The sequence below is a fragment of the Saimiri boliviensis genome, chromosome 21 (genome assembly GCF_048565385.1).
Source record: "Saimiri boliviensis isolate mSaiBol1 chromosome 21, mSaiBol1.pri, whole genome shotgun sequence".
Taxonomy (NCBI): domain Eukaryota; kingdom Metazoa; phylum Chordata; class Mammalia; order Primates; family Cebidae; genus Saimiri; species Saimiri boliviensis.
In genome coordinates, this window is record NC_133469.1 from 27,020,624 (window position 1) to 27,286,439 (window position 265,816).

General features: G+C 50.5%; 7 protein-coding genes and 2 pseudogenes across 14 annotated transcripts; 4 read left to right on the forward strand and 5 right to left on the reverse strand.

The window, feature by feature from the left end:
• Nucleotides 1-24,212: 24,212 nt before the first annotated feature.
• SUSD2 (sushi domain containing 2) lies at nt 24,213-31,621 on the reverse strand. 2 transcript variants are annotated; one of them, XM_003938527.4, is made up of 15 exons: nt 31,481-31,620; nt 30,036-30,246; nt 29,667-29,818; nt 29,058-29,225; nt 28,429-28,603; nt 28,082-28,283; nt 27,806-27,891; nt 27,449-27,717; nt 27,220-27,363; nt 26,962-27,120; nt 25,800-26,048; nt 25,406-25,678; nt 25,112-25,288; nt 24,922-25,024; nt 24,731-24,838 (listed from the first exon to the last, which is right to left on the reverse strand). In XM_003938527.4, the coding sequence occupies exons 1-15, from the start codon at nt 31,554-31,556 to the stop codon at nt 24,814-24,816; spliced, it is 2,469 nt and encodes an 822-aa protein (XP_003938576.2). In that variant the 5' UTR covers nt 31,557-31,620; the 3' UTR covers nt 24,731-24,813. The 2 variants fall into 2 exon arrangements, with proteins under 2 accessions (XP_074246971.1, XP_003938576.2); XM_074390870.1 differs by lacking the exon at nt 24,922-25,024 and having other exon boundaries at nt 24,213-24,838; nt 31,481-31,621.
• Nucleotides 31,622-34,516: 2,895 nt separating this feature from the next.
• On the reverse strand, nt 34,517-193,891 carry CABIN1 (calcineurin binding protein 1). Of its 4 annotated transcripts, none has more exons than XM_010349226.3 (38): nt 193,790-193,890; nt 193,179-193,275; nt 172,695-172,772; nt 172,064-172,156; nt 169,774-169,887; nt 166,878-167,012; nt 164,934-165,114; nt 161,215-161,344; nt 159,455-159,604; nt 155,616-155,902; nt 154,428-154,596; nt 151,767-151,903; nt 150,978-151,195; nt 149,224-149,302; nt 148,108-148,295; nt 147,152-147,304; nt 145,693-145,887; nt 141,392-141,634; nt 139,628-139,784; nt 135,485-135,600; nt 128,656-128,817; nt 126,955-127,161; nt 126,586-126,731; nt 123,719-123,980; nt 119,313-119,573; nt 115,466-115,617; nt 113,419-113,597; nt 97,571-97,753; nt 91,816-92,147; nt 81,290-81,403; nt 50,920-51,083; nt 49,843-49,939; nt 48,172-48,840; nt 46,666-46,740; nt 42,608-42,890; nt 36,661-36,825; nt 35,185-35,498; nt 34,517-35,033 (listed from the first exon to the last, which is right to left on the reverse strand). In XM_010349226.3, the coding sequence occupies exons 3-38, from the start codon at nt 172,695-172,697 to the stop codon at nt 34,890-34,892; spliced, it is 6,657 nt and encodes a 2,218-aa protein (XP_010347528.2). In that variant the 5' UTR covers nt 172,698-172,772; nt 193,179-193,275; nt 193,790-193,890; the 3' UTR covers nt 34,517-34,889. The 4 variants fall into 4 exon arrangements, with proteins under 4 accessions (XP_010347528.2, XP_003938621.3, XP_010347529.2 ...); XM_003938572.4 differs by lacking the exon at nt 193,790-193,890 and adding an exon at nt 193,419-193,780; XM_010349227.3 differs by lacking the exon at nt 36,661-36,825 and having other exon boundaries at nt 193,790-193,891.
• Nucleotides 193,892-205,229: 11,338 nt separating this feature from the next.
• LOC120361063 (glutathione S-transferase theta-4-like) lies at nt 205,230-212,410 on the forward strand. The gene is made up of 5 exons (XM_039462535.2): nt 205,230-205,341; nt 206,836-206,923; nt 209,675-209,825; nt 210,705-210,881; nt 212,213-212,410. Exons 1-5 carry the CDS (start codon nt 205,230-205,232, stop codon nt 212,408-212,410), a joined length of 726 nt encoding a protein of 241 aa, XP_039318469.1.
• Nucleotides 212,411-217,525: 5,115 nt separating this feature from the next.
• LOC101039426 (glutathione S-transferase theta-1) lies at nt 217,526-229,790 on the forward strand. 3 transcript variants are annotated; one of them, XM_003938526.4, is made up of 5 exons: nt 217,534-217,711; nt 220,925-221,012; nt 223,004-223,154; nt 225,472-225,648; nt 225,857-229,790. In XM_003938526.4, exons 1-5 carry the CDS (start codon nt 217,600-217,602, stop codon nt 226,049-226,051), a joined length of 723 nt encoding a protein of 240 aa, XP_003938575.1. In that variant the 5' UTR covers nt 217,534-217,599; the 3' UTR covers nt 226,052-229,790. The 3 variants fall into 3 exon arrangements, with proteins under 3 accessions (XP_010347526.1, XP_010347525.1, XP_003938575.1); XM_010349223.2 differs by lacking the exons at nt 223,004-223,154; nt 225,472-225,648 and having other exon boundaries at nt 217,527-217,711; XM_010349224.2 differs by lacking the exons at nt 220,925-221,012; nt 223,004-223,154; nt 225,472-225,648 and having other exon boundaries at nt 217,526-217,711; nt 225,857-226,053.
• On the forward strand, nt 229,124-231,166 carry LOC101030375 (glutathione S-transferase theta-2-like). The gene is given in 7 exon segments (XM_074390928.1): nt 229,124-229,319; nt 229,814-229,877; nt 230,366-230,463; nt 230,466-230,557; nt 230,650-230,746; nt 230,749-230,822; nt 230,963-231,166. Coding segments are annotated over 7 exon segments (825 nt in total).
• DDT (D-dopachrome tautomerase) lies at nt 229,740-236,813 on the reverse strand. Of its 2 annotated transcripts, none has more exons than XM_010349225.2 (3): nt 236,630-236,813; nt 236,090-236,265; nt 229,740-231,362 (listed from the first exon to the last, which is right to left on the reverse strand). In XM_010349225.2, the coding sequence occupies exons 1-3, from the start codon at nt 236,735-236,737 to the stop codon at nt 231,320-231,322; spliced, it is 327 nt and encodes a 108-aa protein (XP_010347527.2). In that variant the 5' UTR covers nt 236,738-236,813; the 3' UTR covers nt 229,740-231,319. The 2 variants fall into 2 exon arrangements, with proteins under 2 accessions (XP_010347527.2, XP_003938574.1); XM_003938525.3 differs by lacking the exon at nt 229,740-231,362 and adding an exon at nt 233,676-233,926 and having other exon boundaries at nt 236,630-236,807.
• A 2,241-nt stretch (nt 236,814-239,054) lies between these two features.
• On the reverse strand, nt 239,055-246,193 carry LOC101038805 (glutathione S-transferase theta-4). Its single transcript, XM_039462406.2, has 5 exons — nt 245,986-246,193; nt 244,421-244,508; nt 241,798-241,948; nt 240,713-240,889; nt 239,055-239,380 (listed from the first exon to the last, which is right to left on the reverse strand). Exons 1-5 carry the CDS (start codon nt 246,095-246,097, stop codon nt 239,183-239,185), a joined length of 726 nt encoding a protein of 241 aa, XP_039318340.1. The 5' UTR covers nt 246,098-246,193; the 3' UTR covers nt 239,055-239,182.
• A 1,416-nt stretch (nt 246,194-247,609) lies between these two features.
• On the forward strand, nt 247,610-248,030 carry LOC101030055 (eukaryotic translation initiation factor 4E-binding protein 1-like; annotated as a pseudogene).
• A 1,436-nt stretch (nt 248,031-249,466) lies between these two features.
• Nucleotides 249,467-255,030, reverse strand: LOC101029724 (kelch-like protein 5; annotated as a pseudogene).
• Nucleotides 255,031-265,816: the final 10,786 nt, after the last annotated feature.

Consider the following 265,816-nt stretch of genomic DNA (forward strand, 5'->3'; position numbering starts at 1 on the left):
TGCCCTAGTGGACTCGCACAGGCCCTGCCCCCACATCCATTCTGCACCACCAGCAGAGCCAGCCAGTGTACAAGGGACTTACAGCTGGCTCTTGAAACATCTTGTTACAGAGAGGGAATCAACACACAAAGGGTAGCATCTTCAAGTAACGCTGTAATCAGCACAGATCAGACCCTGCAGGATACAGCTAATGCAGGGCTCAGAGGAAAATTTGTTGCTTAAATAGTTACATTAGAAAATAAGAATCAAAATAAATAGGCTAGGCACGGTGGCTCACGCCTGCAATCCCAGCACTTTGGGAGGCCAAGATGGGTGGATTACCTGAGGTCAGGAGTTCAAGACCAGCCTGGCCAACACGGTGAAACCCTGTCTTTACTAGAAATACAAAAGAATTAGCCAGGTGTGGTGGTGGGCACCTGTGATCTCAGCTGATTGGGCGGCTGAGGCATAAGAATTGCTTGAACTTGGGAGGCAGAGGTTAGAGTGAGCCAAGATCCCACCAGTGCACTCCAGCCTGGGTGACAGAGCGAGACTCTGTCTCAAAAACAAACAAACAAAACCAAAATAAATAAAGTACCTTATTGAAGAAGTTAGTAAAGGAGGCTGGGCACAGTGGTTCCTGCCTCTAATCCCAACACTCTGGGGGAAGTGGATATTTTGCCCAGGATTTTGTCAGCACGTTGTCAGCTACTGTCCCTATCTTTAAAACTGACCCTATTTTTTATAAGTAACTGCCTCTTTCTGCTTCAGCGCCTCAGCGTATTGCTTACTAACCAAAAAGCCTTAAGGAAAACTGCCCCGTCGTCTAAAACCCACTGCGTTGTCTAAAGTCCTGAGTTACTTCCCTTCCCCTTCCCCTATCAAAACTGTGTACTTTTCCTAGCTGGGGCCCAGACTTTTGGGTGTGAACCCTTCTGGGCCCGCAGGCGTAATAAAGTGTGTTCCGCTGATCCCCTGAGTGCTGCTTGGGTTTCTTGTCAGGAAAGATTTTCCAGAACTTAAGAGGCTGAGGCCGGCCAATCATTTGAGGTCAGGAGTTCGAGATTTGTCTCACCAACAAGGTGAAACCCATCTCTACTCAAAATACAAACATTAGCTAGGCATGGTGGCACACACCTATAATCCCACCTATTTCAGAGGCAAAGGCAGGAGAATCACTTGAATCCAGCAGCCAGAAGTTTCGGTGAGCTGAGATCCGCTGGACTCCAACCTGGGCGACAGAGTAAGACTCCATCACACACACACACACACACACACACACACACACACACACAAAGTCAGTAAAGGAAAAATAAAGAAAGTGAAAGCGGCCGGGCGCGGTGGCTCAAGCCTGTAATCCCAGCACTTTGGGAGGCCGAGGCGGGTGGATCACGAGGTCAAGAGATCGAGACCATCCTGGTCAACATGGTGAAACCCCGTCTCTACCAAAAATACAAAAAATTAGCTGGGCATGGTGGCACATGCCTGTAATCCCAGCTACTCAGGAGGCTGAGGCAGGAGAATTGCCTGAACCCAGGAGGCGGAGGTTGCAGTGAGCCGAGATCGCGCCATTGCACTCCAGCCTGGGTAACAAGAGCGAAACTCCCTCTCATAAAAAAAAAAAAGAAAGTGAAAGAACTCAGGAACAACTGAAGCAGAAATTGATAAATTTGAAATCAGAATAACAGGCCTTCAAAAAATGTAATAGGTTATTAGCTAGTGAATTGGTACAAATGAAGGAAGTGTGAATACCACAAAATAAGAAATGAGAATGGAGAAATAACCACATCTATAGAGGAAGTTAAAAGATTACTCATCTTTATTTTAATGAATTTGAAAACTTGGACGTAATAAATGCCTCTCTAGGATGATATAAATGGAGTTGAGTTATAATACTTAGGACATACTTATGCTAAAAACAAATGGTCATTTATCTGAAATTCAGATTTAATTGGGCATCCTACATTTTTATTGATTGACTGATTTTTCTGAGACGGAGTCTCACTCTATCACCTAGGCTGGAGTGCAGTGCCGTGATCTTGGCTCACTGCAACCTCCACCTCCCGGGTTCAAGGGATTCTCGTACCTTATACTCCTGAGTAGCTGGCATTACAGGCACCTGCCACCACATCTGGCTAATTTTTGTATTTTTAGTAGAGACAGGGTTTCACCACATTGGTCAGGCTGGTCTTGAACTTCTGACCTCAGGTGATCTGCCCCCCTCAGCCTCCCAAAGTGCTAGGATTACAGGTGTGAGCCACCATGCCCGGCTGCCTGGCTAATTTTTTGTAGAGATGGGGTTTCACCCTGTTGCCAGGCTGATCTTAAATCTGAGCTCAAATGATCCTCCTGCCTTGGCCTCTCAAAGCATTAGGATTATAGGTGTGAGCCACCGCACCTGGCTTTAACACATATTCTTTTTTTTTTTTTTGAGATGGAGTTTCCCTCTGTTGCCCAGGGTGGAGTGCAGTTGCACGATCTTGGCTCACTGCAACCTCCGCCTCCCAGGTTCAAGCAATTATCCTGTGTTAACCTCCCAAGCAGCTGGGACTATAGGCACCCACTACCATGCCCAGCTAATTTTTGTATTTTTAGTAGAGACAGGGTTTCACCGTATTGGTCAGTCTGGTCTTGAACTACTGATCTCAGGTGATCTGCCCACCTCGGCCTCCCAAAGTGCTGGGATTATAGGCATGAGCCACCGAGCCGAGCCTGGCCTCTTTTTTTTTGAGACTGAGTTTTGTTCTTGTTCCCTAGACTGGAGTGCAATGGCGTGATCTTGGCTCACTGCAACCTCTGCCTCCTGGGTTCAAGTAACTCTCCTGCCTCAGGCTCCCAAGTAGCTGAGATTATAGGCGCCTGCCACCACATCCAGCTAATTTTTGTATTTTTAGTAGAGAGAGGGTTTCACCATGTTGACCAGGCTGTTCTCGAACTTGAGACCTCAGGTGATCCACCTGCCTTGGCTTTCCAAAGTACTGGGATTACAGGCATGAGACACCGCACCCAGCCATTAACACACATTCTTGGTAAAAACAAACAGATTAAAAAAAAAAAAAAAGGCTGAACATGGTGGCTCACGCCTGTAATTCAAGCACTTTGGAGGCCAAGGTGGGCGGATCGCCTGAGGTTGGGAGTTCAAGACCAGCCTGACCAACATGGTGAAACCGCATCTTTAAAAAAAAAAACAAAAAACACTGAATAAAATGGGAATGGATGGATACTCCTTTGTGAGGACAAAAGTGACTTTATGTTAAATGCTGATTCACCATGTAACATCTAACCCGGAGACTGGGAATGCCTCCAACATGTCTAGTTGATGTATGACCCATTATGCAGAAACACCTATTCACTGTACATTTCCTTCAAAATCACCCTTGATGCTGTCGCACAAATCACAGGCTCTGACACCTGTGGCCACTTACACATTCCTTCCAGAGTACGTGTATTTCGGGTCTGGGGGTTTGCGGTGCAGACTATTACGTGTCTTGTGGCTGCCCAAGACCATGCTTCTGTCTGTAAGTTTCCCCCAATGAATTGTGCCACACCAACAAACTGGATTTGTCGGCTTCCTTCTTCGGTTTCTCGGCTCCTTCAGCATGTGGGGGTCTCTTGGCACACATTACCCTTTCACAGAACTTCCCTTAACCCAAATGTGTGTCTTAATACAACAGAAACAGCATCTGCTGGGCTGGGTGCTATTCTATTGCTTTACATGCCTTAATTTATATAATTATCTCCAGAAGGGGAGCTGTGATTATACCAGTTTCATAGACGGGGATACTAAAGTACTAATGTTCCAAATGTAAAAATCAGCCCAGCCTGGTGGCGGTCACCTGTAATCCCAGCCACTTGGGAGGCTGAGGTGGGAGAATCACTTGAACCCAGGAGATGGAGGTTACAGTGAGCTAAGGTTGCACCACTGCACTCTAGAGCAAGATTCTGTCTCAAATAAACAAACAAAAAACCCTCGAAATGAAACCATATAAATATCATGTGAGCAAATTTTATGTTCTCAGAGTGAGGCAGGCCTTTTTAGGCATGTCATAAAACCAAAAAGCCATAAAAGAAAAGCACTAATAAATAAGAACATGTAAAAATCAAAAATTTAAATTTAGTGTTTTATTTTTATTTAAATATTTTTCCTTTTTTTTGAGATGAAGTCTCACTCTATTGCTCAGGCTGGAGTGCAGTGGCACAATCTCAGCTCACTACAATCTCTGCCTCCCGGGTTCAAGTGATTCTCCTGCCTCAGCCTCCCAAGTAGTTGGGATTACAGATGTCAACCACCACATCAGCGAATTTTTGTATTTTTAGTAGAGATGGGTTTCACCACGTTGGTCAGCTGGTTTCAAACTCCTGACCTTAGATGATCCACCCATCTCAGTCTCTCAAAGTGCTGGGATTATAGGTGTGAGCCACTGTGCCCGGCAAAAAAAAATTTTGATTTAAAAAAATATTTAAAAAATAGAGATGGGTTTTTGCCATGTTGCTCAGGATCAAATTCCTGAATTGAAGCAGTTCACCCACCTGAATCTTCCAAGTCTGGGATCACAAGCATGAGCCACTGTGCTCAGCCTTTACTGGTCTTTCAAGATTTTTTTTTTACATCAAGCCAAATACAATGGCTCACACCTGTGATCCCAGCACTTTGGGATGCTCAGGTAGGTAGATCACTTGAGCCCAGGAGTTTGAGACCAACCTGGGCAACATGGTAAGATCTACTCTTACCTCTCTATTATCAACAACAACAAAAGACCAATGAAAAACCTGGAGAAAAACAGTTTCAAGGGCTGGACGCGGTGGCTCACGCCTGTAATCCCAGCACTTTGGGAGGCCGAGGCAGGTGGATCACAAGGTCAGGAGTTCAAGACCAGACTGGCTAACAAGGTGATTGAGGTCAAGAGATTGAGACCATCCTGACCAACATGGTGAAACTCCATCTCTACTAAAAATACAAAAATTAGCCGGGCTTGGTGGCAGGTGCCTGTAATCCCAGCTACTCAGGAGGCTGAGGCAGGAGAATCACTTAAACCCAAGAGGCAAAAGTTGCAGTGAGCCGAGATCGCACCACTGCACTCCAGCCTGGGTGACAGAATGAGTCTCAAAAAAAAAAAAAAAAAAAAGTCCAAATATCCAGTAAAAATATATATAGGGATGTGACTCATTGTTCACAGAAAGAAAACTACAAATGACTGTTTCAACAGACAAAAAGTTCTCAAGCCTACTCATAAAATAACACTGCCAATTAAAACAACAGTGAGATTCCCACAGGGCCAGAGGAAGTGACTCCAGGCCCAGAACTCTTCTTCCTCAGTGAATTCTTTGAAACCTACTGAAAGAAAAAAACACCAGTCTTACACAAACTTCCAGGGAACAGAAAAGAGGAAATATTGCTCAATGTCTTTGAAGAAGCAAGCATAACCTTGAAAGTAAAGCCTGGCAAAAAAAAAAAAAAAAAATGTCAAGAAGGAGAAATTTAGGAGTATTTGATTAATGAACAAAGATACATAACTCTTTTTTTTTTTTTTTTTTTTTTTTTAGACAAGGTTTCACCATGTTGGTCAGGCTGGTCTTGAACTCCCAACCTCAGGTGATCCGCCTGCCTTGGCCTCCAAAATGCTTGGATTACAGGCGTGAGCCACCATGCCCGGCCTGCATAACTCTTAAACAAAACCTGAGCAAACCAAATCCAGAGATACAGAAAGCAAAACAAATTCATTTCCACCAATGTGTTTGTTTCAGGAATGCAAGATTGGCTGAACATTAGAAAATCAAGGCTTACACGTGTAATCCCAGCACTTTGGGAGGCTGAAGCCTGTGTATCACTTGAGCCCAGGAATTTGAGACCAGCTGGGTCATTACGGCAAAACCCTGTCTCTACTAGAAAATGCAAAAATTAGCCGGGCATGGTGGCATGCACCTGTAGTCCCAGCTACTCGGGAAGCTGAGGTGGGAATCACTTGAGCCTGGGATGTGGAGGCTGCAGTGAGCCATGATCATGCCATTGCTCCCAAGCCTGGATGACAGGCCCAGACCCTGTCACAAAACAAAGAAAAATAAAAAAGAATCAAGCAGCGCAATTCACCACACTCACAGACTAAAGAAGAAAAATCACTTACCATCTCAGTAGAGGCAGAAAAGCAATTTACCAACATTCAGTAACAATAACAACTCTCGGCAATTAGGCCTGAAAGGAAACTTCTTTAATCTGATAAACTGTGGCTACAAAAACGACAGTAAGTGTCATGCTTAAAGGCACAAGATAAAAAGCCTCCCTTTTCAGATCAAAACGAAGGTAAGAGTGAGTTCATTATTTCCTTTCAGTAGTTATAGGGGAAGTCTTAGCCAATGTAATAAGGTGAGAAAAACAAAAACCATAAAGCTGGAAAGGAGGATTTGAAACTGTCATTGACAGAGCAGGAGCATCACCACCTTGGTCAAGCACTGTCATTTTAAAGTTCACCCTTATTTAAAACTGCCTAAATTCTTTTCCTTTCTTTTTGAGACGGCGTCTCGCTCTGTCATACCCAGGCTGGAGTGTGGTGGTGTGATCTCAGCTCACTGCAACCCCTGCCTCCCAGGTTCATGCAGTTCCTGCCTCAGCCTCCTGAGTAGCTGGGATCACAGGCGTGTGCCACCACGCCTGGCTAATTTTTGTGTTTTAGGTAGAGATGGAGGTTCAGGCTGGTCTTGAACTCCTGACCTCGTGATCCACCAGCCTCGGCCTCCCAAAGTGCTGGGATTACAGGCATGAGCCACTGCGCCCACCCAAAAATTGCCTAAATTCAAAGGACATCAGCCTTATGGCTAAGGTCAGCATGACCATCAATCACAAATAACATCTCTGACCAGAAACATTCGAAACCCCTCCCTGACCAGAGACATGCCAGCCCCGGGATAACCTCCCCTCAGCCGGAGGGATGGCAGCCCCAAGAGAACCTCCCCTCAGACCAGAGACATTCCAATTCCCCCATAAACTTCTCCCCAACACAGAAACATTCCTAGCTTGTAATAAGCCCTCTCACCCTAAAAAAACAATTCATACTCTTAGTCTGTAAGAGAGAGCACCTCTGATAGAAATTAGCCAGAAGCCCTTTCAGGTTTCTTCTCCAAAATAAACCTGTCTCTGACTGTTGAGTTGCTTTTCGTGTTTCCTTCCTCTTGCTTTAACTCTTATAGTCATTGTTTGTAGATACTCAAGAAACAGTTAGAAACAGGTGAATTGAGCAAGGTCATTGTAATACAGAAGTTATTAACAAATAATTTGTAGGCAAATAATAAAGGTAAAAGTTTTTAGTAAAAATTTTCCTGTAATAGGCCAGGTGAGGTGGCTCACACCTGTAATCCCAGCACTCTGGGAGGCGGAGGCAGGCAGATCATGAGGTCAGGAGTTCAAGACCAGCCTGATCAATATGGTGAAACAGCTACTCAAGTGGCTAAGGCAGGAGAATTGCTTGAATCTGGGAGGCAGAGTTTCAGTGAGCCAAAATCAAATCATTGCACTCCAGCCTGGTGACAGAGTGGGAATCCATCTCAAAAAAAAAAATAAATAAAAAAAATAAAAATTCCTGTAATAAAAAACAACCCCAAACCACCTCTCTTCTAACAAAAAAGGTGGCTTAAAGGGCCGGCCAGCAAGTTTTTTTTTTTTTTTGAGACGGAGTTTCGCTCTTGTTACCCAGGCTGGAGTGCAATGGCGCGATCTCGGCTCACCGCAACCTCCGCCTCCTGGGTTCAGGCAATTCTCCTGCCTCAGCCTCCTGAGTAGCTGGGATTACAGGCACGCGCCACCATGCCCAGCTAATTTTTTGTATTTTTAATAGAGACGGGGTTTCACATGTTGACCAGGATGGTCTCGATCTCTCGACCTTGTGATCCACCCGCCTCGGCCTCCCAAAGTGCTGGGATTACAGGCGTGAGCCACCGCGCCCAGCCTGCCAGCAAGTTTTAATATGCAAATGCCAGCACTAAAAACTGGGTTGACTCAATTTGGCTATTACTGCCATCATCTCCTTGTCAGCAGGTGTACCAAGTGTCATGGCCACCTCCATAGAGGGAAAACACATGGAATCACAGAAGCTGTCTATGGCCTGTGCCTATACTCAAAGATGACTTTGAGGACTTCAATTTTGTTGTTGTTGTTATTACAATTCAAGGTGAGAGGGCTTCAAAGTTTAAAGAAGGGTGGCTCGGCATGGTGGCTCGTACCTGTAATCCCAGCACTTTGGGAGGCTGAAGGTGGGCAGATCACTTGAGGCCAGAAGTTTGAGACTAGCCTGGCAAAACCCCATTTCTACTGAAAATACAAAAAATTAGCTGGGCGTGGCGGTGGGCACCTGTAATCCCAGCTACTCAGGAGGCTGAGGCAGAATTGCTTGAACCTGGGAGCTGGGAGGTGGAGGCTGCCGTGAGCCGAGATCCCGCCACTGCACTCCAGATTGGGCAACAAGAATGAAATTCCATCTCAAAAAAAAAAAAAAAAAAAAAAGGCCCACTGCGGTGGCTCATGCCTGTAATCCCAGCCCTTTGGGAGGCTGAAGCAGGTGGTGGACCACAAGGTAGGAGATCAAGACCATCCTGGTTAGCATGGTGAAACCACGTTTCTACTAAAAATGCAAAAAACTAGGTGGGCATGGTGGCATGAGCCTGTAGTCCCAGCTACTCAGGAGGCTTGAACCCAAGAGGCGGAGGTTGCAGTGAGCTGAGATCGAGCCACTGCACTCCAGCTTGGGTGACAGAGCAACACTCTGTCTCAAAAACAAAACAAAACAAATACAAATACAAATAAAGAAGGGTAAGGCAGGAGGATTGCTTGAGCCTGGGAGTTCGAGACCAGCCTGGGTAACATTGTGAAACCCCATCTCTACAAAAAAATGCAAAAATTAGCCAGGTGTAGTGGTACCTGCCTGCAGTCCCTGCTACTCAGGAGGCTGAGGCACGAGGATCCACTGAGCTCAAGAGGTCCAGGCTGCTGTGAGCCATGATTGCACCACTTCACTCCACCCTGGGTGATAGAGCGAGACCCAGTCTCAAAAAATACATATTTATTTATTTAAAGGAGAAAAGTGGGCTGGAGGGGAAAGAGGGAGGGTATGGTAACCCACATGTTACAAGAGAAAAGGAACAGGTAGGGGAAGAGTCAGTTACGTATTCCTCTGTGTTACTGGAAAGAGGTCCCAATCCAGACCCCAGAGAGGGTTCTTAGATCTCCCACGAGAAAGAATTCAGGGTGACCGGGTGCGGTGGCTCACGCCTGTGATCCCAGCACTTTGGGAGGCTAAGGCGGGTGGATCACCTGAGGTCAGGAGTTCAAGACCAGCCTGGCCAACATGGTAAAACCCCATCTCTACAAAAATACAAAAATTAGCCGGGTGTGGAGGTGAGCACCTGTAATCCCAGCTATTTGGGAGATTGAGGCAGGAGAATTGCTTCAGCCTGGGAGGCAGAGGTTGCAGTGAGCCGAGATCGTGCCACTGTACTCCAGCCTGGGGGCTTAGTGAGATTCTATCTCAAAAAAGAAAAAGAAAGAAAGGAAGGAAGGAAGGAAGAGAGAGAAAGAAAGAAAGAAGGAAGGAAGGAAAGAAAAATAAGAAATAAAGAGAGAAAAAGAATGAATTCAGGGTGAGTCTGAAGCAAGATTATTAAGAAAGTAAAGGAATAAAAGAATGGCTACTCCACAGACAGAGCGGCCTGGAGGGCAGCTGGTTGCACATTTTTATAGTTATTTTTTAATTAAACACAAAACAAGGGATAGATTATTCATGCTTCCCGTTTTTAGACCATGTAGGGTAACTTCCTGATGTTGCCATGGCAGATGCCAACTGTCATGGCACCGGTGGGAGTGTGGCAGTGAGGGTGACCAGAGGTCACTCCGGTTTCCATCTTGATTTTGGTGGGTTTTAGCTGGCTTCTTTACTGCAACCTGTTTTTTTGGTATTGGTGATGGTTTTGTTTGTTTGTTTGTTTCGAGCTGGAGTTTTGCTCTTGTTGCCCAGGCTGGAGTGCAATGGCATGATCTTGGCTCACTGCAACCTCCGCCTCCTGGGTTCAAGCGATTCTCCTGCCTCAGTCTTCTGAGTAGCTGGGATTACAGGCAGGCACCACCACACCTGGCTGATTTTGTATTTTGAGTAGAGACGGGGTTTCCCCATGTTCGTCAGGCTGGTTTTGAACTCCTGACCTCAGGTTATCTGCCTACCTCCATCTCCCAAAGTGCTGGCATTACAGGTGTGAGCCACTGCATCCCCGCTACTGTTTTATCAGCCAGGTCTTTCTGACCTGTGTCTTGTGCCCGCCTCCTATCTCATTCTGTGACTAAGAATGCCTTAACCTCCTGGAAATCTCAGCCTCATTTGACACAGCCCTTATTCAAATGGAGTTTCTCTGACACGCGTGCTTAGTAAATCAGCACTTTACATAAGATAAGGTGAACACAGAGTGGAGATATTGAAACAAAATAAGGTGAACATAGACTGGAGATATTGAACCTTTATTTATTTATTTTTTTCGAGGCCGTCTCATTCCTTCACCCAGGCTGGAGTGCAGTGGCGCTATCTTGGCTCACTACATCCTCTGCCTCCTGGGTTCAAGTAATTCTCCTGCCTCAGCTTCCCAAGTATCTGAGATTACAGGTGCCGGCCACCACATCTGGCTAATTTTGGTATTTTTAGTAGAGACAGGGTTTCACCATGTTGGCCAGGCTGGTCTCAAACTCCTGACCTCAGGTGATCCGCCCACCTCAGCTTCCCAAAGTGCTGGGATTACAGGCATGTGCCCTGTGCCTGGCCAGATTTTGTCGTTTTTGAGATGGAGTTTCTATTTTGTTGCCCAGGCTGGAGCACAATGGCATGATCTTGGCTCACTGCAACCTCCACCTCCTGGGTTCAAGCAGTTCTCCTGCCTCAGCCTCCCGAGTAGCTGGGATTACAGGCACGCGCCACCATGCCCAGCTAATTTTGTATTTTTACTAGAGACGGGGTTTCACCATGTTGGTCAGGCTGGTGTCGAACTCCTGACCTCAGGTGATCCATCGGCCTCGGCCTCCCAAAGTGCTGGGATCATAGGTGTGAGCCACTGCACCCGGCCATTTTTTTTTTTTTTTTTTTTTTAGATACTCTGCCACTCGTTCTGTCACCCAGGCTGGAGTGCAGTGGTGCGATCTTGGCTCACTGCAACCTCCACCTTGTTAGGGACAAGCTGCCTCAGAAAACCACCTCCATGCATGCTGACCTCTCCCACCACTCTGACTGCTCTGCAGCTGCATCTCTGGACTCCTATCTAGGTGCTGTGTCAAGGCTGCCAGATGCACTACAGTGAAGCAAAGCCTGATTACATCCACCCCGGCAGCTCGGGGGAGGATAGGGAAAACAAATGTTTCTTATCCATACTTGTAAATTCCTGTTTTACACAAACCTGTAAAATCCTGTTTTTCAAAAACTGCTGCCATCATGTATTGTTAAGTCTGTCACAAGTTAACAAACTATCTCTGCCTGTTACCAGCAGATAGATGACCTCAGTCCTGAAACTCCCTTATGCTCCCTCACCCCACATAAACCCCTCATTTTGTAAGCTCAGGGCTGCCTCCTCTGATTGTTAGGGGGCAGCCCGGTAGGTTAATAAAACATGCTTGCCTGACTTTGGGTCTATTTTCCTTTCTCTCAGCTAATCTTACACACCCCCTGGGTTCAAGCAATTCTGCTTCAGCCTCCCAAGTAGCTGGGATTACAGGTGCCTGACATCATACCAGGCTACTTTTTTGTATTTTTAGTAGAAACAGGGTTTCAGCATGTTGGTCAGGCTGGTCTCGAACTCCTGACATCAGGTAATCCACCTGCCTCGGCTTCCCAAAGTGTTGGGATTACAGGTGTGAGCCACCACCCCCAGCTCAATTTAGAACCTTTTTATCTGTAGCTATCTGTTAAGGAACAAAAGGAAAGGCAGCTGCTTGCATGTGGCTCATTATTCAATTTTTTTTTTTTTTTTTTTTTTGGTATAGTGAACTGGGATCCTGAGTTTTTATTTTCCTTTCACAAATTAAACACCTAGATGTAAAACTAACAAGATATGCAAGACGTCTTAACTAACCACTGCAAAGCATAATTAGGGAAATTAAGGAAGACTTGCTGGGGGAGGAGGCTCACACCTGTAATCCCAGCACTTTGGGAGGCTGAGGCGGTCGTAGATCACCCGAAGTGAGGGGTTCGAGACCAGCCTGACCAACATGGAGAAATCCTGTCTCTATTAAAAATACAAAATTAACTGGGCATGGTAGTGCATGCCTGTAATCCCAGCAACTTGGGAGGCCGAGGCAGTAGAATCGGTTGAACCCGGGAACTGGAGGTTTCAGTGAGAGAGATCACACCATTGCACTCCAGCCTGGGCCACAAGAGCAAAACTCCGCCTCAAAAAAAAAAAAAAAAAAAAAAAAGAAATTAAGGAAGACCTAAATAAATAGAGGGTATACTCCAGTTCACACCCTGATTTGTAACCAGCAAAAGGGTCTGGCTGCTCACCTCTTGTAAAAAGAAGCCCATATGGCTGGACGCGGTGGCTCACGCCTGTAATCCCAACATTGGGAGGCTGAGGCGGGTAGATCATGAGGTCAGGAGTTCGAGACCATCCTGTCCAACATGGTGAAACCTCATCTCTAAAAAAAAAAAAAAAAAGAAAAAAGAAAGAAAGAAAGGAGAAGCCCATATAACAAGAGAGAGGTGTGAAAAAGAGAGTGAGATGTGATTATCCATGCTAGCAAGGGAGGAGTGAGTATAATCCTTTCCAAACATTTACACTCTTCAGTTTATGGAGAGAATGCAGGGTTTTTTAAAGAGAGGATTTGGAATGCAGAAGAGGCAGAGGGGCTGGGAGGTGTCAGGTGGCGTGACCCCCTCCAATGGCTTGTCTTGAATTACTGTTCCATTTGCTGAAGGGGCTGGTGCCATCCTGGCTAGAGGGGTCTGGTCCGTATCAGGATCTGAGCTCTAAAGCTTCTAAGGAAATAATATGACCAGGTTAGTGAGTGTGGTGTGTGTTTAACAAGCAGCTAGGTAAGTAAATGTGCATGAGGCATGGGGCCACTGAATGGGAGAAGAGGCCGGGCACGGTGGCTCACGCCTGTAATCCCAGCACTTTGGAGGCCAAGGCGGCGAGACGACTCGAGGTCAGGAGTTCGAGACCAGCCTGGCCAACATGGCAAAACCCCGCCTCTACAAAAAATACAAAAATTAGCTGGGTATGGTGATATGAGCCTGTAATCCCAGCTACTCAAGAGGCTGAGGCAGGAGGATCGCTTGAGCCGGGGAGGCGGAGGTTGCAGTTGAGCAGAGATCGTGCCACTGCACTCCAGCCTGGGTGACTAAGTGAGATTCTATCACAAAAAAGAATGAGAAAAGAAAGAGAGAGGAGGTTTGCATTCTGAAGATTTGTAGGCTGGATTTCAAGGTGACAGGAAACACGTCTGCACTTTGTTTCAAAGTTACACCTTGGGACTGGGGAAAAGGAGGAAAGAAAACAAGGGTTTTTTTTGTCTGTTTTTGTTCTTGTTGTTGCTGTTTTTGTTTTGTTTTGTTTTGTTTCGAGGCAGAGTCTCCTCTGTAGCCCAGGCTGGAATGCAGTGGTGTGATCTCGGCTCACTGCAACCTCCACTTCCCGGGTCTTGGTTCAAGCAATTCTCCTGCCTCAGCCTCCGGAGTTGGTGGGATTACAGGCACGCGCCACCACGCCCAGCTGATTGTTGTATTTTTAGTAGAGATGGGATTTCACCATGTTGGCCAAGGTGGTGTTGAACTCCTGACCTTGTGATTTGCCCACCTCGGTCGGCCTGAGTCACTGTGCCTGGGTTTTGTTTTTTGTTTTTGTTTTTTTTTTTTTTGAGACGGAGTTTCACTCTTGTTACCCAGGCTGGAGTGCAATGGCGCGATCTCGGCTCACCGCAACCTCCGCCTCCTGGGTTCAGGCAATTCTCCTGCCTCAGCCTCCTGAGTAGCTGGGATTACAGGCACGTGCCACCATGACCAGCTAATTTTTTGTGTTTTTAGTAGAGACGGGGTTTCACCATGTTGACCAGGATGGTCTCGATCTCTTGACCTCGTGATCCACCCGCCTCGGCCTCCCAAAGTGCTGGGATTACAGGCTTGAGCCACTGCGCCCGGCTGTTTTTTTTTTTTTTTTTAAATACAGAGTCTTGTGTTTTCACCCAGGCTGGAGTTCAGTGGCGCCATCTTGGCTCAGTGCAACCTCCACCTCCTGGGTTCAGGCGATTCTCCTGCCTCAGCCTCCCAAGTAACTGGGACTACGGACGCCCACCACCATACCAGGCTAATTTTGTATTTTTTGTAGAGATGGGGTTTCCGCATGTTGGCCAGGTTGGTCTCGAACTCCCGACCTCAGGTGATACACCCTCCTTGGCCTCCCAAAGTGTTGGGATTACAGGCGTAAGCCACTGCACCTGGCCTGGCTAGGTTTTTCTCATTGATTTGTAGGAGTTTTTGGATGAGAGTTTGTTGTCAGCTGCAAATATTCACCCATTCTGAGAGTTGCCTTTTCACTGTTTCAGTGGTGTCTTTGTTGAACAGAATTTCTTAATTTTCTTTTTTCTTTTTTTTTTTTTGTTAATTGGCTCAAGCAATACAGAATTTCTTAATTTTCATATAGTCCAATTTGCCAACATGGTGAAACCCCGTCTCTACTAAAAATACAAGATTAGCCAGGCATGGTGGTGCACGCCTGTAATCCCAGCTACTCAGGAGGCTGAGGCAGGGGAATGGCTTGAACCTGGGAGGCAGAGGTTGTGGTGAGTTGAGATTGCACCATTGCACTCCAGCCTGGCAACAAAAGCAAAACTCTGTCTCAAAAAAAAAAAAAAAAGAAAGAAAAAAGAAAAGAAAAGAAAAAGGAAAAGAACAAGAAAAATCCAGCCAACAGAAAATGGGCAAAAGACTTGAATAGATGTCTCACAAAAGAGGAGGTCTAGATGGCCAATGAGTATCTGAAAGTGTGCACAGCCTCACTGGCTGAAAAGCTCAATAAGTCAACAACATGGTGTCATTACACACCCATCAGAATGGCTAAAATGAAAGAGACTGACAATAGCAAATGTTGGAAAGAATCTGGCACGACAGAACCCTCACATGCTGCTGGTGCAAATGCAAATTGTAAAACCACTTTGAAACACTGGCATTAGGGGCTGGGGGAGGTGGTTCATGCCTATAATCCTAGCACTTTGGGAGGCAGAGGCATGTGGATCACCTGAGGTCAGGAGATCGAGACCAGCATGACCAGCATGGTGAAACCCCGTCTCTACTAAAAATACAAAAATTAACTGGGCGTGGTGGTGGGCGCCTGTAATCCCAGTTATTTGAGAGGCTGAGGCGGGAGAATTGCTTGAACCCAGGAGGCAGAAGTTGCAGTGAGCGGAGATTGTGCCATTGCACTCCAGCCTGGCCAACAAGCGAAAATCCGACTCAAAAAAAAAAAAGAAAAAAAAGAAACTGGGATTTTCAGTGGGGTGCGATGGCTCATATCTGTAATCCCAGAACTTTGGGAGACCAAGGCGGGTGGATCACTTGAGGGTAGGAGTTCGAGACCAGCCTGACCAACATGGTGAAACCCATCTCTACTAAAAATACAAAATTAACTGGGCGTGATGACACATGCCTGTAATCCCAACTTCTCAGGAGCCTGAGACAGGAGAATCGCTTGAACCCGGGAGGCAGAGTTTGCAGTGAGCCAAGATGGTGCCATTGCACTTCAGCCTGGGCAACAAGAGTGAAACTCTGTCTTAAAAAAAAGAAAAGAAAGAAAAAGAAAAACTGGCATTTTCTTTTCTTCTTTTCTTTTTTTTTTTTAGAGGCAGGAACTCACTTTGTCACCATCTGGAGTGCAGAGTTGTGATCATGGCCCACCACAATCTGGACATCCCAGGCTAAAGAAATCCTCCCCCCGCTGCTTTATAGAGTAGCTGGAATTGCAGGTGTGTAATAGCATGCCTGGTTATTTATGTATTTAGAGATGGAGGCCGGGCATGGTGGCTCACGCCTGTAATCCAAGCACTTTGAAGGCCAAGGTGGGCGGATCACCTGAGGTCGGGAGTTCAAGACCAGCCTGACCAACATGGTGAAACCCTGTCTTTAAAAAAATAATAATAATAAAATAAAGAAAGAAAGAAAGAAAGAAAAGAGATGGAGTCTCGCCCTGTCACCCAGGTTGCAGTACAGTGGTGTGGTCTCAGCTTACTGAAACATCCGCTGAGTTCAAGAAATTCTCCTGCCTCAGCCTCCCCAGTAGCTGGAACTATAGGCGTCGTCACCAAGCCTGGCTAATTTTGTAATTTTAGTAGAGTCAGGGCTTCACCTTGTTGGCCATGCTGGTCTTGAACTCCTGACCTCAGGTGATCTACCTGCCTTGGCCTCCCAAAGTGCTGGGATTACAGGTGTGAGCCACCGTGCCCAGCTAATTTTGTATTTTTGGTAGAGATGGGGTCTTACTGTGTCTGCCAGGCTGGTCTTAAATTTCTGGCCTCAAGTGATCCTCCTGCCTCAGGCTCCCAAATAGCTGGGACTACGGGTGTGAGCCACCACGAGTGGTCCTATCTTGCTGCCATGGGTGACAAGGAAGCTTCTGTCACATATCTGGCCCATGAAGGCAGATCCAAGGGGAGGCAGACAGTTGCAGGCCTGGGCTCTCTGCCTGTGCCCGGGACTGGAGAGTGAGCTAAGAAAATGACTTGACGTTTCTCTTCCCCCACCGGCTCAAAAAATCTAAAAGAAAAAAAAAAAAAGAAAAAAGAAAGAAAGAAAATGGCTTGCATTTCACTTCTGCAAATCTCGCCTGGGAATCTCTGTTGTGGTTCACCCTCACCAGAAACACGTAGAAGAGGGAGTGCCGGGAATGTCACGCCACCCAGCCACCAAGGTGAAGGCTCTGTCCGGCAAGGAGCAAAAAAGATGAAGGAACTCCAGCAACTGTGTGGGTGTTCTGGAAAATCTTTCCTGACAAGAAACCCAAGCGGCACTCAGGGGATCAGCGGAACACACTTTATTACGCCTGCGGGCCCAGAAGGGTTCACACCCAAAAGTCTGGGCCCCAGCTAGGAAAAGTGCACAGTTTTGATAGGGGAAGGGGAAGGGAAGTAACTCAGGACTTTAGACAACGCAGCGAGTTTTAGACGACGGGGCAGTTTTCCTTAAGGCTTTTCGGTTAGTAAGCAACACGCTGAGGCGCTGAAGCAGAAAGAGGCAGTTATTAGCAGAAACAGGGGCAGTTTTAAAATAGGGACGGTTGCTGACAGCGTGCTTGACAAAATCCTGCGCAAAATTTCCACTTCATTGGGACCCAGGCTCTCTGGGAGGTTGGTGGCGGCGTCTGCTGGTACAACTCTAGATGGAAGATGCTGGTGCCATTTAAGCAGCTGATCTACTTGTGCAAATTTCTCCTCCAGGTTAACCTGAACTTATTTACAAAGTAAAAATCTTTAAAGAAACAAAAAACTGAGCATAACTTAACTGTCCCTAGCTGGGGGCTAGTTACTTAAATTGTTCTGTTTAGATTGTTTTTTTGCCTTACACACATAGTATTTTCTGTACTAATGAAAAAGGTAAGGTCATCTTTTTTTTTTTTTTTTTTTTTTTTTTTCTTTTTGAGACGGAGTCGAAGTTTGAGACTAGCCTGGCCAAAATGGTGAAACTCCATCTTCTCTAAAAATACAAAAATTAGGCGCGGTGGCTCACGCCTGTAATCCCAGCACTTTGGGAGGCTGAGGCAGGTGGATCACCTGAGGTTGGGAGTTCAAGACCAGCCTGACCAACATGGAGAAACCCCATCTCTACTAAAAATACAGAATTAGTTGGGCATGGTAGCAAATGCCAGTAATCCCAGCTATTTAGGAGGCTGAGGCAGGAGAATCACTTGAACCTAGGAGGTGGAAGTTGCAGTGAGCCGAGATCATGCCATTGTACTCCAGTCTCAGCAACAAGAGAGAAACTCTGTCTCAAACAAAACAAAACGAAACAAACACAAATTAGCCAGGAGTGATGACACACACCTGTGGTCCCAGGTACTTGGGAGGCTGAGGCAGGAGAATCCCTTGAACCCAGGAGGTGGAGGATGCAGTGAGCCAAGATTGTGCCACTGCACTCCAGGCTAGGCAACACTCCAGGCTGGACTCCATCTCAAAAAAAAAAAAAAAAAAAAAGAGGATGAGGAGTGGGCTGATACAAAGTTGTTTAGCAGGAATTCTCATTGGTTTACAGAGATAATGTAACCTCATGATCGGTTCATTTTGCCCGCTGCTTAGACAGAGCGTATTCATCAAGACAGGGGAATTGCAATGGACAAAGAGTAATTCATGCAAATCAGTCTCCCCAGGTATTCGGGGATCCGAGTTCTTTGTTTTTTGCTTTTTGCTTTTTTGAGATGCTCATTGCAGCCTCCACCTCCTGGGTTCAAGTGATTCTCATGCCTCAGCCTCCCAAGCAGCTGGGACTACAAGTGTGTAACACCACTTCCAGCTAATTTTTGGGTATTTAGTAGAGATGGGGTTTCGTCAAGACCACGGCCAGGCTGGTCTTGAACTCTTGACCTCAAGTGATCCGCCTGCCTCGGTCTCTCAAAGTGCTGGGATTACAGGCGTGAGCCACTGTGCCCGGCCTCAACTGTAATTTTTAATCTTGCAGCTAATTTGTTAGTTCTGCAAAGGCAGACTGGACCCCAGGCAAGAAGGGGGTCTTTTTGGGAAAGGACTGTTACCAATTTTGTTTCAGAGTCAATCCATGAACTGAGTTTCTTCCCAAAGTTAGTTCACTCTACATTTGGGAATGAAGACACGTTAAAGGTTAGAAGCAAGATGGAGTCGGTTATGTCTGATTTCTTTCACTGTCATCATTTCCTCAGTCATAATTTTGCAATGGTAGTTTCAATAACATGCATTAGTAATTGGCTATATACATTTTTGTTTTTTTTAGAAATGAGATTTGCTCTGTTGCCGGGCTGGAGTGCAGTGGTGGCGTCACAGCTCACTACAGCCTCCGCCTCCAGGGTTCAAACGGTCCTCTTGCCTCAGTCTCCCGAGTAGCTGAGACTACAAGTGCATGCTGTCACACCTGGGTAAATTGTGTGTGTGTGTGTGTGTATGTGTGTGTGTGTGTGTGTGTGTGTGTGTGTGTGTGTATAGACAAGCTCCACTATGTTGCCCAGACTGGTTTTGAACTCCTGGCCTCAAGTGATCCTGATCGTCTTACCCCGGCCTCCCAAAGCACTGGTATTACAGGTGTGAGCCAGCACTCCTTGCTTGGCTGTCTACTGTTCGACCATAGAGTATGAGTTACTGCTGGGGCTCAGAAACCGATACCACAAAATATGACACTGAACCAAAGAAGATGCCACAAGCTTTCTCTGACCTGTCCCCGCCTCTGTCTCAGTCTGTCTGCAGAGCTCAGGATGAAGTCATTCTCTGAAGCTCCTTATCTGCCTGAGGTCTGGACCTGCCAAAGAAAACAACGGGCTCTTGTCCCTCCTGCAGTGAGTTCCTTCACTGAACCTCTGTCACAGGAAGAAAGACTGCAATCTGTTTACACACCTGCACAGACTTGTCACAATCTATTGTGAACTCTTCCGGTCCAACAGGCTTTGTCTCAGGCCATTGTATGTTCTCGGAGCCCATTAAATCCTCCCCGTCCAGGCCGGGCGTGGTGGCTCACGCCTGTAATCCCAGCACTTTGGGAGGCGCGTGGATCATCTGAGGTCTGGAGTTTTTTTTTTTTTTTTTTTTTTGAGACGGAGTTTCGCTCTTGTTACCCAGGCTGGAGTGCAATGGCGCGATCTCGGCTCACTGCAACCTCCGCCTCCTGGGTTCAGGCAATTCTCCTGCCTCAGCCTCCTGAGTAGCTGGGATTACAGGCACGTGCCACCATGCCCAGCTAATTTTTTTTGTATTTTTAGTAGAGACGGGGTTTCACCATGTTGACCAGGATGGTCTCGATCTCTTGACCTCGTGATCCACCCACCTCAGCCTCCCAAAGTGCTGGGATTACAGGCTTGAGCCACCGCGCCCGGCAAGTTCTGGAGTTTTAACACCAGCCTGGCCAACATGGTAAACCCCATCTCCACTAAAAATACAAAAATTAGCCGGGGCATGGTGGCAGGCTCCTGTAATCCCAGCTACTTGGGAGGCTGAGGCAGGAGAATCGATTGAACCCAGGAGGCAGAGGTTGCAGTGAGCCGAGATCGTGCCATTGCACTCCAGCCTCAGTGACAGAGGGAGACTCCGTCTTAAAAAAAAAAAAAAAAATCCTCTCCACCTCAAATCATTCACTGTCCTAAAATCATCCACACTCTCCCACCTCCTGCGAGCCCTGGGGTGATTAAGTGCCTGCTGTGGGCCAGACCTCTGCTAGGCCCATCAGGAGACCCCTCTCGTCAGGGTCCAGTGCCGCCAATGAGGACGGTGGGGCCGCTGCAGTGCACTATCAGAGTGGGAAGTCAGGGGGGCTTCCTGGAAGATTCTGGCTCCAGCTGAGTTTCAAAGGAGAGATACCCATCTCTCTTTCCCCTAAGAAGCAGGATATATAAGCATCTTTATCCCACAGGGATATTTGGCAATGAACCTATGATTCTTCCCAGTGCATGCTAATAAATTAGTATGCCTTATTTTCCAATTAATCTGCCTTTTGTGAGTTGATTTTTGCTTGAAACTTCAGAGGGTGAAGGGGACGTTTTCCCATGGCCACTACGTTACGGTGCACAGCATATGGCAGTTTATGGCTACTTGACATGGGGTAGTCTAGAATCCACCCAGCAAGTGGCTTCAAGGTGGCAGTGAGACGTGACTGTCACACCCCATCACATCTCACCGCCTCTCCGGGCCTGATCATTAAAGGGGGCTCTCATTCCTCACAAAAAAAATTTCTTTTTGGCTGGGCACAGTGGATCACGCCTATAATCCCAGCACTCTGGGAGGCCAATGCAGGAGGACTGCTTGACCCCAGGAGTTCACCCCACCCTGGGCATGCCTGTGGTCCCAGCTACTTGGGAGGCTGAGGCAGGAGGATCACCTGAGCCTTGAAGGTTGAGGCTGCAATGAGCTATGATCGCACCACTGTACTCCAGCCTGGGTGACAGAGACCCTGTCTCACAAAAGAAAAGTTTATTTCCTTCCTCAGGACCAACCAACTGCTTCAGCAAATGGTACCCCAAATGTATTAAGGCTTAATCACAAATGGAGTTTATTTCCTGGTCCTGGAACAGTGGTGGGTGGGTGATCAGGTTGGCAGGGACTTGGTTGGCATGGCTTCCAAAGTCAGTCCTTCTTCCATCCTTGCAACAAAGGGAGCTGGTGAAAGTCTGGAGGGCTGCCTGTGGGAAGCCGGACTCCTCCTGGACGCCCCCTGACTTCCCTCTCCTGCAATGTACCGCACTGGTCCCTTGCTCCCCATTGGCAGCATTGGACCCTGAGGACAGGGTTGTCTTGATAGGCCTAGCAGAGGTCTGGCCCACAGTGGGCACTCAGCCACCCTGGGGCTTGCAGAAGGAACCAGCTTGGCGGGGGTGGGGCAGGGGGCGGGTCCTCACTCCCCAACTGTGTCTGTACTGTTCTGAGTCAGAGTCCTCCCTGGCACCAGGTCCACCGCCGCCACTGTGCTCGCCGACAGGAGGCTGGAGGGCAGGGGGACAGAGAAATGGGGCTTTCCTGCTCTAGCCAGTGGGGGGCCTGCAGCTGGGCTGTCACCTCTGTGACTCCCCTCGGCTCATAGGCCTTTGTGATGCCCGCTCCCATTGGGACCTGGGCCTGGCTCCCACAGCACACCCCTTCCTCCCTTTGCCCTCTGCCCAGGGCGGGTGCTGGGATCCTGCAGGCACCTCATGGGCTCCCGTTTGACTCCCCAGCTGTCTCTCATCACCTGTTTCCAAAGCCCTGGATTACCGTCAGCCCCAATCTGCCTGGTACCACCACAATGGCATAGGCCATTGAGTGACTCTGATACTCACTTCAACCCCATCGTGGGCCACCCGAAAGCTCCCGTGGTTGCCCACCCTGCAAGTCCCTGAGGCGGAAGTCCCCGCCTTTGATGTCTCCAGGGAGTCTGCACCCGCCCCAGGCCTTCCGCCTTTGCACGGGCTCTGCCTCTGTCTCTTTTGGGGCCCAGGAAAAACCCCTGGCAGGTGGTGGGGCTTCCCAGCCTGGCCTGCCCCTGGCACTGGGAATGTCTGATGTCTGGGACTGGGGCCGCAGACAGGGCACCCTTTCTCCCGATGGGGGCAGACCGAGGGCCCATCTGGAAGGCGATTGGCGGGGTTGAAGAGCCCGAGGCATGCCATGCTTTGCTCTTAGGATGAAGCCTAAATGCCTTGGCCTGGCAGGGGAGGCCTAGGCTGGGGAGTACAGGCATGGCTAGGGAGCAAGGGACTCCCCCTGACCCCACCAAGCTGGTTCCTTCTACAAGCTCCAGGGTGGCTGAGTGCCCGCTGTGGCCAGTACCACCCCTGCCATTCCACAGACACGACTGCCCTTCTCTTCCTCTGAGCCTTTTCCTAGACTGTTCCTCACCCGAAACACGCTTTCCAACCACTCAGCGCTCTAAGAATCCAACCTGTCAACCTGTTTCTTTTCTTTTTTTTTTTTTTTTGAGACGGAGTTTCGCTCTTGTTACCCAGGCTGGAGTGCAATGGCGCGCTCTCGGCTCACCGCAACCTCCGCCTCCTGGGTTCAGGCAATTCTCCAGCCTCAGCCTCCTGAGTAGCTGGGATTACAGGCGTGCGCCACCATGCCCAGCTAATTTTTGTATTTTTAGTGGAGACGGGGTTTCACCACGTTGACCAGGATGGTCTCGATCTCTCGACCTCGTGATCCACCCGCCTCGGCCTCCCAAAGTGCTGGGATGACAGGCTTGAGCCACCGCGCCCGGCTAACCTGTTTCTTAACCTCAGTTTGGGGGCTGCCCTTGTCTGGGACGCCCTCTGGTGGACCTGGTGAGCTGCCAAGCTGCCCCTGCCCCTTTCGGGCCCCCTGTAAGCCTGTGCCTGCTTCCTCATATCCAGGCCTTGACCAGGAGACTGACCTCACCCACTGACAAGTGGCCAGCCCAGGCCTGGCATGGCACAGGGGTGCGCTGGGGACTCAGGCAGTGGGAGGGGAACCTGCCTTACCTCATCTGTAGGGAGGAAAGTACCTGCCCAGCTGGCCAAGGAGCTGGCCCTCAGCCCACCATGCCCGAAGGTGCAAGCCCAGGGGAATGGGGAAGCAATGGAGCGAGGTCTAGAAAGAGAGGAAGCCAGACTCCCCTCGGCTAGCCTCCCTCCACCCCTGCCCTGCAACCCTCTCAGCTCTGTTCCTCATCATGCATATTCACCTCCTCCAGGAAGGCCTCCAGATGAGACCCACCTCTGCCCCCCAGCTCTCCCATTCTCCAAGGGCAAGGCTGAGCAGGCGGGAAGCCTGGACTCCCACCCCATGGTCAGCATCTGCTGCATGCCCCGTGTAACCTCTTCAACACTCCTGAGATGGAGGGACGACCCAGGTGAGGGGTGGGCTGTGCGAGACCTTGGCTACGGTTGTGACCAAGCCTGCTGACCCACCTGCAAGGCAGGGCTGACGGCCCCCCCGGCAAACCTCCCCCGCCACCCAGGCTCCTGTTCCTACCCTCTGCTGCCCCCATGTGGCCACTCGCAGCAGGCCACGCTGAGGCTGCTCCGCTCAGCTCCCCACCCACTGTTCTCCAGGCTCCCAACCTCCAGCCTCACCCTCTGCAGCACTTTCTCTGAGATCTAAGGGGCAAATCTGACCAATGCTGCCCTGCGTGCTGTTCAGGTGGGCCACGGTGGCCTGAGGCCTGGGCTCTGTGGCCAGATTCTGGACATTCCTGGGCTAAGGAGCGTGGGCGCCGGCCTCCTGAGGACTTGGCATGACCCTGCCAGTGACTGCATCCAAGGAGCCAAGGCTGCAGGGCGTGGTGAGGGGATGGCTCCCATGCTGGGGACGGTGGGCGGTGGGCTGGGCTGCCCCTCTCCACCTCCTGAACACCTGCGCTGTGTTGGTGGCTTTCCCACCCCACGAGGCGATCACAGTCCTCCGTCCCACTGCACACATGGAGAGAGGGCCTGGGGAGGCAGCACCCCAGCACCTGGGCGTGGAGGAAGCAGGCGGGGCTTAGACCTGCCTCACTCTGGATGCGGCTGGTGGTGACCTCTCGGTCACAGAACTCTCTGGAACCCGGGCGCAGCATAAACACCAAGACACCAGGGAAGGAAATAAGGCGCTTGTTTTCTCCTGGCGCAGGCAGGGAGGGTGTTCCTGAGTGACCTTCCAGAAGAGTTCAAAATGGCAAGCCCGGAGTGCCGAGGGAGGTCTCTGTCGCTGGGGGTATCGCTGTCTGCTCTGGGGTTTTGGGGCCTCTCCTCACCCCATCTGGGGTCCCAGGCTGGGCCCAGGAGTCCAGGAGCCAAGGCAGCACTGCATTGGTGCCCTCACAGGGCAGGGGGCAGCAGGCCTCTGCAGATCAGGGGTCGCGGCACCGGCGCCAGGCTCTGGGAATCTGAGGCTCAGGTGTGGGCATGTCAGGGATGGGGACACAGCTATGAGAATCCCAGGATATGAAGTTTCAGGTCTGGGGAATTAGAGCCGTGAGTATTTGGGGAGCAGCACACAGCGCTGCTGGCACGGGGCTTGGGTGTTGAAACACTGGGCCTCCGGCCTGGGGTCTGAGATGACAGAGTAGGGAGTTAAAGGCCCAGGTGTCAGGCATCCGGGTCCCAGGTGTCTGGTCCTGGGGATGTGGAAGTCGCAGGACTGGGGTGCCTGTTCTCAGAGGTCTTGGCCTGGTGCTCATGGCCGAGCTGCTCCCATCAGGCCTGTGTGCCCCAGACGTGTCTGCAACAGAGACGCAGTTAGAAGTAGGCTTGGCGGTCCCAGTGGCGCCCCGAGATCTTGGGAGAGGGGCTGGGGGGTCTCACATGTTGCCCTTCCTGCGGCGCAGCAGCACATAGATGAGTGTGACCGTGGCCACCACTGCGAGGCCCCCAAAGATGATGCCCAACAGCACAGCGTAGCTGCGTCCTGGTGAGGGAGCCAGTGTCATCGAGGGGGCCTTCGGGTGGTGAGTGGGGACAGGTGCAGGCAGGTGTGTGGGCAGGGTGTCCTCACCTGGCTGGCACTTCGGGGTGGGCGAGGACCAGGTGCCATCAGCCTGACAGGTGCTGGTCTCCGCCCCAGCCAGGCTGTAGCCGTCGTCACAGTGGAAGTAGATGGTGGAACCCGCCAGGTACCTGTTACTGTCCTTTTTTCCATTGGGAGGTGGAGCCAGCCAGCCACAGGACACCACTGGGACAGGGGCAGAAAGTGCAGACCACAGGTCTGAACTGCCATGCATCCATGCATCTGGCTACCCTGGGGGTCCCATCCCAAGGCAAGGTGACCACCACACCCGCCCGCCCTTACCTGGCTGCAGGCTCTGCATGCGACGCTGGTGCAGCTGGTAGGCCACCCGCGTAGCATTGCCCGTGCTCAGGCTTCCAGTGGCTGCCACGTCGAAGTTGCAAAAATGATCGTCCCCACATAGTCTGGCTGCCTCTTGTGCCTGGCTGGGGTTGAGGGTGGTCTCACCGGGGAAGAGGGGCTCGAAGGTGGGGTCGTGCTTGGCCCGGTACAGGAAGTTGTGCACCAGGAACCAGGAGTCGTAGGTGAGCAGGGAGGACGCGTTGTGCACGGCCCCTGGAAGATACACGAGTGGGGCGTGGCTGGGCGTGGCTGGGCGTGGCTCCCGTTGGTCCCCAAACGCTGGCTGTGCTGTGCATCCCCCAGTCCCCTGCCCTCTCTGCCCACTCTCACTCACAGTCAGCCCCAAACAGAAACAGCTCCCGGGGACTGGTGCCTGGGGGCAGGACATGCCCGTTGCGCAGGGTAAAGTCATCGGTGGGGTCACCATTCAGTGTCCCGAGGAGGCCGTGGGTGTGGGTTCGGAACTTCTCGGGCAGCAGGACAGACACACTCAGGAACGGGCCCGGCAGGCTGACCTCCAGGCCGGCCCCTGATGCCAGCATGATGGAGACCCTGTCCCCGGCAGCCACCGACAGGAACATTCCTGAGCACAGGGGGATGTGTCAGGGTCACCCGCTGTGGGCCCTGTGTCCTGCCCTCCCAAAGCCCCAGGACAGGATGATCGGCACCTATGGGCTGTGGGGTGAAGGCACTTGCAGGGGAAGGAGGGGCGTCCCCAAGGCCAATTCTGCTGACTGTGACCCTCCACCACACCGGTGGTGGAACCCCCAAAGGCACCTGAGGTGCAGCCCCTGCGGTGAACCCCCCGTGTTGAGGATGCACGTGTGGGTCCCTCCAGCCTTGGCTGCAGCAGCCACACCTGCCTGGGCAAGTCCCAAGGGTCCTTGCACCCTCATTGCTGACAGGTCCCCACCAATCCCAACCAGGAATCATTTCATTCATTCAGTTCCCCGAGGCAGGGGGTTCGGATGCTGGAGCAACCGCTTACAAGCGCGTCCTTCACGGCGCAGGGCTGCTGGCCTTTCGGTGGCTTTTGAGGACCGAGGGAGTAACAGGAGCACAGGAGTGGCTCTGTGCAGGCCAGCGGTGAACGTTACCAGGGTGAGTTCCCTCCAGACGGCTCCCAGGCTCCTCCGGAGGGAGGACATGGCCCACGTCCCGGCCTCTCGGCTTTCGACCAGGCCCCATGGGTACGATGTGGGCATCTCAGTGGGTGTGAAGGCCTGAGGTTGTACCTCTGGCCGGGCCTCAGCTATTTCTGGCCTAGGACAGCTTGTTGGCAGGGAGATGGATGCACCTACCCAGCTGTGCTGTGCCATGCCGGACCCCTCTGAGCCCAGAGTGGCCTCTGTCTTGGCATCTGAGTCCTGGACGCCACCCTGGCCTCTAGCCAGGGCTGGGAGAGGCATGAAGGCCCAGGGCTTCCCCTCAGCCTCCCCGAAGGAATAGCGGGGAGGTGAGGGCACCCCGAAGCCTCGAGTGGCTGGACTACTCACCCTTCAGGTCCATCCAGCTCTGCTCGGCGAAGCTCAGCACCCCCTGGTTCAGCAGCACCTCCAGACCTCCTGTCCTGTTGGCCAGCCTCACCTCCACCACGTCTGAGTTGCCCTCCTGGACGGCCACTGCGGTCAGCCCCGTGCCTCGGGTCTGTGTGCCTGTGGTGGTGGGAGCAGAATGGGACCCCCTTGGCTCCAGCCTCCTATCCTGGATCTACCCCGGGCCACCCAGAGCGTCCGCCCCAGCCCCGGCCTCACCATTGGACGTCGTCCCGGGCTGGGCCCGCGCCTGCACTTTCAGGTCGGTCAGCGCCGCCTCCAGCAGCACGTACTCTCCGCGCCCATTGAATGTGAAGTTGGTGCCGTCAAAGGTCACAAAGTGTGGGTCTCCGAAGGCGGAGGCTGGGGTGGGAGTGGAGGGTCAGGTGGGGTACACCCCAGCCCAGCCCTATCTTCCCCCGAGTCTGGGGCACAGGATGGCACCCACCCAGGCTTGGGGGCCGGTAGTCTCGGCAGTCGTTGGAGGGCCGACGTTGCATGTAGCGGGGGCAGTCGGGTGCCCAGAGGCAGCAGTAATAGAAGCTGAGGACATCGTAGAGCCAGTGGGACATGCCAGGCACGCGGGGTGGCGTGCGGAACGGGGGCGCGCCCCAGTCGTGGCCGCGGTCAGGGGTGCTGCCGCTGCTGGAGTCGGCCGTCAGGAGCTGTGTCCCGTCCCCTGAGTAGCAGCACTGCTGGCCGGAGCCGTACCGGGGGCTGGGGGAGCCAGGGGGTCAGGGCCAGGCCGAGGTTGGGAGCCCACCCTGCCCCCTAGCCCCACCCCGGCCTCGGCCCGGGGGCTCACCTGGCCTGCACAGAGCGCACACAGTGCACGGCCTCGGGGTGGTAGGTGCACACACTGCCCTGCTCCATGTCACAGCCGTAGTCCGTCTGCAGAGCAGCAGGTGGCTGTCACTCAGTGGCCTCGAGTTCTGTCATCCCCTCCCTGAGGCCAACCCTGCAGGGACCCTGAGACCCCAGCCCCACCCTCCAGGGCAACTCTGTCTGCCGCCCCTGGTGCTGTCCTCAGTGGGGAGGCTACTCCCTCGCCCCTTCTCCTGGGCCCTGATGGGAGGCTCACAAAGAAGCGGCCAGAGTCAGCCCGGGCCTGGGCTAGGGTGCAGGGGCAGGCGGGCAGCTCTTCCAGGAAGTTGGGTAGCTGCTCCTCCAGCTCCTCCCAGGCCTGGCACTGAGTGCGGGCCCAGGCCACAGGGTCCTCTCGGAAGTCGTCGCTCAGGTGCCAGGCCAGCGCGTGGTCGTTGGTCCAGAGTGCCTGCACGTCCCTGTGGAGGCAATGATGCTGGAGCTGGGGCGAGGCCACACGGCCTCATGGTCACCCCACTGCCCCACCCTGGCCTGGGCTGCCCAGGCAAGTGTGATGGGCAAAGGCAGACGGGCCCTCCACCCATCACCTGCACCCCTTCTTACTTCTGCCCTGCGTAATTTTTGCTGTCCATGATCCGAAGTGCACCCACTTGCCATTTCTGGTAGCTGGGAGGGGCAGGTTTTGGGGTGAAGGTGAAAGAGCCAGAGTTGGGGATGTGTGTGGCCAGGGGGTATAGGTACGACCACTTTGCGGTCCACTCCTGTGAGTAGGGCATTCCTGAGGGAGAGGAGGTCTGGTTAGCCTTGGCACCTATGGCAGCCTGATGGAGGGGTGGATAGCCCGCCAGGCGGTCCCCTTAGGAGGGGCTGTTCTAGCAGAGACCCTGGGGTGGGTCGTCACCACCTCCCACCACTCTCCAGGATCTCTGTCCCTGCAAGAAGCTGAGCCCAGGGGCTATGCCAGCTGTGCCAGCGTTCCGCAGGAATCTCCTCCCCAGGATCCAGGCCCCACACAGCTGCCCCTCCCACCTGCCTCACAACCCTGCACTGCATGCCCCTTGATCCGAATCCCCCGTCTCTGCCTGGAATTCCCTTCCCTCCTCAGCCCCACTTGGAAACTCCGCTCCTTCCCCCACACAGCTGGGACTCCCTTTCTCCCATCTCTGGGAGCCCAGCGCTCTGGATGCCACCCCAGCCCTCAGCTGATGCACCCAGCCCTCAGCTGGCCTCACCGATCTCCTCGTAGCCCCACAGCTCGATGGTGACAGTCTGTGTGGGCAGCGCCTCCACGTGCCAGGTCAGGCTGAGGTTGCCCCAGGTGTCGGCGGTGCCGTAGTATTGCCAACGTGTCTCGTTCACCAATGTGCTCTTCTCCATCATCGACACTTTGTTGGGGTGCACTGGGGAGGGGAGGTGAGGGGGAGTGAGGGTCTGGGGCCCAGTGGGTGCAGGGAGGAGGCCCGAAGGCTTCAAGGGCTGTGGAAGCCTCCAGGGCCAATGAATGGCAGCAGCTGGGCGATGGTCTCCCCTCCCTCCGCTGCCCACGCCTCTAACCTCCACCCAGCTTCTCTCCTGCCCTGGCCTGGTGGAGCTGATTGAGTAAGCCCTGGCTCACCTCTCTGGAGGACCCTCACAGCTCTCACTTGCTCTGGGCTGGGACCGCTGTCTGGATGCCAGGGAGTGGGAAGGGGCTGAAGGAACTCTCACAGGCAGGCCTCGAAAGGGACTGGTTCAGCCAGAGCGGCAGGGCACGGGTGCCAAGTCTCAATGTGCATAGATTAGCACTGGGGAAAGTTCCCGTGGGGGCAGGCTGCGGGCAGGGACCGGGGCTGAAGTCTCACCAGCCAGCCAGGTGCCTGCACGAGGGAAGGAGTGGCCGTTGTCCAGCGAGACGGTGAAGGGGATGCGGCCACTCTCATAGAGCAGGGGTGACACGCAGTGCACTTGCCCGGAGGAGTCCACGTGGCCCAGGGTCTGGATGCTCTCCTTAAACCTGTGGGCGTGGCGGTGGTAGGAGGGGCAGAGCTATTGCAGGCTGAGCCTCTCCACAGTCCGAACTCCCTGGGGAACTCAGCTAGCCAGCTGTCCCTGTGCCCTCCTGCTTGTCCTGGGTCCTGGGGACTCCACTCAGCCAACTAGTGGTTCTGAGCCCTCTCGGCATGCATGGGGATGGGGTCTGGGGCTCGGTGCTGGCCTCTAGGGCCTCGAACCTGCAGATCACGCTGCCATCTGTGGGGCTGATCGTCTTGAAGTGCTGCACCACGAAGTCCTTGCCGCCCATCATGGAGCCCGAGTAGGGTGCGATCTCCAGGCAGAAGTCCCGGAAATCCAAGCAGCACGTGCCAAGGCCGGAGCAGGTCGGGTGGCAGGAACATGGTCCTTCCAGGGCGCCACAGCGCATGGAGCAGCTCTCTTGGGCATCTGGAGGAGAGGATGCTGAGGGCCTGGCCTGGCGGGTGCTGGACTGGCTGCCTCATGTCCAGGGCCTGTCTCTGTTCCTCCCACAGTCCATTAGACAGCAGCATCCCCAGGAGAACACTGGCCAGGAACTGCATGGGCCACCACATAAATACAGTAGAAAGCCACAGGGCCAGTGGGGATGGGGTGAATCTTAGCAAGGACCATCTGGTTGTTGCCCTGACTGACGGGCTAGAACACACTGAGAAGAGGAAATTGAACTCGGGAGGTGGAGGCTGCAGTGAGCCGAGACCATGCCATTGCACTCCAGCCTAGGTAACAAGAGTGAAGTACAGTCTCAAAAAAAAAAGAGGGGGAGTGCTGCTCTCAGGGCGGAAGCCCAGGGGTGTTCCCCTCCTTTTTGGGGAGAGGGGGGACATTTCAAGCAGGGGTCCCAGCAATGGGGAAAGGGAAGTAAGGGTGCACACCGTGAGGGGCTGTGGGCACCAGGCCCAAAGTATCTCCTATAGGCCATGAGTCCCGCAGCAGGGCCGTGTTTCCAGGAGCTGGCATGAAGGAAGGTTGGAGGGAGGGACTGGGGCGGGGGCATGCACCCAGGCTGGAATCGCACCTCCTGGGCCCTTCCCCGTCTCCCATCAAAGGAGGCCAGTTGAAGGCCGGGCCTGGGCCTGGGCCACCCCGCTGGCCCCACTTCACTAAGTGCAGTGTCTGGCACTGAAGAGCAACAGTAAATATTTGTTGGCCAAGGATGTGGTGGCGCAGAGGGGTGTGGGGCGAAGGCTGAGAGATGCTTGCAAGTGAGATAAGTGGCAGGAGGGTGGATGGGAAATGGGTGAGGGGCTGGGAGTGGCCTGGGGCCAGTCTCTTGGTTCTGGTGTTTAGGGCTTTCCCTAGACTTTCCCGGATTCAGCCCCACCCCGATGAGGACCCACAATCCTGGCTCCCCCTCCAAGATCCCGCCCTCTGTCAGGGCTGGGGATGCAGGCTGAGGGCTCTGCTGATCTCCCCTGTCTTCCTCCTAGCTCCCAGTGGGTTTAGGGTGGGCCCGGCCCAGGCTGCACATCCCCATGGGCTGTCCCTCCACCGTGGACCTTCAGAATTTCTTCCCTCCACCCCCAGCACAGTCACAGATGGTCTGACAGATGGACATAGGCTGAGCCCAGAGGGGCGTCTGCCCAGGCCTGGCTGCAGCCAGATGGACAGACAGACGGGGTCACAGAAGGGCTGGGGGGCATACCTGCTGTGGGTCCAGGGCCCGGGCCGGGGACTGTCGCCAGCAGCAGCAGGGCCCAGGGCAGAAGGGCCGGCTTCATGATCTGTGTCTGCAGCCAGCAGTGCAGTGGCTTAGAGGCCAGGCTGACTCCCCGCCGGCCTGGCCCCGCCCGCCCTGCGCTCTGCGGCACCGCCCCGCCCCGCCCCTTCCCACCCCTCCCCACCCGGTCCCCTCTCAAAGTCCACAGGTGGCTTCGTGGACCAGCAGGGCCCAACCTGCCCCGTTAGCACATTCCTGGCCCGAAGGCCTGGGACATGGTGCAGGGGGCCGAACCTCGACCCTGGGACCCTGTGGGAGGGTGAGGAGGCCGGAGCCTCCAGCTGCAGGACCTTTGGCAGGCGATGAGCCGGATGTCCAGAGGCCCTAGCTCAGACCCTGGGTCCCAGCCCGGCCCTGCATGCAGGGTGTGCAGGGCGGGGCAGCAACAGAGGATGGGATGCGCAGGGTGGGTAAGGCAGGGCTGTTTTAGCTCCAGGCAGGATTTCAGCTTTTGTGGCCCTGACGTTGACCTTCATCTCTAGCCCTTATCTTCCTACAGGAAGGAGGTGGTCCCAGTGGCTCCTCTGGGGGAGGCAGAAGCTGTTAGGTCAGGCACAGGCTGAGCCCTGGGGCTGAGGCAGCTCTGCAGGGGTCCAGGAAGGAGGGAGGGGAGAGGGAGGGAAGTACCTGAGCCCAGCTGGGGACTTAGAAGGGAGGTAGGGCTCATCCCTGGGCCCCAGAGATGCCACTACCCTGGGGAGCCTTGGCTCTCCCAGCCACACCTAATCCTGCCACTCATGGAGCTTGCATAATCTAATCAGTGTTCCCCTCCCTTCCTGAGCAGATGAGGAAACTGAAGCTCAGATGTGGACCGGCAAGGCCAAGCCAGCCCCTTGGTGGCTTCTGGGAGCCCCTGCAGCCATGGGGGCGGTTAGGGCTGCCGCCTGGGACTAGTCACTTGGCTCCTGCCACCTGGGCTGGATGTCCAGACAGGCGGGTGGTCCTCTCCCAGCTGCAGCTTCTCAAGGTGTCCAAAAGGGACTCTTGCCAAACTTGCAGGGAGTCAGAGCCAGGGCATGAGCTTAGGCCATCTTGTCTGTGACCTGCCCCAGTGCTTGGGGCCAGGCCAGCCCATTGTTTCCCGCCCCATTCTCTCTTGCCTGGGTGGTGCCTGCTGGGAACCGCAGGGTGTTGGCAGTCACCTGCAGCTCCAGAGAGGTGGCCCTTACTAAAGGTGTTGGAGGTGTGCAGTGGGGGATTTGGCTCCTGAGTCCCCACACAGAGCTGTTCCAGGGAAGCCACACCCACAGTTGATGTCTTCCCTCCTCCCAAAGACATTTGGTGAGAGGGCTCCAAGACCTTCAGCTTCTCGGGGACTGTTTCCAGAGGGGAGGAAGTCCCTTAACCCACAAGGGCGCTCAGGGCACCTCTGCACTGAGTGGACACTCAGGTGCTGAGCTAGGGAGGGCCTGTCTCCCGGCCCCAGGCTGGCAAGGGGCGTCATCCCAGGCCCAGGGCTGAGGGTGCTCCCTACAGCACTGGGTGCAGGGGAGGGTCCCAGGTGTCAGTCCTGCTGTAGGTGAGGCTCCGGGGAAGGGTGTGCTGGGAGGCCTGCTGAGATGGTTCTCAGGAACTGGAGGAGGGAGAGCTGCTGCTTTCGTTTCTGGCCTGGGCACCCTTGCCGCGTGTTGTCCGGAGACAATGGAAATGCAGTAGGGGCTAGGTGTGCAGTCTGGGAACCTCCATACCCCAGGCCATGCAGGGATGGGGCATTAGCTGAGTAACTGCAGCCTGCTCACCTCAGCCCTCCAAAGGTTGGTTCAGCCAGACCCATCCAGGGCCACCAAGCCTCTGGTTCCAAATGGGCAGTGCTCAGCCCTTTACTCCTTCCTTCCTGGGTGGTGGGCATGTCCAGTCTATGAGGGGAACAGGGCAGTGAGGAGAGTCCCCACTCCGTCCTGGACAGAGAGCCTGCTCCACGGGAGGTCCCAGGGGCCAGGAGGGCCCTGGCGGTGCTGGGAGGGGAAAAGTTGTGAAGGGTGGGTTTGGGCCCCTGGAACTTGTGCATTCCTGAGATGGTCCTGGAGCCTTCGGGGTCAGGGCCAGCTCTAGGGGCTTGTTTAATGCTCTGTGGGGGCTGTCTTAAAATCCTTAATCATTCTTGATCAGGCATGGTGGCTCATGCCTGTAATCTCAGCACTTTGGAAGGCCAAGATGAGCAGATCACTTGAGGTCAGGAGTTCACCAACATGGTGAAACTCCATCTCTATTAAAAATATGAAAATTGTGGAAGTCTGTCTTGAAATGTAGGGCTAAGAGAAAAAAAAAATACGAAAATTAGCAGGGCGTGGTGGCACGTGCCTGTGGCCTCAGTTACTCAGGAGGCTGAGGCTGGAGAATCGCTCGAACTTGAGAGGCAGAGTTTGCAGTAAGCCGAGATTGTGCCACTGGACTCCAGCCTGGGCGACAGAGTGTGACTGTCTCAAAAAAATAAAAATAAATAAAAATAAAAAAAATCCTTAATCATTTTTGAACAAGGGGCTCCATATTTGCATCTTGCACTGAGCCCCACAGCTATTCCATGGCAGGTCCTGTTAGGGCAATTGTGATGGGAGCAAGTGCCCTCTCTGCCGCCCCATCTCCACTTTCCCTCCCTGACAGCCCCCTCCTCCCAGGTTCTCAGCAGCCCCAGCAGTGCCTGTCCTCCCATCACAGAGCCTCCCACCCACAGGCACCCAGGTGAGTTCTGGGGATGCACCAAATGCCCCGTTGAGGCCTGGCTCCAGCTTCACTAGAGGCATCTGCCCGGCTCAGCCACAGCCTGCACTCTCCTTACCCCACTGGGCTCCCCCAGCCGGCTGCTTTGGTTGCCTGGCTGGTCCCTGAGATGCTGGAGAAAGAGGTGGGGGCTGGGCCCTGACCTATGGCCTATGGGAGTAAAGGCCCAGAATCCCTGGGGACAGCAACCCCGCCCAAGAGTCTGCCTGACTGTCCCCTAGAGGTGAGCAAAGAGGCAAAGACAACGGTTCCATCTTTATTAGAAAAGCAACCAAAAAAAGGGTGAGTGGTGAGCCTGGCCCTAAAGGACCCTCCACTGTGACACAGGCAGAGCTGGCTCATCCTGGCGTCAAGGGTGTGGACATGGCCAGCTGGGTGCGGGCAGATTTACAAAGTCAACATTTCATAGAAAAGGGTGCCACCTGGTGTGCAGATGACGACCAATCCACCTTCCATGGCTAAGGTGGGCCCCTCCTCCTCTGGGCTCCCACATGGTGTGGACAGCCCTGACCAGGGTATGGGGAGGATGCCATGAGGAGGTGGGCTGGGCAGGCCCGGGTGGCACTCCAGGCCTGGCTGGTCCCCTGGGGCGTGGCACCAGGGCTGCAGTGGTCCCTCAAATGTCCATGTAGTCGTCGTCCTCGTCGGTCTCGCTCTCCAGCGAGGACTCTTGGCTGGATGTCTCCAGGACTTCCAGGGCCGGCTGGCACAGGCTTTCCTTCCTCACGTTGGCAGCAGATTGGGCAGAAAGGATGGCTGACTGCAGAGGGCCGGGCAGGGCACTGGTCAGGGATGGCTGGGCTCTGCCACCTTCACCCCTGCCCCAGGCCCCCCTCCTACCCTCACCCCTGCCCCAGGCCCCCCGTTACCCCCACCCACACATGTGGCTCCGGCCCAGCCCCTGAGGTCACCTTCAGCTTCTGCTTGGTCTCCTCCGAGATGCTGCCTTTTGGGGAGAGCAGGGTTGGGGTGGGAGGTGTGACGGTGATCTCAGGGGGGAACTTGGTGGTGGTGGAAGGGATGACCAGCTTTGGCATGTTGGGCAGGGGGCGGGACTTAGCCCGGCTGGGCTCCGCCTTGCCTAGGTGACCCTCAGGTGGTTGAGCAGTCCCACTGCTGAGGGCCTTGGAGCTGGCGGCTGTGGGGGAAAAGCTCAGGGGCTGAGTCTCACTCAAAGCCTCCTGAGCCTCCCCTTCCCTTCTCGGCTCAGGTCTCGGTTTCCCCTCTGGAAGACAAAGGAACCAAGAGCACCTCCTGCTGCATCACACAGTCGGCACCTTATCTTGTCCCCACTAGTCTGGGCCTTTATTCTGTATAGTTTGTGCTGGCTGGCATACAAATGTTTGGCTCAAGACTGCAGGGACCCAACTCTGGCTCGGGCTGTGGGGTGCTGGGACTGTGAAACTCACACAGTACCACTGTGAACTCAGAGCCCCGGGCCTGAGACTCCCTGAGCCTTGCTGGGGTTCTGCAAGACCTCTAGGCATCACACTTGCATGAAATGTCCACATCCCACAACCATACTAGGATGCCTGTCCTATTGGTGTCTATGCCCCAGGGAGGACACTGAAGCCCAGAGCTGGTCACTCGGCTAGGCATGGTCACTGAGCTAGCCCCAGAGCGTCTACTTTCGCCTCATCCTCCAGGGGGAGCATGGGACTGAGTTTGCCAGAGCCTGAGGGCTAGGGCAGTTGCAGGCCTGGCAGCCTCCAGGGAACTGCGTGAGCTGGGAGATCTGGCTGGCCTGGCTGGTCTTCACATTCCTCTGCAGCCCCATGACTTTAAAAGGAATGGGGTTTACACAGAGCCCAGGCCTGGCCCCCAGGGGCTGGCGCCAGGTCCTGCCGTCCCGAGTGGTCTGTGGGAGGCCCAGGCCAGGAGGAGTCCCAAAGGGCCCCAGCTGGTTGGGGTGGCTGGTGAGAACAGGCCGGACTGAGGCTGGGGCTGGGATCTGATGTGGCTGCTGATGGGGATGCCTGCTTGGCCCAGCCCAACCTGTCCCCGCTTCTGCCTGCTGCTGATGTCCCTCAAGTGCCTGTCACCAGGCCCATGCTCCTCCCTGTCCATGCCTGCCCCTCTTTGCCCACTCTGGGCTCAGCCTGGGTTCTGCAGTGGGCCGAAGCAGGCTGCCTGCCCTTGCCAGTACCCCTCTATGATGCCAGGGACAGAATAAGTCTCCAGGGTCCCTCTCTACCCAGCCCCTGACACAATGGGCCATGTGTCAAACTCTTCAAGCTGGGCCTCTCCCTTGGCTCCCCTGTCCAGCCTGCACTACCCCTATTTCCTCCCCATCTCATTCTACAGGGCAGCCCCAGGCCCTGTCCTCCAAGGCCAGGCCAGGAAACCCACTCTGGCCGAGGTGCCGGGCTGCTCCCAACTCGCCTTACCCTGGCTACAGGTCGGCTCAGTGCCAGTCCCTGGGGCAGCCTCTGTTGGCCAGCAGTGTGGCTCTTCTGGGGAACTTGTGGGGGCCGTCTTCACATGTGGACTGCGCTGCGGCTCCTGGGGCGGGAAGCCGGTGCCCTCTGCCACTCTCGCCAGCTCTTCTCCCTCTGTGGGGACATGGGCTCACTGCAGGTAATGGATCCACCCCAAAGGCTCCTACGCATCTGTGCCAGATCCCATGGGCCCAGGCCGTGCCATGGGATGCTGGGCAGGGGAGTGCGGCTGATGCGGGGGTCCTGGCTGAGGCGGCTCTCCCCTCCACAGGGTAGCCCAGGTTGGTGCTGCCAAAAAACCATTCACCACCCAGAGGATCCTGGTGGAGGATCCTGGTGGAGGCTCCTGGTGGAGCCCACCCCAAAGGGCTCCCTCGCCCCCCGAGACAGCTGCACATCTGACCCAGTGGGGTCACCCCTGAGTCTGAGAGGCCCAGCCCCTCTAAGGTCCCATCACAAGGCAGTTAGAGAGGATGCCGGGGGCAGTGTCCACTCTCCCTCCAGCTAACATGAGCAGCATTCAGAAACGAGGTCAGGACCAAAACCCAAACAACCCAACTAAGACCAAAGTGGATGCTGGCACTGTGGCTCCTGCCCAGCCAGCCCCACCTTCCCTGGCATGAGGCAGGGGCCAGGAATTGGGCTCAGTTGTGCCAAGGCCGGAATGGGCCTGAGGGGCAAATGCTGTGCCTGTGGCTGCTGGCCAGGCCGTTACTCAGCATCGGTCCCTGGTTCCCAGGCCTCCAGGCCCTGCTTCCCTTGCTACTCCCCACTTGTCACTCAGGCCTGGTCTCCCACCACACTGGTCATCAACCACTGCCTTTCCAGCCCCGGCCTCCCCATCCCATTCCTCCGCCAGGAGGCCCTCCGTCCTCTCCAGCAGGGGGAGTCGGCTCCCCTCTTTGGCCAGCAGGAGTGACAACTCCCGGTACAAAGCTGGGGCTGCTCTGCCTGGGGCTCCTTGCTGATGGCATTCTGCAGGAGCAGGAGGCGGCGAGGCCAGGCTGAGGCCTCAGGCCATTCCCTCCCATGCTCACTGTCATTCCTAGGTCCAGCCTCTGACACGATGTCTGACAAGGAAGAGCTCGTCAGAAGCCTCCTCCTGCCGTCCTCCCAGCCACTCCCCCACCTCCTGCAGGCAGGATCAGGGCTCACTGGGGCTGGGCACACATCCACCAAGCAAGCCTTCTCTTGGTACAGTGGCCCCAAGGCCAGGCCCTTCCAGAGGCCAGCAGCAGCCTGGCCGGACGCACCCCTCAGTGGGGGTGGGAGGGCAGGTGCCTGGCTTTCTTGTTAATGGCATTTTGCAGGGGCAGGAGCAGGAGCAGGAGGAGGTGAGACCAGGCACCCTGCGAGGAGCACCATGGGGATGGGCAGGGGGCGGGGAGGGGCCTACCTGGGAGTCCAGCCTGCGGAAAAGGGCTGTCTGGAGCTCTCCCAACTCCCCCTTGACTTGGGTTCTCTGTGGGAAGCAGGTGGCCAGACCAAAATCCTGTGCCACTGGGGCAACCCTCCCTGCTCCTCAGGGCAGACCCATGTGCCAGGTCCATGCTAGTTGTCTCCCAGACCCTATGTCCCAGGAGGCTCCTGGGCCTGGCTCTGCCTCCCCGTGGCCTCTAGGGGCCTGCATGAGGCCAGCACTCCAGCCCTCTTCACCACGCTCGGGGGTGGAGCCCTTACTTGAGTCTTGACTTGGGAACACCCGTTCCACCTTCCCGCCCTCCTCCACTCCCCTACCCTAGATGGCCTGATTGCCTCAGAAGACAGGGGTCTTCCTAAGGCCAGGCACTGTTTTAGCAGCTGTTCATGGAACGTCCCGGCCTGTGGTAGGCAGGCGCCTGGCAAAGGAGACAATAAGCTCACGCCCAGCGGAGACAGAGGCCTGGACAGGCAGTGCCAGGGCTCCTCCAGGGACACGAGAGCCCTGGCTGACCCTGAGCTTTCTGGGAATGTTGCATGGGGCCACGACCTGGTCAGCACAGCCTGGGCAGATGGGTGAGCTCTTCACTAGGGACCAGGGACACCTGAGAGCACCCTGCCTTCCTGCCATGGCCATACTTCCCCTGGAGGCAGGGGTGCCCACCCTGGGAACAGCACCTGCCAGGGGCCCCCCTGTACCTGCCCTCCTGGCTCTCTCACACATTGAGTACAGGGTTCTGAGAGAATCTATCCTCAAATCTGCCCTCTCAAGTGGTTCAGCCATTGTCCATCCCTGGCTCCCAGCCTCATCCCCGGCCCAGCTTTCGCTCCAGGCCTGGGCACTCTCCTGTCAGTGGGCACCTCTTCAGGCAGAACCTGCTGTCCCCTGCAACAGCTAGTTGCAGCATGCCTGGGGGACCCGGACCCTGCTGGGGCCGGCTTGTTCCTGGTGCTTCCCCCTTTCTAGAGTTTGTGGGCTGGGCTCTGGGGGGACATGCCTGTTTCAGCTTGGCTCTGCTACCACCCCAGAAAGCTCTGAGGACCCTCAGGAGAGACCCACTCCAACACGACTGGCCACACACCCTCTACTTGTGGATCTGCAGCAGCGCCGATGCGGACAGACATGGAAGTGGAGGGCGGCTGCTCAGGGAGTGCTGAGCACAGGGGCCATCAGGAAGAGGCCGGGCCTGGCACATGACCAGCTGAGGGCTGCCCCTGCCCCCTACCCCCAGTGCTATTCAAGAGTTCCATCCTGGCAAAAAGGCCATTGAATTTGGTTTTGGGAATAGGATTAGAAAAGAATCAACGCTCCAGGCTGAAGAAGGTGTACGCTAGGAAACAGATCCCGTTTCTTGGATCTAACACAGTTAGAGGAGAGAAGGATGTGAATTATAGCTTTGGCCTGCTTGCAGGTGGGGCAGACAGGCAGAGAGGCAAAGCAGGCAGCCTCAAGCCCCCTACTCCAATACCCCTGGCCCTGGCATCCACCAGGTCCTCCCACGACCCAGGGAGGTGTGTGTGGCCCACAGTGATCTCAGCTGCTGCTGGGATTAGGTTATAAAAGACACCGTGGCTTCCTCTGTGTTCTCTTGGTGGGGTCAATGGCTCTGGAGAGAACCAGCCACCATGACACAGGGACACTCAGCTGTTTAAAGAAAGGCCCACAGGAGGAGCTGAGACTTCTGGCCAATAACCAGTGAGGACCTGAGGCTGCCAACACCCCGAGAAAGCTCAGATGCACCGATGATAGCTTGATTGCAACCATGTGCAAGATTCTGACCCAGCTCCATCCCACTAAACCACTGTAAATTCTTGACCCTCAAAAACTACAAGATGAGCGCGTGACACTGGTAGAAGTCAAGTCAGTCAGAGGCGGAGGGACAGGAGCTGGATATTCATGGGAGTGAGTCAGCTACCAATACTGACCAAATGGTTAGGGCACTGGGCTCCCATCACCCCAACACCTTGAAATCACCATCACCAGGCTGGGCATGGTGGCTCATACCTGCAATCCCAGCACTTTGGGAGGCTGAGGCGAATGGATCTCCTGAGCCCAGGAGTTTAAGACCAGCTTGGGCAACATGGCGAAAGCCCATCTCTACAAAATCACAAAAATTAGCCAAGTGTGGTGGTTCATGCTTGTAGTCCCAGCTACTTGGGAGGCTGAGGTGAGAGGATCACCAGAACCAAGGGAGTTGAGGTTGCAGTGAGCCACAGTTGCACTGCTGCACTCCAGCCTGAGCAACAGAGTGAGACCCTGTCTCAAAACTAACAGGCCAGGTGTGGTGGCTCATGCCTATAATCCCAACACTTTGGGAGGCCAACGTGGGTGGATCACCTGAGGTCAGGAGTTCAAGACCAGTCTGGCCAATATAGGGAAACCCCATCTCCACTAAAAATATAAAATGTGGATGGGTATAGAGCTGTATACCTATAATCCCAGCTACTTGCGAGGCTGAGACAGGAGAGTCGCTTGAACCTGAGAGGTGTGCAATGAGTGGAGCCACAATCGCACTGCTGCACTCCAGCGTGGGTAACAGAGCAAGACTCTGTCTAAAAAAAACCCCAAAAAACCACACACACACACACAAATAAAACCTACACCAAGTCTCTGCTTAATACCAAGCACCACTGCAAATTCTGCAGTGTTAATATCTTCATCTTAGCCATTTTATGCAGGAAACTGAGGCAGATAGAAGAAAAGGGACGGCCAAGGTCACATGGTAGTGGAACCACTACAGTTCTCTTTTATTCTTTGAGATGGAGTCTTGCTTTGTCGCCGGGCTGGAGTGCAATAGCGTGATCTCAGCTTACTGCAACCTCCACGTCCCAAGTATAAGCAGTTCTCCTAACTCAGCCTCCCAAATAGCTGGGATTACAGGTGCCTGCCAGCATGCCTGGTTAGGCTAATCTTTGTATTTTTAGCAAAGATGGGGTTTCACCATGTTGGCCCGGCTGGTCTCAATCTCTTAACCTCATGATCTGCCCGCCTTGGCCTCCCAAAGTGCTGGGATTACAGGCAAGAGCTACCGCGTCCAACCGCCACTACAGTTCTTTTACTGCTCTTGGTCTTGTGGCCCTCAGAGGCTCCTCTGGGAACAAATGGCCACGGGTTCTGACCCAAAGAGAAGGGATTCTTTGTCTCACAGGGCCATAGCCAGTGCTGACTGGGCTAGAGGATGCCTACATGTTCAAAATCCTTAAAGCAGTGTGGATGGCATCAGGTGAAAACATCAGCACCTGCTGTTTGAGCCACCAGGTAAAAGAGCTGAGAAGGACTTCTCAACTCAACCTTCACTCAGGCCCACAGTCTGGGGGGGCTCTCAGGCCTGCCTTCTGCCGGGCACTTCTGCAGATGCGGAAGTGCTGTCTCATTCAGATGGATGGGAAATTCAACTGGGAAGACAGGTGAGCCTCCAGGGGTGATACAGGCTATGGGCCAGTGCAAGGTCTGGGGCAAGGAAACAGGCTGGGTCCCTAAGGCAGGGAGGGAGAAGCAGGGGAGGGCCTGAAGTGGAGGGCTTGGAAGCTGGTCCATCGCTGGATGTTCCCAGGGACACAGGGAACCCTCTGACCAGGCTGGTGTCTCCTGGGGCCCTACCAACTGGGGAGATGAATTGGTTAGAAAACATCCCTGTCCTATTATAGCATCTTCAGAGACCGGCCACATGATCCTAGAGTCCTGGGAACCAACAGGGAAGGGTCCCCTGCCCTGGGTGGCAGGTGGAACCTGGCCCAGGCCTGAGCTAAACCCAGCCTGGCAGAATTGCAGCTGCCAGAGCTGCTGGTGTCAGGACCAGCGTAGGGGAGGGTGCCAGTGGATCCTGGGTTTTAGAAGGAACAGGAGCTTTCGCTGATGAGGCCAGCAGGGCCCTCTACTGCCCATGCATTTGTCCTGCCTGTTTTCCTTCACAAGCCCCCTGACCTGCCCCTGCCCTCATCCTGGCTGGCTTCTGTCTTGCCCATGAGCAAGACGGGGCTCGGACAGATCTGCTCTGGTGCCCAGGAACTGCTCACAGGCATCTGAGGCCAGATACCAGTGGCCTTGCAGTGTGCTGAGGGTCAGGACCCCTCCCAGTGCCCTGAGGGAGGCATGGTGTGGGCTAGTATCCCCTTTTCCTACCTGACCAAGCCCTCCTTCCTACTTATAGTAAGGGTTTATGGGGAAGAAACCACGACAGCAGCAAACACATCTGCGACGGTGTTTGTTTCCTTCCTCTTCACCATCCCCTTTCACAGACAGGGAGACTGAGGCACCCAGTGTTAAGAGTGGTAGATATACGACGTACTGACCAGGGCCACCGAGGCTGCCAGTGACTGGTGAGCTGACCCGTGGCCACCTGCCCCGCCACCCCGTGGGATCAACCAGGCTGGAGAGCACTGCTTGCCTCCCTTCCCCACATCCACATTCTCCACGCAGAGAGGACTTGATGGTGGCAGGGGCCTGGGCCCAGCTCTGAACTGGGATGGGACTCACCAGGGCCCAGAGAGGCCATGCTGGGGGTGGCTTCAGGCCTGTGTGGCCGAGGAGGCCCAGGGTCCTTGGACGGGTCCAGGTTGGAAGCTGATGCTGAGGGAGGGCAGGTGGTAACAGCTGTGGTGGCAGCTAGCGCAGGGCGAGGCTTGGTATGAGCATCACTGGGCCGCTGGACAGAGTCAGCCGGCACAGGGTCAGGGGCTGTGGGTGCCACTGCCGCAGGAAAGAAGTTCTCTCGGCTGTCTTTGGGGTGCTTTGGAGTGGTGGGGGTGTCCCCTGAGGCCTGTAAGGACAAATGAGAGGTAAGAAAGGCTGGCTGGGCAGCCCTAAGCCCATGCTGCTCTACCCGCCAGCTCACCAGTACTGTCCCACAGGACACCCTGGGGGATGCCAACACTGCCCATATGGCACCACTGAACTCCCAAATACTGCCAACAAGGTCCATCAGAGAGGCACCCCGTCAGGATCCTGCTGACACCAGGACACAGCTGGGGACCCAGAACCCCTCCCTGGAAGGACATCCAGGCCATGCCGGCGGGGTCTCAGTGGAATGATCTCCAGCTGGCTTTGCCCTCACACCTTAGGGTGCCAGTCTGGGAGGTGTATGTCCAGCAAGACCCTAGTTATGGGCACAGCTCCCAACCAGGGAATGCAGGCACAAACAGGTGGTCAGTCTTGGAGGGTGACTTCCCAAGGGCCACTCATGGGAGAGTCCTGAGAGAGTGAGTGGGATGCTACAGGAGTTTGCTCCCTGGGCTTGACACCACAGCCCACTGTGACCCACTGCCATGGCGCCCAGTGCTGCCCCCAGCTTGGCCTCTGCCTGCAGCCTGGTCTTGGCAGCTGCTCCCACCACGGGCCTTTGACTTCCAGCTGAGCCAGGCCCTAGGCCCTCCGAGTCTTCATCCACACAGCTCCCTCTGTCTCGAGGCCCTTTTGGAGCTCTTTTCACAGGGCTACTTTTGCTCCCATCCATGGCCAACCCTAAAGCAGCCACTCACAGCTGAGCTGAGAGGCTGGGCCTACCCTTCAGCCCTCCCTAGCACCAGGACCACTGTACTGCGGGAGCTGGCCCACATGGGGCCAGCAGCACCCCCATCCCCATCTCCACGAATGTGGGAGAATCACACGCCTGCTGGTAGGTACTTCAGTGCACGTTGGGGGGACAGTTTACTTCCACTGATGACTGCGTCTTCTGACATTTGTCAGGCTAAAACACCCTCTTCCCTAGTTCCATATGGTTCAGGACAGGCTCCTGTGGACTCTGCCATGTACTGGGTGCCTGGGATGAGCCCCAGGCTGGTGCTCTGGGGCCCAGCCTTGTGCTGTGGGAAGCCCATCCTGAGAGGGTGGGGCAGGAGGACAGACCTGTCTCTCGGGCCCCATGGACCTGCAGCGGTGCCGCTGGTACCGTAGCAGCTTAGTTAGTAGCATGAGCAGACACACTGGGGGAAGGTGAGTACAGTGTCTCTGTCCCTGCTCAGGAGTGGGCCTCAGCCGTGGGCATTGAACCTCTAATTACGTCCAGAGCGCCCTCCAGGCGGGTTCAGGAATGCCATGGCAACTGGGACATGCCGTGAGCAAAATGGACACTCCCTGAGGAGCGGGAGCAGTGGGCTCAGATGGCAGAAAATGGCCTCCAAGATTGGGCTTGAGGGAGAAGAGGACCAGAGGATGGCAGCCAGCCCCCACAGTGGCATCTTCTCTGGGCCCAGGGTAAGAGTCCTAGGTGGGAAATGCGATGAGAGGGACCGGGGCAGATACCAAGGTGCCCCCACCACACCAGGGTCTGAGAAGCAGGCAGGCAGGTCTGAGTGTTGTTCAGGCCTCGTTTCCTCCACTCCCCTCCACACCCTGGGAGGGAACTGCTGGAGCCTGGCCTGTCATTGCCCAGCAGCAGGCAACCTGAAAGGTAAAGACTTGGGTCCTCTGGCTCTGGCCACCCCCATAACCCAGCCTGTGTTTTCCGAGGTCTCTCACAGGAACCTCTGCCCACCGAGCCCTCAGGGGCCCTGATATGCATGTGCCTCAGCAAAATGGGGCCTGGCCTTGCCCTGGCTCCTGCCAGCTCAGTACCCCTTTCTTCTCAGGCTACGGTGTTGGGTTGTGGGGGGTTTCCTGTGTGGGTCTACCTTTTAAGGATGTCAAAAGCAGAAACAGCCCTCCTCTCAGGAGTGGTCACCACTCACACGTTTACCTGCCCCAACTGGATCAGTGGAGGAGGCAGGGGTACCCTGGTAATGTCCCAGAGTTCGCTTATCTGCTTCTTGTGCCAGCAGAGCAGTTGCTGCCAGGGCCCTCAAGCATGGGGGCCATCTTTTGGGAACTTCATCCTGCTGCTTGGAGAGGTAAGCTACAGGCCTGGGCCAAGGTCCTACTGTTTGGACTAAGGACCCCAACTGCCACTTTTTCTCTTTCTGCCACATATAATGTGAAGGGCTTTGTTAAATCAGGCAGCCCCAAAGCTGGGCCTGGGCCTAGCACTGGGGCCCAAGTGGCTGTGCTGTGCACTCTGCTCACCTGGACAATAATGAAGTGGTGGGGACTGCTGGGGGTTGGGGCACTCCCTGCCAAGGACTCTGGCCCTTAGTGGGGACCAGGCTCACCTATTCTCCGCAGCGTGTCCCATCTGGCCCACAGCCTGCTTGGTCAAAGCTGAACCTCCTGGGCTTCCTCAGACCTACAGCCCAGGCAGGCGGTGGGGGTCCGAGGCTCCATTCCACTGAGAGGAAGCCTGTCTGGACTCCAAGGGCAGCTACCAGCCCTCTGCTAGGAGACCTGGAACAAGGGGACCTGGGGCGAGGCTACTTGGGGCATTGGGCCACCCCGGGGACAAGAGGCTGCACCTACTCAAATGGCAAACCACCTAAACAGAAGGCCTGGACGCTTATGTTTTAGACAGGGCACATCCACTCTCCCTGCCTGCCACACCTGCCTCTCCCTACCACATCGTCTCACTGAGCTGTGATCCCACCCCTCCCACCTCTTCGGTCATCAAGGACCCGCCTCATAGCTAGACCCTGCCCACTGGCCTTCCCTCAAGCTGGGCCTCTCCCATGGAGACTTCTTTCCTCCAGACCCAGCCCCTTACCTGCTCCTGCTCAAGCCCTTTCCTGCCTCATTACTCTTCACAAAGAGTGCTGGCTCCTAGGTCCCTATATCTATCAGGCCCCCATCCTCACTGCCCTGGCCTTGCTGACCAGTTGGCCCCTGGGAACACTCTCCTTCCTGGCTATTGCCCTGACCTGCCCCAAGTCTCTTCCCTGTGCCTGTAACCAAGCGAAGGTCCTTGGCCCTGCCTGTGCCCTCTCCTGGCTTCTGATGGCTTCAGGGACACTTACCCCAGGTCTCTGGCCTGTACTGTCCCTCCAGGCGGGGGCCCCTGACCTTCCTGACCACTTGGCCTCTCTCTCTTTGAAGAGTCTCAGACTCAACACAAATCCAATCTCGACCCTGGCTTGGGGTCTTCCCAGGAGGGGCCTCTCCCACTCCCCACCCCCTGCCATTTCTTGGACCCCCTGACCCTGGCCTGGTCCAGCCCCTGCACCAACCCCATCTTCTCCACTCGGGAGTGTTGCTGCCTTGCTTCCTCCCTGCTCAATAAACTCTCGGACTCCTGTCTACCCTCTTAGGACACCTTGCCCCCCACATGCCTTCCCCTTGGGGACCCCTGTACAGGCTGCATCTCCACCTTCCCCCCTAGCCACTTGGCTCCTAACCAGCCTGGCTCTAACATCACTTCTTCCACTTCTGTCCCAAACAGAATGGTGTTCCCAGGTGAGGTCAGCTGGCTAGGGACCATCTTCTTTGTTACAGAAAAGGTAGCTGAGGTGAGGGGACTCCTCGGCCTGTCTGAGCTGGGGCCTGGGGCCTGTCCAAGCCCCTGCCCACCATGGCCATGGGCTGGAGACTCAGCTACCCGCTGCTCATCTCCCCTCGGCCCAAGCTGACCACAAGAACAGTCCCAAGAGTGAACCTGCTTCTCAGTCTGCATCGTGGGGCCTTGACGTGGCGCAGGCTCTGCAAGATGAGACTGGCACAGGCGAAGTTGGGCTTACCTGTCTCTGGGCGGCAGCCCCGAGGTGGACCTGGCAGAACTTCACAGCCTGCTCCAGCGCAGCGTCCTCATCCACCTTAACAGGGAGATGCCCGAGGTCAGGGACCCAGGCCATTGTGGCTGGCCTCCCCCGAGCCCTGTCTGCCTAGGTAGCACAGACCAGCCTGCACAGGGGGCATGCCCTGTGGCTCAGGTGCCCACAACCACCCCAGACTCTGCTGAATCGCCAGCTGTCCCCACTGCTGTCCACACCCAGACCCCACCTCCCAGCTCTTCATGGGTAGTAGGGGCAGGTGCCTGTCCAACTTTCAGGTGGCGGTGCCTGCGCAGGTCCCACAGCACCAGGCACTGGTGCCAGGACTGAACCCAGCTATTCCTCTGAGCCCATCTGGCCATACCAAGTTCATTTCTATGGCTGAGTTACTTCCTCACAAGCTGAAGCTGGCAGGCAGACTCAGGGCCCCAACCAAGCCTTCAAATTCGGCTGAGGCCCAGTGGCTAGGAGATGAGGGGAGTCTCCTAAGCTAGAACGTGCCCCTTAAGTGGGCAGGATGGAGGACTGTGATCAGAGTGGGAGAGGCCGTTCAGAATTCCAGACCTGACGGTGAGAGCCCCATGCTGTGTTGAGTGCGTCCAGAGATTCAGTGCTCAAGGTCCGTATGATTTGGGCCGGGGTGGGGGTTGCATTGCAAACTGACACGATTAGGGGAAAAACTGTCAGGGATGGTCATCCCATTTAAGCCAGGCACTAAATTTTGGAGATTCTTCCCATAGGAATAATTTTAAATGGAGAAAAAGGAAAGTGCCTGGTACACTAAAATAAAATTTTTTTAAAAAAGAAAGCAAAACAAGAAAGGCATCTCTGGTCACACTCAGGGCACTGCAGCCATCTTTAAATGAGAGCCACATAAGTCTTGACAGAAATGCCCTAAGATGTGCCCAGAGGCCCAGCGCAGTGGTGGGAGCAGTGGTCCAGACTCCCTGTGCTGGTGTGATGAGGTTTCTGTGATGGGCTCTCGCTTTCTTCCAGGTTGAATATCAACTTTTTTTTTTTGAGACGGAGTTTTGCCCTCGTTACCCACGCTGGAGTGCAATGGCGCAATCTCGGCTCACCGCAACCTCCACCTTCTGGGTTCAGGCAATTCTCCTGCCTCAGCCTCCCGAGTAACGGGTACTACAGATGTGCGCCACCATGCCCAGCTAATTTTTGTATTTTTAGTAGAGACGGGGTTTCACCTTGTTGACCAGGATGGTCTCGATCCCTTGACCGTGATCCACCCGCCTCGGCCTCCCAAAATGCTGGGATTATAGGCGTGAGCCACCACGCCCAGGCTGAATATCAACTTTTGAAAGCTCACTGCAGAAAGTGAACAGTGGGGATGGGGCGGGAACACCACCTAAACCCACCCCAAGGGCAGGCGTGGGACGACCCTCCTTGAGAACAGAAAGGCAAGAGTGGGGGTGCTGCCAGCAGACAAATGCCCTCAGGCCTCTGCCCACCGCCCACCTGCTTGATGAGCATGTAGGTCTCCGACATGATCCTCTCCACACGGCCCAGGTCATACGCCACGCCCTTCTGGCCCTGCTGCCACACACGGTAGGCGTCCAGCAGGAGTGTCTTGCCAGATTCTGTGTCCTCCAGAAGCTTCCTCTTGCGGCTGAGCCGGGGGAGTGGCTCCTCAGGGTGGCCGCCCCCCCTGGTCCCCATGGTGGTGGCAGGGGCAGGGGCTGGCTGGGCTGGGGTGAGCAGGGTGGGCTGCTGCCGGGCACTGATGCTCAGCTCCTCCAGGGACAGCTCAGTGGGTCGGCTCTCAGGGCCCCGGTCCCTCGGGGCGTGACCTGGCAGCAAGGGTGTTGTCCGCTCCAAGTCTGAGTGGCGAATAGTGGCCTCGCCTGTGTCCATGGGCTCAGTGGGCCCTGCCCGGGGGCTCTCCTTGTCCTTCCGCTCCCCACTTTGGTCTGCACTGTCTCCTGCGTCCATGGCCACAAGCCGGTGGTTGAGAAGGCCCACTCTGCCCCCTGGCTCAGGGCCTGGCCCTGAACCATCAGTCAGAGGGGGCTTTTTCGGCTGGGGGAGGCCCTCCTGGCCATCCTCAGGACTGGCCTTGTGTGAGACATCGGTGGTCATCCTGGCTCCAGGGAGGCCACAGACCTTGGGCCCTGGGCGTTCTGACCCCTACAAAGAAACCAAAGTCAAGATGCTGTGTCGGTGTCTCCACTGCAATGAATCACCTGTGGGCACTGGTGTGCCCATCCTGGGCCTCTCCCAACTGACATCTTTCTGGCTCTGGATATCTGCCAGCTGGCCAGGGCTGTGTCCCAGTTATCAGAGAAGAACACTAGGCCCAGAGACCTGCATGAGAAGAACCGTCCCTTCTCTGTACCTCTGGCTGCCCCACCACACTCCCAGGTAGCAAGGGGCTGACGGGACTCTGGAGGTGGTGCTGCTCCTGAGTAACAGGCCTGGGCTGAGTTGGGGCAGTACTGTCCAGCTCTTCTTCGACTCCATGATGTGAACTCTGGGCAGCTCTGGGTATTTTATGGGAGGGGACCTGTCCAGGGCCACTAAGCACGTTTGCTGCAGAGCCAAGTCTTCCTGTCTGCTAATGCACGAGGCCCGCGGTTGGCGGCTGGCTGGCAAGGACTCCTCCCCAACAGGCTCGAGATGCCAACCTTATCCCCTGCACCGAGTCACAGCCAGCCCTACCAGGCATAAGCTCTGGAAGCAGTCCTGGCTCAACTCCCAACAGCCCCACCGGCTAGGCTGGCTACTTAACCTCCCTGGCCTCCTCTAGGTCCTCAGCTGTGAGAAGCAGGCACTGCTGCACCTGCCTCGAGGCTGAAAAGGGATGATGCATGCACACAGTGTTCTCGCAGGCCTTGTCAGCCTGCTAGGGAGAGGGCTTGGGACCCTGCCCTGGGTGGTGCATGCCCTTGGGGAGCTCAGTTTTGTGGAGTCACCAAGTGCATCCATGCCTCACTGAATTCATGTGCATTCATTACCACGGCTGACCTTCCCTGCCTAGGAAGAGGCAGGATGGATGCTACTTCATGGATGGGGATCCTTGGGCACATCCTGCTTAGGTGTGTGCAAACAGTGGGATTGGGCCCACCGCCTGGGAAGAGCTTGGGAGCGTATTCATGGGCTGTGGAGGAGAGGCGGATGCAGGTGGCATACCTCTGCGAGCTCGCTCAGTGTGTCCTCCAGCACCTTTACAGTGAGGATGAAGGCCCGCTGTGCCAGGACCTGGCGGTCAGCATCTCGTAGATACTTCCTGCAGTCATACAGGGGTAGTCAGAGAGGACAGGAGAGCATCCGACACCACACAGCACTGCTGGATGGTGGCTGCTGCCCATGCCTGCCTTGGGGATGCCTTGAGGTTGGTTCCTCAGTGTCCCTACTGCCCACCTGTTGGGGCCGCTCCTCTAGAAGCCCCCCGAACTCCCTCTACCCACAGAGCCAGTAGGCCTCTGACCTGGCACCAGCCTGCTGCCCTTGGGCTCTCTGTAGTAGGTCCACCCTGTGTGCTGGGCTCAGTGACAGCTGGGGAATGCCTACCGATGCTTCCTCAAACCTGACTGCAGGGTGCCCCAGGCCCCAGCTGGAGGCCCTTGAACTCCTGGCACACCGTCTGGCACGAGGTAGGTAAGTGAGACGGCCAGAGGGTGAGGCAGTGCAGGCATGGGAGGGGGCTCAGCCCGGCTGATGCAGTGAGGCCTCCAGGTCAGGCCTATCTACATCTGAGCTGCATCTCTTCCAGGATCCCCCAACACCCCCCGTAAATGAGAGCTGCAACAGATGGGTCTGCTGTCTGTCCTGCCCTTTCTGGCAGAGGGCTCTCTTTACCACTGAGGCCCGGGCACTCCTGTCGCTCAGCCCACTGTTACTGGCCTTTGTCTGGGGGTTCCCCAACCATCTTCTGAACATCTGTTTTCCTTACAACCTGACAGCACCCCGATAACCCTGAGTTGGGGGAACCAGGAGGAAAGAAAAGCCTGGGTTGTCCAGAGTCTCAACCCAAAACCAAGATTAGTGAGGATAGCCTGTGTCTGCCCCAGGTTGCCTGGGGGCAGGAGGTGTTGTTTAGGTTCTAGACACTGGGACAGAGAGGACCCTGAGGTGAACGAAGGGCTGATCCAGGCTCCCAGACAGTGGGCCTCACAGCTAGGCTAAAGCAGTGGAGAGGCTGCCTGGGGTGGGTGTGCCCCTGACCTACACAGCATGCTAGGCTGTGTCTAAAGTGGCTGCACTCACTTGCCCTGGTCTGGGGTCCGCTGAAGCATGGAGGACACCTTCAGCAGGGTGCTGTGGTCCCGCAGCTGGGCCAGCACCTTGAGCAGCAGCACGATGGAGCGGTTCATGTGCCAGGCGAAGCTGCCCGGCCGGTCGATCTCGTCCACGGGTATCCGCCAGATGCCCTGTGGGATGGATGGCACAGGCTGAGGCAAGAGTCTTGGGGACATCCTGTCCGGTGTTCCCTGGAACCTGCCACAGTGCCAAAGGGGACATGCCCATCCAGGGGCTTCTGGGACCCCTCTCACTGTCTCAATGAGGGTAGAAGTGTATCCCCACCCCTACCTATTTCCTCCTCCTAAGTGGCAGCAAATGATTGATACACCCACTGCTCTGCAGCCTCCTCTTTGTATGGTTGCATCTCATATGTTTGCTGGACCTGTCCCCTATGGGATGCACTTAGGTGGAGCCTGATCAAACGTGAAGACACAGTGAGAGGCCTAGTGTGTACACCTCCCTGCACAGGTGCTTACCCAGCCACAGGACCACTTGTTAGAGGTGGAACTGCCAAGTCAAAGCAGGCTGCAGGGAAGCTCTGGCAAGGCTCCACCCTCACCCACTCCCTTCAGCAATGCCCAGAGAATCATCTGCAGCTTCTGGGATGCCGGGGCCCCCTCCCTCTTCCCACTTGCCATCCTGTACCACTCCTCTATGAAGACTTAGCCAGGGCAAAGTTGACTTTGGGGAACTCCCCCCTCTTCATCTCCCTTGGCCCCCACTTTACCTGCTGCGGAACTGGGCACACCCTACCTATCACTAGCTCCAGAGTCTGGTTCCCTGCAGTATCCTAGTGACCAGCATGGCATCTGAAACCTACTTGGGGTCCAGGCAGGGTGTGTGGAAAGCACAGATGGTGGAGGGAGTGAGTGATGAGAAGAAACAGGCATTAAGGAGACCCATCTCTGGGGTGGGACCTCAGGGGCCCAAAATAGGTTGACAGGCTCCCAGATGGGTCCTTGCAGCCAACCCGCTGGAGAAACTAATGCCCAGAATGGACCAAGGTTATGAATGACACTGCCTTCTCCTTGGCATGGGGCCTGGCACACATGCTGCTGCAGTACAGGGTTCTGGGGACCTGGGCCACTGGCCACAGGGACCACTGCAGGATGTCTACGTGGTGCCCCTTTCAGGGCCCTGTCCCCGTGGGTCTTTGCTGATTGTCCACAGTATCTGTCCACAGGTGTGGGCCCACCCTGCTCTAGCAGTCCTGGGAGGGAAGCCAGGCACCTTCTGCCCTGAGCTGTTAAGGCCTGAGAGGAGCTTAAAACTCGCAGCTTCGAGCCCTTGTGGCCTCTATACTGGCTCCTGTTGTGACATGGAAGGTCCATCTGCAGGGTGGGGGACTGTTTGGAGGCCAGCAGCCACCTTCTACCTTCTAGCAGTGCCTGAAAAGGACAAAACTAGGGTGCCGCAGCTATCCACACTTAGGGTGGCAAACATCAATGCTGCATCTTCCTACCATGCATTCGTGGTTCCTGCAGCAGCTTATGAAGACACCTGCTTTCCAACAGACAGGGTCTGTTTACAGTAGGCGCCAGAGTGGGCAGACAGTGTTTCCTGGGTATCCATCTACTGCAGCAGTGAGTCCTGCTGAAGACTCTCCCATCCCTGCGCCTCCCAGGGCACCCAGACACCAACAGACACACCCGTGAGGACGGGTCTAGTTTGCATCACACACGCCAGCGCAGTTTGGATCCCCATCTCCCTTCCGTTTCCTTTTGTAACATAACACCGCTGATTTCAGAAAGGATGGAAGACCAAACAAATCAGGCAGTGAGTCCATGGAAAAGCAGAAGGGAACCACAGATGATGCCACCCGCTTGGCCACCCCCACGCTATCGTGACTCTCAAAACTTCCCCAGCCAGCCCTGAGAGGCTTGAAAGGCAGCATTTTACATTTGCATGTGCTCCGGTTTCATTTTGGCATCTTGCTTGGCCTTTTCCTGGTAACAGTCTGCTGAAGGGCACGTTTCCCCGAGCAGGGTCAGGCCGGCTAGTGTGCCCTTGTTCATCTCTTCACTGTATCTTTATTCACATGCCCCAGTATGGGGGCTCCTGTCTTTATATATCATGCACTGGGCACCATTCCCAAAAGCCCCTTCTTCTATAATGGGCTTGTCCTTTCCCTACCCCCAGGGTTGGCCCCCTTGCCTGCTCGGCCAGGCCTGAGACCTACCCGCCAGCCATAGGAATTCAGCCAGCAGGTGGGCCCCAGGATCCCAGCCTGGCTTCCCCTCCTATTGAGAGCCTTTGGGAATACCCCTTCTTCTCTGTGGCATGGGGCGGTATGTAGATGGATATATGCTCAGAAGGGTGGGGAGTCTTCCTGTGGCAGTGAGGCTGGCCTCCAGAGAAAGCTGGTCTGAAGAAGGAAGCCACCAGGCAGAGTCACAGGCCAGCAGGGTGGTAGCAAACCAGATGGCTTTCTGCCTATACCAGGTATAGCTGGGCTTCTGTGTTTGCAGCCAGAGACCCAATGAGAAGGATGACACCAACAGCCTCAGGATGATCTGGACACGGCAGTTCCCCACAGGGGGGCAGCAGCCACAGCAGCCCTCTCCCTCTTCTGTTCCTCTAACACCGGGGCTGTGGAGGGCTATGAAGTTCTAGAGAGCCAGGGTGCTGAGAAGGGTCTCCTGGGGTGGGACAGGTGGAAGGGACGGCCGTTGCTTTACCTGGTCTTCCTCACCATGGCCCATACAGGGGGAAGGGGCATGGCCAGGTTCCAACTGCAGCAGCAGCAGAGCCACCACATTCAGCCCAGAGGGCACATGTTTGGGCCTCAGGGAGGGTGTGGGAAATATGCCAGGGTGAGCCAGGGGGAAGCTAAGCCAGGGCCATACAAGAAGGGCATGGACAGCAGTGACCAGGAGGAGGCCTGGCTGAGGGCAGGTGGAGGGAGCCAGCACTAGGTTAACACCCCCATAGCATCCGAGGGAAAGGCACAGGCAGGATCACAGATGGGCAGGGACCAGAGGTAGCAGCTAGAAGCAGGAACCCCATGAGGAGAGTATCCTCTGGCCCTCTCCTAGTTCTCCCGCAGCCCCGGGTCCCGCTGCTCTGGCCGTACCCCCTGACTTGTGTCTCCCAGCTCCACAGGCACACATGCTGTCTTCAGATCTGCCCCACTTGATTCCTGGGCGCTGGGTCACCAGGGCTGGGTTCCCTGGTGGCCAGGGTGGCTGGGATAATGTTTGCTTAGAGTTGAGGGCAGCTGCAAGTGCACCCCAACAGCCTCCAAGCACTTAAAGACACTGAGATTGTGCTGAAAGCTCCCCCTCTGCACCAAGCATCTCAGTGAATCCCCCAAACCTTCAGAATGGCTCTGGGCTCCTCACTGGCAGAGGAGGTCACAGAGCCGGACTTTAACAATCTGAGTAATTTATGGAGCCCCAGACTAAGCTGAGTGCCTGATACAAGTCACCAAACCCCGCCTGTAGCCTTAAGACTTGGTTGTCCTCCCACTGCTCTTGAGGAAACAGAGCTTCAAACGCTGAGTCCTGAGGTAGGGCAAGCCTAGGGGCCCACAGAGAGAGGGCATGACTGCTGTGATTCGGGAGCCCAGAAGGGCTTTCCCAGGGGAACCGAGAGCTGGTTAAGTGGAAGTGGTGGGGAGCTGCTGGGCCAGCCTGTGCTCTTGCCCTGTCGATTCATTTATGAGGGGGCTGGGAAGCAGGGTAGTGCCAGGGGGCTGTGCGATCTTGGCAGGTGGTACCACTTAGAGGTGACAGATGTTCCTGAAGGTATAAAACACTGCTACTCCCGGCCCACGGCTCATGCTGTCTCCAGCGCACTGTGGTCTCCGGGGAGCTTACTCCTGGAGGGGCACCAGCTCTCTTTTCTGCCGGACACAGCCTTTTCACTCAGCCAGGGCCAACCCGGAGCTCGACAGCCTGAGGCCACAGATTCAAACACAGTTCTGGTTCTTACAGTAAACCTCACTGCTGTCACTGCTTGGGCCATTTTTAGTAGCACAGTCCAGGCTGTTTTGAGACTCCCTGGGCTGAGGATTCCCAGCCCTGTCACCTTTGTGGACCCCACCTTTTAGTCATGACTCCTTCTAGAGCTTCCTCCACTTCAAGGGCACAAGCAAAGGCTCTTCAGGAAAACAAGTGCCCCTGGAAATTCCAAGGCAGGAAAGACAGGTGAGCAAGAGGCACAGGCCAGTCAGAACAGCATTCAGACCCAAGGCACGAGCTTGTCACAGAGTGGATGAGGGTCAAGTGTGGGCTGAGTAGGAACACAGAGATCATCTTATGTTGACACTGGCAGGGACAGCCTGAGTATGTAATCAGCTCACCTCTCATTTTCCAGAGAGGGAAACTGAGTTCAGGTGACCTGCCAAGGCTGCCTACTGATGCAAAGTGGGACCAGGACTCAGGGGCCAGACTTGTCCATCTCAAGTCTCTTCCTACACCCCCGCTTTACACTCAGAGGAACAAGAAATTGGCAGTGTCCTTGTTTTACAGATGTAGAAATGGAAGCATGGAGAATGCAGTTTTGCCAAATCACCTCAGTTTTGAAAAGGTGCCTCTGAAGCCTTGGAAAAGCCCATGGCAGGGGCAGGCTGCCACTGGAATGCCTGCTGGTGAATGGGGTGGCTGGCAGGTGGCCAGTGTCTTCCATCAGCACCACGGGTGCCTCAGGGTGTCATAATTAAGTCCCTTGGGCAATGCTGCAGGAAATGGCCTCTAAGCAAGCTCTCAACTGGCCTTTCCAGCTGTCTCCTGCTGCCACACCCACAGAATTCAGAGGCAAACCCCATTCTGTCATTCCCAGGGCCATGCCCAGCTGAGATGCCAGGTGAGGCTCAAGCAAGAGGTCAGAAGAGGAAGAAACCATACTTGGCAGTACTCAGAATAGCTGTGAAGGAGCTGCCTTGGCGCTGCACAGAGGTGCTGAGGAGAGAACAGGCAGTGAGGTGCCAGCAGCCATCTGGGAGACCCAGGGCACCTGACCTGACAAGGGAGCAGGCAGACAGCTGGGCAGGTGGTCATCTGCTTCACACAGCAGTCTCTTTCCTCTCCAGCTCGTGCAGATTGTCCAATCCAAACTAGCCTGAGTCTGCTTGCGGCCTTCTTGAGCTTGGCCCAGCCTGGATAGGCCCTGCCTGCAGGGTTGCCCTTAGCTTCTGACATCCGCAGCCGGTTTCAAGGGCCTGAGTCTTGGATGGAACAGCTGCCCTGCCACAGCCCCCTGGACTCTGAACTGCCTAGGGTGGAGCAGATGGCAGAGCAGGCAGGAGAGCTGCATCTCTCTGGCTCACACCTGTACCTCAAGGCCTTTGAGGACAGCCTGGCTTCCTGGGGGCTCATGACCTGTGAGGCAAGATGAAATCTCAGAGAACTCCTGAAGCCCCCGGGGGGAAGAAAAGCCCACAGGCAGAGAGTCAGGACAGACAGGGACACAGGCCCCTGGGTCCTGCCTGTAGACTGCCCAGAAAAGTAGTATTCCAGGTCAAAACCACAAATCCCGGCCTCCGCATCCCTTTGCCCTTGATGTAGCCCTAAGGTAACTCTGATTCCCAAGAGGGCAGGAAAATATCTTGTCCCCTCACCTCATGTTCCTAGTGCTACATCCAGGCTAGTCCTGAGTAGGAACTGGAGAGTTTATGCCACAGACAAATTCCCTTCAAGGATGCTGGGGAAGCCCAACTTCCCAGTGATCCAGGGTGAGGGGACAAGAGAGAGGCTGGAACAAGGAATAATGGGCTAGGAGAGCAAGGGCTGTGGGGAGTGTTTGAAGAAAGCCAGAAAAAACCAGGATGCAGCTAATGCCAGAGAAGAAGCCTCTGCCAGGCAGATGAGGAAACAGGCAGCCGAGTCAGGGGTGGAGCAGTGACTCCCTCAGAGTCTACCCCACCACTCGCAGCATCCTGGGCAGAGAGTGTGTCATTTTAAACCTGACTTTTAATTCAGCTAATACAGTACATGCATTTTCCTGCATCATCAAAAACATATCATTGAAAATGACCAGAGTACTTCACTGCACAGCGGAGTGGGCTACTGGTGAGCATCTGAGACCTAAGCATTGTGATGAAGAATGCTGGGCTGAACATCCTTCCCCACAAAGCTTTTCTTCCACATGGATCACAAAGAGGAGACCAAGAGAATGGACACATGAGCAGCAGGCTGGTCTCCAGGAGGCAGGGCCTCGGTGCCTGAGCTGACACAGTGGGTGAGTGCCCTGTCTTCCTGGGCCCTCCTAACTCCAAGCCAGCCCTGTATGCCCATGGTAAGATGGGTGAGCAAGGCTTCCTGGAGGAGCTCAGCTCTGCCAGCTCTGTTCACAGAAAACACAGCACTGTGAGCAACCAAGGGAGAGCCCGTTCCCTTGATAGAGGGATTCCTCCAGCACCCCTCGTGGCACGGGTGCGGTGGTGACTCAGTGCTCAGAACGGGCGAGGGCGGGGAGCCCATTGGCATCCCATTCCCAAGAGCAGCGGGCATGGGGTGTAGGAGCAGACTGCATTGAGCTGAAGGCCAGCTGCCGAGTGGGTGGTTGCAGCTAGAGAGTGATGGAGCCTCTCAGCAGAGAGAGGGCTGCTGGAACAGATTAGGGGCCTTCCCCCACCAAGAAAAGAATAAAAACTTCCTCCTGGTTCCAGCCTGTTCTTAAGCATCTCAAGTGGAGCCAGTAAGGGGATGGAATCTGGCCCTGAGGTCAGGAGCAGCTGTGGGGAAAATACCAAAATCTTCCACAGTCTTGGGGACACCCCTGTCACCCACAAGCCCACGTGTCACCAAAACGGCAAAACAGCTTGGAGGAAAAGGAGGCGATGTCGTGGGGCGTGTAGGGCTAACTTCATCTCCTGGGGCCAACTGTCTTCACAGGCTGCCTGTCCAGCTCCTTTAACACATGATTTCACTTACACCTTGCTTGGGGAGAGACTTGTTCCAGGGCAGCCAGCCAGCAGGGAGCCAAGACTACAGCCGAACTAAGCCTACCAGGCTCTTTGCACTCTACCCGGCTTGTTCCCAAGGAAGATGGGCATCACAGACAGAGCCAGGCCGGATGGGCAGCACCCCTCCGAGCCCTGGCCCAGATTGCTCCTTCTGGAGCCTCCCTGCTCAGGAGTCCCGAAGGCTCTAGAGGCAGGACTGAGTTTCCAGATCAGCAGCTCCCTATCCCCCTGACGCCCTGAAGAGCTGAGGCCCGTCCCTCCCACACTCCAGCTCCTCTCCTCAGGTTGGGAGGAAAGGGGCCTCAGAGGCAGGCCAGGTTGAACACCCCTGGGGGCAGGAAGTTCCTGCAGCTTCTACCACAAACCTATCAGGGCGGGCCTCTCTGGCCGCAGGGTTGTGCACAGGCCACCAGGGGCGCCCTGGCCTCCGCCCACTCATACACCCCACCCTCCTCAATGTGGTCCTGGCTCTCTAGGCTGGGCTACTAACGGCAAGGGATTCCCCGCGCCATCCACAGGTAATGAGTTCTCTCTGCAGGCAAGGGCTGGGAAAGCCTGCAATTTGCCTGCAGCTGGCGCCCGCTTGTTTCCAGCCTCTTCTGCCAAATAAGACATCGCGCGCTAGGTCCCCAGAACTGCCGGGCTGTTCCTCCCCTCCCCCTCCCTGGAAAAGCAGAAACGACAAACAACCAAGTGCGTGGGGAGAGCCCCGCCGCCAACTCTGCTGTGGGCTCTATGTGCCGCGCCCCCATCCCATGCAACCCTTACCCCCAACCCCACTCTTCCTCCCACTCCTCTGCGGGGCAAGGTCCTAGCCCAGCGCATAGAGCGGGTTGGTGCTTGTAAAGCGCTGGAACCATTTTCCCGTCCCCGCACAGCAGCTATTTATAGCTAGAGAAGCACCGCGCCCGGACGCGCTGCCCACCCGGCCGGGCGGCCAGCTCACCATCCCCTGAGCGGCACCGAGCAGCTCCTCGTCGGCGCCTTCCGCCGCAAAGTTGCTCCGGCTGGCGGCTTTCGCTTTCGCGCAGCGCACGCCCCCACGAGCCAGCTCCTAGCCCAGGGCTTGGTTGGGCTGGATTCACCCGGGGCTGGATGTGTTGGCGCGTGTGCGGGTTTTACCAGCGCCTGCCTCCCCCGCGCGCCGCCGCCCAAGCCGGCCTGGCCGCCCACCTGACGCTGAGCAGGGCGCCAGCCCGGCCTGGGCATGGGGGCGCCGCACCCCGCCGCCGGCCGATTTCCTCCGCGGGGGCGCTGGGGAAACCACAGCCTACGGGCTTCCTGCTGCGCCTGGCGCGCCGAGGTGGGGGGCGGCCGCCAGAGCCCACCCAGGGAAGACTGAGCAAAAGCGCAGCAAAGTGGAGAGCCAGGCGGGCAGCGGAGGCGGTCACGCAGTCCGGCCCGGCCCCGGCCCCGGCCCCGACTCCAGCCCCCGCCCTTACCCCCACCCTCGACAAGTTCCTACCCGCCGGCTCCGCCGTGGCATCTGTGCAATGGAGCTAGGGCGGGCGCCGGGCCATGGCCGCGGAGGCTCGGTCGCTCGCTAGCTCGCAGCGGGCCGGGGCGGGGCAGGCGCAGCCGGACGGGGCGCCGGCACTCGCCTGGAAGCAGGCCCAGGAGCGCAACTGACTTTTGCCGGCCAATCCTCTGGGGTTCCCTGGCCTGGCCGTCAGTAGCAGGCTGCGGACCACTGCTGGGCAAAGCGGGTGCAGCCCTCACTGCAGGAAGCTGTGGGCCCTCAGAGAGCGCGGTGTAGGGGTGGCAAGGAGTGCAGCAGGCTGGGATGGCAGTGGCCAACTGTGTGTGTGGGTTATCCTTGCTCTGCAGGCGGTGCCTATGTGAATGGCGCCCCCTGGAGTTGTGCCAGTAGTGCCCTGTGGCAGGCAAAGGTGTAGGTGTGTGGGGGAAATGGCTGGCCACAGCCGAGCTATCCTTGGTGTTTCAGTTGGGCAGGGAGGGGAGACTGAAGACCCCTGGAGTAATGTCCTCAGGGTGGAGTGCAGAAAAGACATGCCATGGTAAGTGTGGGCTTTACAGCTGGAAGGGGCCTCACTTTCCAGCTGGGCTGTGAGGCCTAGAGAAAGCGCTGGGTTTGAGGGGTAGGGTTGGGAGTGGTAGGCTGGGCGGAAGCCAGGCAGCTCTCGGGACACCCCTTCCCCTAGCCTCTGCATTCCAAGAACAGCAGCAGTACCCCATCCCCAGGACGTGAGCAGCTTTGCGCAGAGCTAAGGGAGGGCTGCACTCCTGCCTGGAAGTGGGTACTGTACCCTGCTACAGATGAAGAACAGGCTCAGAATGGGAGGGTCACACTCACAGCATCCGGCCATGCCCCTGGCACTCACAGCTCCAGTGTGTACACAGCATCTTCCTGATTTCCCATGAGGGTAGGGTGCACTGGGACAGTCTACCAACCCTGGTTGTTCCTCCCGCTCCAGCTAAGGGGAGGCCAAGGCAAGGCAGGGGTGGGCCAGGCTGCATGGGCTAGATGAGAGAGATGCTGCCCCAAGCCCAGGCTTACCCACCCCCCACCCTGTCCCCCTATGAGTTTCTCTCTTATCACATAGCCCTGTTTTTCCCTTCACAGACACCCAGGGGCCTCAGGCCTACTTGGCCCCTATCCTAGTGACATCTCTCTGAGCTGGCTGGTTTCTACCCGGCCTACCTCGGGGCTGGCTCCTGGAGCCAGCATTCCAAGGCTTACTCTGTGCCCCTTCCAGGCACCTGTAATCCAAGTCAGCCCCAGGTCCATCCTGCCCCTTCAGCCTGGGTAATACCACATTCTCTTCCCTCCTTCCCTCTCTCCAGAGGGAGCTCAGAGGCAATGCCTCAGCATCCTCTCGAGGAATACTGCTCCCTGCCAGGCACTAGACTTGCTATTGGGGACATGGAAGCAGCAGGCTGGTGTTCCGAGAGGTTATTCATTTGCAGCAAAGTCGCAATGAGCACAAGCCACCTCAAGGCTATGTGAGGATAAGGGACTCCTCACCATGGTCAGGGTCTTAAGCAAGAAGTTCAAAATCTGCATGTTGTTCAAGCCACAACAGCCCCTTGCCATATACATTCATATAGTCATTTCACAGACACACATAGGGAAAGGTTCAGAAAGGTTGGACACTGGTGCAGTCACACAGCAGTAAGGCCGCTATGGCTGGGATCTGGCTCCAGAGCCTGACTGGCTCCACAGCTAGTTGGGCCACTGCTCCCAGTTGTCCATAGGGCGGGAGCAGACACGAGGACTGGGCGCCAAAGTGACACTCACACCTTGCGTAGCTCATGACCTTACTTCATACCTTATCTACTTCCTGTAAGATCAAGTTGGACCAAAGGAAGCTGAGAACATGTGCTCATCACACCCAGGCCAGGAAGAAACTGTGTGTTGTCTGTGTTGAGTGTGTGGCTCCCTGGAAACTAGTCCCCTGCATCCCAGAGGCCTCCAGGTCCATCATGGGCTGCACCTAGCTCTTCCCCAGCACCCATGCCTTCCCACACACAGAGTAGGGTGGATGGGTGCTTTCTCAGACACACTGCCACAGAAGGGGTCTGCAGGTACCATTCCACCTACCAGCACAGATGAAGACACTGAGGCTCAGTGGGCTGGGCAGCTTGGGGTGCTAGTGCCTAGCTATCACAGCAGGAGGGAGTCCTGTGGTGGAAGAGGGGAGCTCAGGGCTTCTATGCTAAGTCTCTGCAGTGTAAAACCTCTGGGGAGACTTCCTTGGGAGGATGTTGCTCCCAGCTGGGCTCCAAGGCCCTGTGGCTTCCAGCCTCCTTGGTCCCACTCCCAGCACTACACGATGGCCTGCACTCTGTGCCTTCGTCTGTGCTAGCCCTTTCCAAAACCTCACGAGATGGATACCACCATGTCTGACAGGTAAAAACACTCAGACTCTGTGCGTGGAGTTTCCTCGCTAAGCTCAGCCTTATCCTGTCATCCCCACCCCTGACGAAGTACTTGTGTATATACCAAGAGGTCCCTGGAGTGTCATATGATAGTGCTATGACAATCAGAGGCTGGTGAGCCTGCCTGCCCCAATCCTTGAGGATTCTTTGGGATCAAAGAGCTGTGCTTTCTGGCACTGTTAGCACCCTATATGCAGGAAAGCCCTGTGGGTCCTAATTACCCACAAAGCACCTGGATGTCCAGGACACAAGCCTCTGACCAATGCCCCAGAGACAGAACTGCTTAACCACCTCAAGACCACCCCTGAAGGCCTATGAAGCTGCAGCTCTCTGCCAACCTCAGGGACCCAGGAGACCAGGCCACCCCAGCCATGCTCACCCATAGGCCAGCAGGAGCCTGCTTAAGTGGTCACACCCTCCTTGGAAATATGTGCTTGGCCTTTGGCTCATGTGGCTGGTCCAGGTAAGCACCTTCACGCCCCCATCCCAGTGGTGGTGGGCTTCTGGTCCTGCAAATCCAAGGCCCAGAGCTAGCCTGCTGCCAAAGGTGCTATCAGCTGAGCTGCCCAGGGGACCTCATAGCCTTAGTGGCACCCTATAGCCATCCCTTCTAAGACCTGAACGGTTGCAGACCTGTAGATTTCTCCTGGCTTTCTTTTCTTTTTTTTTAGACGGAGTCTCGCTCTGTTACCCAGGCTGGAGTGCAGTGGTGCGATCTTGGCTCATCACAACCTCTGTCTTCTGGGCTCGAGCAATTCTTCTGCATCAGCTGCCTAAGTACCTGGGATTACAGGTACACGCCACCATGGCTAGCTAATTTTTGTATTTTTAGTAGAGATGGGGTCTTACCATGGTAGCCAGGCTGGTCTCGAACTCCTAATCTCAAATGATCCACCCGCCTCAGCCTCCCAAAGTGCTGGGATTATAGGCATGAGCCACCGTGCCCGGTCCTGGCTCCTTTCTTGCTGTGACAAGAATATTCCTCAGCGTTAACAGTTCCAGTTCTCTGCCTGGGAGCATTGAGGCTTCCAGTTGGTTTGGAGGCACAAGGCCTTGCCGCTGCTTACCTGCCTCCCTGCTGTGGGAACACTGGCTCTGTGTGAGCTGTGTCTGGCAATTTTTCTACCTAGAGTGTGAACAGTTCCATGTCAGCCAGTTTATTCTCCTTTCCCCAATGGCCAAGACAGAGTGAAGTGTGTTTCTCCTCCCTAGGCCCTCAAAACCCCAAAAACCATGTTGTCCAGATGCCTGCAGCCCCACTTGATTCTTGTAGGCTAGAGCTTCCGATGTTACTGAGTCCACCTGCTCTGCCTGTGTGAGCCATAAGTGAGGATGCAGAGATGGGGAAGACAGAAATGACCTTCCCAGGTCAGTCACAGCAGGGATCGACTCAAGGATCCCCGTCCCTCAGTCTGGAGCTGCCTCCATCTCAGTGGAGAGCTGTGCCTGGATCACGCGCACATCCACGGGACAGGACATGTGGTTCCTGGTGTGTACAGGGCTGTCGTTGCTACCAGTGCCCTACCAAAGGGGAAAAGATGCCCCAAGACAGCTGTGCCCACAGTCCCATGTCACCAGGAGGCAGAGCTGGGCTCTCGGTCACCAATGCCAGGGCTCTTGTGGACAGGCAGTGACCCAGCCACAGCCTGGGGGACTGAACAGAGGAGGGATGGGCCACTGGAGGGAGGCGAGGATGACAGGGGCCTGGGACAGACAGGAGAATGAGAAGGGCAAGGGGTACATAGCCAGTGCATGCAAAGGGAGTGCAGTGGGTACCATATCTGGGTGAGGACTTCTGTGGAAAGAGAGGGGTTGCAGGGGATCTGGAGAACAGGTAGGGCAGAGAAGACTAGCTAGCAGCCTCCAAGCCCTCTTGATGTGAGCTAAGGCCCAAAGTGTGATCCGATGGAATCAAGAGCCTCCCTGAGGCAATAGAATGCTTACACTAGGCCCCTCTGAGCCCCACCCCCACCTTGCTACCCAGGCTTCTAGAATAGCCCACTCTTTGGAAGACTGCTGAACTGCTTCTGTTTCATCTCAGGAGGTGAGTCTGAATCTTAGAAAAGCCACATTGGACACACATATGGAGAAAAGTAGGGCAGTGGATCCGTCTTCTGACCCCTGGTCCCTAAAAAATGGCCTTTGTGGGCCAGTGGGGATCTGGCTCCTCTGGCTAGACTGCAAGGTAGGGAAGGTCATGGGGAAGCAATGGGGGCAGGGAACATTCCTTGGGATCAAACTGGTTTCAGGCCATGAATGGTGGCAGTGGCCATGGTCTGTGCCAGGTGTCCTCCCTGGATGCCCTGCACAGGATCTTTGTACAGGGAGGGGGCTGAGCTGAATGGGTAGTGGGAACAGGCACTCTGGTGGCATGGGTTGGCCTGACCATGAGCCAGAGGTGAAGTCCTAGGCAGAGCTGGTACCTCCAAGGGCATTGAGGTTCCCAAGCAGGCTCACATCCACTACCTCTTACAGTCTCATGACAGCTACAGGGAGAAATCCTTCAATCCCTTGCGCTGCCTCAGAGAAGGAACAAACTTGTCCAGGCCTGCCCTGCACAGCAGGGCTCAGTCCATATCTCCAGAGCTACGCCCAAACCAGAGGGACAGATTTGAGATATGACCAGAAAGACTTGACCTAAGCATAGCACTCCTCCATTACGGCACCAAGGCCTCCCACCCTTTCTGTGAGGAAGGGACAGGGGTCCATCTGCTAGGAATAGAGTCACTGGTTCCGCGCAGCTCCACACTGACACGATGCTCCCACTGGAGAAGAGCAGACTTTAGCCTCGGTCCAGCTCCAAACCCAGTGTTCTTCCACCAGCGGAGTCAGATGTGCCTCCGATTATCTGTGTCCAAAACATATCCTCTTAGCCAATAGGGAAGGAGTGGGGTCTTCTCAATCCCACCTCAGCACTGTCTCAGTCTCTCTAGGCCTGCACTCTAAGCTATGTAGCCCACTGTTCTCAGAGTTCCTTCCAGGAGCCACAGCACGCTGGCCTCCACACCCCGAGGTGGTTTCACTACCTAGGACAGAGCCAGCCTGCCGATGGTGATGGTAGGTAGCCCTTCAGGACTGGCCTAGTGTGCCCTCCCCACTGCGGCCTCCATCTAACCCATGAGGGACCCTCATGCTGCACAGTGCTTCTCTTGGTTTTCCCTCCTGGAATACCTTCTCCTGAGTCTGTCTGACAATCTGGCCAACTGGAAGGTCAGTTCAGGCCTCCAGGAGAGCTCCCAAGCACACTTGCTGAGGACTGGCAGCCACCTCTTTCCTGTATCTCCAGTGTCCTGAGACTCACACAGTAGTACACTCAGGACACCTGCTAAGAGCTGGAAGTGGTGCTCATACCCAGCCTCACAAAAAGTAAAGCTAAGGACAGTGGGCTCCCAGCTAGTTGGAGCCCTCCCTCTTACGACTGTTCCCTGAAGCACAGGTATCTTGTGTCTCCCAGGAGAGGAGCGCCTCATCTGTAGCCCTTGGGAGCCAGCCTTCTGTGTCAAAGGCCTCCAAAGCCAAGCCTCTTTCCGCACTCAACACCGCTGAGGCAGCGCCAGGTTCTTTCCCCATCAGGCCCAGGGCACACTCCCGTGTGGAGTCTGGGCCCAAGCCGAGGCATGGCCTGGAAGCCAAGGCTCCTTCACGCCTCCTCTGAATATAGCCAGGTAGGCTCCTCCCTAGAAATAAAGCTCAGAGCTGGACTTATGGTGGTCAGTTCCTGCTGTGTTCTCTCTCTAGTCTTGGGTTCCCAATAGCAGGCTCTGAGCAGTCTAAACCAGGCGTCCCCAGACTTTTTACACAGGGGGCCAGTTCACTGTCCCTCAGACTGTTGGAGGGCCGCCACATACTGTGCTCCTCTCACTGACCACCAATGATAGAGGTGCCCCTTCCTGAAGTGCGGCGGGGGGGGGGCGGATAAATGGCCTCAGGGGGCCGCATGCGGCCCGCGGGCCGTAGTTTGGGGACGCCTGGTCTAAACAGATGATTCAATATCCCTCTGCAGCAAGGGAGTTTGAAGAACTCTATGGAGTCTGTGTTCAGTGATGGGGTGGGGTCCATGGGGAAGAGCTATGAGGCTCTACTTGCTCTGACCTAACTTAGTTCTAGACTACTTATTCATATTTGGAGATCAGCATTTCAAATCTTGTGTTTTGAATCAACTGAATCTCTGCAACTCCTTCATGTGGCCTTCTCAATTGGCCCTGATCCATCTCACCTTCTCCACTGACCTCAGTGGGCCCTGTCTGCAGCCTGTGTGCCTTTATCCACGGTCCTTTTCCCTATCACAACTCCCCTGGACACAGTGGCAGTGTTGTGCGCTGGGCAGGCCCTTGGGGCCTGTGGCAGTAACATGCTTTCCCAGAGTGTTCTCATGTGACCCTCTCCATAACTCTAAGAGGTGGGTCTGGTCAACCCCACTTTGCAGATAAAGAAACTGAGGCTCACAAACACTGGACAGCTTGCTCAAAGCTACTCAGGTGGGGAGTGGGGCCTGAGGCTGGCTAGAGTGATCTTTCCTGGGCTCATAGGCGGGTACAGGATACTGTCACAGAGGCCTGTGTGTGAAGGAGTCCTTCGCCTGTTCCTCCTGGTCCCTAGGAGCACTTGTCTGCTACAGCCTGTCATCACGGTAATGAGGCACCAAGCTCTGCTTCTGAATTTCAATCCCAATGCAGCTTTCTCAGAAGCAACTTGGTCAAACTTTCCAAATAGGAAAAAAGTTGTGTGTGGGTCGGGGGAAGGCGGAGGGAGAAAAGAGGGAAGAGAAAGGGAAAGAGGACAAATTCCCAGACTGAAGCCACCCCAGAAAGGAGGCCTGGCCACTGAGCTAAGGAAGGGTTGACTTCTCTGGGATGGCAGCTGGTGGCAGGGCAGAGGAGAGCCCATGGCCTCTGCTGGGCTCACACCCCTCCTGGGCAGGAGCCTCGGCTGCAGCGGGGTGCAGCCTGAGTGGGTGGGGCCTGGCCCTTCCTGCCTCTGCTGGAACAGCTGCCCTTTCATCTGTTTTCCATTTGGGCATGAGAGAAAAGGTTCTTTTGGAAAAAGGACTGGAAAACCATTGACCTCATCCCACTGGCCCACCTTTGGAGATGGAGAAACTAAGGTCAAAAGGTCTGAGACCTGGAAGTCACAGCAGGACTAAACTCTGAGGGCAGGACAGTGTCCACCCCTGGGGCAGGCACACAGGGACAATCAGAGGATTATGCTGGACTCAGACCAGGTTCTATGGTCTTCAGAGCCCCTCCTGCTGTCTACAAACCCCAGCCACACCTATTGAGGCTCCTGGCACACAGAGCAACCCCAGTTTCATGCACCGTAAAGGATAGGAGCCTTCAGGACCGCCTGTGCCCTTTAACCCTGGGGCTCAAAAGTCAGCCAGGACCCCTAGAGAGCTTTGGGTAGCCCCAGGCTCTTGGCTGCTATGAGAATGAATCATAAGCTAAACCTGGTGGCACTGCCATAAGGACACATTCTTCTATTGGAGCAACTCCAACAGTGCCCATCTCTGGGCCATGGGAGGTACCACCTGGCCCCCTTGCTTAGACTTCTGTGGGCAGTACCCATGTGAAATGAGCACCCAGTGGTCTGTGGGCTGAGAGGACAGTGCAGTGGTGGCGCTGCCAAGTCTTCTCACAAGAGGGAAGCTTCTAACAGCAAACCCCTCTTCTTTTTGGTCCCCAAATGGGGTGCTTGCAGCCCTGCCCCTGCCAGGTCCTACAGGTTCCTGTGGCCACAGCCCTCCCTCAGCCTCTTCCTGCCTGCTCACACCCAGACTCTGCCTTTGCTTGGGCTGTCCTGAGTGTGAGTGGGCCACCTACTCAGCCTACTTTCCAAAGCCTTGCTGAAGGCCCCACACCTCTGCCTGAAAGTGTACCTCTCCCTGGGCCTAGATCAGTGTCCTAGGAGGACAAGCCATGTAGAGCACGAAGCTCTGCCCAAGCTGAGACTGCCACACACAGGCCTGAGAAAGATGTGGCTAGGGCCAGGCACACTGGCTTATGCCTGTAAACCCAGCACTTTGGGAGGCTAGGGCAGAAGTATGCCTTGAGCCCAGGAGTTTGAAACCAGCTTGGGCAACATAATGAGACCTGTCCCTACAAAAAAATTAAAAAATTAGCTGGGTCTGGTGATGCATGTCTGTAGCCCCAGCTACTTGGGAGGCTAGGGCAGGAGGATCATTTGAGCATGGGAGGTTGAGACTTCAGTGAGCTGTGATGACGCATGCCATAGCACTTCAGCCTGGGTGACACAGTAAAGCCCTGTCTCAAAAAAAAAAAAAAAAAAAGAGGGAAGGAGAGGAGCAAAGGAAGGGAGGGAGGGAGGTGCTGGGATACGTTCCAAGAACAAACCTCTGAAAAATAACTTGCGGTGGGAAATGAAGTTCATGCTGAAAAATGCTCCTCTATTCAGGAATGTTAAACAGCGAGCTCCTGACTGAATACCAGGGCAGCTGGGGGCAGAGGGGGCTGTGGGCTGAGGTGGTGGATGTATATACAAACACTGCCATCCCACTAGGGAAAAAAATAGCAGCTGCTTCTTCTGAGAGGCTGGGCAGAAACTCTGGCATGGAGGCTGGCCCACGGGACATGGGTTCCTAGTCCGGGCTCTGCCACTTATTGGCTATACGACCTTAGGCAAGTCATGAGTGCGCTGTCTGCGGGGATTTCTGTACCTCCTTGCAGGATGGTCGTGGGGATTCCGTAGGATCATGAATGCTAAGGGCTTAAGCAGATCATCTTCCTCTGCCCAAGCATCCTGGCTTTGCCATAATTTTGAATCCGCATCTAGAGATGAAAACTGTCTCCAGATAGCCACAAAATAATTTACCAGGGATGATGGTCTAAAGGTTGCTTACGTTTGATTTTTTAAAAAATTCTAACTGTGAATGCTGGCGACTTGGCTTGTGCTGTGGTCCTGTCAGGGCAGGGGCCTGGGCAACCTGTGGCCTTGTCCCCACCACTCCTCTGTGTGTACTTCCTCCTACTGACCCCTCCTACTGGTGAGGACACACTGCAGCTCCTCAGGCAGGAAGCACCCCCTCTTCACCTGCTACCTCTTAGGCTCACCCCTCCCCAAACAGGGCAGCCTCAGCACCTGTTACAGGCTGAACGTGGGGGCTGTGCAAGCCGGAAGCTGTGAAGTTCCATAAAGCTTGCAGAGCCCAGGACGTGGGAAGGAAGGAAAGATCGGGGATAAGCTCAGAATCCACACAAGTTTGCTAACTCTTTTAAGACTCTTAAAAACAGGACCTTTTTTCCCTGAAGAACTTGAAGTGTTTCTTTTGTTTACTCTACTTGTGCAACTGGCCCATAGATCATCTCAGCAATGCTAAAAATAGTGCTAGTGCAGCAATTCCTACTATAGCCAAGTAGCTCATATTTCCTCAATTTAAACTTTTTTCTTTCTTTTCTGTCCTCTGATTCCCACTGTTATATGACTGGGTTGGTTTCCTTTAATCCTCTGACAGTCGTAAGGGCTGCTGCACACCTCGGTTAATCCTAGTGATGGAGGAGGTATTCAGGGAGGCCAGGTGACCTGCTTAGGTCACAGCCAAGAGCAGGGCCAGAAGCAGAAGCCCAGCCTGTTTCCTCACCAACCAGGATGGGATGTCTGCAGCCATTAGTGACTTGGTATCATGGTGATATCCCAGGAAAAGCTACCGTCAATCCCAATTTCTTCTGAAAGCCAGATGATGTTGGCATACTAGGAATCAAGACTACCCTTGGGGAAAGAGTGGGATAATAAGCAGCTCCCTCCCATCCTAGTACGGCCTTGCATGGCATCTCTACTGTGAGGCATCCTCCAGGGAGGACACTGCTTGCCCTCAGAGGCATCCTGGCACCGTGTCCGTTGGAGGATGGGGCATGCACACAGACCCAGGGCCACATGCCTGGCATACCAGGCAGAGACACATGAGACAATGGATCTGAGCATCAGAGCACCAGGGTTGAGCGCCAGGCCCTCCAAGCCCACCTCTTCGGCCCTCTTGTACTCCCCTTCCCCTCATCCCATCAGTCCACAGGCAGTCTGGGTCTTGGATCAGAACACCTAAATCCTGGCTCAGGTGGGAACTTGCTGTGTGTCTGTCTTGGTTTCTTAATTTGTGAGGCAGGGACGATGGCACTACTACACCTGATGAATTATGAGAATTCAACAAGCCATGTGTGTAGAAAGAAGCACTGCATACAGCACTCTGGAGCCCTGAGGAACGGTAGGTGGGCAGTGCTCCTGCTGCGTCTGTCCCAGCCCGGCCCCTCCAGTGCATTCATGGCAACTAGTGTGACACCTGGAAGAGGCTCCTCCCCTCAGCACCCCCTTCCTTTGTGAGAAAGACCACACTCTGTACCTGGCCCAGGAAGACAGGGTCCAGCGGTGGCCAGCTGGCCACCCACCCCTGCATACAGCATGCAACTTTGTGAGGCCCTCCCTGGTGGCATGTGGCACCATCTGTGCCCCACACTGTGCCCCATGCTGCATCCTCTGCTCAGAAGCCTGGCCCTACTGTCCTTCACAGGCATGTTCTCTAATGTCACTCTCCTATCTTTCTCACACTGTCTGCTCACTTTCAGGTGATGGGGTCTGTGCTCCAGGAGGGGCAGGGACTTATTCAGGCCTGTCTCCAAAAGTACATGTGCAAAAGTGACTCCCATAGGGGCTCAGGTAGGACCCAACACTAGCCTGAGGAAGCTAGCTGCAGGCAGGGCTGGGGATGAGTCTGGGGAAGGCTGGGCTGTGCAGCCACACTGAGCACAGCAACACCTGGCAGGAAAGCCTTGACTGGAAATGGACCCCACCAACAGTCTGAACAGGCCTAGGACGGCCTTGAGGGAGAGGTGGGCAAGAAGGGCAACAGAATGCCAGGTGAGGTGCAAAGAGGGAAGTCAAGGTGTAAAGGGGATTTACTTGTGGTTTCTACAAATTGGGGCCAGTGCAATCCAGTTGCCCCTGTGACCATGATCTTCCATCTACCACAGGCCTTCCCAAAAGCCATTGTGAGCTCTGGGTTCCATGGCTGCTGGATCATGTGCTCTATTTACCTGATCACCTCCCCCAGGGACCCAGGCACCCTTCAAGAGTGGGCCTCTCTAACAGCTTAGTGGAAGATGACATGCACCATTAGGTGACCAAGGGCTGGGCAGAGTGCTTCACCACCAGGAGGTCTCAGCCCTGCTCTTCGATGGTGAATGCAAGGGAGGGACAAGCGACTCTACCTCCTGGAGGGGCAAAGAGGAGCAAGGACATAGTATGACACTCTTGCTGTCTCTCCCCATCACATGTCCACAGCAGACATCACTGCTGGAACAGAGAGCTTAGATGTGGCCTCTGAATTTCCAACGACAGTGGTTAAGAGTGCAGGCCTTGGATTCAGACAGACCTCAAATGGCAGCCTGGCCACTTGCTAGCTTGTGATCTTGGGCCATTCCCTAGGCTTCTGCACCTTATTCAAAGGAACACAATTGCTTCAGGCTCCCATGGGGCCCTGGCCCACTGTGTCAGAAATACTAGCAATTGCTGTTGCAGAAGACAAGCACTTGACAAGCATCCCTTTGGCAGCATTCTCTCCTGGCACCCAGAGCAGCCAAGCCAGTTGGGGAGTGGCCCTGACAAGGCCTGAAAATGGCCATGAGCACTGCTGTTCAAGGGAAGGAGCCAGGCCTCTGATGGTCCAGGGGTCAGAGGGTAGAAAAGGGCTTTTGGTTTTCCCAGCCTGCAGAGCCTATTGGTAACAATTTCTCCATCTGTGCAATGAGAATGAACATAGTACCTAAGCCTCACGGACATATTATGTCACCTAAGGAGGCACCCCTGATCAAGCCCTCAGTGAGTGCTGGTCTTGCTCACTACTGTGGGCTGCTACTCTCTGCCACGCCCAGCTGCTGTGACTCTGCAGGCAGGGTAGCAGCCTCTATTATCACTGCTGCCAGCATTAGGAGCCCCATCCTGGGATAGGCCTGGAGGCTACCAAGGAAAAGTGGTACAACCCAGCTAGCCAGCCAGTTGGAGCCACATCAAACAGGCCTGGGGGCTCAGGCTAGCAGACAGTGTAGTCCTAGCACCCAAGGGAATCCCTGCTTAATGCCACAGGCTAGCACTGGTCCCTCCCAACCTGGAATCCCAGCCTCACCTCCTATGGTGGGGATAGATGCCCACATCCCCCTGCCTACTGCTTCCTTATTCCATCCTCCCAATCCAGCCAATGAGCCATTCAGATAACACTCCTGCCTGGGACAGGTGGGCCAATCCCGGTGCAGGAGCCAGGGGGCCCCTGACTTTCCTCACTCCCTCCTGACTTGAGGCTGCCAGCCACAATGCATGGGCTTCTACATTACACGTAGTGAAGGACGCATCCCTCCTCCAGCACAGACTGCTGATGGGACCATGGCCGAGTCACTTTACTTCCTGGCACTTCTTTGAAAGGTGACTACTAATCCAGCCTTGCAGGCTGGCCTGTGGACCTGTGCCCTTGTTGACAACACAGCTGGCCCAGGGCCTGGCACACAGCAGGTATTATGCTCCTTGAAGTGTGAGCAAAGGGACAAGCAGTAGTGGCATGAAAACTGGTCACAACTGGTCCTGAGTGGGGAGAAGGTAATATGGGACTGACGTCGGGGAAGGAGTGAGGCTATTACAAACCAGCTCTTACTATCCCCATGCTCCCTGGCCCTGATCAGAGAGGGTAGGTAGGAACACCCTATATGGACAATCGTGGGGCTTGTTGACCCACTGGGAGGCAACTCAGATCTGCTGGCCGCCTGAGGTGGTGTGGGACACAAGGAATTGAATGGAGACCAATACTTCTTCCCTAGGTTGTGCTTTGGTCTTCACTGATGGCTGCCTGCAATAGGTTCTTGGGCTGGTGTCTAGGGGCAGGGGCTGACCACAGGCCCACCACGCATGGTATCTCTTACAAGCCAGAGGGATGCAGGAAGAGAAAGAGCAAGTCATTCTGGGGCTGATGAGGGAGGTGATGCCAGATCTGGCCCTGCAACAGGAGGCAGATGTCTCAGGCAGAGATCCTGGGGCCTGGCCACAGCTGGGTTCCTGGGTGACTGAGCCAGGATAGATCTGTTTCCCTTGCTCTGGGGCTGCTGATTCCGTTATTTGTCCTAGGGAATTCTTGAGGATGAGAGGAATTCAGTCACTAGGCACTCCCTTCCTGCTGAGCTAGGGGAGGTTTTGGGAGGGCAGTGCCAATGCTGTCCCAGATGAGGTCCCTGCCTTGGGGTGCCCAGGTCTGCTGGGCTCCAACAACCTCCTTCTGGACTAGCGGCTCTGAGGAGAGAAGCACTGGCTGAGACTTGGCCAGGAAGGTGGGTCCACTGTACCCACCCCTAACACACACCTTGCATCTGCTCACTGGGTACAAGGAGGGGTTCCTCCAAGGTTACACAACCAACTGGTGGCAAGTTAGAGTAGAATGGGCATGACTGATTCTTGATGAGAAGGATAGTACCAGGGGATTTGGAGACTTTCTCTCCTTTTCCCCAAGTCTGGCAGGTGTGGAGTACCAGAAATTAGGTAGGAACCAACACTCAATTCCTGATGCCCAACCAGCGGGGGTCCTTCCTTCCTACTAGACCACATCAAGGCCTTCAGTGAGCACTCAGGCTCCAGAGCTGGGATAGCACAGAGCATAAATGCTTTCAAGAAACAAAGACGGGTCATGATGACTGTATCTCCCATCAGTTTAAGCAACAAAGTCAGGACAAACGGAACCACCGGTGGTGGTCACCAAGTAGGAGAGAACACAGCAGACCCTGGGCAGACAAAAGGGACTGGCCATGGGTGGGGGAAGGGCTCAGCCTCCCCAGTCACCCGGGAGACACACACTGAAACCATCCAGGGTTTCTTGTTATACTCCACAGATTGGCCAAAATGAAAGTCACCTGTGGTTCAAGTGCTGGGAGGGGGTGGGGCAACAGCTGGTGGGAGGGCATCTGACCTGGCTCTGCAGAAACACCTGGCCAGGTGTGGAAGTGCTTGGCAGTGGGGGCCTGTGTCCTGGCCTCCAACTTCCAAGCATTTGTCCTGGAGTCCCTGGCATAGGTGAGAAAGGAGATCAGAGAAAGCAGCATTCTTTTTGTAATAGTGGAAAACCAAAAGCCATCTATCCGCTGAGAAGAGGGGAGGCAGACCACCAGGACAGTCAGACAGTGGAGTGCTATGCAGCAGTGACCAAGAAGAGGGAGCGTGACCAGCATCCACAGGCACCAACGACTGGGCCAGGCCTCACAGAAACAGGCCTGTGTGGTGGGTTTGACAGCTAAAGCCACCATCTGAATCTCAGCCTGTTCCATTCAAGTCAGGGCAGGGTCTTGAGCTTATGGAGGCCCCAGCCAGGTGTGAGTTGGAGCTCCTCCTGCTTCCTGCTTCAGTTGCATCTGAGCACTGGCCTCCAAGATCCCAAGGCCTCCAGGCCGGCCCATCTCTGGTCCTAAAGGTGAGTTGTGTGGCACGCCAAGAGTGTGATGATGGCTCTCATCCACCTGTCAGGACCACTCTGCCTATGGGTAGCCATGCCTTGTGAGAGGCTGAGTAAGGGGTGGAGTGGCTGGAAACTGTGCCTGCCTGTGCCCAAAGTCCATGGTCTTCTCAGTGATCCCGGGGCCTGGGGGCTGTCCACCTGAGCAGCAGCAGAAGTAGCTGCAGGGGAGACATCACACTCAGGGTGGCCACAGTAGGCCAGCACCTCCCTCCCACTGTCACACTCAGGCCACCACTGCTGCCTGCTCCACACACCCTCAGAAGCAGGAGGCAGTGCCAGCCTGGCCCTAAGCTTCCTTTGCTGCTTTCAGAGGCTGCAAACTGGGTTGAAACAAGAAAAAACTCTGCCTGCTAAAATAAGCAAACATTTTGGGGAAGGAAGGAGAACCATCTCTGGCTTGGTTACTATGGGAACGTTTCTGAATCAACTACAAGATAGGAAGAGAAGTTAACCCTGGACAAAGCAGCCTGGCTCTGGCCCACACAGGCCTGCCTGACCAGAGGTATGCATGCCTGCACGGGAAGTCCCAGAAGCTTCTGGGCACCACCTAGACACAAACCCTCAGCCTCCACGGTGTGGGTAGCCAGCCCAGCAGCACCTACCACCTAGCTTGGTGCCTGCTTACTTGGTCTCCTCTGCCCAGGGAAGGGCAGTGTATGGAACGGTGAGACCCAAGACACGCCAAGTTCACTCCCTTACTCCTCCCTCGTGTTCAACCACAGTGCTGATGAGCCCTGCTACACATCCATCTGTGTTGCTATGGGGGCTAGCCAGCGTGGGGCAGACTGTAAGGAGTTCCTGTTAGCAAAGCTAATGTAGGAACCCAAGGTTCCATTCAATCATTTGCACCCATCCCTTTCTCTGGCCCCTTACACTCCCCAGGAAGGTTCTGTCAGCAGCACGGCCTAAGGAGTTCCCTCAAGGGTGCCTCTAATCCTGGCCTTCCTCTCCTGCCCGATTCCTGGCTGAGCAGCACTGCACCCTACATGGAAGAGCCCAGCTCCCTGTCCCTCTCACATGCCCTGTAGCATCTTAGGAGGGCCCCACATGAAGACATGCAGGCAGTGCCCTACTGTCAGCCTTGAGCATCCTGTGGCCAAGGCTCTCCTTGTCTCCTACAACAGCCAGCACTGGCTGATCCAGGAGAATGAGCCTGGAAACCAACTGCTGAGGGGAAAGGGATGAATGGAATTAATCCATAAATATTCATGTGAGTACCTCCTCTGGGCTAAGCTAGACCAGACCAGGGGACTTAAAGAAGAACACAGCAACAGCACAGACACACAAACCAGGAGGCTGTGAGAGCAAACACTGGGCCCACACATATGTCCACCCAAGGAGACTGGGCAGCAGCTGCAGAGAGCAAGACGACCTGACCTTCTCACATGGAAGCTTCTCTAAGACTTGGTGTCATGAAAAAAGCAAAGTTGCTAAAAAGCACACATGCATACACACACGCGCGCACACACACACACACACACTTTTTTTTTTTTGAGATGGAGCCTTGCTCTGTCACCCAGGGTGGAGTGCAGTAGCTCGATCTCGGCTCATTACAACCTCTACCTCCCGGGTTGAAGCAATTCTCCTGCCTCAGCCTCCTGACTAGCAGGGACTACAGGCGTGTGCCACGATGTCTGCCTAATTTTGTATTTTTGTAGAGACAGGGTTTTGCCAGGCTGGTCTCGAACTCCTGACCTCAGGTGATGCACCCGCCTCTGCCTCCCAAAGTGCTGCGATTACAGATGTGAGCAACTGCGCCCAGCCACACATGTACATTTTTTTTTTTTTTTTTTTTTTTGAGACGGAGTTTCACTCTTGTTACCCAGGCTGGAGTGCAATGGCGCGATCTCGGCTCACCGCAACCTCCGCCTCCTGGGTTCAAGCAATTCTCCTGCCTCAGCCTCCTGAGTAGCTGGGATTACAGGCACATGCCACCATGCCCAGCTAATTTTTTGTATTTTTAGTAGAGACGGGGTTTCACCATGTTGACCAGGATGGTTTCGATCTCTCGACCTCGTGATCCACCCGCCTCGGCCTCCCAAAGTGCTGGGATTACAGGCTTGAGCCACCGCGCCCGGCCACATGTACATTTTTAAAAGCTGCATGACAAATCTGTTTTTGTATACACAGACCCAGAAAAAGATAACTGCCTGGCTGATCACAGAAGCACCTCTGAGAAGGGCACAGTACCCGGAGGAGGGCAAACAAAGGTATGTGGACTCTGTGTCTCTGAACGTAGGCAGTGAAAATGTGGTCCTATATGACTGTGATATTATGAAATACATGACAGATGTGTGTGTGTGTGTGTGTGTGTTCATCCGTGTGTGTGCGCGCGCGTGTGTGTGTGTGTGTGTGTGTGTGTGTGTGTATGTGCGTGTGTGTGTGTTCATCCATGGTTCCTGGCTCCTAACTCCCATAGCCCTTGTTACTGTAAACAGAATCTCTCTTTTTCTGACCTCCTGCCCTCCTTTCCACTTGCCTAAGACAGGACTCTAATTTGATTGTGGGTCATAAGACCTTCATTCCAGAGAGAGTCCTGCCTCACATCCTGGAGAAAGGAATGCTATAATCTTTTTGTCCAATAACATTTTGACATAGTTGTACATGCTTCAATTATGCCTATGAAGTCTCCATAAAAGGCCAAAGAGGAAGGGTTCCTGAGCTTCCAGGTAACTAAACACACGGAAGTTCCTGGTGGGTGGCATGCTTGGAGAGGGCATGGAAGCCCCATGGCCTTCTCCTATCCTCCTGTAATATCCTGTACAATAAACTGGGAAATTATTTCCCTGCGTTCTGTGAGCCACTTCAGCAAATTAACCAAACCAAAAGAAGGGGCTGTAGGAACATCAACTTGAAGCTGGTCAGTCAGACATTTTGGAAGCCCAGACTTGTGACTGGTGTCTGAAGCAGGGATGTTTTGAGGACTGATCCTCAACCTGTGGGATCTGACACCATCTCCAGGTGTTGAAATTGAGCCTGGGCAATACAGCAAGACTCCACCTCTGCCAAAACTAAAAAAAAATGAGCTGGGCATGGTGGTTCATGTTTGTAGTCCCAGCTATTTGGGAGGCTGAGGTAGGGCCCCCAAGGGCCTAGGTGACAGAGCATGATGCTGTCTCTTAAAAAAAAAGATAGTGTTGGAATTTAATTCAATTAGAGGATACCCAGCTGGCTTCTGCTACAGAATTGATGGCTTATTTGTTGGTGGAAAAAAATCCCCCTCATTGGTCACAGAAGTCTTCTGTCTGTGTTGACTGTTGTGTTGGTGTGAGAACAGAGGAAAAGGGGTTTGAGTTTTTCTTAAACTACAACACTCTTACAATTTTCAAAAATTGTCATTAAAAAATAACAGAAGGGCCCCTCACCCAAGCTCTAAGGATGAGGAGATGAACAGCACAAAGGCTGGGTAATGTGGATGGCCCAGGACAGTGGGGTTGAGGGCGATGAAGATCAGGGTGTTGATGTCCCTAGCCTCAACCTCTCTTCACCTCCTCTCAAGGACCAGCCCTCAACTGCCACCTTTGTCTCTCCCTGGACTAAGCAGTAAACGCCAGCGCAGGCTAGAAGAGAGGTAAGCCAGTCTGCTCATCCCAAACGACAGGCCATCTTCCAGAGACACGGCCCCATTCCAGCAGAGTCAGCTGAGGGCTGCCCTAAATGCTCCTTCATAAACACGTTAGCATGCAGTTTCCCCAAACAGACTCATGTGCTGAGAGCATTCAGGAATTGCCCGGCATTTCTTGATGCTGGACACCAGGCATAGAGCTCAGGAGCACAAGGAGCCCCCATCTATCTCTAAAGAGAAGAGGTAAGAAAGCAGAGGAGGACAGAGGCCCAAAAGGGTGGTAAAAGTAGAGGTCACTGGGAAGCATGGAGGAATGAACGACTGTTCTGGAAGAGGCAAAACCACCCAAAACTCCCAGTCTGGGCTGGGGTGGCCCTGATCTTCAGGGACTTCCAGCTGCAGGAATGGCACTGCCCATGTACCAGGCTTACATGGGGCTGTACCGGCCTTCCCTCCCACAGGCATATAGCTTCGGACTGCTTTTTTGCAAGACTCATCTTGGAAGGTCCCAGAAACTAAGGAGGAGATGCACGGAGTGAGCCCAATAGGAAAGGGGCCTGGAGCATGTGGCTGCAGGCTTGGACACACTCCGGGGGCAGGCATCTGAGGGGCCAGCTTTCCTAGCTTTATCATTAGAAAGGCTGAGTGCTTCCCCTATGAGGAAGACATGGAAGTTGGGTCTCTCCTTCCAATATCACTGCATAGTCTTTAAGGGCAAAGCACCAAAAGGGGAGACAGGAAAAGAGGGAGGGAGGGAAACTATATTCTTAAGTACCTAGCATGTGCCAGATCCTGTGTTAGGGATATTACCCCATTATCTAACTTGATTCCTACAGTTATGCTTCAAGGCAGGTAATAGAAGCCCACTATCGCCGGGCGCAGTGGCTCAAGCCTGTAATCCCAGCACTTTGGGAGGCCGAGGCGGGTGGATCACGAGGTCGAGAGATCGAGACCATCCTGGTCAACATGGTGAAACCCCGTCTCTACTAAAAATACAAAAAATTAGCTGGGCATGGTGGCACGTGCCTGTAATCCCAGCTACTCAGGAGGCTGAGACAGGAGAATTGCCTGAACCCAGGAGGCGGAGGTTGCGGTGAGCCGAGATTGCGTCATTGCACTCCAGCCTGGGTAACAAGAGTGAAACTCCGTCTCAAAAAAAAAAAAAAAAAAAAAAAAAGCCCACTATCAAGGAGAGGGACCCAGTACAGGGAAATTAAGCAATTTGTCTAGCTCTAACTTTAGTCTATCAACTGCAGAAAAATAGATTTCAAAACACAGACAAAGGGCTCATTTTTTCAATTTTTATAAAGAGTTATTGTCAATAGGAAAAGGACCAATAATCCACTAGAAAATGAACATGAAGGATATGAACTTCTTCTGCATAGAAGTTAAAATTAAGATAATGTCACAGTCAAGGCAGTGCTTCATAGGTGAAGCACTGAGCCGTTCTCTCTCTCTCTCTCTCTCTCTGTGTGTGTGTGTGTGTGTGTGTGTGTGTGTGTGCGCGCGCGCGCGTGTGTGTGATATTGTTTATAGTAAAAAAGACTGGAACTAATCTAAGTGTCTATCAGGCAGGCGGATCACTTGAGGCCAGGAGTTCGAGACCAGCCTGGCCAATATGGTGAAACCCTGTTTCTACTAAAACAAAAAAACAAAAAACAAAAAAACAAAACAAAACAAAACAAAAATTAGCTGGGTGTGGTGGCACAGGCCTGTAGTCCCAGCTACTCGCAAGGCTGAGGCAGGACAATTGCTTGAATCCAGTAGGCAGAGGTTGCAGTGACTAAAGATTGTGTCACTGCCCTCAAGCCTGGGTGAGAGTGTGAGACTCTGTGTCAAAAAATAAATAAATAAAATAAGGGATTGGTAGGTAAACTGTGGGGCATCCTTATGTTGGGAGTACTATGCAGCTATCAAAAAGAACCAATGAGTTCTAACAGTATTTCCAAGAGATACTGTTAGAGATATTGCTAAGTAAAAAAATACAAGAGGCGGAAGTGTATGCACTTCTGCCTTTTGTGCACATCTATGTTTACTAGCTTGTAAATTGGCAGATGCCCTCTAGAAGGACACACATGGAACAAGAAACAGTTTTTGCTGTAGGGAAGTGGCTGTGGCCAGGGCATGCCGGTGAGAGGGTATCTCTCTTTTGTGGCAAAACCCTTGGTCTCATGCAGATTGATTACTAATGACAACTACCACTTGTCTATAAAATACCGAAACAGAGATTGTGGGCAGATGCAGAGCTTTCAGGATCTGGAGCTCCTACTCTGACCCCAGAAGACCACACCCTGGGAGAGGAGGAGCCATGGACCCAGACACCCACCAGCTGTCTGGCTCTCAGTGGGGACCTGCCTGCCCACGTACCCTGAGAATTGGCCTGTTACACCCCTCCAGATCTGAAACCTGCCCTCCTTAGCTCCTGTTCAGGCCAACTCTGCTCTTCAGTTTCTCCATGAGTAAGAGGGGATCAAGAAAAATACAGAAGAAACCAAAGCTCAGAGGGGATGTAAGACCTGCCACAATCACCCAGCTAGGAGCTGGCTATGCTGGAAGGGGTGGTGGAGGATAGGTAAGGACTTGGAGGTAGAGGAAAGGGAGGGGCCAGCTGTCTCCATGCAGGGCAGAGGAAATGAGGAAGGGTAGGTCCAGATGGGGGATCAAGAGGAACAGATGTAGCCTTAGGGATGATGGGCAGGCAGGCCTAGGTGATTGGCCCTGCCCTGCTCAAGGAGTAAGTCTCCACCTCACATGGACCGTCAGGGCTGAAGTGTACTGCAAGCCCAATACTGGTCACTTTTTTTTCTCTTTTTTTGAGATGGAGTCTCACTCTGTCACCCAGGCTGGAGTACAACATTACGATCTCAGCTCACTGCAACCTCCACCTCCTGGGTTCAAGCAATTTTCCTGCCTCATCCTCCCGAGTAGCTGGGATTACAGGCGCCCGCCACCATGCCCAGCTAGTTTTTATATTTTAGTAGGGATGGGGTTTCACCATGTTGGCCAGACTTGTCTCGAACTCCTGATCTCAGGTGATCCACTTGCCTTGACCTCCCAAAGTGCTGGGATTACAGGCATGAGCCACAGCACCCGGCCACACTTGTTTTTAAGCAGTCAGAATTTCTTACGCGCTTCAGACCAAAGGAGGAGCTGCTCCAGTAGGAGCAGGAACCTGGGTCTGCACCCCTCTCATCACTGCCTACGTGACCCCAGAATACCTGCAGCTTTGGAGAACATACCAAGCTCATCCATGCCTTTCCCCACAGGAGGGGGCAGTGACTTGCCAGAAGTCGATCAGCAGTCACAGCCCCACACCAAGTCTGGCACACTCTCGACTGCACCACCCTGCCTGCCCTCTGAGGATGCCGCAAACCGGAGGCCCTGGGAACACCCACCAAGGAGGTCAATTCATACGCTTTCAGTGAAAAGCAGTGGCAACAAGCAGCCTTGGAAATCAACAAGGCAAAGTACTCACGTTAAAGAAATTGGTCTTGTTCCTCTCGCAGAAGAGCCCCTGTGCCGGCATGTGCTGCAGTTGTTGCCACGGGATACTGCTGCCTAGCAACACGTCGCGGGCCCACTGGAGGTTCTGGGGAAACAAGAAGTAGGTTGGAAGTGAGTGTGTGGGCTGCTCAGGGCGCCCACAGGGAAGGCAGGCGGTCCCCTCCTTCCTGGCTGCATGGCAAACCACGATGAGCAGCAGCTCCTGCAGACATCAATTCCACAGCTCCAGGTGGCTCTGGCCGTGGGCTTTGATCATGAGGCTGTGGGATGCATTTTTGGAACTCTCTTGCCCAGCACCACTGAATTAGGAGTGCGGTCTCTGACAGCCCAAGGTGGGGACTGACAGGGACCCCTGGCCTGACCAACCCTATAAACCTGCCACATGGACCTAGTACCTGCCTTCTGTCAGGGCCCCCACTAGCCTAAATATTGCAGCCCTGACTTGTCAGGAATCAGTAGCATCTCTTATTCATGACCAGTGGTATAGCTGCCTTAGGCTTGGAGGGCTGGGCTCTGGCCACAGTGCTCAGGTTGGTGATCTCTGGGCAATGAGCCTCTTGGTGGAATCCAGGCCCAGGGGAGATGGTGTAGGGTAAGAGGGTGGGCATGGGCCTGGCTGCCTCAGCCTTCTCTGGGGCCTTCTCACTGGCCCACAGAGCAGGTCTTCCCATTAGCCGCTTGGCCAGCCACTCTCCCCTCTCTGGTCTTCACCACAGCAGCCAAGCACCTTGCAGTGGCCATCTTGCTCCACCTCAGGACCATGCTGTCCTACAGGGAAAGGCTGGCAACGGGCAGAGCTGGGCTTGGTACCTGGGACTGCACAATGCCAGATCCTCTACGCTTTCCACAGCACTCATCATCCTGGCCAATCTGTCCCCTCCCACTCAGGTCCCTTGCTCGCCTTTCCCAGCACTGGGCGCAGGCCTTCATCACCTTGCATTCCAGCTGCTCTGAAAGCCCTCTCACTTCTTGGCATGCAAGCTTGGCCCACCTGCTCCCATTCTGTCCACTGCTGGCCAGGCTGAGCATACCGAACCATTCCCTTAATCATCATGAGGCAAAAGTGCAAATCCAGCTCCCTGACTCACTGACTTGTGGGACCCACGTTAGCTTGCCTCTAAGCCTTTGCTCCTATCTGTGCACAGAGGGCTACCCTTCTGCCCCCACCAGGCTGCTGTGGGGACTGAGGGCTGCTCTCCAGCACTGGGCAGGGCCCTGTGGCTTTGTAAAGGAGGCTCCATTCACTGTGAGCTTCCTGTCTGCTGAGGGACCCCCTGCCTGCTCCTCTCTGAGAGACAGGCAGAGGAGGGAGCAACCTGGACAGCAGGAGGGTCCTCAGACACCGGAGGCAGGCTCCCAATTGAGAGCAGAGGCCACTTTGCTCATACTCACAGAAAACAGTAAAATACCCAGTCCTGATCTTCAACTTTTGAGCTTCAGCACGCTAGGAGGAAAAACTTGTAGTTTACTTTCAAATGTCCTCAGCAGCTCATGCCTGTAACCCCAACACTTTGGGAGGCTAAGGTGGGTGGACCATGAGCAGGAGATCGAGACCAGCCTGGCCAACATGGTGAAACGCCATCTCTACTAAAAATACAAAAATTAGTCCGGTGTGGTGATGCACGCCTGTAATCCCAGCTACTCAGGAGGCTGAGGCATAAGAATTACTTGAACCTGGGAGGTGGAGGTTGCAATGAGCCGAGATTGTGCCACTGCACTCCAGCCTGGGTGACAAGGGAGAGACTCTGTCTCAAAAAAAAAAAAAAAGTTCCCAGCAATGCCTAGCAGCCACGTTTTGAAGAGCCTACTTCCTGGGCCACTCATTCAAAAGTCTCCTGAGGCTGATTCCAAGTTCTCACATAATGCTTCCCACCTCTGCACCCCACCCTACCTTACCCCAGGCCACAGCCCCTGCTCCACAGCAGGTCCAAGGAGGGAGGGTCAGCTGCAGAGAAACTGAGTACAGGGTGGGGAGAATGGGATGGTGGGTTCAGAATGGAATGCTTCATGAAAAGGAATAAAACCAAAGATTAGCTCAAGTGAGTAGACCAGGGCTCCAAGAGGAAGACTCGGGTCTCGGGAAGCCCAGGAGAAGGGCTTACAACCTGCATTAGTGCTTAGCCATGACCCACTAGTTCAGTGATACTTGGTTCAGTCTTTCCCAAAGGAGATCTGAGAGGCTCAGCCCAGGCAGGTGTCCATCCTGGTCTACTCAGCCATAGGTGGACTCAATAATGTGATATGGGACACTGTATTTTTTTTTTTTTCTGGAGACAGTCTTACTCAATAACCCAGGCTGGAGTACAGGCATGCTCTCAGCTCACTGAAAACTCCACCTCCTGGGTTAAAGCAATTTTCTTGCCTCTGCCTCCTAAGTAGACAAGACTACAGGTGCCTACCACCATGCCTGGCTAATTTTTTTATTTTTCGTAGAGATGGGGTTTCACCATGTTGCCCAGGCTGTTCTCGAACTCCTGACCTCCAGTGATCCACCAGCCTTGGCCTCCCAAAGTGCTGGGATTACAGGTTTGAGACATTGCACTTGGCCTGTCACCTGCACTTCTGATATCACAGGTAAACATACCTGACCATGGAGGTAGGCTGCAAAGAGATCTACCTTTCACTCAGTCTGAGAAGGTCAGGGAGGCTCTGGGAGAAGGTAATATCTGGGCTGTGGTTTGCACAAGGCTGTTATGGGGATAAGGGACTCACTGAGTCAAGTGCCTAGATATCTGGGACAGCCAGGGCCCAGCCAAGGAGGTGGGGGGATCAGATGTGGCTGTCCATAAGGCCAGTGGGGAGCCAGGGGGCTATCAGGCAGGGAGTAAGTGCTATGACCATAGGCGGCGAGGCCCGGAACAGAGGCAGGCCGCTTAGGGGACTGAGTCTGTGCATACCCTTCCTCTCCTCTATGGCCCTGGTCTCAATGCTGTGGCAAACCATTCCTCCAGCTGTGACTCCATGACCCAGGGCACAGACCTGGCCTGAGAAAAGTTATCCAAGAGTCATGATCCCAAAGCTGCTTCTGGGGCTCCTCAGGAACTTGGAAAAGTATCCAGAAGACCTCTTTAAGTAGCAGCACTTGAGGCCAGGGGGAGGAGATGGGAGAGCCTGGCTGGAAGAAGCATCTCCAGTAGCCCTCATTTTCCTAAGAATACCAAGAAAGTAAAGTCTCCACAAAGAGTTCCTTCTGGCTGGAGACACGAGAGAAAGCACTGGGACCAGGGTGGAGAGAGTCACAGAGATTCTCCTTCCCTGCCCAGCTGCTTTGTTGCAGGACCTGTGGCTATGGGACAGGAATGAACATTCCACCTGCACCTAACCAGTCTGTGCCCCAGATTGGAGCAGAAACGGAGAAGGCAGTGGGAGAGGTTTCTGGGGCAAAGTGTGCAGAAAACTCTAGCCTGTCAAACCCAACCTGGTTTATAAATTAGCTTCCTACAGACCTGGCCACTGTGCGTGGGTAGAGAGTGTGTTTCTCCAGCTGTCTCCCAGGCCCGCCAGAGAAAGAGAGCCGATCGATGCTAAGGCACAAAGTGTCCAGACGGCTTATGGGGGCCCTTAGCTGATTCACGCCTGAAGCCCCAGATAGGTGCTGACAAGGAGGGCTGAGACCTGTCTGGGGAATCGTGGGTGCCAGGCTGGTGGGGTGGGAGAGGGCACAGAGACTGTGTTGGGCCTTTGCTGAACCTCTGCAAGGAGGAAGGGGATCTGACTTGCCCAGTGCACCTGCGGCACAGAGCCTGCCCTGCAGCTTCATAGTGTGGCGAGGTAAGGCAACATGATGCCTCATGGGCTGAGCACAGTGCCATATCCCCTCACCTCACAGAATTGCCTGTTTACCGATCAGAAAATAGAGGCTCAGAGAAATTCAAGAGCTTGCCCAAGGTCCCAGAGCCAGGAGTGGCAGAGCCATCCCTCAACTCTGATCCAGGCTGGAAGGACTCGAAGACCTGGGCTCTTCCTCTGCCCCCGCACCTATCTACTATAGGCGGGCAAGGCACTTTACAAATCTGCCTGGGCATGTGCTGTATGCTGAACACTGAGCCAGCCATCACGGCCAGCGCTCTCTCAGGCCTCATGCAACCTGTCACATCATTGGCTCATAGGCAACTCTGGGAATGGGAGGAGCCCCGTGGAGCTAGTTGCTAGATGATGGCTCATTTTCCTTGGCTGAATAGGCCCTGAGGCTTGTGCATATAGACCCTGCTCTGACAGAGGGCAGATGAAAGGCTGTAAGGTCCTGAAGAGAAGCAGGGCAAAGAATCCCAGAAGCATACAGGCACCCTGATGTCCTCCCTTGTCCACTATCCGGACCATTCCTGTTTCACCACAGAAAGCAGAGGGGACGTCTATTCCTCTGCTTGCAGGCCTTTGGGGCAAGAGCCAGCTCCATGCCTCAGTCCACCTGCCTACTGGCTGGCTCATATCCCCTATACCCCCATCCCTCTTTGTGAATGGCCCTCCAGCCACACTTGTTCCCACCTTGGTCCCTGCAGGTCATCTCACCTTTCCTGATGGTCCCCTGGAACACTGTTCCCACAGACCCACGGCCACCTTAAATAGCCTTTCCACTGGCTCACAGATGGGTCTGCTGTCTGCCCCACTTCTCTCTCAGCTCTATGAGGGCAGGGACACAGTCTGACTTCACTGATGGCTCCTCCAGGACAAGTCTAATTTGGAGCTCACAGAAAGGATCCAATAGATGCCCACAGGAAGAGTGAAAGGAAGCTGTATAGTCTGACCTTTAACAAAATGGGAAAGAAGTGTATGTCAGGTTGAGGGATGAAGGCAACAGTCATGGGGCATGAGTGGGGCTGCTTGGGTCCTGCCCAAGGCCAGGGTGCTAGCACTGCACTCCTGGGAGCCAGCTAAGCAACAGTCCATGCCTGTGAGGCTGAAGCTCAATGCCAGCCTCTGCCCACGAACTCGCACTACTCCGCCAGCAATCATTTCACTACGGCACAAATTAAACTGACTGTCACAGCTCCTGGGGCTCCCCAAGCTCCCTTCCTCTTCACACGGGAAGCAAAAGCCTGGGGTGAGCTGGCTTGCATCCGTACCTGTAGCCTTGCGTGGATCCTGCACGCAGTGACGGCTTGGCAAAGCCTGTTGACAGCTGGAGATGGGAAGACAACTACTACCCGCTAGGGTCACCTGCTGTCCCAAGATGTGCAAAGCTGGAAGGCACACCTGATCCCATTTGTCACTACTGTATGGTGGCCTGGAGGATGTGCTCTGCCTGTGTCACCCAGGGTCCCTGCCCCCAGGGGCTGTTTCCCTGCCACAACCAGTGAAGATGATCCACTCGCCACTTAACCAACTCCTGCTTCACGAACCCATAAGGGACAGATGGTGGAGATCAGAGAGGTCAGGCTCTACAACTCCTATGTGGTGACTCCAGGGGTACAAACTGGTGGTGATCTTGGAGCAGCACTAGCCTATCTGCAAGGCCAGCAGGGCTCCACAGGGCTGCCAGGAAGGTGGCTATGGACCTCAGCTATACTCAGCCCTTCACCTAGGGCATAAGCTACCATGCCCAGCCCTTGCAACAGCTGTAACTTAACTCAGGATGGCATCTCTTCAACTCCCCACTGCCAAACCAGGCCCTGAAAGCCTCTGACCGTATCTTCTTCCCCATCTAGTCACACCAGCTTCCAGTGGATTCTAGTCACACCAAGACTGTTTGTCTCTAGGCATGTGTGTTGGGTGTGTGTCCCTCTGGAAGCTCCTCCCCCAATATCCTCATGGCCATCAGAGCTCTCTCACTTGATTCGGGTCTTCCTAACCTCCCTGTCTAAATAGTCACACTCCTACCTCTAACCCCTTGCCAGGCTTTATTTTTCTTCCTACTCATCACTAGCTGTCCACTCTGTTCTTCCAGTGAGTACACAATGCTGTATGCCCAGAACCTCGAACAGGAACCTCGTGTGCGACAACCACTTAGTAGACAGCTGCTAAATGAGTGAACCTGCAGAGATGCACAGAAAACACACTGGAGGAAGCACACGAAATACAAACACTTCTGCCATGTCATGGCTTGTGGACAGTTGTGGGTAGTTTTGTTCTCTTTTGAAAGCTTAAACAATATTATTGATAATAAAAGCTGCTGGCAGAGTGCTCAAATCTATTCAAACTGTTGGAATCTGCATTTCTTTGTAGGAGAGAGGACCAGGAAAGCAGCAGCCATTATGGGGGTAACCTGTCCCACCGCCTCTGGCCCCTATGGGCCCAGCAGAATCTTCAAACCATGAGGCAGACAGACTTTGAAATGCAAAAGCAAGATTCCTAAGTTAAGAAAGATATCAAATTCTCCTTTTGCAAACTATAAACTAAAGCTTGACAAGAACCTGATGTTCAGGATCTGTAGCAGCCCAGGACATCCATGTGGGGACACAGGGCACACCACCATTTTGTGGAAAGGGCCACCTTTTTTTTTTTGAGATGGAGTCTCACTCTCACCCAGGCTGGAGTGCAGTGGTGCAATCTCAGCTCACTGTAACCCCCACCTCCTGGGTTCAAGCAATTCTCCCAAAGTGCTTGGATTACAGGCATGAGCCACCATAGCCAGCTAGAAGGGGCCAGGTTTATGTCCACAAAAAGGAAGCAGACGTTAAAGGAAGGCGAACACCCTGCTTTGTGGCCAGTATTCCCTCCTGATGCCTGGTTCTACTATCTGTGTGGTCCTGGCTCAGTCAGTGTGAACTCAAAGCTCACCAGCTGCCCCGGAACACTCGTCTGCGAGCAAAAAGCAGGGTCTCAGCAGTAGGCCTTCGTATCCACTCGGGTCTGATGGAATAGGGCCTCTTCAGAGCCCCTCTCATTTAACCTGCAAGATAGTCCTGGCTTCTGTGAGTCCCCCACATGAGCCAGCAGCACAGGCAGGTGGGGATACTGTACCTACAACAGGTGGGCAAGGGGTAGGAGTTCACAGCCAGCTGGCCTGTCCTTTACCCAGGCTCATATCAGAACAGAAGCTGCCCCTGAAGTCAGAAGTCATCAGATTCCCTGGTGATCCTAGCTGAGCACATAGCATCATGGGGCCCTCCTGGCAGGAGTCTGTCTCTAACCAAACCCAGGGCCTGGCCTCATCCCATATAGGTCCTGGGCCAACGAAATGGGGTCTGACTGGGCTAGCACAGCCAGGCTGCTATTCCTCATACCTCATCTAAGTGGAATCATCCAGTATTTGTCTTTTGTGACAGGCGATTTCACTTAGCCTAGGTTTCCCATGCTGTCTGATTTGACTGAATTTCCTCCCCTTCTAAGGCTAATATTCCACTGTTTTGATTAGTGTATTATAGATTTATAATAAGTTTTGAAATTGGGAAGTCTGAGTCCTCCAGATTTGCTTTTGCTCAAGATTGTTTGCTCCAGGGACCATCTCATAACCCCCTCTGCCCTGAAACCCTTCCAGCAGAAGCAGCAGGGGGTGAAGGGCTCAGCTCCCAACTGAGCAGGAGGCAACTGAGAGAGCAGGGCAGGGGTGCCTATGCCTTGGCCTTCTTCCTGGACACCCATAAGTAAAGGCCAGAATGTTCGTGGCAAGGTGTCTGATGCCATGTACTCTCTCTCCTGGGCTTCCCACCTGAGCTCTCAAAGAGCCAGGTTTCTATGAGTGTGGACTCAAGCCTCAAAATCCTGGTGAGGATTGTAATCCAGAGAGTAAGTAATACAATAGCTAGAATTAAGGCCCTTATAGCTATCGGCATAAATGACTGTCCCTATCTAAGGTGTGCACAGGGTGCAGGGTGACAGGTGGCCTGCCTTGGGGAGGTCCAAGGGCAGCCTGTGTGCAACAGTGCCGACCCTGGGTGGGAGGGCAGCCTCAGGCAGGCAGCAAAGGCCTCTCAGGACAGACCTAGCCCTTGGCCATTATGTGCTAGGCAGGGAGCCCTCCGGGGGCCTCGCAGAGGAACAAGGAGCAATGGGAGATGCTGACACTCAACAAATGGGCCTCACTAGAGGGGTGAGAAGAACTGCTGGCTGAGGGCAGTGTAGGGTGTGTTGCACATCACCCCAGCACTGCAGCCCTCACCTCATTACCGCAATAATTCTGCTTTCATATCACAATCATTCTCATTGAGGAAAGAAGAGTCCTGGGCCTCCAAGAGTTCCTGCAGAGCCGGGTTCTGAACCCAGGTAAGGCCAGCTTCAGAGCCCACATTCCCGCCCCCTCCCCCAAAAGCCCTGCTGTCAGCAGCTAAGAGGCACACTGTGCCCTGAAGGCAGTTTCTCTGCAAGGCCTGGGTGGGCAGAGCCTCACCTGGCGGTGCCTGTGAAAGACCCAAGGGTTCAGGAGTCAGCCACACATCTCCGGGCAGGCCTTACTTGTGGGCCCCTTTGAAAAGGCAGACATCGGATGCTCCAGTCCATCACTGAGCCGTCAGATGGCAATGGGAAAAAGGCACTGCCAAGCCCACAGGTGGGACTTTATGAAGAAATGTGCTGCTGTCAAATACACACAGTGGGAAGTGTCCGTTACCAAACAGCTGTATTTGGAAAGTGGTAACTACTTCCCAGTTAATAGTTCCATATTCGTCAGTGACAACATGGAGTTGTGTCCCCTAGATCTGTGAACAAGCTGTTGCCAGCAGAGCAGACACCCCAGGTCTGGGCAGAGCCACATGCCAGCCCCAGGATGGCATGCCCCAGAGTAGCAGGAAGGTCTTAACTCAGGCTTTCAGGGGAGCTAGGTGTTAACAACCTGCTTTCAATTTGGTGGTGGTAACCGGTGCTCAGCAAAGGTTTCTGGGTGAAGCAAACACAGGAGCCAGTGGGAACCAACCCAGCAGCATATTCAGGGTCTAGGATGAGCTCAGCGGCCCGAGGCATTCCATTTCTGAGAACCAAAGAACTCAGCCTGTGAATGCAGTGAACAGAAAAGATGGCAGAAACTGAGGCTGATGGCTCTGGGGGTGTTATCTGGGGATACTGACATGAGCAGTGCAGCCCAAGGCAGCCTCCATCCCTGCTACTGGGGATGGCTGGGTCAACTGGGCCACCTATCCTGGAGCATCACAGAATGACCAAAATGACCTGAGGGAAGGGTCATTTATGGAAAGAGCAAAATGGCAAACTATTGAGTGTGGACCGGACATAGTTTGAGATTGTCTGGGGCTGATGTCTGGCTCTCATTCAGCTCTGTGTGACTCTCAGTCCAGGTTCCTAGATGCAAAGTGGAAAGGGCATGATCCCTGGAGTGCCTGGTGTCGAAAGCACACAATCAACAGGGCATGTGCACTAGAGTTGGGAAGAAATACAGGCGGGGCATCTTAAGTCCGAATATCTGAAATCCAAATTGTTCCAAAATCTGAAACTTTGGTGCTTAAAGGAAAGGTCATTGGAGTATTTTGTTTTTGTTTTGCTTTTTTGAGATGGAGTTTTGCTCTTTCAACCAGGCTGGAGTAAAGTGGCGTGATCTCGGCTCACTACAACCTCTGCCTCCCCAGTTCAAGTGATTCTCCTGCCTCAGCCTTCTGAGTAACTGGGATTACAGGTGCCTGCCACCACGCCTGGCTAATTTTTGTATTTTTAGTAGAGACAAGGTTTTCCCATGTTGGCCAGGCTGGTCTCAAACTCCTGACCTCAGGTGGTCCATCAGCCTCCCAGAGTGCTGGGATTACAGGTGTGAGCCACCGTGTACAGCCTCATTGAAGCATTTTGGATTTCAGATTTTTGGCTTACAGATGGCTCAGCTAGGTAAGTATTATGCAAATATTCTCAGATCTGGAAAAAAGCCAAAATCCAAAACCCTTCTGGTCCCAAGCATTTTGTATAAAGAATACTCAATCAAAGCCGGGCGCGGTGGCTCAAGCCTCTAATCCCAGCACTTTGGGAGGCCGAGGTGGGTGGATCACGAGGTCAAGAGATCGAGACCATCCTGGTCAACATGGTGAAACCCCATCTCTACTAAAAATACAAAAAAAAATTAGCTGGGCATGGTGGCGTGTGCCTGTAATCCCAGCTACTCAGGAGGCTGAGGCAGGAGAATTGCCTGAACCCAGGAGGCGGAGGTTGCGGTGAGCCAAGATCGCGCCATTGCACTCCAGCCTGGGTAACAAGAGTGAAACAGAGAGTAGACAGGGCCGCTAGGGCACCTGGAAGAGAGGCATGTTCTTGCTGAGATGATGGGTCAATGGCAGGGGCGAGGGAGCACAACATGAGTGTGAGTCGCTGCATAGCCCTCACAGGAAAGAGTGATGAGCCTATGGACTCTTATCCCTCCCACCACAGCCTATCCCTGAGGCCGTGAGGCTCCCTACACCTGTTCTTCCCTCCATTCCTGGCTGTGACCCTGGGCCCTCACCACTGGTTCCCTGGGAAGTTGGCCTACTCCTGGGTCTGGCCCTGCCTCCTGCAGCTCTCTCGCCCATCCCTCCCATGTGCTGGTACTATGAAGCTCCAAACTGTCTTAGCTTTGCCCACCAACCTTCAAAGATGCCTGTCTGCCCTGAGAAGAAGACCCAAGCCCGCTTGTCCTGGTAGTCCACTTACCCGATGGGTCTTGCTGTAGGTGTAGAGGAAGGCCAGCCGGTAGAGACTCTTATAGTGTTGGGGGAAGCGGCTCAGGCACAAGCGGAAGGAGGCGATGCACTGCTCTGTGAGAAACTGCCGCTGCTCCTCAGCACCAGCCGGCAGCCCCTGGGGGAAGGCCACTGGCTCCCCGGCAAGGTCCCCTCTCTTCTTCCCATCCCACAGGGTGGGTGTAGATGCTGAGGGCTTGCCAGCGATGCAAGCAGAGGCTGGGGGTTCTGCAGCAGGCTTCTGGACACTTTGCTCTGCAGCCCGGAAGCCTTCTGTATTCTCCAAGCACTCTTCGTTTTTTCCTACAGTTGAGAAGAAGGAAAATAAAGTCACCCTGGTTTTAGGCCCTGCCCATGCAGTGGTCTACCACCAGTGATGGAGGCGCCTTGGTGGGGTGACCGGCATGGCTGGATCAAAGACTTTGCTGAGTGGGTGCTGGACCCAGCAGCAGCAGTAGACACAGGGCCCGGTGCTGGCTCTGCTTCAACGGAGTCTCCCACTCTGTGAAACAGGCTGTCCCAACTGGCACGCAGTGGGGGACCCAGAGGCTACAGAGAGTGGGAGTTATGGGCTGAACTCTGGGTCTTCCCCTCTGAATGGTGACACAAGCTGTCCCACCTCTGAGGCTGGGGCATGGGGAAGCAGCCCACAAAGGGCAGGTGTTGCCACCACCATTATTGAATAAAACACAGCCAGGAGAGGGCTCACAAAGTATCACATCTGCTCCTGTGCTCAGTGCTCAGCCCACTGCCTGCCCAACATCCCTCTTCAGAGTTGCTGCTGCTGTGTGTGAGCCAAGTGCTCCCATATGGGCCCTGATATAACATGAGCTCAGCTCCTGAACACCCAGCCTTGCTCCACCAGGGACCATGGGGCAGCAGTTCACATCAGGAAAGCCTAGGCTGGATGGTGGGGCTGCAGGGCTGGCCTCAGGATGATGACAGTGGCCTAGGTCATCTTGAACTAGACCCTGAGCTGCAGGCTCCTTGGCTACAGAAGGAGAAAGCTGTCTGGCCCGGGAGGGTGGGACAGATGGAAGGGGCTGGGGAACAAGGGACAAAGGCAAGGGGCCCTGTGGCCTGTGGCTTCTTAGGCACCCAGGAACACGGCACACCCTGTGCAACCTGCCTGGAGGAGGCCAGAGAAGCAGCCACCAGCAGCAGCTCTTAGGTGGTGAGCTATGGCTAAGCCTTCTCCCTACTGTAGTATCGGCCTGGAGACAGCTGGGGCCTGCTGGAGTAGGGCCGAATGGGCAATGACCAAGACCCCCAGTTCCTCACATGCTGAGTCCAAGCCTATCTGCAGACAGCAGGTGTGTGGCCAGCTTGTCCACCATCACTGTTCTCGTTGAGGAAAGAATTTGAACAGTCACTCCCTATAATGCCCTCAGCCACCTGCCATTAGTGTGACCTTCTCTCCCTGCTCCCCTGCAGTCCAGCCCACCGCCTCCCTCAGTGTCCTTGCCTCTCCACCATCACTGCTTCTCCTGGAGCCATTGCCCTTCTCCCTGCCCTGCATCACTGCCCCCAGTGGTGTTTGCAAAGAGAAGCCATAAGAGCATCTCCCTTCCCCAGGCCCAGAGCCTACCACAGGCTGTCCCCTCCCCCACCCTTTGAGATGGCTGGAATGACTGAGTGCCAGGAGGTCCTAGCTCCTTCCACACTACACTGTCTTCTCATGTGAGCTCAGGAAGCTGCCTACGTACCACAGCTTAGGGCTGGCACCATCTTACAGGGGATACTATCACTTCATTCAAAAATATGCCAGGTTTCTAATGTGTTCAAAACATGGCTCACCGAACAGTGTAAGCCATGACACTGGGAGCAGCCCTGTGCTAGGCACGGGGGAGACAGAGGAATCAGAAGACGATGCAGGCCTCTCAGAGGTTCACATCAGGCACTGAGAGCTTGGACACAAAGACATACGAGAGCACAATTTTTATGGAAACCAGGAAGAAGGTCAAGAATTCAGCCAGAGATCTCAGAACACATAGAGAAGAAAATAGCAATCCTAGACTGAGTTAAAAACCCAGCTGCAGGGAGGACCTGCTTGGAGAAAGAACTATTCTCTTTTCTCTTTTGCCTATTAATAGGCTGTGCGTGGTAACTCACACCTGTAATTGCAGCACTTTGAGAGGCTAAGGTGAGAGGACTGGTTGAGGCCAAGAGTTCGAGACCAGCCTGGGGCAACATAGGAAGACCTCATTTCTACCAAAAAAATTTAAAAATTAGGCAGGTGTGGTGGCACCTGTAGTCCTAGCTACTAGGAAGAAGGATCCCTTGAGCTCAGAAGGTCAAGGCTATAGTGAGCCACGCATTCCAGCATGGGCAACAAGGCGAGACCCTGTCTCAGAAACCACAACAATACCAATCAGTTACTTAGGGGTCTGGGTGGCCTAAGCGACCCAGAAGAGATGGTGTGAGCTGCCTTATCCACAGCATCCACTCCCACTGCTGAACATGTCACAGAGCCATCCACGTCCTTACTGGAAGAAAGAAGGTCAGAAATGCCAACAGGACCACACCATGTTTCCCAGCCAGGATTCTACCGCTAGCCGCATGAAGACAAGAAAACTTTCTACCAAGAGAAAGCAAGTGAAATGTGTGCACTGGACACTCCAGCCTAGACCAGTGTCTGCTGCTGGCAAGGAAGACTGGCTTGGAATGCCTGTGGTGCATGTGCCAAGGCCAACAGAGCACAGAGCACAGGAGCCATCTCATCCATATCAGTCCACCTAGGAAGCATGAGGCACAGACATGCCTCCAGCTGAGCCTCTGGACTGATATGTACTGATGGCCCAGTGAACTCAGGGGGCCTCGTTATAGAAGAGCCTGACCTGCAAGTGGCTACACATCTTGGCAAGATACCAACAGCTCAGAGTCCCAGGCCAAAATATGTTCCAGCAGAGACTTCAAGTCAGTCTCTTTTGCCTTCTGAGGTCACCTTACTCAAACTCTCCTAACCTGAGAAAAGAGCCCAGTAAGGGTTCTCTCCACAAAGGGTGGGGAGGCAAGATGGGCAGGAAGCTGGGCACTGGCAGGTAGGTCAACTGCCCCAAAGGCAGCCTCCCCTGACACAACCATTTATCACCCTGTCTTGTGTGTGGTACACAGGCATGGTCAGTAGGCCTCTACTTGACCAGGCAGATGTGGCCATTGTGGCATGCCCTTGTGTCCACTGCCTGGATCACAACAGGTGGTTGTCAACTCTGATTTGGGTTTTACCCTCTTGCCTTCAGAATGATATAATAGAGTCGGTTTGTGTTTAAGTGATCAAACTGTGAGCAACTTTCTTCTTTAATAAGTAAGTCTTTACTCTTGTCACTTTCATATTTTAGACTTTTTTTTGAAACTCTACTCCCTGTAAAGGTGAGCTTCAGCTAGCTGCATCAGTCACTTCCAGGAAAGGCTCTCTCCTTAAGGCACCTCAGTCAAGGTCAGAGTGGAGAAAGACAGCCTCTAGAGAATTAAAGAAAGGAGGCTGGTCCTCAGGCAGTGTGACAGCTTGTGTCTGCTAGACATGGTGAGAGGGAGCGCATCGTGGTGCCAGGCAGGATGTGGCTGTCAGATCTGTTTCTGCTTCCCCTCAGTGCAGATCTGAACCTGTTGTGCCCCACTGCTTGATAACAAATACAAAATGCATGAGTGAGGGCCTGTATCCCACAACATTAATGATGGAAGCAGCAGCAGGCTGGTGGCTAGACTCTCTCTGAGGGTGTGCTGGGAAGAGTGGAGCACACTTGGGGCCTGCACTCAACACTGCCTAGGCACTGCAGTCCTGGATTTCTGCAGGGAGGCCAAAGGTTGCTCAAGTACTGAAGGCTGTGATGGCCAGGCTGCTAACAATGGGGGAGCCAAGGGGAGTACATGTTGGAGACCACCACTGACCGAGACCAGGCCTGGAAGAGTGCTCTGCTCCAAGAACTGTCTGCTGGCAGTGGGCTTGGGACATTCCCAGCTCTATCTGCTCTCCCAACAGGAAGTTCATCAACTTCACCACCATAGTTACCAAGAAAAGCCAGGCTTACAGGGGAGGAACACGGCCATGGAAGCAAGAGGTTTCATTTCATGCTTATCAGCTATTGTGATGACCTTTGGTTCTACCCTAAGTTTCTTCACCAATAGCCAGCCCCACAAACTATCTGCTTAAACCACTGGCTCTAATGGAATGAGGGAAGAGGCAGGACTCTCTTCATGAGTCTAGAAGGGCCTGCATAGGCTGTGCCAGACCAAAGTCAACTCGCTCTTTGCTTTGTTCCCCTAACACTCATGTCCCCCTCCCCATGTAAGGGGGGAGAGAAGCTCATGATGACATAATACCATCCACAGCAGTCACTGCCTGACAGGCCACAGAGCACACATGGTAGGTCTTGTCCAAGAAGTTTTAAAAATCTCATTTTTAAGACCAGAGATGCTGTATTAGAGTGTTAAGAGTGTAAGTTACCTTTCTCCTTCCCATTCCACACTTCCTACAGTGTGTTTATGTCAGTTACAGAATGTCAACATTGGCTGGTGACAGCATAGTAACTGCCTGGTAAGAGAGTGGGGTAGTGGCTTCATCTCTCAATGAGGACCAGACACAAGTAAATCCACCTGGTAAGTCTTCCATTCTGTGCCCTCTTATCTGGTGTCTCTACCAGGTGTCCCCTAATGGGGGCACTTCCAACCTACAGGGGATGTGACCTCATGCCTTTCTAAGGCCAGCCAGGGGAGGCTAGCAGGGGGCAGAGAGCTGGGAGAGGTCTTCCCTAGCATAGATGGCTCTGGCCCACTGCCACATCTGTGTGTGAGCTCTCATCCAGGGCTTGCTCTGGGACTGCCTGGGACAAGGCTGGGGTCCCTCTTGGAGGCAGGTCATCACCAATGTTTTTCCCCGTCCATCCACCCAACCTGGAGAGGTAGCATGGGGTAATGGTTAAGGGTGCAGACTGACAGGGCAAATTCTGGACCTTCTCTGCATCTCGGGTTCTTCAGCTATAAAATGGGAATAGTCATTATGCTTTTTTCCTAGGGTGCTTGGGAGAACCAAATGAATTAGCACAGTGCCCAGAACAGAAACGAGTATGGGGCTAGGTTGTTATTATTGTTTGGGAAACATCTGTAAGCCCTGGCCAGAGTGGGAAAGCTCTCAAATCCACAGCTGACCAGTCACAGCTCAGAGTGGGGCCAGGAATGCCCCAGTCTGCCTGTGATCTCCCAGTAAGCCCAGATGCAAGGCTGTGCCAATTGATTTCTACAAAGGGGGCCTGAGCCCCCCAAGGAGAGATACTGCAGGCTTAGATCAGGGCCCTCTGCCAAAAAAAGGGGAGATTTTTCCTGAAGACCTGATATGATTCAGACTAAAAAAAAAAAAAAAACCACACATTTGTGACATTTAGGATCCAAAGACTTTTAAAATAACCATTTATCAAGAAGAAAAACCAGAGCACACTGATATCAGACATGGATTCCCCAGGCTGGGCTGTAAGGGTCATAACAACAATAAGAAGCATCCCTAAAGCACATATGGTGCTGGGCTCTGTGCGCACTCTCAGGAGCTGCCTCGCTCACCCTCACTACCCTGGGGTGGGAACTGGGATCATTCCTATCCCACAGGGAGAACAACAGAGGCCCAGAGAGTGAGCAACTTGCCAAGTCAAGGTCCCTGGGCCACGAAGCCTTCAGCCCTGCCCAGATTGCCACAGGACATCAAAGTGGTTCTAATTCACTGAGTTAGACCTTCGTACCTCTTTCTTCTGTAGCTCCCTGAAGGTCTTTACCCATTGTTCCTGCTTGGGAACTGAGAATGGGAAGCCTCTTCTCTGTGTAGGATTTCCTGGAGCCTTCCAGTAAGCTGGTGGGCTCGTTAAAGAAGTCCTGCGTCGAGCTGGAGTCTGAGAGCGCTACGGCTGTGCTGTCCTGGCTGCGGTCTGAGGGGAGAAAGAGGAAGAGAGGGCAAGAGCATTAACCTACACCACTTCCAACACAGGGGACCCTCCTATGGTGAGTCTCCCTGCCAGTGGCCTAGGGATGCCTTGCAGGAGATGGCCAGAACACAGCCATTCAACACTGCTGGGCTCAACTCATCCTAGAGGCCACAAAGCTACTCACCAAAGGCACCAATCTTCATGGTCAACCCTCCTGGGGTTCTCCCAAACAGTGGTATTCTGGTAAATGTTTAACAACTGGCTCTCAGGGAAAAAGAAAGCCCTGATTAATAGCACTTACTGATTTCTGAAGTGTAAATGTTCCCACCATGGCAATTTTCAAGTTACTAATGTGCTGTTGCCAAATGTGGAGTTGGGAAGAGATGCACAGTAGCCACCATTAGGTAGTATTTCTACCACATAAATATAACAGAAATGAATGAAGTAAGGAAGAAATCAGTAAACATTTTTAATCTGTTGGTAAAAGCTAGTGTGATCTGGAAGAACTCTAGATCTTTGGGAGCCACAGATGCAAAAGACATTTGTACTCACTCACTGGCTGCTTTCTTCGGACCTTCACAGGTGCTCAGGAGAAAGAACAGGGTGGGGCAGGGCAGGGAGGGAAGCTGAGGAAACCTTTCTGGGAGTAGAACAGACCTGGAGAGGAGGAGTGGTTGCTGCCATGGAAAAGGTACAAAGCCTACCTGGAGGAACAGAAGCCTTTAAGCATAGAGGTGGCGGAAGAAACCTTGTTGCCTCAAGGATACAGGAGAAAACCCATCGCCGCTGAGGAGGGGGAAGAAACCTTGTTGCCTCCAGGATACAGGAGAAAACCCATTGCCGCTGAGGAAGGGAAAAGGAAAAACTTTCTATTCTAAGAGAGGGGCAGGAAATCATATAGGGTCCAAACATTAGAGGTCTCCCACCACTGAAGGAGGGGCAGGATCACTGAGAAAGTCCTACCCCTGAGATGCAGGGACATAGAGCCCACCTAAGTCTGAGGCTTGGACCAAGACAACAGAGAACTACTGTGTGTCCCCAGCCCCAGGCTAGCATGCACTGAGTAACAAGCAAAGCAGTACTGCAGGGAGAAGGCAAGAGCATGGAGGAGTCCCCTCCCTGAGATGCACACAAAGGCCTAAGGCTGAAGGTGGAACTGGAATGTTGAGAAAACCTTGTGGCAAGCCAACTCCCCTACTAAGCACAAGGGAACATAAGAGGAATTTGAGCTTGGGTGGTCAAGGCTGCAGTGCGTTATGATGGCACCACTGGGGCACTGAAGGTAACCACAGCAACAACAAAACCCAAGCCAGCTCAGTTTCTGACTAGCCTAATTCAACTTTGCCTACTAAAGGCCTAGAAACAACAGAGAAATCCTATTCCAGGCATAAATATTACTTATTTCAGTCTCCTCTGTCCTACACATGATATCTGGTATTCCATGTAAAAATTGTAAGACACACACAGAAAGAAAGAAAAAAGTAGATTGTCAAGAGACAAAATAATCAGCAGAACCAGACTCCCAGATGACCCAGACACTGGAACTACAGGTCAGGGAATTTAAAATAACTAAGATTAATATGATTCATAAATATGACTAGTATGTCAAAGGCTGTAGTAGAAAAGCTGAACAACATGCATGAACAGACAAGAAATTTCAGTGGTGAGATTTAAAAAAAAAAGCAAGAATCAAATGCAAAGGCTAGAAATAAAAAACACAGTAACAGAGATGAAGAATGCCTTTCCCAGACATTGCAGCCAACTTGACACAGCGGAGGAAGAAAAGGAACTCAAAACTTGAAAACAGGTCACTAGAAATACTGACAGTCTCCAAATTAAAATAGTTCAACTTAAATTTTTTTTGACTTTACAATGACATAAAAGTGATATGCATTCAGTAGAAACTACACTTTAAGTTTTCAATTTTGATTTTTCCTGAGCTAGTGATATGCAGTACGGTACTCTTACATGAGATATTCAACACTTTATCATAAAATAGGCTTTGTGTTCAATCAGTGATTGCCATCCTTTTTGGCACCAGGAGCCAGTTTCATGGAAGACAATTTTCCACAGACTGTGGGGGTAGAGGGGGATAGTTTCGAGATACAACTATTCTCAGGCATTAGATTCTTTCGAGGAACACACAACCTAGGTCCCTCCCATGTGCAGTTCACAGTAGGGTTCACACTCCTATGAGAATCTCATGATGCCTGCCATTGGTTGGACAGGAGGCAGAGCTCAGGCAGTAGTGCTTGCCTGCCCACTGCTCACCTCCTGCTGTGCAACCCAGTTCCTTACAGGCCATGGACCAGTACCAGTCTGTGACCTAGGGGCTGGGGACCCTTGCGTTAGATGATTTTGCCCAACTGTAGGCTAAGGCAAGTATTCTGAACATGTTTAGGTTAGATTGAGCTAAACTATGATGTTGGTAGGTCAGGTATATTAAATACATTTCTGACTTATTTTCAACTTACAATCATTTTATCAGGAAATAACTCCATTGTAAGTTGAGGAGTATCTGCAATCCCAACCCAGAGAAAAAGAGTAGGCAGGAGGAATCAGAATAGAGCATCCAAATGATCCAACACACTAATTGAAGTCACAAAAGGAGATGAGGGAGAAACAGGACAGTAGAAATATTTAAAGACATAATGACTAAGAATTTTCCAAAAATAATGAGAGACATAAAATCACCAAGATTCTCAGAAAACACCAAGCAAGGAAAAGATCCCGCCACACACATTAAAAATAAATAAATAAATAAAATAAAATAAAATAAAAATCACACTCGGTGGACCATTTTGAAACTGCTGAAACCCAAAGATCTAAAATGTTGAAGGCAGTCAGAGAAAGACATCAGATACTGAGGAATAAAGTTAAGAATTACAACAGACTTCTCACTAGAAACCACAAATTACTGATAATATCTTTAAAGTGCTGAAAGAATAGTCAACTTAGAATTCTATACTCAGTGAAAATATCTCTCAAAGTTGCACAAAAAATAAAGTTCTTTTTTTCCCCCCTAGGCCAACAAAAACGGGATTCGTGACCAGATCTGAGTTACAAGAAATGTTAAAGGTAATTCTTCAGGTAGAATGACTATGAAGCCAGATAGAAACTTGGATCTACATAAAGAAATGGAGTTCCCTGAAATGGTTAAAGCTGTGGTAGATACAAAATACACTCTTTTTATTTTTGATTTTTTTCCAAAACATTATTGTCTATTTTCTAAAGCAAAAATAGTAGCAATGTATTGTGGGCTTAGAACATATATAAAAGTGAGTGAATAAAAACAAGAGTGCAAAAGACGAGCAGCTCTTCCACTGCCTATGACATAGTACAGTATCACCTGAAGGCAGGCTATGATTAATAAAAGGTTTATTTTGTTAACCCTAAGGCAACAATTACATTTTTTTTTAAAAAAAGAGATACTATAATAAACAAATAGAGATAAAATAGAACTAAAAAATTTTTTTTATTGAGATAGGTTCTCACTCTGTCACCCTTGTTGGAGTACAGTGGCATGATCTTGGTTCACTGCAATCTCCACCTCCTGCCTCAGCCTCCTGAGTAGCTGGAACTATGGACATGCACTATGACACCTGGCTAATCTTTGGTATTTTTAGTAGAGATCAGGTTTCACTACGTTGGCCAGGCTGGTCTCAAACTCCTGACCTCAGGCGATCCACCTGCCTCAGCCTCCCAAAGTGCTGGGATTACAGGCATAAGACACTGTGCCCAGCCGAGAACTTTTAAAAAAATAAAACGGTCTTGAACTTTTTAGACGACTGACAGTTATATCTCAAGGTGAGGCTCAATAAGCTAGCAATCAAGAGAGCTAAGTTCAAGTTCCTCTTGCGGCATTTACTAGCTAGGAGACCATGTCCCTTTCTCACCTAAAAACTGCAACCACATATTACCTCAGAGAGGTCCATGCTACAGTGGCCTCTTGGGCAACACAAGGAGAAAGGCAGACATGGTGCCCCAGGGGGACCTTAAAGCCTGGTATTGGTCCATGTTTTAGTGCCAATCAGCTGGGCCCTCTGGGAGGGTAGGGATGAGCTGCCAGGCTACCTTAAAGCCTGCTATTTGTCCATGTTTTAGTGCCAATCAGCTGGGGCCTACTGGGAGGGTAGGGATGAGCTGTCTGATAAGCAAACTTACAACATATAAATTTGTTTTGGCTGGATGCAATGGTTCATGCCTGCAATCCCAGCACTTTGGGAGGCCAAGGAGGGAGGACTGCTTGAGCCCAGCAGTTCAAGATGAACCTGGGCAATATGGGGATATGCCTGTCTGTACAAAAAATTTTTTTTAAATTAGGCAGGCGTGGCAGTTACTTGGGAGGCTGAGGTGGGATCACTTGAGTCCAGGAGGTTGAGGCTGCACTGGGCAGTGATCACACCACTGCACTCCACTCTAGCCTGGATAACAGAGTAAGACCCTGTCTCAAAAAAAAAAAAAAAAAGGAAAATATAAAGTTGTTTTAAAAAAGTTGAAAGCCTGGACTCTGGAAGACCTAGGCTTATAGAAATGAAATTCTGCTGTCACCTACTATCTCTGAGAGCCTCTGTAAATGCCATAATTATTTATACTTCAGTTTCCATGCATGTAAAACTGCGATAATACAAGCACTTACTTTACAGAACTGTTATGATTACCCTTCCTTCCTAGCTGCCTTTGCAACGTCCACTGCCTAGAAACTGACAGATTATCAGTATTAGCTAGGCTGACAGAGCAATGAGAAATGAGAGCTTGGGACATGTGTAAGACCCCTGAGTGAAAGGGCCTGGACCTGACTGAAACCAAAGCCAGAATCCAAGGCTCCATGAGCCCTGAATGGCGGTTATGAGCAGGCCTGCAGCCCTCACAAAATGTCCCAAACTTGAGTCCCCAGCATGAGGGGATCAAGAAGAGGTGGGGCATTCCATTTGCTGTCTGTGTGTAAAGGGAGGATTGGCAACAGGGGCCCTTCAGAGGCCACATGGGGTTACAGTGGGAGCTTAAGAGTTGGGCTCCCAGACCCACCTTCCCATCCCAGATCTGCCACTTAGGGGTTGGGTGATCTTGGCCAAATGATTTTGCTGCTCTGGGCCCCCACCTTAGTTTTTTTTAACATGATTGCCATTGTCTTCCTATCTCTGTCCCTGACATATATGGGGTCCCACAGAGGTGTGGCCTAGTGCCTGGCACACAAGTGACAGCCCAGTGACAGCCCTGTAGCATTTACTCTGGCCCTGACAGTGAGAACACTGCTGGTTCAGACAATGCTCATGAAGCCTCAGTCTCAGAAAGACAGCAGGCCATGCCTCTGCAGCTGAAGTCTCCCCGAAAGACAGGCTAGGGCTGGCTCTCCTCAGCCAGTCTGAGACTAGCTGAAGTCACTGCACAGCTCAGCAGCACATCCTGCGGCAAGCTCCAGGAAGCAAGCCTCGCTGGGATGACTTCACTGACTGGCACGCTGCCCTACAAGCTCACCGGCTCACAGCCTCTTGGGCTCTGGGCCTAAAGGAATTGCCAATCTGGTGGAATCCTAGCTGTGATCATTATGAAAATTAGGGATTGGTTTAGGCAAGTAGATATTTACTCCCAAAGTGCTGAAGCCCTCTTGATGCTGCAATGTGAAAGAACCACAGATCGATTCAGCAGGCAGTGAAGGTGGCCAGATCTCACCAGGAACTGTGCGGGCAAAAAAGGATGGCAAGCTGTGCAGGGGCTTCTGCTCCCCTGATGAACCACCACCAACTGAGTGGGGGACTCTGCTGAGCCTCTTTCTTTTTTTTTTTTTTTTTGAGACGCAGTCCAGCTCTGTTGCCCCGGCTGCTGGAGTGCAGTGGCACAACCTCGGCTCACTGCAACCTCTGCCTCCTGAGTTCAAGCAATTCTCCTGCCTCAGTCTCCTGAGTAGCTGGATTACAGACATGAGCCACTACACCCAGCTAATTTTTTTGTATTTTTAGTAGAGACAGGGTTTCACCATATTGGCCAGGCTGGTCTTGAACTACTGATCTTGTGATCCACCCACCTCGGCCTCCCGAAGTGCTGGGATTACAGGCATGAGCCACCATGCCCGGCCCTGCTAAGCCTCTTAAAATAACATCTACAGCAGTGGAGCAAGACAAGTGCAAGCCAAGGGGCCTGGCAGGGACAGAGCGCTGCTGACTGTACTTTGTCAGGCCTTTCCGGAACCTCTCTGACACAGGTGTGAGAATCTGGAACTGCCAATCATCTAAAAAAAAAAAAAAAAAAAAAAAAAAAAAAAAAAACAGAGAAGAGAGACTGGTACTGGCCCTGGGGGGCACTGTGGTGATTCTAGATAAGCTCTTGTCTCACGGGTAATCAAAGTACCTAAGTAGCCCCGTGGAAAGTACTGCTAATGGGGCTCACCACAGTCCCAGGTACCTCCTGCAGGTCACGGTACTGGGGTGGGATGCTGGGGCAGAGCTGGAGGGACAGGGGCTATGTACATGGAGATGAGGTGCCTAGCTGGCCTGTGAAGCAAGTGGGTGGGGGAGGTGCTTGCCAAGGTTTCTGCCCACTCCCAAGGGGGCGGCACCACAGGAAGGAATCCAGGGACATGTTATCTCTTTAAATGACAGCCACCAAAAGGGACTCAAGGCCCAAGGCCCACTTTCTACTCTTTTCAGGTCTTGTGTGTCTGAAAGGGTTGGCACAGCCTATTTAAAATGACCCTGACTTCAAATACTAAAAATCAATCCAAGGTTTCACACAAAGTTTCAAGCCAGTCAGACTGAAAGAAAACCAAGTTTCAATTCTTTCACATCAATAGGGCAAAAGGAATGAATGAAAAAGCTCTTAAATATTGGCTCTATCTACCAGGGCAGACAGTGCCCCAGTCCCCATTCCTCCACTTCCAGGGAAGCAAACTTTCTCTGGTACAGCTAACTAAGGACCTCGGAGAGGCCACAGACAGACAGACAGACACAAACGGTGGGGTAAGTTTGCCAAGAACATCACAGAGCATATGAAAAGGACTCTCATCCTGCCACCAGCTGGACTGCTGTGGATGGGACAGCTTAGGGACTGGGTGAGTCAAGGTAGGGAGGACAATGTGTCACAGTGCTGAGAAGAAGCTCTTGAAGAACAGGACCCCATGGAGTTGGATAAGCTGGGAGGGCAGGCAGCAAGGAGGGCCATTTGGACCGGGGTGTGTAGCCCAGAGCCACTCTGATTCCTGAAGCAGGAAGCCCTTGCCTTGGGAGGTCCCTGCAGAAGGGCAGGAGGAGAAGGAAGGATGCTGCTGACTGCTGTCCTCTCCCCACTCCCAGCAGGCCCCTCTGCAAGGTCATCTCTCAGGTTACCACGTCCACAGCCAAGTAAGGGCCAGGTCATCCAGCGAAGGTTTCTGGGAGAAGAGGGTCAAAGGCTCCTCTAGGGTGGGACCCCCATCCATCAGCCATGTACCTTTAGGCAAGGACCAAACTCCCTGAGTCATACTCCATCTGCTTCCCAGACAGCTGAAGGCAGCCTAGCACCATCATGCACCACTCTCATGCTACCCACATGCACTGGGGAGTCTTTGAGTGTATGTGGGGATGGGATTCTGGCCTCAGGAACACAGCCTACAGGCCTGGCTCCAGTCTTACCTCCTCGGTGAAGTTGTCTTTGGGATCCTGTGGTCCTGGGTTCAAGTGGACTGACATGCAATTTTGTGTGCTAATGTCCTGTGCTGAGCCCTCAGAGGACCAGCTGGGTATGCCTAGCCTCTGTAGACAGAGGCTGCCAATGCCTCTGGTAGCAGAGGCATTCTATTCTCCTGCCTTGCCTAACAGAGCAAGGCCAGATGGGAGAAGTCAGAGTCAGGCAGTGCTGGTTCTTGTTCTGTGGTGGGGCTTTGGGGTGAGGAGGGGGTTCTGGGCCCCCTGGTTCTGAGGCAGAGCAAGAGACAGATGGAAAGCCTCTTTGATGAAGGACTTCCAGACTTAGCCTAAACATCCTATGGGACTGGGTGGAGAGGGCCTATCAGAGAAATAGGCACCCTGGATGGTACCTCCAGGGACTGTCCACAGTCCAGGCATCTAGCCTTGAGCCTCAGGAGCTGAGAGCTGATTTCTTTAGGGAGCTGCTTGGAGGCCAACAGGAAAGAAGACTGGCACTAGCAAGCGGGCTATAGGCTGGCCTTGTTCTTTTTTTCAGAATGTTCTTTTAAAAATCGGCCCACACAAAACCTGCTCATACTAATTAATATTTGTGGCAAGATTATAAATATTTGATTGTTATTGTTAATTACTGGAATGTTTTATGTCTATGCATCTGGGCCATGCCAGCCTTCCCTCTGAATCCTTAGGGGGATGTGCATCTGCCAGCCAACTGCTTATTAAACTGCCTCCCTCTAAGCTCCAGAACCTTCCACTTCCAGGGTGGGATCTGCAGGATCAACTGTAAAGGAATGACAGCTGGCGACGCAGAGGGAAAGAGACTGGCTCGGTGACAGATAGGCTGCATGTCCTCACTCAGTGTAAGAACAGACTCTGTGTTCTGAGTCCTCCCTGTTTAGGTCTGACTCAGCTCAGATCCCTTGGACAGTCCCAGGATTTCCGGGCCAGCCTAAAGGAGCTCTTCAGATACAAGATACAAGTCTCCCGTGTCTCCTCAAGTGCATTTCCTCCATGTGCTCCAGCAGCAAGACTGGAAACAGCTCACAGCCACTTGTTCCACCAGCTCGGGGCCGTAAAAGCCTGAGGAAGAAGATGTATGGTTGTGCTACTGCAGCAGCTCTGACTGATGCTCCGGGAAAGACCACAAATGCCCTGCTAACTAGGAAACAAAGGGTTTCTAAGAACTGTAAACTTGGGTGGAATTAATATTTTGAGAAATTTCTTGACTAGACAAAACCTGCCTCAGTCAATCTTGGCCACCCACAGGGAAAGAACACATCCACCAGAAGCAGGGCTGGCCCTGGGAAATGGGGGTGCCCATGTCAGGCTGAGGAGACTGGACAGATGCCAAAGAAAAGTGATACCAGAAACCTGGGGGTTCCTGAGAGGGAGGCAGATACACAGCAGACAGCAGGTGGGCACAAGGGCATCACATGGGGGCCAGGCTGTACCACTTGCCCATTCTTTGCCAGTGCTCACAGGTGAGGGCCAACAGAGCACTGCCAGACACCTCGAAGCCCTGACATGTATAGACACAGTGCTGCCCTGAGGGGCCTGATGCTCAGAGACCTCATCATGCATCTCTCATCCTGTCCTCTGAGCCAGGAAAGGCAACGACCCGGGAGGCCTCGGGAGGTTTTAAACATTTTCCTGACCAAAGGCAGGTGAGCAGCCCCTCTTGATACAAATGCCAGAAGAGAAGTAGCTCTGTAAGGTGTGAAGCTGACATCCCCCAGCCATCTAGTGAGCTTCCCAGGAAGGCTCTTCCAAGGATGTGGGGGGGGAAATGTGCCTGCCTTAGAGCCCAGAGAGAGAGATCCTGTGACTGACTCCATCACTCTCCCTGCTGCCCACAGGAAAGAGCCCAGCCCTCTGAGCCTAGCTGCTTTCCCAAGCTCTCACATCTCAGTCTCTTTTGCATCCACCCTAGTCACCTCAGTATCCAAAAGCTGGAGGACGCCCCAAACTCCATGTCTTTGTCCCAATTGCCTTTCCCCCAAAATGGGCCCGCAGACCTCTCTAGAGACTCACCTTCTCCAGGAAGTCCTCCCAACCCACCAAACCCCAGAACTTGTTCCTGTCTGCCAGCTCATGGCACTCCTCCTTAGCACCAACTACTGTCCCATGATACCATGGGACATCAGATCCAACCTGGCAGCAGAAATCAAGGCTCCTTTATCTTGACTTTCCCTATGGCACCCTTTTCCATGCCTGGCACACAGTAGATGCTCAATAAATGCCGTGACCAGCTATGGCCTAAAGAGGTTTTCAAAAAGTTAAGAATGAAGAAAAGAACAAAGGAGGTGACTAGCTCTTCCCTGACAGCCTCCCCTGTCCCCTGCCCCTGTTGGGAACAAGCAGAACAAATTGAACTCCACTTAGAGTCTCTCCCACTTTGAGAAGGTCTGTTTAGAAACAGCATTCCTACCAGAAAATTGACCTCCCCTTAGCCCTAAGTGGGTAGGCCACTGAGCAGAGGCCAGACCGGGCCTGCCCTTCAGGACTGACTGCCATTCACAGCTTCCCACCCTACAAAACCTGGCCCTGGTGGGCTGCAGACACAGGACCCACCTCAGAGCATCAAGACTACTGTGCACAATTTGCATTTTTATACATTTATCCTAGTAAAGATAATTTGGTATGTTAGAGTCTATTGCCTTTGTTATTTTTTTTAAAGCAAGAAAGAGCAAAGCATGGAAATATAGGACTGGACCACCTGCTGGAGGTGCAGGCAGGCGGACAGTGGAGGAGAGGCCACCATTACATCTGCCTCTGGCCAGAACTGGGAAGACAGGCCATCAGCAGAAGCCAAGCACATCAAACACACTCTCCAAATCACAGGACCAGCAGACACGAAGGTGATCCTGGTCACAGGGGTAGCAGGGAGCCGGACTGAGGGCTGAGCATGCGGGTCTGCGCTGTTCCCTGAAGCGAGCCGTGACAGGTGCAAGCAGAAAGACAAAGCCTGGAGAACAGAGTGTGGTCAGGGTTAGGGGCAGCACGGGCAATATTGGTGGAGGCAGCATGGGGCGAACAGGCGAAGATGAGCACACACGGCACACGACACAGACAGTGACAGCATGGAGGTTGAGGATGGATGTCCACAACGGGGGCTTGGCACAGGGCACCCTGGGCTCTCCAGTAAGGCGCACACCCTAAAACCTGGGGCTCAGGGCAGCCTGAGGCTCCTCAGTGGCTCTGTCCATGCTGTCAGTGGGACTATGTAGAGACCACCACCCCTGCTGGATACCAGCCTCCAAAGGCTCCCACTCTTCTGACCCTGGCTGCTCCCTCTCCCCAACCCCTCAAGGGAAACACCAACATACCCCTCGGGTCTTGGCTAAGCTTTGCCTCCTCGGGAAGGCCTCCAACCCTGCGAAGAGGGCCCGTGTTTTTCTGGGATGAGCAAACCCCACCTCTCTGGTGCTGGTATCAGTTGGCCCCAAAACCTCAGCTATATAACCAACTGATTTGCACCAATCTCCTCTACAGCAGGGACCAGTGCTTTCTATGAACCTCGCACAGCACTGATGGAACCACCTGGATAGGCATGGCCACAGGTTGGCCAAAGACCCTAGAGGAGGCTCAGCTCCAGACTTACCACAGCACAAGGCCTTTGACTTGAGGCCTTTTCTGGCTCTGGCATTCTGAGGTGACATGGAGCACGAGAGGCAGAGAGCAAGGATTTTTGTATAAGAGAGCCACTACAGACACATGCCAAAGGGGGACTGAGCCAGGCCAAGTGACAAATCAAGCCATTCTGTAATGGCCAAGTTCCCTGGGCCCTCTGCTGAAGGACAAGGGAAACATACAGATTCAGTCTCTGGCAGGCTGGCCAAGCACAGGTCTTCCTAGTATCAGCCTCACCTCTGGCCAGGGGTGGAGGGAGATTCAGACCCACTCTCTCTTGGCTCCACCCTGATTACAGTAGGCAGTTTTGGATGAGTGCCTACCTGCCCTCAGCTCCGGTTCCTCTTGGGGAAACAAAGGCATGGCCAAGCCTGCAGGGCAGCTATGAAGATGGAGATATGCTACTACCCTGCAGGCACCTGCCCAGAGCCCAGCACACAGCAAGCACACAGTACTGAGTGGTAGGGCATAATTACACACGGGCGGGCGGGCGCGCGCGCACGCACATACACACACACACACACACACACACACACACGCATACTATACACAGGGTGGGGTAGAGGTTTTGTTCAAAGATCTCCTTACATTGTTTGAACATGTGTAAAGAGCAATCACTGGGAGCCTCTTGAAGGTCACAACGTACTCCTCCGGTCACTTTGTTTTCCTAGTCAGGAAGCTTCAACACTAAGGATTTCAGCCCTGTGGGCAAATTCTAAGAGACTGATGGAAGGGAGACGTTAGGCAGGTTTCCCACCTGGGAAACACAGCCTGGGACGAAGCTTCTCTCTGTTATCTCTCTCGTTCTCTTTCGCAGCTTGGCCAGAGGGCCCCTTCTCAGGTCAGCTGTGAGTGCCCTCCTGGCTGTTCTGAGAAGGGCTGGCTTTGACACCAGGCTGCAGTACAGTCAGAGTGACCTGAGGGGCTGATTCCAAAGGCTTTTCACCAGAGTTACACACAGATTGCAGGATGCTCCCCACCCTAGTGCAGGCGACACAAGGTTGCAGGTGAGGGTAGTTCAGAGAACAAATTTGGGTCCTATGAAGCAGCTATTATCAAATGTTAGGGAACCTACATATACCTGGAGCTATTTTTCTAAATCTTTTCTAAATCTTAAACCAAATCAGAATTGATCCTAGCTGATTTCTGGTTTTGAAGCAAAGACATACTAATGTGGGAAGGGAGCTCTAATGCAAGGTCTCCTAACCATACCCAAGGAAAGTCCGGATGCCTGACTCCCTCTCCCACTGCTGGCAAATTTTCTGTGGGGGTGGGAAGCTGGGATCCAGAAAGCCCCATGCCCAAGCCCATTGAGGAGCTGCTGGCTGCTTCAGAGGATACTACCTGCACCTCTTGTAAGGCCATGCCACTGGCTGGAGAGAGTTGGGGTGCCTACTGAGGGGTACTGGCCCCAGAGCTCAGGCTCTTCCCTCTATGCAGTGCTACCTAAGTCCTGCCCTCAAATGACCTGGATAACTCCATAGGAGGTAGCTACAATGTGCTAGCACTTTGGTTTAATACCCATGAGGAAGACATTATCCCCATTCAACAGGTGAGGAAACTGAGAAGTGAGGTCCTTTGTCCAACGTTGCAGAGCACAATGCAACGGAGCTGGGACTGGAAATCAGATCCTTTGATCAGGGCCTGCTGTGTACTTGCCTCCCTGTCTGACCTCCCCATGACTGCTTCTCCTCAGCTCGAAGTGCCCAGCACCCTCCTGGCGGTACGAGGACTCTGCGGTGGCCTGTAATGAGTGCTAATGCCCCTGTCCTCCCACAGTAGACCCAAGGCTGGTTTCATGCCAAGAAGCTAAGTGGAAAGTAGGAGCTATATGTTCTTCTCCCAGGAAGGAGAAGTAGGAACAGAGGTGGGCAGTGTGGTTCCCTGAGGCCACCAGCCCATCCCCTGACACCAGCAATCTGCTGCTTCTCCCTGGAGCCTGGGTCTTCCCCTAGGAACTAGTATAGCTGCTGAAAGGGCCACTTTAACATTCTAAGATCACAGCTATTTTAGGACCTCAAACATTTTCATGTTGTAGACACTGCTTTCTCTCAGAGGTTAGGCAGCTGAATTCTGAAAGCACTATGCCTGGGCAGAGCACACCGGTGGCCAGCGCGGGGCTGTGAGTAGGCAAAGGTGGGCCATGGGATCCTGATGGCTTTGTATCATTGACAGGAATCACTTGGAAAACATTTTTTATACAAATATTCAAAACTGTGCAACTGCTGAAACCGTATTTGAATTTATTTGTATGGCTCCCTCTGCAAACTTCCAGAACAAATAATTAGCATGCTGGCACCCAGGACCCGTCATGCCCGGTTGTCATGCCTGAGTGATCTGCAGTGGCTCACCAACAGCTTCATGCACACACATGCGCCAACATGGGACAGCTGGCATCGTGGCCCCCTTTCTGAGGTGTTCCTACCTCCCTCCCTCCCTTTTTCTAGAGGCATACTTAACCCTAATGGGCTAACAGCCCAGCACAGTGGCGCCTGTGGTGTGAACTCAGCGGGAGACTGCAGAGCTGCAGAGGACAGTGCTTGAGTTCCCCAGCCCAGGTGCATTTGAGCAGGGCCACATGGCACGTAGACAACCAGGAAAGGCATTCCTCTCCTGAAAGCAGGGGTTTGCTACTAATATGTTTTCTCAATATTCTCAAGAGAGTAAAAGGTTGGGAACAGGGTGATTAAGAAAGGGAGAAAGGATCTTTTTTTTTTTTTTTTTTTTTTGAGACGGAGTTTCACTCTTGTTATCCAGGCTGGAGTGCAATGGCGCGATCTCGGCTCACCGCAACCTCCGCCTCCTGGGTTCAGGCAATTCTCCTGCCTCAGCCTCCTGAGTAGCTGGGATTACAGGCACGCGCCACCATGCCCAGCTAATTTTTTGTATTTTTAGTAGAGACGGGGTTTCACCATGTTGACCAGGATGGTCTCGATCTCTTGACCTCGTGATCCACCCGCCTCGGCCTCCCAAAGCGCTGGGATTACAGGCTTGAGCCACCGCACCCGGCCTGGGAGAAAGGATCTTAACAGGAAATGTCTGCGGAACTGAAGACTGGAGGGGCAGGTAGGTCAGCTCCTCCTATCTCTGCTCAACACTCTGGGGTGGGCAGGGAGGTGCCAACGCTGAGACTGGGAATAATGACACAAACCTTCTGGGAGGTAAGAGACACAGCACACACTCAGATCCTCAGCCTCTCTCAACACGCATGCTGCAGATCCAAACCCAGCCCAGGAGGGGACACTGCAGTTCTCCTTTCCTTTCTTGAGAATAGCAAATCCTGCCCCCAGAGAAATGGAACACTGGCCCCCTTGTCATCCTTCTCCAGCACTTCTTTAAACTTGCTCTCAAGCCCTACCCACTCAGTTCAGAAAGTTGTGGGCAGATGCCCATGCTATATCCAGGAACCTGAGCACTGGGCAGGGGCCTCAGCAGGGCACTAGAGTGAAGGTGGTGCCCCCCCACCCCCGCTCCAGACCTGCACTGAGACTGAACTTCAAGGCTACCATGGCACCCTAGAGGGCCCATTCTTACTCTAAGGAGCTGCTTTTATAAAAATCACCTTGCAGGAGGCACAGCCCTGGGACCAATTCTACCCATCTACTAGCATCCCCATGCCTTGGGGAATGCAGAGGAAGGCCTGTTTCCCCAAACCCAGATGAGATGAGTGATATGGGAGTGAGGGGCCAGGTGTCTTTCAGCATTGTCACTACTTCCCTGGACTCCACTTTAGTGGCCCTCTTAAGTCACCAATTTGGCTTATCCCAGCAAGTACTTTGTCACTAACTTATCACTATAAAAATGAGAGAACATGAAGAAATCAAGCTACAGGCCAGCATGCAAGCCTCCTAATGTTAGTAAGGAATGTGGTTGAATGGTCGCCACCTGCCCCATCCCACATGGGACGGCCACACATATGGTCCCAGGTGACCCCCATTAACAACCTATCTGGATTCTCAGGTGTGACAGACTTAGCACTAGTCACGGCCTTCCCTCGGCCGTCAGAAGGACAGAGCAGTAACAGTGCGCTGCTGAACAATGCAGGTCTCGCTAAGCTGACTGCACCAGGAGCCATTCCAGGAAGTCACAGTTTTCTAACCGCCTTCGAAAGTAGCTGTCATGTCCCCATTTTGCAGGTGGGAAAAAGAAGGCTCAAAGAGGTGAGGTGCCATAGCCTGGCCTGCCCCTCCCCTGGCTCCCAGGTGGGCAAGCTGGCAGGTGGCGACCCTGAGCATGTCTCAGAAGCACAAGAATCACCGTGAATCCATGAGGTTAATGAGCAGCCGCAACATTGCCCGTGTCACCCCAGACCCAGCACCCCCCCTCACCAAAACAAAGCGACAAAATGAGTCGCCCAAGCACCCTCCCCGTGATTGATGTGCCGCCCTGGGCTGGCAGTAGGGAGAACAGGGACTGTACCGTCCGGCGTTGCCTGCTGGTGGGGTTTTTTACATTTGACGTAATCGTGGTCAATCGGAGTGGCTGTGTAAGGTGGGGATGTCAGACCTGGGCCAGAGGAGGAGGGGAGGGAGGCTCCGGGGCCCGGCAGTGTCCCAGCTGAAGAGTGGGAGTCCTCGTCCACCAGGCAGGCCTTCTCCCTGTGGGATCAGAGGTTTGGGGCATAGGTCAGAGTCTCCACCTCACATTGAAACAGATGTGTGCTGATGTGGGCGAGTGTCCGTCCCAGGGCCCGCTGCTCCCATGCACCTCTGGTGGCCCTCGCCCTATCTGCCTGGCGTCACAAAGCCCAGAGTTGCCCTCACAGCACCCACACGGGCTCTGTCTCCTAACTGGACGTTGCCTAACATTTCTCGCAGGGTGCAACCCACATTTCTGCATCTCAGGCCCCAGGAGGCTCTATAGGGGAGCCAACAAGTCTTTCCTCAGAAGCTCCCGCGCATCTCTCCGTGCTATGTCAATGCTTTCTGTGTAACAGCCTGACAAATTTAACCCCTGACAAATGGGCGGGCAGAAACACAGCTGCATTTACTGCATGCTCACACATGTACAAGCATATGTGCTGCAACATAGTTGCGCAGAAACATCAGAAACACTCTACATGTCCATTGGAGTGGTTATATAAAACACAGTACATCCATACTATGGTACAGTAAGTAGCCACTAGAAAGAATGAGGTGAATGGGGTACCATCTCTACGGACTGTGCCCAGACCCACTGTCAGGGGAAAAAGCAAACTCTAGAACAATACCTTCTGTAGTTCATTTTTATAAAATAAAAGAAATCCCACAATTGTATGTGTGTGTGTGTTATAAATACAGAAAATGATTTAGGAAATTAAACTGTGAATAGTGGCTGACTCTTGGAAGGAGAAGAGATCTGTCACATTTTAGTCTACATGTTTATATACTTACCTGAATGTTCTGTAACTAGAATGTATTCATGTATTATTTGTACAATTAAAAAAATGTTAACAGAATTATGACCAATGAAAGTAAGCATCATTGTATGCTGGGGGCCCTTTGTGACTACCAAATGGGTATCTATAACTTCTGAGCATACTGGCTGCCCACCTGAGTGACCTGCCATGCACAGGCCTGCTATAAGCTGAGGGGCACCTGCTCTGTGGAGCTGGCTCACCTGTGACACACATCACACAGGCTATCTATGGCCAGCAGTAGACAGCCCTCAAGCACAGAGCCTGAGTGCAGGCCTCTCTGGCACTGAAATGGACTCCATACAGTGCCCAGCCAGGCATCGGTCCCAGAGATGGGGTGAGCTGGGCCCTCCCCTGGCTCCCAGGTGAGCAAGCTGCCAGGTGGCAACCCTGAGCATGTCTTGGAAGAACAAGAATCAGTTAATAAGGTTAATGAGCAGCTGCAACATTCCCCTTGTCACCCGAAACCAATCTTTCTCCCTAAGACTTGCCCCTGAGGGTAAAGCAGCACCAGGACCTGGGCCTGGAGTGAAAGAAGTCTGGGCTGCAGAGATGACTTATAACCCCAGGGAGACTGGGGTCAGTCCAGGCCCACTGAGGGGACCACACCTGAGCCCCAGTTTCTCCGAGCTCTCTGCCACCAAAAGAGAAGCCCACACTTCCCCACCTCTCACTGCTTCTCAAGAGAACCGGCAGCAGATGAGGCCTTGGCAAAGACCCAGGGGCAAGAGTCTGCAAAGCAAAAACTGACTTCTAACAGTGTTCTGCACAGAACATGGCTGTGCCCCAGTGGAGAGGGCAGGAGAGCATCAGCTTCTCCCCAGGATTTGCCCCTGAGAATACAGCAGCACTACATACGACCACAGGGTAAGAGGACTCACACTCACCCTCTTCTCAGATTCAATATAAATATATTGGCCCAGCAAATGGGAGTGTGCAGATGGGTCCTAGGGACTTCAAGAGTTGTAGTTTACTGTGGAGCAACCCTCTGAACACCACATTACAGTAAACAAGCCATCTGGGACTTAGATGGGGTAAGCTGCTAGAGGTCACCTAAAGGGTGCTACTCACTTTTCTGAAGCTTTGGGTGTGTTCTTCTCCTCACCCCTGGCAAAGGGTCCTTCTGCAGCCTCCTTCATAAAGTTGACCAGGACCTCTGCACCAACTCCAGAATCGGGCTTCCCTAGGAGCTTCAGGATGGAAGCATGAAGCCGGAAGTACACCTAGGAGAACGACACCTCTGGTGTGAGCAGCCTTCCCAGTTGCTAAGGTGTGTTCTACAAGCCAGTCGGCCACACTGGAAATAGGCCCATGACCAGGGCAACAGGCTGCCACATACTGCCTGTTTTTGTTAGCTTTTAAATCAGCCATCCTACAAGTAATTTAAAACAAGCTGTGAAAATTAATGTCAGCATTCCAGCTTAAATGTTCAACCAGTAACTCAGGCACATGGTAGTGAGATGAGAGTAATAACCACTCATTGTGATAACCCTTCAGCTCCATTCACTGGGCACTGCCTCCTGCCACAGTGCCACTGTTCTCTTTGTGCCCTTCCGTGGGCACCCACAGAAAGTGAGCCTCTACATCTGTCTCCCCACTGAACTCTGGACTCCCTGAAACAAGGACTAGGTTGAATTTCTGTCTGTAGCCCAGCCTTTGGGCAGAGCCAGGCACCCACAGGCCTTGAGGTAGGTGTCGCAGGGGGATGGGTGTGCAGGCAGCTCATTGCATCCACTGGGCCCTGTGTTTTCCTCCATTTCCTCAAGTCCTTACCACATTCCTCAATTTACAATGGGCGAAGAACTGTCCAAAGCCCCATAGCCAGGAATGCTCAGGGCCAGGTTAAACCCAGGTCTGACCTGACCTTCTCACACGGGTGTGGGTATGATGTAGGCTTCCACCTGTCAGGCACAGTTGGGGGCATGAGGGCTCAGAACTGCTGACATTGTAGGTCCTGGCTAAGCAACCTCCCTCACCCAGGAGAGACACCTGATGGCAACACTCTCAAAGGGGCATCCTAGACAGAGGGGGGCTCACATCCACCACCCCTCCACCTCTAGCCCACCTATACAGCATAGAGAAATTGGCCCAGCAACTCCATTTTTAGACGTAGGAAACCACCCAAAGCACCCACGCACACTCAGGTGGCCAGACCTGGGGAAGGGCAAAGCCTTTAAGTGGTAAAGTTCATCCAAGTAGTGGGTAAAGTATCTTGAATGAAGGCAAAGTAGCAGAGGAGAATTTTCATCAGGAGATGGTTAAAATGTTCAGAGAAATGTCATTTTTAACACAGGATATACACATATACCAGCTGACTCAAAGTTACATGGCTACATTTGTTGTGTGGAATGGGATGCTTCCCAAATTAACTATGTGTGCTTGCTCTCCTTGAAGCCAGCATACTGTGCTGGGAGACAGTGGGCCACATATCTGAGGCCTTGGTTCCTCATCTGGACGTCGCAGGATGGGACCCCCGGGGCTACCATTCTGCCTGCTCATCTGCTCTATCAGGTGGTAGCAGAGGCTAAACCTTGAAGACAAAAACATAGAGGAAAAACAGAGTTGACATCATCTTCCTGAGGGTCACATGCAGGTTCAGTGGCTTCCCAGAAGTGCTATGTGAGAAGGATGGGCTCAGTGGGAATCTGGCCCAACTCCTCTCTTTTCCTGCAAGTGACTTAAGGCAAGTCACATCATTCTTCTGGGCCTTAGTCTTCTTACCCCAAAAGTGGGGTTCTTTCAAGGCACATGCCCCCAGGTGGACAGCATGAGCACTATGACAGGGAAGGACGTGAGACTCAGGGCTGCGAATGGGAACAGCTAGGCTACTGCTGCTGAAATAGCATTCAACAGGAAGCTGTGCTTCCACACTTCTCTATCAGCCCAGTGACTATAACCCCAAAACAGGCAAAAAAAATTTTTTTTCAGACAAGCTCTCTCTGTCACCCACAGCCTCGACCTCCTGGGCTCAAGCGATCCTCCCACCTCAGCCTCCCAAGTTTCTGGGACTACAGATGCATCCCACTAGGCCTAATCTTTCATTTTTTGTAGAGATGGGGGTCTTGTCATGCTGCCCACTAGCCTCTGAGATCCCCAGCTCTACATCTGGAACTCCTGAACTCAAGCAATCCTCCCAAAGTGCTGGGATTACAGGCGTGAGCTGCCATGCCTAACCCAAAGAAGTTTTTTAAAATGAAACTTTTTTTCCTCAAGACAGGGTCTCACTCTGTCACCCAAGCTGGAGTGCAGTGGCACAATCTTGGTTTACCACCTCCACCTCCCAGGCTCAAGTGATCTCCCATCTCAGTCTCCCAAGTAGCTGGGACTACAGGCCTGTACCACCATGCCCGGCTAATTTTTAGTAGAGAGGGGGTTTCACCATATTGATCAGGCTGGTCTTGAACTCCTGACCTCAGGTGGTCCACCGTCCTCGGACTCCCAAAGTGTTGGGATTACAGGTGTGAGCTACCATGCCTGGCCAAAATGAAACATTTTTGTTTGTTCACAAAATTAACAAATATTAAAAAGAAGAGCTCATCAAGATGGCTGAGGGAAAGCAGACACTCTCACGAGTCAGTACAACCACTGGATTATGTAGCACTGTTGATCAAAATGTTAAACAACCTGGCAATTCCACTTGCCAGGCTGTTTGGACTTTAGCCCTTGGAAATACTCATGATGTGCGCCCTGCTACAAGTATAAGGACATGCACTGCCTGTGCCTTGTCATGGCAAGAAGTAGAGACGAAACCAAACCTATTAAGGGGCTGTGCAAACAAACAAATGCCCTGCTAAACTACAGCGCACTAGGGCAGGCAGGAAAGCTCACCACACCTTCCATTACATTTTATCCAGCGAAAAGGCAAGCTGCAAAATCGTAAGAAAATGTTACTATATATTTATATGTTAATGGGAAAAAATCTGGACCGACAGGGACATAGCAAACTCTTAGGGACTATGGAAGGGCATACTGGAATCAGGGGCCTTCACATTTACACTGCATACTCTTCTGAGTTGTTTGAATCTCTTTAAATACACACACACACACACACACACACAAATACATCAAATACATGTTAATTTTATAATCAGGAAAAAAAATCACAAAGGCAGAAAAAAGTAAGCAGCAGATTCTGTCCATACTCCGAGAGGCTTGCTGAGGCTTGTGGGACTGGTAGAGACTGGGCGCATAGCCTCGGAAAGGGCAAAGCCGGCATACACAGGGCCTCTGGAAGCCTCAAGTCCTAGGCTAAACCAAGCATATCTGGATCTCCACCAATGTCCTTGGTTTTCCTGCCTACAAAATCAACAATCATGGCTGCCCAGCCTGCCTCACAATACCTCTGTGAGCGACAGTGAAAGCATTCATCAGAAACACTCTGGAAATCTTGACAGGAAATCCAGGCAGTAAAAAACTGCTCTTTTCTTGAACAACAATCAGAAGACCCCAAACTGGGGGTCAAGAGAGCAGGCCATTCACCCTAGTTCAGCCCCTGCCAACCTGGGGTAGCCTGGGCACAGGTTGGGCCTTGGATGTCTCATTTGTACCCTGGAGGCAAGGGTGCCTGCCCTCCTGCCAGGCTACAGAGTGTGAATGTCCTGGGCTTGGGACATGCCACGTGGCACTATCATCACTAAGTTCAGGTTCTTAGAACCTGTGTGTATTAATAAAGAAAGATGATTTTCTTCCGAGAGATAAGAACAAAATGGTCACCCTCCCAGAAAGGATGATAAATACCTCTTGGGAAAAGAGAGGAAATGCTGTTTTAATTCAACTGCACATGAAGCTGCTCAACACAGGTAAGTTTCCAGCAGGTTGAAGGTGGGGGTCACTGGAACCTTGAGCCCCATCCCCAGGGAGACAGATAAACCAGCCTGCCCTTGCCCTGCTTCCCCACCCAGGGCCAGTACGGTGTCACCTCCAGGGCCTCCATGGCCAGCTCAGGTGGGTTGTGGTAGTGGATCTTCTTGGGGTAGCGGGCAGCCTCCTCGTGTAGGTAGTGGCCAGCCTGCCTGTAGTGCAGCAGGTAAACGGTGGGTGGCTGCTGCTGCTTCTCAGCCACCTTGCCCAGCATGTAGTGGATGAGCCACTCCTCTTCGTCACCATCTCCCTCACAGCGGGCTGCTGATGTGAAACAGTGCCTGGCTGTCTCTAGCATGCTGTCACGCCGGCCCTCCATCTGTAAGAAGACCATGAGACTGGGCTAGCCTTAGGCCTGAACCTGTCCAGGGATCAGACTTTTTCCTGTACAAAACTCTGCTGACCTATTTGCAAATTTATACTCCTCTCAACAACAGACACAGAAAAGCTCTCACCATTTCACAGCTGGTGACAATGAAGTGTGGAAAGGCCTAGGGGTTCCTCAAAAGCACATACCAAGCAAGGCACAGAGGACTTAAATTCAGGTTACCTCATGTCAACCAGGGTGCTTTTTTCTACTTTCCCCCTATAGCATGTAACAGAGACTCACCTAGCACCCTGCTCCACAGCACTGGAGAGGACATTCACTAATAGCACCCAGCCCTACAGCACTGAAGAGGACATGCATCCAGCACCCAGCTCCACTGCACAGGAGAGGGTGTGTATCCCTGGGGTACAATAGGACTTCCCACTATCTCCTCTGTGCTCTTTAAGAAAGATGTGGAGTACTCGTAGAAGGGCAAATTCCTGAGCCCCACTCAAGACTCACTGACCAGGAGTCTGCATTTGCAGCAAGCACCTCCAGCCACCCTCTCACAGCCTGAAGGAAGGAAACAGCTAGCACAGAGGGTCACCTTTTAAGAGGCGTCCCAACTCTAGTCAGCTGCCAGGCAAACTCATGCCCCTTCATTCCAGAACTCTGGACTGGAAGCTAGAGAGAAGCCTGGCTGTGTGGGCTCACAGAGCTGCCCTGAGCAGCCCAGATTTCTGATCCCTCCTCTCTGTGGTCCTGGATCAATGGCAGGGAAGCCAAAGCCTCTTCCTGCCTGACCTCAGGGGCCAGTGAGAGGGGAAGAGGCTGCAGGCAGGTCTCTGGCAAAGGCAGCTGCTGCAGCCTGCAGGAGGTGTCTCATGTTCTCATCCAGCCAAGTCGAGCCTACCCTTGGATGTCTGTCCAGTGGGTGCTTGTTTATGTGAAAACCCTATAGGAACGGCCCCAGGGCTGACATAAGGGAGCAATCTGCTACCCAGTGTTCTGTTAGACACTCTTCAGGGGGAAAAAAAAAAAAATGACCACATAGGAATTGAGAGATCACCACTGGGTGAAATACAGTGGAATCACAGTGCAGGGCCAAACACGGGACCAACCAGGTGACTCCACCACATCCCCTCCAAGATGGGACTGTGTAGCAAATGTGCTGAAGTAAAAGGCAATGGCTGAAATGAAGTCCTTCTACACGAACTACTTTGTAGCTGTGTGACCTGGACCAAGTCACTAGCCCTACTGCCCACCCTGTTCTGCCACTGGCACCTATAACAGCCACCTGCCAAGAAAGAGAGGGTAGCTGTGAAAAGCCCTGTCTGGGCTGGCATCTAGTACCATGCAGACCCTTGGCAAGAGGCTAGGCCCCCACCCCTTCCCCATACAGGGCACACTGCCAATGTCCGTGTCCTTATGGTGTGGCAGTCACAAAACCTCAGAGAGGAACAGAAGGGGCAGTCACCTAGGGCCTGCTGTGTTTTAGAAGCTCTGATAGACACCCTCACACTACCTTGCCATCCTCAGAACAGAACAGGCACCTTATTCACCTTGCGTATGGGGTGCCCATAAGAGGGGCTCAGGAGATGGCTGAAGACAGGTGTTCCCAATGAACTCTCACAATACTGCCTTGGAGAAGGAACAACAGAAATGCCAGGTTACTGCTTCTAGGTCCCACAGCTAGAAAGTCCTAGCTCCAAGGCCTTTGCTCTTGCCTGAGAATTAACAGCATGGGGAAAGCATTTGCTCTCCTATACCACCACCTCTGAGGAGTTGGTAGGCAGAAGCTGAAGGACACAGAAGTTCAAACAGCTGTCAACATGTGTCCTGCAGTCCATCCTTAAGACACAATAAATCCAGACAGAAAAACAGCAATCAGGGGACTGTGTCCCCATGACACATTTCAGGGTTGGAAGCTGTCTCTCCAGAGGTGGAAAGAACCCAGGAGGCACAAGGCAGCCCTACGAGGCAGTTTTTACCATGGACAACTATAAAAAACCTACCCCCACCTTCCCTCCCTCCCTGTTGGGACATCTGCATTCCTGGTGGATTTCCATCTCCCTCCCACCACCCTAACACTCCAGAAAGATGGCTTGGGAACCCAGTTTCAGGACCTGAGCTTCCTGCGCCAATGGCTTCCATCAGATCAACACCAAGTTCAGTCCCAAAGGCTATATGCCTAAGTAGAGGAAAGAACAAGGCAAGAGGAAAAGGTGTGTAGAAAGTTGAGTTCAGTCTCCTTAACCACTCCCTAACTTCCCTGTTCCCTTCCAGGGGGGACCTCTACAAACAAGGCTCTACAAACCAGTGCCAATGGCAGAAAGGGCACTCTGACTTCTCACCCCATTTATTTCCTGGAAAATTCCCACTCTGCCAAATCTCATTTGGCATCATTGGTGGAAGATTAGGGAGAAAATACCAAGGACCGTGATCAGCTCAGCCCACTGTGCCCCAGCAGACGATAATGGAGCTCCTGCTGTTACAGGGAAGGCCTCTTGGGGAGTGAGGCTTTGCATCCCAGGGCAGCAGCTTCAGTCCCCAGCCTGCACGACTCTGGGGCCACTGCAACACAAATAGAATCTGCAAGGGACTTCTGTGCAGAACAGTTACAATAAAATAGGGTTACAGCAGTTGAAAGAATGTACTAGATCCATAGGAATTATCATGGATAGAACTCAACAGCGTGGTCCTGAGTGAAAAAGGCAGCTGAGTACTATACACAATATGATAGCATTTAGATTGGTGTTTTTTTCTAGGAGTACATATTTATGTATAAAAAGTATTTTTTTTTAAAAGCCTAGAAAAAAACAAGCCTATTTCTGAGGTGGTAGGGGCAGCCAGAGGGATCTGAGCTTTGCCTTTAATACTGATTTTTAAAAGCCTGTGTCCCTTGTAATACTTAAGAGTATTTTTTTTTTTCTGAGACGGAGTTTCACTCTGTTGCCCAGGCTGGAGTGCTAGTGGTGTGATCTTAGCTCATTGCAACCTCCGCCTCCCAGGTTTAAGCAATTCTCCTGCCTCAGGCTCCTGAGTAGCTGGGATTACAGGCATGCACCACCACGCCCTGCTAATTTTTGTATTTTTAGTAGAGACGGGGTTTCACCATGTTGGTCAGGCTGGTCTTGAACTCCTGACTTCATGATCTGCCCACCTCGGTCTCCCAAAGTGCTGGGATCACAAGTGTGAGCCACCACGGCTGGCCAAGAGTAACTGTTTAAAGGAAGCAATGCTGAAGACAAAGCTGTGGATAACACTTCTTTCCCCTCTCCTCTTCCAGGGTGCGATGCTACTGTACTACTGCGACTGCTGCACTAGCCTAAACATGTCAGTATGGCTCCTTCACTTCCATCTCAAGGAACCAAGGGTACCCTACTGAACAGAGACCTAAGGGCCAGACTCAGCATTCTGCACTAGAGTAATCCCCTGCCAAGAGAGACTTCAAAAATCCCAACCTAAGGTCAAGAATTTTACAAGGATCCAGCTGGGCGCGGTGGCTCACGCCTGTAATCCCAGCACTTTTGGAGGCTGAGGCGGGTGGATCACGAGGTCAAGAGATCGAGACCATCCTGGTCAACATAGTGAAACCCCGTCTCTACTAAAAATACAAAAAATTAGCTGGGCATGGTGGCGCATGCCTATAATCCCAGCTACTCAGGAGGCTGAGGCAGGAGAATTGCCTGAACCCAGGAGGCGGAGGTTGTGGTGAGCCGAGATCGCGCCATTGCACTCCAGCCTGGGTAACAAGAGCGAAACTCCGTCTCAAAAAAAAAAAAAAAAAAAAAAAAAGAATTTTACAAGGATCCAACAAGCTCCTTTGAGGGAAAAGGGAAGAAACAGCTACTTCTGGTGGCCATCAGCTCTCCCCTCCCTATCTCTCAACTACACTATAACTAATGGCTGACAAGTTGGGTCTAAAAGCCTAAAAGCCTGTCCCTAAATCTGTCTACACTAGACTAGATGTCCAAAGACCAGGGACCAAGTTGTCACTGACCATGGTATAGCTTGAGCCTCAAGGGGAGGGTCATCAGTGAACTCCCAGCATGGATGTGTGGACAAAAATGTACGAATGAGACAGTTTTGTATACCTGAGGGCACTATGTCTGGACAGAAGGACGGCAGGCCCATCTGCAGCAACCCCTCCTCACCTGCTGCACGAGCTCAGGGGGCAGTTCGCCTCTCCACTGCTTCAGCTGGCGTGAGGCGAATGAGTGCAAGGCGTAGGACATGGTGCCATACTCAATCCATAGGGACAAGTTGGAGCTGTCAATTTCCAGGGCCCGACGGAAGCAGTTCAAGACAGGCGTGGCATGCTTCCAAATGGGCCCATCACTCTTCAGCTCATTGGAGTTCAGCTTGTCCTGAATGCGGCTGGCCCGGGCCAGAGCCATGCCTGCCCAGGAATCAAACCTGTGGAGGTAACAAAAGCACCAGCTAAAAACAACACTGCATGGACAGCATGGGAGGTAATGACAGCCTGGGAGATAGGCAGATGGACACCATGGAAGCTCTCTTCCCATAGCAGGGCTCAGACCCCAGCTCTGCCACTCACTAATGCCATGACCGGGACCTAGACCTGCCATGTCTCTGAACCTTCATTCCTAACCTGTGACATAGGGCTTAGAAGACCTACTTCAAGAGAAGAGCTGCGGGCATTATGAGACAAAATGTATTTTTTTTTTTTTTTTTTTTTTTTTTTGAGACGGAGTTTCGCTCTTGTTACCCAGGCCGGAGTGCAATGGCGCGATCTCGGCTCACCGCAACCTCTGCCTCCTGGGTTCAGGCAATTCTCCTGCCTCAGCCTCCTGATCAGCTGGGATTACAGGCAGGCGCCACCATGCCCAGCCAATTTTTGCATTTTTTTAGTAGAGACGGGGTTTCACCATGTTGACCAGGATGGTCTCGATCTCTTGACCTCGTGATTCACCCGCCTCGGCCTCCCAAAGTGCTGGGATTACAGGCGTGAGCCACCGCGCCCGGCCGACAAAATGTATTTTAATTACCCAGCACCTCATAGCACCTCATAGGCATGCAGTAACTGCTCTAATGGATGAGCCCTTGAACTCTGCTCCCCCGCTTTGGGGGGTTTCCCACAGAACAGCTCCGGTGGAGAGGAAAAGGAATGCTTTACAAGACAAGGCAGCAGCAGTCCAGCTGAAGCACCAGGAAGACCCTCAGCCAGGTGTGACCTTACATACTCCTATGCTGGCAGAGCCTGCCATCAGCACATCTGCCAACCAAAAGCATGGGTGGCTGAGACCCCAGGACCCCAGCAACCCAGCTTCTACCCCATTCTCTCTTTAGGACCCTGAGCAGACCCTGCTCTTTCCAGCCCAGTTCGCAGCAATAAAATGAAGAATAGGGGACCACAGGATTGCTGAGACCCTACCATTCTGAGGCCACCTGAAAGAAACTGATAGTGAGAACACAGAAACCTGTATAACAGGGGGAATGGTCACAAAGACACCGAGACTAAGATGATCTCTGGGCATTAGCTAACTCCTAGTACAGAGAACAGAAAAGGTGGCAATTAAAAGGACAGATGCCACCCTCCCACATGCCAACCATCCTTAATGCACTGCTAGCATGGAAGACCAGACTAAGACCCAAGTCTCACTTGGCACCTGCCTGCTAAGGCCAGAATGAAGGAGGCCAAGTCCTGGAGCCCAGGATCCAGCCATCAAGTGCTTTCCTGGCACTGGGGCCAATCCCATATGAGACCCCGCCTCTGTGGCTGGGTGGCCTAGTGGGCCAGGCTAATGGGTTGATACCCTCTAAACAGGCAGGTATGCAGGTTGGAGGGAGGCCTAGCTAAGCTGCCATGAGCCATAATTCTGTTGAATAAGAGGTTGTTAGGTGAGAGGTGCCATGCAAAGACAGGTGGGTTTTACCACCCTCACTTTTCAGATGTGGAAGTAGGGAAACAGAGGAGGAAACTCAAACGGTGTCACAGTAAGCACTCAGCCAGCCTGAGCATAGATAGGACTGCTCCATCACACGGGTCCCCAGCCACCCAAGAGAGGACAGCCAGGGCTCTGCCACATGGCTCCCTGCTTGGAGGAAGCCACAGGCTAAAAAAAGGTTTGTGAGAACCTTTCTCACAAGCTACACAAGTCTTGCAAATGGCTTCTCCCCTTAGACGCAGACCCTTCTTTCCTTGGCCAGATGAATCCTGACAAGGTAGAATTCTCTGGTTTTCCCTGAGTGAGGGTGGCTGTGTGCTCAGCTGTGGCTCAAGGGCAGCTACCATAGTCTGGCCCCTGAGTCCTTCCAAAAGTGTGCCTACAGATGCTACTCTGGACCTTTAGATGCAGGTCAGCCGCAGAGGGTAACCTCGTTTTGACCTTCACCCAAGGCTTACCTCCTAGGTGTGGCAGCCATGAGAAAATATTCCCTTAATCAAGTGCATCAGATTTCACAAGTACAGAAGGCCCCTGGGAGGATCCAGCTAATGACTACATTTTAAGAGAAAGCCAAACAGGGCTCCACAGGAAGAGAGCATGAGTTTCATATGCAATGAGCTCTCCTACATGTACCATCATGACAATCGCTAATGCCAACAGTGCACTGCACCAGAGCAAAGAAACAGAACTCTGGCTTGAGTTTTTTTCTATCACTCTCCCCAAGAAGGCAACCACAATTAAGAAGCTCGCAGTGGAAGCAGCAAGGGTATACATCCTGGGGCTGTGAAAGCAGCATAAAACCAACAGGATGGAGCAAGGCTGCGCCTCCTTGCCCTACACACCAGGGCCCAGATGGACACCTTGTACCTTCTCCGATAACCCTATACCAATAACCCTCCCAGAGGACTTTGGGAAAGAGGCCTTCTCTTCTGCTTTTTATGTAAAACCTGCCTTTCCTAACAACGGCAAAGTGCTAAACCATCTTCCCATTCCCTTTTCCCAGTCTCTTTGCAATGGGAAGGGAAACCCCAAAGGGCCCACTGAAGAGCTTACTGAGCTGGAGTCACCCGTCATCCCTGCAGCCAGCCTAGCCTCATACTCTGGTCACTGACCTATTGGGGCAGATGCAGATGTCATGCATGTAGAACTTGATGGCCTTGGACTGCTCCTTGTTTTTGAAATGATAATCGGCCAGGAGGTAGTAGAGCTCGTTCACCACCGGGGGAGAGGGGTCAGCCCCCTCTGGAAGGCAAGGTACCTGGCAGGTGAAAGGGAAAGTATGAGGGGAGGTGGAGTCAAGGACAGATGTGACCAGTAAATCCAGGACTATTTAGTCACAGGACAGACTCTCCAGCTTCTCCTGCCCCTCAGTCTGGTGCAGAGCAGAAAAAGAAACAAAGGAGCATATACAGCAGTGGCAGAGGGGAAGAGTGTGACCCAGTCCCATCCCGTCCCACACGTCCTCGAGGCTGTGGGCCCACCTCAGTTGAAGTTCCCTCAATGTAGGCAGAGACTTTGTCCAGGCTAAGTGCTGGCCTCTCTGTGCGAGGCACAATAGTGGCAATTCTCTTCAGCAGGTTGGCCAAGTCAGCAGACACAGTGCTAGTCTTGTAGCTGTCAAATTCAGGAAGGGTCTTGGGCTTAAAATACTCAAACATAAACAGGGCATCTTCCCATATAAGATCCACCTTGAAAAAAAGACAGAAGGCGGATTCATAATACATTCAGAGTAAATGAAAAAGGAAAGAAGTATTCCCCCATAGAAACACACTTTGTCCAACGTAAATGAGGCTATGACGTATTGGAGAGCCTAAAACAAATCCCCATTATACTTAAAAAATAATCAGGCCGGACGCGGTGGCTCAAGCCTGTAATCCCAGCACTTTGGGAGGCCGAGGCGGGTGGATCACAAGGTCAAGAGATCGAGACCATCCTGGTCAACATGGTGAAACCCTGTCTCTACTAAAAATACACACACACAAAAAAATTAGCTGGGCGTGGTGGCGCATGCCTGTAATCCCAGCTACTCAGGAGGCTGAGGCAGAAGAATTGCCTGAACCCAGGAGGCGGAGGTTTCGGTGAGCCGAGATTGCGCCATTGCACTCCAGCCTGGGTAACAAGAGCGAAACTCCATCTCAAAATAATAATAATAACAATAATAATTAATAATAATCTGCAGGCCGGACGTGGTGGCTCATGCCTATAATCCAAGCCCTTTGGAGGCCAAGGCAGGCGGATCACCTGAGGTTGGGAGTTCAAGACCAGCCTGACCAACATGGTGAAACTCCGTCTTAAAAAAAAAAAAAAAGAGAGAGAGAGAGAGAGAAATAATCTGCATGCCCACTATAGTTCTCAAATCCAAGTGTCTGAAAAGCTTAAGCCTGGTCTGTAGAAAGATACTGGAAACTAAGGGCTGTGCTCTATAAGCACATGTGGCTGAGCCAGAGGGTGGGTTCCATCATGGGTGGGGACCTTGGGCCAGCCACTGACCCTCTTCACTTGGTAGACAAATTATTGAAGGAAGGCTGACACCAGGGAGGGTGGCTCTAGGTTTGGGGTCCACAGCAGAGGCTCTGTCTTAAGGAGCTTACATTTTAGGGGATGGAATCCCTAAGATCAGAGAATAACTGACAGTACTGAGCAGTCAATAGTTAATAGCACTCTAAAACCAAATAGCACTCTAAAAACCAAAACAATACAAAAATGGAAAACCTCTGGGGAATTATTCATAACCAAAATGGAAATAAACTATCAACAATTGCCATGCTACAGTTTTTGGTTTTAGGGTAGTTTTGTTTGTTATTTGTTTTTAGAGATGGGATCTTGCTTGGCCACCTAGGGCTATTCACAGGTGCAATCACAGTGCACCTCCAGTCTTAAATTCTGGCCTCAAGTAATCCTCCTACCTCAGCCTCCAGGGCAGCTGGGACTAAAGGTATACACCACCATACTTGGCTCTCCATTAGCCAACATTAGTTGAATGCTAGTCAACATTTATGAAAATAAGTTTTGCAAGAAAAACCCTTGTCCTTTGATAGACTACATCAGACCATCTTCTCTCCTCCTTCTGATGCAACTCTAAGCAGGACTGCTGAGATGACTGTTTTGACAAATATGACATCCTTCAAGAAAGCTCACAACTCCTGCTTCCCTCCTCCTTGGACCTATTGCAGCATCCTCACCTGCTGGGCCGAGTGTTCCTCCAGGTACCTGGCCTTACTCTTCTTGCTGGGGAAGCTATACAGGCAATAGAAGCACTGCTCCAATGCTGTCTCCAGCTCCTCCTTGTAAGGGTGTGTGTCTTCAGAGGTGGATGCAGTCAGTTCCTTCTGGAGTACTCGTACCTATGGTGGGCAGAAGAGATGCCTGAGGTTAGGGCTGTAGCTACTGCCTCCCTGACACAGCAGGGCCCCAGAGAGACCACCACTCTATCAACTCTTTTAACCTGAGGTGGCTATGTCTGTTGGGCTCCTGCATGACTTGATTCCAAGAAGACCTGTTTCCTGGAAAAGTCTTGTTATCCTAATAGGAGGTATTCTGGTCCCACTCTAAGCCCAGGAGTAACTTCCTGATGGGTTCACCAAGCTGCCTTTCTTCCAGCACACCTAGCCAGTTTCTACCAGTTACCAGAATAAGATGTTATTTGCCTCTTGGGAACTTCGCTCATTTATTTAGTCAATAATTTCCTCAATAAATATTTACTGAATACTTCTCTTATAATAGGCATAGTGTGACATAGTCCTTGCTTTTTAGAAGCTCAGATTCCAATGGACAGAATAAAGTTAAACAAATGTTTATATACAAAGAATTACAATATGAGATAATACCCATTAGGGCTAAAATAATCTCCCTCAAACAAAACATAAATGAGGATCAGAGAGGATATGAACAACATAGTAAACAAGTTATATCTATGAATGAAATGTGTATTTACTAATAGCTGGGCTACTGTTATGCCCAACTATTAGCAAATATACATTATTTTCAAGCATCCATGAGATTTTTGCCAAAACCGGATGAAAAGCAAGTCTAAACAAAGACCAAAGACTAGATATAATACATACCACATCCTCAGTTGAACACAATAAAATTAGAAATCAGTTACACAAAAATAGCAAACACCAAATATCAGAACATATAGGATGCAGATAAAGATGTATTTGGGGAAAACATATAGTCTTCAATACATGTATTAGACGAATGAATACTGGCTGGGGGTAGTGGCTCATGCCTGTAATTCCATCACTTTGGGAGGCTGAGGCCAGTGGATCACGAGGTCAGGAGAATGAGACCACGCTGGCCAACATGGTGAAACCCAGTATCTACTAAAAATACAGAAAAATTAGCTGGGCATGGTGGCGCATGCCTGTAGTCCCAGCTACTCCGGAGCCTGAGACAGGAGAATCGCTTGAACCCGGGAGGCGGCGGTTGCAGTGAGCCAAGATGGCACCACTGCACTCCAGCCTGGCAACAGAGCGAGACTCACTCTCAAAAAATAAACAAATAAATAATAAATAAATAAAAATAAAGGTTGGGGAGAAAGTACAAACGATTTCAGCAATGGAAAAGGGGCATAACTAGAGGTACCACAGAACTTACTAAAGCATAAGCAAAAACCATGAACAGCGTTATGCTCTAAGTGGAAACTGTTACCTTTCATCTTGAGAAGAGAAAATCTAAATGGAACTATTATCATTAAAGAAACAGCAGTTTAGAATTTATTATAACACTCTGCAAAAGGAGAGAGCTCTATATCATAGGTGGCAAACATGCTCATGGGCCAAATCATCCCCTTCTCTGTTTTGCAGGCCTGGGAGTTAAGAACGATGCTTGCATTTTTAAATGATTCCATTTTTTTAACACATGAAAATTACATGAAATTCAAATTTTAGTGTCTACAAGTTTTGTTGGAACAAAGCTGTACCCACTGATTTACATAATATCTATGACTGCTTTTCTGAGGCAATGGAAGCCCTGAATAGTTGCAAGAGAGACCCTAGAACCTACAAAACCTAAAAGATTTGCTATTTGTCCCTTCACAGAAAAACTTTGGTGACCCCTGGCAAAGAGTATAAGAGGAAAAAAAGAAAAAAAAAAAAAACTATAAGGATTGAAAAGGAAGGAAAAAATAGTTATTCATGGATGGTATGACTGTCTACATAGAAAATTCAAGTCTACCACCCACTAAAACTAATAGAAGCAATAAGCAAAGGAGCTGTGCAGAAGAGAAATTTATTATTTAAAAAATAGTTTTCCTGCATGCCGACATATCAATATAGAAAAACTGACATTTAAATATCTATTTACAACAGTAATAAAAACAATTGAAACCTAGCAACAATCTAACAAAACACACACAATTTTACAGACATACTTTGAAAAAAAAAGATGAAAGGAAACAATAAGGAGTATTATGGAGAAAATTATTAAGCTGACTTAAGGGACATGAAAGCATAAGACCTAAATAAACAGTGAGATATACCACATTGTGAATGGAGAGACTCAATGATACAAAAATGACAATTCTTTCGCAAATTAATCTGTAAGATCAATGTCATTTCAATCAAAATTCCAATAGCACGTTTGGACTGGAGGGATGGATGTCATAAAACAGACTGATCTTATAATGTTACAGAAGAGAAAAAGACCAAGAATAGTCAAGAGACTAAGAGGTACATGAGTAGGATAACCCTGCCAAGTATCAAAATCTCTCAAACACAATTCAGTATTGGTACAGGAACACACAAGACTCCTATGCCAATAAAAAGAACAGATCCAACATGTACGAAGGTGACTTGCAAATCAGCACAGAGAACAGACTCTTCAAAAAATGATACAAACCAAATGGCTATGCATGTGTAATGCAAAATTGGATTCTAACCTTATCGTTTAACAAAAATAAAATTTAGATGGAATAAAGACACTTAAAAAAAAAAAAAGCAAACTAGTAGATTCATGAAGAGGAGATCTTCATAATTTTGTGAAAGGGAAGTAAAAGAACCCCCACCTCTCAAAAAACCACAAACCTCAAAGGAGAAGACTGATAAATTTGACATTCAAATTTTAAAATTCTGTAAAACAAATACCATACACATAGTTAAAAGATACCCTGCATAAAGGTACATAGAAATAGAACTAAGCACACACACATGTAAAACTGGTGAAATTTAGATATCAGACAAAAGACTGGAATTCAGAGTTCCTTAAGAAAAAACTACAAATGAATAGGAAAAAGAAAAACCACTAAGAAAATGGGCAAATCATGTGAACAGGAATTTACGTAAGAGGGAGCCCAAGGGGTCAATAGGCATAAGAAGATATTCAATCTTACTAATAATTATAAATTATTAAAAAGAACATTTAAAGAACAATGAAATACTATTTCATGCCTTTCAGATGGGCATCAACATTTACGCCCATTTATGTACTTAGGGCTGACACAGAGGTACAGGAATTCCCATACTGCTACCAAAAGTATAAAATTGTTCAATAATTTTGGAGAATAATCTGAAAATGAAATTTTTAAAGTTAACAATGTGCACACTCTGTGATCCAGTACTTCCTTTTACAGGAATCTACATGACAGAAACTCTCACAGGTACAAATAAAACAACCTCTTGGTGGACGTTAACCATAATATCATTTATAACTCCGAAAACTGATAGACAACCTTAATGCCATCATTAGGAAAATGGACTTTTAAAAAGCATAACAACAAATACTTACAAATGAAGTGATATAAATGTCTAGGATTTGCTTCAGAATAATATGGGATGATTGGGAAGGTAGGTGTGGGAGAGGCCATGCATTATGAATAATGACTGACCAGTGCTCAGTATATGGAAGTGCACTATACTTTCTATTTTAATCTTATGTTGGGAATTTTCCATACTGAAAAGTTTAAGACCATGGTATACTCACACAGTAAGATCCTAAAAAGCAATTAAAATGAATAAAATAGATGTACTTGTATCAATGTAACTGTATCTCAGGATACTAAAATAAATAAAAGCAAGCTGCAAGAAGTTACATACTACATATTTTATATGTAAAATTTAAAAACTCATGTAACTATATCCTATTTACTGACATACAGATACATAATAATTAGGTATAAAAAAACATGGACAAAAAGATACACACCAGCTTCAAGACAGTGAGTGAGGTAGGGTAATGAAGGGCATGCTTTCTTGTAACTCTTATTTTAATCAGGAAACAAATTTGTGGCAAATACAGCAGCTTGTCAACACACACACAATCTGGGTGTGGTACACAGAGGGCAGTAGGCACACAATGTAAGAGGGAATATCCAGGTGTTAATAAAGGCTCTTTAGTACAGGAGCCATTTGAGCTATGTGGAGATGAACAGATAAAAATTCATCAACCCAAGTAGAATACATGAAAAGAAATAAGAAAGGAAGAGATCCAAGAGGATTTATCTCAGAGAACATTCTATTCTAAGAAGAGAAAACAATCCACACAAAAGGTCCCCCTGAACTGGCCTCAAATCACTCTCAAGATGCAATCCTTTTACCTGCAGATCAGGAGCCTGGGGCAAAGAGAAGAGGTGGTAATGAAGTATTCACCTTCATGACCCTTAGGGCACCCAATATCAGGAGTGCTCAGCTAGAAGTGAATGAACATCTTTATGTTTGTTGATTCACTCATTCAAGAAATACAAATGGGCAGCAGTCTATGTCAGGCATTGCTCAGGCCATAGGGATGCTTCAAACAGCAAGACAGAAAAGGTTCCTGGTCTAAGGGATGCTACTTGGTGGGAGAAAGGCACATGACAGAAACAAATGGTGGAGGTGTCCGGCAGTAGATAGGACAGCACAGGGCAAAAGAGAAAAGCCTCTTTGAAAATGCAGGAAGGAAACAACAAACCAGTCATGCAGAAGCTGAAGAGGAGTATGGCAGGCAGAAGGCACAGGGTAGTCAGGAGAATTGCTGCAAAGGTTGAAGAAATCTAAAGGCTGGGCCTTGGGTAGGAAAATCAGGAACTATAAAATGAAATACAGTACAACAGTGCTCAACTCACTTCTACTCCCTCAAATTCATTAGCAGATAACAGCAGCTAGAATTCATGCTCCACCAGAAAAGACGTAGATTAAGAAAAACAGAATAGGACCATTCTGTTACCCCTCAGCTCACTCCTTCACTCTTAGCACCACTCCCACCCAAGCCAGTTTAAGATATTAACTCATTCTTCCCAATCAGCATAAGGAGTATGGCCTTGTGGAGGTGACCTTATGGAAGCAGAGTGTCCCATCACTGTTTGGTTGGCAGAGGGAAGGCAGAAGAAGGGAGTGGCTGAGTCCTGGGCAGAATTACAGACTCAGCCTGGCAAAACTCTTCCAAAAATAGTCTTGGAGAATAGAGCTGACCCAGGGTGAGCATCCCAGAGGCCCTCAGAGCTCGCAGGGTAGGGGAGACATTCAAGCATCTGGAGCTGGGGCTGGAACTTGCCTGAGACACTAACCAGCAACAGGGAACTGGGCCAGATGGGTCTTCTGGCCAAATCATATCCTCAGCCTAAGTGTTTTGCAAACTGTCAAGCTCTATACATACATGAGCTCTATGCATGTACATACCCTCCTTTAACCCATATTTATTAAGCACCTACTATGTGCCAGGTGCTGTACTAGGTACTTGGATCCAGCAGTGAGCAAAACTAGCAAAAACTCCTACTCTCCCTGAAGTTAGTTTCAGTGGAGCAGAGACAACACACAAAATGAAGGAGTGTATCATACGGCATGCTGGAGGATAAGCACTGGGGGAAAAGCACAGAAAGATCGGAAGTACTGGGAGGGAGGTAGCAGTTGTGAAAGAGTAGGTATTGTTCCCTGAAGAGAAGGTGTAGAGCAGGTGATGGCAAACTTTTTCTTAAAGGGCCAGATATTAAATATTTTAGGCTTTGCTGGCCATATAGCTCCATCACAGCTACTGGACTCTGCCACTCTATTGCAAAAGCAGCCACAGTTAATATGTAAATAAATGGGCATGTTTATATTCCAATGGAATTTCTTTTTTTTTTTCTTTTTTTTTTTTTGAGACGGAGTTTTGCTCTGTTTTCCAGGCTGGAGTACAATGGCGCAATCTCGGCTCACCGCAACCTCCGCCTCCTGGGTTCAGGCAATTCTCCTGCCTCAGCCTCCCAAGAAGCTGGGACTACAGGCGTGCGCCACCATGCCCAGCTAATTTTCGTATTTTTAGTAGAGATGGGGTTTCACCATGTTGACCAGGATGGTCTCGATCTCTTGACCTCGTGATCCACCCGTCTCGGCCTCCCAAAGTGCTGGGATTATAGGCATGAGCCACCGCGCCCGGCCTCCAACGGCATTTCAAGAATAAATATTATAGGCTGGGTTTGACACCCTCTCTTGGTATATCAAGAACACCGGGTGCTCTGTAACTGGTCTGCATGCTGCTTGGCCTCCTAAGCACAGTGAAATTGGAGAAAGGGTTAGTGCTACTTATCCCTAATAAACTCAGGGAGCTACTTCCAGTCAATCACAACTGGCAAGTGCAAGGAAGTGTGTGTGCACTCACTAATCATTTACTGACTGAATGGATGTAATAATAGCTATTGAATGAGCAACTACTATTTGGCATTGTGAGTCATGCTTAGCAAACAGGACTCAGTAGAAGGCAGTGTTGGTGCATGTGGTTATTACTCCTGAAATTACAATTATAAGGCCTAGTCCTGCCTCTGACTAGGAAAACACTCAGTAAAGGCAAGTGAATCTAAATTCACCTGCTGGTCAAGAGCTCCAAGAGCTCCTGAGCCTCAGGTGCACAAGGGAACTTTCTGGCAAGAAAGTCTTATCAGACTTTCTGACAAGTTTCGGTAACTACAGTAAGTAATGCGGTAAGTCAAAGACGCACAGTGGGACCACTCTGGGGAAGCCAATCAAGCTGAGTATGCCAACATGAATCTGTCCTCTTCCCATCCCACCCTCCTGCTCCAGCCCTACATTGGCACTCTGCAGCCCAGGGGGAAGCACTTACATAGAATCGCAGCAGAGCCCCATCTGAATTGCAGCACCAGGACCTCCTGCCCAAATACTCGTGGGCTGTGTTCAGCAGCATGAGGGAGGATGGGAGCATGGGCGTCTCCGACATCCCTAGAGAAAGCCCAGACCGACAGACAGACACAGAGTTAGCATGGGAATCTGCACACCCGCAGGGGGGCTCTGAGGCTCAGTCTCTTCTTTTTGGGCTTTTCTGCCTTCACCACCATAATCAAAGATTTTTCCCCCTTTTTTTTTTCTTTTTTTTTTTTTGCCTTTTTAAATGAGTAGTGACTTGACTGGCTTTATTAAAGCCAGTTATACACTTACCAAAACACAATTCAAGCCACATAGGAAAATACAAAGGAGCACACTTTATTCATCAAAATACCAGCCCAGAGAGAACCAATGCTAACGTCTAGTAAATCTCAGTTGAAGCATCCTTCTGTGCATATCTGATGCGTTTTGAATGACAGAAAAGTAATTTATAATAATGGAAATTTATAATAAAAATATTTTAAAAAGTAATTTATAATAATACACATGCCATTTCTTAACATAAAAAAAGTTTTTTTAAGATAAGGTCTCACTGTTACCCAGGCTGGAGTACAGCTGGCACAATTATAGCTCACTGCACCATCCAATTCCTGGACTCAAGCAATCTTCCTGCCTCAGCCTCCTGAGTAGCTGGGACTACAGGCACGAGCTACCACACCCAGTTAATTTTTTTTATTTTTTACAGAGACAGGGTCTCACTATGTTGCTCAAGCTGGTCTCAAACTCCTGGCCTCAAGACATCTTCCTGCCTTGGCCACCAAAGTGTTGGGACTACAGGCATGAGCCACAGCGCTTGGCCTTAAAGGTTCTTATCGATTTAGGTCTACCTGAATAATACAGAAGAAAAAGAGTAAAACAGGAGGAAAAAGAACTACTGAATTCCAGTTACACATTTGTTTACCACTAGAACTATTACTTGTTTTTAAAGATCCCTTGGTATTTTTGAAACTCTGGGCCATCATCCATTAAGGACTCATAACTAGCATTTTTAGAGTGGATCAGAACAGAACATGTCAGAAGCCACTAAAAATAAGTTTCTTTGGTGAAATTTATTTTGTACTTTTTTCCTTCATTTTTTTTTTTTTAAGATGAGGTCTCACTGTTGCCTGGGCTAGAGTGCAGTGGCACGGTCATAGCTCAATGCAGCCTTCAACTCCTGGGCTCAAGTCATCTTCCCCTCTTTTTTTTTTTTTTTTTTTTTTTTTTGAGACGGAGTTTCGCTCTTGTTACCCAGGCTGGAGTGCAATGGCGCGATCTCGGCTCACCGCAACCTCCGCCTCCTGGGTTCAGGCAATTCTCCTGCCTCAGCCTCCTGAGTAGCAGGGATTACAGGCACGTGCCACCATGCCCAGCTAATTTTTTGTATTTTTAGTAGAGACGGGGTTTCACCATGTTGACCAGGATGGTCTCGATCTTTTGACCTCATGATCCACCCGCCTCAGCCTCCCAAAGTGCTGGGATTACAGGCTTGAGCCACTGCGCCCGGCCGCTAGCCTCCCCTCTTAACCTCCCAAGTAGCTAGGTCTACAGGTGCCACCACCACACCTGGCTAATTTATTTTTTAATTTTATTTTTTGTAGAGACAGGGTCTTACTACATTGCCTGGGCTGGTCTCAAACTCCTGGCCCCAACTAATCCTTCTGCCTTGACCTCCTAAAGCATTGGGATTACAAGCCTGAGTCACCATGCCCTGTTGCTTTTGACTCTTAATTGCATCAATTATTTCAATTTGTCATATTCATTCTGCTCTTTGCTGTTTGCATTTATGACTTTGTAATGGTGAGATCTGGTTTGCAGTGTTTTCCTCAGCTCTGCAATTTTGTTTCATCATGTTTGTCAGCTCAAAAGCCCAATCCTTCTTCCTCCACCTTCCTAATAAACCCTGTCTTAGTATCTGCTTCCAGAGAATTCACCATGTGATAACTACTATTATTTTTCCTGGGTGATAATGTCCTCACCAGGCCCCTCACGATTTAACCATAGTGTTTTACTCCGGGGCCCCTTCCCTCAGCTTCGTCTGCAACTGAAAAATGGCAGGACCCTGTAGCTCTTCCTGCCTCTGCTAAGGCCAAAGAGAGATGGATGGAGGAGCTTCCCCCTCACCCCACTCTCCACAGATGAGAATATTAATATGTCCCAGGATTTGGTCAACTTGCTATCTTCCCTCAGTTCTCCTGCTGAGGGACATGCAGAGGAACATGCAGAGACACCTATTGCCACTCCACCAGAATTTTTCTTTTCTTTCCTTTCCTCGCTCTTTTCTTCTTTGATGTGCCTTTCAAAGTTTAAGGTACTTGACTATTCTCTCCGTGTTTACCTACTAGCAGTTTTTTTGAAAACTAATTTTTGTTTGCATAATTTTGAGGGAAAGGAGAATTTCAATCCAGAAGTCTTTTTGTATTATTTTTCTAAGAAAAATAACAAACACTTATAGTTGTAAACATTAATTTTTTTTCACCACTAAAATCATTTTGGAGAACAATGAAGTACCAGAGGTAGTAACTGTCAAGAGCTCTAAAGATATTCATTCCTAGAAATTTATCCTTAAAAAGTCAATTGAGTAGAAGCAAAAAGGTATACATAAGGCATTCATCATGGCATGACCTGTAAGAATGAAGCAGTGCAGCCAAACTAAAGACTCAGCCGGGGGTATGGTTCAACAGAGCATGAGCCTCTCATCAGCATGATGAAACAATGGAGCGAAATGAAGCAACAGTTTTACAAAACAGAGAATAAATACCTTTTGCAGTCGGACACCTCCTCCCTTGTCCAGTCCCCACGCCCCAGCTCTCCTATCTGGCTTAAGGCTTGCTCAGTCCCTGGCCCCCACTCCACCTCCCCAGTGTTCTCCTCTGCTCCTGCTCTTCTGAAAAATTACTCCTCCTGAAAAATCAGTGCTCAGCTTTACCCACGCCCACAACCATGGGCAGCATCAGGTGCTCTCCTCTCAGTCCGCCACGCCAGCTTGGTGCTGTTGGACAGCTGATCTGTTTCCCAGCACCACAAACCTGTCAAGCCCAGAGATGTCCTATTCAGAGTCCTGACATGTCGTGAGCAGCTGATAAATTTCTGAGCAGTGAATGAAATTACAGAGGGAGTGTGAAGGGAAGGAGACAAACCACATGTTAACTCTGGTTTTCTGTGAACAGTTGGAATAGGGATGACTCTTTCCTTTCCACTTTCCTTGTTTTATAAATTATTGAGGAAAAATCTTCAATAAACTTCATTTTAAGCTAGTTGAATATAAGCATCAATAGACATGTATAATTATAACAACTGCACAAAAACTAGATGTGCATTAGGCCAAGTCTGGACAGCAAATGCAAGAAAATAAAAAATGGGAAAAAAAAAAAAAGATCTATCTGGGAAAATTATAGGCAATCTTTGCTTTACGTGTCCTTTAGCTGTTGTACTGTCATTTCTTCAATCCAGCACATTTTCTACCATTGTATTGACCCTGGATCCAGTGCCATTTCCATTAAGAGTCTGGGGCTTGCCCTCCCTGGCTTCTCATCACTCAGCACCCACCGTGAGCCAGGCACTGACCCACCATGGTGATTCATGGCTTTATTATTTCATTTCATCCTCAGAACAACCTTCTGAGATAGATACTATTATTCCCAATATAGGTATGGGGAAACAGAGGCTGAGGTTTTATGACTTGCCCAAGGTCACACATCTAAGAAGTGACAGTTGGGACGTGGAACCTGTGCTCACTCCATGCTGTCCTCGGGTTACCATCTCTTGGGGTGTGATGGGGATTAAAGAAGCTAGTGGGTACAAGGCCTCCTGGAGTAGTGTCAGCATTCCTCATAAGTAGTCACCTCTTGTTACTCCCTCCATGCTGCCACCTGCACCAAACATGCAACGCTCCACACGGCCTCCTGCGCCCACTGCACTGTAAGCTCCCTGAGGGAGGAACCAGGGACACTTCTGCCTACGTCCAAGCACATGCAAATCCTTGGATTGAGTGGATTGAGCCCCACTCACAACATCTGGATAAGGTCCAGGGCCCTGGGGCAGAGGACAAGGGCAAAGACATGAGAGTCAGAGCTCATCCCCACTGCGCCCACTGTCTGTGCACCTTCCTCTGCTGGGTTCTGGAGCTGCTGCTGGTGGCACAGGGAGTGGAAGGTGTCCTCCTCCTGCCAGATGATTCGGTGTAGAATAATCCAGGGCAGCACTGAAGAGACATGGGGCTCCTTAGCCTCCTCCTGCACGGCCATGCTGCAGTCAATGACCTGACAGGGGGTGGGGAGGAGAGACCAAAAGTGTCACAGCAAGGTAAGCCTTCAGGGCAGGCTGGGGCAAGGCAGGCGGCCTCTTGGGGAGCTGATACATGCTGCCTGCCCACCCCCACTGCTCTCATGTGGGCACTGTAACCTAGCAGATCTTCAGCATGTCATCGGACAGAGGCCCAGAGTGTCCAAAGATAGAGTCACACCACCTTCCTTCATGCCACATGCAGTTACTGATACCCTCAGTACCTACTATGTGCAATGTCCTGTGAACAGGGCATAGGGGAGCTGAGAGCCCAGAGAGAAGACAGCCATGGACAAAGGATCAGTATGGCTGCCATGATGAGAACAGATGCAGCCACAGTGGCTCGAAGAGGAGGGTTGGGGCAGACAGGGGAGAGCCTTTTAGAGGGGGTTTCCAGGTGAGTGCTTGTGGCGTGTCCAACAGCCAGGGAGGGCGAGGAGTGGGGGCAGAGGACAGGCATGTAGGCAGGGACCCTGGAGGGTAGCCCAGGAGGGCTGCAGCCAAGAGAGCAGAAGACCAGTGGGAGAGACAGGGCTGGGGCTTAGTGTACCTTAGGTGACACAGAACCTGAAGGGAACATGAAGGGTTTCTTTTTTTTTTTTTTTTTGAGACGGAGTTTCGCTCTTGTTACCCAGGCTGGAGTGCAATGGCGCGATCTCGGCTCACCGCAACCTCCGCCTCCTGGATTCAGGCAATTCTCCTGCCTCAGCCTCCTGAGTAGCTGGGATTACAGGCACGCGCCACCATGCCCAGCTAATTTTTTGTATTTTTAGTAGAGACGGGGTTTCACCATGTTGACCAGGATGGTCTCGATCTCTCGACCTCGTGATCCACCCGCCTCGGCCTCCCAAAGTGCTAGGATTACAGGCTTGAGCCACTGCGCCCGGCACATGAAGGGTTTTAAGTGAAGGAGAAGCACATTCATATGTCTTGTTTGGAAAGGTGCTTCTGTGGCTGGACAGTGGCTGGAGGGGGCAGAGGAGACTGTGGTGAGTGTGCTGCCACAGCTCAAGCAAGAGCAGCAGTGGCCTAGACTACAGCAGAAAGATGAAGACAGGAGGGAGAAACAAAGGCTGCAGGGGTGAGGATACAGATTTGGCAGGACTTGCTGATGGCCTGAGCAGGAATTGAGGAGAGAGCCCAGAGTGCCTCAGAAGAAGATTCTCTGCTTTGAAGCCTTCCTGGACGATGCAAAGTACTGTGACCACCCCTCAGTTGGAGGTTCCAGGATGGCATGGGGTGCTGGAGCGTCCTGGCCTGGGCTCCCATTCTGCCTCTAGCTCACTGCAGGCAGACCAGGGCCTCCCCACTGAGGTTATTTCTTCCCTCTCACTCCAGTGGTCTGGAAGAACCCTGTGGCACAGGGTGCTACATTGTCTCTAATCCCCAGATCCAACCAACCCCAGGAAGGTTTGCAGCCTGTGCACAAACCCCTCCTCAGAGGCCAATAGTTCCAGCCAAAGAAGCCATCATGACCCCTTTGGGTGTCTAATTAGCAGTGAAAGCTATGAACTACTGAAGAAGAGGGACATCAGAGAGACATCCCTGCTGGGGCAGGGCAGGGTGAGAAGGAATCAGGGCTTACCTGGATGAGGTTGTTGGTGAGCCGCACGAGGCCAGTGGTAGAGGATGATTCCTTCAGGATGCTGCCACTGCTGTCCGCAGAGAGCGCCTGCTCGATGCCCATCAGCAGTTGGGTCACTGTGGCCACCCACTCCTCCTTGGCTGCAGCCTCATTTGAGTTCACCATCTGCTGGACAGCCTCGTTCAGGGCCACGTCGGAACACTCAAAACACTGCTGGTAGTCCTTCAGCCGGAGCAAGGAGTCCTAGCATGGAAAGGAGCCAGGTGGAAGTGCACAGTGAGCTCAGCACATCTGCCTAGTGCCTCAGGTCCGAGCAAGAACAACTGAAGAAAAACAGGTAAGGAGCAGCAAAAGAAAGGGAAGCATGAGCCCCAGCACAGCGTAGGCCTCATGCAGACCAGAGAGAGGCGCCTGGAGGGGCAGTATGGTGGCCTGTGTGCAATGGCAGCAGAGAATGCCACCAGCCAGGGAGTTTTTAGAAAGGCTTCACCTCTGTACCTGACCTTCCCCATTTATAAAGTGGGGATGCTGGGAATGAGGCTACAGACACAGCCAAGGTCAGACAGGGACCCCAACACCTGTCAGCTCTCCCCAGAGCTACTGTGCCCATCTAGTGCCAGGGCTCTGGGAGGGGTTCAGCAGGGAAGGGGCAGACTACCAGGGAGGGACTGTCTCAGCAGAGGAGGGCCTCGGCTGAGGCTACAACGGGGTAACTGGCCAGGCAACACTAAAGTCATTCTATGAGCCCCTCTTCCCCAGGTGCCCCAGTGGGGCCAATGTATAAGCCATTTGAATCTGAGCCACCACATCATCCCCTCAGAGGCACTGTGGACATTAAATGAGCTGATGTTCATATTACACTCAGCACAGTGCCTGGCACATGGAAGAGCTCTCAAAACACCACACTGAACTGTTACTTCTATTTTAAAAGCTCCTCTTTGGAAGCCATCACTTTTGCAAAGCTTCTTTTTCTTCTTGCCCTAGAATACGACCCATTTAAACGCCTGGGATCTCTCTTTCATCACTGTGCCGATACATGTGGAAACACAGCCTGTCTATGAATTCACAGATCTGGTGGGCCACTTGTTATGTCTGCAGGAAGCACCTGCTGCCCAGTGCCCCGTTGGGCTCTAACCTTGCCACAGCCCAGGCTCAGCAGCAGCTCCTCCCAACCTTGACATGTGCAGCTGCCACTCTCTGAGGTGACACCAAGAGGTGTGGAGTCAAATACTTGAAACTGCCTTTGGAATGTGGTACAATATCTGAACACATATCAAAACCTCCCCCCATGTATAAACCATGATTGCCAGGAAAATGGTGCCTGTGTTTCTTTAGAAAAAGCCAGTACCCTTTACCAGGAGGCCCCTGCAGTGTGAGGGTGCCTATGAGGTGCTGATGTAGGGGTCCAAAGCCTGAGCTGATACCTCCTGGTTAAAATACTCAACACATGAGAGCCAGAGGATTATTTCCTAGCATGACAGAGACTATTAAGTGCAACCAGAGTCACTGTGAAAGTCAAGAACAAGACAAGGACCTGCCAATGGTGCTCTAAAATATGACAATCTCCAGGGCTCAAGGCCAGAAAGAGCAAAAATGCAAAATAAACACCAACAAATGAGGAGACCAAATTACGATCGACTGTGGGCAACACAATCATCTAACCAAACACAATAAAACAAGCCAGACAGGAATTCAGCAAAGCACCTAGACTCAAACACAAAAAAATCAACAGGATTCTTATAAGCCAGCAGTGTAGGAATACCTGGAAAAGATAATGAACAACAAAAAGATTATGCGCAATATAGAAACCAAAAATATTAAGGACTAAGAATCAACTCAACAAGATGCAAACTGTCCAGTTATACTGAAGAACATAATAGGCAGCTTGCCTAAACCGGGAGAAAGCTCCACCACACACACACAGGAGAGGATTCCAAGTTCAATGTCCCACTTGAGACAAGCTAAATGAAGCAAATTAAATGCAAAACGTAAAACAATAACACTGCTGGAATAAAACAAAAGCAAATTTCCTTTTTATCTTTCTGTTGATGGGTCTCTTGTCTGTCCCCTCTAGAACATGGGCTCCCTCAGAGTAGCCTTCCTCTTGGCCCAGTGCCAGGTACCCCATAAAAGCTTGAGCCATGTGTTTGAAATAAGTGGATGAATATTTCTCCACTCTTGGAAAGACTGTCTAAGCATAAGGAACAAAAACCACAATTAACAATGAACAAAATCACACATATATAAAAACATCAAAAGATTTGACAGCATAAAAATTCAGAACTTCTATAAATGGCAAGAAAAAACATTAAAAGCTGCAATTTAAGAGCAAACAACTAGGAAATAATATTTGCAAGATTTGTTGAGAAAAAGACTGCTATCTTTAATATACAAAAAGCGCTACAAATCAAGAAAACACTGTCAATTCAAAACTGAGCAATAATCAGGAGTCCTTAATTCACAAAAAGCAGAAGCTTCCACAGCACTCAGCCCAGACCTCAGGCACAGCCCTTATCACAGCTTAGTGTCCGGCCAAGCAGCAGCTCCTGCCCCAGCAATGGGGCATCCTGCCACATTCAGCTGTTCTAGAAGACAGTAAGAGCAAGACAAGATCTGAGCATTGAGGCCATTTTATGGAGGCAGAGACTGCTGGCCTCTCCCACTTTCTCACACCCAGCACCCTTCTTGGTATACTGACTGTCCCTTCCACGCGCAGCCATGCTGGGCCAATTTGCAGCCTGCCAGGTAACTGAGGTCATACACATCTCATCCCGTGATCTTGGCTTGTGCCCAACTGACCTCCTCTGCCAGGAACTGGAGCCTCCTTCCCTCCACCCCCCTTTCCCTCTTGCTTCCCTAAACCAACTCTTTCCTCCCCTTTCCCCAGGACTGAGCTGCTTCCATTTGTTCCCACAGTCACAACTCTTAACTATTTCCCAGTTCAAGAATGTTAATGATAAAAATGCTTCATGGAATCTGTGCAAAAAGCCTGGGAGAAGACCGGACTCTTTCCAAACTGAAGGGGAAGTACCCAATAAGATAATAAACGCAATTTGATTAGTAGGATGAAACAAAGGACCAGGACTCAATGCCACTAAGCATATTTTACATATTATCTTACATGTTTATCTCCGTGTCAACTCAACCCTCCTGAGGATGGTGACAATGATGACAGCAGTACCTCCACAGCACCTGCTAGTGCCAGGCATGGTGCCAACACACATTAACTTGTGTAATCCGTACAACAGGACTCTGAGCTAAGGACACTGGTCATCCCCATCCTAGAGATGGGGAACTGAGCTCAGAGAGGTTGAGTAACTGCCCAGCACCCAGCAGCTGCCAGCTCCCTGGAAGGCTACTAGTAAGTGTTTACCTCCTGCGGAACAGAAGCACAGAAGGATTCAGTAGAGCACATGAGGCTTCAAATACAGGGCTAGTGTTCTTTTTCTTCAACTACATGGGTCTTTATTTTATCTTGATTTTAAAATATCACAGTGTACAGATATTTTAGCCACTTTCATATTTACCCAATAGTTAACTTAAAAAGCAATACAAAGCCGGGCATGGTGGCTCATGCCTGTAATCCCAGAACTTTGGGAGGATTACCTGAGGTTGGGAGTTCGAGACCAGCCTGACCAACATGGAGAAACCCCATCTCTACTAAAAGTACAATTAGCCAGGTGTGGTAGCGCATGCCTGTAATTCCAGCTGCTTGAGAGGTTGCGGCAGAAGAATCACTTGAACCTGGGAGGCGGAGGTTGCTGTGAGCCGAGATTACACCACTGCACACCAGCCTGGGCATGGTGACACACGCCTGTAATCCCAGCTACTTGGGAGGCTGAGGAAGGAGAAATGCTTGAACCCGGGAGGTGGAGGTTGCACCGAGATGGTGCCATTGCACTCCACCCTGGGCAACAAGAGTGAAACTCAGTCTCAAAAAAAAAAAAACGAAACAAAGCAATATAAAACGAGATGGATGAAAAAACAGGTGGATAGACAGATTAGACAGATGATAACCTGACCATCCTTCCTTCCTCCTCTGCCATGCAGAAGTTCTGAGTCAAGTGTGGGGCTCACCCTGAGCCATGCAAAACCGTAGAACCTGCAGTCCTTGGTTCTAACTTTCCCCTAGCCTTGACGGTATTTTCTGACTAACATCTTCCTGGGGGCTTAGTGGTTTTGGCATCCACTTTCTTCTAGCTATGTGTTTTCAAGAACTACTGCAGAGCCTCCAGAGAATAAACACAAACAAGCAAGGAAAGAAGCTGCAAGTGGGTGTGAGGGACACTGGCGGCACACACCTGCAGCAGAAGCAGCTGGGCTGGCCTCTCAGGAATGGAAGTCATAAACTCCAGGTGTTTGGCCCGGTCAAACCCACTGGTGCACAAAGTGGGGCGGAGCAGATGCACAACAGCCTTGTAGTCGCCTGCTTCGTACAGCCGCTGAATCTCCTCCAGGGACTGGCACCGCTCCAGCGACTTCAGGTTCTTATCAATCTGAAAACGGCCCGGAAATGCCATATGAGGGTAAACCCCTCGCCCCTGCCCCACTGAATCTGGCCAGTGTTTGCTTTTATCAGATTCAGATGAGGAGGATAAAAATTAAACTATGTCCCAGCCAAAAAAAAAAAAAAAAAATTAGACTCCTCCTTCATACATCAGTGTTTTCACTAAAGGTATACGTTAAAAGTTCTTCTATTAATGGCAAGGCATCCAATTCTTTAAAAAACAAGTACATCAAAAACCAAAAACTACCCAGAAGCAGAGGAATTCCAGGAAAGCATCTGCCAAGATAGCTGGGACAGCCTTGTGGTCACAGTTCAGTGAACCAGTCTTGTAGCACCACAGAACATCAGGCTGTCAGACTCAGCAAGCCTGGACCAGAGGTTGCCACATGCTGCACGTAGGACCTGATGAGGCCCTGGCATCTAGACAGTCCTGTACCTGTACTTGTCCCTGAAACAACTCTAGGAGAGTGTGAAGGCCACTTTCAGCCAATGTGGATATGTCACAGATGCAGAACTGCAGCGGGATCTGATGCTGCACAATGAAAAAAGTGGCACCAGGGTGGAACCCGGTGTATATACCACACACTGCTGACCCAGCCCCATGGCCAGCCCAATACCGGTTTGCTCCAGCTGGTATTTCCTTCCAGTTCCACTGGGGTGGCTGCCACACATAGCCAGGACAGCAGAGCAATGACCACTTCTAAATTGTGCTGGTGACAGCTCCCACACCTGCTTTCCACCAGGGATCTGTAGTACCTCAGTGTGTCAGAGAAGCCTTTCCCAGGCCTCTTCTGTCTTCCCACCAGGGGCCCTGCTCAGCATGTGGGAAGTTCTCCTGTTCCTCAGAAACAGGTCAGGCCTGGGCTAACTACGCCAAATCAGAAATCTTTGACTAAGAAAACACCATTTAAAACCTTTCAGCCAGGCACGGTGGCTCACACCTGTAATTCCAGCACTTTGGGAGGCCAAGGTGGGTAGATCACCTGAGGTCAGGAGTTCAGGACCAGCCTGGCCAATATAATAAAACCCCACCTCTACTAAAAATACAAAAAATTAGCCAGGCATAGTGGCAGGCACCTGTAATCCCAGCTACTTGGGAGGCTGAGGCAGGACAATCACTTGAACCCTGGAGGCAGAGGTTGCAGTGAGCCGAGATTGTGCCATTACACTCCAGCCTGGGTTACAAGAGTGAAACTCCATCTCAGGGAGGGGAGGGGGAACAAACAAACAAACAAAAACACACTCTCACTTACCTCTTCCAGGGAAACCACAGAGTCATTATGGAGGTTGGGCAGCCGGATGACAATGTCTCTTCGCTCAGCCCCTGCCTCTGCCTGGATGGTGGTAGAACTCTGGAGCATTTCTGTGCAGATGTCATAGTTCTCCAGGGCCTGCTCCATGTCTCCCTGATCAGGAGGAAAACAGTTCGGGGGACAGAAGCAGAAGACTATGATGTGCCAGATGATCACTATGATCATGGGTGTAAGTTTACACCCCGGATCTCACTGTGGAGGCCACGAGGGCAGGGTTTTTACCAATTACTGTTGTACCCCCTAAGAAATTCCTGGTATGTAGCTCAGGCTCTGTAAATACTTGTTGACTGAATAAACAATGCATATCAACTCTGCGAGGGGAGGTATCATAAACCCCATGTTGCAGACGAAAACACTAAGGACACTTGAGCAGAGTCAGAATTAGGAGCTAGGCCTGTCCTAATTCCAGAACTAATGTTCTTCACATCAAACAGCGAATAAATGGTCCCTGGCAATCTCCTGACTCATTTTACCACAGTGTACCAGGTACCACCATGTGCATGGTGCTAGGTAGAAGCCAATCCATCCTGGCCTTCTAGACCAGGCTCTAAAGAGAAGCTTTCCCAGAACTTTCACAAAACAGGTGAATAATTTCCCTTCTAGAAAGCTCTCTATCTGTTCATTCATTTGCTTAGACTCTCTCAGGAAAACCTAAGCAAAGGGTCAAGATGCCAAGGCAGTCTTGAGTGGGGGACTACAGAGGCAGAGTAGGTGCCTTCTAGAGCTCTGTGGTTATGTTGAAGATCTTTACAGACTGGTATCATGCTTGGAAATTTAAGATGCTGAGAATTCCCTACTGCATCTCACTGACACACACACTCTCAACATAGTCAGTTTTCTGCCCACCCTGCTGGGTTTCAGGGCATGCTCGCCAAGCAGCTGACCATGGAACCAACCTGCAGTGCCAGGAAGCGAGCCTTCAGCCAGTAAACACGGACCACAAACTCTAGCCAACCATCCTCGAACAGGTCACGCTGAGATGAGGCAAATGACAGCTGTAGGAGGTCACCGAGGCAGTGGGTCCCTGGGAAGTCAGGTCCAAATCTGCCATTTACCACACCAGCAGGGCAGTTCCGAGGAGAAACTGAAAACCATTAGGCCAACAAGTCAACTTCATGTGTAGCATCCAAATGCCATTCTACTTCTCAGAAATTGCCCTCAGCCCTAACCATACCCACCCTATCTGCAGGGGTACACTGGAGCCCTCAGCGCCCTACAGCTCCCTGAGTGACAGGCATCAGAGAGGTTGGACCAGTTAAAACAAAGATATGCAGAGAGCCCCTGAGAGTCAGGGGCAAGGGGAGTAATTCTGTAGACAGTATTGAGTGCATCTACATTCCACCAGGTGGTGGTTTAAAAGTCAGAATGAAGCTGAACCCAGTGGCTCATGCCTGTAATCCAAGCACTTTGGGAAGCTGAGGTGGGTGGATTACTTGAGGTCAGGAGCTTGAGACCAGCCTGGCCAACACAGTGAAACTCCATCTCTATCAAAAAATACAAAAATTAGCCAGACATGGTGGCACATGCCTGTAGTCCCAGCTCCTTGGGAGGCTGAGGTAGGAAAATTGCTTGAGCCTGGGAGGTGGAGGTCGCAGTGAGCCAGGATCATGCCAGTGTATTCCAGCCTGGGTGACAGAGCAAGACCCAGTTGAGAGAGAGAGAGAGAGAGAGAGAGAGAGAGAGAGAGAGAGAACAATCCATATTACCGGGAAAGTTACTGAAGGTACATAAAGCACTGCATTGAACAGTCACACCGAAACTGAGATCCCACTTCCTTCAATCTCACGTAACAGCAAAAGGAAGCACGTGGCTCCCTCTGGGGGCTTAGCTACTGCTAACCACTTCTTGAGTATCCAGGAGATTTCCCTGGAACCCTGACAAGCCAACCCAGAAAATGTGCCTACTGCAGACGTAAGTCTAAATGTCATGACTCAGTCTCCCCACTTCAGCTTTCTCCCAGCTGTTAGGGGTTCAGAAATTAGCCTGGCCACAGAACATACAATGTCTCCTACCTGCAGAGCTTCTACCTTTGGTCAGCAGCCACTGGTCCAGCTGGAGCTCCATGCAGGAGAGAGACATCAGCATCATGTCCTGCAGGACAGGTATAGGAAGGCCAAGAACAATATCACAAAGCCTCTTTACAGTGTGGGGGGTTGGGGAGGGTGGAAGGAAACCAAACTAAACTTTACTTTTTGATAAAAATATGCTTCTTTCTACCTACTTGCCATTTCGTATTTCATAAGTGATAATCAGTGTCTACTTGCCAGGACATAAAAAGAGGCACATGGATCTATGTTGGAACAAGACTTGGGAAGGGCCGGGAGACCTGTCTTCAGAGTTCTTGTCCTGTCAAAGAGGCAGCCCTGTTACTTGCCAAGTGCTGGGCCAGACACTGCATCCAAATTACAGTACTGAACCCTTAAAAGTTCTGGGCAGCTGGCATACCATTCCCAGGGCACTTAAGGAAGCTGAGGTTCAGCGATGAGAAGGCACTTGCCCAGTGGGCACGGCTGAAAGGTGATCATCAGCCTACTTTGCCTGGGGATCAAGGCCCTGGCTCCTCCTGCTGTTCCACAACTGCCCCAAGGGAGCATGGCCTGGTAGGCAGAAGCTGCCAGGAGATAGTCCCAAGGTATCCCAGTGGAGGGTGCCCAGCAAGGGATGGCTGACCTACAAGCTCCTCTACCTTCCATGCTCTCAGTCAGAAAGACCACCAGGCAGCCCTGAATGCTCCCAGTGCCCCTGCTTCAGCATTCAGTGTCCCACCTCCAACAGGAGTAGGGGGCCAGAGCACCCTGTGTTCCCTCGAGCTCCAGGAGGCACCAGGTGGAGAAGGCTGGGGTGTGGAATGCAACAGGGAGACAAGGCTCAGTGAGGCTAAGCCCCCCTACTGCTGGTGGCCCCCAACGCTTCTCTAAGTACCCTACTTAGCTTTTGCTTTCTGTTTTTTTAAGTGTTAAAAGTCACAGGCCAGGCATGACAGATCATGCCTGTAATCCAGTGCTTTGGGACACCAAGGCATTAGGATCACTTGAGCCCAGGAGTTCAAAACCAGCTTGGGCAACATGGCAAGACTGCATCATAACATCGGAACACAGCGAGACCCCCTATCTCTACAAAACAGAACAAATTTAAATATTAACTGGGTGTGGTGGTATACGGCTGTAATCCCAGCTACTCAGGAGGCTGAGGTGGGAGGATTACCCAAGCCTAGGAGGTTGAAGCTGCAATGAGCTGCGACTGCACCACTGTACTCTAGCCTGGGCAACAGAGTACACTGTCTCAAACAACAACAAAAACCACAGTCACAGTCCCTGGCACCTCAAACAAACCAAATGTTTCCCTTTCCTCCAGCTTCTCCTGAGGAGCCTTCCTCTGTCTCAGTGAACAACCCGAGAAGCCCTCCCCATGTCTCTCATTCCCTCACACATCCCATGTCCAGTTCGTCCTGTCAGCTCTGCAACCACAATCCAGCACCCCACTATTACCACTGGATCTCAGCCACTGCTCACCTGGCATGGCAGCAGCCTCTTGCCCCCTGAGCCCACTCTCTCCCCCAAGTCTATCCTCCACTCAGCCATCTGGGAGCTTTCTAGGCACAAACAAGGTTCAGTGAGCTTCCTGCTTCAATACCACAAAAGCCCAGGTTCCAGGCCCACAAATAGATGCAGCCAAACACAACAGCAGTCCCTCACCCATGCAAGATCCTTGTCCCCATGCCATAGTACAAGTTCAGTACCAGCCCTTGAGAGGCTCCCCCACTAACCTTGATGTGCTTGTTGCTGCAGTCCCTCAGCAGCGGGTTGGGCAGGCTGGTGCTGTGCCTCCTCCAGCTGTGGTAGACACTGAGCACGACCTCTGCCAGGCCTGGAGGCCACCTTAGCAAGAACTTGTGACCCATGCCTTTCAGGTAGCGCATCATCAGCTCCAGGATGCCTCCGTTGGTTAGGTTCTCCAGCAGGAATTCATGCACGTCCTGCTTCTCTGCCCACGGAGCAAGAACAAGCTGACTTGAATAAAGAGGATCTTCCGTGCCAGGGTCTCCCATTTTCTTTGGGACATTAAAGACTCTTCCTTCCCTCTACCACCTGATCCAGGTGGACACAATACCACATTGCGGTGCTGAGATCAGGCTACTGGGTTCAATGTCTGGCTCCAGCCCTCAGCAGCTATGATCGAGCCTCTCTAAATCTCCATATGTAAGGTGGACATCAAAGGGCAGACCTCTGAGTGCTGCCATATGCACTAATCTCACTCAACAGTTATACACTGATACACACTCAGCACTCAGTGGATGTATGTATGTGCTTATATACATCCAATTTGCAAAGTGAAGCCTCTGAATTCGGCCATAAGAAAGCACAGCAAGTATGAGCCTGGACATTTCAGAAGACCTCTAAGCTGACCACAGGGTTCAGGTCCAAGACTAATCCAGGCAGACTCTTGGCCACACTAAAAAACACCTCAGAACCATTCTCCCAGAACAAAACATAGGCAGGTTATAGGATAGTGGGAATAATTCCCAAACTGAATGGTCACACTGCTCGATTCCTACCAGATTCCATGAACGTGGCGGAGTCAAACGACAATCTATGAGGCCCAATACTTGGGAAGCTTTCCAGTTTGGCTTCTGACTGGACTTCATAGTTATTAAAGGAATCATCTTCCTCCTCAGGGTCCAGCTTTCTTAACCTGCATGTAATATGCCAAAATCACAAAGTCGCAACACATATTCTGACACAAGCATCCTGTTAGAGAAACTAAATCTGAGCCAGGAAAAAGGCGGCTAAAGTAAGAGGGTGGTGGGGTCCAGAACCCAGGCCTCCAGGAGGCTCTGCCCTCTCCAGGGCTTCATGAGCTGGCACTCGGTCTGTATTCTCACTTATTCATTTATCTCATCAACAGATGATTACTGAATACCAGCCATGTGCCAGGCACTGTGCTAGGCACTGAATACAGCAGCCCTAAGTTCAGCAGATCCTGCCTGCAGTAAGCTTACCCTCTAGAGAGATACAGCCAATAAGCAGGTAAACAAAACTTGGAGGGACCCAGGGAAATCTTCAAATAAGAACCAATCACAACAGAGTGCTTGAGACTATGGGTCAAAGCCCTGCTTTAGAGACCAGGGTCAGAGAAAGTCTTTGAGAGGGGATGATGTTCATGCTGACACTGGAGGAGGAGAAGGGCTGGCGATGTAAAGATGCAGGACAAGGACAGGTATAAAGGCATAGGCCAGAAGAGCACCTAGTATGTTCTAAGACCTCATGGGAGCCCAACAAGTAGGGAGGAAAGCAGACAGATAGGTGGGAGTCTGAACTTGGTCCTTCCATAGCTCCTCACAAAGCTGTGGGTGGGCCCAGCCTTAGGAATGGGGGCACCTCTCCTGGCGGGCACCATTCTTTCAAACTTCTCCCAAGGACCCATTTCAGCCAATCTTGTGGTGTTCCCTCAACCCAGAACCCCTATGGCATAAACACTCAGGGAACTTGTGAATGTCTTCATTCACATATTGCACACACTCCCAGGGCAACTCCATCAGGGAAGCTACCATGTCGCACTTGCCTAACCCTTCAAAGACGCAGACACTAAGCTGAGTGTGGTTGCTCATGCCTATAATCCCAACATTTTGGGAGGCGGAGGCAGGAGGATGGCTTGAGGCCAGGAGTTCCAGATCAGCCTGGACAATATACAAGGCCTCATCTCTACAGAAAACAAGAAATAAAATTAGCTGGGCATGATAGTGTGCACCTGCAGTCCTAGGTACTCAGCAGGATCCCTCGAGGCCAGGAGTTCAAGGCCACAATGAGCTATAATTGTGCTACTGCACTCCAGCCTAGGCAACAGAGCAAGACCCCATCTCTAACACAAATAAACAACAAAGGAGCAGACACCAAACCACAAAGGAAACCAACAACCAAAATAAAGAAAGTATAAACTATTCCAGGTGAATGGGCCTAGGGAACAAGAACTTGGAGTAAGAAGCAGGGTTAAGGGGAATATGGGGTCACTCAAACCTCTTAGCACCGTCAACCAAAGCACAATCCTGCAGCTATTCCAAAGGGAAACTTTCTTCTGGTGTCACACCTTAAGAAAAATTTATCAGAAAGCACCACAGCCCCACTTTGGTCCTGCATCAAGTACTGAGAACAATCATTATTTCTAAGCATTTCACCTTCACCTCAGAAAGACAACAAATGAAGAAAATTAGGAATCTTGCTGTAAAATAAACTTACAATCCACCTAAAGCTTCTGGCTTCTCCACCACTTTCATGTTGTTACCACTGAAGTAACCTGTCATGAGAAAGAACTACAGCTAGTTTACCTTCTGTTTAAAGACGGCATGTTGAATACACATGGTTAGCTCTCAAACTCCACTCCAGTAACCATGAAGGAGTAAAAATGGTACAAACTCACAAAGACAGAAGATAGGGGAGGACATTCCAGCAGACAAAAAAGCCAACTGTTAGAAGGCAGATGGTCCAGGGCAAATGAAGAATGGTGTCTGCCAAGAGAGGCCTCTCCACTCAGGTAAGGGAGGAGGAAGGGGAGTATTAAGAAACCAACACACTGGCACCATAAAATCAGGAAGGCTCAAAAATTGAGGACCCTAAAGCCTCTGAAGGAGGTGAGTGGGCAAGGACAAAAAGCAGAAGGACTGGTGAAAACCTAAGTAAGTAGCATTGGGGACCAAGTTCCTCCCAGCTCTGGGGAGCCTGGTACCTGCTTGTCCCCTAGACTCCTGAGAAGCACTAAGAACGAGTAAAACCCAAGAATACTTCACAAGCTCCTCCTCTACCTTATCAGAATGCAAGAGAATCCTGCTGAGCATGAAGCATATCAAGCAGACACAGACTCCCTGAAAGCAAGAGGAAGTTCCCTTCCATGAGGTTTTCAGGGCATCTGCATCCAGGGCATAGTATCCCTTTGCCTTCAGCAACAAGTAGGTGTCGTGTAAATACACAGGGACATGAGCATGTTGCTTCTAGCTCTCAAAAGATGAATAAGTCACAGCTCCTTCCTTCAGGAATTTCAGAGGTGGGGAGAAGCAAGAAAAATCCAAGATCCCACTCCAGTGAGATTTGTGCTTCAGATGCTATGGGAACACAAAGGAGGAGTCCGGAGAAGAGGGTGGCAATGCAATGAGAAATGTTGTTGATGGTACATGCTGGAGGTCTGTGGGTTTGTTTCCGCCAATCAGAAAAAAAATACACAGTACCTGGATGGCAAGAACTTCATCAGAAGCTCCTGGAAGTCTACTTTCTCTTCTTTTTTGCACTTGGTGTTTCGGACACGTGCAGACCGCCGTTTTGCTGTTTCTCCACTCTCTTCTGAAATCTTTTTCCGTTTTACCCCTTTCTTGGATTTATCTATCCCAGAAATATCACCTTCACAAAGAATGCAAATTAAAATCTTACACAGTGGCCAGGGTGAAAAAATGCACTACACGAACATATCAATCTCCCTCTTTTATAAATCTACTGGCATTAAACTCTGACATTCAAAAAATCTTCCATTTCTTCTTCAACAACAAAGAATCCTGAATAAAATTAATTTTAAACTCCTTAACTCTCATACCTTTCTTGACTTCACAGGACTCACAAGCCAGATTTCAAGATTATTTTCCACAGATACAAAGCAAGCAACACCCTTACCCTCCCACGCCCACACTGGTCAGCTGAACTTCAGGGTCTCACCTGGAACGGACAGAGTGAGGTGGCTCTGACCCCACGGTCCCTGAGCACTCAGTAATATAAGAGCAAAAGAATTGTGAGAACTATATGGACAACAGAAGAATGTCATATATGATTCAATAAAAAAGAAACCATGTACATGTTCATTCAGAAACTCCTATATCTGCCAGATATTATTTCTTTCAGTGACATAGAAATCAAGAAAAGGCTTAGGAGATTTTGTCAAAATTTTTTGACAACTCTAGCAATAATAAAAATCAGTAAAACATATACATGTTGGTTGGTGACTTTGCTGACTTTTTTTTCTAAGATCAAAGAACTCAGGATGTACACAGTCAGCAAGAGAGCAGAACCAGCAGATGGGACATCTGCCAGCTTCCACATCACAGTTGGATAAGAGTGACCTTCATGCCAAAATGCGGCAGCCAGGCACTAAATGGTCCTGGGGGAACTATCAAAGAGCAGGAGCTGCAGCTCTGATTCCCCCTCCCCGTCACTGCAGGGGCTTCAGAGCTGAAGTGGCCCTGACAGGCAGTGTCCCTGTGAGCAGGCTAAGGTGCTCCTGTAGTGCTGGGGGCTCCCACTTAAACTTGAGTCATGAGCACCAGCATGACCCTTCTCTCTAGAAGAGGCAGGGCTCCCCAACAGTTTCATTCCTGCTGGGCTAAGTAAACAGGGTCTCCCCAGAAGCCAACTCCAGGCGGCCTGCTTACCCACAGGAGCACCTGTCTCCAACAGACCAGGACTGTGTAGTGGGAAGCTGGCTGTGGCCACAGAGGTGTAGGAGACCACGGGCTCGGCGACAGCCACAGCTGGGTTGGCACTGACAGTGCTTGGCTGGATCACGTTAACTGGTGTCACCACCACGGAGGATGCAAGAGGCTGGCTGGGGTCCTGGTAGTCCGACAGGTCAATCCTCTTGCCAAGACTGGGACGTGGGGGCTCACAGGTGGTGAGATGGTTGTACATGGCCAGCAAGCTCTCTCCAAGGCACTTCCAGCTGAAGGGAGAGGGCCACCACACCTGATCAGCACCCTGTCAAAGGAGTGTTCTAAGCATAGAGCCAAATGGCCTGCCTGTACAGTGGCAGCAGAGCTGGCACCTCCACGGAGTTGAGGGAGGTAATCAAGGTTTCATCATTGTCATAACTGATGAAATCTTGAGTCTAACACAGCTGAACTGAAGGTGCAGCAGCCAAAGCTGGAGCAGGGACCTGGCATCCACCTGCCCTTCACTGTAGCAGAAGCCCCAGGAACGTCTTGGCCTGAGGCACTTTTAGACTCAACTAGGCAGGTATGAAATCCACTGACTCACTTCAAAAACTCCTCCTCAGGAAGGTCAAATCTTTAAAACACTTGGGGCACTTCTCTGCTGCCACTAATCTGTTTTATGCAGAGAGCTGCCAACAGGGATATAGTCTATAAGACCTTGGACCACAGGCAGGGCCTGTTGGGAATAGCATTTCAGTGGATTACGAAACGAACTGGAGCCTGCTGGATGGCAACAGGAGATTGTTGTGTTTTGTTGTGGTATGGTGTGGCGTGTTATATTGTGTGCTATCTATTGTTTTGCATTTTACATTCTGTGTTGTGTGTTCTTTGTTGGGTACAAGGTTGTGTGTTTACTATGCTGTGTGGTATGCTAAGATGTATGAATTTATCCATTCCTTAATAGCTTCTAATGCCTCAGGCTAAAGACCAACTGCTCAGCTTGGCTTCATGGTGCTGCACAGCCTCATCTCACACCACCCCCTGTACTCCTGCTATATTAGTTCTTTCAGTTCTTTAAACAACAGAATCACACTCTCATATCCCATGGGGCCTTTGGGCAGGCTTCCCTCTGCCCAGATGCAACGTCCCCTCCCACAGCACAACCCTCTGCCTAGCCAATGCCTGTGCTTCAGTCAGATCCCAGCTCCAGCACCCAGCCTTCCCCAATCCTAGAGCAGCAGGAACCTTGTTCAAAGGCCCTCCAGCACTGTGCTTCTCTCTTCACAGCCCCCATCAGCTTGAGGCATGTGCACCCTTCTCTGGGTGACTGACTACCCATGGGATCACTTGCAGCAAGGGACCAGGCCCTGCCACACTGTGCCCCCAGCACATAGCACAGTGCTCTGCAGAGAGCTGGTAACCAGAAAATGTTGAGAAAAGAATAAAAGGACAGTGCTTCAGGCTGGGCACGGTGGCTCACACCTGTAATCCCAGCACTTTGAGAGGCCAAGGTGGCAGATCACCTGAGGTCAGGAATTCAAGACCAGCCTGACCAACATGGTGAAACCCCATCTCTACCAAAAATTACCCAGGCGTGGTGGTACATGTCTATAATCCTGGTTATGGGAGGCTGAGGCAGCAGAATCACTTGAACCTGGAAGGCAGAGGTTGCAGTGAGCCAAGACTATCCCTCTACTCCAGTCTGGGCAACAGAGCGAGACCCTGTCTCAAGGGGAAAGAGAGGGAAAAAAAAAAAAAAAAAAAAAGGACAGGGCTTTAAAATCCAGAATCTGAACAACGGAGGCTCCCAGGACTGGAAGGGATTTCTTCTTTTTCCTTCTTCCTTCAGTTAGTGTTACATTTAGACAGAAAGAATTTGCTCACTGGCTGGGTTGTGTCAAATGCCTTAAACACACCATCTTCCCTTCTCGTGCCTTGCTCTTGCTCATGTCTACCAGGCACTGAAGAAACCAGGGTGGTAAACTGTGCCCTGTAATACATTATTATTATTATTCTTATTCTTATTCTTATTATTTGAGATGGAGTCTTGCTCTGTCACCCAGGCTGGAGCACAGTGGCGCCATCACAGCTCACTGCAGCCTTGACTTCCCAGGCTCAAACAATCCTCCCCATCAGCCTCCAGAGTAGCTGGAACTACAGGTATGTGACACCACATCTGATTAATTTTGTTTATTTTTTGTAGAGATGAAGTCTTACTATGTTGCCCAGGCTGGTCCTGAATTATTGACTCAAGTGATCCCACTGTCTCAGCCTCCCAAAGTATTGGGATTACAGGCATGAGTCACCATGCCTGGCTGGTTTTCATATTTTTAAAGTGTTGTTAAACAAAAAAATAAATAAATAAAAAGAAGAAGGAAAGAATATACAACATAAACTGTACATGGCCCACAAACACTAGTATGTTTACTATCCAGCCCTTTAAAGGGAAAGTTTTGCTGACCCCTGGAATAGACAGAGATTATTATAAAAGCATCATGTCCTCTGCTACCAGAGAGGGAATCTACACTCTTCCTTTAATAACCAAATCCCAAATTTAACTACTGAGCCTAACTCCCTCTGCTTCTACTTAGCTCTCCCCTATACGATAGAGGGTGGCCATGATGCCAGTTCCCAGCCCTCTCTTCTCCAGTCACATTACCACGATCCCTTCTAGTGTTCTCAGGCTTTTTTCTCCTTCACTGTAACAGGGAGGCACCCCAACGCCCTTCCAAAACCCCAACCCTCTATAGTTGGGGAGTACACACTCAGATGGGAGGAGGACCCTAATCAAGACAAAATACAAGAAAGGGCACCTGACAGGAGTCCTAGAGCAGCCTGAAGAACAGCCCTTTCTTCCTGGCCATCTCAGTACTCAGGTGTGGAAATATTTCTGGGAAATTCCACATGCTGAAACTCACAGCCAGTCATAATAATATGCATCAGAGCCAGCCCTTCCTGAGTGGGTGCTATGTGCTGCCTCTGTGCTAGCCCCTACACATTCTATTTCATTATCATGACAACTCTACAGGAGAGAGATGTTGCTCTCCCCATTGCTAGGGAGTGATTCCTAATATCCCTAGAGTCATCCAGTTCATAGCATTAGGAGTGCCAGGACTGGACCTAGGTCAGGTCCGTTTGATCCAGGCAGGAACTCCCTCAGAGTAAGCAGGCAGGGGTGGAGGGAGGTAATGGGGAGCAGAAATGGAATGCTACTGCTAAGTCATGCTAAACTTAAAAGATTCAATGTCAGAATTTTAAATACAGAAATTGAATTCCAGAGCTCACTAAGGGACTAAACTACCTCAAATCCAGGAAACAGCCAATACCAATTTGCCCTTCCTGGAGAAAGAGAGACTCTCACATCATGGGGCTGGCAAGGACTACATTGAGGCCCATCTTGCAGGGCTCCCCCCGTGACCCTAGAAGGAAAACATGGAGGACTTGAGAGCAGGAAAGCCCAGACTGTCTATGGGCTCCCCATTTAGCTGCTCTGAGTATCAGTTTCCTCCTGGCAAGTGCCTGGCAAATGTTAGTTTCTGTCTCTCTTCCAAGTAGGGCAGACTGAGAGGAGACTTACAGGAATGTGGCAGGTGGCTGGGGTCAAGAACAGCAACCGCAAAAAGGGACTGAGATTGGATGTACTTGAGAGAGAGCCGACCTGCTTCTTAGTAATCAAGTAAGCATGCACCTCCAACCATTTGGCCACTGTGCACCCACCCAGCCCCCATCCATACCACCAACCCATGGTAAAGCCTCAAGGTCTCTCCCTCTTGTGCAGGGTAGTATCTCCTACCAGGGCCCACTGGCCGAACCAGCATTCCCAGAGACACCAGCCAACCTACGTGAAGAAGGGAATGGGCTGCACCAGTTTCAGGTCCGGCTCCTTCTCCCGAACGATCAGCGCTTGCCTCTTTTTCCGCAGCCCCAGGGCCTCGTCTACAATGGCCTGTGTCTCAGCTGCACTCACCGACACATCATGAATCGACATGTCACTAAAAGCATGTGAGACGGAGAAATTACAATGTTACAAACTAGAATTGAGGCTGAAATTTTACATACAAAAATGTATTTAGGGTAATACCTTTTAATGTGTATTGTTTCCTCCTACAAATAAAATAACCACTTGAGTCTGACCTGGGTAGGGCAGTAAATAGCCTTCTTAATACCCACACACACTAAAAATGACTGATATTCTTTGTTCCTTTGACAATTCAAAACTGGGCAGAGAAAGGGTTTTCATATGTGTTAACAGTATCATAGTAATACCTGAAAAGTCACAGAAAAATAAAATCTTTCTCTCAATTATTGTCAGAAAATCTTAAAAGAATTTATCCCATACTGCCCATGCCAACAAAAAGTCATCAGACAGGTGAAGCTCACCAAAGTGTGTCATGACCCCCAAATACAGAAAAAGCAGGTTCTTGGAGGCCCCAGGTGTCCTCCCACAAACACACTTCTGAGGTGACCCAACAGCACCTGCCCTCCTGCCCAGACTGTCCCGGTGCTTCCCAGCAGGGTTTCACCTCACAGCTACTCATGAATTTATCTGTTTCATGTGCTTGGCATCTGTCTCCCCAAGAAGATTAGTTCCCTCATGATGGATGTTCCCTTGGCTCCTATCTCTGCCAACAGGTAGTTCCCTCTGGAGAGGCACAGATTCGCAGGGGATAGACACGGAGATAAACCACTACTAACCGACCCCTACAGGTATGTTCCAAGGCCAAGGAAGACCAGAGGGCAGGAGGAGTTGGCTGGACTGGAGGGCTGGGGGGAGGGGCAGCTAGAGCTCAGAAAGCAACAGAGAGGTGACCTGAGAGTTGGCACGTGAAACAGATAAGTTCATAAGTGAGCAGCTCTGAGGTGTAGCCCTGCTGGCAGGCATCAGGACAGTCTGGGCAGGAGAGGCAGGTATTGTTGGGTCACCTCAGAAGTGTGTCTGTGGGAAGACACCTGATAAAGCAGGGGCAATGGCAGGACAGGTGGAGAGGTGGGAAAATGGCATGACAATTTAGAGCACAGTGGGAGCCAGGGTAGGAGATAGGATGACACACAATGGACTCAAGCCTGGAAACTGTCAGGGACTTGGGGCAGTCTTAACAAAAGGAGCCTGAGAGGGAAAAGCAGGAGGTGAGATGGGAGATCTAGGGAGTCAGGCTGCAAAGAATCTCTTGGGTAATGCAATTGTACATGGGGTGTATCCTGGAGGCAAGGCAGGGGTGGCACATGATCAGAGGCATGTTTGGGACACTGAACTTGAGCAGCACTGGGGACAAACCCTGGGAAGCAAAAAGGCAGGAGGCAAGCTAGGCATCCAGGAATCCAGAGGAGAGACAGCAAAACTGAAAGCTGGCCAGGCATCCAGAGAGGTAGGCATCAGGAGAGGTGGGCAGCCTGAGGAGGCCTTGTCAAGATTAGGTACAGGTGGGTGATCAACAAGGTGGCCCAAGGTCATTTCACTAGATGAGGGGCTGCAGCAAGGCATGGAGCCCCAGAGCACAAGGGCTCCATCCATGGGACCTGAGAGGAGAATGAGTTGCGCTCCTGACCTTCACCAGCCACATAGGAGAGCACGCACACATGCATGGAAAGAGGCAGGACTTACCACTTGAGGAACATTCTGAGAGAGTCCTTCCGGAGACAAGGCTGCTCCTCAAAAATCTTCTCCTTGAGGACCAGCCCTTTGCTGTATCGGCAATCCTTCTCCAAAGCTTTGCAGATGAAGTACAGACATGCTGGCAAGGAAAGAAACAGTTTATGACTTCTGAGACCGCACTGAGAAGCTCTGGCCTTGCCAGTTAACATTAGGAAAATATTCCCAATCCTAGAATCAATTAAATGCCTGGTAAACAATAATGAGATACCACGTTAACTAATTCAGTTAGGTCAATAATAAGACCCAGAGTAGATGGGGCACTGCAAGGTATGCAGGCCCAAAGCTTCTGGCAGAGGACAGACCATAGGATCTTTCTGGAGGACCATAGGCATTACACATAGATCCTCGACCCAGCAATCCCACTTCCAGGAACTACTGCAAAAATCCAACAGCACTCACAATGATTATCTATTGGCTAATTGGAAAACAGCCCTCAAAACATCTGGAAATAGGCACAGAGCTCATGCCTATAATCCCATTACTCTAGAGGCCAAGTTGGGCAGATCGCTTGAGCCCAGGAGTTGGAGCCCAGCCAGGGAAACATGATGAAACCCCATCTCTACAAAAAATACAAAAATTAGTCAGGCATGTTGGTGTACACCTGTAGTATCAGCTACTCAGGACATTGAGGTGGAAGAATCGCTTGAGCCCAGGAGGTCTAGGCTGCAGTGAGCCATGACTGTACCACTGTACTCTAGCCTGGGCAACAGAGTGAGACCCTGTCTCAAGGGAAAAAAAAATCTCAAAACCACTCTGTCCCACCATGGCACCTGGTTAAGTAAAGTATGTCCAATCCACACAATCGGTTGCGAAGCAGCCACTACACAGATGACCGAGGAGTATGCTTACCGTCCAGAAATAAGGCCAAGACACAGCACTGGGAAGAAGCAGGGGACAAAAGAGGTCACATAGTGTGGCTCCACTATACACATAAAACGGACTGAATTTTGCTTACTTGTATTTTCCAATTTTCCTTTTTTTTAAAAAAAAACCTATTATTAAAATTACTGCCTACAATTTAAGACACGTACATAGCTTATGTTAATGTAATAATGAGCCTCCTCAAGTCATTGATCTGGAAAGTCCGTGCTAACTCCAGCTCCTTCAGGAATGGAGATAGTAACAGGTAAACATACAGAAAAAAATGGGATGGCATGGATTCACAAAACAGAACTATGATATAAATTATGAAAGCCTTCAGCATTTGTAATTGGGAACAGTCCAGGTCTCACTAGTGAACACAAGGAGAAACAGCACAATGCAACAGGGTGCCAGCTCTGCCCAGACACTGGAACCACTATCATGCCCTGCCCAGCTTCTCAGTTTGGTGCAGGTGGACTGCAAGTCACTCCTATCAAGACTAACTAGAAAATGAAGCTCCTAGGAGAAGCAATTCACAGAGAAAAGCCAGACCAGAAGGAGAAATCTGGGCATGGAAGCCTGGGAGAGGAGAAAGTGATGCCCTCCTAGTATGATTGGCAGGGGAGAGCACAGACTGGCCACGATGCTCAGCAGGGGCCACACACCCCAAAGCACACAAAGGCTGTGCAGTCTGTGAGCAGGAAGAAGTCTGTACAATTCCAGCACAGCCCAAGCTGCTCAATAGATGGTCCAAAGGTGCCTGCCTCAGACAAATAAGGGACATGGTTTCTCTGAGATCACACAAAACCTGAAGGGTAGCCATCGGTGATTGGACAATGAAGAAAAGGTGATCCTTGCTGTAAATAGCAAAGCACTTGGCTGAATTATGTCTATGTTCTCATGTTTTGTGGAAGGTAGAACTTGTAAGCAATGAAACTGGATATTTTGCTTAGACTTCAAAGCAAAGTATTAAAGGCACGGCCCAGTTCCTCCTGGCTGCTTATAGTGAAATGCTAGAATAGAGAAAAGAAGAAGGCATTGTTAAGCAAAAAGGAATCAGAACTTAAAGATTTAGAAAATTCTGTCTATCCATATTGCAAAAATTGAGAAAGTTTGTTCTGAGAACACTATGGGTGTGGTCAGCCAACAATTTCCTTATAAGAGCAGTGTGAGCATGAACTACAGACTTAATCAGGTATCTCGGCAGAAGCCAGAAAGGTAAGATTATACCAGCAGAAACACCGTCAGTTGGGACTAACGGGAACAGAAAAAATGGTAAAGAATGAAAGCCAAGAATATGTGTTATTCTTCAAGGAAAGGGAAGAAGAATCTCAAAGGTAATTCAAAGATCATCTGAGCTGCCACTTCTACCACAGACGAAGAGATTAGGGCTAGTTCCTTAAAGGCTGGGGCCACCGCTCCAGTTTGCGTAGACCAGGATGTCTCAACCTAGCATCTTAGGAGTGGAGCCCCTGTCAAGCCAAAAGGGTGGGGCTTGTCCCTCCACCTACCTGCCATAAAGGTGATGTTGCCTCCTCAGCGGGCATCAAGGGCAGAGCATCAGATCAAAGATAATTATTCCTGAGACTTAGGACCTCAAATTTGCCTTGCTATATTTGTTAAGTTTTGGGACCCATCATCCTTTCCTGCTTTTCTATTTCTCCCTATTGGAATGGAAATGTCCTTCCTATATCTGTCCCACCATTATATTTTGGAAGCACGTAATTTATCTGGATTTGCAAGTTCACAACTGGAAAGGAATTTTGTCTCAGGACAAACTGTACCTCAAGTCTTACCCACATCTAATTTAGATAATATTTTTGTTTTGTTTTGGAGACAGGGTTTCACTGTGCCACCCAGACAGGAGTGTGGTTACACAACCTCAACTCACTGCCGCCTCAACCTCCCAGGCTGAAGCAGTCCTCCCACCTCAGCCTCCTGAGCAGCTGGGATGACAGTCATGCACCAGTATGAACCCGGTTAATTTTTGTATTTTTTGAAGAGACGGGGTTTCACCATGTTGCCTAGGCTGGTCTCGAACTCCTGGGCTCAAGTGATCTGCCTGCCTTAGCCTCCTAAAGTGCTGGGATTACGGGCGTAAGCCAACATACCCAGCCAATTTCTGCTGTTTAAGCCACTTAATCTATTGTACTTTGTTTTTATGGCAGCCCAAACAGACTAAGACACACAAAATGAGATAGTGTAGGGATGAAATCAGCCATTCCTTCTGTCAAACAAAACCTTGCAAAGCAAAAAAAGATAAAAGAAATTAGCCGGGCACGGTGGCTCAAGCCTGTAATCCCAGCACTTTGGGAGGCCGAGGCGGGTGGATCACAAGGTCAAGAGATCGAGACCATCCTGGTCAACATGGTGAAACCCCGTCTCTACTAAAAATACAAAACATTAGCTGGGCATGGTGGCGCGTGCCTGTAATCCCAGCTACTCAGGAGGCGGAGGCAGGAGAATTGCCTGAACACAGGAGGCAGAGGTTGCAGTGAGCCGAGATCGTGCCATTGCACTCCAGCCTGGGTAACAAGAGCGAAACTCCGTCTCAAAAAAAAAAAAAGAAATTAGACAGCCAAAAGAAAAATCATTCAGAAAACCTGCTATTTCATTACTACAAGGCATTTAACAAATCAAGAAAGAGATGCAGAATAAAGCAGACATCTAAAAACATTTCCATTCTCCCTGACAGTCAGGCAAAGCCCTTCAACGTTAACTTCGGCTTTCAGTTTACCCAAAATACCTTTCCTCCTCAGTGCCAAAAACTACTGGCACATGGAAGAAGGCATCAAAGCATAACTTACTTGTGTAATCACTAAGGGTGTACAGGACAGTGATTAAGTTATCCAAACAGGGCCAGTGGTCAGGATTGCACCGCAGCCCTTCCTCAAAAGCATGGCGAGCCAGGGGTATCCGGATAAGCCTCAGGGCCACATGTCCAATCTTATACCAGAGGTTGACGTCTGTAGAGTCCAGCATCACTGCCTGGAAACAACACAGCAGAAGACACGCACGCACACACACGCACACACACACACAGCAGCAGACACACACACACACGGCACACACACACACGCACACACACACACAGCAGCAGACATACACACGGCACACACATGCACACACACAGCAGAAGACACACACACACGCACGCACACACAGCAGAAGACAGACAGACAGACAGACAGACAGACACACACACACACACACACACACACACACACACACGCATGCAGTCAGATCTCTCCTTAAGCAGGCACCCCGGGGTTGGGAAAGCACAGCACTGGCATAGCCACTTGAACTACCTAGGGAAATGGCAAAAGTGGCATGACTATCTTATAACTGACAAGCAATGCTAGCTCAGCCTTCCTGGAGTCACATGTTTCCAAGATCTAGAGCAATAATGGCACATAAAAAATTAGAGGGACCAAGTTATTTAACTTAGAACTTTAAAAAAAAAAAAACTTTTCTTTTTTGAGACTGGGTCTCACTCTACTGCCCAGGCTAGAGTTCAGTGGTGTGATCATAGCTCACTACATCCCCAAACTTTTGGGCTTAAGCAATCGTCTTGCCTCAGCTTCCTGAGTAGCTGGGAACAAAAGGGCACATCACCACACCCAGCTAATTTTCAATTTTTCTATAGAGACATGGTCTTACTATGTTGCCCAGGCTGGTCTCAAACTCCTAGCCTCAAGTGATCCTGTTGCCTCGGCCTCCCCATTTTCTTAATATATTTTGTCAATTTGAGCATCTGTATTCCTTACATATTTAATAGGTTAAAAAAAAAAAAGTAAAAGGAGTAGAAGGAAAAGAAAATATGGGACAGGCATGATGGCTTGCGCCTGTAATCCCACTTTGGGAGGCTGAGGTGGGCAGAATGCTTGAGTCCACGAGTTCAAGAGCAGCCTGGTCAACATGGCAAAACTCTGTCTCTACTAAAAATACAAAAAAATAATTGGGTGTAGTGGTGCATGCCTACAGTCCCAGCTACTTGGGGGCGTGAGGTGGCAGGATCACTTGAGCCTGGGAGGTCGAGGCTGCAGTGAGCCTTGATTGTGCCACTGCACTCCAGCCTGTGCAACCATTGTGTCTTAAATTTTTTATAATGGGAGTCTTATGGGATTCAAGAAAACTCATGTACTTTGAAGACAAACCTCGGTTCACATCCCTGCTCTAACACTGATTAGCAGAATGATCTTGAGCCTCCATTTCCTCATCACTAAAGGGAAGATAAAGACTCCTTCCTTCCAAGATGGCATGAGGATTAGTGTATGCATAGGAAGCAAATGGCAGTGTCTGGTGCTTTAGAGGTCCCACAGAGAGACTGACAGCAACATGAAATAACAATACTATTATGACTGGAATATTAATATATTGAATGCTCAGTTTCAGACTTTTTTTCATACTATTATGCATACCAACTCACTTAATTTTCACAACTATGCTTTTTATTATTCCCACTATATTGGTATAGACCTAGACATACCAAGAGACTGAATAACTCACTCTTGGCCACACATGCACTGAGTAGCAAAGGAAGAGTTCACGTGCAGGCCTCTGTATTCAAGTATGTGCTTTCCAGGCCTGGCCGGTACTAACTGTTATCACCTGTGGACCCTAGAGCCTTGGGTACTATAGCTTGGTGATGCACCACTACAAACTCTTCTTTTTGGCCCACGAGACCCCAACCTCATCCCCTCCACCAAGAGCTTTCAAAACACCAAGGGAGCTAAGCACCAAAACCCCACCTCTAAGTAGAACTCCATGGCTGTCTCCAGATCCTCCCGCTGGGCTGCCAGCTGAGCCAAGTTCTTGTATGTGGAATATTTCAGTATCAGTCCAGGGTGTTTCAACCCCTCTTTCTCATCACCAGATGAAACTGCCTGTGAACAAAACAAACAGGAACAGAAGTGACAACTAGGCCTTGAAGCCTCAGCGAGCATCCAGCAGGATACCTGGCTTCCAGGCTGGCCTCTGCTGCAGGCTCTTGAGCCAGTCTAGTGTAGCGGTGTAGTGGTGCATGCCTACAGTCCCAGTTCACCACTAGAAAATGAAGGTGTTGCACCATGTGTTCTTATAAGACCACTCCTGCTCCAAGTGCACAGAGAAGAACGAACCACCCTGAGGTATTAATAGTTTGCAGATAGTCTGGGCATCCATAGAGACAGAGAACAGCTGCCCTATAACTACTGCCATCCCTGAGGGTTCAGGCCTAGAGAGTAACATCTACAGCACAGGGAGGCCCAGTCAGCAGCTCCAGGTATGAAGATGAAAAACAAGGTATGAGCAGGGTGCCTGGAGGCAGGAGGACCTGGAGCTTCACCCCAGACACTCCAGCATTAGGAGTAAGATGCTGAGCCTGTAACTTATCACACGACCACAGACAATTGTTAATTGAACTAAAACATTAGTGTCTGACCTCTGTAATTAAGAAAAACAATTCCTAACCTAAATATCAAAGGTTAAAGTGAGCTGAAAGACCATAAGAATTGCAAGTGTATTTAGTATGAAAAGTTACTTCATTACAGCTTTAATGACCTTATATTCTAAGAAACTACTGATTAGTAAACTATTGGTTCAACCATAGGACAAAGACTAACATTTTCTAACAGAAAAAACTCACGGGCACCAAGAAGCTCTTTCCTGGGACAGGTGGCTTCCACACATTGCTCTTCATGTTCTGAACAGGCAAGACTCGAAGGCATGCCACCCTCAGCAAGCATCCCTTAGCTAATCCAAGAATCCATCTACCTTGGAGGTCTTAAGGAACTTCTTCAAGTCTGAGAAGCTCAAATGAAGCCCCATTCAGTTATCTTCTACCGTCGTCTGACTTAACACACAAAAAAAGTCCTCAAGAATCTGCTGACCAGGGCTGGATCCCACGTACCTCCGTCCCTCCAGGTACAGAACTCTTCAAAACAGTGGGAACAAATTTACTGAGACTGAGTAAGTCTACTTCAGACTAAACAGTCAGCAATACATATAAACCTAACAGTGGATCCTCTTAACTAACCTCCACCTAACAGACTACCAACATTCAGTACCACTCTCAATCCGCCCTGAAAGGCTTGCCCCAGCAAGTCCCTCCAGGACACCAACCAGTTAGGCTGAATGCTTCTTAGGAGTCAGCTGCCAGTCCAGGACCTATTTATACCAATCCTCTGTAAAACTGTTATTAAGTACATTAATGCAATAAGAGGGTAATAAGAAACTGCTCTATGTATATTTTCTGTACTTTTTGGTTGCTTACAATGAGCATGTTTTTATGATTATAAGCAAGGCATGGGGGTGCTAAAACAACCTTGTAAGGCTGAAAGTGATATACTGTGCAAAGAAAGATGCACGTACCTACAACTAAAAGGCTGACACACAACCGTGCCCTTAGGTAAAAGGCCTCCCACCTAGCACCTGTTGAATGCTGGGCCCACCTGGCATCCATCCTATACTTAGCCCACTGAGTTCAGTGCTTACCTGTTCACACCTCTGAGGTACATTCCACCAAGGCCTGAGAGGGAAGACCCAACAAGCCCAGCAACTGGCCCAAAACCAAAGCTCAATAAATATGGAATAAACTAATTTTCCCTCTCTGGGTCCTCACCTACTTCCTACTAACACTGAGAAGAGGAGGTCACAAGTCCCATACCCCTTATTCCAAGAAACTGTAACTAGTAACCAAAGAATCTTGACAAGCTATATAATTAGGAATATGAGGAAATACCTTGAGTGAGAGAAGGAATAGATGCTTTCTGCTGACGATTAGAACTCAGTATTCTAACTCATCAGCAGCAAAAACCATCTAGGGGTAGTGTGCTTGAGTCACAAGTATCTGCCTGCCTAGCACTGTAGGAGACTCTGCTGAACTGAAAGCCTGTGCAGTACAGAAAAACACCTATGGAGTTTATCTGCTTCCTTAATGCACATCATCTGCATGTTTGGGTACCTGAAAACAAAAGCCTTTCCTCCCAGTGAAATATACACCTTCCTAAATGAATTTCAGGTTGGGACCAATTCCCAAACCTCTGGTCAACATCTCCAGTCAATTCGAGGATTAACTCACTCACCACTACCACAGTCCCCATGCTGGGACCAGGTCTTGCCCTGCCTGCCCCTCTCTGCTGTAACCAGTGCCCCAGTCCTTCTGACTATATTCAAAACTCCATGGCGTGTCTATATAGACTTCCCAAGCTCAAGGTCTTTTACTCAAATGGCATTTGCTAGAATGTGCTGCCAATAGGATCATTAGATATCAGCAAACCATGGACTCCAATCCTGGTTCGAATGGTTCCTCACTTACCTGGATGGCTTTGAGCCATCAAGACCTCACTAAGCCTCAGTTTCCACATTTGTAAAACCCAGCTACTGGGCAGAGTGGTTGTGAAGATTAAGTAATAATGATAGCTGGCCTTTACCAAGCACTTACTTTGCACCAGGAACCATTCTACATGCTTCACTGGATTCACTCAACCCTCATAAAAACTCAATGAGGCAGATACTCTAGAGGTAGAGAAATAGAGGCAGAGAGGTGAAACGTTTCCAAGGTTCCCCAGCCAAGAAATGGGAGAGCAGAGGTAAGGCCCAGAGCCCCAGCCCCATAGCGCATACACTAACCACCACAGCACACTGCCTGGCCTGCTGGTGCCTCACCTCCCGCAGCAAGCGCGCCTCCAAGAGCTCATGGTAAGCTTTGGCAGACTCCTCAAACCGGTCATGTTTCTGCAGATCCAGGGCCTTGTGGTACAATGCAAAAGCCTCTGCTTCCTGCAAACCAAGACAAGAGATGTTTTATACAGCATAAAGATCTGTCTTTTTTAAGCCAAAAATATATGTAAGGCAGGGCAACAGTCAGAGGAACCAACCATGTGATTAGATGGCTGGAACTTTCAGCTCCCAGACCTCCCAACTTCCAGAAAGGGAAGAGAGGCTAGCGACTGAGTTTATCACCAGTGATTTAATCAATCATGCCTACGTAATAGAATCTCTGTTAAAAAAAACCCTAAAGGACAGGGTTCAGAAAGCTGCTGAGCTGGTGAACAACATGGAGATGCTGGGAGGGTGCCGCACCTGGAGAGGCACAGAACGTCTGTGCATCCGCCCCATACCTTGCCGTAAACATCTCCTCACTTGGCTGTTCCTGAGGTGTATCCTTCGTCATAAATTGGTAAATGTAGGTAAAGTGTTTTCCTAAGTCCTGAGCCGTTCTAGCAAACTATCAAACCTAAAAGGGTTAGGGGGTGAGAATCCCTGACTTTTAGCCCAGCTAAACAGAAGTGTGGGTATCCTGGCACTTAATGCTTGCAACTGGCATCCAAAGTGAGGGCAGTTTTGTGCTAACAAGCTGTTAGCACTATGGAGTCTGTCACTAACTCTAGGTAGCTAGTGTCAGAACTGAATTGTAGGACACCCAGTTGGTGTATGGAGAGCTGGAGAATTGGTTGGTATGGAGGGAAAATACCACCAATATATAATGTCAGAAGTGCTGTGAGTGAGAAGTTCAGTGTGAATGGTTTCCATTGCAGGCCAGGCACAGCAGCTCACATCTGTAATCTCAGCACTTTAGGAAACCAAGGTGTGAACCAAGGAGTTCACGACCCACCTGGGCCACACAGAGAGATGCCCCTCTCTACAAAAAATTTAAAAATCAGCTGAGCATGGTGGCCTGTGTCTGTAGTCCTAAGCTATTCAGGAGGTGGAGGCAGGAAGACTGCTTGAGCCCAGGAGTTAGAGGTTACAATGAGCTGTGACCATGCCACTATACTCCAGCCTGGGTAACAGAGTGAGACCCTGTCTCTTAAAATAAATAAACAACAACAACAGACACTACCACAAACACAAAACTGGTTTCAATTGTTTTCTTTCTTTTTTTTTTTCTTGAGACAGAGTCTCACTGTTACCCAGGCTGGAGTGCAGTGGCATGATCTCAGCTCACACAACCTCCACCTCCCAAGTTCAAACTATTCTCCTGCCTCAGCCTCCCTAGTAGCTGGGACTACAGCCATGAGCCACCTTGCCCAGCTAATGTCTGCACTTTAAATAGAGATGGGGTTGCACCATGTTGGCCAGGCTGGTCTCAAACTCCTGACCTCAAGTGATCCACCCACCTCAGCCTCCCAAAGTGCTGGGAGGCTGAGTGCCTGGCCTGGTTTCCACTATTTTCTACTCACCACTCTGCCATAGCCTGATCATTGCCTAGGGAGGATGACAACCTCCCGTGGGAGGGAGGTGGCACTGGGTGAGTCAAGCCTCACCGACATGCCTTACAGACTAGGGACAGGTGACTAGTAGACTTCTGAGACAGCTCTGGAACTGTCCTGATTTCTACCATAAAATGCAGGGGGTGTGAAGGAGGAAGCATATGTTTATTTCAGGGAAAACAAAGGCAGGAGCAAACCCTTGTTACACTTGGATAGGACAAAGGTATAGAGATGAATGGATGGAAAGAAGGAAGGCTGAAATGGAAGAGATGCCAGGCCTCAAGGGAAAGAGGAGTGACCAACAATCTAGGGAGTTAAGGTTGGACCTGGCTCTCTCACTGACCTAGAAGGTGATCCCAGTCTAGGCTGCTCCCCTCAAGAGTCTCATCTCACTGTAAAGTGAGGGCAATACACTAGGGAACCTCAAAGCACCATCTGCCATTAATATTCTGCCATTCCCTGGGTATCTCAACTCCTGAGGCCTACACAAAAAATGGGCTACATGGAAGTGGGCCTGGGGGCTAAACTGGCCTTCATATACACTGACAGAATAAATATAATTTCTCTTCAATATGATCATCTCCTAAGTAAAACAGATTTAACAGGAGATGGAGAGCTAGCCATTTTTCAAAATGGAATTTCCCCCTAAAACCCCACTAAGGAGATGTCTAAATGTATTTAAAATGAGGTTCCATCTATATAAATTAGAAGGTACCTGCAGAGGAAGACATTGCATTACATACCTGAGCCTCCTTTGTCTGGGTTTTGTGACTTTTAAAGCTTCCTTCATGATCCTCCTCAATGGTGGAGCTGGCATTTAAGGCTGCAATTCGAATCTAGAAACAGGGATTTGGTGGAAGAGATAAGTTGCTTTGAGATGTCACTCATCTCTTCAAATACCGTCAGATGAATACAATTCTGCTCCAGCATATGATCTATTCTACCTTGAAAAGCTATGGCCTCCTCAGACGTAAGGAATGAACAGAAAATCATCATCTAAAGAAAAAAAATAAGGAGGGGAGGGTTATGCTAATCTGTGCAGAAAGTGTGTCCTGGGTACTGTCCACTGCAAAAGCAACAGACACTGGGGATACCCCAGAAACAGCTCAACATAGTGGAAGACCCAGGTGATGGAACAACAGATTTCAACAAAACATGGTAACTGTCTTTCCAGCAACTCTGACAAGGTCCTGGAAGCCACTTCAACTACCAGGCAAGCACTCATATCCTCAAAGATGCCAACAGACCTCCTGGGAGGAAGGCTGCTCCATAATAAGAGCCTTCAGAGTCTACCAGGAAAATGCCCCTTGCTCCCAGGAGTAAAGTAACGAAAGAACACTGATGTCCACAAAATAGGCAGGGATCAGTCCTTACCATATTCAGAGAGATTCAGCACTGCCACACAGCATCACTTCTCATCACTGGTAAAGTTTGCCCCAGTCCACAACTCTCCTAGGAGGGAAATAGGACAACTAAGATAAGGCTTAAGAAGAGCCAGGAAGGTCACAGTGCTGAGGTCCACCAGGAAATAGTCCTTCCCTGAGCTCTATGCACACAGACCAGTGAATAGTTGCCTTGGGACAGTAGTGTGGTCTACTGTCACAAGGAGCTCCTTGGTATAGCATTCATCCTCACCATGGCATTCATCGTTGCCCAGCAATGCACCAGGTGCCAGGCACACAAAAGTGTGCCTCACCCTAGCTCCTTGGTATAGCATTAATCCTCACCATAGCTCCTCACCATAGCATTCATCATTGCCGGGCAATGCACCAGGTGACAGGCACACAAAAGTGTGAGAACAATCCCTGCCCCCAGGGATCACTGCAAGCAGAGGTAACAAACCTATTATTTTTTTCAAAAGCTGAATGATATGAAAAGAAACACAGGCAACATCTTAAGGCAGAAAAGAACAATTCATTCAAAGAGATTAAGGAAGGCAAAGGAGTAAGTTATTGCATTAAGCCTTGAAGAATGGAATACACTGCAATAGAAGACAGTGAAGCAAAGAGGCAAGGAAAACATGGTGTGATGGGAAAACTAGGAGACAAGGCGTTAGAGCAGGGATGTGCATGGAGGATGGAGAGGTAGTTGAGGGCCAAGCCGCAACACAGAGGCCATGAACTTTATCTGCAGACAACAGGGAACAAAATGGGTACTTTAGGGAGAAAAAAAAATGTCTTGCCAATGTTTTTGAAAGATAATAGAAAAATAATTAGAGATAGGAAGACCAGTTTGAAGGCTGCAAAAGATGATATAACTGGCAAGGATGTGGAGACTTAGAATCTCATGCAGTGCTCCTGGGAATGTAAACTGGTGCAGCCCTTGTGGAAAACAGTCTGCTAGTTCCTCAAAATGTTAAACAGAGCTAGCATATGACCAGGGAATTCCACTCCTATGTGTATCTTCCCAAGAGAAATGAAAACATGTCAACATCAAAACTTGTTCATGAATGTTCACAGAGGCATTATTTCTAAAAGTTAAAAGGTGGAAACAACCTAAATGTCCATCGACTGATGAATAAATAAATAAAATTAAGTATGTCCATACAAGGGAGTATGTATTATTCAGTCATAAAAAGGAATAAAGTTCTGATACATGCTACAACATGGAAGAACCTTGAAAACATTATTCTAAATGAAAGAAGTCATACACAAGAGCATATAATGTCTGACTTCAATTATATGAAATGTCCAGAACAGGCGATTCTATGGTTTAGTGCAAGGGTACCCAATGCCCAGGCCACGGACCAGTACTGGTCCATGGCCTGTTCGGAATCCAACCATAGAACAGGAGATGACTGGCAGGTGAGCAAGCATTACGGCCTCAGCTCTGCCTCCTGTCAGATCAACAGCAGCATTAGACTCTCACAGAAGCACAAAGCCTATTATGAACTGCACATGCGAGGGATCTGAGCTGTGTGTTCCTTATGAAAATCTAACTAATGCCTGATGATGTGAAGTGGAACAGTTTCAAACAGAAATTATCCCCACCCTCTGCCCTGGTCTATGGAAAAATTGTCTTCCAAGAAACCAGTTCCTGATACGAAACAGATGGGGAATGCTGGTTTAATGGGCTTGGGGAGAAGGACAATTGGGGAATGACTACCAGCAGGTTTAGGGCTTCTTTCTGGGTTGACAAAAATGTTCTAAAATTGATTATGGTGGTAGCTACACAACTCTGTTAATATGCTAAAAACCACTGAATACTTCAGGTGAACTACATGGTATGTAAATTATAAAGCTCTTATTTTCAAAAAGATGCCAGGATCCCAGATGGACCCATGACAGCAGGGATGAAGGGGAGCCCCACTAGGAGGTAGACGTACAGGCCCTGATACCTAGGAAGCTGGCCCTAGGAACTGGGATGGGGATAGGAACACTACTAAATAAGTCAGGGAGGGCAGGAGGAGGAGCTGTCAAAAGTCCCACCTGAGAGGCTGGCAGAAGGGCCTGAAAGGGCCCAGCAGGCAGTGGGATAAGCCTTAGACAGACAGACTGAACACATGCTCCACTTTTATTGATTAAAATAATTGCTACTGGCTGGACATTATGGCTGATGTAATCCCAGCGCTTTGGGAGGCTGAGGTGGAAGGACTGCTTGAGCCCAGGAGTTTGAGACCAGTCTGGGCAATAAGGTAAGACCCTGTCTCTATTAAAATAATAATAAATTAAAAATGACTGCTACCGTCACCAGTGCTTACAGCAATGACTTCTAGCACTGGCTTCCACAATAGGCTCTGAGTTCTCCTAGGGTTCTTGCAAGGAAAGAAGTACTTTCTCAAAGACAAAGAAGACTCAAACCTTTCCTAGACTGATAGCCGTTTTATCTCCTGGGTTCCACATATAGAAAAAAAAGAATACTGCTAATCAGAAGTTTTGAAACCGCAGTTTTTCTTTGTTTTTGTTTCAGGTTCTTTGACATGGAGTCTCGCTCTGTCGCCCAGGCTGGAGGGCAGTGGCACAATCTCGGCTCACTGGAACCTCCGCCTCCCCAATTCAAGTGATTCTCCTGCCTCAGCCTCCTCAGTAGCTGGGATTACAGGCATCTGCCACCACACTCAGCTAATTTTCTGTATTTTTTGTAGAGATGGGGTTTTACCATGTTGACCAGGCTGGTCTCAAACTGCTGACCTCAGGTGATCCAGCCTCCCAAAGTGCTGGGATTACAGGCGTGAGCCACCATGCCTGGCCAGAAACCACAGCTTTATCATAAGCTATGCCAAGATGGACACTGGGACCACTACACAATATATATATAAAAGTAGAAGCTACAGCATTAAAACCCTGCATCTATCTGGGTTGTTATCAAAGCAAAATGAAACCAGAAAATGACAAGTACTGGTGAGGACATGGAGAAAATAGAGTCTTTGTACATTGCTGGTGAGAATGTAAAATGGTGTGGCTACCGTGGAAAAGGGTGTGTCAGTTCCTCAAAAAATTAAACACAGAATTACTACATGACCCAGAAATTCCACATCTGGCTACATACAGACACAAAAGAACAAATATTGTATGATTCCATTTATAGGTGGAAAATAGAACAGGCAAATTCATACAGACAGAAAGTAGAATGGTGGTTGCCAGAGCCTGGGGGAGAAGGAAATGGAGAGTTACTGTGTAATGGATACAGAATGTCGATTTTGCAAGATGAAGAGTTCTGGAGATGGATGGTGGTGATGGTAACACAACAATGTGAATGTACTTAATACCACCGAGCTGAAAACTTAAAAATGGGCAAAATTGTAAATTTTGTTTGCATATTTTATAATTTCTTTTAATATCCAGACGTAAACAATCAATAGAATAGTTTCCAATTAGGATCAAAGTTGAACTTGCTTTCAAAACACAAAGACATTACTCCAAATAAAGTCTCTGCTAGGCTCTGGTCACCCTCAAGGCAGGTCGACAGCCCCTGGCCAGACCTGCAGCTCAAGCCCCTTCCTGATGACTCCCAGTAAGCAAAACTTATAGCCCCAGAGGCCAGTTATGGAGCCCACTAGAAATTAGAAGAGGTGGGGGAGCCTCTCAAACCCCCACTTCACAGCCACTCTCTTCTCCTCACCCATTGGGCTCTGTGCACCGAATCCCAAAACACCTCTAATCCTATTGAACATCACACAGCTTCCATCAGAAGTGCTGCCTTCACTTACCCAGCAGTCACTCAATAACTACCCATTGGTCGATTTTTTTTTCACCACTATCCTACTGTAAAAATCAGCTGTCCTACCTAGACCTGGGGTTGTAAGAAGGAAAAATAAAAAGAACACTGGATTTGGAATAGGAAGATTTCAGAGCATGGTTGAGTTGTGTTTTGGATGTTTGACACTGCAACCCTTTACCACCTTTGGTGTCCTTGTATATAAAATGGCAACAGTAGCCTGGTTAGCCTGGAGCTCCTCTGAACAGAGACAAGCAGACTCAGCTGGTAATTCCCGTGTGTCACATCCACAGTGACTTCTCCTGCTCCCTGCCACCCCACAGAAGCAGGAGAAGAGTCAGACAGTGGCACTCCTGCCAAGCCACAGGCCTCCCAATCCACTTTCTGCAGGACACGTGCTAGCTCCAAGCCATGGCCAGTCTTCCTAGATGCCCACTGGATCCTCCTGAGGAAAAATAAGGGAGGGGCCCACAAATGGCTGAAGGATCAGGTCTCTGTGTGGCAATGGCAGGGTCCACGTGCATGGGTGGGAGAACATCAATACAGCCATCATGCCAAAGCCAACCTGTTTCATAAGGAAGAAAGTTCGACTGCTTCCTAAGTAACACCTCAAAGGAAAGCATCCAACCACCACCAGGATGGTGCCAGGAGGACCTAGGCCTTCTCCTGGGGCATATGCTTCTTTACCTCCAGGACCATGGTGAGTGCAAGTCAAATCTCAGAGCTGACAGGAGATGCCTCTCGGGACAGATGAATGACTAAATAAGTAGGCAAGTCAGAGGAAAAAAAAAAAAACAGTGAGCTCCAAATCCAGAGCGGGGTTTCTGGCCCCATGTGCTGCCTGAGTCCCTGTCCCAGCCCAATCCCTCCCACCTCCTACATAAGGAAGGCACCTGGATTTCCTAAAGCAACAGCTCCCTGAGTACCATGATCAGCAGGGCCCAAACACCCTGAAAGAGTCCACAGTGGAGGAAAAGAAACAAATTTCAAAATTGTTTTCAAAAAAAATTATTTTCAATATTGTTCTATTGTTAAAACTCAAGTCAACTCTCCCTACTATAAGGGTACCTGTGCTGGCTTTAACATAATCTAAAAACAGCAGTACTTGGCACCTCTCCAGCTCTCCAGTGCATCCCAGACATATACAAAGCACATTCACATTACCTCACTTGAATTTAATGCAGCCTTACAAAATAGGCATTATCACCTCCATTTTCCAGATTAGGAAACCCAGGCTTAGAGAGACTAGCTGACCTGCCCAAAGACACAGTGCTAGGAAGAAACAAAAACAGGACTCAAAGCCCAGCACTCTTTTCTAGCACAGCAAAAAGTGACAAGCCTTGGCAAAGAGTCTCCTGCCTGTCCCTGGACATACACAGCTGTGAGCTATTATACTTCAGCTAAGAGCTACAACTGATGCCCTGCAAGGGCTCCTAACAGGTTTGCTGAGGGCCATAGAATAAATCACATTTGCTCAGGCTGTTGGACTATCACTTATACATCATCAACATCACTCCATAAAGCAGAAAACAAAATTTCCAATTCTCTAATAAAAGTACTAGCAAAAAGCTATTCAATGCCTAAGTATTACATGCTAATCAAAAATTCACAAAGACCAGCTTCCATTTTATAGGGAGGCACCTCAAGCTTGCCATGTTAGGCGATTTGCCTCAGGTTGCCCAGCTGGTCTGCGGCAGAACCCAGACTTTAAGCTGGGCACTGCTTTTCAATAGAAGTCGGGTGGACTGGGCACAGACACATACTGGAACTGAGGCATACTCGTGGGTATCCAGTTTTATTGTCTATACAACATTTCATCAAGGAGAACCTAAAAATGATTCCCACACAGACTCATCATGTACATTAGGCCCATGAGACCAGCACCCCTTCTGCCCACTGCCTCCTAATTCCATTCCATCATTACCACTCTTCCTCAGCTCCCCAAAAATTTCCAGTAGCAAAATTAAGAAGCCAGAATAAAGGGCACATTGGGAAGACTGTGGAAGCTTTGAACATGTACTGTATAATCCCCTTTACTAGCAACTACCATCTTTTTTTTGCAACAGGGTCTCACTCTGTTGCCCAGGCTGGAGTACAGTGGCACAATCCCAGCTCAGCTCACTGTAGCTTCAACCTCTCTTGGGCTCAGGCAATCTTCCCATCTCAGCCTCATAAGAAGCAGGGACTATAGGCTCATGATACCATGTCTGGCTAAGTTTTTAATTGTTTTTTTTTTTTGTAGAGACAGGGTCTCACTATGTTGTCCAAGTTGGTCTTGAACTCCTGGGCTCAAGTGCCTTGGCCTCCCAAAATGCTATGATTACAGGCGTGAGCCACCATACCTCGCCTAGTAACTACTATCTTAAAACTAGCCTTGAGTTTTGTGTTTGAGACAGTCACCCTATAACACCAGGCTGGATAAATGCAGTGGCATGATCTTGGCTCACTGCAACCTCCACCTCCCGGGTTAAAGTGATTTTCATGTCTCATCCTCCAGAGTAACTAGGATTACAGGCGCACTCCACCACACCCAGGTAATTTTTGTATTTTTAGTAGAGACAGGATTTCGCCAGGCTGGTTAGCCAGGCTGGTATCAAACTCCTGGCCTCAAGTGATCCACCACCCTCAGCCTCCCAAAATGCTGTTAGAGGTATGAGCCACTGCACCTGGCCTTGAGTTTTTAAATATCATTACACGCAATAATTTTTTCCTAAAAATAAAACACATCTTTTAAAAACTAAAACTCTTACACTGATTTGACACAGCAAAAGATGGTTCTTTCTAAATGTCCCCTCTACACACCCTCACCTCTTCAGTAGAATCACCCTGCCTCTGGGTCTGTCCCTCTCACTAGCCTTGTAAACTTCTCAAAGGCAGCAGTTCTGTCCTATAGATAAATAGGTGAGGACTATTTTGTACCACGATATCTGGTACCAAATCCCATGAAGGAAAAGGCACATGAGTAGATGAGTAGTTTCTAGACAGCTCAACTGTTACTCAGTCAAACCCTCCACACTGGGAGGAGTACTACAAGTCAAGCAGAAAACAAAGAGCTTCCTGTGCAGGACAAATGTGCACCCTCATTTTAGAGATAAGAAAGCTGAGCCCTGTGACCATATTCCTAAGGATGGAATAGTCATAGAACTGCACCACTCCATAGCAAAGACAGAACAAGGGCTGGAATAAAACAACTAGAGGACAGTAGACATTTAACTTTTCAGTCAAATCTTTCTCCATGACCAGCATCCATCATTCACAGGATGACCCTTGAAGGACAGTCCAAGCTTCAGAAGTACCTCAGTGCAGAGGCAGCCTGCAGAGGCATGGCTCACTGATGGCTTTGTTAACACCATGGACTGCAGCACTCCCATACAAGGAGGAGCGTTCCCATCGCAGCTCAAATAGGACTTCATCAGTCCCAGTTTTTTTGGCACACTTCATTTTTCTGTGTTTTGCTTTATTGAGCTTCACAGGTACTGTTTTTGATGAACTGAAAGTCTGTGGCAACCCTCTGTTGAGAAAGTTAAGTGTTATTTTTCCAAGAGCATGTGCTTACTTTGTGTTTCTGTGTCAGCATTTTTTAGCAATAAAGCATTTCTTATCTAAGGTATGCACATTTTTTAAGATATAATGCTGCTGCACACTTCATAGACTACAGTACAGTATAAACATTAATGTGCACTGGGAAACCAAAAAATTTGTGTGACTTGCTTTACTGTGATAGTCACTTTATTGCAGTGGTCTGGAACCAAACCCACAATATCTCTGAAGCATGCCTGTAATGATTGGAAAAAAAAAAAAAAAAAAAACCTGCCAGTAGACTCAAAATAGAAGAAACCTCCTCAATCTGTACCTTAGTCAATTTTGTGCTGCTATAACAGAATACCTGAGACTGGGTAATTTACAAAGAACAAAAATGTATTGGCTCACAGTCCTAGAAACTGAGGAGTCAAAGAGCATGGCGCCAGTGCCAGCACCGAGCAAAGAAAGGCCTTCTTACTGCATCACTGCAGGGTGGAAGGTAGAAGGGTAAGAGAACATGACAAAACAAAAGGGGGATAAGCTCACTTCTATAACAAGCCCTCTCTTGTATAATGAACCTATTCCCACAATAACAACATTAACCCACTTACGAAGGCAGAGCCCTCATAACCTAGCCAACTCCTAAGGGTCCCGCTTGTCAACATTGTTGCATTGGGGATTATGTTTCCTACATATAAACGGTGGGGGATACTTCAAACCATAGCAATCCCACAAAAGGTATTTATAAAAAACCTACAGCTAACATCATACTTAACTTCCCTCCAAGATCAAGAAACAAGGCAAGGATATCCACTGTCATCTGTCCTATTCCACAATATACTAGAAGCCCTAGCTACCACATTAAGGTAAGAAAAAGAAATAAGTAGAGATTACAAAGGGAAAAAAATGAAACTGTCCCTTTTCACAAATGGCATGATTGCCCTTCATAGAAAATCTCAAGGAATCTAGAAAATAAAGCCCTAGAACTTTTAAGTGTGTTTAGCAAGCCATAGGGTACAGGTCAACACAAAAAGTGATTGTATTTCTTTCTGCATACTAGCAATAAACACTAGACATCAAAATTGAAAAAAGAATATCATTTATAATAGCTCCAAAAATTATGTATAAATATAATAAAATGTGTATAAAGTCTATATTCTGAAACCTAGAAAACAGTGATGAAAGAACTCAAAGTAGACCTAAATAAATGGAAAGAATATCACGTTCATGAACTAGAAGATTCAAAATAGTAAAGACATCAATTTTCCCCAAACAGACCTAGATTTAGTGTAATTCCAACAAAAATCACAGAAGGGTCTTCCGTGATTATAGATAAGTTGACAGAAAGATTTAATGGAAGGCCAGAGAGGTACTAGAATGACTCGTTTTTTTGTGGGGTTTTTTTTTGTTGTTTTTTTTTTTAGAATGACCCAGTTTTAAAAATCATAATAATATTGCAGGAATCACACTACACAATTTAAAACCTTACAATAAAGCTGTAATAACCAAGGCAGCGTAGTGTTGAGGGAACAGACAATAAATCAATGAAACAAAATACAGAGTCCATAAGAATTCAAATGAACATGGCCAATTTATTACCGACTACAGTGCAAAGGCAATTCAATGCAGAATCTTCTTTGCAAGAAATGGCTCTGGAACAACTGAAGATCCACATGCAAAAAGCAAAAAGAAAAGCAACCTTGACCAAAAATTCCCATCTAATACAAAAGTGACTCAAAATGGATCATTTCTAAACATAAAATATAAAACACACACAGGAGAAAATCCTGGAAACCTACGGTTAGACAAGCCTTCAGACAACACACAAAAAAACACAATCCATAAGCAAAAAAACTGATAAACTGAACTTCCAAATTTAAAAACTTGCTTTACAAAAGACACCGCTACAAGAATGAAAAGGTCAATCATTGCACCAAAACAACCAGTAAACTAGGAAAATAATTACCAAAATCTACCATTTCAAACTCTGGAACCTGGCCAGGCATGGGTTCGCACCTATAATCCCAAGGCAGGATAAACTGCTTGAGCCCAGGAGTTTGAGACCAGCCTGGGCAACATAGTGAGACACCATCTCTACAAAACATAAAAAAAAAAAATTAGGTCAGGTGCAGTGTCTCAAGTCTATAATCCTAGCACTTTGAGAGATGGAGGTGAGTGCATCACCTGAGCTCAGGAGTTCAAGATCAGCCTGGGCAACATAGCGAAAACTTGTTTCTACAAAAAATAAAAATAAAAAAATTAGCTGGCTATGGAGGTACATGCCTATTGTCACAGCTACTTGGGGGGCTGAAGTGGGAAGATCACTTAAGTCCAGGAGGTTGAGGCTGCAGTGAGCTGACATTGTGCCTGGGTGACAGAGTGACACCCTGTCTCAAAAAAATAAATTAGCTGGGCATGGTGGCGGATATCTGTAGTCCCAACTACTCGGAAGGCTGAGGTGGGAGGATAACTTAAGCCTGGGAGGTCGAGGCTACAGTGAGCTGGGATTGTTACCACTGCACTTCACTTCAACCTGACAGACCGAGTGAGACCCTGTCTCAAACAAAGCAAAACAAAACAAAAAGACTCTGTAACCTGACCAAACACTTACAACAACAAGCAGAGTAATTTGATAAACAGAGGCTGCTAATATTTGGTAAAAGAATAACTTGCTCAACTCAGCTACCATCCCCCATTCCTCAGCCCCATAACTCACAGCTGTAGGGATAGCAGTCCATGTTCCTGAAGTGGCTGGCTGGTTCCAGAGTGAGCAGTGGAAACTATCCTACAAAAACGTGGGTTGTACACTTTGGTTGGTCTGGCAGATCCCTGTAGAACTGGTATATACTTGCCTTGGTTTTGGCCTTCTCAGGCTACAGACGTTTTCACAGATGGTTTCTATTAGAAAATTTAAAGAGATGGAACACCTTTCCCCCCTTTTTGAGCCGGACACCTGTAATCTCAGCACTTTGGGAGGCCAACATGGGCAGATCACGAGGTCAGGAGATCGAGACCATACTGGCCAACATGGTGAAACCCTGTCTCTACTAAAAAGCTCTGCCTCAGTTTCCCAAGTAGCTGGGATTACAGGCACACACCACCAAGCCCAGCTATTTTTTGTAATTTTAGTAGAGATGGGATTTCACCATGTTGGCCAGGCTGGTCTCAAACTCCTGACCTCAGGTGATCTGCCCACCTTGGCCTCCCAAAGTGCTGGGATTACAGGTGTGAGTCACCATGCCCAGCCAGCATATTCTTGACTGTCATATCATCAGTGTAAATTGTGCCTTTGTTACCTTTAATACTTTTGGGTTAACCAAAATTAGCCAAGTGTGGCAGCACATGCCTGTAGTCCCAAATACTTAGGAGGCTAAGGCAGGAGAATTGCTTGAACCTGGTAGGCGGAGGCTGCAGTGACCTGAGATTTCGCCACTGCACTCCAGCCTGGGGCAACAGAGAGACACTCCATCTCAAAAAAAAAAGAGAGACTATGTCCCAATCCAGCAACCAACATAAAGCAGCAAAACCCAAAGGAAATGCAAAGACACATAAATGGTAACACCCTAAAAATTAGAGACTTCACACTAATCTCAAAACAAGACAGAAAACACACCAAGCATGGCAGTGAGCATCTGTAATTTCAGCTACTCAGGAGACTGAAGCCCAGAAGTTAAATCCAGATTGGGAAACACAGCAAGACTCTGTCTCTTAAAAAATAAATTAAAAAAATATTTTTTTAAAGACAAATTGGACAGACACTGTGGCTCATGCCTGTAATCCCAACACTTTGGGAGGCCGAGGCAGGAAGACTGCTTCAGCCCAAGAGTTCGAGCCTAGCCTGGGCAACAGAGTGAAACCCTGTCTCTACAAAACAATTTTAAAATGATGGCCAGGCTTGGTGGCTCATGCCTGTAATCCCAGCACTTTGGGAGATTGGGGTGGGAGGATCCTTTGAGTCCAGGAGCTCAAGACCACCCTGGGCAAGATGGTGAGATCCGCTCCCCCTGCCAAAATCTCTAAAATAAATAAACAAAATAAAAATTAGCCAGGCATGGTGGCGTGTACCTGTAGTCCCAGCTACTGGGGAGACTGAAGTAGGAAGATCACTTAAAACCAGGAGTTCAATGCTGCAGTGAGCCAGGCCACTGCACTCCAGCCTTGGATACAGAGTGAGACCTTGCCTTAAAAAAAAAAAAAGAAAGAAAGAAAGAAAGAAAAAGAAAAATCAAGTGGAGAAAAAAAATAAGTAAGGGGATAGACAATCAATCTAAACAACATAATACAGGAGACTGTGTAGATGTATATCAAACTCCACACCTTGATGACAGAAACATTCACAGCACATTCACAAAAAAACTGTTCATGTATTAGGTCACAAAGAAAACACTTTCCATCAAGTAAAGATACTAAAAACAACACTTCCCGATCATAATGCTTAAAACTAGAATTTACTAACACAGCCATTACCACCAACAGAAGAAAGGTGTGCCTACATAAAAATTTAAGAATCTCCTGACAATTTCCAGATAAAAGGAAATGCAATGAAAAATTTAGAGAAATTTAAAGAAATACTAACAGCCAGGCATGGCCGCTCATGACTGTAATCCACCTGTAATCCCAGCACTTTGGGAGGCCAAGGCAGGAGGATCACTTGAGTCTAGGAGTTCGACACCAGTCTGGGCAACATAGGGAGATCTCATCTCTACAAAATACTTAAAAATTAGCTGGGTGCAGTGGCACATGCCTGTAATCCCAGCTCCTTGGGAGGCTGAGGCAAGAGGATCATTTGAGCCTGAGAGGTTGAGGCAGCACTGAACAGTAATTGCACCACTGTACTCTGGCCTGGGTGACAAAGTGAGACCCTGTATCAAAAATAAAAAAATAAAAAATAGGCCAGGTATGGTGGCTCACGCCTGTAATCCCAGCACTTTAAGAGGCCGAGGCAGACGGATCACAAGGTCAAGAGACTGAGACCATCCTGGCCAACAGGGTGAAACCCTGTCTCTACTAAAAATACAAAAATTAGCCAGGTGTGGTAGCACGCGCCTGTAGTCCTAGCTATTCAGGAGGCTGAGGCAGAAGAATCACTTCAGTCTGGGAGGTGGAGGTTGCAGTGAGCCAAGATTGTGCCACTGCGCTCCAGCCTGGTGACAGAACAAGATTCCGCCTCAAAAATAAAAATAAAATAAAAAATAGATATTTACAATAAAAACACACATCACATATAATCATCTAAGGGAAATGTAATCATCTAAGGGAAAAATAATTATATGATTATCTCCATAGAAGAGAAAGTCTGACAAAATTCAACATCCATTCACAATAAAAAATACTCAAGAAAACAGAAATTGAAAGGTATTTTATAAATATGGTAATACAATTATACCTTAGTCCTAAAGCCAAAGTCTTATTTTGTGGTAAAACACTAGAGGCATGTCCATTAATATCAAGAGCAAAGCAAAGATGTCCACTATCTCTGCTACTATCCACCACTGTACTATGAATATTAGCCAATGAAATTAGAAGAGAGAAATCAATTAGAGGTTAAAAAAAAAGCAGGGCATAAAGAAAAAATATAACGTTGATTTGCAGTAGCTTTGAAGGTCTATGAAAAGAAAAAAAGAAAAAATAACACTAATTGTAGATAATATGATATACTACCTGGAAAACCCCAAAATCAGTGATAAAATTTATTCAATAATAACTCAGTGTGCTGGGCATGGTGGCTCAGGCCTATAATCCCAGTACTCTGGGAGGCCTACGTGGGTCGATTACTTGAGGTCAGCAGTTTGAGACCACTCTAGCCAACATGGTGAAACCCTGTCTCTACCAAAAATACAAAAATTAGCCGGGCATGGTGGTGGGCATCTGTAATCCCAGCTACCTGGGAGGCTGAGGCAGGAGAATCATTTTAATCTGGAAGGTGGAGGTTATAGTGAGCCAAGATTATGCCACTGCACTCCAGCCTGGGCGACAGAGTGGGACTCCTTCTGAAAACAACAACAACCACAAAAAAAAAAACTAAACGAAAACACTCAGTGAAGCTGAACAATATGAGATTAATACATAAAAATCAATAGCCTTCATATATACAAACCATAAAAGAAAACATTATGGTAGAGAAAAATCCCATTTGCAATAGCAACAAGGTAATTAAATACTTAAAAATAAATTAAAACTGTGCAAGAGGCTGAGTGTGGTGGCTCACTCCTTGTAATCCCAGCACTTTGGAAGGCTGAGGCAGGCGGATCACCTGAGGTCGGGAGTTCAAGACCAGTCTGGCCAACATGGAGAAACCCCATCTCTATTAAAAATACAAAATTAGCCGGGCGTGGTGGCGCATGCCTGTAATCCCAGCAACTTGGGAAGCTGAGGCAGGAAAATCGCTTGAACCTGGGAGGTGGAGGTTTCAGTGAGCTGAGATCGCGCCACTGCACTTCAGCTTGGGCAACAGGAGCAAAACTCCACCTCAAAAAAAAAAACAAAAAACTGTGCAAGAAAAATTGTAAAACATTATTAAAAGACACTAAAGTTAACTTGAACAAATGAAATGGCATCCCCTGCTCTTGGATAGAATTAAAAAATATAAAGATGTCAGTTCTCCCCAAGTTAAATTATACATTCAATGCAATCCCAATACAAATACTGACAACATAATAGACAAGATGATACTAAAATTCATATGGAAAAACAAAAATTTAATACTAGGAAAACAAAACAAAAAACTGTAAGGGAGGAAAGGCATAACAGACAGGAAAACATACCATACAAAGCCTTCATAATTAAATCAGTATGGTACTGGTGCATACACAAACAAAAAGATGAGGTCCAGAAGTAGACTCAAGTACATATGGAAATAAAAAATATGGCAAAGATGGCATCTCAAATCACTAGAGTCAAGATGATCTTTGTACTAAATACTGCTGGAACAGTATTCACTGTTGGAAAAAGATAACTCACAAGAATAAACTTGCAAATGAATTAGAAATCTAAATGATAAAAAATAAAACCATACGGCCAGGTGTGGTGGCTCACATCTGTAATCCTAGCACTTTGGGAGGCTGAGGCCAGCAGATCACGAGGTCAAGAGATGGAGAGCATCCTGGCCAACATGGTGAAACCCCAAAAATACAAAAATTGGCTGGGCATGGTGGCACGGGCACATGCCAAGTAGTCCCAGCTACTTGGGAGGCTGAGGCAGGAGAATCACTTGAGCCCAGGAGGCAGAGGTTGCAGTGAACTGAGATCGCACTACTGCACTCTAGCCTGGTGACAGAGTGAGATTCTGTCTAAAAAGATAAAATAAAACCATACAACTACTAAAGGAGATACTGGTGAATTCCTCTGTAATGTTTGTATTCTTAGTAGTAGGGGTCTATTATTAAGTAGTAGGGGTCAAATATGACTTAAAATTCAGAGATAGTTTTTAAAAAAAGACTGATAAATTTAACTACATAAAAATTTAAAAATTTCTGCATGACCAAAAAAAAAAAAGAAAACCATTTAAAAGGTCAGAAAAAAATTAAAAGCTAACAAATTGGGAGAAAATATTTGCAATATATACCACTGACATGGGACTAATATCCCTAACATACAAACAGCTCTTAAAAACTAAGGAACAGGCTGGGCACAGTGGCTCACACCTTTAGTCCCAGAACTTTGGGAAGCTGAGGTGAAAGGATTGCTTGAGGCCAGGAGTTCAAGATCAGCCTGGGCAACACAGACAGACTCCATCTCCACAAAAAATTTAAAAACTAGCCAGGGTATGGGGGTGCACATCTGTCGTCCCAGCTACTCAGGGCAGGTGAAGTGGAAGGTTGAGGCTGCAGTGAGCCGTGATCGCGCCACTGCATTCTAGCCTGGGTGACAGGGCACCACACTATTTTAAATAATTTTTTAAAACTGAGGAACACAGCATTATTTACAATACTCAAAAGGTAGCCTCCTTTAAGCTGGAGCTATAAAAAAAAAAAAAGAGAGAGAGAGACTGGTGGAAGCAACCCAACTGTCCATCGGCAGATGAATGGCTAAACAAAATGTAGTATACACATACAATGAAATATTTATTATTCAGCCTTAAAAAGGAAGGTAATCCTGACACATGTTACAAAAAAGAAGGTAATTCTGACATATGCAGTAACATGGAAGAACCTTGAAGACATTATGTTAATTAGGTACCTACAGTAGTCAAATTCATAGAAACAGAAAGCAGAATGGTGGCCACAGGGCTGGGGGAGGAAAGAATGGAAATTCCTGTTCAATGGATACAGAATTTCAGTTTGAAAAGGAGAAAAAAGTTCCAGAGATGGAAGGTGGTGATGGCTGCATAACAGTGTGGATGTATTTAATGGCACAAAAGGGCACACTTAAAAAACGGTTAAAATGTAAAATGTACGTTGCTTATATTTTGTCACGATTTTTTTTTTAAAAAGCTAAAGAACAAAACAAAAGCCTGATGGACAAATGGAGAAAAAATATGAACAGATAAATCACAAAAGATGCAACTAGCTCAAAAACATGAAAAAATGTTCGAATCACTTATAGAGTGATGCATATTAAAACAACAGTAGATACTATTTCTTACCAATCACACTAGCAAAAATTAAAGCATGACAGCATACAATGTTGAGGATGTTGTGGAGAAACAGGCACTATTCTCATACATTGTTGGTGGGAGGGTAAATTGGTACAGCCCTTCTGGAGGGAAATTTGACAATATCTGAGAAAATTACATATGTCTTTATCTTTCAACCCAGCAATTCCACTTCTAGAAACTACCCTGAATATGTACCTCCAACAATACAAAAATACAGATGCACAGGGTTATTCACTGTGCAGCGCTGTTTGTAATGGCAAGATAATGGAAGCAGTTTAAATGGCCATAGGAGAGTAGATGAATAAACTATTATTAAATAAACATTATAATAGTTTATTCATCTACTCTATGATACATTCTATGGTACATTCATACAATGAAGAAATATGCAGCTGTAAAAATTAATGAGGCAATGTTCATAACAACATAATTCAAAATAATGCATAAGTAGAAATCCAAAAGTCCATCAACTGATGAATGGATAAACAAAAGGTGGTATATCCATACAATGGAATATTATTCAGCCATAAAAATACAGCCCTGACAACATGGATGAACCAAGAAAACATCCTAAGTAGAAGAAGCCAGTAACAAAATACCACATATTGTATGATTCCATTTACATGAAATGTCCAAAACGGGCAAATTTATGAAGTCAGAAAGTGGATTCACAGTTGCCTAGAGCTGGGGGAAGACAGGATAGGAAGTAATTGCTAATTGCTAATGGATCAAGGTTTCTTTTAGAGGTGATAAAATGTTCCAAAATGTATTGCAATGATGCTTGCGTAAGTCTGTGTATATACTAAAAACCCCTGAATTGATACTTAAATGGATGAATTGTAAGGTATATAAATTATATCTCAATAAAGATGTTTTTGTTTGTTTTTGAGACAAAGTCTCACTCTATTGGCCAGGCTGGAGTGCAGTGGCATGATCTCGGCTCACTGCAACCTCCACCTGCTGGGTTCAAGCGATTCTCCTGCTACAGCTTCTCTAGTAGCGGGACTACATGCATGTGCCACCATATCTGACTAATTTTTTTTGCTATTTTAGTAGAAATGGGGTTTCACTATGTTGGTCAGGCTGGTCTAATGATCCGTTCACCTCGGCCTCCCAAAGTGCTGGGATTACAGGCGTGAGCCACCACGCCTGGCCTCAATAAAGATGTTTTTAAAAATGAATGAAGAAGATCTCTATGAACAGATATGGGATGATTTTCAAAACAACCTATCAACCTATTTTTTTATTTTTTTTGTTTTTGTTTTTGGAGATGGAATCTTGATTGGTTGCCCAGGCTGGAGGGCAGTGGTGCAATCTCGGCTCACTGCAACCTCTATTTCCCAAGTTCAAGTGATTCTCCAGCCTCAGTCTCCCAAGTAGCTAAGATTATAGGTGCCTGCCACCACACCCAGCTAATTTTTCTATTTTTAGTAGAGACAGGATTTCACCATGTTGGCTAGGCTGCTCTCAAACTCCTAACCTCAGGCGATTCACCCACCTCAGCCTCCCAAAGTGCTGGGATTACAGGTGTGAGCCACCCCACCCCGCCTAAAACATATTATTAGCTGAAAAAAAGCAAACACAATTATCTATAGCATGTCACCCTCTGTATAAGAAAGAAGAGGATATGAGAAAATACACAACTATAACATGGGGAGAAATGCCAGATGTAGGTGACGGGGGGATGGAGACAGCAAACCACGTTGTCATGTGTGTACCCATGCAACAATCCTGCATGATCTGCACATGTACCCCAGAACCTAAAGTACAATAAAAAAGGGAAAAAAAAAGAAAAAATAATAATAAAAGAAAATACACAGCTATCTGTTCACTTGTGCAAAAGAAATATGAGATAATCCAGATACCAAAGTTAGATATACAGGGTATATAGGGAAGCGGTGAAAAGAAGGGGCAAATGGCAACAGGGCAGCAGACATGAGGAGGAAAATTCTCTCAGTATACCTTTGTGTGTATCTCTAACTATCAGAAGTCAGTCAGAATTCATACCCCAAAAATAAACTAAAATCAACTAGGGTATAGGGGGAACTCAAAATGAAATACAAACACTAACAATAAACCTAACTATTACAACTAACATAACCACTCTGAAGGGCATGAGGAAGAAAAGAACTAAACTAAGGAACTGTGAAAAACAGTATCTTGACTGGATACTGTGAGGCTGAAGACAAAAAGAACTGTGATTCCAGGGCTGGGACAGAGAAAACACAAGATGAACCTGAAACATCTTTAGGTGTCATAAAGTAAGTGCTCAACAACAACAACAACAAAAAGATGATGGCCGGTTGATAGGCCACGGAAGCTAACCTGAAGGAGACCTTCAAGTGAATAACCAATGCTGGAACAGTAAGCAACAAAATAATAATGATAATGAATTTTAACTCAGAATATAATGCATATCCGAGGCCTATACTAATACAAACAAATAAAAAGAGACAGTGGATAGTTCTTCCTTCCGTGGAACTTGACTTAATAAATAAATGTAGAAGGAAAGAGAAATAATTACCTTCAGGCAAACACCACAAAGAACTGCAGATGGAGGCTAAAGTCAGTGCGCACAAACTCGTAGAGAACCAGAATTTGCGTCCTCTCAAAGTATGTCTCCCAACAGACTCATTAATTAAAAAGGGATACTAACTTTATGGTATAGAAACCTGGCAGACACCAGCAAACAACAGATCAAAATATCACCAGTAATAAGACATACCAGTATCCTGGACTCCATCTGATGCACTGAGAAAGACACCAAGATAATGAGTCTTTGCGTTATTCTGGCCAACAATGCATAATCTCACCCCAATCATTAGAAAACACTGGACAAACTTTTAAATTGAGATACATTAGACAAAATAACTGATCAGTACTCTTTAAAAGCATCAAAGCCAAGGAACACAAGAAAAGACTAAGGAAGTGTTATGACCAACGAGAAATAACTAAAATGCAACATGGGTTCTTGGATAGAATCCTGGAATGAAACCGAAACCTTAATTTAAAAAATGGTAACATTCGGGCCGGGCGCAGTGGCTCAAGCCTGTAATCCCAGCACTTTGGGAGGCCGAGGCAAGTGGATCACGAGGTCAAGAGATCGAGACCATCCTGGTCAACATGGTGAAACCCCATCTCTACTAAAAAAATATATATAAAAAATTAGCTGGGCATGGTGGCGCGTGCCTGTAATCCCAGCTACTCAGGAGGCTGAGGCAGGAGAATTGCTTGAACCCAGGAGGCAGAGGTTGCGGTGAGCCGAGATCGCGCCATTGCATTCCAGCCTGGGTAACAAGAGCGAAACTCTGTCTCAAAAAAAAAAAAAAAAAAAAAAGGTAACATTCATATCACGTCTGTAATATAGTTAATAATGCTGTACCAACACTAGCTTTCTGTTCTTGATAATTGTATTATGATTATGTAAGATGTTAACATCAGGGAAAGCAGGGTGAGGGACATAAGAGAATGTTTTGTATTGCTGTTGCAATTTTTCTCTAAATCTAAAATTAGCTTAAAAAGCTTAAAAATAAATAACCATGCTAGGCATGGTGGCTCACACCTGTAATCCCAGCACTTTGGGAGGCCGAGGCAGGCGGATCACCTAAGGTCTGGAGTTCGAGACCAGCCTGACCAACATGGAGAAACCCCAACTTTATAAAACAAATAAATAAAGAAATAACCATTTTGATTATACATTTATCATCTGTAAGCAATGTGAGGACAGTGATCATTTACATTCTGTTCACCATAAACCCAAGAAACTCACTAAAAGGAGCTTTTAAAAAAAATAGCTATTGAAAATCATGAAAAAGAAAAATATATATTCATTTCTGACTCTCAGCCCAGCAGCTGCGTTTCCTCAGATAGCAACACATTCACCAGACTTTTTAGTCTAAGCTAGTAAGTTATGAAACCTATTAGAGTATGGTTTCCATGGCCTCAGAACACATGATAAATAATAGCACATTTTGAACACCTCAGCACCCTGATCCAGAGTGTTAACTGGGGGTGTTTCCTGGCCTGGAAGGTGGGAAGCCTATGTCTTAAACTCAGCTGTGGCACTGCCCTGGCTGTGTGACTGACATGACACAGATGTCCCTCTCTGGGTCTCAGTTCCCCCTAATGTATGAGGCTTTGTACTAGATGAGGGTTCTGCAAGCTAACCAGCCCAGCCTCTTTGACAGCCCAGGAGCAAAGAATGGTTTTTACATTTTTTTAATATTTGGAAAAAAAATTATGACACATGAAAATTATATAAACAATATATATAATTAAAATTTTGGTCCCCGTAATTAACATTTTATTGCAACACAGCCACTCTTTTGTGTATTGTCCTTGGCTGTATCCACACTACACTGCCACACTTGAGTACAGAGTACGCCCCCCGCCAAGGCTAAACTACTGTGAATACTATTATGCACATTATATTTACACTAGAACAATGTAAACATTAATATATTTACAACAAAAGTTGGCCGACCGCTGAACGAGACCGTTCTAAGGACATTCTATTCCCAACCACGATAATCACACAGACGGAACCTTAGCCACGTGGAATCCGACGGTCCCACATTTATTACCTGTACCCAGGTCCTGAAGAGTTCAGTGACTCCCAAAGCCACCTGTGCAGACACCTTGGGAATGTCAGGTGAGTTTCATCTGGCCAGGGCCCGCCTCCTGCGGGGAGTCAGTGAGCAGAATAGTCAAAATTTTCAGTCTGGAGTCCCGCTCACCCACTGGGTGGCTTGGAGGAAGTCATTTCACCTTCCCTCGGCCTCAGTTTCCCTCCCCCTGTAAATGGCACGAATAACGGCACTCACCTCGCAGGGCTGCTGTGAAGGTGAAGCGAAAGGTCGCGAGTAAAGGGTTAACGCTGGGCTTTGCACCCAGCAGACGCCAAGTCAATGGTGGCTCCTGCTGTTATTGTGAACCACCACCCCCCGCCCCCGCAAGGCTGAAACCCATTCTAGGCACCTCGGGGCGGCCGCGAGAGCCGTAAAGAGGCCCGAGAGGCAGCCAGAACGCCCGGCCTCAGTTTCCCGGACTGCGGCGCTAGAGCTGCCCGCGAAACACCCAGCGTCCTCACGTGACCCAGCCTCGCGCCTGCAGCCCCTCTGACCCGCGTCCCCGGCTCTGCCCAGCGTCGCCCCCACCCCGGCACAGCCTTCCAACCAGCCTTCCAGGAACTCACCAGGCGTCTCCACAGCAACAGCCAGTCCTTCCCGACGACCACGCCGGTCGGCGGGGCGCCTCACAACAAGGCGCGCTCCTATTGGCTCCGGTGCCGGCTGCACCAGCCAATCAGCGTGGGCGCACGCGCCCCTCTCCCGCCCTACCGGGCTAGTTCGCTGGGACCCTGCCGACAGCCACCTTTGGAGCGGCGCAGCGCGGGCGCGCGCGTGTGTCTGTGGAATCTGTGAACTGCGGGCGTGGAGCTCGTTGGTTCCGGATCCCCGCTCTTGGTCCTCGCGTGCTGGAGGCTCAGAGCAGCAGCTCGCAGTCGGACCCCCAGCTCCACCGCTGGGGGCTGTGTATGGTCTTGTAGGCGGACTGACGGCTCCACACGGCTACCCCCGGAAGACCGAGAAAAGAGGAAGATGATCAACCCCTGCAGCGCCTAACTCTTCTAACAACAGAAGAACTAACATTCGAATACTGTTTTCTTATTCCGGCCCCAATGGATAAGGCCATCGAACTTTGTAACTGACTTTCGTCAACCTCGTGACTCCAGACCCTACGACCCCCACCCAGCTGGCAAAACTCGCCCTAACCTGTAACTTCTGTACCTTTACGCTGCTTACCCCAAACCAACTTCTGCCGGGCGCGGTGGCTCAAGCCTGTAATCCCAGCACTTTGGGAGGCCGAGGCGGGTGCATCACGAGGTCGAGAGATCGAGACCATCCTGGTCAACATGGTGAAACCCCGTCTCTACTAAAAATACAGAAAATTAGCTGGGCATGGTGGCATGTGCCTGTAATCCCAGCTACTCGGGAGGCTGAGGCAGGAGAATTGCCTGAGCCCAGGAGGCGGAGGTTGCGGTGAGCCAAGATCGCGCCATTGCACTCCAGCCTGGGTAACAAGAGCGAAAACTCCGTCTCAAAAAAAGAAAAAAAAAAAAAAAAAAAAACCCAACTCCTACAGCACCGCCCTCTGCTGATTCTCTTTTCTGACTCAACCCACCTGCATCCGCGTGACTAAACAGCCTCGCGGCTCACACAAAGCCTGTTTGGGGTGGGGGGTCTCTTCATTCAGAGCGCGTTCTAACATTTGATGCAGAAAACCCCGACAAGGGTACTCCTTTGGGGAGACCAGCCCCCTGTCCCTTCTTCCCTCTCTGGGAAGAGACCCACCTGAGACTTCAGCACATCAGACCAGCTCAGCAGCTCCCCCTTAGCGTGAGGAACAGCCACCTAAAGATTGGGTCAGCAGTCTCCCCCTCTTTCTCTCTTCCTTTAGAGAAGGGGAGATAAGTCTCTCTCTCTCTCTCTCTCTCTCTCTCTCTCTCTCTCTCTCCCCCCCTCTCTCTTTTCCTTCAGAGAAGGGGAGACATATCTCTTCCTCTCTTTTCCTTCAGAGGAGACAACTCTCTTCCTCGTCCCTTTCCCTTCAGAGAAGAAAAGACAAGTCTCTTCCTCTCTCTCTTTTCCTCCAGAGGAGACAAGTCTCTCCCTCTCTTTCTCTCTCTTCCTTTCAAAGCTATCTCCTTCTAGTAGAGACAAAGGAGACACACTCTCCGTGTGGAGCCAGAGGAGACAAGTCTCTCGCTCTAGCTCACAAACTCTGACGTGGTCACGGACTCTAGAAGACAGTCTTCCCTTGGTGTCTGGTCAATTGCAGAGACGCCTGCCATGATCACTTCCACATTACAGTCCAAGAATCCGTCAGGGATGCCTCCTGCAAACCCTGGTAGCTGTTCGCCCCTTCTCCTAGTCTCTACTCCTTTCCTTAAAACTTATCTCCTTCGATATGGGCAGTATTCCGCCCTCTATTCCTCAGTCTTCACCTCTAGCCTGCGTCCTAAAAAACCTAAAACCGGCCGGGCGCAGTGGCTCAAGCCTGTAATCCCAGCACTTTGGGAGGCCGAGACAGGTGGATCACGAGGTCAAAAGATCGAGACCATCCTGGTCAACATGGTGAAACCCCGTCTCTACTAAAAATACAAAAAATTAGCTGGGCATGGTGGCACATGCCTGTAATCCCAGCTACTCAGGAGGCTGAGGCAGGAGAATTGCCTGAACCCAGGAGGCGGAGGTTGCAGTGAGCCGAGATCGCGCCATTGCACTCCAGCCTGGGTAACAAGAGCGAAACTCCGTCTCAAAAAAAAAAAAAAAAAAAACAAAAACGTAAAACCTCTTCAACTGTCGCCCAATCTGAAACCTAAAAGTCTCATTTTTTTCCGTAATACGGCCTGCCCTCAATAAAAATTAGACAATGGTTCCAAATGGCCAGAAAACTGTTCACTGGGCCAGCGCGAGCCCACAGCCTGAAGCTCCATGCCACTTCAAATGCCAAAAGCTTGGACGTTGTGCTAACGAATGCTCACAGCCCAAGGCCCCTTCCAAGCCGTGTCCTGTCCTTCGGGGACCCCACTGGAAATCGGACTGTATGGCTCATATTACAGCCACTCCCAAGGCTCCTGGAGTTCAAATCCAATATTCTCCAGCTGACTCCTTTCCAGAACTTCTCAGCTTAGCAGCTGAAGATTGACGCTGCTGGACTGCTTCGGAAGCCCCCTGGACCATCACGGACTCCAAGCTTCAGGTAACTCTTACGGTGGAGGGTAAGTCCATCCCCTTCTTAATCAGTACAGGGGCCACCCATCCCACACTGACTTCTTTTCAAGGACCTGTCTCCTTGGCCTCCATAACTGTTGTGGGAATGTACAGCAAGGCCTCCAGGCCTCTCAAAACTCCCCAAGTCTGGTGTTGATTAGGCCAGCACTCTTTTCCACATTCTTTTCTAATCATCCCCGCTTGTCCAGTTCCCGTGTTAGGCTGAGATATCCTAGCAAAATTGTCTGCCTCCTTCACTATTCCTGGGCTACAGCCACACCTCATTGCTGCCTTCCTCCCAGAACCCGTACCTCCCTCAATAGCTCCCCTTATGTCCCCGTACCCTAACCCTAGGATGTGGAATACCACCTCCCTATCTCTTGCTACAAGTCACTCACCCCTCATCATTCCCTTAAAACCTAACCACCCTTACCCCATCCAGCACCAGTACCCCATCCCACCAAGGCTTTAAAGGCCTAAAGCCTGTTATCACCCGTCTATTACAACATGGCCTTTTAATTCACCCTCCTGCTTCTTCAGCATCTATACTCAAAGGAGTATCGCATATCCCCTTCCAAAGCCCAAATTTCTTCCTGTGGGCAGCAGCACAGGCCAAATCCTGGGGCCAAGAGAGCCCAGGTGCCGCTTGTGGGAGGCTCAAGTCCTGATGATTCAGGTCCAGCCCGTGGACGGCACGAGGCTGGTAGCGGCACCTGGCACACCTGGCCGGAATTTCCCAACTGCAAGCTTCCTTTGCCCCGCCTCCCTGCCTGGCCTATTTAAGCTGTGAGCTCAGCAACAACAAACGAGACTTGATCAGACTCCTGTCTCGTCTCCATTCTTCGCGTCTCCTGCCCGTCCATCCCCACTCCCTCGCTTCGGGCTCCTGTTGTTGTCCTGCAGGTCGGGACATCTTCCTGTATCCTATCTGTCTAAAAACTAGACAAATCCTACAGGCTAGTCCAAGACCTATAAAAGGAAACCTGTCTGACCCCATAGACCAAAAATCCTTCCCCAATTCTTCCTTCCATTCTCTAAAAAACGCCTTCGAGACTGCTCCTACTTTAGCGCTCCCCAACTCCTCTCAACCCTTCTCTTTCTACGCAGCAGAAATAAAAGGCTGTGCCATTGGAATTCTTACACAGGAGCCAGGCCCATGGCCTGTAGCCTTTTTATGCAGACAACTCAACCTCACAGTCCTGGGCTGGCCCTCATGCCTACAAGCAGCAGCAGCTACCACCCTAATACTCTCAGAATCCCTCAGAATCACAAGCTACGCCCCACTTACCCTCTATAGCTCTCACAATCTCCAAAGCTTAGTTTCTTCTTCACACCTTACACACCTACTGTCCACTCCTTGCCTCCTCCAACTCTATTCAGTATTCATTGAAACACCCACTGTAACCCTTGCTCTCGGTCTTTAATACATAACAAACCCTGAACCCCATGACTGTGTCTCCCTAATCCATATAGCATCCTCCCCATTTCCCTATATTTCTCTTTTTCCTATTCCGGACCCAGACCACACATGGTTTATTAATGGCAGTTTCTCCAAGCCCAGTCAGTTGGCACTGGCCAAAGCTGACTATGCTGTTGTATCCCACTCATCTATCATCGAGGCTGCTATACCTCCCTCTCTTACCACTTCTCAGCCAGCTGAACTGATTGCCTTAACCCATGCTCTTACTCCTGCCAAAGGACTACATGTTAATATCAATACTGACTCTAAGTTCGCCTTCCACATCTTCCACCACCATGCTGCTATATGGGCAGAAAGAGGTTTTCTCACTACACAAGGGTCCTCTATTATCAATGCCCCCGTAGTAAAGGCCCTCCTTAAGGCCGCTCTCCTCCCAGCCAAGGCTGGAGTTATCCACTGCAGAGGACTCAGGATTCGAGCCACTCCTAAAGAAGCCACAGGGTATAGCCCCTTGGAACTCCTATATGGCCACACCTTTCTGCTTGAGCCTAACCTTCTCTGAGACCCCAGTCCTCCGACAGGCCAGACATGAAATCCACCAGTCTGCTAATTTCCTTTTACCCACTCTAGATACCCAGCCATATGAAAACACCCTAGCTGGAAGGCAAGTCCTAGTTAAAAGCCTAACCCCTCGGTCTCTGCAACCTTAGTAGACGGGACCCTTTCTGATCGTCTATAGCACCCCAACCGCTGTCGGTCTGCAAGACGCTCTCCAGTGGGTCCATCATTTCAGGATAAAGCTGTGGCCATCAGACAATCAGCCTGACTCCTCGGCCTCCTCCTGGAAGTCGCAAGTACTCTCCCTCACTTCTCGTAAACTCAACCGTATCCCCAAAGTGGAAGAGTAACCCTATACAAACCTAACATTCCTTTTACTTTCACTAGGCATCTTTTTCCTAACACCACTATTTAACGCGGTCGCCCCTACTATGTAAACTACACCTCAGAAAGTCTGTTTCTGTTTTCTAACTGCGCTGAAATTCACTGTACTCATTTACTTTTACATGCCCTGCTTTTGTTTAAGTTGCTAGTTAGGCCGGGCACAGTGGCTCACGCCTGTAATCCCAACACTTTGGGAGGCTGAGGCAGGTGGATCACAAGGTCAAGAAATCAAGACCATCCTGGCCAACCTGGTAAAACCCTGTCTCTACTAAAAAGACAAAAATTAGCTGGGCGTGGTGGCACCCGCGCCTATAGTCCCAGCTACTCAGGAGGGTGAGGCAGGAGAATCACTTGAACCTGGGAGGCGAAGGTTGCAGTGAGCCCAGCACTGCACTCCAGCCTGGTGACAGAGCAAGACTACATTTAAAAAAAAAAAAAAATGCCAGTTTACACTTTTCCTCCAGGCAATTACAGCTGCTAGTTTATGATTTTACCCTCAGGTTGCCACCCTTAATTCTCTCAGGGTGGATAATCTTCAGTGGCAGGGAACTCTCCAATTCCTCCACCCCATAAAGCCCTCTTCTTTTCTTTTATACTCACTCTTAATCTCACTCCCATTCTCTGCTCATACCCAATCTTGTTAATGAAAGTGAGCAGTTACTTATAGATACCACACGCTTCCTTGTACACCATGAAAACAAAAGGTCTCCTTCCACACAGTTACCATACCAAACCCCGCTACAACCTTTAACAGCCCCCACCCTTGCTGGTTCCCTTGGCATTTGGGTCCAAAGCCCAGCCCCCTCAGAACACTTATTTGCCTTTCCAGCTCTGCCTAAGCCAAGAACTTTTTTCCTCGGTGGTTCTTTTTCTTACATCTGCCTTCCTACCAACCGGACAGGCACTTGTACCCTAGTTTTCCTTACTCCCAAAATTCAGTTTGCCAATGGAAACAAAAGCCTCCCTGTTCCCCCTGTGGTCCTGACACAACACAAGCAGATCATTCCATTGATCCCCTTACTTGTAGGGTTAAGAATTACTACTGCACGCGGCACGGGCACAGCAGGTGTTACCCCTTCAGTCCTCACCTTCTGTAGCCTCTCTAATGATTTCTCTGCTAGCATTGCAGAATTAACTCCATTACTATCCCTTTTTCAAGCTCAAGTAAATTCCCTACCGACAGTTGTCCTCCAAAACCGCAGAGGTCGTGATTTACTGACTGCTGAAAAAGGAGGTCTTTGCCTATTTCTAAATGAAGAATGTTGTTTTTATGTAAACCAGTCTGGCCTCGTATATGATGCCATCAATAAATTAAAAGACAGAGCCCAAAAGCTCGCTAATCAGGCAGATGGTTATTCTGGACTTCAGTGGGCTGGCTGGACACTCTCTAACTGGGAGTCATGGCTTCCTCCGATCCTTAGTCCTCTGATACCTATCTTTCTTTTATTTGGACCCTGTGTTTTCTGATTAATTTCTCAATTCCTACAAAATCGTATCCAGGCTATAACCAAGCAGTCAATATGCCAAATGCTCCTTCTAACCTCACAATATCGACCTTTGCCCCAAAATCTCTCAGCAGTCTAAATTCTTTCCCATTTTTAGGTTTCTGAGCTGCCCCCAAGCCCACTCAAAGAAGCCCTGAGAAACATTGCCCCATCACCCCTCTGGGCTGGCCTTCCTAATATTCCTCCACCCTCACTCTTCGTTTCTTTTTCCTTTATAATCATATAAAAAGACATGAATGTAAGGTTTTTGTTTTGTTTTGTTTTTTGTTTTTTTTTTTTTTTTTGAGACGGAGTTTCGCTCTTGTTACCTAGGCCGGAGTGCAATGCGAGATCTCGGCTCACCGCAACCTCCCTCTCCTTGGTTCAGGCAATTCTCCTGCCTCAGCCTCCTGAGCAGCTGGGATCATCACAGGCACGCGCCACCATACCCAGCTAATTTTTTTGTATTTTTAGTAGAGACGGGGTTTCACCATGTTGACCAGGATGGTCTCGATCTCTTGACCTCGTGATCCACCCACCTCGGCCTCCCAAAGTGCTGGGATTACAGGCTTGAGCCACCGCACCTGGCCAGGAATGTAAGGTCTTTTAGGCTGACTGATGGTGTCATATGGTGAGCCCCAGAATACCATGAAAAGAGGAAGATGATCAATCCCTGCAGTGCCTAACTAACTTGAGACATTCTTCTATTGTTTCTTGTTCCAACCCCAATTGATAAGGCCATTGGACTTTGTTACTGACCTTGGTCAACCTCATGACTCCAGACCCTGCGACCCCCTCCCAGCTTGCAAAAAACTACCCTAAATTGTAACTTCTGTAACTTTCCTCTGCTTACCGCAAACCTATAAAACCAACTTCTACCGCACTGCTCTCCACTGATTCTCTTTTCTGACTCAGCCCACCCGCACCTGAGTGAATGAACAGCCCCGTTGCTCACACAAAACCTGTCTGGGGCGTCTTCATTCAGAGCGCCAGTTTTAACAGGCTGTGTGTTACTACCCACAGCTGTGTGTTATTGCCTACAGCTTTTTTGTGTGTTATTATCTACAGCTGTGGGTTATTACCCGGCTCCACAGCTTGCTAAATCATGAGCAGTTGCTAATCGATGCGCTGTGTGTTATAACCAATCTTTTGGCCTCCATGGGCCACGTTGGAAGAATTGTTTGGGGCCACACATAAAATACACTAAGGATAGCTGAAGAGCTAATAAATAATAAAAATAAAAGTCACCAAACAATCTCAACATGTTTTAAGAAAGTTTGTGAGTTTGTGTTGAGCTGCATTCAAAGCCAAGCCTTCCAGCAGATTGGAGAAGCTTGACTTAGAACCAGGGAGGAAAAGCATCTTCATTCATTATATGACCTGTGCCTCTCCCCTTTCCAAAACAGATTGGAAGCCCAAAAGTCACAGATACAACAGAATATTGAAACAAAATGAAAAAAAGAACGAAACCTAGGAAATGAACTAGGAGGAAATGAGCCAGGAGGGGGTGGCGGGTGGTGTCCGAATTCCAGAGCTGAGAAAGGCGACAGAGTTGAAGGCTTCTGTCAAGGCTAGACAGTACTCTCTTGGGAGCTGTAACAGTAATAAAGCATTGTGGGGAAGAACTTTACACTGTGGTTGAATTCATAGCTTCTTAAGTCTAGCAAGGATGATTTAAATAGGAATGAACTTTGGGGCGTTTTTAACCTTGAAGACAGTAAAAGCATGTGGAAAACTCAGTTCAGTACAGTAAAGCTGCACTGATAAGCTAGAAGTTTTGAAAATTGTTGGGTCACCAACCTTGACCGAGTATTGGGGTAAACAGTATTGCAGAGGGGATGAACAGAAGCATAAACAGATGGTTTCAAAGCTACATAGATAACTTTCAGCCTTGATGCAGCTTCCCTCCACTCGAGCCTTAGCATGAAAGATGTGCTGGGAAGAAACGGCCGAAAATAAGTGGGAAGCCTGGTCCAAGCAGCAGGAAGCTGTATGGGGAAGGTCTCAAGGTGAGAAACATGCAGATCCTATCAGGCAGCACAGTGTTACCGTAAGGCAAAGCTCCGGGCCACAGTGTGGGGAGAGCGCTCTGGAGAGGTGGGAAGAGCCCAGTCCACACAAGCAAGCAGAAAACATTGTTGCAGTCTTGCTCATGCACCACAATGTACCAGTCTCTCATTGTGGGGTATCACCCAGAATTCTTTGTCTCACGGCCAAGAAAATTAAAGAGTGTGGACACAAAGGGTGAGGTTAGAGTACAAGTTTAATAAGCAAAAGAAGAAAGCTCACTGCAGTGGAGGAGGGCCAGAGTGGGTTGCCTACTTTGAGGCAAAAAGGTTTTATGGACTGGGAAGGGAAGGAATGTGCTGACTGGTCTTGGAGGAAGTGCTACTCAGCTTGACCCAGACCTTGACAGGGACCAGTCAGGAGCTGAAGCAATAGCCTGGCCCAGGACCAATCAGGGGCTGAAGTGATGATCATAGAGGCTTGGCTCACAGTCTAAAGCATGTCCAAGAAAGGAAAGTACCTACTGGAACCCACTGGAGCCCACCGTGTACATGCCCACAATAGCAGAAGAGACTATTTCCTGGAAGCCCACTGGTTATACAAAAGACAAAGCCGGCCGGGCGCGGTGGCTCAAGCCTGTAATCCCAGCACTTTGGGAGGCCGAGGCGGGTGGATCATGAGGTCAAGAGATCGAGACCATCCTGGTCAACATGGTGAAACCCCGTCTCTACTAAAAATACTAAAAATTAGCTGGGCATGGTGGCGGGTGCCTGTAATCCCAGCTACTCAGGAGGCTGAGGCAGGAGAATTGCCTGAACCCAGGAGGCGGAGGTTGCGGTGAGCCGAGATCGCGCCATTGCACTCCAGCCTGGGCAACAAGAGCGAAACTCCGTCTCAAAAAAAAAAAAAAGACAAAGCCATTTCTATGCTGGGTCTTGTTCCCTTATCAAAGTAGCTGCAGGCATGTCTTAGGCACAAACATCAAAGGGGTTTCTGTGTGGCACCTTGTTCCTTTCTGTAAGTGGGCTGGAGGTTTGCAACTTTCCTTATCTGTGCCTGCAGCCTGATTTTTCAGGCTGTTTCTCTCTTTAAAGGAGTTTTACCAAGGACCCACCCTAATAACCTAACTTTTCTCTCTCAGTATCACTCTCACTACAGTAAGGATGGCAGATTTAACATGGGGATTCTAGATCGAAGACTGTTGCCTTATGGTCTTGGGAGAGTTAGGCCTGAATCCCTTCCTTGGAGACTGCAACGATTCATTCATATGAAACCCGAACACTCCCTGAGGCACTCTGGGAAACAGAACACGATGAAACACACTGGCAGAGGAAAGAGTGCAAAACAGTTGGGCTAGGGGGCCGGGGACCAGGGGAGGGAACTCCTAGGTCCAGCTTTTAATGAGAGTCCTTCACAGTGGTCAGGTACAAACACAGCAGGTACAGGCATATTCCATTAGAAACTGACTTTATTAACGATGTAGACTGCACAGGCTGAAAATCTGAATTTGGCGATTCGCTGGTGTGCTAAAGACAAGGATCATCAAACGTTTATGCAGGGAAACAGTGACCACACAGTGTCCAAGGATCATTAGAGGAAAACTCTGCATAGTACATGTGGAAGGCTATAGAAATGAAGACTCCCTTTGGCCTCCCCCCAACACCATCCCTACATACATTGACATTGAACAGACTGATAGGGTATTTAGATAAAAGGGTGGGAACCTCACTCATTCAGTTTCAATGCAGTTACAACACTGACATTGCATTTCCAGGTTAGGCGTTCTGGGACATGGGTTTTACAAGGTGCCCAGCTCCAGGGAATTCTCAGCAAGAATTAAGAGAGAAGATGAAGTTACCTTCCCTGGAATGCCCAGAGAAGGTCCCTGAAGCCCAGCCTGCCCTGTTCTCCAGACAAGAACAGCAGACTATGGATAGGAAACAGCCCAGCCTGGGCAGAGAAGGGCTGAGTAACCCCTGGAGGTCTAGACCTCTGGGGAGGGCAGGTGGGAGGAGTAGCGATGGGGCTCCAGCTGTTCCTGGACCTGTACTCACCCCCCTGCCATGCCATTTACTTTTGCCAGAAAGAATGGCATCCCTTCCGAGCTGCAGCTTGTGGAGTTGGCTTGGGGTGAGCCAGGTGGTTGGGCGGTGCCCCATGGAGTAGGTGCCAAGGACCAGGCCCTACACTGAGACTTCCCTCCTTTCTGCCCAACAGGGGACCACCTGAAGCCGGAGTTCCTAAAGGTGAACCCCTTTGGGAAAGGTGCCTGCCCTCAGAGAAGGCGACTTCCTAATAGCAGAGAGGTAATGGTGACCTTGTGCCCACGCAGGGTCAGAGCCAGGATCTGGGGCTCAGTTTTAGCGGGGAGGCAGAGGTAAGAAGGGAGACTTTCCCAATCACGGCAGCCCCTTCCTCACTTCAGCCTGTGCAGCTCTGAGGCAGAGACTGGACCCAAGGAGTTAAAGCTGGAGGCTGGAACCTCGCTGGAGCCTGAACCAGCTGGAGCTTCCCAGGTGGAGAAAGGACGTAGGTCACCAAGATAACCCTTCTAGAATCCTCCAGGGATAATTCTCATTGCCTCTTGCTCATTCTACACCCTGCAAAGCCCCTTTCGTCAGGTTCTGCAAGGAAAGTCAGGCCCTGGGAATTCCCATGCATAATCCCTTCTCAGACAGGGTATCTGTGAGGGGGGCGCCACGGGGCACAGACACTCATGGTGGGGGAGAGGAGGGTCACAGCTGCCCCACCTTTGCCACGGGCCTCTCCCCAGCCTACTCCTGAGCCTCCTTAGAATGCTTGCTGCTGTGAGAGTTGCAGGCTCCCTGGCCTTGTGAGAACTGAAGGTTCCCTGGCCTTATGACAGCGCAAAGGGAAACAAGAAGTTCCAGAATTCAGGGTCCCGGGGCCAGATCGGAGAGGGCACAGAGCCAGGGGCCCTGGCTAGACACAGGCCCAGGTCTGCGGCTGGCCGGCTGCAGCTGTGGCACCTGGCATCGTCTCAACATGGCCCTGGAGCTCTACATGGACCTGCTGTCAGCACCCTGCAGGGCCGTCTACATCTTTTCAAAGAAGCATGACATCCCGTTCACCTTTCAGTTTGTGGATCTGCTGAAAGGTCAGCTTCCACTGCTGCCCAGCAGGCCTGGTCCTGGGGGGAGGCAGGGCACACAGCTTGGGGCTTATTTTTTTTCTTGTTTCTTGATGGAGTCTCGCTCTGTCACCCAGGCTGGAGTGCAGCCGCACGATCTTGGCTCACTGCAACCTCCACTGGGTTTGAGTCTCCTGCCTCAGCCTCCTGGTAGCTGGAATTACAGGTACATGCCACCACATCCAGCTAATTTTTAGTGTTTTTAGTAGAGACCGGGCTTCACCATGTTGGCCAGGCTGGTTTTGAACTCCTGACCTCAAGTGATCTGGCCACCTCAGCCTCCAAGTGCTGGGATTACAGGCGTGAGGCACCATGCCCAGCCTGATTGGGGCGTTTCTGAGAAGCAGAGGCAGAGACAAGGGAGTCCCCCGAGAGGTCCACGGGGAAGGAAGAGAAGCCCGGGGGCTTGTAGGCTGCGTCCCTGTCCAGCCTACCTTAGCCAGTCCCCACTAATGACAGTCTTTATGCCGGATATGAACAGGCTCTTCTAGGGGAAGGGGGAAGGAAGAGCGGCTGGGACTCCCTGGGCTCCCACCAGGCGCCCTCACTTCCTGGTGGGAGTCTAGGACCTTGTGAACGCAGCACCTGCCTGCCAGGGTGCGAGTGGAGCCCTGGAAATGTTTCCAACAGGAGGCAGCTGGTCCAAGAAGAGCTTCAGTTCCTGCCCCCACATCAGATTCCCCATTCAGAAGACCCCAATTGCATCTGAAAGGCTCCCCTGCGGATGTCCAGCCATGTGCTGGACCCGGCTTCCTTAAAGTGAAGACAGAGTGAGGGAGATGGGAGCGGGGCTGGGACCCAGGCCCTCGGGGCTTCAGGTGATTCAGAGGCTGTGGCTGCAGATCCTGCTTTGTGGGTGGGCACTGGAGGCCTCCAGCTTCTGGGCCAAAGGGTCATCCTGGTCCTGGGACACAGGTAGGAGGCACGGGAGTCACCAGCCCTAGGGTGGGGCAGGCTGGGAGCCAGCAGTTCTTATCCCAGTCTGGTTCTGCCACGGCCTTGCCCTGTGACCTGGGGTGAGCCACAGTGTCCCTGCAGGCCTCAGTTCCCTCTTCTTTTTTTTTTTTTTTTTTTTGAGACGGAGCTTCGCTCTTGTTACCCAGGCTGGAGTGCAATGGCGCGATCTCGGCTCACCGCAACCTCCGCCTCCTGGGTTCAGGCAATTCTCCTGCCTCAGCCTCCTGAGCAGCTGGGATTACAGGCACATGCCACCATGCCCAGCTAATTTTTTGTAATTTTAGTAGAGACGGGGTTTCACCATGTTGACCAGGATGGTCTCGATCTCTTGACCTCGTGATCCACCCGCCTCGGCCTCCCAAGGTGCTGGGATTACAGGCTTGAGCCACCGCGCCCGGCCAGTTCCCTCTTCTTGAGAAAAGAGGGAGGCATTTGTGTCTCTAGGAGTCTCAGTTCTCTCTCCCCTGGAGTCCCACAGCCTCAGACCTTCCCTGCTCCTCCCAGGTCACCCCTACAACAAGGAATACATTAAGATCAACCCCCTCAGGAAGCTGCCCAGCCTCAAAGATGGGAAATTTGTCTTAACTGAAAGGTGAGTCTTCCCCAGGGCCCTTGCACTGTCTGTCTCTGCTCCTCCTGGGAGACTTCGTGGGAGCATCTCTCTATTTACTATGGAAAATCTCACACGCACACTAAAATGGAGTGAATGCTGACTAACGAGGGTCATGATGAAACCCACAAACCCACTGCCCAGCTCCGACCGCTGCCAACTTGGGGTCCATTTTATATCAGTTCTGTTCGCCTGCCTTCCAGACACCCCATTATTTCAAAAATGTTTAGGGGCCAGTTCACACCTGTAATCCCAGCACTTTGGGAGGCCGAAGCGGGTAGATGGCCTGAGCTCAGGAGTTCAAGACCAACCTAGCCTAGACAACATGGGAAAACCCCATCTCTACAAAAAATACAAAAATTTAGCCAGTGCGGTGGCCCACACCTGCAGTCCCAGCTATGCAGGAGGCTGAAGTGGAAGGATTACTTGAGCCTGGGAGGTAGAGGTTGCAGAGAGCCATGACAGTGTCATTGCACTCCAGCCTGGGCAGCAGAGTGACACCCCATCTCTAAAATAAAAATAAGTAAATAAATCAATAAATGTTTAGGAACATACCTCTCAGAGGTAAGGGTGCTTGGAAAAAAACAAAAAACAAAAACAGGCTGGGCATGGTGGTTCATGCCTATAATCCCAGCACTTTGAGAGGCTGACATGGGAGGATCACTTGAGGTCAGAAGTTTAAGACTGCAGTGAATTCTGATTGCACCACTGCACTCCAGCCTGGGCTATGATAGAGTGTAGCATCACTACAATACCATTAAGATACCTAATAAAAAGCCGGGGGCGGTGGCTCATGCCTGTAATCCCAGCATTTTGGAAGGCCGAGGTGGGCAGATCACCTGAGGTTGGGAGTTCGAGACCAACCTGATCAGCATAGAGAAACCCAGTCTCTACTAAGTACAAAATTAAGGCTGGGTGCAGTGGCTCACGCCTGTAATCCCAGCACTTTGGGAAGCCAAGGCAGGCGGATCACCTGAGGTCAGGAGTTTAGAGACCAGCCTGGCCAAAATGGTGAAACCCTGTCTCTACTTAAAAAAAAGTACGAAAATTGGCCGGGTGTGGCATATGCCTGTAATCCCAGCTACTTGGGAGGCTGAGGCAGAAGAATTGCTTGAACCTGGGAGATGGAGGTTGCAGTGAGCCGAGATTGTGCCACTGCATTCTGGCCTGGGTAACAGAGCGAGACGCCATCAAAGAAAAGAAAGTAAAATAAATAAAAATAAAGATACAAAATTAGCCAGGCATGATGTCATGTGCCTCTAATCCCAACTACTAGAGGCAGGAGAATCACTTGAACCTGGGAGGCAGAGGTTACAGTGAATCAAGATCACGCCATTGCACTCCAGCCTGGCCCACAAAAGCAAAACTCTATCTTAAAAAAAAAAAATATATATATATATATATATATATATAAATATATGTATGTAATAAAATTAACAATAATTCCGGAACTTCTTCTAATATCTGGTGCCTGTTCAAAACTCTGATCATCTCCTGAATATTTTCTTGGCGGTTTGTTTGGAGCAGGTCCAAAGGAGATCTGAGTCTCGCAGCTGGTTGCTGTGTCTGCTCCACTTGAAATCCATAACTCTCTCCATACCCTGACTTTTCACCTTGCACGGCCGCTGTGACGATGATAAAGGAACCCTTGTCCTGTGGACGGTCCCATGGCAGCCGTCAATCAGCAAGGCCTAGGACGTCCCCTCTAAAGCAGGTCTCCCTCCGTCCCCTTCCCTCTGTCCCATGGCCCCCACCCTTCCCACACACCACGACCTTCCCCGTAGCTGCTGGCCTCCCTGTTGTCCATTCTGCCCCCTCGGGCTCACCCTCCATCCCGCACCAGAGAGGCGGATCCTTCATGCCCTGGCTCACATAACGCCTCATCTTCAGGATTAAGTCCGTAACCTCCCTGCTTCTCCAGGGGCCATCATCCATGGCCTCCACAGTGTCTGTCTCACCACTCCCCAGTCACCCCGACCTTCTTCCAGCCGCACCCACCTGCTCTCCTTTCTTCAAATTCACCTTGCTCCCCTTACCCTGGATTTCAGCATGTGTTTTTCTTTGCCTGTTTTTAGAGACACAGTCTCCCTCTGTGGTCCAGGCTGGAGTGCGGTGGCACAATCTTGGCTCGCTACAACCTCTGCCTCCCAGGTTCAAGTGACTCTCGTGCCTCAGTCTCCCAAGTAGCTGGGACTACAGGTGTGCACCACCACACCCAGCTAATTTTTCTATGTTCATTTTAGTAGAGACAGGGTTTCACCATGTTGACCAGGCTGGTCTCCAACTCCTGACCTCGAGTGATCCGCCCACCTTGGCCTCCCGTAGTGCCTGGATTACAGGTGTGAGCCACCGTGCCCAGCCTGTTTTTGTTTTTGAAAAAGGATCTGGCTCTTTCACTCAAGCTGGAGTGCAGTGGTGCGACCTTGGCTCACTGCAGCCCCAAACTCCTGGGCTCGAGTGATCCTCCCGCCTCAGCATCCTGATTCGGCACGTGCTGCTCCCCTCGCTGGCCTACTCTTTCCCCTACCACCAGCCCCAACTCCTACACCCTGCAGTTCTCCCTCCCTGCCCTTGCTGACGGTCAGACAGCCCTGGTGAAGATCTTTCCCAGGGCTGTTTGGACTCCTCCTTTCCCTGGAAGCCCCAGCAGTTGGGGCCAGGTCACGCCAAGGTGGTTGGGGTAGGGGCACTCGGGAAGGCAAGGGCAGTGCCCCTGACTGGCCCCTTCTGCAGCGTGGCCATCCTCTACTACCTGTGTCGCAAGTACAGCGCACCGTCACACTGGTACCCACCAGACCTGCACATACGTGCCCAGGTGGACGAGTTCATGGCTTGGCAACATGAGGCCTTTCAGCTGCCCATGAAAAAGATAGTCTGGCTAAAGGTGAGCAGGGTCACTTGTGGGGCTTGGGGACAAGGGGACAAGGGATTCAGGAAGGCTGGAGACGACTTCTGGCCCTGCTGGTTGCTGGTGAACTCAAGTAAGTCTCTCTCCCTCTCTGGGCCTCATTTCCTCAGCTCCTTCTCCTGCCTGCCCAACAGAGCTGTCAGGAGTGTGGACTGAAACAGTGGGTATGAAAGAGTCTTACTAGGGCAACGGGAAGGGCATACAGGAGGGGCTGATGTCACTCACCCAGGACAGCATTCCAGGCTTTTCATTCTGAACAAGAGAATCTCAGAGACAAAGGGCCCACAGAAGGCCAGGTATAATCCCAGTACTTTGGGAGGCCGAGGCAGGCAGATCATGATGTCAGGAGTTTGAGACCAGCCTGGCCATCATGGTGAAACCCTGTCTTTACAAAAAGTAAAACAAAAAAATAGCTTGTATGATGGCGTGCACCTGTAGTCCCAGCTACTCGAGAGGCTGAGGCAAGAGGATTGCTTGAACCTGGCAAGGTAGAGGTTGCAGTGAGCCAAGATCCTGCCACTGTGCTCTAGCCAGGGCGACAGAGCAAGACTCTGTCTCAAAAAAAAAAAAAGAAAAAAGAAAATTACCAATACATGTGTCCCTGCTTCTAATTGTATGCCTGTGACAGGCATCGGTAATCGGTCACAGGATTTATGCCTGATGAGTTATCCAAATCCTTGTGGACACACGGGCCCAGGCAACTTCCACCAATCAGAACAGCTAAAAGAGGTGAAACTACTTTCTGTCCTGGGAACTGTCCAATAGCTATCGAGCTGGCAAGAGTACAGAGCCCTGGCAGGGCAGGTGGCCCAGGAGTGCAGCCTCCTCTTCCCTCCTCTTCCCAACCCTGGTCAGTTGCTGATCCCAAAGATAACAGGGGAGGAAGTTTCAGCTGAGAAGATCGATCACGCAGTGGCGGAGGTGAAGAACAGCCTGCAGCTCTTCGAAAAGAAGTTTCTTCAGGACAAGATGTTCATCACTGGGGACCAAATCTCACTGGCTGACTTGGTGGCCGTGGTGGAGATGATGCAGGTGTGGGGAGGGGTGGAGCAGGGTTAGTTCACAGAGGTGAAACTCCTGTGACCAGCAGGGCCATCACTTGAGGATAGGCTGGTGAAGCCGGAAAGGCAGGTGGAGCTGCCATGGGGGCTGTGGGAGCCAGGTCTGGGTGCCCGGACTCAATGTGCGGGCAACAGGAAGCACAGAACGTTATGAAACAGGAGGAATCACAATTCTCCACGCTTGACAAAGTTTCTTCAGTGTGGGAGGAGCTGGAGGGTGAGCCTGAGACAGGGAAAAGAGCCCTGCATTTCCTGGTCAATCCACCAGCGTCCCCGATGCCTCCTCCTCTTGCTGGACTCCCCAGGAAATGTTCACTGGCTTCCTGGGTGTCCTTCTGGCCCTGCCTCTTTCCCAGAGCTCCAGACAGACAGCTGTGAAGGACAGCTCTCCTGGCTGGGTCTGAGCGGCGTCCACTGTGCTTTTTGAGGCACACCTGGGTGTGGGGCATTTATGTGGCCTCTACATGCCACATAAAGGGAGGGTGACCAGTTCTGCCTCTCAAGACCCTGGCCAGGGTCTACACTGGCCATCCTGCACACCAGCTAGGGCACTGCACACTCATCAGACAGTGGCCAGAGCTATGCCCAGGAGGAGGCATCCGGGATCCTGGTGGATTGACCAGGTGACACAGTGTTCTTTTCCCTATGCCAGAGATCTCTGCCCGATATGCAAATTAGTCTCTTCGATCTGTTTGCAGCGCAGACCAGCACGAGAAAAACTCATCCTGGCCTCCCCCAAGGGTTCAGTCATAGGCTTCGTCCCCCACCCCTTACATTTCACCCACCACCTCACCCCTCTTGGGCTTCCCAAAGATCTTGCGTGCAAGCCAAGCTCCAGGGTAGACTGCCTTAGTGAGCAGCTAAACTGCACGGCAGACTGCCCGCCAGGCCTCGCATTCTGGCCCCTGTGCTTGATCACAGTGGGAGGTTAAACATGGGGAAAAAACTGAGTCCTCCCCCTCATCCACATATACACACCTGGGATAAGGGGTTTCCCTGAAAGAAGGCAGGATTCATGGGAGGTTGCAGGCTGGAGAAGTGGGAGCTGCCTGGGCCAGGAGCCTTCTCAGTGTGGTTCAGAACTTGGGGTGAGAAGACCAGTGACCAAGGGCCCTGGGGGATTCTGGATCCTCTATCCCCACCTACATCTATTACATAGTCTGTGACCCCTTGCTCAGGCTTGGTGGGTAGCAGCCTAATTCTTTACAGAGGCTGATGGGGAGGGCCCCTGAGGCTGTGGGCAAGGACCCAGGTGGGGCTGGTCCCCAGGATGACCACATCTTCCTCTTTATCTATACACAGCCCATGGCAGCCAGCTATAATGCCTTCCTCAACAGCTCTAAGCTAGCTGAGTGGCGCATGCGGGTGGAGCTGAGTATCGGCTCTGGCCTCTTTAGAGAGGCCCACAATCGACTAATGGAGCTGGCTGACTGGGACTTTTCAACATTGGATCCAGTGGTCAAGGAGAAAATCTGTGAGTTTCGGGAGAAGTACTTGTGACCCTAGACTCAGCCCATCCTGCAGGGCCTGGCTGGCTCAGCTCTCTGAGCCACGTTCCTTAAAGGAAAGGTTAAAAAAAGAAAAAAAACCTGTTCTTTGCCTAATAAAGAACTGGAACAACCATCACAGCTGCTGAGCAGCAGACAGTTGGCATGTGTGTAGGATCTGATGTGGGAGTGGGTGGTGGTCACAGATCCTTCCAGTTTCCCAAAAGAATTTTAAGAGTCCTGTAAAGGGTTAAATATAGTTACACTGTCAGTAATAATAGTTGGTGACTTCAAAACCCCACTTTCATTAATAGAAAAAGTACAGAAGATCATCAAGGAAATAGAGGACTTGAAAAACAATATAAACCAATTGCACACAGTAGACACGAACAGAACTTTCCACTGATAAGAGCAGAACAAGCATTCTTCTAAAGAGCACATGAAATATTCTCCAGTATAGAGCATATATTTAGTCATCAGTCTCAAGAAGACTGAAATCACACTAAGTATGTTCTCTGGACACACTGGAATAAAGTTAAAAATCAAGAACAGAAGGAAAACTAGAAAATTCACAAGTACATAGAAATTAAACTGCTCACTCTTAAAAAACCAATGAGTCAAAGAAGAAATCACAAGGGAATTAGAATGCATCTTGAATGAATGAAGATGAAAACACAACATGTCCAAATTTACTGGATGCAGCAAAAGCAGTGCTAAGAGCAAAATTTATAGCTATGAACACGTAAGTTAAAGAACAATCTCAGGCCAGGCGCGGTGGCTCATGCCTGTAATTTGAGAACTATGGGAAGCCAAGGCAGGCGGATTACCTGAGGCTGGGAGTTCGAGACCAGCCTGACCAACATGGAGAAACCCCGCCCCTACTGAAAATACAAAATTAGCTGGGTGTGGTGGTACATGCTTATAATCCCAACCACTCGGGTGGCTGAGGCAAGAAAATCGCTTGATCTTGGGATGGGGAGGTTGTGGTGAGCAGAGATCGTGCCATTGCACTCTAGCCTGGGCAACAAGAGTGAAACTCCATCTCAAAAAAAAAAAAAAAAAGAATCTCAAATTAATAACCTAATTTTATACTTTAAGGATCTAGAAAAATAAGAGCAAACTAAACCCAACACCAGTAGAAGAAAGGAAATAATAAAGACTAGATGGAAATAAATGAAATGGAAAATAGAAAAACAACAGAGAAAGTCAATGAAACCAAAAATAGGATTTTTGAAAAGAACAACAAAAATTGGCGAACCTTTAGAATAGCCAAGTGAAAAAAATAAGACTCGAATTATTCACCAGGAAGGAAAGTGAAGGCTGGGTGCAATGGTTCACATCTGTGATCCCGGCACTTTGGGAAGCTGAGTCAAGAGGATCACTAAAATGAAAAGACAGACTCTGATTCAGTAGGTCTGGGTCTGGTGGTGGGAGCCTGTTAGTATATTTCGAAGAAGCTCCGAGGCAAGGCTGCTGCTGCTGATCTGATGACCGCAGTGTGAGGCTGGGCACAGCGGCTCACACCTGTAATCCCAACACATGGGGAAGACAAGGAAGGAGGGTCTCTTGGGGCTAGAACTTCTTCTCTTTTTTTTTTTTTTTTTTTTAGAGCTGAGGTCCTGCTATGTTGCCCAGCTGGACAACATTTTGTTAATACACTAAAAACCACCGAGCTGGTTTATGTGAGTTTGACTCAAATAAAATGATCAATCCGGAAATGTAGACTAAATGAGGTTGTTGTTTTGTTTTGTTTTTTTGAGATGGAGTTTCCCTCTTGTCGCCCTGGAGGGACATACAGCATCTCTAAAAAAATAAGAGAGAAGGAGCCGGGCGCGGTGGCTCAAGCCTGTAATCACAGCACTTCGGGAGGCTGAGGCGGGTGGATCACGAGGTCAAGAGATCGAGACCATCCTGGTCAACATGGTGAAACCCCGTCTCTACTAAAAATACAAAAAACTAGCTGGGTGTGGTGGCGTGTGCCTGTAATCCCAGCTACTCAGGAGGCTGAGGCAGGAGAATTGCCTGAGCCCAGGAGGCGGAGGTTGCGGTGAGCCGAGATCGCGCCATTGCACTCCAGCCTGGGTAACAAGAGCGAAACTCCGTCTCAAAAAAAAAAAAAAAAAAAAGAGAGAGAAGGAAAAGGAAACAAAAAGACGTCAACTAGAGTAGGAAGCAGCTAGGCCACGCAGCTCTTCAACGGAGAAAAGTGTTTTCTTCTTGAGTAAATTTAAGTGTACCCATGTTCCTTGTCAATGACAGTAACTTTAAATGTCAAGAATGTGACAGAGGCCAGGCACGGTGGATCACACCTATAATCCCAGCACTTTGTGGGGCCGAGGTGGGAGGATTACTTGAGCCTAAGGAATTCAAGACTACCCTGGGAAACAAAGTGCAACCCTGTCTCTACAAGTCCAAAAATTAGCTGAGCCTGGAGGCATTCGCCTGTGGTCCGAGCGACACAGGAGGCTGAGGCAGAAGGATTGCGTGAGCCCAGGAGGTCGAGGCTGCAGTGAGCTGAGTTTGCACCACTGCACTCACTCCAGCCTGGGCGACAGCATGACCCTGTCTCCAAAAAAAAATGTGAGATAACAGGGGAAGGTGTGGCCCTTGGGGTAGGGGTTGGGAGACTGGAGAGCAGCTGTTAGTGGTCCCATCGCTGCCCAGAGCAGACAGTGCCCTGTCCACCCTCATGAGCTCCTTGGACTCCTTGGACAGGACTGATGACACATGAAAATGTGGGGAGCCTTATTTTGAAATTGTTCAGAACGTCAAGATGGCAACACCAAAGCTTTAAACCGAGTGCACGACCCTTCCGAGTCGGAGGCCCACAAGGCCGACAGACTGCTGTTCACATCCTGGTATAGCCGCTCCTCTTGAGTGTAGCTGGGGCTGTGCTCTATTGCTTGGAAGCAAGGCTTATCCCTAAGCCTTATTTTCAGGGAGGTGGATTTGACAGCTATTATCCCACCTCCTTGCTTGGTGTCCCGTGAATAAACCTTTTCTCTTTGGCAAACTCGTGTCACGGTGATTAACTTACTGCGCATGGGCAGAACGGACCTGGTCCTGGCCAGTAACACCCGCAAGGCTTTCTGAGAGTCTGCACTGCCAAGGCAGCACTGAGCAATGGTTGGGAGCGGTCTGTCTAAACGACTTTTCTCTTTTTTCCAGGCTGGGCACGGTTTCTCATGCCTGTAATCCCAGCACTTTGAGAGGCTGAGGCGGGCAGATCATTTGAGGCCAGGAGTTTAAGACTAGCCTGGCCAACATGATGAAACTCCATCTCTACTAAAAATACAAAAATTAGCTAAGCGTGCCTGAAATCCCAGCTACCTGGGTGGCTGAGGCACTAGAATTGCTTGAACCTGGGAGGCAGAAGTTGCAGTGAGCCGAGATTGTGCCACTGCACTCCAGCCTGGGTGAGAGAAAGAAACTCAGTCTCAAAAAAAAAAAAAATCTTTTTTTCTATAAATTAATAAAAGGAATACAGCCTCTTGTGAGCTGGTTTATGTGGGTTTGACTCAAAGAAAATGGTCAATCCTTAAATGTAGACCAAATTAGGTTTTTTTTTGTTTTTGTTTTTGTTTTTTGAGATGGAGTTTCCCTCTTGCCACCCAGGAGGGTGTGCAATGGAGCAATCCAGGCTCACTGCCACCTCTGACTACCATGTTCGAGTGATTCTCCTACCTAAACCTCCTGAGTAGCTGGGATTGCAGGTGCAGGCCACCATGCCCAGCTAATTTTTGTATTGTTGGTAGAGACAAGTTTTCACCCTGTTGGCCAGTGTGGTCTTGAACTCCTGACCTCAGGAGATCCACCCACCTTTGCCTCCCAAACTGCTGTGATTACAGGCATGAGCCACCACTCCTAGCCCCAAATTAGGTTTTGAACTTGCAAGACAGACTGAGGCCTGCACCAGAATCCTGACAGCTCCTCCTTGGGTCTCTGATGTGAGTTATCCACAGGTGAGGAAAAGGCAGCCATTGCCTTCTCTGAGTGTCTAGTTCCTTTAAAAACTTTAACATGGAAATCTGAATTTCTCATCTTTCCTTAAATTTTTTTTCCAGTTAAAAATCGTTATTACCAGCAAGCTGTCATGGCTCCCATCTGTAATTCCAGCACTTCGAGAGGTGGTGGTGGGAGGATCACTTGAAGTCAAGAGTTTGAGACCAGTCTAGGCAACATAGTGACATCCTGTCTCTACAGAAAAAAAAAATGTTAAACTAGTTGGGCATGGTGGTGGGCATCTGTAGTCCCAGCTACTCAGGGAGGCTGAGGTAGGAGGATGGCTTGAGCACAGGAGTTGGAGGCTGTAGTCAGCTATGATCATACCACTGCATTCGACCCTGGGTGAGAGAGTGAGACCCTATCCAAATAAAATAAAATACTTATTACTTTCACTTTGCAGAAATGTTCCTTACTCTGTAGAAAACATTATGCTTTGGCTGACACACTTTCAGTGGGATTTGTTTTGGGAAACGACACGGACCCTGATACTATTTGACAGGCTCCACGGCAGGCCTTGGGGAGCTCCCTGGCAGCAAGGGGCCAGCCTGGGCTTACGGCTCAGCAGATGAATCCAGGCTGTGGACTTGCAAGGACTCTGGAGGGCTCTAGCTTCCTTATCATTTTAAAGATGATGGAGAACACAGGAGAAGGGACGAAATGAACCCAGGGAACGCGATGAATGGCACTGCGCTGGCCCGAGCAGCAAGACCAAGGCTGTCACATTCCAGAGAGTGCAACTGGAGTGAATCGAGTGGCCACAAAACACTGGACGTGAGCCCTGCGGCTTTGCCAGTAGCTTTGTCTCTGCAGTGTTGAGCCAAGAGTATGGACTTTGGAGCCAGATTTTCTGGGCCTATAATCGTTCAGACTCTGTCTCCTCCTCTGTAAAATGGGGACGGTGGGAAATTCTGACACACAGATGCACCTCGAAGACATAATGCTAAGTAAAATAAACCAGCCAGGCACAAAAGGGCTGGGACTGGGGCCTCTCTGCGCGTTCCCCTGATGTGGCAGAAGCCAGGCGGGCCCAGCCCTCGGACACGCCGCCCGTCTGCAATTGGACTAAAGGGGCTCAGGCGTCAGAGCTGCCCAATGGCGTGACCGCAGGGGCGTGGTCCAAGGTCAGAGACCTAAGTCTTGGCACTGGAGTTTGCAGACTCCCCGATAGGTTTCCAATCTGGTCGGTCGGTTTCCGCTATGGGCCTGGAGCTGTACCTAGACCTGCTGTCCCAGCCCTGCCGCGCCGTTTATATCTTCGCCAAGAAGAATGGCATCCCCTTCGAGCTGCGCACCGTGGATCTGATCAAAGGTAGGCCCGGCCTCGGGTTTGGGGAACTGAAAAGTCAGGAAGAGACAGGTAGGCATACAGTAGCTTAGGGAACTTCTCCTGGTGCCACCCTCTTCCTGGGGCCATTGCTGGTCTGGTTTGGAGACCGAACGGAGGAAGATGAGCCGCCAGGGAGATCCAAGCTTGGCCTCACGGAATGGACCACGGGGTTCCGTTGAGGCCGAATAAAGTGGTAGGGACCATAAAAAGAAGCGAGAGCAGAGGACAGAAACGGGCGCAGCTGGGTGCAGGGGCACGCGCCTGTCGTCCCTGCTACTTGGGAGGCTGGGTGGGTGGATCATTTGAGCCCAGGAGTTCCAGGCTGTAGTGAGCTATGATGGTGCCCTTCAGTAGCCATTGCACTCCAGTCAGGGCAATGTAGCAAGACCCCATCTTAAAAAACATTTTTAAACAAAATAAAAACGGGTGTGACCTGGGCCTAGGGAAAGGCGGGAGGAGAGAGGTTAAGGGTGCCAAGTGCACAGACTGGGACAGAGCCAAGTGCCTTCTTTGTGGCCCAGCTGCTGAGATTCTGCAACAGTAAACAGATGAGGCATTGCCCCAGGACCTGACTTTCCAGCCCTGCCCTCTGCACCCGCCCAGGCTGTACTGGGGTCCCTCTTTGTCCCTTCCTTCCTCTGCTCCTTCTGTTTTGCCTCTAATCTTGTCCTCTGCTTTTATTTTATTTTATTTTATTTTATTTTATTTGTTTATTTTTTATCTTTTATTTTTTTTGAGACGGAGTTTCACTCTTGTTACCCAGGCTGGAGTGCAATGGCGCGATCTCGGCTCACCGCAACCTCCGCCTCCCGGGCTCAGGCAATTCTCCTGCCTCAGCCTCCTAAGTAGCTGGGATTACAGGCACGCGCCACCATGCCCAGCTAGTTTTTTGTATTTTTTTAGTAGAGACGGGGTTTCACCATGTTGACCAGGATGGTCTCGATCTCTCGACCTCGTGATCCACCCGCCTCGGCCTCCCAAAGTGCTTGGGATTACAGGCTTGAGCCACCGCGCCCGGCTTTTTTTTTTTTTTTTTTTTTTTTTTGGGACGGAGTCTCCCTCTTGCTCTATCATCACAGTGCAGTGGTGTGGATCTCGGCTCACTGCAAACTCCGCCTCCCGAATTCAAGTGATTCTCCTGCCTCAGTCTCCTGAGTAGCTGAGATTACAGGTGCGCGCCACCATGTCCGGTTAATTTTTTTGTATTTTTAATAGAGATGGGGTTTCATCATGTTGGTCAGGCTGGTCTCAAACTCCTGACCTCAAATAACTGCCCGCCTCAGCCTCACAAAGTGCTGAAATTACAGGCATGAGCCACCACGCCCAGCCCGAAGAGTTTTGTTTTTCTGCTTGTTTGCTGTGTTTGAGATGGAGTCTCGCTCTGTCACCCAGGCTGGAGCGCAGTGGTAGAATCGCGGCTCACTGCGTCCTCTGCCTCCCGAAACTTTGTCCTCTGCCTCGTTCCTGTTGGGGAGGTAGGTTGCCCCAGGAGATAGGCTGGGGGAAGAAGGGGGACCCTGGGGCTTGGCGAGCCCTACATCCTCTTTTGTTTCTCTGGCAGGCCTCCAAGCTCCTTGAGGGCTGAGCTGGCAGGCCCAGGCCCAGTGTGGGGTGGGGTAGTAGGAGGGGCTGGAAGCAGAACCCAGGTATGGCCGGGTGGGCAAGCAGGGCGACTCTACTTGGCTGACCCTTCTGCCCAGGGCTCCCACTCCGCGGCTGGCCCTCCGCCTGAAACTTCTCCACCTAGCCTCTTCTGGAAACTGCCCACCTGTCCTGCACAAGGACTTCCTCTGCGGAGTGTGGGCAGCAGAAAGGGAATGCGGGATAAGAGGGTGTTCAAGCTGGTTGTCAAATGCAGTGGTGCAGAGGGACGCGTGTTTTACCGAGAGAGGGGAGGGTGTTCCTGGTGAAGAAACAGCCCGAAGGGAGGGCAAAGAGAGGCTAGCAGGCCTGGCGTGGTGGCTCACACCGATAATCCCAGCACTTTGGGATGCCGAGGTAGGAGGATCACTTGAGGCCAGTAGTTCAAGACCGGCCTGGGCGACATAGTGAAAGCCCATCCGTAAGGGAAAAAAAAGGTTGGGGCAGAGGGAGCGGTGGTAGCAGGTGTGGTTAAAGCTGAAGAGTTAAGGTGATTGTGTATAATTTTGAGGAGCTTTTATCTGATCATTGGCAATGGGGAGCCACTGAAGGCTATGGAGCAGGGCAGTGATGAGACTTAATGCTCTTAGAAGCTTCTCTCGGGCCAGGCACGGTGGCTCATGCCTGTAATCCCAGCACTTTGGGAGGCCGAGGCGGGTGGATCACTTGAGGTTAGGAGTTTCAGACCAGCCTTGCCAACATGGCGAAACCCCATCTCTAGTAAGAATACAAGAATCAGCAGGGTGTGGTGGCGCGTGCCTCTAATCCCAGCTACTCAGGAGGCTGAGGCCGGAGAATTACTTGAACCCTGGAAGCGAAGGTTGTAGTGAGCCGAGATTGTGCCACTGCATTCCAGCCTGAGCAACAGATTGAGACTCTGTCTTAAAAAAAAAAAAAAAAAAAAGCTTCTCTCTGGCTGCATGTGCAGCAGCAAACCACTCAGACAAGCTCAGGCAGAGGCCAGGTGCCCAGGGGACACTGGCCTGTACTTTTCAGGGGCTGCAGATGGGTTGAGAAATCTGTCCCAGCTTTGGCAGAGCTTAAAGTCACAGCTCCACAGTGCCCAGGGCAGGGCGAAGCAAGGGACTAGCGGGGCCAGTAGAAGTTGCTTCCAAGTAAGTAGATACCAGAAAAGGCCACTTCTCTGGGTGCAAGGGACATGGTAGTAAGTCAGAGTCCCCTCAGGTGACCTACCCTGCAGCTTGGGGCACTCTGAATGTGAGTTCATGAAGCTGGCAGCAGTGGAAAGAGGAGGTGGGCAGGGTGCGTGCAAAGGTCCAGGCACCACACTCTGCATGGTGAGCTCTGTCGCAGAGGGACAGGCTGTGGGAGGAGGCTGTGCCTGCCGGACTTGGCAAGGGGTGTTGTCTACTTTGTACCAGCTGGTGGAGCGGTCTTCTCCTCCCACAGGGGCCCTTCCAGTCTGCCATCCAAGAGTGCAGACTGATGGGACGAAGAGCTGTGAAACTGGGTTCTTAGCATTGCAGGGAGGGGCACAGGCCACGGAGGGCTCAGCATTCTCCTCCCACCACCTACCATGCTGGACTCTTCCAGGTCAGAACCTCAGCGATGCCTTTGCCCGGGTGAATCCCCTGAAGAAGGTGCCAGCCTTGAAGGACGGGGACTTCACCTTGAGCGAGAGGTAACTGGGAGCCTGGCGCTGCTGCCAGGCCTGCTGGACCCATCCTGTCCTAACCCTCTATTTCATAGACAAGGAAACTGAAGTCTTCAGAGGCACAGAGTCTCTTTACCCCACATCCCACAGAGAGTTGGGACTGGACCTCAGGCCCCTGCCTGCCTGCTATTCCAGTTCACCCTGATGTTTGGAAAAGCAAACATCTATTTTACTTCCACACCAGTCCTTGCTGGTGAGTGTATCCCTGAGGCAGGGCAGGGCAGGGGAGGATGGAAGCTTTGCCCACCACAGGGGCAGGCGTCTGGCTAAGCTTGTGTGGCGATGGCTCAGGGGCATCTGGGCTGCCCAGTGGCTCCGTCTCTGGGCTGCAGCTTCCCGGGATGGGTCTCCCCCATGGGAGAGGCACCGGATATTGGATGACTTACATCACACCAGGTCCCAAGAAGTTGAATCCTCTTCAGGAAATCTCAACCTTTCTCTGGTTCTGCCACTTTTGTCACCAGTCACTCAGCCCATAACAAGAACCTGGAGTTTGTGCTTTAGAGCTCATCTCTGACATCTCAGGATGGACGCGCCTTGGCTGAATTCCTCTGACATTCTCCCAGAGCCATCTTTCCTTCCTGGTGCCCCAGGTGTCCTGAGTCCTTGTGTCACTCAGTGTTGTGCCCTCCCCCGGGTACTAGTCAGAGGCAATGTGCAATCTCTGCATGTCCCTGTCACTCCTCTCACCTTCAGGAGGTCTGTGGCTCACAGGGACCTGCAGCCCTCCTCAGAGGTGGCTTCAGCAATCAGCTGGGAGCAAAAGGCCAAGGCCAGAGGACTGCTTGAGCCTTGAGGCCAGGAGTTTCAGACCAGCCTGCCCAACACAGTGAGATCCCATCTCTACAAAAAGAAAAACAAAACAGCCAGGCGTGGTGGTGCACTCCTATAGAAGCGGAAGCTCCAGACTATGGAGTTCTTAAGCTGGGCCGTGGGTGTAGCCCAGCTTAATAGAGAACGTGAACCAGTGGCAGAAACACAGGTTTTCTGCCCTTTTGGCTGGCGTGCCCAACCCTTGGGAAACCCCAAGTTCCCGAAGGCTTTTCCGTGTCTCCAAAAGGACACATCCTCAGTGTTCTTCCAGCTCCATGCTCACCTCATCACCATGGCGGCCCTCAAAACCCAGGGAGGGAGGGCAGTGCCGGGGGCCTTGTGTCTTCTGCTCTTCTAGGGTCCTGCAGCTGCAGGAGTGTTTCCTGGTTGGTGCTTTAGGGAGCCACACTACCTCAGTCGGCTTAGGTAGGAGCTGATTCTTGGCAGACAGAATGACAGAAAGAACAAAGGGACAGGGAAGCCTTTCTGAACAGCCAGGCCGTCAGAGACTGGACAGAATACCAGAGGATGAGGCAGATGCAGAATGGCAAGAACTGAGCTTCTTCAAAGCTCAACTTTGATGCCACCTCCTCCAGGAAGCTTTCTCTGGTCCTCTGGTCAGAAACTGTCCTAAACATTTGGCGGGACACTCTGTTGTAGGATTTTGCCTGGTGGTAGGAAAAGCTTGGATGTTAGCCTCAGAAAGATTCTCAGCTCTGCCATTAAAGGCTGTGTGCCCCAGGGCAAGTCTTTGCCTTTCTAAGCCCGGTTCCTTCTCTGGAAAATGAGGCTAATACTTTGGCAAATTGTCAGAAAGTTTAAAGAAGTGGGCTGGGCACAGTGGTTCATGCCTGTCATGCCAGCACTCTGGGAGGCCAAGGCTGGAGTATTGCTTGAAGCTTGAGGCCAGGAGGAGTTTCAGACCAGCCTGGGCAACACAGTGAGATTCCATCTCTACAAAAAGAAAAAAAAAAACCACCAGGTGTGGTGGTGCACTCCCACAGACACTGAAGCTGCAGTGAGCTGAGACTGTACCACTGCACTCCAGCCTGGGTGACAGAGGAAGACTGTCTTAAAAAAAAAGGACTATGTAGAAAATACCCGGCACAGTGCCCTTCCTTACCCATGTCTCCCCTCACCCACAGTGTGGCCATCCTGCTCTACCTGACACACAAATATAAGGTCCCTGACTACTGGTATCCTCAGGACCTGCAGGCCCGAGCACGCGTGGACGAGTACCTGGCATGGCAGCATACGACTCTGCGGAGAAGCTGCCTCCGGGCTTTGTGGCATAAGGTGAGGCTGGGAGTGTGGGGGCGGCAGTCAGGACATTCCCCAAAAGTGCTCAGGCACCGTTTTCTTCTTTTCAGTTTTGAATTTTTTTCTACCGACCTGTCTTTGCCTTCACAGATTTTCCTATTGTGCCAAATTGCTGTTAAGCTCATCCCATACATTCTTTGAGAATGTATTTTTCACCTCTAGAAATTCCATTTGGTTTTTTGTTTGTTTATTTTTGAGACGAAGTCTTGCTCTCTCACCAGGCTGGAGTGCAATGGGGCGATCTCGGCTCACCGCAACCTCCACCTCCCAGGTTCAAGCAATGCTCCTGCCTCAGCCTCCGGAGTAGCTGGGACTACAGGTGTGCACTACCACACCCAGCTAATTTTTGTATTTTCAATAGAGACGGGGTTTCACCATGCTGGGCCAGGATGGTCTCCATTTCTTAACCTCGTGCTGCCCACCTCAGCCTCCCAAAGTGCTGGGATTACAGGCGTGAGCCACCAACCCAGCCGCATTTGGTTGTTTCTTAGAATTTTTACTTCTCTGCTGAAATTCACCATCTGTTCATCCATTTTATCTTTTTTTCTAAATTCTTTAATATATTTATCACGGTTAACTAAAAATCTTGTCAACTAATTTCAACACCTAACTGTTCTAAATGTGGGTCTGTTTTTGTTTGTTTTTTGAGACGGGTCTCGCTCTGTCACCCAGGCTGAGTGCAATGGCGCGATCTAGCTCACTTCAACCTCCACCTATCGGGCTCAAGCGATTCTCCTGCCTCAGCCTCCTAAGTAGCTGGTATTACAGGCACCCACCAGCACACCTGGCTACTTTTTGTATTTGTAGTAGAGACCGGATTTCACCAGGCTGGTTTCAAACTCCTGGCCTCAAGTGATTCGTCCTCCTTGGCCTCCCAAAGTGTTGGGATTACCGGCATCAGCCACTGTGCCCAGCCTATGGGTCTATTTCTACTGTTTTTTCCCTCCTCTTGATAATGAGTCACACTTGCCGCTTCTTTGCATATTTCATGATGTATTATTATTTTTGAATTTTTTGAGATGGACTCTCTGTCGCCCAGGCTGGAATGCAATGGCTTGATCTTGGCTCACTGCAACCTCCACCTCCTGGGGTCAAGAGATTCTCCCACCTCAGCCCCCCAAGTAGCTAGAATTACAGGCTTCCGCCATCACGCCTGGCTTATTTTTGTATCTTTTGTAGAGTTGGGGTTGCACGATGTTGGCCAGGCTGGTCTTGAACTCCTGACCTCAGGTGATCTGCCAGCCTCGACCTTCCAAAGTGTTGGCATTACAGGCATGAGCCACCGTGCCAGGCCTCATGAATTATTCTTGTGTGCCAGACATGATGCTGAAAGAAAAGTAGAGATTAAATTGCATAATAAATATCCGCAAACAAGGGCTTGTACTTCCCTTTGTCAGGCAGCCAGGATGTGAGGCTGTTCTCTTCTAGCTAATCAGGAGGGGGGCTGGTTGCAGGTTTAGTTGGTTTCGGTTTATCTTTGGTTTCAAATATCTTGAATGTGAGATCAAGTCACTAGCCTCACTCCAGCAGGGCTTTGGAATCTAATCACCAACTACTACAGTGCCTATAAGATCTCTCTGCTGCTCAGCCCTGCCCCCAGTTCCCAAACTGCTGCTCTGTCAGAAAAGCCTGTGCCTGTGGCAGTCTTTCTCACTGCCTGCTTGGGCTCCAGGAAATGAAATTGGAATAAAAGTAGCTTATCTGGGAAGGGCTTGTGCCTCTCTGGAATTTAGTTCATTTAGTCAAGTGCTGTCCGATAGAAGTATAAAGTGAGCCACATACGTAATTTTAGATTTTCTAGTAGGCACATTTAAAAAGTAGAGGGAGGGCTGGGCACGGTGACTCACGCCTGTAATCCCAACACTTACGGAGGCCCAGGCGGGTGGATCACGAGGTCAGGAGTTTGAGACCAGGCTGGCCAACATGGTGAAACCCCATCTCTAATAAAGACACAAAAATCTGCCGGGTGTGATGGTGTGTGCCTGTAATCCCAGCTACTCGGGAGGCTAAGGCAGAAGAATCTCTTGAACCCAGGGGGGCAGAGATTGCAGTGAGCTGCAGTAGCGCCACTGAACTCCAGCCTGTGTGACAGAGTGAAACACTGTCTCAAAAACAAAACAAAACAAGTAAAAATAAATCGATGTATTTTACTTAACACAATGTCTTCAGAATATTATCATTTTGGGTCACAAGTACAAGAAAAGATGCTCAGCATCACTAATCCTTAGGGAAATGCAAACCAAAACTAACTCCCCACCCCACTAACTCCCCACTTCACCTGCCCAATCCCCAGGTGATGTTCCCTGTTTTCCTGGGTGAGCCGGTATCTCCCCAGACACTGGCAGCCACCCTGGCAGAGTTGGATGTGAACCTGCAGTTGCTCGAGAACAAGTTCCTCCAGAACAAGGCCTTCCTCGCCGGGCCTCACATCTCCTTAGCTGACCTGGTAGCCATCACGGAGCTGATGCACGTGAGTGCTGGGGGCTGGTGGGCCCACTAGGCAGGGGGGGTCCTCGCTAGTTGCTGAAGTCCTGCTTATGCCTGCCCCACCTGGCTACGGGACTGTGCTTATGTGTGTGTGCAAACCCCTTCTGGAGCTTCTGTGGTCCCCAAATCAGATGCTGCCCATCTTTGCCCTTACAACCATCCATCCCCATTCTGTCCCCTTTTCCCCACAGCCCGTGGGTGCTGGCTGCCAAGTCTTCGAAGGCCGACCCAAGCTGGCCGCGTGGCGGAATCGCGTGGAGGCAGCAGTGGGGGAGGACCTCTTCCAGGAGGCCCATGACATCATTCTGAAGGCCAAGGACTTGCCACCTGCAGACCCCACCACAAAGCAGAAGCTGTTGCCCAGGGTACTGGCCATGATCCAGTGAGCTGGGAAACCTCACCCCTGCACTGCCCTCAGCAGTTCACAAAGCGCTTTCATTTTCTTTCTTTCTTTTTGAGACAGAGTCTTGCTCTGTTGCCCATGCTGGAGTGCAATGGTGCCATGTCGGCTCTCTGCAACCTCCACTTCTTGGGTTCAAGTGATTCTCCTGCTTCAGCCTCCCCAACAGCTAGAATTACAGGTGCCCACCACTGTGTCTGGCCAATTTTTGTAGTTTTAGTAGAGACAGGGTTTTACCATGTTGGTGAGGCTAGTCTTGAACTCCGGATCTCGTGATCCATCCGCCTCGGCCTCCCAAAGTGCTGGAATTACAGGCATGAGCCTCCACACCCGGCCATCACTTTCATTTCTAATGGCCCATGGGACCCAGGCCCAGAGAGCAGGAATGGCTTGCTTAAGACTTGCCGAAGTCCCAGAGCACCTCAGCTCCCCAGACCACCATCCCTACCCTGTCTCCCACAGCTGCCTGAAAGCCACAAAGAGAATGATGCACACAGAGATCTTGTGTCCTTTAATCACTGCATTTCATTTTAAGTTTGGATAATAAATCTCAGGCTCAGCCTGAGCCTCTGCTTCTTTTTTTCTTTTTTTTTTTGAGACAGAGTTTCGCTCTTGTTACCCAGGCTGGAGTGCAATGGCGCGATCTCGGCTCACCGCAACCTCTGCCTCCTGGGCTCAAGCAATTCTCCTGCCTCAGCCTCCTGAGTAGCTGGGATTACAGGCACGCGTCACCATGCCCAGCTAATTTTTTGTATTTTTAGTAGAGACGGGGTTTCACCATGTTGACCAGGATGGTTTCAATCTCTTGACCTCATGATCCACCCACCTCAGCCTCCCAGAGTGCTGGGATTACAGGCTTGAGCCACCGCGCCTGGTGAGCCTCTGCTTCTAACCCAAATGTGTCATTTCTTTGACTTTCCTCTGACCCAACCCTGGTCTTGATCTCTATCCAAAAGACAATCCCCTTCCCAGGTCCTGTGGGTCAGCCTCTCCCTGATGTTTGCCAGTAGTGAAATTAACAAACGTGGCTAAGTGCAGTGGCACATGCTTATAATCCCAGCACTTTGGGAGGTCCAGGTGGCGGGATTGCTTGAGTCCAGGAGTTTTAAAAAAAATTTTTTTTTTTTTTTTTGGTGAGTTTTGTTCTATTGCCCAGGCTGGAGTTGGGGCAGGAAAGTGATGGCCACAGCCTGGAAATGATGCCTTCAACCAGCCAGTGAGCAGAAGGAAACAGTGGTTAAAAGGGGAGAGATTTTTGACAGGAGTCAAGCAGGTTTTTATGTGGGAGAAGAAGCCAGAAGAGGGGAAGAGGTTGAAGGTGGAGGAGAGAGGAGCTAAGTGGCCAAGTGAGGTCCTTGCTGAGGATGGAGGTGACTCTGAGACCAGGGGAGATGCAAGAGCAGGCACCTGAGCCTGGGGGAGGGAGGCCAGGGGAGCACAGAAGCCCATCCACCCATGAGCCAGGTCTCACCCTGTGGGTAGGAGGGGGCAGCCAGCCCACAGGAAGCCTGGCCTTTGGAACCTGCAGTGAGTGAATGAGGTCAGGAAACTCTCAGGCTCTTCTGGGATCCAACTAGGTTAACTCTTTGATCTCCTTTCCTGGATGCAAATTTCTTCTTGGACTTTCACTCTTTACTCTTCCAGCATTCCCCCATACTAGCTCATATGAGCTGAATCCTCAGCCCACCAGGGCTTCTCAGGCTTTTCCTGGAACTTTCTTGTGTTTTTCAAGTAGAAACTCAATGCCAATTAGCTTAGAGAAAAAAAAAAAAAAAAAATTGGAGTGGGAGGTGGGTGGGTGGGGAGATTTCTCAGAAAACTTCTCCAGTCAGGAGAGTAGGGGTGTAGAGGCCACCAAGAGAACTGGAATCGGAACCTGTTTCTGTCTTCCCCACACTTGCCCTTTCCTTTTCCCTCCCTCTTCCTTCCCTCCCCCTCCCCCCCTTATTTCTTTGAGACTGGATCTCTGTCTCCCCATTTTTTTCTTTTCCTTCTCTCTCTGTCTCTTTCTTGACATGACATCTTGCTCTGCCACCCAGCCTGAAGAGCAGTGGCATGTTCACGGCTCACTACAACCTCCAAGTCCTGTGCACCAGCAGTCATTCCGCTTCAGCCTCTGGAATGCCTGAGACTACAGGTGCACCCACCGTACCCCACTAATTAAAAACAAAAAAGAAACAAACAAAAAAAACACCAAAACTTAGGGCCCGGCACGGTGGCGCATGCCTATCATCCCAGCCCTTTGAGAGGCCAAGCTGGGCTGATCACATGAGCCCAGGAGTTCCAGAGCAGCCTGGGCAACATGGCGAAACCCTGTCTCTACAGAAAATACAAAAATTAGCCGGGCACAGTGGTACATGCCTGTAGTCCCAGCTACTCAAGAGACTGAGGTGGGAGGATCACTTTAGCCCTGGAAACAAAGGCTACAGTGAGCCAAGATCACACCACTGTGCTCTAGCCTGGGCAACAGAGCCAGACTGTCTCAAAAAAAAAAAAAAAAAAAAAAAAAAAAAAAAAAAAAATGGCCAGGCACGGTGGCTCATGCCTATAATCCAAGCACTCTGGAGGCCAAGGCGGGCAGATCACCTGAGGTCAGGAGCTCAAGACCAGCCTGACCAACATGGTAAAACCCCGTCTTTAAAAAAAAAAAAAAAAAAAAAAGAAAAAGAAAAAAGAGAGAAAGAGACAGAAACAGCGAGACGAGGTCTCACCATGTTGCCCAAGCTGATCTCAAACTCCTGGCCTGAAGTGATCCTCCTGTCTCAGCCTCCGGAGCTCAGTAGCTGGGATTACAGGTATGGGCCACCAGCCTGGCTATCACTCCCTTTCTCTGAGTCAGCTTTTCTCTCAGACTGGCCTACTCCATGAACTCAGGAAATGCCACTATAGGTGGCCCCAGCTCCTAGTTACTTCCCCATAGGGAGTTCCAATTTCAAAACTTCCAAGGAAGCATTCTGGTTGGCTTGCTTGGGGCACTGGCCAGAGGGATAGGATACTCTGAAAGATTCAGCCAGGGTCCCAGGCCCAGCCGTGGCCCATCACTGCGTCCCCTGGTGAGATGCCAGGGCCGGGATCCAGGGAGAGGAAAGGAGGTTCCCGAGCAGTACTCGTTCCGGCCCCCTGCGGCTGCGGCACCCTCCCCATCCTGGGCACTAACGTTCCGGCCCCCTGCAGCTGCGGCACCCTCCCCATCCTGGGCACGAACGGAGCTCCTGCTGTCTGGCAGCAGCTGCTCTGCAGCTCTGCAGGCCACAGTCTGTCACATTCCACTGGGTGAAACTCTAAGATCCCTTGTAGAGGATCCCATTCGCTCCCTCCCTCCTGCTGCCTTGCGGCTTGGAGAAACAAAGCTCTAAAAGAACCTTCCGATGTCCCTGCACTGGGGCCTTTGTAGGATGGCAGGGCCCAGTCATTTGTGGGTCTGGGCAAGGCCTGGAACCAGGTAGGGTCTCTGGTACCAGGCCTCTGAAAAGCAACACGTGGCCCTGGCTCATATCCCATGGGCAGGGAGGAGAGAGGAGGGGCACCTGGGGAGCACATACGGCTTGGGTTGTGTCTGGGATGAGCAGGGGCTGACACAGCCTGTCCAAGAACCTTTGTCTTCATCCTGTTCTGAGCCCCAGTGCCCCTCCACTCCCAGACTGAAGGGGATTGGAAGAGAGGACAAGGGGACATTTTTCCAGTGTTGTACAGAGCAGGTTCAATAAATGCAAGCAAGCTGAAAATAGCCTCTACTGACTTCTCTCAGACTACCCCAATCTGCCCAAGCTGGGACTGGAGGCCAATGCCATGGCCCGAGGGCACAGCTCCTGGTGAGGTCCAGCCACCAGGCAGGAAGAGGACAAGAGGTCAGCTAGCTGCAGAAGTGATGGCGAGAGACCTGTCAGAGGAGGGCAAAAGATGTGCTTCCCCTCCTGATCCCTGACCGATGCGCATGGACACGCAAGGCACTCCACTGAGCATCCACTGTGTGCCGGCCCCATGCAGGGTTCCAGGGGTCCAGGGAGCCTTTTCTGAGCTGCACCACCTCAGACGTATCACTTGACCATTCTGACCTTGAGTTTTCTCTTGTGCTAAAGAGGTAACGAGTCTCTACCTCACAGGGCAGCTGCTGGGGTATCACAGAGATGCAGTTCTCAAAGTGCAAAGCAGAAGGTCCAGCCAAGAGTCGGTGCCCACGATAACAAAGACAGGAGACTCGGGGGAGGAGGGGGGGTGCCGAGGAGCTGGAGCTGGAGGCCGCAGCTGGAGGACAGTCCTTCAAATGCAGAGAAGACCCTGGGCCCCACTGGGGGTAAAGGCCTTATAGCCAGTGTCCTTATAGCCACTGCCCATTCATTCCCAGCTCAGCCATCCTGATGTACCTGAGCTGTAAGTACCAGACAGTGGACCACTGCTATCTGACCTTCAGGCTCGTGCCCGTGTTCATGAGTATCTGGGCTGGCATGCCAACTGCATCCGCGGCACCTTTGGTGTACTCCTGTGGACCCGGGTGAGGCGAGCCATGTGGGGAGTGCTTGGCCATCAGAGAGTAGTTGGGAGTAGGCAGGGGCCATAGACTGACCCACTCTCTGCCCCCCTCAGGTGCTGGGGCCATTCACTGGGGTCCAGGTGCCCAAGGAGAAGGTGAAACGCAACAGGACTGCCATGGATTATGCACTGCAGTGGATAGAGGACAAGTTCCTGGGGACAGGGCCTTCCTTGCTGGCCAGCAGGTGATGCTGGCTGATCTCATGGCGCTGGAGGAGCTGATGCAGGTGTGAGCTCAGCCTGTGGGCAGTGTCCCTCTTTGTGCCACACCGATGAGGCAGACAGAAACACTGAGGCCTAGAGAAAACCAGGACTTTGCCCAGAATCATAGAGCAAGTCTCTGGATGATCTGGGGCCAGAACCCTGAGCTTCCACCTCCTGCCTGGGTGTGGGATCCCACCCCGGCTGCTCTGGGGCCCTAAGGATGACCACACTGCCTGGGCCCCTGTGGTCCATTCACATGGGGGCTGGGGACTGGAGCATCCTGGAAAAGGAGGCCAAAAAAACCCTCCCAACACCCCCATCAGAGGCCTATCCGACTATGCTGCTTCAAATTGCCAGGATTCCCTGAAGGGTCTGGGATAGGGGCCAGGATCTCAGCACTGGGGATCAATTCTGTTTCTTACTTGCCTCTTTTTATCTTTCCATCTTGCGTCAGTTCCTTGTCTCCAGCTTCCGGTGAAGCTCTGCATAGGCAGGACACTCAGTGTCCTTGGCAGTGCTGCTACTCCTCAAATGCAGCATACGTAACCAATAGGAGACTAAATCTGCAATATATAAAGAGCTCCTACAAATCAACAACATGAAGAAAGCAATCAAAAATTGGCAAATGTCATCAGTGTTTTAAATAAAATAAAGATTCCAAACACTTTGAATAGGGAACCAAGAGTTATTGGTTTTATTAGAGTGAAAGTATGTGCTAGTAATCCTCATCATGGTTAACCAAAGTAACCTCAAGATAACAAGTCAACACAACTGTAACACCGGGGCAACAACATATTAAATAAGTTACCAATTCGAATTGCAAACTATTAAAGGATATAGGCAATGTTTCACAGGACACAGCAACAGTCTTTGAAGTCTAGGAAGCTTAAAAGATACCTTTTAACAAACGTTCCTACCTTTTAGGACAGTTTTGTATTAACAGCAAACAGTAGGATTATACCTTGTCACACAGACCTCCAGGTATATCCATGGGATGGACCCCACCACAATTATTTTAACAGAGAACTTAATATACGGAATTGGTAACCAGGCATTAGAGAACTCCAAAGACAGAGAAAATCCAGGTTAACTCGGAGGTAAACACGGCAAGAAGCTACTACCCCTAGGGCTGGGGGATCAAGGGAGGACATTGGAATCAGGAAAACCAAGATGCTGGAGGGACTCTGAGGAATGCAAACCTCCAAGGAAGGTGTCGCTTCACCCCCTGGCATCACCTTCTAAGGGCAGGACTGCGCAGTTTGCCCTGAGGTCTTCACAGGAGGCCCTGTGGCTGTGGATGCAGTTCTCAAGATGTGACAGTAGATGTCACTGCCAACCAATAAACAGGATGCTTCATACACGCTCTGGGCTACTGCCCAGTGCCCCCCATTTCCCATGCCTGCCCTGTGCCCACCATGTGCCACTCCTAGCCAGAAGTACTCCCAGCAGCAACCATTGCAACTGTCCTGCCCTGAGGGTGCCTGGTAGTGGCTTCTTAGGTCCCATTCCAGCCGTCTCTCTCTCAGTGATTTCCAGTGTCTCTCGGGGACACTGTGGCCTGCTTTCCTGGGACTTTTCCATTACCACCCCTGCTCCCCCATCAGGTGCTGGGGACGGCGGCCACAGCCTGTGCCTTCTTGATCCACACTGGCTGCTTTTGCATTGTTCCTAATCGGACGGTTTTGCTTTCTAGACACTCCAGTATAGTATACGAAATAAAGAGCAAAGCTCAACAGTCTGTCCCGGTGCTGTGTAGGTGGCAGTAAGCCCGGGAGAGTGACCTCCGCTGAACTAATTGTGCTGTGAGGAGGGGCAGGGAAGGGTCCCGCGAAGTGACCTTGAATTCCACTTAGTGCTCTTGGCAGAGGGAAGGGCTTGCGCGAGTGCTGGAGGCATGAGATGGGGGTGTGTTCAGGGCTCTCCAGCAGTGCAGGTGTGGGAAGGGGAAACTGAGGGCCAAAAGCTGAGGCGACACTGGGAAGGGAGCCATAGCAAGGTGAGGACTGGCTTTTGGCCATGTGACTGAATTGCCTGTGTGTGATGCGTGTGTGTGAATGTCAGTGAACTGTGCGTGTATGAACCGTGTGACTGTGAATGTGAGTTAGTGGTATGCTTTTGTATCTGGTTGTATATGTGTGTGAATGTGACTATCGTGTGACTGTGTGTGGACGTGGGAGGATGTGTGTGAAGGTATGTGGTTGTGTGTCTGTGTGTGAGTGTGAGGCACAGGTGCAACAGGAGAAGACACAGGAAGCCTTACAGGCCTGCCGTGTGTCCCCCCAGCCTTCCTCCCGGCCTGGGGGCCCTTGGGCTGAAAGGTTGTGAAAGCCATTGCTACTGCCAGGAAGGGATGATGCTGGCTGGGAGGGCTTGAGCCTTGCCAAAGGGTGGGAGTCAGAACTTGCAACCCTGTGGAGGAGGAGGGGCAGACGGGGGACCCTGCTTTTGGAAAACTGGTGACCAACCCCAAAGGAACACAGGCAATTCCTGCCCACACTTCACAGGGGTGGGGCAAAGGGGAGAGGAGATTAGCAGGCCATCCAGCCAGTCACGGAGGGAGTAGGCTTCAGGAGGAGAACAGAGTTCTGGTCCCATTTGGGGGCTGAGGACAGGAGCTCAGGTCAGCGGTCTGCAGGGAGGCCCCAGCTGGACCAGCTGCCCACACCTTCCCACAGGCCTGCACATGGGTATACAGAGCAGAGCCTCCAGGCTGAGACTTCCACACCCAGATCTGAGCAGTCTAAACATAGCAGACAGCAGCCCTGAAGATGGAAGACATCCCTCTCCAGGTTCCATACAGTCTCTTTATCCACCAGCCCTGCTGCTCATGGTGGCCCAGGATACCCAGGAGAGATAATAGGAGGTAAGAAGTCATGTTTGAACAAGGAAGCTCTCTTCATTTATTTCGTATAAGATGAAGAAGAGGATTATGTGATCACAGGAATGTTGTATGCAGGATTATCCGAAGCTGGTATCACCAGGCCCTCACTCTGCCAAGAGGTCTCCCTGGAAGGGGCAGCCAGCTCAGAGATGCCCTGGATCCCTCCATGCCAATCATAAAAAAGTCATGACCGTCCCTTTCTTGCCAATCTGCCAGGGCTCCAGGGGGAAAAAGCGGATAACTATCCTTCAGGAGACAGAGAAAAAGATATCATCAGCCCCTTGGCTAACACCACACCTTACAAGACCCCTGTTGGGGACTCCCAACTGTGGGTACCCAGGACAGCCTGCCTCAGCCCACCACGCATTTTGCAGGCCTACTCATCCCAGTAATGATCTTCCCCCAACCTCCAGCAGGGCAGTGGGACACTCAGGTGTGGGATGGGGGCTGCACACCAGCATGGCCCACCTATGATAGACACTCAACAGTGGCCTCAGTGTGATTACTGTACACTCCATCATCTCCATCAGTCTTGGTGTGGGCTCAGGGGCAGCCTGCCTCCTCCTAACTGCAGGCTCCCTACGGGCACATGTCTCAGCCACGTTTTCTCAAAGACTGGGCACAGAGTGACCCCCCGCCAACCCCAGCCACTAATGCCTGTGCCATAAGTGAACATGACCTTCTCAGAGGTGACAGCAAGATTCCAGCGAGGAGCATCAGAGCTCGGGATAGCCTGCCTAGGGGCAGGGGGCAGTATGAACAGCCTCCATCTTCCCATTATAAAAGTGGCATAATGGAGCTATTTACCTCATGGGGATAGCATGTCTTGTCTGAGCAAAGAGAGTGTGGACAGGGACAGTAAGGATGGAACGGGATCATGAGTGTAAAGTACCTGTAGAGCACCCAGCACATGGTAAGCATTTCTTAATACTTGTTCTTAGAATAACAGTTTTTCCTCAGTATCCATGGGAGATTTGTTCTAGGATCCCAGAGGATACCAAAATCTACACGTGTTCAAGTCCCTTACATAACATGGTGTAATATTTGCATATAACCTATACACATCCTCTCACATACTTTAAATCATCTCTGGGTTACTTACAATACCTAATCGAATATATGTGGTAGTTGTATTGTTTAGGGAATAATGACAAGGAAAAAGTCTGTACATATTCTCAGTATAGATGCAACTACCCATTTTTTTCTTTGATATTTCAATCCACGGTTGGTTGAATCTACAGCCGCGGAACCCAGCGATACAGAGGGCTGACTCTATTATTTCTCCATAGCTTGAGAGAGGACACATCAGGTTCGGCCATACCTCATTGGCCTTCACGGACTAACAAAGGCTCCACTCCAGAAGGTGTTTTTTTTTTTTTTTTTGGAGACAGGGTCTCGCTGCCACCCAGGCTGGGGTGCAATGTCGCAATCACAGCTCACTGAAGCCTCAACCTCTTGGGCTGAAGCCATCTCCCACCTCATCCTCCAAAGTAAGTGGGACTACAGGTGCACACCACCATGTCTGGCTAATTTCAAACATTTTCTGGGAGGATGGTGTCTATGTTACCCAGACTGGTCTCCAACTCCTGGGTCAACTGAACCTCCCGCCTTGGCTTCCCAAAGTGCAGGGATTACAGGCATGAGCCACCATACCTGGCCAGTGTCCTTTCAAGCTTCTCATGCCCTTACTTCCTCAGAGGCATGGACGTGGCTCAAGAATATCTTTTACCCAAGAGGGAACTTTAACTCTGTCACAGAATGACAGGTTTGGGTTGTAGAGGCTTCTTGCGGGGGAGGGACGTCATTTCCCTGTTTTCACAGAAGAGGAGGTTGCTAACCAGATGGTTCATTTCCAAGTTTGTCTGGGATCCCCCAGCTATGCAGGACCCAAAGCAGACGTCTAGACATCCAGGCCAATGCTCTTTCACTACTCTGAGTCCCCGTGAACCTCACGTGGAATCTGGTTGGGACATAGGTCCAAAAGACATAACCTCAAAACATACCCAGAATTCCTTCTGACCAGCCTGGCTCGTTTTTCTGGAAAAAGTTCTAGAAAATCACTCTTCAGCCAGGTGTACCTACTCTGCCACGAGCTAAGGCAGATACAGCACAAACAATCCCATATGACCCTTGCAATGCCTCTAGGGAATAGTTAAAAGCGAGCCTTCCCCATTCACAGACTTAGAGGAGCAGAGCCAGGAATTCATTCAATCCTGCCCGCACTGCACTCTGAAGATGGTCCTACGATAAGGAGCCTGAGGTTCGTTTCTTTCACAAACCTCAGGTGAAGGGCCCCACGCCCCGATGTGTCCCTACTGGGCAGGGCAAGAAATGGGATTTTCCCCCCGAGGCAGGATCACTGAGTCGTCTGCCGTAGTCCCAAACGGATCCCCTACTTCCCCTACGCACCGGTCCTGGTCCAGAGATAGCTCCTTGGTGAGAAACTCAAAGAAGCGGGCGCTGTGGCTGCGGTTGTCCTCGGCGGTGCCCACGACGCCGATAGAGGAGACGGACAGCTGCGCGCAGGGCTCGGTGGACCCGTTCAGCGCCATGGCCAGGCCCGGCCGCACCGTCACGTTCACGCGCTGAGGGAAACACGGAAAGTTTTGCCCGAAGCTGGGGCGGGCCCGGGCTACCTCTGGGGACGGACCCGAGCGCGCAAAAGCCGAAACGCGCAGTGTTTGCGGGGTCAGGAATCCCGGTACAGGCGGAGGTCCCTGGAGGTCATGTCCGGGTCATGACGGGGGAGGGCGACAAGGGAAAGCCATGCAGAGGGGGAGCAGCGGGATCGTGGAGGACGGAAAGTCAGAGCTTGGCGTGCGAGATGAGGGGGGATGTGGTCCCTAAGGAGATGGGACGGGGTCGCGGTCAGGGAGGCGGAGCAGGGACAGGCCCGGACCCCTGGCCCACCAACCTCCCCTCACCCGGTGCTGCCCGCCCCACGCTCACGTCCGCAGGTTTGCCCAAGATGGAGGCAGCGGCGGCGCAGAGCCGTTTCTCCAGCCCCGCGGGCACTCGGTTGGCGGCTAAATTCGTGTCCAGCTCTAAGAACGGCATGGCGGGCACAGGAACGAACCCAACACGGGCGGAGAAAAAGCTCGGAGTACCCAAGTGTCGCGCACCCGGGCGCAGGGGCGTGACGCCACAGAAACCTGGATTCTTATTGGCTAGACAGAGATTCGGCGCTCCCCGATTGGCTGTCTAGGGTACATCCCGCTTCTACAAACAAAAGTCACGTGTGCTGGCTAAGATTTCCGGAAGTCCCATTGACACCCCCCCACACGCACTACGTGTAGCCCCCCCCCACTACGAGTCTTTCACTGCGTCGTGGCCCCACCTGGTCCCTTCCTGGACCCTCCTGGCCAGCGCCTGGTAGATTTTTCGCTCCTCAAGCTTTCGGCGTGGTGGTCGCCTGGTTCCTAGCCCAATTAGAGGTCTGAACATCCCAAACACACACAGACACACACGCGCCTATAGGAGTCTTCCCCAGCCTCGACCCTAATAATCAATGCAACGGGAGCTTAAAAATATTTTTGATTGATTTGCCACCATTTCAGTGTCAGGCAGTTTTATGTTCCCTAGGGAAATCTGCGCTTCTCTTGGGCAATCACGAGATCCAATTACACGTGCGGGCTCGGGTGGGGCTGGGCAGTGACCCTTGGATTCTCGACCTTCCCCACCCTCAGCTGGTCCACACTGACTGTGTAGGAAATCTGTTGATGTGGCTTAAACATGAGTGTGGTCAGTGTGGCAAAATCACTTGAATTGTACATTGTAAATACGACTGAAATTGTAGCCAGGCAAAGTAGCTGACACCTGTAATCTCAGCACTTTGGGAGGCCAAGAAGGGAGGATTGCTTGAGCTCAGGAATTCAAGACCAGGTTAGGCAACATAGCAAGATTCCCTTCATTAAAAAAAAAAAAAAAAAAAAAATTACAGGTGCCTGGGCAGCTGAGGCAGGCGGATCGCTGGAGCCCAGGAGATCGAAGCTTCAGTGAGCTGTGAATGTGCCACTGCACTCCACTCTAGATGACAGAGTGAGACCCAGGCTCCCCCACACCCCCAAAACATGAAAGAAAAAAGTGTAGGTTTATATGTACCATTTCGACTACACATATAAAATTCTGTATAAGTGTGCATACTTAAAGCAGCCTCCACTGAAAGTCAGGCATACCAAGAGTCTCTGTCTGTCATGATCTTGTACTATTAGTGGTTTGTTTATTAGTGACTCAGATAACAGAAGGTCTGAGACACACAACAGATAAGTATGACAGTCCAGAGGGGAGAGGGCAGGGACAGGTGACAAGTTTGAGACCAGGTGTGGGGCATGGACAGGCCAGTTTTCAGGGAGTGGGGTGTAGAGAAGACAGGGATGAAGGTTATGAGGAGGCATGGGAGAGGGCCAGGAAATAGCCGGGGACTTCCCTTCCTGCAAGGAGGTTAATGAACCAGCCCTGTATGCCACCTGTGGGACACAGCATCGCTTCAGAGTGAGGAGAGAGACCTAGGAGACTGTTGAAAACAGACGCTCGATGTGGCAAAGAAAAATCAACACCGAGACAAAAGACTTCTCAGCAAAGCAATTTTTACTTCCTGCACTGCAGGAAGGGTACCCTTGCTAGCCATCTTCCGTGAGAGTACAACAAACAAAGGAAAAGCAGACATTTATCCCTTACGCATTTGGGGTTGTCCTTACTGCTGTGTTTGATCTCCGTTGGCTGGAGCCAGACCTCACTATTTAAATTATAACCTGACTGGCTAACAACTTAAAATTTATCTAAACAGGTAAAAGCAATGGAGAAGTTCAAATAAGGAAGGGGCATAGGCTGCCAGATGGGACGTGCCTGTGGGCATGTCTAGCACTGATATTTTGGCTAAAGAACAAGGAGACAGAATGTACTATGTGCCTATAAGCATGTCTAACAGGCACATAGGATAGGGCTTAACAAAGAGTTATTTCTGTTCTTGATTTTTAACTTTATTCCAGTGTGTCCAGAGAACATACTTTGTATGATTTCGGTCTTCTTAAGTTTGAGACTTATGACTAAATATACGCTCTATACTGGAGAAAATTCCACGTGCTCTTTAGAAGAATGCTTGTTCTGCTCTCGTCCAGTGGAAAGTTCTGTTTGTGTCTACTGTGTGCAATTGGTTTACAGTGTTTTTCAAGTCTCTATTTCCTTGATGATCTTCTGTAGTTTTTCTATTAATGAAAGTGGGGTTTTGAAGTCACCAACTATTATTACTGACAATGTAACTATACTTAACCCTTTGCTCTTAAAATTCTTTCGGGAAACTGGAAGGATCTGTGACCACCACCCACTCTCACATCGGACCCTACGCACACGCCAACTGTCTGCTGCTCAGCAGCTGTGATGGTTGTTCCAGTTCTTTATTAGGCAAGGAACAGTTTTTTTTTTCTTTTTTTTAACATTTCCTTTAAGGAACGTGGCTCAGAGAGCTGAGCCAGCCAGGCCCTGCAGGATGGGCTGAGTCTAGGGTTACTTGCTCTTCTTCAGCAACTCAGAAATATTCTCCTTGACCGCTGGATCCAATGTAGAAACGTCCCAGTCAGCCAACTGCATTAGTCGATTGTGGGCCTCCCGAAAGAGGCCAGAGCCGATACTCAGTTCCACCCGCATGAGCCACTCAGCTAGCTTAGAGCTGTTGAGGAAGGCATTATATTTGGCTGCCATGGGCTGTGTATAGATAAAGAGGAAGATGTGGTCATCCTGGGGACCAGCCTCACCTGGGTCTTAACCACAGCCTCAGGGGCCCTCCCCATCAGCCTCTGCAAAGAATTAGGCTGCTACCCACCAAGCCTGAGCAAGGGGTCACAGACTATGTAATAGATGTAGGTGGGGATAGAGGATCCAGAATCCCCCAGGGCCCTTGCTCACTGATCTTCTCACCCCAAGTTCTGAACCACACTGAGAAGGCTCCTGGCCCAGGCAGCTCCCACTTCTCCAGCCTGCGACCTCCCATGAATCCTGCCTTCTTTCAGGGAAACCCCTTATCCCAGGTGTGTATATGTGGATGAGGGGGAGGACTCAGTTTTTTCCCCATGTTTAACCTCCCACTGTGATCAAGCACAGGGGCTAGAATGGGAGGCCTGGCGGGCAGTCTGCCGTGCAGTTTGGCTGCTCACTAAGGCAGTCTACCCTGGAGCTTGGCTTGCACGCAAGATCTTTGGGAAGCCCAAGAGGGGTGAGGTGGTGGGTGAAATGTAAGGGGTGGGGGACGAAGCCTATGACTGAACCCTTGGGGGAGGCCAGGATGAGTTTTTCTCGTGCTGGTCTGCGCTGCAAACAGATCGAAGAGACTAATTTGCATATCGGGCAGAGATCTCTGGGATAGGGAAAAGAACACTGTGTCACCTGGTCAATCCACCAGGATCCCGGATGCCTCCTCCTGGGCATAGCTCTGGCCACTGTCTGATGAGTGTGCAGTGCCCTAGCTGGTGTGCAGGATGGCCAGTGTAGACCCTGGCCAGCGTCTTGAGAGGCAGGACTGGTCACCCTCCCTTTATGTGGCATGTAGAGGCCACATAAATGCCCCACACCCAGGTGTGCCTCGAAAAGCACAGTGGACGCCGCTCAGACCCAGCCAGGAGAGCTGTCCTTCACAGCTGTCTGTCTGGAGCTCTGGGAAAGAGGCAGGGCCAGAAGGACACCCAGGAAGCCAGTGAACATTTCCTGGGGAGTCCAGCAAGAGGAGGAGGCATCGGGGACGCTGGTGGATTGACCAGGAAATGCAGGGCTCTTTTCCCTGTCTCAGGCTCACCCTCCAGCTCCTCCCACACTGAAGAAACTTTGTCAAGCCTGGAGAATTGTGATTCCTCCTGTTTCATAACGTTCTGCGCTTCCTGTTGCCCGCACATTGAGTCCGGGCACCCAGACCTGGCTCCCACAGCCCCCGTGGCAGCTCCACCTGCCTTTCCGGCTTCACCAGCCTATCCTCAAGTGATGGCCCCGCTGGTCACAGAGGAGTTTCACCTCCGTGAACTAACCCTCCTCCACCCCTCCCCACACCTGCATCATCTCCACCACGGCCACCAAGTCAGCCAGTGAGATTTGGTCCCCAGCGATGAACATCTTGTCCTGTAGAAAATACTCCTCAAAGAGCTGCAGGCTGTTCTTCACCTCCGCCACTGCGTGATCGATCTTCTCAGCTGAAACTTCCTCCCCTGTTATCTTTGGGATCAGCAACTGGCCAGGGTTGGGAAGAGGAGGGAAGAGGAGGCTGCATTCCTGGGCCACATGCCCTGCCAGGGCTCTGTACTCTTGTCAGCTCGATAGCTATTGGACAGAAAGTAGTTTCACCTCTTTTAGCAGTTCTGATTGGTGGAAATTCTGATTGCTGGAAGTTACCACATGTTCACAAGGATTTGGTTAGCCCATCAGGCATAAATCCTGTGATTGATTAGGTGAGGCCTGTCACAGGCATACAATTAGAAGTAGGGACACGTGTACTGGTTGTCATTTTCAAATTTTCTATAGACTCTCTCTCTCTCTCTCTCTTTGAGATGGAGTCTCACTCTGTTGCCCAGGCTGGAGTGCAGTGGCCTGATCTTGGCTCACTGCCAATTTTACCTCCCGAGTTCAAGTGATGCTGCTACCTCAGCCTCCCAAGCAACTGGGATTACAGGTGCACAACACCACATCCGGCTAATTTTTTTTGTATTTTTGGTAGAGACGGGATTTGCCATGTCGGCTAGCCTAGTCTTGAACTCCTGACCTCGAGTGATTCACCCTCCTTGACCTCCCAAAGTACTGGGATTACAGTTCTGAGCCACCGCACCTGCCTGGCCTTCTGTGGGCCCTTTGACTCAGATTCTCTTGTTCAGAATGAAAAACCTGGAATGCTGTCCTGGGTGAGTGACATCAGCCCCTCCTGTATGCCCTTCCCGTTGCCCTAGTAAGACTCTTTCATACCCACTGTTTCAGTCCACACTCCCGACAGCTGTTAGCAGGCAGAAGGAGCTGAGGAAATGAGGCCCAGAGAGGGAGGGAGACTTACTGGAGTTCACCAGCAGCCAGCAGGGCCGGAAGTCATCTCCTGCCTTCCTGACTCCCTTGTCCCCTTGTCCCCAAGCCCCACAAGTGACCCTGCTCACCTTTAGCCAGACTATCCTCTTCATGGGCAGCTGAAAGGCCGTGTGTTGCCAAGCCATGAACTCCTCCACACGGGCACGTGTGTACAGGTCTGGTGGGTACCAGTGTAATGGTGCGCTGTACTTGCGACACAGGTAGTAGAGGATGGCCACGCTGCAGAAGGGGCCAGTCAGGGGCACTGCCCTTGCTTTCCCAAGTCCCCCTACATCAGTCACCCCAGTGTGACCTGGTCCCAACTGCTGGGGCCTCCAGGGAAAGGAGGAGCCCAAACAGCCCTGGGAAAGATCTTCACCAGGGCTGTCTGACAGTCAGCAAGGGCAGGGAGGGAGAACTGCAGGGTGTAGGAGTTGGGGCTGGTGGTAGGGGAAAGAGTAGGCCAGCGAGGGGAGCAGCACGTGCCGAATCAGGATGCTGAGGCGGGAGGATCACTCGAGCCCAGGAGTTTGGGGCTGCAGTGAGCCAAGGTCGCACCACTGCACTCCAGCTTGAGTGAAAGAGCCAGATCCTTTTTCAAAAACAAAAACAAGCTGGACACAGTGGCTCACACCTGTAATCCAGGCACTACGGGAGGCCAAGGTGGGCGGATCACTCGAGGTCAGGAGTTGGAGACCAGCCTGGTCAACATGGTGAAACCCTGTCTCTACTAAAATGAACATAGAAAAATTAGCTGGGTGTGGTGGTGCACACCTGTAGTCCCAGCTACTTGGGAGGCTGAGGCACGAGAGTCACTTGAACCTGGGAGGCAGAGGTTGTAGCGAGCCAAGATTGTGCCACCGCACTCCAGCCTGGACCACAGAGGGAGACTGTGTCTCTAAAAACAGGCAAAGAAAAACACATGCTGAAATCCAGGGTAAGGGGAGCAAGGTGAATTTGAAGAAAGGAGAGCAGGTGGGTGCGGCTGGAAGAAGGTCGGGGTGACTGGGGAGTGGTGAGACAGACACTGTGGAGGCCACGGATGATGGCCCCTGGAGAAGCAGGGAGGTTACGGACTTAATCCTGAAGATTAGGCGTTATGTAAGCCAGGGCATGAAGGATCCACCTCTCTGGTGCGGGATGGAGGGTGAGCCCGAGGGGGCAGAATGGACAACAGGGAGGCCAGCAGCTACGGGGAAGGTTGTGGTGTGTGGGAAGGGTGGGGGCCATGGGACAGAGGGAAGGGGACGGAGGGAGACACGCATCAGAGTGAGGGAAGGGGACGGAGGGAGACACGCATCGGGGTGAGGGAAGGGGACGGAGGGAGACACGCATCGGGGTGAGGGAAGGGGACGGAGGGAGACCTGCTTTAGAGGGGACGTCCTAGGACTTGCTGATTGACGGCTGCCATGGGACTGTCCACAGGACAAGGGTTCCTTTATCATCATCACAGCGGCCGTGCAAGGTGAAAAGTCAGGGTATGGAGAGAGCAATGGATTTAAAGTGGAGCAGACACAGCAACCAGCTGCGAGACTCAGATCTCCTTTGGACCTGCTCCAAACAAACCGCCAAGAAAATATTCAGGAGAGGATCAGAGTTTTGAACAGGCGCCAGATATTAGACGAAACCTAGGACTTACTGTTAATTGTATTAGGTATCTTGATGGTATCGTAGTGATGCTACGCTCTATGATAACCCAGGCTGGAGTGCAGTGGTGCAATCAGAGATCACTGTTGTCTTGAACTTCTGGCCTCAAGCGATCCTCCCATGCCAGCCTCTCAAAGTGCTGAGATTACAGGCATGAGCCACCATGCCCAGCCTGTTTTTTTTTTTTTTTTTTTTTTTTTTTTTTTTTAAGTCTTGTTCTGTTGCCCAGGCTGGAGTGCAGTGGCACCATCTCGGCTTACCGCCACCTCCGCCTCTGGGATTCAAGCAGTTCTCCTGCCTCAGCCTCTCGAGTAGCTGGGATTTCAGGCATGCGCCACCAGGCCCAGATAATTATGTATTTTTAGTAGAGAGGGGGTTTCTCCATGTTGATCAGGCTGGTCTCAAACTCCCAACCTCAGGCAATCCTCCGACCTCAGACTCCCAAAGTGCGTGTATCACAGGGATGAGCCACCTCGCCCGGCCTTTTTTTTTTTTTTTTTTTAAGAACCCTTACCTCTTAGAGGTATGTTTCTAACATTTGTTGATTTATTTGCTTACTTATTTTTATTTTTTGAGATGGAGTCTCACTCTGTCGCTCAGGCTGGAGTGCAGTGACGTAACCGTGGCTCACTGCAACCTCCGCCTAAGCAATCCTTCCACCTCAGCCTCCTGAGTGACTGGGACCACAGGTGCGGGCCACCATGCTGGCTACATTTTGTATATTTTGTAGAGATGGGGTTGTGCCATGTTGTTCAGGCTAGGTTGGTCTTGAACTCCTGAGCTCAGGCCATCCACCCGCTTCAGCCTCCCAAAGTACTGAATTATAGACATGAGCTGGCCCCTAGACATTATGAAATGATGGGGTGTCAAAGGCAGAACTGATGTAAAATAGACCCCAAGTTGGCAGCTGGGCGGTGGGTTTGCGGGGTTCATCATGACCCTCGTTAGTCAGCATTCATTCCACTTTAGTGTGCGTGTGAGATTTTCCGTGGTAAACAGGGAGATGCTCCCACGAAGTCTCCCAGGAGGAGCAGAGACAGTGCAAGGGCCCTGGGGAAGACTCACCTTTCAGTTAAGACAAATTTCCCGTCTTTGAGGCTGGGCAGCTTCCTGAGGGGGTTGATGTCAATGTATTCTTTACTGTGGTGGTGACCTGGGAGGAGCAGGGAAGGTCTGAGGCTGTGGGACTCCAGGGGAGAGAGAACTGAGACTCCTAGAGACACAAATGCCTCCCTCTTTTCTCAAGAAGAGGGAACTGGCCGGGCGCGGTGGCTCAAGCCTGTAATCCCAGCACTTTGGGAGGCCGAGGCGGGTGGATCACGAGGTCAAGAGATTGAGACCATCCTGGTCAACATGGTGAAACCCCGTCTCTATTAAAAATACAAAAAATTAGCTGGGCATGGTGGTGCGTGCCTGTGACCCCAGCTACTCAGGAGGCTGAGGCAGGAGAATTGCCTGAACCCGGGAGGCGGAGGTTGCGGTGAGCGGAGATCCATCTCAAAAAAAAAAGAAGAGAGAACTGAGGCCTGCAGGGACACTGTGGCTCACCCCAGGTCACAGGGCAAGGCCGTGGCAGAACCAGACTGGGATAAGAACTGCTGGCTCCCAGCCTGCCCCACCCTAGGGCTGGTGACTCCCGTGCCTCCTACCTGTGTCCCAGGACCAGGATGACCCTTTGGCCCAGAAGCTGGAGGCCTCCAGTGCCCACCCACAAAGCAGGATCTGCAGCCACAGCCTCTGAATCACCTGAAGCCCCGAGGGTCTGGGTCCCAGCCCCGCTCCCATCTCCCTCACTCTGTCTTCACTTTAAGGAAGCCGGGTCCAGCACATGGCTGGACATCCGCAGGGGAGCCTTTCAGATGCAATTGGGGTTGTCTGAATGGGGAATCTGATGTGGGGGCAGGAACTGAAGCTCTTCCTGGACCAGCTGCCTCCTGTTGGAAACATTTCCAGGGCTCCACTCGCACCCTGGCAGGCAGGTGCTGCGTTCACAAGGTCCTAGACTCCCACCAGGAAGTGAGGGCGCCTGGTGGGAGCCCAGGGAGTCCCAGCCGCTCTTCCTTCCCCCTTCCCCTAGAAGAGCCTGTTCATATCCGGCATAAAGACTGTCATTAGTGGGGACTGGCTAAGGTAGGCTGGACAGGGACGCAGCCTACAAGCCCCCGGGCTTCTCTTCCTTCCCCGTGGACCTCTCGGGGGACTCCCTTGTCTCTGCCTCTGCTTCTCAGAAACGCCCCAATCAGGCTGGGCATGGTGCCTCACGCCTGTAATCCCAGCACTTGGAGGCTGAGTTGGGCTGATCACTTGAGGTCAGGAGTTCAAGACCAGCCTGGCCAACATGGAGAAACTCCATCCCTTCTAAAAATACAAAAAATTAGCCGGGCATGGTGGTGTACACCAGTAATCCCAGCTACCAGGGGGCTGAGCTGGGAGAATCATTTGAACCCATTGGAGGTTACAATGAACCAAAATAGCACCACTGCATTACAACCAGGGCAACTGAGTGAGACTCTTCCAAAAATAAATAAATAAATAAATAAATAAATAAAATAAAGGGGAAAAATAAGCCCCAAGCTGTGTGCCCTGCCTCCCCCCAGGACCAGGCCCGCTGGGCAGCAGTGGAAGCTGACCTTTCAGCAGATCCACAAACTGAAAGGTGAACGAGATGTCATGCTTCTTTGAAAAGATGTAGACGGCCCTGCAGGGTGCTGACAGCAGGTCCATGTAGAGCTCCAGGGCCATGTTGAGACGATGCCAGGCGCCACAGCTGCAGCCGGCCAGCGGCAGACCTGGGCCTGTGTCTAGCCAGGGCCCCTGGCTCTGTGCCCTCTCCGATCTGGCCCCAGGACCCTGTATTCTGGAACTTCTTGTTTCCCTTTGCGCTGTCATAAGGCCAGGGAACCTTCAGTTCTCACAAGGCCAGGGAACCTGCAACTCTCACAGCAGCAAGCATTCTAAGGAGGCTCAGGAGTAGGCTGGGGAGAGGCCCGTGGCAAAGGTGGGGCAGCTGTGACCCTCCTCTCCCCCGCCACGAGTGTCTGTGCCCCGTGGCGCCCCCCTCACAGACACCCTGTCTGAGAAAGGATTATGCATGGGAATTCCCAGGGCCTGACTTTCCTTGCAGAACCTGATGAAAGGGGCTTTGCAGGGTGTAGAATGAGCAAGAGGCAATGAGAATCATCCCTGGAGGATTCTAGAAGTAGGGACTGGGTCTACCCACAGGTGAATTGAGCAGGAAGTATGGCTAGAAAGGAATTGGGAGAAAGAGACACAGGAGCCTGGCAGCTTTGGGAGCAGAGGGGACACCACCACCAGGAAGTCAGGGGGCACCGGGCAGTAAAAATCACAGATGCAATAAAACTTTGTACAGATTGTTGTATAATGTACAACAATGTATAGAAATACACCCCCCATACATTATTGCTCCAACTCTAGGACTATCTATTACCGAACTCAAAAGAATCCCTCTCCCCACACTCCACTCTCTATAATTAATCTTAACATAAGCCTCCTGTTCATATCAGCCACATCGAGCCTAGCGGTCTATCCTTTGATCAGGATGAGCGTCTAATTCAAAAAATGCACTAATCGGTGCACTAGGCAGAGTGGCCCGAACAATCTCACATGAAGTCACTGTAGCTATTATCCTCCCGTCAGTCCTATTAATAAGTGGTTAGGAGCGTGGTGGCTCACGCTTGTAATCCCAGCACTTTGGGAGGCCGAGGCGGGCAGATCACAAGGTCAGGAGTTCGAGACCAGCTTGTCCAATATGGTGAAACTTTGTATCCATTATAAAATACAAAAATTAGCCAGGCGTGGTGGTACATGCCTGTAGTTCCAGCTACGTGGGAGGCTGAGGCAGGAGAATCGCTTGAACCCATGAGGCGGAGGTTGTGGTGAGCCAAGATCACGCCACTACATTCCAGCTTGGGCGACAGACTGAGACTCTGTCTCAAATAAATAAATAAATAAATAAATAAATAAATAAAGTGGTTTGTCTAATTTGTATATAATCCTCAGAACGTAAGAATTTCTCTGCCTGCTCCTACCATCATGACCTCTGGTATGATTTATTTCCACACTGGCAGAAACCACCCTACCTCCCAGAGGCGGAATCAGAATTTTTTTTGGGCTTTAATATCGAATGTGCCACAGGCCCCTTTGCCCTGTTATTTATAGCAGAGTATATAAATATCATTATGATAAATGCCCTGAGGGCCATGAGAGCTTTGACGCTGCAGCACACAGGAGATCATGTCTAGGGGCAGGAGCTGCAGCGAGACCCCAGGCCTGGCCACGCCCGCCCTCATGGAGTGGTGCTCAGCAAAGGCGTGCAGCTCCCACTCACCCCACCGGGGACTACAGCATGACCCCCAACTCACCCCCCACCTCCCTCAGCAAGCTCTTCAGTACCACCCCGGGAGGTGCCAGGATCATCAATGACCGTAAATTCCTGATGGAGTGTCGGAACTCACCTGTGACCAAAACACCCTGGAGGCATCTGCCCGCCATTCCCGGGGTCACCAGCCCTGCCACTGATGAACCCCCCATGGAAGCCGGCCAGAACCACCTGCGTAATAGCCTAGCAGATACCACCTGTGTAATAGCCTAGCAGAACCACCTGCGTAATAGCCTAGCGGGCGGTGAAGAGTCACAGTTTGAGATGGGCATTTAAAGCACCAGCCATCATATGGAGAGCTGCTAAGGGGCCCCTCTAGCACTTCCCTGGAGGAGTCCCACCAGCCAGGCCACATGAAAGTGATCATCCTGGGCAGGTGTGGCGTGGGGTCAGCCACCCCAGCCTTCTCCCTCTCACTCAGGGCGCCTGTCCCCTCCTCTCTGTGAACACCAGCAGGTACCTCCTTATGCTCCTGCTGCAGGAGCTGCCACCCCAAGGAGAGTGACCCCTGCCAGCACACCCTGCAGCCCAGGGCCTGAAGCGGACAAGAACGAACCCTTCCTTCTGAAAGATCTGATTGGCTCTTCCAGCCCCTTGCTGCTGGGGGCAACCATCCCTCCCTTAGGTTGATGTGCCTGGGAAAGCTCCCCTCCCGCTTCTTCCCCAAGAGAGGAAATCAAATGTTGGGGGCTGGTGTCTTGTCATCTATCATGTAGGCATCTACACACATCCATCTTCCACGTGTCTTGCTCAGTCTGTAGGAGGAGAATGGGTTGCAAAATATCTGATATAGGATGCCTGCAGTCTGGCCTTGGCATGTATGTTGGTTTTGCCATGTGACCAGATCATCCAGATATTTAGTCTACCTATATGTAATGTCCGGTGTTTGGCAGCCTAATGAAGAGAGCAGATGCGCTATCCCATGTTACACAAGGGTGGCTTGTGCGGTTACCATAACATCTGGTGATTTGGCAAGCATTTGTACCACCAGAGTCAGTGCCAGAACCTTTTATCACCTTCATGGGAGGCTTGAGGATGCCACCTGTGGAACCAAATCACAGGATTCAACTGTAATATCCTCTTGCTGTGTCACTAATATATCATTTAGCACCATACCTGTTTTTAAAACAAAGGGAAAATTTCCTTTTCGTTTTTTGAGACAAGGTGTTGCTCTGTTGCCCAGGCTGGAGTGCAGTGGTGTGACCATGGCTCACTGCAACCTCCACCTCCTGGGGTCAAGCGATTCTTCCACCTCAGCCTCCTGAGTAGCTGGGACCACAGGCATGCACCACCACACCCTACTAATTTTTTTGTACAGACAGGGTTTCACCATATTGCCCAGGCTGGTCTCAAACTCCTGAGCTCCAGCGATCCACCCACCTCCACCTCTCAAAGTGCTGGGATTATAGGGGTGAGCCACTGCGCACGGTAGATTTCCTTCTAATGACTACCTGAGCATAGGACAGTCTTTGAGGTTCCATAGAGGTTTGTCCATGTCCAATTAATCTACCAAAAAAAGAAGTAATGTTGTTTTCTCAGTTGTAGATGTCACAAGCTGTCACGTACCCATTTTTCATAGTGGACCCACCGAGTCCTAGCGTTGGTAGGAATGAAAATTGGTTCAAGTTCTTCAGCATGATCTGGATGTTGACATAACCAGCAGTCAGATTGATTAAAGTAGACAGGATTTGGAGAGTTGGTGTAACAGGGCATCAGTTCTGTTTCTGACCTGTTGAGAAAACAGTAAGGGTTACTAAGAATGAGGCACAGTCTGAAAGAGAACCCAGAGTGGAGATCCGAGGGACAATCATAGGACAGAATTGAGACAAGCAATCTCCAGTCAGCTTTTTAATAAATAAATGGGCCGGGCGCGGTGGCTCAAGCCTGTAATCCCAGCACTTTGGGAGGCCGAGGCGGGTGGATCACGAGGTCAAGAGATCGAGACCATCCTGGTCAATATGGTGAAACCCCGTCTCTACTAAAAAAAAAAACAAAAAAGTAGCTGGGCATGGTGGCACATGCCTGTAATCCGAACTACCCAGGAGGCTGAGGCAGGAGAATTGCCTGAACCCAGGAGGCGGAGGTTGCGGTGAGCCGAGATCGCGCCATTGCACTCCAGCCTGGGTAACAAGAGCGAAACTCCGTCTCAATAAATAAATAAATAAATAAATGGCCAGAGAAAGAGGAGGATTCATTAAAAGGAAGAGGCTCTTCTGTTTTCTGCTTTTTGGACAAGGAGTCCCAATGTGAGAAAATGGGTGGAAGTGAAGTTTCTTGATCCATGATCTTGAGAAAAGCTGTCTACTATAAAATGCCATCTGCTTCTGGGGCCTGGGAATCGGTTTGGGAAGTCATTATTTTAAGGTCCCCTGTAGGGAGGGTCTTCCACAGTTGTCCTCAGAGTGCTGATCTGGGTCTAGCTTGGTTCGATTCACATGAATTCAGGAGGGCTTTTCCCTAACTTGATGGCAGCGTAGGTGGTTAGCAGTACCGTCATGCATTGCTAATGACAGGGATACATTCTGACAAATGCATCATTGGGCAGTTTTGTCACTGTGCAGACATCACAGAGTGTACTCACACAAAGCTAGATGACATAACCTACCACACACCTAAGCTATGTTGTGTAGTCCACTTGCTCCCAGTAGGATTTATCACAAAAGGTTACTGCCCAGTGCATTTTTTCAAACAATAACAATTCACTGAGAGTATTAACATTCACATACATAATTATCGTTTACAAATGTACCAAACTTTGGGTAACAAACACTTTAAGCTTGTTTTTTAGACATTCAATAAGCCCCTTTCCCCTCCCCACAGACTGTTTGATTACAAAGAAGTACAAAGGGTTAACTGTGGCAAAACATAAGAAATAAGGCAGGGGAGGCAGATGCAGACTTGGGAACATAATATCCAAACGATTTTGTCAATATCAAAAGATATTTTATAATATAAAACAAATCCATATAATTAAATACTAATTAGGTGAAATAACATTATAGGATATATAACATTTATTTTCTCTACATAAACTTGCATATCTTAAATTTATTTATTTTTATTTTATTTTTTCCTGAGATGGAGTCTCACTCTGTCCCCCAGGCTGGAGTGCAGAGGCAGGATCTTGGCTCACTGCAACCTCTGACTTCTGGGTTCAAGCAATTCTCCTGCCTCAGCCTCCTGAGTAGCTAGGATTACAGGTGTGCGCCACCACACCTGGCTAATTTTTGTATTTTTAGTAGAGACAGGGTTTCACTATGTTGGCCAGGCCGGTCTCAAACTCCTGACTTTGTGATCCAACCGCCTTGGCCTCCCAAAGTGCTGGGATTACAGGCGTGAGCCACCGCGCCCAGCTGCATGTCTTAAATTTAATGTGAAACATCATGTTTCAATGTCAGCTTAAGAATATCATAACGTGTTTCTTGGTGAATCTAGATGTAATGGAATGAATATTTAAATAGACTTCAAAGATCTTATCATGTTTGTATTTGGTTATTGTTGCCTTAAGTCTTTAATGCTTTTCTTTTTTTTTTTTTTTTTTTTTGAGATGGAGTTTTGCTCTTGTTACTCAGGCTGGAGTGCAATGGCGCCATCTCTGCTCACCGCAACCTCCGCCTCCTGGGTTCAGGCAATTCTCCTGCCTCAGCCTCCTGAGTAGCTGGGATTACAGGCACGTGCCACCATGCCCAGCTAATTTTTTGTATCTTTAGTAGAGACAGGGTTTCACCATGTTGACCAGGATGGTCTCAATCTCTTGACCTCATGACCCACCCGCCTCAGCCTCCCAAAGTGCTGGGATTACAGGCGTGAGCCACTGCACCCGGCACTTTTCTTTATTTATTGGACTAAGCCAATTTTAGAAACAAAATCCACAACCAACACACATATATTGCAGATGTTTCTTTAAAAAAAAACTAAATAGTGTTGTCTTTCATGTATCATTGAAATAGTGGTTGTGATTAAACAAACAAGCAAACAAATGACTGCAACTCATGTATGATAAACTTACAAAAAGCAACATTTTAGAAGTTCCATCTGGTGCGTTTGCCCTGTAAGAAAATAAATCTGGATGTGAGTAAGATGTGCTTGACTGAATAAATGAAATTCCCAGTTAGCACTGGGTTATGTTCCAGAGCCGTGAGTTTGTCCTCACATATTACATCAGGAATGCATGTTCACAATCTACCAGCTGCAGGTGTTCACTTCTAAGAAATGAAAGTAATTAATCCTGGTCCATCCGCTCCTCCCTCCCTTACTTTACCATCTTTGCTCTGAGATCAGGCACTTTGTGCCCAGGATTGAGGCAATGCACATTTACATCCATTGATAGTAGAATAATTGCATCCATTGATAGTAGAATAATTGTACTCAATGAATAAAGGAAGAGGGTGTCTTCATGTAGAAAACAGAGCACTAAAGCATAATTTTACAGTCGCAACACACGCTCCAGCTCTTCCTAGGCACAGCGGAGCAATCTGTGTCCACTCATTTGTCTGGGGATCACAGCCTCCACTGTATTAAGGTATGCCTGTCCATCATGGCACACACCTGTAGTCCCAGCTTCTTGGAAGGATGAGGCAGGAGAATCGCTTCAACCCAGAGACGGAGACTGCAGTGAGCCGAGATCGCACCACTGCACGCCAGCCTGGTGACAGCGAGACTCAGTCTCAAAAAAAAAATTTCTAATGATTTGAGACAAGAACTTCCATCACAACCACCAACTGCATAAAGTTTTCCACTTAGCACTGCCACACCAACTGTGCTCCTAGGGGTAGACATAGTAGCAACAAAATTCCACTGGTGAGCCTGAGAGTCCCAGATTTCCACTGCGTTCAGAAAGCCCCAGCCTTCACGCCCTCCTGCGGTATACATGGGACCTTCCAGTACAGCCACAGCAAGGCCAGGTCTATGTGTGGACATAGGTGGCATCACTATGTTTGGGGCTGCAGCACTCTGTAGTATTCGAAGTCTTCAGTCCACATCTTCCCCCAACCACATATGGTTTGCCATCTAGCACTGCAAGCCCAAACTGTGGCCTCCTCCCATTCATATTTGCTTCAGGAGTCCACACATTTGTACAGAGATCAGGCTTTTCAATGCTTGCTGCTCCTTTTATTGAATCCATTCTCCCAACTACAAAGAATGCACCAACAGTGGACTTCCTAGCTTTTGTCTGAGGACTTTCTACCATGGTCGTCTCTCTGGTAATAAATGGTTTCACTGCTTCCATAATGAGTTTCTGACATTCTATATCATCCCCCAAAAGTACATTATTTTCCATGTCTGCCAGGAACTGTGGTGCAAGAAGAGGTGGCCTAATATGAGCCAAAAGTTTGCCTCGATCTTTCTGTCTGAAGCAAGTCATGACGGGCCCAAGTAAGAAGTGCATTCAAAATTGCGGCATCATCAGGAATGTTCATGTCTCACTAGCCTAGAGCTTCACAATTTCACTGGCTGGTAATAATACAAATTCCTGGTTTCTGATTACTTCCACGAAATGCTCCATAGTAGAATTGTGAGCCACTTTGTGCAAATCTGTACAACCTTGGGCATCAGCAAAAGAATGAATTTCAAGACAGTTGGATGGGTGAAGCTATTTCATTAAAAACTCACAGCATGCCGCTGGGCACAGTGGCTCACACCTGTAATTCCAGCACTTTGGGAGGCTGAGGCAGGTGGAAAACTTGAGGTCAGAGGTTTTAGACCAGCCTGGCCAACATGGTGAAATCCCATGTCTACTAAAAATACACAAAATTAGCCGGGCATGGTGGCAGGCGCCTGTAATCCCAGCACTCGGGAGGCTGAGGCAGGAGAATTGCCTGAACCCGGAAGTGGAGGTTGCAGTGAGCCGAGACTGCGACATCTTGCACTCCAGCCTGGGCAACAGAGCAAGCGAGACTCTGTCTCAAAACAAACAAACAACAACAACAATGAAAACAAACAAACAAACAAACAAAAAGGAAGAAGGCAAGCTGTAGATAGCAACAGGTACTCAGCATTATCTTCTTTTTTTTTTTTTTCGAGACGGAGTTTCGCTCTTGTTACCCAGGCTGGAGTGCAATGGCGCGATCTCGGCTCACCGCAACCTCCGCCTCCTGGGTTCAGGCAATTCTCCTACCTCAGCCTCCTGAGTAGCTGGGATTACAGGCACGTGCCACCATGCCCAGCTAATTTTTTGTATTTTTAGTAGAGACGGGGTTTCACCATGTTGACCAGGATGGTCTCGATCTCTTGACCTCGTGATCCACCCGCCTCGGCCTCCCAAAGTGCTGGGATTATAGGCGTGAGCCACCGCGCCCGGCCGCGTTATCTTCTTTTAATTCAAGGCAGCCTGTACAAGCATACTGGATCAAGGACCCTGATGAATTTGGTTCTGTTCCTTCCGTTTTTATTTCTTCTTCTCTTGCTTCTCTGGCATCATTAGTAAACACGGCAGCAAAACAGTCTGAGACAGAGGAGAACACCAATCTGTAAGCCGGAATTCTGCCATCACCAGCAACCAAAATTACATGGCACAACTGTTCATGTTTCGAACAGTTTTCCATTTTTTAAAAATGTTTGTTCGGCATGATTAAGGGCATAGAAAAATTCATCTGATGAACATGGCAGAAGTGGCCAGAGGTCACAGTGGGTGGAGGCGGCTAGGCAGGGGGAGCGGGGAAGCAGGGGCCTGGCCAGTGAGCTGAGGAGAGTGACGCTCGACCCCTCGCGGGCCCCAACTCCTTCCAGGGCAGCCTCACCCCTTCCCGCGCTGGCTGCCTGGAGTGAGCCACTCCTGCTCCATCAAGCAGTGCCAGGCTGGGTAGGGTGGTGTCATGGGGTTGGGGACCTGCTCACCAGTCAGTCCCAGCCTACACAATGGTAAGCATTTTTGTACTAAACATTTCTAAACATAGAAAAGCCGAAAAGCTACAGTAAAAATATGGCATTAGGCATTATAATTTTTTTTTCTTTTTGAGACAAGGTCTCACTGTTGCCAAGGCTGGAGTGCAGTGGCATGACCACGGCTCGCTGCAGCCTCGACTTTCCTGGGCTCCGGTGAGTCTCCCACCTCAGCTTTCCAAGTAGCTGGGACTACAGGCAAGCACCACCATGCCTGGCTTATTTTGTATTTCTTATAGAGACAGGGTTTCACCATATTGCCCAGACTGGTCTCAAACTCCTGAGCTCAAATGATTCCACCTGCCTCGGCCTCCCAGCCTGCTGGGATGACAGGTGTGGGGATTTGCCAGCATTATAATCTTATGGGGACACCATTGTATATTCGGTCCGTCATTGACCGAAACATGGAAACACAGTGCATGGCTGCAAGGTGACAGTGCAGGCTTTCTTCTAAAAACCTTGATTTATACCTAATCTCCTGGCCAAAAAGGATGGCAAGTCTTGTTAGTTGGCAGAGGCTATGCCTCTTTTACCTGTTGAAGATATATATGCTCCAAGATTTCTAGTTAGTTCCTTTATGTAGCTGTCATGGCATTGCATTGTGCTCTTAAGAAGTCCCCGGCCGGGCGCGGTGGCTCACGCCTATAATCCCAGCACTTTGGGAGGCCGAGGCGGGTGGATCACGAGGTCAAGAGATCGAGACCATCCTGGTCAACATGGTGAAACCCCGTCTCTACTAAAAATACAAAAAATAGCTGAGCATGGTGGCAGGTGCCTGTAGTCCCAGCTACTCAGTACTCCGGCTGAGGCAGGAGAATTGCCTGAACCCAGGAGGCGGAGGTTGCGGTGAGCCGAGATCGCACCATTGCACTCCAGCCTGGGTAACAAGAGCGAAACTCCATCTCAAAAAAAAAAAAAAAAAAAGTCCCCATAATCCAGGGACCACTCAATCCAGGAATGAAAGGTTCAGAGATGCCAGTAGGCATAGGGCAGCCAAACACTCAAAAGAAGTGAATCCATGTCTCCTATTTGGAGTATACTCAACTTTATAAGAGGAAAAAGGCAAGAGGTACTGCTTTTCCTCCCTTCAATCCTGTTTCCTGACAGATTTTTCCTAAAGTTTTATTTATTTATTTATTTATTTATTTATTTTGAGCAGAGTCTCACTCTGTTGCCCAGGCTGGAGTGCAGCGGCACGTCCTGGCTCACTGCAACTTCTGCCGTGAAGTTCAAGCAATTCTCCTGCCTCAGCTTCCCGAGTAGCTGGGATTACAGGGATAGGCCACCACGCCTGTAGGGTCCAGCCCTGCAGGGTCCTGTGCGCCCCTCTCTGCTAGTGTGGAGACGAGAAACTGTAGAAATAAAAGACGCCCCATCCATACAGGGCTGAGCTGGTCCTGGGGGACTCGGCCTTCTGGGTCCTGAGGTATATCCAGTCTCCTGAGTTGAACAGATGAAGTTTTACCCCAGAGGAGACCAGGAGGCTGGGGTTGCCGAGGCAGTTGACAGCAGCAACCACTGACTCCAGATGAATAACATGATATGCTTCACCCCCTTTCTTTTCTTTTCTTTTTTTTTGAGATGGATTTTCACTCTTGTCGCCCAGCCTGGAGTGCAATAGTGTTATCACCCTTTCTATATTCTCCCTATCTGGGCAAGAGAAGGGGTTGGCTATGCCTAGATAAGGCCTTACATGTAACATTTCTTTCTTTCTCTTTCTTTCTTTCTTCCTTCCTTCCTTTCTTTCGTTCGTTCTTTCTTTCTTTTTTTTTTTTTTTTGAGACAGGGTCTGACTCTGTCGTCGTCCAGGTTGGATTGCAGTGGCGTCATCACGGCTCACTGCAGCCTTGACCTCCGTGGGTTCAAGCAATGTTCCTCCCTCTGCCTCACAAGTAGCTGAGATTACAGGCGTGCACCGCCACACTGGGTTATTATTATTACTATGTTAATAGAGATGAAGTCTCACTATTTTGCTCAGGCTGGTCTCAAACTCCTGGGCTTAAATGATCCTCCCACCTAGGCCTCTCAAAGTGCTGGGAATACAGGTGTGAGTCACTATGCCCAGCTCCATATAATCTCTCTCTCTTTCTTTTTCTTTCTGACAGAGTCTTTCTCTGTCCCCCAGGCTGGAGTACAGTGGCGTGATCTCAGCTCACTGCAACCTCTGCCTCCCAGGTTTAAATGATTCTCCTGCCTCAGCCTCCTGAGTAGCTGGGATTACAGGCACGTGCTGCTACACCTGGCTAATTTTTTGTATTTTTAGTAGAGATGGGGTTTTACCATATTGGCCAGGCTGGTCTCGAACTCCTGACCTCAACTGATCAACCTGCCTCAGCCTCCCAAAGTGTTGGGATTGCAGGTATGAGCCACCATGCCCGGCCCCATGTGACATTTCGAAGGGGCTAAGTCCCATTCTTCCTCTGAGAGCTACCCATACTCGGACCAAGAGTATGGGTAACAGCCTTAACCAATTCTCTTGGGCCTCCCGGCAGGACTTGGCTAAGCTACCTTTGAGAGTTCTGTCGGACCTTTCAGTGTTTCCCAGCCAGTTTGGTTTCCAGGCTACGTGCCACTTCCACTATATGACCAAGGCCTGGGAAGTTTTTACCACTATGTTAGAAATGAATGTGGGTCCATCAGCTTTCTGGACTGACTTAGGGAGACTGATTTGAGGGGTAAACTCCCTTAGTAAAGCCTTCATGGCTTCCGCCTTTTCAGTCCAGCGTGGAAAAGCCTCTATCCAACCAGTAAAAGCGTCAAGAAAACAAAGCACCAGGGGACATTTAAATCCTCTGGGAGCCATGGAGCCAATGTGCCAGTCCGCACCTTGCGTGATTCCCCTGCATTATACCACCTTGGCCAAGGAAGGTATGGGAGGTCTGGTTTGAGCATTGTTTCTCTGACAATAGACACATTGGTCAGCCACTTTACCTATCATTTTCTTCAATTTTGGGGTCCTTATTATCCTGAGGAGCCACGTGTGCCTAGCCTCCTTGCCATGGTTCGAGAAATCATGGGCAGGATTTATAGTAGCCCAACTCAGATTTCTGGGCACCCAAATCCTGCCTTTCTTATTTAGGGCCCATCCCTCTGAGAGGGAACTCTGATGATATCCCTCTTACATGGCTTCCTGTAATTCCCTAGGGGAGTGTCTTGGTTTATATTCATAAAGAGGTATTGAAGGAAGCAAGGACTTTCCCTCCCCATATGTGCTAGGTTGCTCCCCTTCATTATTCCAAAGTACCCCATTAGATGACCCCAGGATTCTGTCTAGTCCAGGCATCCCCAAACTACGGCCCCCTGAGGCCATTTATCTGGCCCCCCGCCGCACTTCAGGAAGGGGCACCTCTTTCATTGGTGGTCAGTGAGAGGAGCACAGTAAGTGGCAGCCCTCCAATGGTCTGAGGGACAGTGAACTGGCCCCCTGTGTAAAAAGTTTGGGGACGCCTGGTCTAGTCATTTCCACCGCTTGCAGTAGTGCCAATATTTATGTTGCATATTTGATTTGTCATTGGCATTTAGAAGTCCCTTTTCTTACCCGATTGCACCATGAGCATGGATCACAGAGAACACGTATCTCACGTCTGCATAAATAAGGCCTTGCCTTTTCTTAGTGCCAGGGCTCTGGTTAAGGCTTTATCTCAGAGATATTTATTCTCTCGGTCTTTGGGGCTGAAGTTTGGGCAGGGAGGCTTTTGGCCTCTAAGGTTTCCCACAAGGAGACAATTGCATATTCTGCCCTTCCGCCTCTTTTGGGAAGCTACTGCCATCTACAAACTGTATGTCTCCTTTTCTTCTTCAACCACATCTCTGCTATTGAGAACCTTGAAGGTCATTTCTACTAAGTGTGAGGTGTTAACATTAGGACCTGAGACTTGTGTTTTTCCTGGGCGTGTCCTCAAACTTTGGCTAAATTAACCTTTATTGATTGAGACACCTGTCTCATTTTTTTTGGTAAATGCAATAAAGTAAGATCCCTATGTCATATCATACATAAAAATTAGTACAGCGCCGGGCGCGGTGGCTCAAGCCTGTAATCCCAGCACTTTGGGAGGCCGAGGCGGGTGGATCACGAGGTCGAGAGATCAAGACCATCCTGGTCAACATGGTGAAACCCCGTCTCTACTAAAAGTGCAAAAAATTAGCTGGGCATGGTGGCACGTGCCTGTAATCCCAGCTACTCAGGAGGCTGAGGCAGGAGAATTGCCTGAGCCCAGGAGGCGGAGGTTGCGGCGAGCCGAGATCGCGCCATTGCACTCCAGCCTGGGTAACAAGGGCGAAACTCCGTCTCAAAAAAAAAAAAAAAAAAAAAATTAGTACAGATGGACCTAAATATGGTGGGTGAATCAGTAGAAAATACAAGAGAATGTCTCTATGATCTTGGGACAGGGCCTGAGTTCTTAAGGATGACACAAAATGCTCAAATCATAAAGGAAAAGATTGATAGTCGCCTGTGTTATGATTTCAAATTTGTGCTTCAAAAAAAAAAAACCATCCTAGAATTGGGGGTGGCAAGGGAGCATGTCACAGAATAGGTGCAAATATTTGCAATTAATGCACGGAACTAGTAAAAGACTGGTATCCATGAAATTGTAAAGAACTACCAATCAATAAGAAAAAAACCACAACCCAATAGAAAAATGGGCAAAAAATATATATAAACAGGTAATTCTCAGAACATGAAACGATGTAGCCAATAATCACATTTTTTAAAAGCTCAAACTTACTGAAAGCAGGGAAATGAAAATCAAAGTTATAATGAATATTACATTCCACACCCATCAGGTTGGCACGCTCAAACTGTGTGTTCAAGATGCTATATTTAATGTTATTACAATCAAACTATGTTGAAGATGTTATTTAATATGCTATTATAATCTATCTAATAGCAAAAAATTTGGCAACACTCCAAACGTCCGTTACAAGAGAATGGAACAGGATATAGAACGGAAATGAGCGAAGTAGGGCCACACGTCCGCGTGGGAGCATCTCAGAGAAGCCAGGGGCAAAACGCCAGAAGGATACCCAAACAAAGCCCCGCCCCCGGGAACCCCGCCCCCGGCCCCGCCCCAGGGAACCCCGCCCCCGGGAACCCCGCCCCCGGCCCTGCACGGGGGCAGATTGGAGACTGATGGGCTGGTTTGACACGCCAGTTCCACTTTCACCTGGCCTCTTGAAGCCCCGCCCCCGCGCAGAGCATGCTGGGATGCGTGGACTCAACCTACTTCGCCAGCCCCGCCCACCGGGGGGGGCTACCGGCCACCGGAAACGGGCGCTCGCTGCGCCGTTAGGAGGCGGTGACCATCCGCCAGTGTCCCCAGGGCCCCCGAGGGCGCCGTCGCATGGCTCCCTGTGTCCCGGTGGCCTCGGGGGCTGCAGGGAAGGGGCGGGAAAACTTCCCGGGACTGGAGAGCGCAGGCGTGGAAAGGGAAGGGCCTCGGGATCTCAGACTGTTTTGAATCAAGGGCCGAAAGCTCGGGTCGGGGCAGGGAAGGAGCTACTTCCGTGCCTGGAGGGGGAGTCTGGAGCCCCAGGCCGTGTCGGGTGTCGGGTGGAGGGAACGGCGGCGTCCCAGAGGGAGGGAAGGAGAAGGGAAGAGGGGTGGCCTCGGCAAAAGTGGAGGGAGAGGGCAGAAATGGAGGGCAGGACAGGCATCGTTTCCCAGCCCTGTAAACCGTCACGAGCCCCTGCTGGAGAGCAGAAAAGGGGTGTGGGTGGGGAGTGGGGGGCTGGAAAGGAAAAGAAACAAAAGCCTTCTTGGTCTGAGTCGGGAGCCCAGCTCTTGGTCAGGAAGAGACCTCGGCGATGGCTTTCTTAGGTGGCTGTGACTGCAGCTCTTTCTGGTGCCTCAATCTCCCTCTTCATCCCTGGGAGACTTAACCTTTACCTTCGGGGGAGATTTCCCTTTCGGGTTAAGGAGGGAAACGAGGGACAGAGGGACAGAGGACACAGGAGTCTTAGGCTTTGAAAAAAAGATGAGGCTTAAAGACAGAGAGTTGATCAAGACTCTACGACACAGGTTTATTAACACAGCCTAGCGAGGTGGGGACCAACGCAATGCCAAAGCCCCATTACCACTCACAGGCTGGAAGAATCACAACGAGAGGGGTCTGGACGGTATGACTTTTACGGCCCAAGAGGATGTTAATAAAAATATTCCTTAAACCTTTGTCCAAAAGGATGTGATAAAGAAGTCAGACAATTAGGCAGGGTGTTACTGAAAGCCCAAACCCCGGTAGAATGTTTCACTCTGACCAGGGTCTACAGAATGGTGAAGAGATTTACAAAATAATACAGCTTGGACTAACAATGAGGGCGCAGCCTGTGGAGAGCTAGCCATTGCCTTTAAGAGAAGGCTGTCTTTGGCTATGCCAGAAGCACTGCAATCTTATTTTAACAGCTTCTGGCTGTGGTGGACTATGTCTAAGACTAGGGGGTCCAGAGAAGACCCCATCCTTAGTAACCTTTGTCAGGAGGGAGACTTCTCATGGAATCTACTCTGGGTTTGACCCTCTATCTTGATGTTGATCCTTCTTAGGTTCTTTGAAGAAGGGAGATGGGAGAAATTCATCCTTCTTAGATTTTGAAGGGAAGGTGAGGGTTAAAGAAAGAATCTGAAAGAGTTCACAATGCCATGAGACAGGACAGAAATATATTAAAAGAAAAAAAAAAAGAGTTGGTGGCTTAACCAGCAACACAGGTTTATTGCCAGGACAAACCTGTGGAGCGGGGACAAGCTTAGTGTCAGAGCATGCATCCTGCCTACAGACTGGAATGGTTATCTTAAGAATAAAAGGAAAGCCACACAAAGGGTGGCTGAACAGTCAACAGGGGTGAGTTTAGACAAACCTGAGAGGGGCTGCTGGCTGAGTTAGGCCACACTCTTACAAACTAAGGATATTTAAGGGTTTTGGAAGGGGACTTATCATAGGTTCAGAATGTTTCATGTGAGGGAAAGTTTATTGCGGGGTTGGAATATCTCTGGTCGGAGAGGAGGCTATCTTGGGGTTGGCATGTTTCTGATCAGAAAGGGGTTTATCTTAGGGTTGGAATGTTTCTGGGTATGCCGACATTAGGCATTTGGCTGATGTTTTGGGGCTGGATTTAGGCAGCTTTTAATTAAGGGGGAACTTAGAATGGTGGTGTTCAAGATGGCAGTGCTCCTGCTCTGTCAGTTACAGGTCTGGATGTGGGGAGGGAGGGCAGTATGACTTGCTGCTCAGAATGTTGATGAAGCTGTTTCTTGGCTCCTTGTCCAGCAGGATGTGATAGGGATGTTCCTGTAGTTAGGTGGTTAGGCAGTCTGTTTTTTTATGGCCCGAACCCTCATGGAATGTTTTACTCTGATCAGGGTTTATGAAATGTCAGGAGGGTTACAGAATGGTGCAGGATATCTTGGAGTTTAAGCCCACATCCCTCAGGGAAGACCTTGTTGGTTTTCTCCTTACAGAACCTGATATAAGTGAACAGCTCCTGGGGTGGTACATCTCAATAGGGAAATTATTGAGCTCCCAATGTTTTTGTGAAGCTGTTTGGCCGTCAATGAAATAATTACCAATCTGCCCACTCCTGGGGTTGTTAGAGACCCAGTGAGATACTAAAAGCATGTTTAAAGCATGTAAGGTCTGCAAATGCAATAAAGTGTTGTCAGAAAGCCCAGCTCACATGGCTTTGGGGGCCACTGGTAAGAGAAAATTGGAGGCAGCCTGTTCTGGCCAGAGCCTCCTGCTATTGTTAATTTCTCCTCACCGTCCCCTTTACCAGGAAGGCTGTGTCAGTTTGATCAACTGCCAGTCTGTTTGCTCTCATTCTCCTTGGCTCTGCCCCGAGTCCCGGGACCTGGATTTGAAACTTGCGTCTGTCGCTTATTAGCTGAGTGATCTTGGGCAAGTCATTTCCGCCCTTTCCTGCTTAAGTAGAGCTAAGACAGCCTGTGAGTGAAACTATATAAACCAAGGCATTGCTAGCTCCAGTAGGAGGCAGCTGCTCTGAGGGAGAAGCCCTGGCCAGGATTCTGTTAGAGACAGATTATTATTTTGTCACCAACTGGAATGGCCTTGGGACAAAGCATAGCAGCTCTCTTGATCTCATCAATATCCTTGACTTAATCCCTTGTGTCATGCTGTGTCATCTTCAACATCGGTCACTTCCATCGGCCTTAGCATTGGCCTTGGCCTCAGTTTCCTCATGTGTGACTTGAGGATGATGATTCTCATAGGAAGCAATAAGCTTGGGCTAAAGAAGCTATTGGGTCACACTATACTTTAAATGCATTTAAGTGGGGTCTTCAGTTTATAAAGATTAGCAGATTGCATGGCATGAGAACAGAGCCATGGAGAATGTTTGAGACCCCATTAATAGCTGATAAGAGGATCATCAGTGAACACTGGGACGGGAGGATTGAGTCTTGTGTGAAGAGTTGGAGGGGAAGATTGAGTCTTAAAAGAGTTGGAGGGCAGGATTGAGTCTTGGGTGAAGAGTTGAAGGTAGGGCAGGATTGGGTCTTGGGTGAAGAGCTGGAGGGGAAGATTGAAATTTGCGTGAAGAACTGAAGAGGAAAATTGAGTCTTAGATGAAAAGTTGATTGGAAAACAAAACTGAACGGAAAACCAGGGCATCATCAGCACTGACGAGTAATTTTGTTCTATATAAAATGATTATTTAGATTAAGAAGTGACAAATTTTGAAAAGCTGACAAACACCACAAACTCCAGGAAAAAAAAAAAATCTGACATTTTTACTAAGTGCCAGACACCTTCACGTTTAAATGTGGTTTACTCTGTTCCCTCATATTTTTTGACTGCAGACTCTTTGATCACATTTTCGTGTTACAGTGATTTTGTAATATTTCCTGTGGAGAGAATAGAAAGACAATTCTGTCTCTCCTTTGGCAGTAGGCATATCCCTGTGAGGTAGGAGATCAGCGGGACTTTTCCAAGCACAGGTTAAAACCCTGAGGATCAAAACATGACATAACAATAATAAAGAATAGCCAAAACCAGCTCAGATTAGGAATTATAATGCATTTGCGTAAGATACAGGGCCATGACAGTTTACAAATGATGCCATGGCAATAACCCAGGAATGATTTTATATGGTTCCAGGGACTTCTCATTTCTTTTCCAGAAAGTTCATGAGTAACCTGTCCCTTATTTAACATATAATTAACAGTGGGTATAACTATAGCTTGCCAGAAATATTGGAGTGCTATTCTACCTGTGGGTTCGCCCAGCTCTGTCTGTGGAGCAGCAAACTGGAATATAATCACTTTTCCTTCAGTTTTCTCTCTGTTTCTACCGCTGAATTCGTCACGGTGCAAAGCCAAGAACCCTCCCCGGCTGAGTCCCAATATGGGGATTCGCCTGCATCAACCAGAAGCCATTTATGCACAAAGATAACTATAGCAATTTAAGTAGATACAGAAGTGACTTCAAAGCCCAGAAATCTATCCCACTAGACCCACGCAATTTTGCCTTCTCAGTCATATCCAAAATAGCCACAGCCATTGTAACAGGACAGTATGGGACAGAGGGAGAATGTGAACTGAAAAGAGACAGTGGGCCTCAACCAACTTGTAAAAGTATCTTCCACATAATTTCCTAAAGCGCATGACAAAAGCATTGATAGGACTCCTCCCAAGGCAGAGGGACTCTGAACGGTGAACATAGTGTGGTCTTTTAAGCCACCTCCACTCTGAATAATTGCAGCTGCACCCATTGCAGCCCCCTCTTCCCCCAATGCGTCCCATCTCACCCTCTCAACACATACAGTGGGGAGGTTCTGAGATTTGTACCCGCCCCACAAAAGAATCCACCTCTAAGTAGGATGAGATTCTCTGGCCCTGAGCTGGGCTCTAGCCTGCTCTGTGTTCTCCTGCACATGCACGGGAGGCAGTCAAAGCTGAACTTCTAACCACAGGTGCACTTCTTGAAAGGGAGCAGAGTGGGAGCCAGAAAAAGCAGCTTGGATCCTATACATGCCTTTGGGAACCCCAAGGGAACTCTCGGGGCTCCAGGTCTGGTCACTTTTACACTGCCTTATAAGACTGTTGGGAGGAGCTATTGAAAACTCTTGTATAAAACTCTTGCATAAAAAACATGGCAGCAGGAGAGGGGAAGTGGGAGGAAAATGAGCAGAATAATCTGAGAATAGACTAGCTTGGAAGGGAGTGCAGTTAGGGAGCGGGCACCAGCTCGGGCCATCCTCACTGTCCCCCTGCTGCTGTGCTGGAGGCTGGCCCTGCCAGGGAAGCCTCATACTTTACCTCAGTTTCCCCTTTAAAGCAGGGCTGCTAATTCCTACCTCACAGGGTGGTCCTCATGAAGATAACATGAGGTAACACCTGGGGAAATTGCTTGGGAAATTGGAAAAGGCCACTCTCCCCTCATGACCCTTTTGGCCAAAGTGCGGAAGTGGACTCAGAGGCCCTGGACCCAGGTCTGGGCCTGACCTTACCTGGGAAAATGGTCTTGGCCTTTACTCAGCACTGACCCTGCCTTAGGAGGAAGAGCCGTGCCCAGGCCAACCTCCTGCACCCTGATGGAGGCAGGTGCCGTCAGAGCCCTGGCTTGAGAGTCAGAGGAACTGAACTCAACACGTGGGCACCCTAGAGCCTGTGCCTGGAAAACTGAGTTGCTGTCCTGATACAGCCAGGCCCCCGCTGCTAGGTTTGCCCGGCCTGCCCCTCCAGGGGCCTACAGGGAAGAGAACTGCTGAGGCTGGGGGAACCGAGAGGAGGGTCCCTCAAGGGTAGAAAGTGCATGCAGAAGGATGCTCAGCAGGGGCTACAGCAGGGGGCTTTGGGAGCCCACCAGGCAGGGATCAGCAAGGGGTCTGACTCAGCAAGGGACTGCAAGGCCAAAGTCTCACTCAGTCTCTGGGCCCAGGGATCAGAGTTGCCAACTCCCTGCAGAGGCCCCAGCAGCAGGGGACTGCAGGCTCACAGCATGGACAGTGGGTGGTATCTGTTGTTAACTCTCCTCTTCCCTCTCCCGATCCCCGTGGCCTCCACTATCAGAACATATTCCGCCTCTTGTTATATGGACAGAGTGGGTCCCTTAAAAAAATTACCTAAAATGATAGTTCAGGGTTCATTTTCAGAAGAGAAAATAGGTATAGGGTTCTGGAACAGGCTTGTGGAAGTCAGAGGGGTGATGCTGAGGCTGACTGTAGCGTTGGGG

Excerpts from the sequence above, each read along its gene's own strand:
- SUSD2 (XM_074390870.1), bottom strand. The coding sequence starts at position 31,556 with ATGAAGCCGGCCCTTCTGCCCTGGGCCCTGCTGCTGCTGGCGACAGTC. Across the intron at positions 26,049-26,961 it reads GAGCTGGATGGACCTGAAGG|GAATGTTCCTGTCGGTGGCT; the intron begins GTGAGTAGTCCA and ends CCCTGTGCTCAG. Across the intron at positions 25,679-25,799 it reads GTTTCTGTTTGGGGCTGACT|GGGCCGTGCACAACGCGTCC; the intron begins GTGAGTGAGAGT and ends TGTATCTTCCAG.
- CABIN1 (XM_010349226.3), bottom strand. Across the intron at positions 169,888-172,063 it reads CCCAGACAAAGGAGGCTCAG|GAAGCAGAGGCTTTTGCATT; the intron begins GTATGTAATGCA and ends CTTGGTTTGCAG. Across the intron at positions 35,034-35,184 it reads AGACCAAGCAGAAGCTGAAG|TCAGCCATCCTTTCTGCCCA; the intron begins GTGACCTCAGGG and ends GGCCCTCTGCAG.
- LOC120361063 (XM_039462535.2), top strand. The coding sequence starts at position 205,230 with ATGGCCCTGGAGCTCTACATGGACCTGCTGTCAGCACCCTGCAGGGCC. Across the intron at positions 206,924-209,674 it reads AAATTTGTCTTAACTGAAAG|CGTGGCCATCCTCTACTACC; the intron begins GTGAGTCTTCCC and ends CCCCTTCTGCAG. Across the intron at positions 209,826-210,704 it reads AAAAGATAGTCTGGCTAAAG|TTGCTGATCCCAAAGATAAC; the intron begins GTGAGCAGGGTC and ends AACCCTGGTCAG.
- LOC101039426 (XM_003938526.4), top strand. The coding sequence starts at position 217,600 with ATGGGCCTGGAGCTGTACCTAGACCTGCTGTCCCAGCCCTGCCGCGCC. Across the intron at positions 217,712-220,924 it reads CACCGTGGATCTGATCAAAG|GTCAGAACCTCAGCGATGCC; the intron begins GTAGGCCCGGCC and ends GGACTCTTCCAG. Across the intron at positions 221,013-223,003 it reads GACTTCACCTTGAGCGAGAG|TGTGGCCATCCTGCTCTACC; the intron begins GTAACTGGGAGC and ends CCTCACCCACAG.
- DDT (XM_003938525.3), bottom strand. The coding sequence starts at position 236,737 with ATGCCGTTCTTAGAGCTGGACACGAATTTAGCCGCCAACCGAGTGCCC. Across the intron at positions 236,266-236,629 it reads TCTTGGGCAAACCTGCGGAC|CGCGTGAACGTGACGGTGCG; the intron begins GTGAGCGTGGGG and ends TGTTTCCCTCAG. Across the intron at positions 233,927-236,089 it reads CTATCTCTGGACCAGGACCG|GATAGTTATCCGCTTTTTCC; the intron begins GTGCGTAGGGGA and ends TGTCTCCTGAAG.
- LOC101038805 (XM_039462406.2), bottom strand. The coding sequence starts at position 246,097 with ATGGCCCTGGAGCTCTACATGGACCTGCTGTCAGCACCCTGCAGGGCC. Across the intron at positions 244,509-245,985 it reads GTTTGTGGATCTGCTGAAAG|GTCACCACCACAGTAAAGAA; the intron begins GTCAGCTTCCAC and ends TGCTCCTCCCAG. Across the intron at positions 241,949-244,420 it reads AAATTTGTCTTAACTGAAAG|CGTGGCCATCCTCTACTACC; the intron begins GTGAGTCTTCCC and ends CCCCTTCTGCAG.